Source organism: Daphnia pulex, chromosome 3, assembly GCF_021134715.1.
Source record: "Daphnia pulex isolate KAP4 chromosome 3, ASM2113471v1".
Classification (NCBI taxonomy): Eukaryota; Metazoa; Arthropoda; class Branchiopoda; order Diplostraca; family Daphniidae; genus Daphnia; species Daphnia pulex.
The window spans coordinates 8,670,310-8,944,533 of NC_060019.1; the positions used below are offsets into that span (position 1 = coordinate 8,670,310).

The window sequence follows — 274,224 nt, forward strand, 5'->3', positions numbered from 1 at the left end:
GCCGTCACATTCTGGACATGAAGTCGTGTCAGTGACATCGTCGTCGTTATCGTCGTCTCCAGTGTATATATCCCTAGGTCGTATTGCTCCTCTTTCTCTCTTATGTGTATATATTCTTCCCCCCAGTTAAAAGCCAAAGGAAATAACTGGGTCTGCCCCTTCGCCGGCCCTGTGAAAATGTCATCATTTTCCCTTTTTTTTCTTTCTTCTTTTTCAATTTCTTATTCGTTTAAAAATGTTTCCCTTTTATCTGCCAGCCCTCGTTGTATAGTGTGTCCTAATCTGACAGCCACCCCTTTTCTTGCCCGCGTCCTCTTTCGTCATCACCAATCAACTCTGAATCATTTCGATGCAACAATTGAATCAAATGGCGTCACCCCCCGCAGTTCTAAAAACAGAAATAGAGTTCTTTTCGAGCTGTTTTTTTTTTCGTGTGTCTTTTATTTCCCACGCGCCTGATTACGTGACGATTCTGTCGTCAGCTAGACCCTATACAAGTCGAAATGGCCCGACGATGTATAAACCGTCTGGCCGCCACACACCTGTTACGCAATTTGTACATTATAAAGCGGTTCATTAAAAAACAAACAACTGCCACCGAAATTACATCGCACACGTTCCTGTTTTCATTTGTTTCATCGTTTTTTTTGTTGTTGTTGTTGTTTCTCTTTCGTCTCTCCACGAAATCCGCTTCGTTGTTTTTAGAGACGACGGCCGCGGCCCGTGCGGACGGACAACCCGAAAACACAAGACGACAACAACCAACCGTTCGTGGAATTCCTGTTCCCCCTTCGCTAGAAACAACGTGAAAACATTTCCAATCGCACCCGTCACGTCTCTCGTTACCTACTAGTCCATTACACACACACAGACACATACACACTCACGCGGGCGCTTGTTTTACATATTATTGTGTTGCGTGCACACAAGGCTTTTTCTCTCCCGTCCGATGATGTGACATTGTTTGTTTTTGTTGTTCGTTCGTTGTCCGTGTCTTTATTGGAGTTTTCCATCGCTACTTTTGTGTTGTGCATCTCCTTTTGGCCGTCGTTGCGGCCCAGCATTCAAGGGCGCCGTCGTCATCATCATCATCCCGCACCCGCACACGCCAGCAGCAGCTCTAATACTTTTTACAAGCGACAACGCCATACACACACACACACACGCATCGACGTAAAACTCTTAAAAAAGAGTCTGGGCTGTTGCCACCCCAATGCCCTTTCTCGTTACACCAGAAAATCCAGTAGTAGTGGCGTGTATAAATACACACACGGGATGCACACGCGTCGGGTTTGTACCCCACAGTCTCATCTCGATCGGGACGTGTGTGTGTGTGACAGAGTCTGGCTAACCCTATCCCGACTGCTGCGGATTTTATAGCCGTGTAGAATATAAGAGACGACAGTAGCATATAGTCGGCAGACGAGAAAATGGCCAGGTGCTGCTGGTCTCATGGATGGATGGCGAAACCGGTTCAATCGGACAGTCTGCGTTGTGGCCCGTTAATAGGTTGCGTTGAACTGCGGGGACGCGCCGATGTATATACGCCCGTCTGTCTCGCTTAAATTGCAAAGGATTTTGTTGTTGTTCTTTTTCTTTTTACAAAATAAAATTAAAAAGATGATAAAATTGAGATGGAATCAGACTGACAACAAACAAACGACAATGTATAATCTGGCACGAAATAGTTTGGTTCACGCCGATAAGGGAAAAAAAAAAGAAAATAGATCGACCTTTTGCTCCCCCCCAACCGATTAACGTCACATCCACGCAAACATCAAACAGATAGAATTGAAATAAAAAAGAATTGATTGTGGTCTAGATCTGCTGAATAATTATTTGCGCAAGTGGAATAAATATAAAATTGTCGTTTTGCTGGATAAGGGCTCCGGGTTCTGATTGACCCTGAGATTTTGATATAGTCTGCGGCCGTGAAGTGCCGCGTGCAACGGCCAACGAGCGAATCATGGAGAAAGAGAGAGAATAACGAGAAAAGTAGGTGAGGGTCATTGACTATAGTATCCATTTGATATTGGTGCCTGCCTACGTGTGTTTCTTGTTGTCGTATTACGTGGCGGGTGTTGCATTAATCGACAACACACTCCCCGGATTCATACTGGACGATATCGCGCGATGATGCAAAAATTTCAAATCAAATGGCGACCGTCTCGGTCCATTTGGCGCGGTTTCTTTACCCGCGTATATTCAAATCTTGTCTTCTACTTATCATTTTATGACTAATGGCCAATTATTCTCTTTTGCTGGATCCCAAGAGGGTCCTGGCGGCCAGTGAATATTAAAATGTAACCTATAGCAAAACTGTGTTGTTCAAATTTCGGTTATATAACTGCCTAACATTCAGGTTTTTTCTTGACCAAACACAGATCAAAATTTCCATTCTGTCTTCGAAGCAACAGTTGAATTAAGCTCGGAATTGATCAGGTTCAGGACAATAAATTCAAAATTGGCGCCACTATTCGCCTATTCGGTTGCTGGAGCTTATTATACACGACAATCAAGTTTTAGTCGTTTTTGTACTCGACGACCTTCGTGCATCACTGATGAATCTCTCCGGGGCTAGAGTGTGTTTGAAGCATGTCTTATTGCACCGCCCTTCAATACAAATCAGCCAATTAACAAACACTGTAAGTTTTTCAGAATAGTTACGCTTATAAAGTCACTCTCCTAGACAAGTTTCAACGAATTCTATAAAATTTGCTGTCTCATCCTCTCATCGTTGGAGTGGACAGAGTTGACTCGAGATTCTTTACGTGTTCGAAAATTGGACAGCTCAGAAACATTGATATCAATCAGACGAAAAATGAAATCAGTTTTTGAATTAATTCGAATTTTCGCCATAAATTGAATGGAGGTCGAATTACCTTCGTGACCCTTCGGTTCTTGGTCAAATGTAATCGTGAATAATCAATTTCGAATTATATTAGCCATATTTGGAGGAGAAGCGACGACTTCGAGAAAGTTTGTAATGCTAAGTTGTAGTGGTAGTGGCCAGTGAATATTAAAATGTAACCTATAGCAAAACTGCGTTGTTCAAATTTCGGTTATATAAACTGCCTAACATTCAGGTTTTCTCTTGACTCAATACAAATCCGAATCTCCATTCTATATGCGAAACAACAGCGGTAATCTCGAAATTAATCAAGTTCAGGTCAATATATTCAAAAATGGCGCCACTATTCGCCTAGACAGGCGTGGAGCTAATACCATAATCAAGTTTTCGTTGTTATTGTACTCGATGACCTTCGTGAATCACTGATGAATCTCTCCGGGCCAGCCATCAGCGTGTGTCTGAAGCTTCTTATTGCGCCACCCTTCAATACAAATCAGGCCATTAATACAAGTTTTAAAGAATAATTAGATCCCTTTTATTATAAGTCACCCTCCTGGAAATGTTTTCCACAATTCTACAAAATTTACCATCTCATCCCCATGATGACCGCGGGACGGAGGAAAAAATCAAGACTGTATAGGCTACGCCAAGTTTTATCGTTTCTCACTAATCGTAGCAATAATATCGTGATCCCCAATTTGGTAGAGGGGTCAACAGGGCAACAGCATTCCACAGACAGTGCCAGCAAATTCTTATCCCGGTACTGCATTACGCTAAGAAATTATTGTTATTGAAATTGTATAGTCTTCACTAATTTGGTGATGCAATTATTATTTAGAAATCAACGTACTTTGCTTGTTGAATAGCCTGAATCGGCGGTAGTTTGTGCATTCGTGTCGAGCACGGGCGAGAAAATCGCTTTGATCGTTTTTGAGCGGTTTGAATTTAGTCCCCCTAAATGGGGGGGGGTCGATTTTTTAATTTCTATCTATCGATACTTAAGCAAGCATGGCTAATTAGAATATTAGTGTCGTCTGCTTTCATTATGCTTACGAATATCGAAAAAGAGACGAAAAAAGTTCAGGATTACAAAGAAAAAGGAATGAGCACATTTTTGGAAACGTACTGTGTGGCTGCACGAATAATAAACCAAGAAAATAAAATTAGTCAATTAAAAAAAATATGTGGTCGTCGTGTCAGCTCTGGTCGCGTCTCTTGATGGAAGCACACTGGAAATGCACACTATGCTGTTTAGCAGGTAAATTCAAGAAATAGAGTGATTATGGGAGCTTAAAAAAAAGAGTTAAACCTGTTCCAAATTTCTGAATGTTCCTGACTACCATAGCATTTGTTATGTAAGCCCCCTGTCAATACATGGCAGTTTGTTTGCACGGTGTGTAACCTTTTTCTCTGTGCAGATGTGAGACTAGAGCCAGCCATCATAACTTCAAGATATGCAAGTTTTGCTTTTGCTGGTAATGACCTGAGATTGTCATCAGCAACAATCTCAGCATCATTAATTGGGTAATGATTTTCGTTACTTTCATTCATCTGTGACCTGCAACATATATTATGATGATGTATGACTTGCACCAATGCAGTGTATATACATGTAACCCTTAGATTCTCCTGTTTATTTACAATTAGGGTTTACCCACTATCTCATTTTCAACTTTTGCTTATACCACTTGTTATATCTGTCAAATTTATTCGTAACCCATTGTTTATTTTTTATTTAGACAAACTGCATCCCTTTTGATTGGAGAAACCACCGATGTCGTTCGAGTCTCGACGGATCTCTTCTTCACCTTTCTTTCAATTCCTCGTGTGAGTGTACGAGGGCCGTATTCACGAGGACACCGGACGCCCATTTTCCTACCCTGCCTGGGAGTAGACCTATTCAGTACTTTTACTGTCAAAAGTACTTCACTTTTCTGCAGATGGAACACTTGTGGATGGTTGCCTGGCTGTATTTCCCAGGCTTAAAGGTAGGACAAACATGTGTCTATTCTTCCTTTTTGACTATTTATAGTGGCGTTGTTTATAAAATGTTAGATAGTACGGAGTACGATTATTCCTGAGCCATATGTGGTTGACTGGAACTGTTTTCTCTTGCCTTTTTTGTTGACTCAGTCAGGGTTCATTGAATAAATCAGTTGTAGAACAACTGCAGATCAGGCTTGTTTTTGTCCCACCTCACACCTTGGTCTGTAGGTAAACTATTGATTTCAAAAATATTTCAACTTGAACACTTTAAGCAAAGTGCAAAGTCTAGAAAATTTTATGAGCAAGAAGGACCTGCCGCCACACCGGCACTCCTCGTTAATTTTTGATCCTCAGGACTCTGGAGTTGCATATTACATAAATAGCAACGATTTTTCGAACAACAAGAACATTTAGTGTCAGTTGAAATGACTGTCCCAGAAGAGATGAAACGCCTGAACCAAAACAAATTCGCAGAATAAGTTTCGTTTAACTTTTGTGTTTCCCTGTAACTCGTGAATTTGAGTTTGGACGGGCGGAAGGTGAATTCATGGGACAATTTCCCTGTAAATGTTCACAACATCAAAATCTTTCATGTTTTCTAAATTCGAATATGTGGGACTGCACAACGGGAGACGTTTGATTTTCTAAATTTCCTGCTAAATCAAACAATTCTTCACGCATACTAATGTTACAAGGTATTGAGCTAATGGGAGCTTCTGTTATACTTATAACGCCCTGCACGAAACAAGACCAGCGAGTTTCGGAGAAAAAGTTCCGTTTCGAAAATCGGTTCTCCAACGCTTCACCCAAGTAAGATTATTCCTCTCAGTAAGGGTTTATTATATAACCAATGGAAGTGGTTGCTCATTTGTAGAACGACTGCAGACCAGGCTTGTTTTGTACCTCACAACTTCGTCTATGGGTTTTAAGCAACCAAATTCAAAAATGTTTTAACTTTTAAGTTGAAACACTTGCGAAACTAGAAGCGAAACTAGAAAATTATTGCAGCCACACCGTTACCTCCTCGTTTCAACGAAATGCTAAGATAGTGGGAAGAATATAACTTTGCTTGGCAAACTCCTGTCAAAGTGTCAAGGGCGAGACCAGAAAACTTGTTCGTTCTTTTTTTCTTTTTTCTTCTCCGTGAGTGGCTCCCGCGTTTTGGCCAAGCGATAAAAAAAAAACGCAACCGTCTTCGAAGTAGGTCACCTATTGCTGTGGGCTATTTAGCGAAATATTTTTCCCTTTTTTTCTCGAATAGTGGGAGGTGGATTTTTTTAATTTTCTGGTTCCTTTTCTTTTCTTTTTTCGCTGCCGCACCGCCGCAAAACGTGACAGCGCCGAATTTCGTTGTTTTTTTTTTGTTGCCATTGAGCGGAATTTGATAGATTGCACGAATTATAATAATCTCGTGTTTCTCCTAAATGTCTTCTTTTTCTTTCGTTCACATCATCCACCTTTCCTTTACGTCCGTGTCCTTGGCGGTTGGTGGGAACGCACACAGGGCGCGGGATGGAAAGACTTTGGGCGAAGGAACTGCCGGCGGAGCAGCGGCCAGACGATGTTCAAGGTGTCGTGAACCAATTCATCAAACGTGACGCGACAAGGGCGATCCCTTGAATTAGTACCTGCGTTTGTGTGTCTGTCTGCCACCGGAGACACTTGACCACTAAAAATTCCCCAAACAAAATTCAATTGACTTTGAAATTGTAACAGGAGATTTTACATTTGTAGGATCGCCGTACTGCCGTCCATTGCGCAATTCAATTTTAATCCCGATCGTTTCGTTCTGTAATGAAATTCATTGTATAAGGGGAAAGGGAAAATGTCGCCGGATGAAAAGTTCTTTTTTTTTTCTTATTTCTTTTTCCTTGTTGAAACTGTTGCTGTTGGCTTCCTCTGTTGGTTTTAATGTTTCGTCGGCCCGGCTCACTTCGTGAGTGCGTCTCTCGCCGCACGAGTCCCAGTAGACGTGCAGCTGTTTTCCCCTGCTACACGATGGATATTTATGTAGATAAATAGAGAAGGGGGGTACAGCGCCTGCAAGAGATTGGCTCCTGTTGCAGCAGCAGCAGCACCCAACGCTCTTTTCTTATAAGTGTTCCACTCTCTCTCTCTTTCTTAACAGACAAAAGCAAAAACACAGTTTCTTCTTCTTCTTCTTCGCCCTGGAGTGACGACAAAACGGTAGACGCCGACGTACAGTATAGGACCGTGGGGTTGAAATGCGATGGTGAGGTGGGGGGGGGGGGATAAGATGAATTTCGCTCCTGCTGTTGCGCTCTCCTCACCCGGACACTATTTGGGCGTTCCTTCTCCCACAACCATCAGCACCGTAGTATGTGATTAGAGACAGAGAAGACGAAAGTCAAAAAAGTCTTGGGGAAAAGAAGGCAAATCTTCTTCTTCTTAGATATTAGCTCCTGCTCCATGTCGCCTTGTGGGCCTATATACACCCCTGAAGAGTATGCAGAGGACTCTCTCACTCACTACAACAGTTGACTATTACTTATGATCGTATATACCAGCAGAGAGCTCCTTTCTCCATAGTTTGAGATGGGTTTGAGCCCCCTGTTGGCCCCTCATTTTCGGCCCTCTCTTTTCTTTTCCATTTCATTTTTCTCTTTTTCTTTTTTTAAAAAATAAAACGATTTAGCCTTTTATTTTTAAAAGGCCTAGCCAGGAAGGGAGGCGGCCTATAGATCTTTGGAAGAAAAGAGCATCAAGTCTGAAGGGATGAAGGTGTTGGGACTGCGGGGGTTAGAGGGAGAGCTAAGGGAAAATCAAGATGGCCCACACGTTTTAATGCCGAAAAGGTTGTTCAAGTTCGTTGCCCTCGGAGAAGCCACCAGATATATACGTGGAACGGCCCCTCAAAAAATATATAAGGGAAAAATAAGAAGAAGAGAAAAAACCTTTTGCCGTGTTGGCTTATATGTATAGCGAAGCCAGGCACGTCGGCCTCCCTCTTATTCCGTGACATGACATTTGCGTTATCCTTCTCGTCCTCTATACATGTATTGCGCCTGTTATAACAACGAAGCTCTTATACAGTCTCCCTTTTTCCATGTTTTCTCCCTATCTCTTGGACGGCCAGTCACTTTTGCATCAGGCGATTTTTGGCCCTTTGCCTGTATAGGTGTACAAATGGAACAGAATATTGTTCAAACTCTCTGGAAAAATATTTAAAAAAAAGGTACTGCCAACGGGCTTCGAGCTACAAAAATACAAGTAACCCCCCCTTGTCTGCGTATACTTTCCCCCCACTGACAACTTGAGAAAAAGAAAAAGACTTTCCATGAAAATACGGGGCTGAAAACATTTCAATGTCAAGTCACAGGTCGGGTAGCGAGGACATGCATTCAAATGCAGCGCCATACAATAAAATACAATCAAGTGTAGCGCCGTCTCGGAGTCATTCACGTTTCATTCAGACAGATCCCGCCCGATGCTCACCCTTAAGAAATCTTTCGCTGCCGGCCTGGCATTGAAGCCACCATCTCTCCCTCCCCAACCAACTCTCAATATCATCAAGCATGTGCGTGTATGACTGGGCACATGCGGCCCCATATCGAACGGTATAAATACACGAGGGGCATCACAACAACACACACCCCTGGCTGGATACGTACCGCCGACACACAACCCTCCAGCTCGACGAGACGTGAGTCTGGCACAGGGAAGAAATGCTAATGAGCCTGTGCTATTCCCTCGCCTTATTTCATTCCTCGTTCTCTCCTCTCCCGGAGTCACCAGATTCTTTTCTCCCTATAATATCCAAAGAAGAAGAAGAAGAAGAAACTCTTACTCAGATATTCTTCTATGGAGGGGAGAAAAAAAATTTCTTTTCTTTGGTTGGAGTGAGGAGAATGAGAAGAAGATGAAGACGAACGAGAAAACGCCATCGAGGCGTGGGAGAGAGAGAGAGAGACATTCCATTTCAATGATTAGACGGAATGTCTCCAATATGATGGCGTGTACGATTGAGAAACGATCAACCAAGACACTCGAAACAACGGCAGCCGAGATCGTTAGAATAATCAGCCAGCCAGCTCGTGACTGTATAGAGAGACAGCAACGGACGGACGGACAGACGGAACGAGTCTATTACGGATATTCTCTCTCTCTCTCTTATTGGCCACGAGTAATAATGTCCTGTCTGTTAGGTGATTTACCTGCACGTCTTATGTTCTTGTTTTTTTTTTTTTATTATTTTTTCTGTTTTGTTCGGCGGTCGTCCTTCGCTGCGTTTTCTTGCGTCAACTGTCTCGGGATATGAAGAGGAGGATGAGCGTCTTGTAGTGTACTATTATTTGGCCGCTTTTGTGGGCCGGCCGGATGAGATACGGCGTCTGCTGCAGTCCAGCCAGCCACCACAGCGTGTCAGGCTGATGGGGGCCATTCTTCATATTTTAAGGAGTGAGCGGTTGTAGAGAATGTGTCGCTCCGCTTGAGCGACAAGAGACACACACACAGCCTGGGCGAACGGCTATTGCCAAAATATCAAAACGGGCTATAATAACAAGCAATAATAACATCTCTCTCTCTCTCGTTCCATTCTTTTTCTGCGCGCTCCAGCTAAAAACTAACTGTCCCGCCGGTCATCCCGTATCATTTCGAGCGTCCGCCGACCGGCATTGTGAGGTGCGCTCTGTCTGTGTGTGTGTTTTTTGGCAATGAGTCCTCATCTTTCTTTCTTTCTTCCTTCCTTCCAAGTAGCCCACACACTCGTCACGAGAAGACACAGCAGATGACGATGACGACGACGATCGTAATATTCACATTATATATACTATTCACATAACCCATTCTTTATTTTGTGTCTTCCTGTCCTATTATACGTATCCTGCGTATAGTTCTTTCATTCCTCTTAGTGCCCATTCTCGAGTGTTTTTATCTCTCGGCAAGAGGTTTCGCTTTTCGGCTGGGTGGCGCTCCTTGGCTCCTTTTTCTCTCGGGTGTTTGTTATAGACGTCAGACATGGAGCAGCAGCACCACGGTCTTCTGCTTGCTGCTGCCTCGCCTGTCACTCAACTCGGAAAAAGAGAGAAATATGACGGTCGTTCACCTTATTTTTTCCCTTTCTTCTTTTGACTATTTTCTTGGGATTTTTTTGTTTGTGTGTTTTGTTTCTTCCATTCCGTCCATCCGTCCGTCCGTCCGTCCGTCTCCCTTTTTTTCTTGTTTTGTCTTTCCAAAACTAAAGGCTTTGCAACGGGCTGTCGAACTTTTTATTTTTCCGAAGGAGGTAGCAATACAAACGAGCCAAAGCTGCAGCACCAGAAAACGCTTAATGGATAAAAATACAAATATAATACTACTGAGACAGAGATGATGGGGGGGGGATCTACTACTGTACTATACAACAATGAATGAAGAAACAGAATAAAAGCAAATAAGCGCTTGGCGTATTAGGGCTCTCCTTATCTTTCCCGAAAAGCCTCTCTCTGTTTTTTTCTATGCAGCAATTCAAAATGACTTTGGCGGAGCAACAATGAACTCGGAGATAACCCCCCGAAGAAGAAAAAGAAATTTAAAAGGGGGGCCTGGAGAATGCGCAAGTGAAAACATTTTCATTTTTATTTTATTTTTTTGTGTTCAACTCGCATTTCCAAGCTGAATAAGAGAAATGGGCATTTCTTGGACACGCAGAGGCCGTGGTGAAGGGAAGCCAAGAAACTTTAATTAGTTGGATGAGATGGCGTTTCGCTACACAATAACAAGAAATTTACAAAAAAAAATAAAAATAAAAGTGTTTTCTTCTTCTGTCGGAATGCCTGAACTTCCCGATTTATTTTTTCCTGATTATTCAAAAGTCGTTGCCCAGAGGATATGATACAATCAAAGACGTTTCGAATCCGGAATGAATTATGGCCGCAATCAAATATAATCATTCAAAGATGTTTACAATTTCATCAATCACCAATTAGCTCATCCGCACTATATTTTTCCCCTGGAAGTTGAATAATGCCCAGTCAACCGATACGGGAAAATGGTCATAAAATCCCCAATAACCCTGTCTCCTTATTCTCTCGTGTTTCTTTCACCTCAAAAGAAATGGGCGTTGAAAAACAAAACAAAAGTGAAGAGGGAGAACAAAAAAAAAAAAAAAGAGAAAAAAGGGGAGAACTTTTGAAAGTGATGCTCTTGTCTTAGCAGAGGGAACGTGTGCTTGACTCCAACCCGTCCGGATCTGCCTTTTTTTTATTATTATTCCGGCGATAGGCACGAGAGAGACAGCAAAGAAAGAAAGAAGGCGGAGAGTGAAGTGAGCGGTTGGCTGTGGCAATAAATAAACCTGCGCTGACTACTAGCGCTAACCAAAATTGATCTCTTTTTCTTTCTTTCTTTCTTTCGTTCTTTCTCGAAGGTATACACTCATTTTCTTTTCTACTTTCAGGTAGTTAAATCAGTCAACCCGCAGGGGAAAGGTCAAGCAGAAACCGGCTACTCTTCTTCTTTCTTTTCCCAATTTCGACACACTGCTACTCTCCAAAATGGGCCAGTTTGCCAATACGCAGTTGTAACACTACCTCAGAAATGACCAGCAAGAAAACAAAAACAACCGAGCACTTTTGAAGTTTCTTTAAGCAGATAACGGCACGTGTATTGATCGAAATTTCGAAAACAAAAAAAAAACTGGCCGCCGCGTGTTTTCCGCAAATTGGACAGAAAACACAGTGGCGTGTCGATCGACTCTTACATAACCAAAAGATTGAATTATTCTTAATAAATCCAATTGAATTACTAAGCAGCAGCAGACGATGAGAAGCAGTTTATTTGAATACGAGACCCTTTTCGTTACATTCGCTCTCCTCATGTTTTATTTTGTTGCCTTATCAAGTCACGTTATTAGGTGTTGGCTTATTTCTTCAAGCCCATCTTCTTCTGTTTGAGCAACGCGTTGCGCAGGGCGATCTGTGACGCGAGAAAGACAAAACAAACAAAAAATGAGTCAGATTTTTCCATTTCCTTTGTGGTTCAGTCCGAAATTACCTGCTTATCTTTGAAGGATCGCTTTTGTTTGCCTTTGGCCTTCTGTTTCAACATCATGAAGTTCTTCTTTTTGCTTTTCTCTCGATTCGTTGTGCTGGCGTTGGGATTCTGACGTTTGGGCTTCCTCGTTGGCTTTTCACGGTCAGCCCGTCCTTCCTACATCGATAACAAATGATCGACATCAGCATCAAGTGTTCAACGACAACTCTTCTCTCCGATTGGTTGGGTTACAAGACACACGCACACACACGTACGCCAATATAAAAACAAAAAAAGAAAAATAAGGTGGACAGGTGCCCCTCGTTTACCAAGACTGTTGTGAGGCGAGAATCCTTATCGTGGCGGCGTTTCTTGTAGACTTTCTCAATGTCGTCCAACCGGACCAACTCACCCCTTGTAACGAAAAAAAGAATTGACAAGAAAAACAATAGATAAGTCCATGAGTTTACACGGTTAAAGTCCATCTTGTCCTACTTGGATTTAACAAAGGGAAAAAGAATCGAAATCAAGTCTTGCGAGATGATTACAGAATCAATCTTACAACTCTCATCCTGGCTACCCTCGGCACAATAAGATAACTAAAAAAAAAAAAAAAAAATCAGCCCACCGGTTTTAAAATACTAAAGTCCACTGTCTGTGCTTTTTATCACATAATCTAGCCAAGACTTCCGTGTTTGATTACGGGACTTAAACCAAGATGCGCTTGGATACAAGTCGTCAGGAAGAGACCTCCCGTCTAGCTGGGCAAGTATAGATAAATAACAATGACATACGTAGCGAGGTGTTAATCAAGGGCCAGGAAATTTTTCTTTACTGACACAGTGACTCAGTTAAATTTGGACTCGCTGACCCTGCCTTATCTGCATGCCCTGTCGTGTCACGTTACCTTTTGATTGTGTCATCCAAGTCATCGGCGAGTTTCCTCTTTTGACGAGCTTTGGAGGCATCCAACGTCTTTTTCACCTGGGCAGCGTCGATTTTGGCAAAGTCCTTGTCGGTGAGGATTCGACTCAAGCTCACAGCGGCCGCTTTCGATTTCCTTTCTTCAATCAGCGTAGGATCCTCGGCAGCTGGAACAGTCTTCTTCTTGCTTCTTTTTAAATCTTTGTTGATTCTCTTTTGCTTCTTCTTTTCTCTTTTAGACAATGGGCGGCTGATTCTTGTTTCGATCGTGCCGCCATCCTCAGATTCCTCTTCATCGCTATCCCCCTCTTCATCGCTGCCGTCTTCTTCGTCACCAGAAGCTTCTGATCCATCCTCATCGTCGTCTTCATCACTGTCGTCTTCTTCTTCATCATCATCGTCGTCTTCTTCGTCGCTGCCATCGGCTTCCGAGTCACTTCCAACCTCTTCGCCGTCATCCGAATGAGATACATTAACCCATCCTTCGTCATCGGATTGAGTTACATCCTCCCATCCATCACTTTCATCTTCGGCTGCCGACTCTTCCTTTTCGTCATCCGCGGCAGCACCTTCAATATCCGGATTGAGTGCCTCTGCTCCAGGAATATAATCCTTGGCATCCACAGCTCCGTAAGCTCTACATTAGTGGGTGACATAAGGTAAACGTTGTTAAAATGTCTCTTCTTCTGCCTTGTCCACTGTAATATTATTATGCTATTATTCCATGTTATTACCTGATAGCCAACTCGCTCATAGCTTCGGTCGGCCGCCCCTTGAAAATGAAATAAAATGAAAGACATGATTAAGGATGCCAAAGAAAGCTTAAATATGACGTATCAAGACAAAAATTATTCTCGCATAAATACTCTTTCTTTGCGCGGCAGCATTTCCGGGTTGATGATGCGATACAACTGCAGAATAGACCTAGAGGCCATCATCACACTCTTCTGTTTAGAAGTACGGTACTCGACAAGTTCACGAAGCAATTCGGCGTTCATTACCAGTGGGCATCTTGCACAAATCTCTCTTATCGAGTTCAACCTGATTCGAACAGAACGCGAGTATTATATATAAATGCAAATGCGCATGAAGTGTAAATAAATAGCCCTCACCCAACAGCCATTACTTCGGCGGAATTCCGCTCTGTTACGAAATTGTTGACAATGGCACTCACAACCGACTCTAGAACATCAGGTGGCAACAGCTCGTGGGAAGCCTGTGCAGCAAACAGCAACATTTTTGTAACATCTGTCAAGCAAAAAGATATTAAAAAGAGTTTTTTTAATGTTCAAAAACGGATCGGGTGTATCGAATAGGTTTCCGTTTCCGTTAACGGTTGTCACTTGACAGTTAAAACAATAGGTTGGTAATCACCTCTCTGGTGTGGCTGTAAGAAACGATTCAAGTACGGGTAGAAATTAAAGATGAATAACTGGTGGATTCCTATCAGACGCGAAATCACATCCAAAGCCATGACTTTCACTTCAAACCGCTCGTTCATCCCTTCCACATGTTTAAACAACTGTTCGGCGAAACCTTGAGAAGAACAAACAATCTTCAATATGCAGAACGGAACTTTAATTTAATAATAACGGAGAATTATTTACTTTGAGGATCCCGGACCAAGTGTATGGCGGAGAAGTTAAAAACAGGGGCCTTCTTGGAATTGCTGCGTTTCTGGATGACAAAACAAAGCTCACAATTAATTTACTGGTCTCGTGATTCGACGACCAAGGGAACCAATGGACTGTAATCCGAACCTTTAAAGTCTTCTTCACTCTCTCCATTTGTTTTTCGCGCTTTCGGGACTTCTTGTTCACTCGAGCGGCCATACCGACTTCCTTGATAATGACGTTATCATCCTAACATGCACGAAAATAATGTTTAAAATACAGTTGTAAAATTTAAGTTGGAAAGAAATTTCTCTGCTACCTCTGCGTCACTATCTGAATCTTCTTCTTTTTCGTCAGAACCCATAAAAAATTGTAAAGCTGCCACCATTATCTAGTCATTACATAAAAATAAATTTTATTATGTTTACAATGTAACTTTAAAATGTTGTAAAATCTCACCTTTGTAGTTTTTGACAAACATGCAGTAGCAATAACATTAACAGTCTTTTGGTCATTCCAAATATTTTTCTTGTAAAGGTCAATCATTACATCCTACAAAGAAGTATAAAAATATAGACTTACAAATACTAACATGAATAACATTTCAAACTTACCAAAGACATCTTTGCTGCAGTGACATTTGAATCTTTAAGCATTGCAAACATGAAATTTTGGAGAACCTATGGGGAAAGACTTTGGTTAGCGTAGACTTCAATTTAGAGTATTTACATAATAAAAAAAAATACTTACATTATTCAGCTTAATGTTCTTTGATTTTGAATTCACATTCTTAATGTCTGTAATGATGTGATTTTTTAAGAAAGCTCTCAGTTCCTTGTCAGGGCAACGAAGAAGCTGGAAAAATAAAGTCAACAAAGCTGTTGGAGAAATCAGGTTCTTGTTACGCAGTAAGATAAGAGCTCTGCAGAATGTCTAAAAGAGAAATAAAATTAGATTTGTCTAGGATCTAAGGTGTGATTGCTTACTTTTCTCATGTCAGGGTGTAGAGTGGTTGGATGTCGCTGTAATATATCCATTAGTTCTTGGGCATATCCTACCAAATCTTGAGGAAAGCAATGTGACACCTGGATAAAAAGATTCACGTCAATTTTGATCAAACTAATGTATCTGTTTGCAGGAGAAGTTTTAAATCCAAGTCAAGTGTGTAACTTTATACCTGAGCTAGAAACATTACTAAATCATCCAGATCTTTATTATACTGATCTGGTTTCATTTCAAAGACCAGTTTTGTTGAAATGTAATGGCGATACTGCTGCATAAACTGTTGATGAAAAGATTAATTGTCAGTTAAATAAAAATTGGGCAAAATGTATAGCAAAAATATTAAAAGTTGGTTGACAGCCATACCTCATCTTTGTAGGACGCTGGGTCTCGCTTAAGCAAGTTCTGTAACTGCGGTAAATTTGTAGGAAGCTGATTATTGTGTCTCACCATTTTAAGTGAACAATAAGTAATCACACTATTTTAACAACGGATATTTTTTACAAGCTTTTTAAACAATCTTGGAAGAAACAAGAAACTGGGGAGTTTTGCGTTGTAGAGCTCCACCACGTGTTAGTGTAGCTATGACAACTGAAGTTGTCTGCTATTCGTTGGCCAATTCGTCTGCTTCCATTTGCGGCTGCACGGGAGTCGACGCACGGCAGCTTGGTGAGAGGCATCATATTTTTAAAAATATAATCAAAAGTTTTATCAATTTTTTATTTCTGTTTGGTTCATCACTTGTAGTAATTGTGAAAATAAAAATGGCAGAGTCTCGTACATCTCTAAAACCAGAAGAAGATGTCCTTTCACGACGTGAACTATATGTAAAATAATAGTCAGATTATGCAATAATTTGCTTGATATTTAATTATCGAAATGTATATTTTGTTATAGAAATTCAGTCCAGAGGAACTAAGAGTATTGAAAGAATGTAATTATGAAAGTTTCTACTTCAGAAGTTTACCTTTGGGAACCATACTTGGAGCTGTTGCTTTTTATGGAGTCAAATCGGGTTAGTAATTATTACTCAGTGTAAATTTTTCTATCATAAATATTCATTATTTTTGAAAATTAACAAGATGGTAACTGACATTTGTTTGTATGCAGGTTATTTTAAGGGTAGCACCAGATGGGGTCCATGGCCTAAAATCATTATAGGTGCATCAGTTGGGTACTTTGCTGGAAAGTTGTCTTACCAAACAAAATGTGCTGAAAAATTGATGACTCTTCCAAATTCACCACTAGCTGAGGCCTTGCGTCAAAGGAAAGGGAAAAACAAAGGTTTCCAAGAAGTGTAAGTCTATCCTTTTGTTAGCTCGTTATCACAAGTACATAATTTCTTTATGTACTTAAAAACTTGAACTGTAGTTAATTTGATGAACTGAGTGCAATCTTGCCAATTGACAACATTTCTTACATGGTTTGTAGGTTTACTTCAGAACCTATAAATCTAGGACAATCGTCGTATACGTCTGATGCCGAGGGCGGAAATCAACCGGATTATTTACAAGAAATAAGAAGTGAAGATCGGTCGTACGATGCTCCTCCGACTGCTGTTGGACTGAACGATTCGTTTCGACCATCGATGGATTCGTTTGTTGTCTCAGAACAGCCTCTGCCTTCTCCGGTCCAGAGTTCATCGTCGTATGACGATCTACGTCGAAGAAATCGCGAGGAATTCGAGCAGAAGAGACTGGATGCTTACAGAAAAACGGATGGAATCAAAACGACTCCAAATGTTGCACCACCACCCAGCTCGGGTTACGCCGGTCCGCAAAATCTGCCATCGGGATCTCGCACTTCTGACAAGAAAAATCTTTATGGCGATGTTTGGGAAGAGTAAATATCGTAGCCGGATTAGATGTAGGGTAAAAAGCATCAATTGAATCGCCTTTATATTTTTGTTTACTTTTGTATTTCACAATTTCAACCCTAACATTATAGAACTATTATAGAATCAGTGAGAAACAAGTTCAGCTGTTTATTTCTCATGATAATTCATATGACTTTAAAAGTCTTCCTGTATGAGTGCACTACTTGTGCATGCACAAGTCAAAAAGGGTAAGTGGTAATTGTCATTGGTCGAGGTTAGCTTTGTTTTGTTTTGCCCTATCCCTTGGACGACAAAGTGTTATTGACCATAGCTAGATTCGCTATTGTATTTGAAAAGTAAAGAAAAAAAAATCTCGAGGAATAGTGGTCATTCAATTTGTATTTGTAAATGTAAACGTAGTCCAAAGGAATTAATGACGTAGGCACGTAGCCACAACTTGGTGGCTGTTACGTTGCGTCGTTGAACAACTATTCGCAATTTAGGAATTATAGCCCTTGAATCTGTAATTTCACTTTGTATTGTAACTAACTTTACAACTTTTAGGAGGAGAGAGTCAGTGACATACAATAAGTGAAGGTGACCAACTTTAAATTGATATACCGGAAAAAATAATTTAATTGCCAATCTTTTATATTTTCCTGCATACTTCTTTACAGCAAGACGGTCCTATTATAGAAGATTTTTAAAAATAACACCATCCGGTTTACCGCTTAGAAGCATAAATTACAATCTTCGTGTGAGACCATGTGCGGATGTGCCTAAGTGTTCCGACATTTGGTTCTGAAAGGATCGAACGAAAGTGAATCTGGCATTTTACAGTACAAAGGCACTCGAGCACATCATCAATCATCTCACTGTTTCTTTTTTGATACGATTCCTTACACCACAGTTAAGCCGAGTATTCCAATTTGCTTATTCTTCTCTAATTTTGGTCCACTCGTCGTTCAAGGAAAAATTTTGCAGGAAAAAGAGTAGTACGACGTTGTAGTGGAGGCTTCGTGGCCTTAAGAAAGAATGAACTGATGAAACACAGTTTGTGCGCACGTTTCGGATTACTAAGCCAAAAAACTTTATACAGCGCAAGCTAAAAATGATAATTGAAAACAGTTATGGTTATACAGAATCGTTCACAATAATTCTCATCGGATCTTGAAAACAGAAAATAGTAAGTGGTGTTTTTAATAGTATACAACATTTTAATCGTCAGTTGCTCTCCCCAATTCGGCTCGCAGGAGACTAGAAACCGAGTTCAATCCAGTCCCCATATGTTATGTCATTTTTGTCATTATTGCGAGAAAACGTTTACGAAAAGACAAAAAGAAAATAATAATCTAAAACGTGATGTTTCTTCGTGAATCTTCGGAAGTTACTTGTTAGCTTGCAGTCGTTTTATTCTTTCGATTATTTGAAGTGGAGCCAGCAGCAGTATTTTTCTCCTTCTTTTCTTTTATTTTACTAAAAACAAAAAAGGTAATTCATTCATAATTAGCGCACGGCACTTTTTTCGTTTCATGTTTAATTTACTTCTCTTGTTCACTACCTGTTGCGTTCATTGCCCGGAACAAAACTGGGACCAGGGACGAGTTTAGGTTGATGCTTGGGTCCGTGTTGACGTTTCCTTCCGGATCGAGCTGTCGTTGGGCTTTGGAGCTCAGCATCGTTTGCTGTGAACGGCAGTAACAAATCAACTACACCACCTCGTTTCTTGTCACGGTTGCGGTTTTTGTTTCCCCTGTGGTCTACTGGATCATTGGAACCTAGTGATGCCGTTGGATTATTTTAACAGATACTAAATTCCATTAGGAGTCATAAGTTTGAAGAGATGATGTGAAAAAGTGAGAAAGGATATACGGTTGTGAAAGCCTAGTTAGTGTATGGTCAGTGCAACACGTCGTTTGGTGTATAGTTTGTGAGTAGAAAAGCTATGGTTATGCTATTTAAAAAATAGCTATTGGATAGTGACGCACCTTCCCAAGACCAAGGAATATTATTATCCGTATCTGGTAAATGCATTTGACGGGATCCAGTTGGCCGCGGTCCTCTTACTCCGCAGCACCAATACGGTAACGGACGATTAAGCTGCTGCCACGTCCCGGCACCACTCGAATCAACGTCAGCAGAAGCCAGTCTGAGGCCTACTGCAAAAGGAGATGTAAGCAACAGACACCCAGCGCAACGTGCAGGAGGTTGAATTCATTCATCGATTTCATGCTCACCAAATTCAACTGAAAATTGCAACTACGATTGAGGAAACTACTCGCGGAAAAAGAGAGAGAAATGTTGGACACAAGCATCATGCAGTAAGTAATAAATGGTAAGCATCCAAACCGTTCACCATGTTTAAGCTGTAGAAGGAATAAGCCGACAGTCTAATTAGATATCTAATAGACCGACCCCAAGTGCTTCGAAGATAGTAGAAATGAAAGCTTTTGGTTCCGCGGACCGTTTATTAGCATCATGGCTCCAGTTTGGAAAATAACGTCAAGTGTCATCAGCATAATAGTAGTAGTACTGTATATATTCAAGTCTTTATAGACAAGTTAGATTTTGGCGATTGCTAAGTAAATGGGTAGATGGTATTCCGAGATAGCAAGGGTTGTAATACGCGAAAAAAAAAGTGAGGGTTCGATGTTGAATGGGGCATAGAAAAATCGTTATGCTTTGGAAAATCAGATGAAAAGATCATAAAGACTGATATGAAATGGACAGTAATTCGAAGCTTTTCTTTTTTTTCTCAGGGGGAGCAACAAGAATGTGATTTTGTCTAACCTGACGGAACGTTGGGCAACAGCTGGAGATTGGCCTCGTTAATGCGTGATTTGCGGGCACGGCCGTTGCTGAGCCGTACCGTTTGGCCGCCACCCATTGATGGAATCAAGGCGGGGCCGGGCACAATGACGGGAGCCGAAGGAGCCCCTGCGTCCCGCAACCGAGGGACACCATCCACTAATTTGTTGTGAGATGTCGGATGCCGACCAGAATTGGCCGAATCCCGGCCGTCGACGTCGCCGCCCGAAGCGCCGAAATCCCAATCAAACACTACAACACAACAAATCCAAGGTAACACTATAATGATAAGCACGGCATCTCCAATGAGCACAGCATCCAAAAATGAGAAATAGAAATAATAGGGCATGGACAATCCATGATTGCTACATTCTTCTAAATACAGATGTAGTATGTCTGGCAGAGCAGTATAGTATATATGTACATAAGCGATATCAAATGAGATGTTTCCATTACCTGTGTAGCGTGGAGCCAATGTCGTGACTGTGGCTCGTGTGTAAGCGCTTGGATTATTGATGACGATGCAGCCAGCCGGGACCTTGTACTGCAAACATACATGCATAAACAAACACAAGGAATCATATAGACAGCGCCATATAACGCGTAGTAAAATAAGAATAACAAGAATTCGAATGGACGCATTCTGATTATTATTCCCCCCCCCCTTTATCTTATCGATGTATGGTTGTGTGGCTTGCACGCAGGCGCCGCCCGCCTGTTGTTTGAGAGATAAGTAGCCTGTATCGCATGTAAATGAGACTCTCTTACCGTGTACATTTCGACGTACTTGCCCGGCTTGATGCCAGGGCAACGGACCAACACTCGACCTCTGGGTAACTGCGGGCGACAAGTGGCGACCAGATGCGCAAGTTGAGAGATAAAAACACAAGAAATAATGATGATGCATCGGGCTCATTTAGAATTCGTAACTCGTTCATTGTATACCTTGGTGATGGGCGAACTTGTATCCCTGTGGACGGTGGGACTCGTGACGTGGATAGTAAACTGGCACTTGGCTTGATTGCCCGCTCCGTCTTGTGCTACGTACGTGATTTCGTGATAGCCAGACTGGAACAGCTCTCCCGGTTCCTGTTTTATTTGTTGTTATTTTTATTTGATCGTCAATTGAACACACGTTGAATAAGATAAGAAAATTAGAAAGCCAGAAAACGTGAATGTTTCGACTGACCCTGGACTTGTTGAGCTGGACGATCTCAATGTTGTCGGTAAAAATAGGCTCGTTCCATGTCACGATCTACCGATTTCCATGACAATCAAACAGCTATATAATATTCCTGTCGTAAAAAACTTGTAAGATAAATGAGGTTATGAACTCACCTGTGAAGATTGGCCCGGTTCCAGAAAAACGGTCAAAGACGACGGACAGTTAGTCATTCGTGGAATTTCCTTATCTGTTTTTGTTTTGTTTTTTATTATTTAGGAGAAAAAAAAACACGATGAAATTGAGCTTCAGGAGATTTTCTTTTTAAGGCTCATCAAATACCAAAGATTTCGATGGTAAAGTTGCAGGCGGCTGTGAGATCCGAAACGGGCGACCGGACCCGGAAAGTGATGACGTTCAAACCAACCGGCAGCTCCCCACCCAATTGTTTCGCCCATAAAGGATCCGAATCCACGTAACTTCATGGTAAAAAAAACAAAAACAAATCAAAAGTTTTTACGAGACATAAAATAAGATATACGAGCTGATGAACCGTCGGAATAATGTAATTCATACCGGAACCAATCCATATTAGATTTTGGCTGAGAGAAAGTCACGTAAGCTCGATTTTGTTGCGCTGGAAGATTTACCGCCATATTACCGGGGCACTGGATAAAAGGAACTGGACTGTCTGCAAATTTTGAAAAGTAAAAGAATACGATTAGAATTTTAAATCATTTACTAAAAACGTGTCTGAATTTATACCGATCCTTTCGCAGCGTGCAGGTTCATCAGGACTGCGCCATTGTTGAGATGGCAAGCAATGATAAGTGCCTCCGCCGATAAGACGGAATCCGGCACGACAGCGAACTTGACATTGTTGACCAGCAAAAGTCTTCCCGGTGGAGCAGGTATTTGGCATAAGTGCACCATTATCTGGTGCCAGCAGTTTGGGGCATGACAAAGCTGCTCACGCGACCATCAAGTAAAAAATTGGATGATAAGATTTCAAATAAAACCCGAATATATTTTTGACGTGTGAATTTACGTATGCAAGTGGCAGGTTCTCCTATCCAAAGCCCCGAGCGACCGCAGGAGATTGTCGAGTCCCCAACCAATTTGTATCCTTTGTTGCAGCGGATGACGCAAGTCGATCCGGTATTGTAAAGAGCCCGCGATTTGTGTGAACGATTCGCCGACCGTCCGCTGGCACCCAAATCCCCTCGTCCATTCTCGGCGATCAGAGCCTCGTCCTCCTGTTCCCTGGACCTGTGCTGGGTTTGATTTAAATTTTGTGTGCATTCCATGTCTCCGTGGTCAGGAACTTTCATTCTTGGACATCTTGGCGGAAGTTCAATGCATGTCCGCCCGTCCGCTTCAAGGTAATACTGATCGCTGCACGTGCAGTGATAAGCGCCACGGGTATTGATGCAGTCCTGGCTGCAGCCGCCGTTATTGGAACGACATTCGTTCACATCCACACAATTGCTCTGATTCCTGGAATAAGTCAGATAGGATTCCCCCAAAATCCGGGAATTGTTGTTTAAACCGCATGAAAGGAGAACATTGTTGTGGTGTTACTTACTTATGGCTGACGTCGAAACCAGGATTGCACGCACAGCGGAAAGATCCGACTGTATTGACGCATATGTGAGAGCAGCCGCCATTACGGTGGCTGCATTCGTCAATATCTAAACATTTCAAGGGACACAATTATTGTCGTCTTTACTCATTAGTGAATACTGTTGCCAAAACCCCTTATGGATCGAGGACCCACTAGTACAACCCCAAAAAACTCGTCCAATTAGACATGTAAAAAAATAGAGTTCGTGACTATTGATCGCAAAACTGTTTACAGGACTCAACAGTTTGAAATATTTTCCACTCTTTTTTTTATTCCTGTTTAATCGAATCCAAGAATCTTTGATAATTACCGATGCATTCGTTGCCTTCAGTCTGGTAGCCGGCATTGCAATCGCAGCGATAACTTCCAGGAAGATTGATGCAACTGCCTTTACAAGGTTTGAGTGACACACACTCGTCCACATCAACGCAGCGTTCTCCTTCCAATTTATAACCCTTTTCACAATCACAACGATAACTTCCTGGTAAATTTGTGCACCGGCCGCCACACTTGTAGTTCAAACATTCGTCAATATCTGAAATAGTTGTAAGTCCAAAAAAGGAAAACAAAATCAAACTATGATTGGGAGCTGGCTACAACGTGTTTATGTTTTGTCCGACCTTCACAACGTCCATCACGCAGTTCGTAACCAGGGTCGCAAATACATTGATAAGACCCTGGGAAATTAATACAAACTCCATTGCACGGGTTTACTTTGCATTCATCCACATCTAAAATTTCAAATTAAATGGAAAAAAATACAATTAAACCATTTTAATAAATTGATTATAATCATTTCTGACAATCTTAATTTGGCCATGTGGCAGTGCTGCTTTCATTAGCATAAACGTCAATTCTGGGAATCAAAATAAGACAGCACATTTTTCTTGATATGTGTTCTTTTTGTTGCAATCGTCTTTGTTCACTGGTCGTGTCTGACGTCAGGTACATTTTGGCTGAAAAGAATGTTAGCCGATAGCCATTCAAATCAATCAGTGTCGACTTTCGGTGTTGAACATTTGCCAGTTTGGGAAAAACCCCCACTGATACAGAACTGATTAGAGCGAAAACTCCCATTCCCGCCGTGCGTGAACAATGCAAACGCCAGGTTTTTCGCACGTGTCACCCGGTTTCTTCAAGTCGACCCTTTCTGGTATTCACACAAATTTGGCGATCTTCTTCTGTATAGACTACAAGTTCTGCAAGCACAATTCATCAAAAGGTAGGACAACTTGATTTATCTTTTGATCATGCAACGTCAGCTGATTCTTGTCAGGAAATATTGCCTTTAAAGGACTCATTTGTTTTGGCACCTGAGTCATCAGAGAGTTACACGATACAGAATGAGACATTCATGAAGAGAAATAAGAGTTGGATCAGATGCAACCAAAGGGGGTTCTTTGAAAGTTTCAGCTAGCTCGCAAACCTATTGACTTTGCTCTCTCCCAAGTTTAGTGCCCCCCCCACAAGTTTTTGTTTTGACAACTGTGTAAACAGCGTACATTTCTACCTCTGCCCAATTATCTCCACAATGCAGTGGTGTAGTAGTCTATACAGTATCGAAAGTTAACTTTACCTTCGCAGTCTCTGCCTCGGAGGGCGTAGCCAGGTTCACACTGGCAAGCAAATGATCCCTCGTTGTTGATGCATTTGGCATTTGTACCACACGGTTGCTTCTGGCATTCGTCTATATCTGTTTGTTTGTTTTTTTTGTTTTTCCATACGAATATACACAGGTAATTAGAGAGGTCGTGGAAACAATCCAAATCAGAGTTTGGGTTCTTGAAAGTTTTTACCTTTGCAAACGTTGTCGTCAAACTCGTAGCCAAAAGGGCAAAGGCAAGTGAAAGATCCTGGAGAATTGATGCACTCGACCGGGCATGGGCTGCTAAGACATTCGTCGACATCTGAAACACAAAGACGAATTTTGAAAAGTTTTCTCCCGTGTTTGTCTTTCCTTTTTTTTTTTTTTGAAAGGAAAGTTTGTTTTTACCTGAACAAGTTCCGTTATCTCCCAGTTGGTATCCAAGTTCGCAGGAGCACGAGTAGGATCCTTGAGTATTGATGCAGATGCCCTCGCAGGGGTCGTTGAGACACTCGTCAATATCGACACACTGGTCGTCGTTATTCAACTGGAAACCTTCGGCGCACAGGCATTCGAAGGCGCCAACAGTATTGCGACAAATGTCGTCGCAAGGATTGCCGATTGCGCACTCGTCAATATCTATTAATGTCATAACGATTTTTCAGATATTTCCCGCCTTTTAAAACAAAATTGAATCCAATAGTAAAATTGCCAACAGACCTATGCAGACATCTCCTATGAGCTGATATCCGGGATGACAGTCGCAGATGTAGGATCCTGGGATGTTGGTACAAAGTTGATCGCAGACTCCGTTGGGACACTCGTTGATATCTATCCAAATTGAACGAAATTGAATTTCCCTCTTTTTCACGTCTCTCCGAAAGTGATCCCTCTCACCTGCGCATGTCCCGTTGACATTTTCAAATCCATCGTCGCAATCGCATCGGTACGATCCCTGCAGGTTGGTGCAGGCCGTTGAGCACGGTGACAGTTCGGCGCATTCATCAATGTCTATTTTAATTTAAAGTTTTATTTTTTTTTTGTATTTTATTTTCCCCCCACTCAAAAAAAGTTCTGTCTGTTGGAGAGTCCAATTATTTTTAGTTCAATTCCAACCTGTGCAAGCTGTGCCAATGCTCCGGAATCCTTCCGGACAAATGCACTGGTAAGAGCCAAGTGTGTTGTGACAGGAGCCGCCAGTTGCGCGACACGAGTGTTCAGTTTCTTCATCCAGTGATGCACATTCGTCAATGTCGAGGCAGCTCTTGGCGTCTGTTTCGCTCAGACGGTATCCGCCGGGACATTCGCACCTCATTCCGCCTTTGAGATTGACACACTCGTGTGAACAGCCTCCATTTTCCTTGGCGCATTCGTCGATATCTTTTTTTTTTTTTTTCCAACAACACCCAAGACTTTTTAACCCCCGACCGAATTTGATTGAATCTGTTTTTATTTTTATTTTTTTACCTTTGCAAGTTTTCTGATCGGCACGAAGCTTGTAGCCGGCCGTGCACTTGCATTCGGCGCTTCCGGGCAGGTTGACACAGTGATGAGAGCATCCAAAGTTGGGCAGCGTTTGGTCCGAGCATTCGTCCACATCGACGCACGTTTTGTGGTCACTGGCGTCCAAGGAGTAGCCGGAAGGGCATGAACAGTGGGCCGATCCATCCGTATTGACGCACTGATGCGAACAACCGAAATTGTTGCCCGTCGAACATTCGTCAATATCTGGGAAATCGAGTCCGCCCATTTTTTTTAATATTAGAGAGAATCCCTGACTACTAGATTTACAAAATTTATTACCTCGACATGTTTTGCCGTCGTTGGCCATTTTCCAGCCGCTGGGGCAGTCGCAATGAGCCGATCCTTGCGTATTGACACAGAGATGGGAGCAACCGAATTGATCCTCTGTGGCGCATTCGTCTACATCCAAACAGGCCGATCCATCTTCGGCTTCTGCCAGCCGATCGGCTAGTTGAAAACCTTCCGGACAAGTCTCTTCCAGCTCTGGAATCTTTTCTTCCTCTTTAGTCTCGACTATTACTGCAGGAGGAGGCGTCGTCGTCGTCGTGATAGGATCGATTTTGTTGTCTTCCGGTTCTTCCGGTTCTTCCTCCTCTCCATCTTCGCTCTCCTCCTCTCCTCCTTCTTCTTCTTCTCCGTTCTCTTCATCTTCGTCTTCCTCTTCTGCCGGAATAAGAGCGGGCGATTCCGTGGTTGTGGTAGTCGTCGTAATCGCTTTCATCGTCGTCGGAATTGACGTGGTGGTCGTTGCCTCCGTCGAAGTGGTTGTTGGAGTGGGGGTGGTTGTGGTAGTCGTGGTAGTAGTAGTCGTGGGAGTGGTGATGGTGGTTGAAGTGGTCGTACTCGTCTGAGTGGAGCTGGAAGTAGCTGCTTCCTGGATTGCTTCCGCGGCTTCTCCATCGTCTTCCTCGTTCTCGGGATCCTGTCTGTCCTCTTGCGATGACGCGTCGTCCTCCTCCGAACAGCGGAAGGAGCCGATGGTGTTGATGCACGTGCCCGCACAAGTTTGCCCAACGTCCTCCAATTCGCATTCGTCCATGTCTGTTTTTGGGTTTTTAACATTTTCAAATTAGTCGATGGCCATTTATAGTGTCGAATCCCAAAACCGGTTGATCCGATCGAAATGCGTGTACTCGAGTCACTACTAATTAGAGCGAACTTACCTTCGCATGTTTTCCAGTCGTCGCCCAGCATGTAACCGTCTGGGCAGGTGCAGAAGGCCGTTCCCAGGGTGTTGAGGCACGTGTGAGAGCAGCCGAAATTGTCGCCCAAACTGCACTCGTCGAGATCTTCGCACGTGTGCCCGTCGGCCGCCAGTTGAGTTCCCGGCCTTTCGTCGCAGCTGCACTCGTAACTGCCGTGAGTGTTTCGGCAAGTGCCCTGGCACGGGCCGTGACCGTTGCGCAACAAACACTCGTTGTGATCTAATCGTTTCGCCGCGCGCGAATTTAAAAAAAAAAAAAAAAAAAAAAATGGCCACAATTTCATTAGCTTCGCCCTGAGCCGATTGACAAGCGAATCACTAGAGAAAGCGTCTGTTTCAAATTGAATTAAATCCCGCTAAAGGAAAAAAGTAAATGGGTAATGCTCCATTTAAGGCCATGGGGGAAAAAGAGCGCCGTCCGTTTGAAATTTGTTTTTTTCCAAATAAAATTCTGGGACGACATGGGGGGAATGAAAAGAGGTCGGCCATGTATTACGGGCCGAAAGAGGTAAAGATAACGCAACAGAAAAAAGGTTTCTATGCATTCCCATGTAGTGTGTGATGTATATGAGTGATAGGCTGATTGTGTGTACGCCGTGTTGTTGCAGCCCGGTGTATTTCTGTTCTCCCCCTGTTTATTTATTTTTTTTACTCGACTCCTTTTTTGGTGGGGAGAATTTTCGGTAAGAGATAGATGGGACGTAGGGATGTATCAATAAAGGTGGGCGCTATGTGTATAGGCAGCGTGGAAAAAATGGATGACGTGTCTACAATCTGTTGCGATGAAATCAATAATCCCTGCGGTCATACGGGCCCTCGTGTAATGAATGTATATGTACGTACCTATGCATTTTTTGCCGTTGGAAGCCAGCCGGAATCCCGAGGAGCAGAAGCACTGGTAGGAGCCTTGTCGATTGACGCAGGTTCCCTCGCATCCGCCGTTGTCAACCGCGCACTCGTCCACATCTGTTTTTTTAATTTATTTTCCCGCGGGTGAAAAACAAACAAACGAGAAGAACCGTGACAATCAACATTTATCGTGAGACGGACCGATGAATAATTGAATATATTCATGCGGTTTTGAATCCCTCTGCCCAGCCGTTATTTATTTTTGTTTGTCGAGGGGAAAGAAGAAAAAAAACGGAAGAAAACAATAAGCGGAGGTCGACCTCGATCCATCTCTGGTGGATGGTATAGGAAGACAATGTCTATGCTGGATAATAATTGATATCCCAGGCCCTATGAGATGCGTTTCACTGGTGATTTGGAAATTCATTTTCCAGCTCCTTTGAACCGTGAAGCGGAGTCGACAGGAGCCCCGCAACAGTTTTCTTTTTTTCTTTTCTTTTGTAATCAAATTCATTATACAATCAGATTAGGATTCTCCTTCTCCCGTCAAGTGTAGACGATTGAAACGCTCAGTCGGGGGAAAGGAAAAGATTGTTGTTTTGTGTGCAGAACAACCCTCTTTCTCCAGCTCCCTCCATCTCCCGTTTCTACCCATTAAAACGGTGTATATCAAAGTGACATGGAAAGACCTTTGATTATGTAAACTAAGGATGCCGACCAAGGTCGTTGATATTTTTATCGCCTCTTCTATTATGTGATCACGACAAGTTTTTTTCTTTTTTTCTTTTCCTTATTTTCCTTTTTATTTTATTTATTTGAGAAATACCTTTGGAGGATTGTTGAATTTTTATGGCGAATCGCGACCCTCGCCCGAATTCTTTTGCTTTCCCCTCTTTTGTGTGTGCGCGCGATAACGAATCGAAAGAGTTTGAAAGAAACGAGTCAAAAGAAACCTGTGCAGCTGACTCCGTCTTGGGCAACGACGTAGCCTCGGTAGCATAAACAAGTGGCCCGTCCGCTGGTGTCGTCGCAGATCTGCTCGCATCCGCCTTTATCTTCGCCACATTCTGACCGTCCGGTGCCGTAGCCGTAGCTGCCGGCGTTGGCCGACTCCTCCTCCCTCTCGGTCAGAGCGTTATTGCTCACTGCGCCAGCACCTGTGTGATTACCAAAAAAAAAATACGTTGAATGGGCACACACATTGTTAGATTCATTTCCTTTTTCAGAATAAGAAACTCGAAAGAAAAAATCATAAATCAGCGGCGAGATTTTTCTTTTTTGCGTTGGTTTGCTCAGGTGGTACCTTGATCGGTCTGGTCGGTGTCGGGTATGATGCAAATTGGGCTCGGTCCTATCCAACGCCCTTGCCGGCAGTAAAGACGATCCGCGTCCGGGACGACAAACTGGTAGCCAGCAGCGCACTGGAACACGGCAGCGGCGTAACGATTCCCACCACCCGGCCCTTTGTTTCGCTTCCTATTTCGAAAAAATAAAAAGCCCCGAAGAACACATAAAACAATCATTATTGTTTAATGTCAAGATACCGTAACAGCGTTGCTCTCTCCGATAGAGAAGAGCAAATATTATCCCCCCGCTTGTGCCATAAAAATACAAAAAAAAAGGAGATCAAATCACAGCCCCAACCGATGGCTGTAAATCAGAGTATAGGGTGCGGTCGTCCAGTCACGACAACAGTATTTCATTGACTTTCACGTCTGTTGTTTCGGAGGGAACGAGAAGAGCGGAGAAAATAGACTGGAAGTTCAGGCGGGAGGGAATGAGTTAGCGTGAAATCAAACCATCAACAAGGATGGCGATGAAAACTGTCCTGGGCGTTCAGCAGTCCCCCACTATGTCTGTCTGTGGGTCTAACGCGGCAAGTGTTTCCAACCCGTTAAAGATCGATCGATAAAAAGAGGGGTTTTTTTTGTGTGTGTCGGGCGGCTGAAATAAATTTACTGAAACTGGATTGAACGGGGGGGAAAAAAACACATCATCTGCATATTACGAAACAATGTCGATTCCTAGTATCGAGCGCATTTTTCCCTTCTATTTTCAAAGTTATGTTAAAATATTTCCAAAGATTTACAGTAGCGGAATATCTTGTTTTGTTTCCCCCCTTTAGTTCACCGTCGACTGATTTTCTAGAAGAGAATAAGTAACGGATGATTTCTATATTTTTTTGAGAAGACTAACCGAATGTATTTGATTCCCGATCCGTGGGGAATGGCTGGAGCTTGGACGACTGGACTGTTGTTGTTATCGGCATCGACCAGGCAGGATTGATCCAAAGTGGCGAAATCCACTGGCGAGTTTGGTCCGGATTCTTCCGCGCCGTCCGTCGATTCGACTTCGTTGACGTTTCGAGCCTCGCTGCTGGCGGCCGATGATCCTTTGCCAGACGGATGTTTGTTATCGCCGTTGCCTTTTTTCCCTGGGAGAGAGAACAATAATCGGGAACAATGATAATAAAAAAAATTGCTGGACGTTCTCTGCATTCTCTATCCCGCCGAGAGAAAAAGAGTCAAGTGCTGGGGGCCCGTACCTTTATTCTTCTTTTCTGCGGGGGCATTGGTGCTGCTGGAAGCCGGCGGAGTCTTTGATGCTTTGCCTTCCGCTTTATTCTTTGGCTCTTTAGTCGCTTCCTTCTTTTCAGTTTTATTCTTCTTGTCTTCCTTTTTGTTGCCTTTGCCGCCGCCGCCGTCCTTCTTCTTGTTGTTATTCTTGCCACGGCTGACGGGATCCTCGTCCGACGCCGTCATCCTGTTATGGAAACGACACCCAATTGTTATTCCAATGATCCATCACATTTTCTCTAATCATTCGGTCAAGTCTTGCATCATCAGTCATCATTTGGAGAGGTGCTAGTAGTACTCGTGTTAAACCTTACATCGATAAAGTCGGGTTGGCTCCAGCTGATTGGACGTCATCCATCCGGTCTTGCTCTTCTTTGGTCATCATCTCGGCCATTTCCGACGAGCCTGTGAAGAAGAATCGAGAGTCAAACAACGAAAAGGAAAAAGGGGCAAACCAATTAAAGTTGAGTGTGTACATATATAGAGGCCGGCCATTTTTCTCTCAACTCTCTCTCTCTCTCTCTTTCTATCCTGCTGCCCGTCTGTGTTATCTCCCTGACTTTCGGTCTGGTTTCCGCCGATCAATTTTCACGCCACATTGAACAGCACGCAACTTTGTTCCAGAACGAGTACACACACACACACACACATATACATAATATTTATTTGAGACCGTATACATCTATACAGCTCTATGCCGTATAAATAATAAGTAGTGTAGAGTCGTACACGCTTGAATGGCCACCAAAGTTGGCCATCTATATACGACCGGGCACACGAGAGAGTGGATAGGGGCGTTTGGGTTTTCTTTTGAATGCGCAACAAACGGAACGGAACAGAACAGGAAGGAAAGTGCATTCAAGTCTTGTTTTCTTTTTTCTTTTCTTTAAAACGTCGTAGCGACATTGAGTCTGTACACGTGAAACGAGTTGTAAAAAAAAAAGTTGACCAGGAGGGAAGGCCGGCCAGTCTTCTTCCGTTTGATTAAACTTTCGTATCAATTCTAAAATTGATTTCGTTGTTGTCCTATTCTCTTTTTCTTGATTTATTTCTGCCACTCAGCTCCTTTATCCAGGAGCAACGAAAAAAAAACTTGTTCAAATAGATTCAAATTGTATTTTATCGCTTAACAGAGGGGGGAACCCAAAAAAAAATCTGAAAAGCTCAGATAGTTGTAGAACCTCTTCTGTTTGGTATATTGGTTGTGGGGTTCTACGAAATGAGGTGCGTAGAGTAGTGTACCGTGTACATATATTACTCGTAGATGTTGTTGTGATCATTTGATTTTTAATGAAATCTCCTCCTCCTCCTCCTCCTTATGCTGGCTCATCTTTTTTCTTCTTCCCAGAATCAATATTGATTCAAGCGTCTTGTGTGTTAATAACGAATGCAGCTAGGCGCTAGGCTGGGCCCCTTTTCTGTCTTTAGCCACCACGTTTCCTCCCCTCTTTATACTAGGAGCGATTCAATGATTACGAGAATTGAAGAAGATGAGCTTTATCGATCGATGGGAAACTTATTGGGAGTTGGCAGCTAGGGAGAAATAGAGTGTAATCATCAACTTTCTTTTTTTTCTCTTCTTTTCTTTTCTTCTCTTCTTTACAAAGCAAATAACAAGCAAAGGATATGCCAGGTGGTGATTTGCCTATACGCTGGAAGTTTAGAGAGAGACACGAAGAAGAATGGGAAACTTGTTGGAAAATGGTTTTCCAGTCGTGTTAATTAACCGTTTTGCATGGGAAACGGGGATGTTGTTGTTGTTGTTGCCACCTCCCACCACGAAAAAAAAAGAAGATGGCTATAAGAAGCCTTTTGGGTACTATTTGGATGTTGTATGTATGCAGTGTGAGGCACAGCAACGAGTTTTGCCAGCCCAGGGGTGTCTCTCTCTCTCTCTCTCTCTCCTTCACTTTACAATCGACTCTCCGAGTCTATAGAGATATGCTCTTTCGCTGATGCCTGCGTCGCCTTTGCGTGTTCGTGCAATGATGAATCGAATGTCCCGCTCACGCCGGCCGTCTCTTTGGGAAACAACAACCACAACGTGGGGCCCCTTCATTCAATTGGGGGGAAGGTTTTCCAGCGTTTCTTTCGAGGTGAGAGAGTCCCACACACACACTCGGAAAGAAAAATACGAAATGATGAGTCGTAAAAGAAAAGAAAGAATATTATTATATATATTTAGGAATGACAATAGGGCCCAGCCCTGGAGCGGCCAGATGATGGACCGTCCTGCGTCTTCCCACTCAGCCTTGGCCCGTCGCAATCGTCTTTTCTCCCAGCCAAAGTGGAGAGAAAGAAACTTAAAAAAAATCAGAAAAAGAAGAACAAAAGAGATGAGAGACTCGTCAAAAACCGTCCAAGGGTTTGGTTGGTGTGTGCAACAGTCGAGAGCTGCCGGTTTCGTCCAGCATTTCATAATAACGGCCGTTTGCGCTTCTACACAGGCACTGGTGCAAGAACAAAAGAAACGACACGAGCCCTGATGATGAGTCCGTTAAATAATCTTGAACAAAAAGGGGGTTGAGCTCTTGCTTTCAAGACGCCAGAAATTTTTGTTCAGGTGAACGAGCCCGAGACTTGTTTAGATATTCTAGGCCCTAAATAGTCAAAGCGTATCGAAAGTTAACATCTCGTTAGAATCTCTTTTTTCTCCTCTTTATTCTGTTTTGTTTTTCTCTTTGGGTTTGTTTTCATTTTTGTTTTGCGGTTGTTATTCTTTTTTCTTTTAAGCGCCGTGTTGAAAACAGGAACCGAAAAGATCACAGAGAAGAAGAAGAAGACACACGCGCTCGCTCGTTAAAAGATGAAAAAAAAAATGTGTTTTAAGCTCGGGGACTTGTTATGATAGCAATTCCATATGGGAGGGCCACGGTGGTGGCGGCGTCGTCGGCGGCGGCTGTTTGGGGACTCTCCGACGGGCCTTTATATTCGTTTTTAAGTAAAAGTCTACTTATACTGGTAGGGCCTTGTTGCCTTTTTGGGTCGCCCGTCCCGCCGGACCCATTATACGAACCGCCAAAATGAAATGAAATAAAAGAGCAGAAGAAGAAGCAACTCTGGGCCATGTGTCGCTTCTTACTCCGCGTGTGCGTGAGTAGGTGCACACTTGTTACTTTTTCCTTCGTGAAGAAAAGGGGGGAAGAAGAAAAAAGAAATGTTTTACGACACCCGGGGACCACTCCTACCAGTTACTCGTTGAGAGAGAGAGACAAATTTATAAATGGTGCCCATATAGTTGCGACAATAAAGACCCTGATGTTCTTTTCTTTTTTTATCACTATGGGGCCGCATCATTACGGGTTGGGATGGGCTTGGTACTCGGCGAGTTGGAACTAAAGTCGAATTTCGTAGTGGTAATTTGTGCTTTTGTTTTTATATTGGACGTCGCGTACAAGATTCTTTTGTTTTTTTTTGTTGGTTTGTTTTCTTCAGGATGGATTTTTATGGCTTTGTTGGTTTTTTGTTTTTTTTTTACTTCTATAAATTATTGGTTACGGCCATGATTTCCGGTAGTGTTTTTCTTAAAGGTCTTGTTCAGCTCGTGACAATCAATTTTCGTTCGTGTTGGGAATCAGAGAGCATTAGATTTGAAGCTGTTTGGGGCAATGAAGAAAAGTGATTTTCAGAGTTTCGTGGAATTTCTTTTTTCTTCTTCTTATTTCCAAAAAAATAAAAAGAATAAAAAAGGGGCAGCGCGTGTGAGAGTGCCACGGCAGTTTGTCTGCCCGGCCGTAAGTTGGGTTACTTGATAGCTTTTTAGCAGTAAAGTGAAGTAGGTACAACGTGAAGGCTTCCGGATGTGACCCCTCCGCCCACACCGGGCCAACACTCACTCAAAATGTTGTAGCCTGGCTGGGCGCGTGCCTCGCCGCAGTTGTCCCGGCCCTTTTTATTTTTATTTTTATTTTTATATTTTTTAAAATCTTTTCCGTTGCCAACAGCAGATGCTTCACCTCTTCTCGCCTTGCCCCTCGTCTGACTCCCGCCGACGCCGGAGTCAGCTGGAATAACTGACTCACACGCCATCACACCTAACCCACTGGTGCCTACGTTGTGTGTGTCTGTAATTCCGCTAGTATCATAGGGCTAGTATTAGTGTACATACTAGAATATCCTCAATCTCTCTCTCTCTCCGGCCGGATGAGTCAGTTCGTGTGGATCTTTGTTTTTGTTCTTTTTCCTCGTCATTTCCTTTTCTCTTTTTTTAATTCCAATCCGTAAGAGACACTGCGGGAGAAATGATGTCATTCGTCTCTCTCTCTCTCGCTCGTTCGTTCTTTCCTCGGGAGAGATCCATCTCATTTCCAATGCTATTTATATACGTGGGACTAAACAGCAGGACCCAGTGGGAACGCTGTGGTATTCCCTCGTTACATCGCCCCGGCCGTCGTCCCGGTGAGAAAAAATTGGAAGGAGAAAAAGAAGAAGAACCGGTTTACACACACACACACACACACACTCATAACCATATCTGCTACAGCTATTATGAATTTGAGTTGTGAGTTACTGCCAGCCCTGTAGTGGTGTGGGGGTTATCCCTGTGACTTGAATATTCAAACGATTGCCAAGTCCAAGGAAAAGATTTTTTTTACTTTTTATGATTCATTTTGAGTCGGGTAGATGGGAATTCTCTTGCTGCCAATGTCTTTTCCCCCTCGTCATTTTCGCTGGTTTTTATTGAGTCGAGAGAGAAAGAGGCGGGCGAGTGTCAAATGGTTTTGGCCAAGTTAACGAAGACTACGCCCTTGTTCGCCATCACATACCAGCAGCAACCATGACGACAGTTGATGTTTGGTTGCCCGTCGAGGATTTATAGACTCGACTCTGTTGGTGGGGAAAAGAAGAGGAATGTCGACAGAGAGAAACTGGTTTAGCGATTGCTGGTGAAATAACGACGACTCAAAAAAGAAGAAAATCGATGCTGGATTTATAGACGAGCCCTCAAAAAGTCTCTCTCTTTTTTTTCTTCTTCTTCTTTTGGGTGAATGCAAATACTGCGTTAGATTGACATCGTTTTGTGTCTGTTGCGCCGGGAATAATGCGGCGACACACGCAGTCACGCCCCGACAGCAAATGAAGAGGAAGAAGAAGAATGAAACTTTTTTCTCGTTGGGGAGATTTTCGTGCGTTTGTTAGCCGCGCTTCCCTTTGGGCGGTATATACTTTAATTAGAGCCCGAAATAAAAGAAAAAAAAATACATTTTTCTTCTGTTGCCCATCTGGTTTGCTCTCTCAATGCATACGTCTTGTTGTTGTCTATAGGTGAAGGTATACAGCTCCTCCCTGGAGGAGAGTTGTATTAGATTTGGATTGTATCTGTCGTGTCGTGTGTAGCCGATTCTCTCTGCTCCAGACTTGCGCACTAGCAAGACTGGAGTCTCTCTCTCATAGCTCTGAAACTTGTATTTCATTGTTATGATTATTTATTATTATTCAGGGCGATCTATATACATATGCTGGCGCTGGCCGCTAATGAATTCTTCCATTCTCGTCTCGGATTTTTGTCTTTTTTGTTTTTTTGTTTTTTTGTTCTTCTTGAAAGTTGCAGAAGGGAAAGAAACTGACGTCACCACTGTGGAATGACTGCGTTTTAAGGTGCTCTTGTTGGTGTTGTTTCTATTGTTGTTGGCCTCGGACTTATTGATGATGCAGAGTAGAGAGACTAGCATGCATGCCCCCACCGTCCTTCTCATTTGAATAATGACGGCTGCAGCGCGTTTTTTCTTTCCTTCTTTTTCCTTGTTACTTTCCGTCTAAAGTTTCAAAGTCAGCCAGAGAGGCAAAACAAAATAAGAAGAATAGAAAACTTCTACACCTTTAGTAGTTCATTCTCAGTTTGAAGTCGTAGACGCCATCGTCATAAAAGGGCAAAAGGTAACAAAAAAAAAACATCAGAATCGCGCGTTCGCCGTCCGCTCCTTATCCAGCTGACTAGGATTGTGTGTCTTATAACAACAAAACACGAGCGAATCCCCCCGCACACATACACACAATATCAGCAGGGGGCCGATAGGAAACAACAATAGCCAATTTTTGAACAACAATGTGTCGCCAAATTTAAATTCTTTGACATCAAACGTCCTTTTTTTGCGCTACGTGTTGGAATTGGGATAATACCCCGGGCCGATTGTCTTATCGTTTGTCCAATTTGTTTTCTTTCTTTTGGTTTTCCCCCTTCGTCGGTCTTGTCTCAATTGTTTTTCTTGACGACCTTCCCCTCCTAACCTTCGTGAGCTTTTTGTCGATACGACCGCAGATAAAGATTCTTCTCTTCTCTGGCCCAGCAACCTCAAAGTTCACGTTGGGCCTCAAATCAGCGTCAGGCGATGGGTCCTGTCAAACAATTACGTGTCATGTCTTATCTGCCTGTCGACATCTTCCTCTACAGGCATCTCTCCTCTCTTTCACTCCTTATTGGTTCGGCCTTCTTCTTCTTCTGCTTCTATGATGGCCACTGGGCCACCACACATAAGTTTGAGGAATTTCGTTTGATTCCAATTTATTCTATTTCCCCTTTTGGCCGTTTATTTTTGGAAAAAAAAAAGAATGTCGACTCACCGTTGTCACCGACAGACTGTTGTTGTTGTTGGCTGGCCAGATGAGCTTCCAGCTGATGGTGATGAACGCAGACGGGCGGGTCTTGAGTCCAGGTCCGGTTGCGACAAATGACGGCGGCCGCGCCGACCAGTTTGTAGTCGGCGCTCTTGCAGCGGAACTGGACCAGGAGGCCGGACCACAGGACGAACATCTCGCCGTGTTCGGGCGTCTCTGGCTTGAGGCATCCCGATTCCAGTTTCACTTCTGCATTGCACAACAAACCACAGGGTTTTTAACAACAAGCATAATTCAACGTCAATCATTCTAATTGGATAAGAGAATCGATTTGACACGGCCAACAATGGCAGACAAAAGAGTCACACAAATCTTGAGCTATTGCAGTTTTGTAACCCTCCCGTATTTAGTAAAGGAAGGAAAGTATTAGGTGGTGGTCCATAATCGTAAATTAGTCGGCGATTGCAGCAGCCGGCCAGCCACTGAAACCCATGTTCTTTTCTCCCGTCTTTTGTCGTAAAAAAATGTCATCATCGACGTTTTTTTTCTTTTTCCTTCCAGCCCTGCCTTGCAACCAGTTGCCCTTAAAGGTTCGTTTTCATTGCCCGGCATTTTTTGGGTGGTGGGCAAACGAGCGCTCATTGTTTGACTGCGTCGGTTATCTTTTCGCCGTCTGTCCCGCCGACAAGACACGCGGGGCGCGCACACAATGTCGTCGAAATGAAGAAGAAAAAGAGAAACGGGGCGGTGCCAGTTGGCGACACAATCGCATGGAAAAATCCATGGCGCACACACACACACAAAGTTTTTCGATTTTTTTCCTGGAATTCTCTCTCTCTCTTACCCTCCCGTTCCTCATTCTTCTTCTTCTGGTCTGGGTGGAAAAAAAATAATAGTAATAAAACGCCATTGTGTGTGTGTGTTTGTGTCTTAACAGACGGGATTCCATTCGCTTGGTGGAGTCTTTTTTGATTCTATTATTCACGCGAGCGAATGGAATCCCGTTCGCCCTCTCTTCTTCCGATTTGAAAAGAAAAAGTGAACCCCAAATGACAATTTATGCTTCGTCGTCGTCGTCGTGTGTTGCGCAACAATGCATATACTACAACATTTACAAAACGAGATCTTCTCCCTCCCTTTTTGGGAGAATAATCTCGAGCTTCTAGAAGACTACGGGATGTTTTCCCGATAACTGTTTTTATCCTTTTCTCTTGTTTTTCTTGTTGTGATCCTCCACTTTTATTTTTTGGATGGCCCCGATGGAGCCTGGGTGACGTGGAAGACAATGAAAAGGAGCTGTGCTGCTCCTGCTGGCCATCTCCACTAGGCATCTATAAAAGATACACGTGCCCCCCCTGCCTCAGACTCGGTGAGAATTTCATGAGAAATGGGCGGCGTGACATTCAACGTTTCAAATGGGAAATTGAATAAGAGAACGGACGGACGTTTGTGAGATGTGAGGGCAGGAGGGGGGAGACATACAAATAGTTCAGAGAGCATAGTACACCATTGCGTCCGAACGATTTGTCACAGCTAGTATAGGGCTGAAATTTGATTTCTTGCTCCTTTTTGGCCATCATCGACTGGTACGGATCTGACTCGTCCACATTTTTCTGACTATCTCGTTCCTTTTCTTCTCCCGGATCAGCAGGGGAAAATGTACACATAACTTGTGCGATGAAATCAACTGATAGACTTTCTCCTCTTTCTCTCTCTCTCTGTTGTGTGTGTGTGCACAGTCGAGTGCATAAAAGATGATAACCCTCGGTGGGAATCATTAGTTACCTATCCGAAAAGAATGAACGTCTATATATACCTGTCGACTGGGCACAAAAGAAAAAGAAATGCGCCCAGACCAGAGAGTCTCCCTTTTTGCTCGTAAAGAAAAGTGTAAACACTTTAGCGGGATTATCTATTTACTATTATGAACTCGGATTCACTTACTTCTCTTCCCTTTTCTTATACCGACGAGAAAGAGAGAGAGGAACAGAGAAAAGGAGAGGCTATAAAACTTTTGCGCGACTCTGATTGATGGTCCAGACTTGGGGGTCGTCGCACAAGGTGTCGTGAACGATTTCTCAAAAAGCCAAATAAAGTCGGTCCGGTTCACAGTCCAGTTGGGAGAGAGAGAGAGAGAGATACGGGGCAACGGTGGAATGGATTGCGCAGCCCTAACGGAAACCCCCCGCGGAGCCCATTCGTCTCGGCAACCAGGCCGTATCAATACATAAAAATATTTTTTTCTAAATAAGTCTAATGGTGTAACAGATAAGCCGTCGTCGTTGTGGTGCTGGTGCTGGTACACATGCATAAAGAGATCGAGGTTTTTTTTTGGCTTTGCTGGGTTTTTCGTGTGTGTGGCATTCAGAAAAACTATTCGTGTGACTCTCTCTCTCTCTCTGGCGGCGGTACTACTACTCCGGGAATAAATAAAAACCTGTTAAAACCTTGAACGCTTGGCTTGGTCCCTTTCGGTCCCGTCGTTTGCCGACATTTCAGCAAAACGGAAAATTTTTTTCTTTTTCTTTTTTCTTTCTCGTTTTGTGTAATGGTTGAACGAACGACTTGGTGGTGGTGTTGAAAAGAACCAGCCACACACAAAAGGCACGAGGAGAGGAGGATATCAACTTTGATGGTCTCGACGCGGCCGTAGATATTTTCCCCCTTCGCATCGAAATAAATTTACGAATAAAATTATGACTATTTATTTTCTTCTTCTTCTTCTTCCTTCCTTATTTCTTTCTCCTTGGAAAGGCGGATGGATCCTTCGGCAGCAGCAGTCGATAAGAAAAAGTTGAGAGGGGGGGGGGGAGGACAAAATTGTCCATGTAAAAGTTAGTGGAATGGATCTGCTGCGGTCATAAAGACTGCGAGCCAGAAGGGAAATAACCCGAGGTTAAGGTTTGAGGTTTGACAAGAAGCCCCAGCAGTCCTCGTGTGGTCTCTTCTGGTTCGTTTACAGAAAAAAAAAAAAAAAAAAAACGAACGAACTGAACGAAGGCAACGACGGAAGTGTGACTGTTTCTGTTTATTTTCGTGCTGCTGCCTTATATTTTTTTTCCAAAATTGCCTTTACGGGTGGGTGGGCCGTTTCTCTCTGCGCGGACTCATCGGCTCTCGCTTTTGCATCGCCCGGCACAAACACATTCACGTCGATGGCATTATAGAAGCGCTTCACTGACGTTATAGATGTATATATAAATATACACACACACACACAAAGTCGCCCTCATCTGACTATATAACGGATGGATTTTTCTTCTTCTTCTTCTTTTTTTTCCCCCTTATAGCTTTCTTGAGATATTCCTTGACGACGATGATGATGGTTAGAGTCATATAATAGGGTCGTAGACCCCGAAGCACCTTCGTACGTCAGTGTGACCCCAACCGTTGTGATGGTGGGGGCCATCAGAAATCCATTAAAATGTTGAAGAAGAATTTGATGGCGGTTGGGGTGACCCTTTTTGCGCGATTCGCCGCCCCCGTTTCATGTCACCCACGTCAAGGGCGAGATAGTCATCGTATTACTCGATTTCTGAGTATATCGCACAAGTCTCGTTTGCATCAGTCGACTAGAGAGGCAACCAACACCCTCCCCCGGGGTTATTTGTAGCTCGGCGGACGCAACAAACTGAGCTGCCAACTTATTTGAAAACGGAAAACTTTATTTCTTCTTTGCCCATCTGTCCCGAATGCGTTTTTTTTTCTTCACAAGAGTGACTGAAATGTGGAATGTTTTAAATGGATAGGGGGGAGGGGGAAAGGGTGGGGGGAATTTTTTTTTTCCTGTTACGTAATAATCAAGTGGGAGTACAACAGATGTCAGCTGATTGTGTGACCGAGCATCGGAATGCCGAATGAATAATATCTGGCGAGCTCTTATACTCTATACTATACACGTCGGGACGGGATTTAATCAAATATCCTTTGACACTCTTTTTTTTTTCTCTCCCTCCAATTGATTTGAAATAAAATGGAGGGGGGAATACAATTTTTGTGTTGTCGAAATTACATTTTTCAACCCTCTTTCGTGCGCTCATATGTGGCGTTATATAAAAAAAAGTGATTTCGGCCGGTGACTTGACATCATTCCCAAAGCGCATCGGCATTAGCATATGAAAAGAGAAGAAAATGGTGGTGGTGGTGGTGGTAGGGGGAATATAAGACGAGGCTTTTTGACATTTTTTCTTCAGAGATTCTTTAATCGTTGATGTTTATTTTTTATTATTTATTTTTTCTTGAAGCTGTTTATTGATTCAATCGAATAAAATCACGATTCTTACCAAGAAGGGACCACGGGAGAAACAAATTAAAGCGAGCTATGAATAAATAATCATAATAATAATAGTAAAAAAAAAAAAGACTATCAAACGAGTGAGGGCCCTGCGGCTGCTAGCCTTGCCCTTTTTGTCCATCAACGCACTGGAACACTTTGTGGGTTGGTGCGTTACAAAGATTGGTGGAAGCGAAGGACTTGTAAGGCAACGAGATTCTTTTTCTTTTCTATTTTTTAGCCCCTCGAATTGTCTACACATGGCGATTGCTGGAGTCTTGAAAAATCTTGTGTACATAATTGCCTGGACTGTATACGTACGTCCTTATCTCGGCACTTGTAATACAGTCAACTGTCAACCGCAAAGTCCCTTTGGCTCTGCAAAACAAATTTCGTTTTTTCCCCCATATCCGCTTTTCCAGTTCTGACTAAATTGCATTCCTCGTCTGATTGGCTGCATGGGGAGCTAATACGGTGCGCTTGGCACATTGCATTTCATTGATATTGACTTGTTGTGTACACGGAAGGAGAGAGAGTAGCAGCAGCAGCAGCAGCAGTGATATTTTGTCTCGTATTTGACAAGAGAGTCTGAGCTGGCGTAATAGGCAATAGACGGTTTACAGTAGTGGCGTCGTCCCTTTCTGCTCGAGTGAGGAATGTTGATTGCAAACATTCTCAGTCCCGTGTCAGAAATGAAAGGAACCAAAAGTGAAAAAGGAAAAAAAAGAAGAAGAAGAAAAGGGACAGGAGATAAAGGGCGTTGTCGGCTTCCAACAATCTGCCAAATGTCACACGCACTCAGTTGGATCACGGCGACTCTTTTTTTTCTTCTTTTCTAAAAGAATAAAAATGCCTCCGCGTTTTCTATTCACTTCCATTTTGAAAAATTCTTTTTTTGGGAGAAAATGTGTCCGATTTCATTATCCAAGTGACGATGGATTTTCCCGATTGAATCCGACATTGCCGTGATAACATTGCTTGGTATTAAAAAAAAACCAGCGGCGTCACGGATGAAATCATCGCTAATGGATGGATCATCATTTTAAACGGTCGGTATGGCCGCGGCTGAAATAGATGAGGCGTTGCCAAAGGGCGGGAATGTGTGTGTGTGTGTGCAACATTTCTTTTTTTTTTTTTTTTTTTTTTTTATAAAGGTGAGCAGTTTTGTTTGGCCAGTTGTTTGTTGGCCAGGTTTTTGCTTCGTCTGTTCCCGCCGAGTCGCTTGCCCATGTTTGGTCGTGTGATTGGAGGCATTTTCGGTATTGCGTGTGCCCGGTGGTTGGCGGTGGGTTTTTTCTTTACCTATCGGTCCGTGTGGTAATACTAGAGGATAATGAATGCGCCCGTTTCGGGACCGACCGACCAGCCAGCTGGGAGGGGTCTTACTCACCACCGAGGAAGAAAAAAAGAGATTGCCATTTTTATTTATGGATACGTTCCACACACGGACGCGGCGCTAATAGAATAGAATAGAAGAAGTTGCTGGCGGTTGGACGTCAACCAAACTGGCGGGGCAGCGGCTCGTTATTCCCTCATTAGATAATAAGCGGCGATAGTTTTTTTGGGGGGCCAAGCGCAGAAGAAGGAGAAAAAAACGAAAATGTACGACTACACGATGATGGCGTGTAAGCTGCACGACAGAGCCGTTAGTCGCAATTATCGCCTTATTCTTCTTCTTTTCTATTCGTCGTGAATCATATTTAGTTGTTTCTCCTTTGAGTGTGTCCCAAATGTTTTAAAACCAAAGGTGGTGGCGCTGGACTGACTCCTCTAGTCATCACCCCATCAACCCAACAAGAGAGAGAGAAAAAACGTTTCTCTCATGTGATCGATGGACGGACGGTGGAACGGACGGACGGACGGGGCCAGACGGGAGAGAGCGAGAGTCTACGTCCTTGTAAATGCGCCATCACGACCCCACCGGTGTGTGTGTTGCCGTTGTTGTGTGTATGTGTTTCTTTTCTTCTACTTATACAGTCACGAAACCAGTTGCTCTCAGCGGAAGTTTAAGAGTCAGAGACCACTCCCTTGTATTACACACATGGGCGAGCCGAGGGAGGAGGAGGAATGCAGTCTGTTTGATACGTTTGTTCCATATGGATGTACATATATGCTCGTATAGTAGTATATAGTAGTAGCACAGCTTCTTCTTCTGCTAGGCTTATGGACTTGCTTGTTTTTTTATTATTATCATTATTTATTTATTTGGCTGGCCAAAACGGGATTTTTTCTTTTCTTTCTTTTGAGAGACGAGAGAAAAAGAAACAAGTTGATGGTTTTGTAGGGATACGACTGGTCCCTATTTTTTCTCTCCGGTCATCAAAAATAAGAAGGAGGAAAGAAAAAAAGAAATAATAATAATAATAAAAATAAAAAAAGACAAGAAAACGAATATTTTAATACGGGGGAGATGAGGAAGAACACGACAGCCCTAGATCGAGGTGTTGTTATCATCACGTTTTATTTTATTTTTTTTTATTTTTTTTTTCTTTCTGCCATCGCAAATCGCAGGGGCCGAGGATTTTTGGAGAGTTCGTGAGAGATCCAGCCGAGGGAATTCTCTCTCTCTCAGACTCTCTTTCTCTTCTTTCTTATCACCATCAACACATCACACAATCACGTGTTGGGGAGCACTCTTGTTATTAAAGAGATGTTTCCAGAGCGACAACACACACACAGGAGGAAAGAGAAAAAAGAAAATAAGAAAAGAGATAGTAGAAGGTTTTCGTGTCTTCGTGTTTGGCGCCAACCAAAAACTTTTTTCTTTTCTCCTTTCCATTTTGGTGGTGGTTGTGTCCAGCAAATTGGAGTGTTAGTGACGGACGGGACGATTGTGTGCCGGATAGGACAGCACCTGGACACCCAGTTGATTTGAAAAAGAAAAATTCTAGGGCCTGGCACGAGAAATCTGAGATTCCAATTGTAACTGCGCTGGAAATTGTAAAAAAAATTTCATTTTCATTTTTTTCCATCATTTTTTTTTTCGCTAGCTGTTGCGACTGGACCATGTCCGCTCATTCTTCGCCCACGTCAAAGAAACTGGCAAAGTATCGTGTAGTAGTAGTAGCTTTTGAGCTTTGAAAGATCTGAAAAAGGCCCTCCAAAGTTTAAGTCGAGGAAGAAGAAGAAGAAAAGAAAAAATGGTTGTTGGGAAAATGTATTCAGTGCGTCAGCTGGGCTGGTCCCGGCCTTGTGATGGATGTTTTCTCGACAGACAGCTCCTTTTCTTTCTTCGTCTTCTTCCCCCTCAGCATCAAATGGACAACTTTTTTTTTAGAAAAAAAAGAGAGAAAGTACGAACTCGAATCTGTTGGTTAACTCGGCTGGGTTCGCGGACCAATTTTGAACGAAAAGGAATTTGTTTGGAAAGATTTTTTCTTCCTGGCCTCCCCTTGGTTGCCTTTTTTTGTCGACTCTCAACTTCTTCTCTTTTATGTATCATTGATAATAGGCAGCAGCAGCGGGAGGAGCAGCAGCTAGACTAGTCTAATATCGTGGAATATATCTATGAAGAGCAGAAGGGGCCAGGCCCATGTAAGGATTTCCAGACCTTGTCGCTCAGCGGAGCAAAGTCGTTTGAAGCCCAAGAGAAAATGGTCGTCGAGACGATGCGAGCGGCGGCGGCCGGCTGGCAGTGCGCGAGTTAGTCGACGATTCAACCGAACTGGCGGAGGAATGTTGATCACGGCTTATGGGCCGGCCGGCCGGCCAGCCAGCCGCACAGTTTCTTCTTTCCCATCGAAAAACGGTGCCGGTTCGCATCGTATCAACGGGCCGATCTGTCATTTTCTTCATTTATTTATTCATGTACAGGAATTAGATTTGTATCCCCTTTGCTCCTTGGCTCCTTGGGCTCCTCGGGAGTGTGGGCAGTCTGGGGCCCAGGCAGCCGGGACTCAGACACAAAAACAAGAAAACTGTGGAGATGTTTGACGAGTCCAAACAGAGAGAGAACGGCACAAGATTATCATCACCGCCCGCCAAATTTGATTTTATCCTCCAACCCTTTTTTCTTTATTTTTTCATATTTGGAAACCCACCATTTTGCTCCACAAAATGGAAACAAATTCCTCGTTAACTTTATTTCTGATCTCAGCCAGCAGTAATGCGACGTCGCAAACAACCAAAATGTGTTGTCGTCTTCTTTCTCTTTTCCTTCGTACGGTCGACAGACAAAACACAGACGGGAAAGTTGCGACAATCTTCCTCGCAACTGCGCCAGGAACATCATCCGGAATGGATCTGTCTGCGACGCGGGATGAAAGGGAACAAGGTATTCCCATTTCTTGCTCACTTCCTTCCATCTGACGAGATATGAGTCGCTCTCTCTCTCGAGTACACCAGTTTTTGATAACAGCCAAGAGAAAAAATAAAATGAAAAGAAAAAAATAAAATGATTGCCTAGTTGGTCCGCTGCCGTCCGTTGAATGGCACCTTGTCAAACAGACTTGGCGTACAGACTGGAATTGAATTGAGAGGGAAAACTTTTTCCGACTTTGTTACGAACGAACGAACGAACGAACCCGTTGCTTGGGTAGATATATTTTGGCTTGTGTGTGTGTGGAGGACTCACACAGTCCTGGTTGGGGGGGCTGTAGATGAATGAAATATGTTGATTGAATCCAGCGCCAGATGTGCCGCATACACCAGACACAAAGAAATTCAATATCTTCTTTCACGTCCTCTGGCCGGGAGAAACAGTGTCTCTCTCTGTGTGTTTGTCGTGTGTGTCCTATGCCTCTCTCTCTCTGTGTGTGTTGTATACATGCACGATAGCCGAAGGGGTACGTGAAAGAGAAGAAGAAGAAGAAGCTGGTGCTCGTTATTATTGTCAACCCCATTTTCTTTTTCGTTGAGGATGACAGGGATTTGGGTTGTTATAATGCAAGAGCCGAGTCGTACGAAGATGAATGCGTTTTGTTTCGCCCGTGACATTTGGCCGCGTGCATTGATCGGCGTATACCCTATATTATATTTTCGCCCCATCGACACATTCTGATTTGTGTGTTCTTTTCCTTTTCCGGCGAGGGATATAGATAATAAATCAGTGTAACCCACTAATTATCTCTTCATGACGGGCCGGTGTAATAGTCAACTCGGTAGATTTAGTGCCGACTTAAAAGGAGGGGTTCCCTCCATCTGGTTGTTGTTATTTTGGAATTGGATATATTTTCCATTGCCCTACATTTGATTTTGTATTTTTTGTATTTTTTTTAGTTTGAAATTCAGATCGGGTTAGGTAGTCGCTTGCGTGTCAAATAACCATAGAGTCACACACACACACACATGTGCTTGTTGTGTGTAGCCTGTGGAGAAATATCGTGTGACCTAAAGAAGAAGGAAAAGATCCCAGCGGGAGGTCCAGTCAAAATAGGAAGACAGATTGCCTTTTATTTTTCTTTTCTTTTTGATTCCTTCTCAAGAGACAATTTCAACTTGTGTGTATATTTATTTTTCTCTTTCTTTCCTCTGATTTTTTCTTCTTTTTCTTTCTTGTTTTATGTGGACTGTTAAGTAGCAGGTTCTTTTTTTTTTCTTTATTTCTAAATTCTTTTGCCCATTTTATTTATTTTTAAGTGAAGGGAGAGAAATATTTCCCTGGGTAATAATCGTAACAATAAAAATAACACCTACAGTCGAGAAAATAACCGTCATAAAAAGGGAGGGTGAGAGATGTGCCGTCGTGCCATCAATGTTGATCTCTTTCAAATTCCCCAAAAAGATTTCCCCCTTTTTTTTCTTGGGGGAAAGAAATAACAGCAGTTAACGCATTAACGTCCAACCCCCGCCATCTCACCCCGAAAACAAAAAACAAACAAACACAAAGTTCTTTTTTTTTATCTTCATCAACGTGTCATTTCGTATAAGAAGAAGAAAAAAGAAACAACCTTTCGAGTAAAAGGCTAATGTTTTCTTCTTCTTTCTTCTTGATATATTTTTGGGGGGTTTTTATTTTTCACGTTGATAAGTTTGGACTGGCCCTGTCCCCCCTGGATAACGTAAACTTTTTTTTCCCGAGCTCTTGTTATTTATTTCTTGATTTTCTTTCTCTTTTGCGTGAAATATTCACACGGTCGTCGTTTGTCTTTCTCCTTTATTACTCCGCACTGTCGCCTCTATTTTCACGGGGTTGAAAAATCCTTCCGCACCTTTTTTCTCTCTTCCATCCCTGAAGAAGAAGAAGAAAATGTTTTGAAGCTTTTCCCGGTCTCGTGTCGGGGGACGCAATCCCGAAAACGTTTTAACATGCCACTGTCAAATGACATCTCGTCTCCCATTTTATCATCCTCCTCTTCTTTTTCTTTTTTTTTTTCTTTTGGGTTGGTTGTTGTGTTGTCCTCTTTGGGGGGACTGGGTGCGTGATATTAAAATGCGTGTGTGTGTGGGTCCCGGTAGGCGAGTAGCGACACATTCCTCTCAACTCAACCAAATCCGATCCAATCAAAAAGGACATGACTTTTGATGGGTGCCGCGCTGTCAAAAAGGAAACAAAAAAATTTTTCTTCTTCTTCTCTCGGTCGACTCTCTCGGGTCGAAAATGACACACGCGCTGTGTGGCGAGTGAATATGGCGCGGTGTCTGCCGTCTTCTCTTAAAAATATTAATACAGGACCCGAGTGCTGAGGTGAGGAGTGCCGGAATTTCCTCTTCATCCGCCGGCCAAGTGGAGGGAGGGGAAAAAAAGGAAGGAGGAAACTCTAATGGAAATAATTTGAGCAGATGGCGACCCCAAAAAAAAAATTGAATTTGAATAACAAGAATTCACCTCTCTCTGCTGCTGGAAATTAGACGAGGAGATTCTTTGGCCGGCCCTAGCCTTAGCTGAGGCCCATATCGACTGGGCATTTTAGGGTCCCGTCGTTGCCGTGATCGACGTTCATGGAATTTGAAAGTGACAGCAGCTGCAGCCAGTGAGAGCGAGAGAGGCAAAGAAGAAGAAGGGGCCCAACAAACAAACAAACAGACAGACGAAAAAGGGGCAACAGATAAAGAAGGGAAAACTCTTCTTCTTCTTCTTCTTCGCCTTGGTCGTCGCTTCTCATTACACGGCTATCATGTCGTTTGGAATGTCTGTCCTATCTATAACCTTTGGGGTGTTGTGTTGTTTGCCCCCTCGTCCCTGTCGATTCCATCTCTTCTTCTTCTTTTGCTTTTCGTCTCTGACCCAACGACAATCTCCACCGAGTCCCTTTTCTCCTTCTCCTTCTAATCTTAACCGCCGTCAATGTTTAACTGGGAGAAAAGAGGGAAGAGAAAAAAATCAATTCCCGAAGTTCGGGAATTGGATCCCTTCATTTTCAAGGGGCCACTGGGGGGGATAAAAGGGGAAACACACCGAGGAATTGATGACTTTGCTCCCAAAGTCCTGCTGAATTCTTGATGTAGTTAAAGGCTCTTCTCTCCTCTCTCTCTCTTTCTCTCTCGATTTTTCATACGTGTGTCGTGTTGACTCTGAACGGGCCGGGCCAGCAGAAAAAAAAGGGCTCATTGGTATGTCGAGTGGCGACTGGGCCGCCAGTTTCTGCTGGCTGCAGCAGGAAAACCCCCCACGAAAAAGGGGATTGTAATATATCCCAACTCGTCGACTTGTATAGGCCCCAACTGGCTCTCCGATCCTCCCTCGCAATTGTCAATAGAAACTCACTCGAAAACTGTTTGACGTGTGCCAGCTATTGCTGGACTAACTGAATGTGTCGACTTGTTCAGCTTTTCTCTCTCTCTCTCTCAAGACACACTTGCCCGTCTTGGCCGTCGAGTGTCCCCCCGGACAGTGGCAACACCCCTCGACTTGCACTTGTCCTAATGTCCTGCTGTATAGTCCATTCGTATTTGATATCTATTCACGCTGGCTGGCCGGATGAGATGATGTGAGCGATGGAAAGGAGAAAACCTTTTTTCTTGCGACGCTTTTTGGGCGCGGTCCAAAATGGGCAGTCCCGGACGGATCGTGATCAAGGGACCATTCTGGATGATGACCGAGTCCCTTGGCATCCAGTGACTGGCGTGGTGGAATCTCCCTAGTCAAACAAACGTCTCACACCAACCATCTTCTCTATACAGCGAAGAGGACTTTGTCTGTGGCCATCGATCTCCTCTTCAACCGGCCCAGGCGCTAGGAATAAGTGAACGGTTACGTCACATTCCCCCCTCCATCTTACTTCTTTTTTTTTTTCGCTTATAAAATTCTCTCTCTTTTCTTTTTTTTTTGTTGTATCTTGAAAGGGGGGAATTTCTTTGGTGTTGAAAACTGAACGTTTTCTTGCATCATCCCAGTCATTTTACAATTTTTTTTCTTTCTTTCTTCTTTTGACGTGTCAGTTGTTGTTTCAAACGATAAGGAAGGGTACGTTTGGCTCATTTCCCCATTACGAATTGCCTTGATTGATTGGTGGACGATTAGCGATGGCGGGGCGTAGCTGATGGCGAGCAAGAGAAACGGAACGGGTGAAATAGAAAAGCGTCGGATGAGTGATGACGTCACGGACTCACGCTTATCACACGAACAAGTTCGGGTGCCAAAAAGAACGACCAAAAAGAAGTTTAAACTAGGTCGGTCATTGCCGGTCGTGATCGGGAGTCTTGATCCGAAGGAAAGAGGAATAAAAGGGGAAGCCATCACTCCCATCAGGTAATTTCATATCCCTCGCCGGGGACATGTACATGCACACACATGGCGGCCAGGGCAGGGCATAGGCAAGACCGTATAGACTAGAGGTGGGTGGGTTGCGCGAGCGACAACGCAGCCGGAAATTCCATCCGCATCGACGATTTATTGGGCACCCGAATCAGCTGCGGCCCCCATCACCTGAGATGCTGGCCATTTATTTTCATCGCACGCCTTTTTCTTTTCTCTCTTTTCTTTCTTATCTCTCTACCACGTTGATGATGATCTTCCTCAAATGTTCACATTCGGCTGGCGGAAGGAGCAAAACTTTTTGATCAAGGTCTTGCAACAACATAATTGTTTCAATCCAGCTGGGAAATATAAAGTTTCGCAACAGACGCACAACACACGGCAACGGCATTTTCTTTTTATGTCTAATGTCTTATTCGATGGTGAGGAGGGGGGTTGTTATGGATAGCACCAGCCGGAAAAGAAAAAGTTCCGACATGATCCAGCCAGCCGGCCGGAGGGAGAAAGAGACTCTTATTCCGTTTAGCCTTTGAAGAAAAAAGAAGAAAAAAAAAAGGAGAGAGAGAGCAAATGAAGAGGTGGGATTGTGTAACGTGCACGCCATGGATGGTGGGCCTCCTGTGGATCCTGGTGTTTATTCCCCCCCGTTTTTTCTCCTTCTACATCCACATTTGTTCATTCTTCATTCTTCTCGTCGGACAACAACAACAACACAACAAAAAAAAACCTTCGTGCTAATGGCTATTTAATGCGGCCGATATTTATACGTGAATGTATTTTCTTTCTTTTCTCATTCCCCGGCTACACCACCACCTTCTCGGAAAATAAAAGGGGGGAAGAAAAGGAAAAAAAATATGTGGAATGAGAAAGGAGAGAAGAAAGTGATTTATGGTAACGGTGCGTGAGAAATCCAAAAGGATTCAACATTTTTTCTTTTCTCCCTCGACAAGAGAAACACAAATATTTTTTCGTCTTCCCTGTCGTCGGCCGTGTGTTGTGTTGCCCTGCACTCGTATTTCGTCGTCGTCGTCGTCGGGGTATTAAAGATTTAATTGATTTACGACACGTACTCTCTCTCGTTCTCCGTACTGGTAACTGTGTACATCTCCACGTGTTTATTACCGCCCTGAATCATTGTTCGACGGACGGCAAAGACTGGCACATTACGAGTTGCCGGCCTTTTCTCTCTCGTGAGACGAAAACTTGGCCCGTCTTGTTACGAGGATCGAGAGAAGAAAAGAAAAAAAGAAAAAGCCAAGTCCTTGCATAGGAGAGCGTTAAGGACTGTGCCGGATAATTAGCCGCATTAAAGGCTAATTTGATAGTAGGTTGTGGATGGTATGCGCAGTAGACGTTAGGGCTGCACGCTGGGCTCGGCTCGCGTCTATTTATTAGGGCTCCTAACGATTCTGCTCTTTACCAGCCATCTATCTCGAAAAAGGAACTCGTTAAATTTCTCTTGGCCTTTATTTTGTCTTCCCCCTTTTTCTTGTTTTTTCCTTTTTTCTTTTTGGGTATCCGGCGAGCTGGATTGGATCCATCACGAGATCTCGCAACTGACGCAAATGGACTCGCCGCCGTCCGACTGAAAAATAAGGAACGGAATCCTCGTCTACTTTGCTCTTACGCCATTGGTTAGGGTCCAACAACACACACAACAAACGGGGAATATAAGGGGGGCCCCCCTTCTTATATACCAGCGGGGTCAGTTATATATCTTTTTGTGTGTGTGTTGTGTAACCAAAATGAAAAAATAAAAGAATCTACAAAAGGAGAAGAAAAAAAAGAGACGCAGGTCAATTGTTGGGTGACGGTGGGAGAGTTGCGCGTGCCCATCTGGCTGGCCCGCCTCGCGATGGTGTCGTATTCCCCTCGACATCACCTTTTTTTTTATTTTTATTTTCTTATTCATTTTCTCTGCTGTTCTCTCTCCGACGACGACGACGTGGATATAAAAGAAAAAGAAGAAAAAAGGTCGAAGAAGAAGAACTTAAGCAAACATCACAAATCTCCCGCTTTCTCCGCTCCGGCCCACCAGCAGATTATTTAAAAAAGATGCGCACAGTTTTCTTCTTCTTCTTCTATAAAGAAGAAGAGAATTGCCACACAAAGTGCTGGGCGACCGGCGCGTCTCCTTTTCATGCTTAACAGTGAGCAGTCCCAGCTCAGCTCCGGCTCGGATTTGGTTCACGGGAGGTCGCCCAGCAGAGAGAGTGGCGGAGAAGAAGAAAATGCCCATAATAGAGAGCGCTGGCATGGGGACGGAATATGAACATCCAGCCAGCGGAGGGAAATGAAAATAAAAACCTTAGAGTTGCCATATAGGTATAGTAGGGGCAGCAGCAACAGCAGCTGTATTGAGGTTATGTAGGTACGTAGGGGTTAGTAGTAGTAGTAGTAGTGGTAATAGTACTTTGGGAGTCAGAACGGCCCTGGTCCGTTTTCTTTTTCTTCTTCTTTTTTGTGCACATGATGGCCGATAAAAGATGACAGTCGGCCCACAACAGTGGGGTGCGCAAACACACATAACTGCGTGGAATAACAAAACAACAAACAGACATAGAGGACAGGGAGGAGAGTTGAGAGAAAGTGTGCGAGACATACACACACAGAGAGAGGGACACGTTGACTTTGCCCGGCTGATGTAGCAGCAGCCCAGCAGCCCTCCTACTGTACATCAAGCACGAAATAAAAAAGTTAAAAAAAAAAGACGGGGGATGTCTACATAAACACGGGCCACGCTTTTTTTATTCTTTATTCTTTGACGTCTTTTAAAGTGAAGGGGGGAAATGATTTAAAAAAATATTGAAAAAGGTTTTGTAGCGCTCGCTTGGCAAGGCCATCGAAACTTTTTTCTGTCTGGTGATTTAAGCCTTTTGTCCGGATGTATAATATAACATGGCCGGGGGTATTTGGATAATATCGGACCCATCACCAGCGACTAGCCGGAGAGACTAAATGTATGGGATGTAATACTTTGATGGATAGGACAACACTGTCTGTAGTAGTAGTAGTAGTATAGTGTATAGCGGTGGTGTACTATCGGTGTTTGGTGTAGCCCTTGTAGAGAAAAAAGAAGGGAATAAAATAAAGAAGAAACACAACACCATTCTCATTTATGAATGATTTCATCACGTTTTTCTTTCTTTTTCTATTCCCTTTTTTCTCTCTCTCTCTCTCTCGGGGTGTGGTGCAAAGAAACACAAATAAATAAAGCCCCACAATTTATTGATTCTTCGTATAGTATAGACGGGGTTTATACTATGTTTTTATAGTGCGGGACTATTTATTTCTCTTGGATTTGGTTGGAATTGAAAAAGCAGACAATCTGTTTGCGTGTTGCGGAAAACAAAATGCAAAACAACATTTTCAATTGAATGAAATTTTGTTTTGTTTTTTTTACTTAAAAAAAAATGGAAAAAAATCTTGTTTTTTATTTTCTTTCTTTTTTTGATATCCGGTTTGGCTACTGTTGCCTGAGATTTTGATAACGGCCTTGATTGGAACTTTGGCATCCAAAGGTATTTTTTTTTGGTTTTCACTTCTTTTTTTTGTTACGTATCATTTTCATTTGGTTATGGATAGCACAGTTTGTGAGCTGGGCCATGTTCGACTGCTATACACGCATAGCAGTAGTAGTAGTAGTAGTAGGAGAGTTGAGGAAAAAGACTGGGACGCGGCCGGGCATAATGTTTTCGCTGGTTACATTGTGAAATCACAATTCGACCTGTATATTATACCTGCCCTGATTTCTATCTTGCCCCTCGTCTGGTTTTCGATTATTTTTTTTTTACTCTCAAAATTCATTTCACACGGATTTGAATTTTGTGAAAAACAATTTACAAAAAAAAAAAAAAGTGACTCGACAAACCGTAAAGAGCTCCGCATCGTTTGATCCGATTCATCACAAGGAAGAAGAAGAAAAAGAGATAAAAACTTACCAGCGTTGGTTGAGGGCCAGGCGATGAGGAGGAACCAAAAGGCGATCATCATGACCGATGACGACGGTTTCATGACGATGCGCTGCTTATCGTCGACGTTATGGAAATGCCTTTTGGCTGGGCTGCTTTTGTTTTGACGGTCCCAACTGAGAGGAGCCCAACGGGAAAAAGAAAAAACACGAACGAGTTTTCTTGTTTTCCGTTTGTTTTGTCAACTCTCTCAACCGAAATAATCACTTCTTTGTTTTCCTCGCTCTCGTCTCTATAAAAGAGTCGCGAAAACAAAACGAATCAGATAAAAAATGTTTTTCCTGCGCAGGAAAAAAAGAAAAGCGCCAGGTGAAAATGAGTTTTTAGTTTTTAATTTGAAAAAATTGCTTCAGTCGCGCGATTTTTGTTTTAAATTTCGCGCTCTGAATTCGCAACCCATCCGCCACTTCACGTAAATGAGACCCACTCGCACATCAAGACACACACAAGGAAATCCGCACCTGAAAAAGAAAAACTCTGCGATACGGATAATAACGAAGCGCACAAAAACGGCGGGACTATTTCTATTTTTTGAATTTGACAAATGAACGCGCCGCTAATCGTCGGCGATATTTTTGTTTTTTTTTCAAGAAGAAGAAGAAGTAGAAGAGAAATGGACGTGATGAGATTTGGGTAATTTGTCGATCGAGGAGCGCTGGAGAGAGGTGAAGAAAAGACGGTGGAGGCGCGAGCGATGTCTGGCGCTGACTGAAACCGACTGGCCCTCTGCCACCGTCTCTAAAACGTCCCGGCCGTGCCCCTGCCCTCCTCCTCCCCGCACCAGTGACTCCTCCCTTTCTGCTGTGTACACGCGTCACATGTTGTGTGTGTGTTGCGAGGCCAGCAGCCCAGGCAGCGGCACAGCCAGTTCTCTCCCAGCATACGAGCTCCGATTTGATTTGATGTATTCTATTCGAAATAAATGACGGCCAAATGACAAAAGTCTCGACCAGACGGCAGCAGCGGCGGCCCAGTCTAATATTCTTATTAAGAGAAAATATCCGCCGGCCCGGATCAAGCCGGAGGAGAGAGAAGGACTCTTTTTTTGTTTTGTTTTGTTGTTACTTTGTGTATATTTACAGTCGGATCTGGTTAGCTCATCATCATTCTCTCTCTCTTCTCCGCTCTGTCCGTATGTGACAGCTTGTCAAAAGTACACGGGAAAAGAGTCGAGGCGGCGGCGGCGGGCAGGCCGGCTCGGCCAGAAGATCACACAGCCTCCACTTTTCTCCGTTGTCTTTCTCTCTCTCTGTGAGACTGTTAGTCGAAAAACACACAGAGGATCGGTATATTCTATAAGACACGTCGAAAGAGGCCACTCAATATCATTGACAGGAGTCGGCAGCGGCCAAAGGAGATGAACGATGGATCCATTGATCCGGTATACATACCCACAACCACATTTTCTTTGCCTTTTGCCTTTTGTCGTCGGGGGTTAGAGGTTTCGGTTCAGATGACCGATGATCTCTTCTTCATCTTTTTCTTCTTCTTTTTGATATCGAAAATCAAAAAAAGGTCGGCAATCCCAAACAATCACGGCAGGGTGAGTTTGGGGGGGGGGGGGGGGGGAGAAGAGAAAGAAAGTGAATAACGGAAATCGGCATCTAATGGAGGGGGTTTGATCCTGCAATCTCTTCCGTCATCCCGGCATTTTTTTTTTCTGTGTTGGGTTGTGTGGCCTGAAAGGAAAAAAACAACAAGCCCAGCATCTGTCCACTTAATTCTCCTCTCTGCACTGGTGGTAAGAGGAGAGTTTTGACTTGGTTGCGACAGAAGTCGATGGCGCGTGACGGCCTTTCCGTCCACAAAGGGGAAAAGGGGGGACCTCGGAGAGAGTCGTGATGACATTGCCGAATAGAATAAGATTCACGATATAATACACCCAAGTTGGAATCAAACGGCGACACACGATAGAATGAACGGCCGGGGGGACAGTCGAGCACTTTGTTGTCTTATATTTGCCGTGCCGCATTGTGTGAGGTGATACACACACAATAGTCTTAGCTTGTTGTCTAGCTGTTTATGTTTGTCTTGTCTTTTGAAACGCTTTACGTCACACGCGTACGTACTAAAACAGCAACAACAAAAATGAACATTCTGCTCGATGTCTGCAGACATTCATCATCTTTCCTTCTGTTTTTTCGCACAATTTTTGAATTCATTTTGTCGTGTTTTCCCTTTTTTATTTTATTTTGGCCGAGCTGTCTGACGCAGACGGGACGCCAGGAAGAAAGAAGAAGAGGAGGAGAGTGAAAATGTTTCCGTTTTCCGGACAGCTGCCGAACTGGAAAAAAGAGGGGGGAAAAAAGAATCTCTAGTCTGTGTATAGATTTGTTAGTGCGCTCTTTCACTTTTCTTTTTTCTTTTTTTCCCAGTGAGCATTTATTTATCTATCGATACACTGTCTCACTTTCTCACTCTCTCTGTGTGTGTGTGTGTACACAGAACGTAAATGGCGGGGCGAGTAGAGTCGACTGGGATGGATATCCGTGTCAAAACACTTTTTAGACACACCCCCGCGCTCTTCCTTCCGTACACGTGACGGAGAATAACAAAAACACACGTCAGTCCATATGGGGAGTGGAGGAGGATGGGGGGGGACAGCTTTTGTGTGTGTGTGTAGGAAGCAGGAGGGGGGGATTTGACAGGAATCGCCATTTTTCGTTAATCATTTCCGTATAAAATGCACAGCAGACAGCAGGAGGGGATGACGTTTGCTGGGCCGTTATGCTCCTGATGGTGCGATATGCTTCGTCTTCCGCATGTGCACATCATGGAAAACCTTTTTCCAACTTTATTTTCTTTTTTTTTCCCACCCGCCGACTTGTGTACAGTTTGTTATTTTTTCGTCAATGGCCCTGGACGTTTTTCGCTGCTTCAAGTCAACGCCAGTGCTGTGTGGCCTGGCCTTCGAGCGGCTGCTGCTGCAACACGCTGCCCGTTTCGAATTAAAATGCTAATGAGAAAGCTGCAAGTTCATGAAGCTGTTAATTTGACTGCGTCGAGACATGTAAAGGTCATTTCTCTCTCACTAAATCATCAACATTCTTTTTTCTTCCCTCATCATCACCACCGGAGAAGAAAAAGACAAAAAACGAAACATCTCCATCCATCGATCCATCCAGTTTGGCGTGCCACCTGACCCCGGCCCGACCTGGGCGGTGGGCGTCGCGTCTCCTGTCGCCGCAGTGCATATTGGCACAGCCAACTAAGCTAAGACCACCACCATATTAGAAGCCGATCATGATTATTCCCTGGCAACTTGTTGGTTTCTTTGCCCTTTGGTGATACGCTCGCTCAAACGTTTTGATGGCCACACACACACACGGACTTGTGTGTGTGTCCAACAGCCGTTTTATTATTATTATTTTTTTTTTCATCGACGGCCATCCAGCAGGACTTATTTGGCGGTTGCGACTCTTTAAGGCTCCGATCGGCTGACATAATGGACGGCCAGTGTGACATGTCTCGCTGCCGTTGGAGGTAACCAGCACGTGCCTCTCTCTCTCTCTCTTTTGAGTCGATATACGCTCTCATCTCTTTGATGGGTCTCTCCTGGCCGTTTCCTTCTGCTGCTGCTGCTGCTGCTGCTAACGAAACGGGATATCTCACGCGTCAGCCGTTTAGATTGTTGAATTCTCACGACTTGTTTCCTTTTTTCTTCCTTTTTATACTATCTCCTCTTCTTCTCCCACTGGTTTGTTTGTTTGTTTTTATAACTGGCTGACAGTAACAACAAGGGACTTGGGGTCTTTCGCTGATTATTATTATCGTCTTCGCTACGACCGATGGACGACGACCCCGCGAATTATCATCATGAATTATTGATGGATTTCGGAAACCCCCTCCCGGCAGGGCTCTCGGTCATCTTGGTAACACTGGGATCAAGAAGGAAAATCCTTTTTGCTCCTTGATCATTGCTAAATGCAATAACATTTCAATCTTTCCCCCCCGAGAAGAGTCAAGAACTCAAATAAAAATGCGCTGTCGTAATTCTGATTTATGGTTTGGAAATGTTTTAATTAAACCCCCTTTTTCTGTCTCTCTATTCATTCAACCCACAGACGCGCGGGTCATTTGAAAAATATGTCCATACGCGCAATAATAATATAACCGTCGTGGATAGCGTCGCGTTTTGGTCATCATAAGCGAACGGACAGCGGCGGCAGCAGCGCAACTTTACGGCCGGCTCGTAAAATGAAACAAAAAGCTCATCTGCACGCGACAAAACGGTGTCGAGAGGATCACGACCCAAAACGAGAGAGAGACAGAGAGAATGAAAGAGGAAAACAAAACAAGTTTGTTTCTCTTTTTTTTTACTATAAGCCATACGGGGCCATCCATATGTAATTCGTATACACGTATGTTCGCGTTGGGGGCAAGGGAGTGGCCGCCTCTTTGATGTGACAGCTGACATTTGTCTCTTTATTTCGTTTGATGGGACCCGTTTTTATTTTGTATTTTCGGTAATAGGCTTATATGAGCGACGAATTATACCGACGCCCGGAGAGCTGCTGCACAGATTAGTTGTCCCAGGTAGTATAGCCTACAGTGCGACTGGGAACATTAGACTTTTTCTTTTTTCTTTTTTTCTTTATTTTTACGATTGTCTAGCTGCGCTTCCCCCCTTTCGTTTTTATGGTCACGAAGAGAATCAAGCGAATATTATATTGACTAGGAGAAGAGAGAGAGACAACCCCAGCTGCTGCTCTTTTCTGTTTGTTGTGATTTTTTTCCCACTCACCCGACCAGTTCGCCCCGTCGTCAAATCTCGAAACTAATCGTTTGATTCTCCTCCGCAAGTTTGTCCTTTTTGGGGCGTGGGGGGGTTTCGATGGACCGACTGTCAAAGTGGTTGCAACTTTTTCTCCAGCACAAAACACACAGTCAATTTTGGGCGACAACTTTTTATTTCGCTATCGACAGCCAGTCGAGACTTTCTGATTTTTCACTTTTGAGATTGAACCGTTCAAAAGTTGAACTGGAAGTGGAGTGGCTTTTTTCTTTTTGTTGCGTGGCGTTCACACGTTTGGAAAAAAATGAGGGTAGACACTAACGGTGAATCGGAATCGCCATGATGGCGGTCGTCACTCATCGTCCATCTTATTTTCATCCTCTCCGTTTTCTTCGTGTCAACTTCATTTCGCCCCCTCCCTCACGCCATTGACACAACGGACGTTGACGTGTGTCCAGTCATTCTTTTTTCGGAACAGACTTCTTTTGATGTTCCCATCAGAAATAGAAAAGAAAAGAATATCGATCATTTATTATATCGGTCCGCGTCTTAAAAAAAACAAACAAACAAACAAAAGTTTTATTTTCTCTTCCACATTTGCCGCATCGTCTTTTGTTTTTTCCCGGTGACTTTTTAGTTCGTTCGTCGGGCGGCATTTTTTTCTCATGATATGCCACCAATCATCCATCACCATCATCACGCTCGTCTTCTTCTTCTTCTTCTTCTTTTCCCCTGGAAAATTCTGACGGGGCTTCCACAGCGTTTGTGATGGTGTTGATGTCTCGGATTGCCTCGTCGTCGGCGCTGATGGTCCAGGGGGTTCGACTTTCGTTCACGTCAACAGCTCCCGGGACTGTGTGGCCATCAACCAAATATCGACAGCTTTTTTTTTCTTTTTTTTTCTTTCTTTCTCGGGGGGTAAATCCCGAAATGTTTTTCTTTATTCTTGGTTAGAAAAATTGAGGTCATGACATTTGGTTTGAATTCATCGCACGCGGCCAAACATGTGAAATGAATTACTCATTGGTTTTTTAGGCCCGGCCTATATCATCACCCAAAAAGTGGAGAGAGGGGGGGGGGGGGGTCAACATTTGGTTGGCCGACCTGCCATCTTTTACGGCGTCGTTAAAATTCTGAACGTTTGTCTTTTTTCCTCTGAAGAGAAAATGTTTTTTTTTGTAGAAATGGCGTCGAAGGCCAACAGGGTCGTGTCGCCGATGTTCGCATTTTTATGGACGCCAATAAATATGTAGCAGGCAGATTGTAATCGTATAATAATCCGTTAGTCGATCGATGAATGGCCACACTGGCCCTTTTTTTTTCTAGCTGGCTAGATGGTTACATGCTATAGCATATAGCTGCTAGCTGCTGTCCTATTTATAGAGGAATGGCTCACGCACGTCATTTCAACATTTATACATCATGTAGAGCCCAGGGTATAAACGAAGACTGATAACAGATTGCGCTGTGTTGATAAATCTATTACTATTTTTCTCGGGACATGAATATACAATGTCATTACGATTTGGTGTGTGTGTGTGTGTGTGCATAGCTGGCGGCCTGAAAAAATTTCGGGGTTTTTTGTTTTGTTTTGTTTTATTATGTGATCCTACACTACATTCATTCGCTTATATAATTCACATGAATATTCTAATGGCAAGACAGTTGTCGATGTGCTGTTGTTTTGGGGGCCGGATGATGTTTTTTGATTGTTGATTGTATATTATACACTCCGTGAGTTGCTGCTCCTGCTGCTGCTGCTGGTCGTAGACGTTTTAAATGTGGTGTGAGGTGGATGATTTTTTCGTGGGGGGAAAACGGGACGGAGCGTCACGAACGCGGCTGGGACTTTGATCTGACATGCAATGCCTGATGGCTGGCAATGCACATCATTCATTCATCCATTCCGGGTAAAGAAAAGAAAAGAATAAAGGGAATGAAGAATTTTTGGCCCGGTGATGATGAGAGCAATGATTTGACTGGGCGGATTACATCTTTTCCCGGCAACAAGTGGATATCAACAAAATTATCAACCGTTTCGTGGGTACTACACACAACTCCCGCGCCTCGTTCGTGCATAATCCCCCCCTTCCTCCTGCATGTGGCACAGCCAGCACACACAGCACATCTCTCTCGGTTGATGATGCATAAAAGAGAGTTGCGCGTTGATGATACAAGTCGCGTGTGCGTTGATCTCCGGCCCGTCGGGATAAAGCTAAGCACACACACACCGTAATACCATGGCAGGCAACAACAATGTAACCGATCCGAATCTCATCATCGCTCGGGACCCCCCTGCGGGACCGCGAATAATGTTAATAATAATAATAATAATAATATTTTTGAGAAAAAGAAAAAAAGGAAGAAAACAAGTGAAGGATGTCGTGAGCTGTCATCTCGTCGTTTCTTTTGGCGCATATCCATCGACTGCAACAGCGTGGCTTTTCTTTTTTTGACCGAAAATAATTTTTCTTATCTTCTTTTTCTGTTTGATTTTTCGCACAGTATATCTTTTTTGAGCTGTCGTTGATTCTTTGTTGCCCATATAAATGATGCAGCCAAGTTCTTTTTTTTTCCTATTTTTTATATTTTTTCTATTAACTGATATCTTGATCACGGTCCCCGTTTTGGAACGCCTTTGTGTCGTCTCCTTGTGCCGTGTTGGTTTTTTGTTGTTTTGTACTTTCCCCCCCGGTGAAACGATTTTTGTCCCGCGGTCTAACGGTTTTTTTTCTTTTGGCCTTTTTCTTTTACGAACTGGTAGAATATTATACGAGACCTTAATAGTCGGGTGGCCCCAGCCACCGTCCAAAACGGGGAAAAGTTGGATCTCTTTTTATAGATGCCGTGCGTGCAATGTCTTTACCGGATGGCTAATGGATTAGACCACTCTTTTGGCCGAGTCCTTCGGGACACGCGGACTCTTCCATAGGGCGCTGGTCCCGACGTCGTCGTCGTCCCAGACCCCAGAAGTGTCTCGTCTCATTTCCATCTGTGGTTTTTTTTCCTAGCGCGCACGAGACGTGGTATGCCAAGGACGAATTCTTCTTCTTCTTCTTCTCCTTCACAGCATTGGCAATTAACCCCGGACGTTTCTTCTTCTTCTTCTTCTTCTTAGTGGCTCAATTTTTGTTATGATGACGATAACGACGTTAATGATGATGATGTTGAATCGCCGCGCCATATTTATTCGAAAATCAAGAGAAGGGGGGGGGGGACCTTCTGACTTTTCTGTTTTTTTTCCTTATGATTCCGTGATCGCAATAAATCAGCCGGGCGGTGCCAGTTGAACATTTTTGTTTGATTCAGCCGATTGTTAAGTTTTTTCTGATCTGATCTGACGCCCATAAAATAAAATTAAAAAAACAGATAACAAAACTCTATGTGGGAAATCTCTAAACGTATACGGCACACACACACATTCTAATGTACGGACAGCACGGAGGCCTCTCCTATTTAAAGATCCCACGGGGTAGTAGTAGCTGCTCAGTATCAGCATCCCCCCCTCTTTTTATAATGGACGCATCAAATTATGGCGCTGGAATTTTAGGAAAAAAGACATAACAGTTCATTTGCTGCTGCTGCTGCTGTTCCGACCTCATGTGAATATTCTTTCTGGGCCCAGCACTCACCTGATATTTATACTTAGTAATGCGTATACTATATACATGTACCTCGTTACTCCCATGTCTGGGAGAGCGGTTGTGTGTATATTTATGCGATCGTATCTTATTTCTATTTTTATTTGACGGAAAAAAGGAATTTGTATTCGCCCGACAACCAAAGAGGCTAAATAGTAACTACGCCAGACTAGAGATGCGAGAGTGTAGTAATGAAGACTCTTTAACTGATGGATATATAGTGCAATAAGGAGTCGTTTGCTTCCGTCACCCTTTTTGGGCCGACACGAATTGGACATCGACTGGCAATGGCCGGTTCACCGCGAAGGGTCGTCGCCCGTCCTCAGTCGCCGGATTTATTTGCTTCCATGGGGGCTCATTTTCATCAGGGGAGCCGGGGGATGGCGGCCATCGTTTCCTGAAGTTGACGGTGATGACCCTCTGTCATCCGTATTGATGAGAAAATCCAATCAGGGCCCTTGATTCCGTCCGTTGGTTTCTCTCGCGTTTGCTGTGGACGAGATATTCAACCCCCACCACCACCACCACCGCCACTCGACCGCGCTCTCAGTTAGTGCCAGGGGCAAAAATCCACTCCAATGTAGCGGTGACAAATGACGACGATCGCCGTCACGTCCGCCCAGTGCACAGCAGACGCCACAAGGGCCGTCTCTATTCAGTTATTGCATGTACGGACCTTAAATAGACGTTACTGCGGAGCCCTCTCGTCTCCCCCCCATATCTACTCGACTATACTAAGAAAATGAGTGTAGAGGAAATCAACCAGACGATGCCAGGCTGAGATTTTTTTTCGGTTTCGTCGTGCTGCCCGCCCCGGCGTCTTGTGTTGCCCGGCGACCGCAGATGCGACTCCGCCGACTCGGATCAGTGACACATGACCGCACAGCTGCCGCCGATCACTACCCTAATCATGTGCATACGTAACGCAGCAGTATGACTCTCTCTCTCTCTCACTCGTCTGATTTCTTTGCATGACTAAAAACTGCCGGGATAAAAAAGTTTACAAATGTCATTTCAATTTTTTGGGATGTGACGGAAATCTATCCCGAACTGGAGGTGATGAATCACTTCACCATTTTGATGCGTCACATTTTTTTTTCGTAACAACAACACGGTCGTTTTTTAACCGAGCGCTTTTGATCGGACTGTTGGGAACCCCTCAAAAGTCAAGTGCAGGTTGAAACGTGAGTCGGCCGTGACCCCGAGGATTCGATTCATTTTCGTTTGAAAGGACGACACAAGTATTTCAAGCATTTGAAATCTTTTGTCCTTGTGTCGGCCAACGTGTAACACACTGCGGGGGGAGAGAGGGAGAGAAAGCGATTATTGATGCTGTACATCAATATCTATTGCGACACTTTGGACTAGGGTGCGGACGACTTTGATCAATGATGCAGCTGTGGGCTATTATGAGAGACCCCCACATTTATATAAACTACCCTGTAATACGAACAATCTTCCATGCGATAATGTATAGTTAATTCGAATTCAATTCTACTCAATTGTTATTTATTTTTTGAAAAGTCAACTATTGCCGCTCTTTTTTTTTTTTAAAAAAAAGGAAGATTTCGCTTAGTTGTAGATTGCGCGCCGATTCTCGGAGATGTGCACGGCCGAGAGTCCGTGACTGGTATCTTGATGAGCAGAACGACTTTTTTTTCTCAAACGCGGTTATTCCGGTCGCGGACGGAAAGGAGAAGAAATCCCAGTCAGTACGGCGGACGAAGATTTTTATCATCTCCCCGTGCTGGGCAAGTGGAGGGGGGTGAGGCTGAGGCTGCTGTGCGGTTCGAAATGAAATCACACATCAAAAGAATTTCGATTTTTCAAAACGATAGAAAATCGTTCGCAGCTTCACGCGCTTCACGTCCCGTTATCGTCGTCTCCCCTCCATTGTTACCGTTCGGTAAATAGCCGAGCAATGCGCTGGGCGGGAGCAGGAATCAAAAAAAAAAAAAGAAGGGCTCGCTGATTCAATCTGATCTGATGAAGCAGTCGGCTTACACACAACAATAAGGACCTATATATAGTAGTAAGCTATGAAGAATTCAACCAGCGCGCTCCGATCATCACCGCCTCGAAAGAAACAATCATCATCTCCTTTTCTAGCTCAAATATCATTCCAGCCGATTGTTGGCGGCAGTTTATTTAGATTCTTTCACGTCAACACTTTTCGAGATTTTTGTTTGAATTTTTTTAAATTATTTGATTTTCTTCTATTGTCGCCACTTTTGTCGTTTTCTTCTTTTTTCAACATTTTATTTTCGAGAGAGAGAAAAAATCGAATGTGACAGAAAACAAAAGAAACGAGATTTTCCCCTTTTTCGTCTTGATGGTATACTTTCTGTCAAGAATGGCGAAATCCTTTTTATCAAACAACATCACGTGCTGGCGCCAGTTCTTCGTTCGTTCGCTTTTTTTTTGTTTTGTTTTTCTTTTTCAACTTTGTATCTCTCGGCTGAATCAATACAGTCACGATCGTCCATCGCCAGCGGATGGCTGACACGTGTGTAGCAGCAATAACCATGACGACGAATGATGATGATGATTGGCTGCTTATATTATTTGAAATTGTTTTTTTTTTTCCCTTTAGCTATATACTGTAGTTGGGTGCGCTACCTGTTTTGTTTTTTAAATAATTTAGTACTACCCGTTTCTTTTCTTTTTTTTTAATATTTCAAGGTTCGGACGTCGCTTGCAGCACGCTGAAATCGTTATCGAATCTATCGAGAGGGAAAATTTTTATAATTTTTTAATAAATATTTTCTCAAGCAGAGATGCATCATCTTTGTAATAATGTGATGAAAGCGTTTCGGTGTTTCTCGACAGTCGACAGAAAAACTGGCGAGATTATGCAACCGTTTCCGTATTTTTATTTTTTTTTCTCTCTTCCAGACGGGTTGTTGTGGCACTTGCGGTTGTCCTCGCTCACGCTGCTCGTATGGAAATGCGCGCGTTTGCTAACTTACGTAATCGCTCAAAGATTCCCAAGCAGTGTTTTCTTTAGGGTTTCTTCCCACTCTCTTGCGCCCAGCGGAAACGATTCGATTTAACGGAATGAAGTGGATGTGGCGTGTTATAGACACATATATAAAATCAACTCTGATGATTGCATCAAGTACCAAAATGTGGAATCTGAGCTATAAGTAAAGATTTCAAGCCAAGCCAGTCCGATGAAAAAGGCCAGATAGGGTTTGTCGGGATCTTGTCTACAAATCAGCCGGAAGCTTTTTTCTCTGTACGCATCGAGGGGGGCTCTGAACATTGTTTGTTACGTTGGTGTCTACGTCTCCTAACTCTTTTACTATTTTTCTGCTTTTCTCTTTTCTCTTTTTTCTTCTTCACCAGTGTCATCGTCTAGTCCTAGCTCTCATGGTTCGTAGTATAATGTAACGTCTATAAAAATAAGTCTTTAGTGCATTATAGAGAGACTGGCGGCTGCTGAAGGTCTCCTCTGTGCACGTTGGGGCGGATGCTCTTTCTCTCTGCTCCGTCAAGTCCGTCTCTCTCATCCAGCAGCCGTCAGACGGGTCGGACCTCAACATTATGGACAGCCGACATTTCCGTTTTGCTAGCCGAGTTCGGAGCCAGAAAACGGCCGTGACGGCGACCCAACGAAACAGAAGGACGGAAGGACCAAAGACGAAAAAGGGGTTTTTCCTAATAATGGACGGCCTCTCCTATATTGGAACTCGCTAGGTCTAGGGGCATTTGTGGTGGGGGAGAAACAGCGGTTGTAATCGATATAATAACTCAAGCTAAAGCCAGGCCAAACCCTGGCGTATAGAACTCGCGAGAGAGAGAGAGAGAGAGAGAGAGAGATGGATGTGAGGAGACCCTACTCACTGGCCTGTCTCTCTCTTGAACGTAACAAACTTGTCAAGAATCACTTCTCCGTGTTGTGGCTTCAACCTGGCAATATCGTCGCCCCTTCTCTTTTGATTTTTTCTTTTTCCTTCATCTTCTTATCACACGAGATTTTCTTCTTCTTTCTTTCAAATTTATTTCTATTTCCAGTTGCCCACCTAAAGTCTCCATATCTCAGCGGCAACGAGACGTAAATGACTGTTGTATATGCGAGCCGGCTCGCTCGTCTCTGTTGGCCCTCACTCACATCGAGGGGGAACACAATAATAATAGGTGCTCAGATGGTTGGTTTGCTAGGTCTATAAAGTTGCCTTTTTTTTTATTTTTAAATATATAATAAAGGTGCGGTATTGGCTGGAGGGGGAAGGAAAACAAAGTCATCAAGGGCCCGAACTCTTTTTTTTTGTATTTTATTCCCATCTCACAATCCAAAAATGGGCTGTGTTTTGTTTTTCATTTGTTAAAGAAAATAACAGGTGTAATTGATTTCTGTTTTTTTTTTTCTCTTTGTGTGTAACTTTCCAGTTGAATTGGAACGGATGAAATATCATCTCTGCCGTGCGGATCTCCCTGGACCCAAACAAAACGATTCACGCACCGTCACGTCTGAATTTCCATCGTCGTTGAACATTTTCTTCCCACGTTGGTGAGTGGACTATAATGAAAGCGGCAATTATTTTAACTCTTTTCCTCCCTTTTTTTTTTCTTTATCACGTCATTCATTATGATTATTATTGGACGGGAGGTGCTTGAAAGTGTCGCGCTGCGTGAAGGGAAGCAAACGATTTCGGTCGTTACGCAGTTTGAGCGATCGCTCATTTTCGTCTACTGACAACCACAACGACCGCATCAAGTTTGTAATTTACGAATTTTTTTATTTTAGATTAACCGCCGTTATCAAACTGTATTTTGTTGTTGCGGTTTGATCTCTTTTTGCTTTTTTGAATTTTTAAAAACAGGATTTTGGTGACGTTGACCGGTGCTGCCATCTAGCCGCAGGAATGCGGACCCAGCGCGCGGCGAACGTGTTTGGCACGTAACGGCAACGCCGCAAGAAAGATGGAGTTGTGACTGTTATTTCGAGTTTGCTTTTTCTGACACTGAGCGCTTTCAAACAACTGGCTGGTTTTTGGGTGCTTGCTCGCGCATACGCGAAGCCGAGCTCGAATCAACAGGAGAGTGTGCTCGTTCTCACTTTCGTCCATCGTTTTTTTTTTTCAATTTGGATGTTTTGTAATCGAGTCTGTTCGCCAACTGGGCATCGAAGCAAATCAGTGATTTCTCTCGCGACGCTCCACCAAAGTTTGTGTGTGTTTTCTGGTGACGACGCCTGTTGCTGTCCCCGCCTATCAAGATTTCTGGGAGTTCATCTTGTGACATTAGAGGAGTGATAACCCGTGACCGATGAACTTCTCGCTGGTGTGAAGACCGTTGCTGGAATTTGGCCCTTAACTCTGACAAACTGTCGTCGAACAAAATTCGACCCAGCCAGAAATGTCGAGACAGGACAGGAAGGGCACTTTTGTGAGTATGACAACTAATATCTGCACAAACAAATCCCCACGCACAGCTGTCCACTAAATCCCACCTGTTGAGTGGAGCATCTGTTGTCATTCAGCATTCTGATGGAAGTTTTTCTTTCATCGTGGAGAGAGGGGGTGATGAATGATAGCCATGACATCACACACCTGTGTGGCGGTCTCTCTCTTGTTGTTGTTGGGACGGCCACCCACCTTGTTGGGCAATGGCAACAGCCTTCGCAGCCCTAGTGTGTCAGTCTGGCTTTGGGAATCTGGGGCCACGTCCATGTTTCCTCTGCAGTCAAACATTACCTTGGTGATGCCAGATCAGTGAACTCTCTGAAATAGCCATAAAGAAGAGGACGCCCGTTTTTGAAAAGAGAGAGAGAGAATAGAGAAAAAAAAGAATCAGAAATGAAACAATGCCTGACATGGGTGAGTATAGGTGGGTAGTGAAGTAGTTGGGGAAGGTGGCGAGGCTGGGTGGGGGCCGAAAGAAGGCCACCGACAAGGAGTGGCCACCGTTTTTTTCTCTCTTTTTTCTTTTTCTCGTCTTCTTCTTCTTTTATTTATTTATCTTGTTTCTGATGCGCCTCTGCCAAACGAAAGAGGAGAGCATCTGTTTTGCATGTGTGAGGAGCCAGTGACGTCATTTCCCGAAGAAATCGCGTCGGCCCAACCGCCGTTTTCGGCAAGGTGCCAGTCCCAAGTGAAAAACGAATGCGTTTCCCGGCAAACAAACATTAGATGTGAACGCATCCGGCTGCTGCCGTGGCTGACTCGCATGAGCGGTTTCATTAGTAGAGAAGAATTTCTATTCTTTTTCCTGTCTGTTATTTCCTCGGCTTCTTCATGTTCCACCTACGTGGATGCGTGAAGAAGAGACAGGAAGAAGAAGAAGTAGAAGGAGAGAGAAAAAAGCCTCAAATAATAAAATGAAATGAAATAAAAAGAAAGTCTGTTTATGGGATGGAACTGTGCGGGCCGATGATTCTCTTCTTAGCAGCCGCCGGCGAGGCCAGTCAACGCAGAAAGACCATTTTTATTTTCCGTTTCTTTTTCAAGTATTTTAGCCTTTTTTTTTCGGTCGTGAGCGCGCGCGTGAACGAACCGCGCCGCCTCTTCATCCCGGCCGGTCCTCACACTGGTGCTGGTGTTTCTTTTTTTTTTTTTGTTCGTTTCTTTCCTTTTCGTTTGGTTTTTTGGTCGTGTTGATGTTGTTATTTTTGATTTAGGAAATGGGGGGAGGTTGAATTGAAGAAAGATGGAAATGACGAAATGGGAGGAGACAAAAAGGCCGGCGGTTGTCGGTCCATCAACGGAGAAAAACTTGACGTCCCGTTTAGTACATTTGAGGTCTGTGTGTGTGTGTGTGGATCGCGGTCTGGGTCATCACCTGTGCACCGCGCCGACGTCGTTTTCCAACTTTTGTGGCTTTCACGACGAGAAGAAAGCCAGTCCCTAGACCTAATCGGTTTTGGGACGTTGGCCTCATCTCTCTATCTATCTATCCTTTTTATTTTTATTTTTCCCCTTCCGCGTCTGTACCGACGGGACCAACTAAGGCATACACACTGGGGCGTGTGTTCATTGCCTCGTTTCTTTCCTTTTTTTTTCTTCTTCTTCTCCCATTTTCTATTTTCCATCCAGCGGGATAGTTAGTAACGCAGTGGAGAGAGAGTCCGTAGCCAAAAAGAGCTCTTCTTATATACGCTCGGAAAATGACGATGCGAACAACAACAAGAGGAGGAAATTCGTGGCCGACTTCTTCTTCTTTTTTTCGCAAAAAAGAAAACACATCCCACCATCAACCAATTGGCCCAGCTCGTAGATTCGACATATTTTTCAGTCCCAATCTGACTCTTACATCTGCCCTCTTATGTATGCGGGAATTTTGACTTTTTTCTTTCTTTTCTATTCGTCGGGGTGTACTACACACATAAAACGATGCCAAATATGTGGCCAGTCTGTTGTTCAGGACATTGTTTTGACCTCCTTTTGCCCTTCTCCCGCCTCTCTCTCTTTTTTTCAGACTCTGGGGCCGTTGCTGCTGCTGTCCGATCTCTAATTAAAGCGACGGCACGAACCCCATGGTCATGCCAGCAAAGAAAACAAAACCAAAAACAATCTTTATACTCGCCCGTTGTTCTTTGATCGCTCGCGGAGAAAGGGAAAGGGCGAGACCGGCTTTTGATGTGGATTGCTTGATTTGATTTGATTTCCTTTTTAGCGGTTTGGCTGGGGGTTTTCTTCCTTTGAAAAATGCACTACTTGTCGTACACTCGTTTTTGGTGTTGTTTTGACGTAATAAAAAAGCCCGTGGCCTCATTCTGATTCTGTATTGCGTAATGACTGATTGACTATTTTTGGTTTTGTACTTTACTTTCAGCTGGACAAAATGGGCTTCGGCTGGAACAAGAAGTCGGGACGGGGACAGATGAGTGGCGCCCCTGGCACACTCTCACGTCCGCACTCTGAGGTCGACTTCTCCGAGATGGACGAAAACGCGCACATGGCCGTCGACAATATGAGCGAAGACGAAGTTAACACCGCCTTTGAAAAGATGTTGGTACGTCCTGAATTTTAAACAAATACAACAGCGTAAAAAACATAAAAGTAGTACCGTGTTGAACCAGAAATTCATAACCTCCTTTCTGGTGCCGCCCGGTTTTTATCTAAGTTATATGATTCATCTCTTTATGTTATCTCCGTCATCTCTAATTATGGATGTTTTTTTTGTTTTTTTTTGTTTTTATCTTTTCTTTGTGTTGCCTGGCTGTCTGAAGGATGACATGAACTTATCAGAAGAAAAGAAAGAACCGCTGCGATTGCAGCAAAACCATCGCAAAAAAGAAATGTTGGCCATGCACATGAAGGGCACAGTCCAGGTAACAATTTTGAGTTTTTTTCTTACCTAGTCATTCGACACATTCTTTTCCAATCACAACAACAATCGATATCCTCATTTTCAATTTCTTTCTTGCTCAAATGTCCGTGCAGAAACACCGGAATCGATTCGATACGCCGCAGGATTACATCGTCTATCTGGGCAATCCGGACCTGAGCGTCCACAAGATTTACACGTGCATGGAGTCGCTGAGGATCGCCCTGACCAACAACCCGCTCACCTGGGTCCACGACTTTGTCTGCGAGGGTTTGAATCAAGTTTTGACCATCCTCAACGAATGCTATAGAAGGTAGAGCGTAGGCGCTTTGCATTCAGCGACCGGCTGTTTATCTCTCGCCCCGTATGGAAATGTTTCTCAACTCGTGATATGATTATACAGGGACGCGAGATGGGACAGGGTCCAGCACGAGTGCATCCGCTGCCTGAAAGCCATTTCCAACAACAAAGTTGGCTTGAAGAAACTGTTTGAGCACCGCGAGGCGCTGACGCTTCTTGCACGTTCTTTCGTCCCGTCCCTGCCGGCCGTGATGGTCGAGGCCGTCAAACTGATGGCCGGTATCTGCTTGGTGCCGCCGGAGGGACACGAGCGTGCTTTAGAGGCCATTACCACCAGTGGCGAACTCAAGAGCATTTTTCGCTTTCAGCCCATTATCGAAGCCCTGTCCAACATGGAGAATGACACGCTTACGGTGAGCCAAACGGGCCGGAAACCCAACCTTGATTATCAATCCACCGTGACTCAATGCTATCACTCACGCACTCCTTCCACACTTTCACATCGTTCATATCTCAATTGATCAAAATCTAAATATTTTTCAAAGGTGGCCTGCGTCCAATTGATCAACACTATCGTCCTCACCCCCGATGATTTGGACTTCCGGCTGCATTTACGTAATGAATTTATGCGTGTCGGACTCGCCGACCTCCTTGACGTAAGGAAACCTTTCAACCACCGCACCGCCCAGTGGCAAAAAAAAATCATTATTTTCTTAATTTATTCATGAATAAATCATAATTATAATCTTTTCTTACATCCGGCTTTAATAGAAATTAGCCCAGAGGGACTGCGTTGACCTGCAGTTGCAACTCAAAGTGTTCGAAGAGCATCGAGATGAGGATTTCTATGAATTTGCACAGCGTTTTGACAACCTACGCCTGGATCTCGACGACACTGTGGTCAGAAATATTTTCAACGCTAGAAAAGGATCTGGAAATGCGAATCATAACTTTTGTTTTAAATTCATTCTTTAGGAATGTTTCGAAGTGCTGCGCAACTCGGTCGCCGAAACGCCAAGCGAGCCGTTCCTGCTGTCCATTCTACAACATTTACTTTTCATTCGAGACGACCCCAATGTCAAGTCAGTTTCACTTGTCACCCGCCGACAGAATTAGATCGCGTGTTTTATTTTTGCCGTTTCTCTTTTGCCATTCTGCAGGGTTTCGTACTACAAACTGATCGAAGAGTGTATTGCTCAAGTCGTTTTACATAAAAGCGGATGCGATCCGGATTTCTCCGCCACCAAGCGATTTCAAATTGACGTCGAACCGCTGATCGACATCCTTTCTGGTGCGGATTAACTTTTGACAAATGTGTGTTTCGAAAGTCGAGTGCTAATTCATCATTTCTAGAGCGCGCTGCCAAGGATGGAGAGCCCAGGGTGGATGAAGTCAACAAAAAGCTGGAGGAAGCCCTCACGGCGAAGCAGGAATACGAAGCCAAGTTGGCGGCTGCCAGTCAACGGATTGCGGAGTTGGAGAGTTATTTGGGAGGAGGCAAAGGACCCGTTCCTAGACCCTCTCCACCTCCTCTCGCCATGTACGGCGGTGCTGGACCTCCACCTCCTCCAATACCAGGTGGCCCGCCTCCTCCCCCAATGCCTGGAGCACCACCTCCACCCCCAATGCCCGGCTGCCCGCCTCCTCCCCCAATGCCCGGCTGCCCGCCTCCACCCCCATTGCCCGGCATAGGTGGGCCTCCACCACCCCCTCCTCCTCCCGGAATGGGAGGAGGACCAAGACCTCCACCTCCACCCGGTGGTATTCCAGGATTTGGTCCTCCACCTGGAATGCCCGCCACGCCACCCAGGCCGGATATTCTTCCGTTTGGAATGAAACCAAAGAGGAAATGGCAGTTGGACATGCCTCTAAAACGAACAAATTGGAAAACGGTATAGTTGATTGACCAGGAACTTTAGATCGTGACTCATATGCATGAACTCATACTGGAATGTTTTTGTACTCAGATTCAACCGCAAAAACTCTCCGAAAAGGCGTTTTGGGTCAATGTTGAAGAGGATCGGTTGGTATCGCCCGATCTCCTGGAAGGGCTAAGCGCTAAATTCTCTTCCAAACCTCCCGCCAAGAAAGCAAGAGAAGGAGACTCGGACAAACCAATGAGTAAAAAATTCAAAGAACTAAAAGGTATTTCGACAGACAGAGTTTCATGTTTATTGTCCCGACTATGATCAGATACTCACCAAAGGCTTGAATGTTTTTGTTTTAGTGCTCGACGGCAAGTCAGCTCAGAACTTGTCGATTCTTTTGGGCGGATCTCTCAAGTACTTGAGTTACGATGACATTAAACGGGCGATTCTTCACTGCGACGAATCGGTGCTATCGGACAGTGTTTTGCAGCAACTGATTCAGTACATGCCCACACCCGAACAGCTGAAAAAGCTTGAAGAGTACAAGGAGCAATACGATAGTCTAGCCGAAGCTGAACAGTTTTCCGTTACGGTAATCCATCGTCCTCCAAGGCGTCTGCCTTCAGTCCAACTTTTCCCAAGTGTTTTTTTTTTTAAGTCTATTTTTCTTTCTCCGACTGACAGTTGGCAAGTATCAAGAGGTTGGTGCCGCGCCTTAAATCCATCAGCTTCAGACAGCACTACAATGAAATGGTCCAGGACATTAAGCCAGTGAGTTTTTGATTGCAAATGACAAACAATTGGGTCTGTTTATCCTTCATGTCGTATTTCTTCGCTAGGATATTGTTGCGGCTACGTTGGCTTGCGAGGAGATCCGGGACAGCAAGAAATTTGCAAAACTTTTGGAACTTGTTCTGCTAATAGGTAATTACCTGAATACTGGAACAAAGAACGCTCAAGCAGTCGGTTTCGAAATTTCCTACCTTCCCAAGGTGAGATTTAAAAAAAAAATTACCAAGCATACAAATGAAAGCAGTTCATTTAAAACTGATTCGATTGTGTTTCTAAATTAGTTGACGAGCACAAAAGACGCCGAGAATAAAACAACGTTGCTTCACTACTTGGTGGACGTGATTGAAGAAAAGTTTGCCGACATCCTTAGCTTCAGTGAAGAGGTTCTCCATGTGGATCGGGCTTCCCGTGTCTCGATGGATACAATCCAGAAGACACTAAAGCAGATGGACAGTTCAATCAAGAACTTGGAGACTGATCTGAAGAACGCCAAGGCGGCCATATCCGACGAAGACAAGTTCTTGGAAGTCATGGGCAATTTCGCCCGGGAAGCTCGGGACCAGTGCGACGTCCTCGTCAGAATGGGCAAGAAAATGGAGTCTGTCTACCACGAATTGTCCGAGTACTTTGTCTTTGATCCGCAAAAGTACACGTTGGATGAATTCTTCACCGACGTCAAAACCTTCAAAGATTCCTTTAATGTAAGTTTCTGTTTGTTGTTTTTGATGATGGAACATCCGGATAAAGTATCGTGTTAACCTTGAAACTTTTTCTCCAGCAATGCTATAAAGATAATTGCAAACTGCGTGAAACGGAGGAAAAGATCCGACGAGCGCGCGAAGCCAAGGAGAAAGCCGAGCGGGAAAAACTCGAACGCCAAGCCAAAAAGAAAGCGCTAGTCGACATGAATATTGACGACGACCAGGAAGGTGTCATGGACTCGCTGCTGGAGGCTCTGAAAACGGGTTCCGCTTTCTCCAGAGATCAGAGACGGAAACGGGATCGACCCCCTCGTGCAGTCGGAGGTAATTAACTAATTATCGTTCATCACGTTTTGTCATCTCGTACAAACATCGTAGAACTTGTTTCATTATTTGGCACGTACCAAAGACACCAGTCCGTTAAGTCGGTTGTAGAATTGAGCGAAGAAGGTTGTCTAGAATGTGAGTTGAAGCGTATAACATAACATTTCGTTTCCATATCCCCAAAATTCGTACGTTGCTCTCCTTTGCAAATCCTGTTGGCAACGGCGCAGACCGATCCAACCGAGTTCACAACGGGTAAGAGATCCCCAGTTCAGTTACTGCAATCTAAAAAAGTTGGAAATTTGAAATGACATGACCGCTTCCAAGATGATGGCACGCCGTAACCGAATTGCTTTGGATTTTATTTCCCTCCCCCGCCACTTGCCGGTGTTTGGTATAACTTTTTTCGTGTGTGTGTGTGTGTGTGTGTGTGTGATTTTTTAAATTATTATTAAGTTTTGCTGCTGACTACCCGAAACAGTTTTTTTAAGGTATACCAACATTGATTTAAAAAGAGAAAAAAAAAATAACGCGTTCAAAAAGTTGCTGCCTTTAAACTTTGTTAACAGCTTCGGACACAGTGTTCATTTATTTATTCACCACAACTCATCGTTATTTTTTTTAATCCGTTTGATGTAATCGGCTTGCAAACCATTTTTATTTGCATGGGCTTTCGACAAGTGCCTTTTGTTTGTACCGTCTAATGATGATTTTTTTTTAAATTGTTTTTGTCTTCGAGCAGCGGAGCGCCGTGCACAAATGAATCGCAGTCGGTCCAAAGGAGCGCTACTAGAGTCCCCTTCATCTCGGGAAATGAAAGGGTATTGAACAAATTGTTAGTCATTTTCCGATTGCATTGTTTCTGATTTTGTATTGATGAAAACAGGACATTCGGTGACGAAAGACCTCCAGTTCCTGCCATAACGGATGACTTGACGGATGGGCTAGCCATGAAAGCGCCTCGCCCAAGAAAAGCGCGACCACCGCCCAAGTTTGACATGGCTGCCGAGTTACTAATGAGTGGAGGCCGAGAGAGGGAGGTGAAGCTCAACAACGGAGGTGGATACTTAGCTGCCGCTGATGACGGATCAGAGGCAGACAGACTGATGCAACGATTGAAAGCCCTTTAACGAAACCTCACCCCCTTTCCCAGATGTACTTGCTCCATTCCACTATATTTTGTTCCGAAATCTGAAGCCCATAGACGTGCCTTGTTTGTATTGTACAGTATGTTTTCCATGAACATATCTTTGCGCTTCAGAATATGTGCCATTACGTTATATTCACCGTGGGTTGCTATCATTCCATTTCCATGAGATCTTCCAAAGGGGTAGAATTCTGGTCTGTGGGCGTTGTGCTTTTCTTTTGGGACTCGCCAGTCATCTGTTGTCCAAGCAGTTGATTGGGAAAGCCCAAAGTTTGTCAAATTGGCCTTTTGGATTTTTACATTTGTCACCCAACGCTTGATGGATCGTGCTGACATTTGTACACTGATGAAATGTGCCTGCCTCGTTACATTGTTAATTACGCCTTGGTTTGAGGCATTCGGTTCACATCGATTATCCTTTTGTTTGCCTTCTGTACTAAATAATATGACTATGACTTAACATGACTGTCTGTCTGTGAGAGAGAAGTTTGCAATTCTGTTTGCTATCGAATTTATGTTTAAAAAAGAAATTTGCATGATTCCATGTAAACACAATCGTGCTGATCGTAAGACCCAAGGATATACTGTATGCCCTTTTTTTCTGCTCAGCTCCTTGTTGTTAATTCTCACCCTTTCTCCTTCACGAGCCGAAGCAAATAGTTTTATTTATTATTTTTGAACACTTTGGGCTATATTTATTCTTAGATAACAACTGAAATTTTCTTGTAAATAGATATGTACAGTTGTGTCTGGTCGTAACAAAAAAAAATTGCAATACAAGTGGGACAATGTTCCGTGCTAAAAAAAAAGGAAAAAATTACAAGTGAGCAATTTTGACTAAATTTTTTAAACATTTAAAGGACATAATCTGACGCTGTTTTAGAATCTAACGATTTCTAGGTTCTTGTCGTTGGGTTCTTCGTTTCTAGGCATCCTCTGGTTGCCGTTGGTTGCTCTGTGGTTCTGGTACTCTGGCCAGAGCCACAGTAGCATCACGATCGTAGCATGTAGCATCGTAGCATACTATCTCTCTCTGCTCTGAGTGTGGGGCCAGGTGGGGCCGCTGGCTTCTCTGGCTGTCAGTGGACCAGTGGACATGAGTCGGCAGTCGCTGACTCGCTGTTAGGGCTGTGGCCCGGACGTTTTTTAGCGGTTTTTTTTTTTAAATGGGTTTTTTAGATGGGTTTTTCTTCTTCCGCGGGTTGGGCCAACAGAGTAAATGGGTTCGGCCCGGGCCGACCCATGGGTCAAAAAATTTTTACCGGCCGGGTAAAACGGCCCGGATAAAAAATCGGGTCAAACACACTTTTTTTTTACAAACTTAAAAAAATTCCCTAAATTTCTTAATTATCTTCATCTTCCAACAGTGACACGTCAATTCTGTCTTCTGAACACCCCTGAACGCCCTTTTCTACCACTTATCCTACTTTTCATGCTACGAAATTATCGTGCGTTTACATACGCATCAAGTGTGGTGGGAAAAGGCTTCTTTTTTTGAAAATCCAATCCAGAGTATTTGAGGGTTGAAAGCATAGCCTACGTAAGTTATGCGTTGAGCCGTTGAAAGGAAAAGGAGAAAACAGCGGGAAAAGACGTTGAGTGGCTGGCAAGCCGTGATCAAGTATTTTTGTGTTTTAAAAAATGTACATCAAATCTATGGTAGTTGATGGTTTCAAATCCTATGGCCAAAGAACTGAAATCAATGGATTTGATCCAATGTTTAATGCCATTACAGGGCTAAATGGTAGTGGTAAATCTAACATTCTGGATGCTATCTGTTTCCTTCTTGGCATCACAAATTTGAGCCATGTAAGAGCAACAAATTTGCAAGAATTAGTATACAAAAGTGGACAAGCAGGTGTCACGAAAGCCACTGTGACAGTCACCTTTGATAACAAAGACAAAAAACAAAGTCCAATTGGCTATGAGCATTATGATGAAGTTACAGTGACTAGACAGGTATTGTTATTTATGATTTCATTATGACTAGGATATATAGTCTATGTTTCCATATTTTCAGGTTGTCATCGGTGGAAAAAACAAGTATCTCATAAATGGATCAAATGTTCAAAACAACCGTGTCCAAGATTTTTTCCGCTCTGTGCAGTTAAATGTCAACAATCCTCATTTCCTTATCATGCAAGGAAGAATTACTAAAGTATTGTGCTTAACTCATTCATCAATTTGTGGTTGCATTTCAGTGTATAAGTATGTGTTTTCACATTGCAGGTTTTGAATATGAAACCCCCTGAAATATTGGCCATGATTGAGGAAGCTGCAGGGACCAGAATGTACGAAGCGAAAAAGCAACAGGCTTTGAAAACAATTGAGAAAAAGGAAGAAAAAATCAAAGAAATCAATGACATCCTTTCAGAAGAAGTTACGCCAACATTGAACAAACTGAGAGAAGAACGAACTCAGTACCTGCAGTTTCAGAAGTCCGAACGTGAATTAGAACACTTGAACCGCCAATATGTAGCTTATAGATTCCTCAGCCTTGAAAAAGCTAATGCCCAAGTAAAGGAGGAATACAATGAGATTTTAAAAGAAAAGACAAATCATTGTGCCACTGAAGAAAAACTCAAAAATGAAATTGAGGCACTGGAAAAAGAAATTCATACTCTTCAACATCAGAGAGACCAAGTTGGTGGCAAAGAACTTACACAGCTTGAAGAAAAATTGCGTGTTCAAGAAAAAGCCGAATCGAAAGCCCAATCAGCTGTTAAGGTGCTCAAGGAAAATATTAAAGCTGAAGAAAAGAGGAAAAAAGAGCTGAAGAAAAGTCTTGACGACGACACCGCTGCTTTAGAAGGTAAAATTTTAACTTTTATTTTATATATTTTCAGTATTATAGCGTATTTATATTCATCGGAACAGGCAAGGAGGTAGAAGAGAGTAAACTAGGCGAGACATTTGAAAAATTAAGGCAAACTGAACAACAGGATAGTGAAGCTTTGACAGCTGCCCAAAAGCGCTTCCAAGAAATCAGTTCTGGTTTGTTGGCCAGTGACAATGGTGCTGCGGCCACTTTACCTGAAGAACTCATGGCCACGCAAAAGAATGTTGCTCAAGCCGAGTCGCAGTTGAAGCATTCGGAAATGACAACCCAACATCTAAAAAAAGAGCTGAAAGTTAAAATTAATGAGATGAAAAAGTCGGAGGTCGATTATAAAAAAGATGCACAAAACTCTAAGCACCTCGAGAATGAAGTTAAGAGACTGGAAGCCGAACTTGGGCAGGTTCACTATGATGAAGAGAAAGTAACTAATTTAGAGCAGTTGCAAAGAAGCTTGAAACCGGAAATGCATTCGCTGCGAGAGAAAATTGAATCATTCGAAGCTCGATTTCCTCAAATGGCCTTTCGGTACACCCCTCCTGAAAGGCAATTCGACGCATCTACTGTGAAAGGTTGCATTTCTATAGTGTGACTTTGTTTATATTTCTTTTCTTAACTTTTTTTTCTTCGTGAACAGGTGTGGTGTGCAGTTTATTTGAAGTTCCAGATATGTCCTACGCTACTGCTCTAGATATTACTGCTGGAGGTCGGCTATACAACATAGTAGTCGACAGCGAAAACACGGCAAAAAAGCTTCTTGAGAGAGGCAAGCTCCAGTCACGTGTCACATTTATCCCTCTCAACAAAATTGAAGGCAGAACCATCGATGAACGGACTACGGCAACTGCCAAAAGAATCGTTGGTAAAGAAAACTGCCATACCGCAATATCTTTGATTGAGTTTGAGAACCACTTGACGCCGGCAATGAAGTACATTTTTGGCAGCTCCTTTGTTTGTAAGGGTCTAGACGAAGCTCGACAAGTTACGTTTCACGATCAGATAATGCGTAAAACAGTAACTTTGGAGGGGGATGTCGTTGATCCTGGTGGTACTTTAACTGGTGGCAGTCGAGCTTCTGGCCAATCTGCTATTCTCAGAGTTAACGAAATCAAGCAGTACCGCAACGAATTTGAGGCAAAAGATCGTCAACTAAAGGAAGCGGAACAAGAACTTCGAGTTATGGAGCAGGCTTCAGCACAGTATCGCACTCTGAAACAGCGTTACGATGTGAAAAAGCACGAATTTGAATTGCTCCAGCAAAGGCTCCAGCAAACGCTTCACCACCGCCAAACTCAAGAAGTCGAAAATATGAAGTCGGAATTGGAATCAGCAGAGCAAAAGGCCCTCGAATGCACCGACATCATTAAAGAAGGTAAATCGCGCATCAAGGAGTTGGAGAATCAGTTAAAGAATGCCGGTAAGATTCGGGAAACTCAGTTAAAAGCAGCCCAAGCTGAATTGGATCGTTGCAAGAAGGCGGCAGCTGCTTCACAGTCTAAATGGAAGGAACATGCAAATGATGCTGACTCGCTTAAACTAGAGTTGGAGGAACTTCGAAAATCTATTGAAACTACTGACATTCAATTAAAAGGTAACGACATACTGTTTCTGTTATTGAATTGTATGTTTCAAAATTATCTTTGCACTTTTTATTAAATTTTTTGTTCTTCATCTAGAGACTGAGATAACACTAGCCAATTTACATGAAGAAATGAAAGTGTTGAATGAAGCTCTGGCAGTTGAACAAGCTAATGTACAGGAAGTCAGAAAACAAATTGACGAATTTAAGGCACGAATTTCAGCTCAAAATCAAGAAATTTCCAAACGAATTGCTGGTAAAGAACAGCGCGAAGCTCAGGTTGGCTTTTTTTTTAAATCCCAATTTACAATACTTCATAATTCTAATTAATTTCTTTATTTTGAATGCAAAGGTGAGTGAAGGTGAACTGCACTTGAAGAAATTGGAACATCGGCTTTCCAAAGCAAAAGATGACGCAAAAGATTCCGAAAAGCGTGTTGACGCCATGCTCGAAAAACATGCTTGGATAAACGAAGATCGACACCATTTTGGAGTAGCCGGGTCTAATTATGATTTTAACGTCATTAATGGAGCAGAATTGGGACAGCGCGTTCATAAATTAGAGGAATCCATGAAAAAGCTTGGTCGCCATGTCAACGTTCGTTCCATGACTATGTTGACACAAGCAGAGGCGCAGTATAATGACTTGATGCGGAAGAAGAGGATTGTAGAAGAGGATAAGGCGAAAATTGAAAACGCAATCCTGAAGCTGGACGAAAAGAAGAAAGAAACTCTTCAAGTGGCTTGGGAACAAGTGACAAAAGATTTTGGTTCTATTTTCTCTACCCTGTTACCCGGAACCAAAGCAAAACTGCAGCCACCGGACGGTCAAACAGTGCTAGACGGTCTCGAAGTCAAAGTTGCTTTTGGCGGAGTATGGAAAGAGAGTTTATCGGAATTGAGTGGCGGTCAGAGATCCTTAGTGGCTTTGTCGTTGATTTTGGCTATGCTATTATTCAAACCAGCGCCTATCTATATTCTTGATGAAGTAGACGCAGCCTTGGATTTGTCTCACACTCAGAACATTGGGGTGATGTTAAAGCAACATTTTAAGCAGTCGCAATTCATCGTTGTATCTCTGAAAGACGGTATGTTTAACAATGCTAATGTTCTTTTTCGCACAAAATTTGTTGAAGGTATGTCTACGGTCAGTCGATTGGCTCAGCAACAATCGAACTCTCATGCCCGCCCAGCGGAGGAAGAGGAAACTCGGCCTAAAAAACGAAAGTAGACGATTATGTATCAGAAAGCATTTGTAAATCGTACTTCATCTTTTCTGAAGCGTGAACCTATTAAGTGTAATGCGTTCGGTAAATAATAATTCAGTCAGTTACTAAAAATGAATCAATCATTCGTAGTTTTCCTTTATTTTGCGTAAATTAAGTAATTTTACTTGTAGGCCTATTAGTAATTCGCATCTCCATGTTCACTTTCCCAAGAAAAGCAAAGCGATTGAAGTTTTTTCTTATGTTGACAAACATCAGCTTAACAAAAACGACACGACACAGTAATACTTGTGTATTACACATACTTGTGTAATACTGACGATAAGTATTCCACCAAGAAAGCTCACTTGTTAATTTTTCGATAATTGCTTTTTTTTTAAATGTACTAAATGTATTTCACGGAGATGACGAATATTTGATTATTTGGTTTATTTTTTTTTTTTTTTCCGTCCATGACTCTAGTCGTCCGTGGTTGCTAAGGGCTGTCACTAGGTGGCTAAATGTTTCAGTGTGTTTAGGGATTGAACTATTCAACTCTAGTGTGGGTTTCCAGAGGGATGTAGGGGGGTGGGTCACCAAACTGTCAAAGTGCTGAGACGACTTACTAAGCAGTATTTCTTTTGCTGTCGAGACGCTGTCCGAGAAGGTTGAATATTGTCCTTGCTGGGTACTTTCTTACATGACATTTTTCACCCCAGACATGGTAATTCCATCTTTTATTCTTTAATTTTATCAAATGTAATTTTTTGTGTAGTCATGTTAGTAATTATGTTGCCTAACTTTTTGATTCAAGACTTTGTTTCTGAATTAAAATTTTGTGACTTTGTTTCAAGTACTAATTGAGTTTTACTATTCTATTAACTGTTCAGTAGTAAAGTCTGAGCTTCATTGGGTTTTGTTTTTCAAATTGTTTCAATTTCCAGTTGAGTTATGCCAAGAGCTTTTGCAGACGTTCACTTAACTTGTTAGAAAACTTGAGTGGGTTAGCATTTTGCCTAAATGTGAGTCTACGTGAAAAGTATGTGCTACACATGTGTTTTTGTGAGAAATTGGGTTAGACATTGAATTCTTGATTTAGATGGCGTTTTACAACAAATTGTGTTTCTATATAAGAGCTTTCGTGAAAAGATTTGCTCAATAGAACTGTATTTTTTTATAAAACAGAAATTTGCCCTTTCTTGTATTTGAAAATGTAATTGGTGTTTTCCTTTGATTTGTAGGATTTCTTGGTTAAAGTGATGTTGGAGCTGCTAATGGTGTTGATGCAGTGTTCATGGTGTGAGCAGTGGTTTTGCAGTCATTTTTCAGTTGAGATATCTTGAAATGGAGCTTGTGCAGACATTCAGTCCAACATCATACTTCAATGTGTTATTTGCCCATGTTGATGTTTTTTTGTTGAGCTGTTGTGCAAAATAGTCGGTGTTGCCTGGTGGCTGTTGGGCATGTTTTATCGGCTGCCTTTTGTCGATGTGTCGTCGTCTCTTGCCACCTGTACACTCCTTAAGGTAATGCTTTATGGGTAATTTCATTTAATTATTGGCTTGAAACAAATTTTTTCGTTCTCGTTCAGTTTAATCGTTCGCTGCCGTTCCATCGACTTGATCCATTGGTGAAACTGAGATGAGGTTGCAGAAATTGAAATGAGGTTGCAGAAATTGAAAACTGATACATTATTAGATTTAGACAAATTAAAAATGCATGCATGTTCTCCCTTTTCCCTAAGTAAACTGTTTCCGCCGTTGGTTATTCGTCCGGTCGAACGGGAAATAGCAATGAAATGATCTGATGTAATTTTGGAGAAAGATTAGTTTGACCACGAAGTAATTCTGAAATTCTCCTTTATGATTCGCGATTAACTCTACCTCATTTATATAACCATCTTAACTCGTTGCTCTACATATGACCATAATACTGCTTACAATAAAATATGAAATCAAATTCAATATTTGTTCTTTTTGACATGCATACAATAATTAAACGTTATTGCAATATTTATAAATAAATCAATAAAATATCCTGTCCAAATTTTTATTATTTTTTTCCGCTTTATAAAAACAACCACCATATTATTTATTTACTAAGTCTTTTTCGATAAAAATTGGCGATGTCCGATTATCCCTTGTTTTTTTATTTAGAAAAGAACAATTGTTTTTAATATATATTTTATTATTTTATTTTTTACAAACATAACCACATGTATATTTTATGGCCCCCAGGGAGGGGGGGGCCTGTGACTTTCCCAACCGCGATAATAACATGTGCCGTTATTATTTTGTTGGTGCAGAAAGCCGGAATTTAATCTAGCAGTTGTCGACTGAGTCAAACCTGACATAGATCAGGTTGCCTCAATCGTATACTGCACAATAAAAACGCCAAAGACGACAATGGAACCATTTCAAGACTGCAACACAGGAAATCACTGGTAGAGCAAAAAAACACGAATGAGAAAAGATTTCAAACACAGGATAGCATTGGCAGAGAGAAATACACAAATGCAAACAGAAAAAATATTTAAAGTCAGCGACCCAGATATCACTGGCAACTTCAGGCTAGTTCAGGATACCGCCAGCACAGCTACTTCTGGATAACACTGGAACCACACGCTGCATACAACAGTTCAATTAGTCTCCATCACATCTTTCACCACCTGGCTGCAACAAGGTAACCAACAGCGGACCTGTTCAAGAAAATTTAAAAATTACCATCGGGGAAAGACAGTGTGTGCACAATTACACAGGACTCTTCATGGCAAAAGAATACCAGGAGTAAGACAAAGCTACGCAGTCCAACAGATCTCTCCGATATCTCAAATTTTACAAAGGAAGTCATAGTTGGCATCAAATTGCAAATTGATCTCTAGTCATATTAACAAAGTACTTTAGTAGGAAATTAGATAAAAATAATTACTTTTGCTTTTGCATGGCACGAGACATACGACTGGGTGCAGGCAGCAAGACGCACGAGGCACGACATTTCGGCAAAATGGACAGGCTTCCGAGTTAGATTGCTTAACAAAGTGGTATTAAATCACCTGTCAATTTACACATCGAAATTTAACATTAAGTAACCCTAAGAAATTAACAAAAAATACCTTTACATTTTCATCATGGGAAACGTCACGACAGCATCCCACTTCTCATTCGTCAAGGAACAAAATGGCCGAAGACGCTCAAGCCACCTAGCGACAGCCAATTGGATTGCTTCCTTGCAGACAGCAAGCAGCAGCTAAATTTGAATTCCTCACGCCTTTCACAAGCTGGCACGAAATGAATCAATTGGGGATGGATTACTCCAGCAGCTTTCCCTATGACACAACATACAAATGATTTAGTTAGCTATTTCAGACTATACTTTTTCAACATCAAATGTAATTATTTACAGAAAGTATGGGTATGATAGCAGCAGAGAATTGGATCTGGGGATGTCTTCAATATCTTGAAGATTTACTATGATTTAACACTGGAAGTTAACCTGAAATATTATGTAAACATTAAATGACTGTAGAAACTATTTAGCTTTGGAAGACATAGCTTACGTTATTGGATTGGACCATTTGATCTCTATATTGTCACAAGCACCTAGCTCAAACATCAGCTGAAATTTCTGAAAACATGAAGTCAAGAATGCAATAAGAACCATTAGCTAAATGATGTGGTAAATGTTATTAATTAACAACGGTTAAACTTACCTCAAAATCCTAATCTAAATATTTGTTTTGATTTTTTGAAGTAACTTTAACTTATGATGTGTATCATGCAATTTAGGAGCAGACAAAGTTTCCCAAGAGGATTCTATTCTGTAGTAGGGCATTTAGCCCAGACAAAGCTGTCACATTCCTATGCTGCTCTCCAATTATCAATGGCCATCGACACTTACAGAAAAAAAGAAGGATTTATCACAGGTAAGGCACAGTGCAGAATGACAGGAATAAAGCTAAAAGGGTGATACCTAGAGGTAGCAGAAGACGATATTTCGTCAACAATCTGGAATCACTGACAGACGAGAGACACAACAGCGAACGTCATGCTGCCTTCCGCTCATTTTTATCACCTTGGGTATTTCGTCTGTTGTGATGCTGCGGTGGTGGCTTTTTGGTGAAGACTAGATACAAATTTGGAGGGGAGAATATTACGTGAGTATCAAAGCCTTTTCTTGTTAGTTCTTTCAGTTAAGTGTCAACGAGCCAGAGCGGACATTGTTTTCATGTTATCGTAAACGTTTCTTTTTTCTGGCACTAGACGGCATAGCCTTTGATCATTTTCCACTCAGTTTAATTACGTTTACTTTGCACATCTCTGAAGAATTTTCTCAATGCTACTTAAAAAAATTTTGGGTGATAACTTTCAGTTTCTGTTTCAGCAACAAAGCTCACTTGTTAGATTTTTAATAATTTGTTTTTTTTTTCTACTTCCGGTTTTCTCATTTCTGTCAGTAGTTCAGTAAATATTTATCTGACGTACAAAAGAACCAAATATTCGTTATCCTCGTTAAATTTGTGGTAAAGTTCATGTGTTATTTTGTACGAAAGCGTACTTCCGGTTTTAAGAATTTTCCTGAACTTATAGTTCAGGAAAATTCTCGATTTTGGCCAAAATTTAGATTTCGTTTAAATCACATCTAATCGACCCCAAATTTCACGTAGATCACGAATATTTAGTTTATTTTGACGATAGCTCAATGTTTAAGGAGCTATTGCTTACTTCCGGTATACTTCCGGAAAAGTTGCATAATACTAGCAAGTGAGCTTTGTTCTCTGTAGAATTCTAAAGACTCCATGCTAATTTTAAGCAAAGAGAAATTGTCTTTTTGATTACTTTTATGACTTGTGATGACTATCTAAGGCAAGTCCTTTAGATATTGAGTTTGGAATGTGTCAAATAGATGGCGTGAAAGAATGTTGTTTGTTGTGTCAGATATGGGCTTATGATGTCAAAAGTTCAGCGACATCTTCTTCGAAAATTACCAATGAATTCGTTGGTAAATTGACTAGATTTCCTGTATTATTTGTTTGGCATGTGTTCTTTACCGTTTACGTGTTTAATGACATCATTATTTCTTATCCATTTCCAGGAGAAAATGTGAAAGGTTCATGAAGCCTGTACTGCCAACTATTGTGAATCCTGGTATCCTAACTGAATATGTCATCCAAATGACAGAGTGGTAACAACCAATGCTAGATTTAGTACAGTATTGCTAGAACATCTTTTTCTTATTGTCTTCTCATCTTTTATTTGGATTCGAAAATTTAACGTAATTCTGAAATAGCTAACTAAATCATTTGTATGTTGTGTCATAGTGAAAGGCGTGAGGAATTCAAATTTAGCTGCTGCTTGCTGTCTGCAAGGAAGCAATCCAATTGGCTGTCGCTAGGTGGCTTGAGCGTCTTCGGCCATTTTGTTCCTTGACGAATGAGAAGTGGGATGCTGTCGTGACGTTTCCCATGATGAAAATGTAAAGGTATTTTTTGTTAATTTCTTAGGGTTACTTAATGTTAAATTTCGATGTGTAAATTGACAGGTGATTTAATACCACTTTGTTAAGCAATCTAACTCGGAAGCCTGTCCATTTTGCCGAAATGTCGTGCCTCGTGCGTCTTGCTGCCTGCACCCAGTCGTATGTCTCGTGCCATGCAAAAGCAAAAGTAATTATTTTTATCTAATTTCCTACTAAAGTACTTTGTTAATATGACTAGAGATCAATTTGCAATTTGATGCCAACTATGACTTCCTTTGTAAAATTTGAGATATCGGAGAGATCTGTTGGACTGCGTAGCTTTGTCTTACTCCTGGTATTCTTTTGCCATGAAGAGTCCTGTGTAATTGTGCACACACTGTCTTTCCCCGATGGTAATTTTTAAATTTTCTTGAACAGGTCCGCTGTTGGTTACCTTGTTGCAGCCAGGTGGTGAAAGATGTGATGGAGACTAATTGAACTGTTGTATGCAGCGTGTGGTTCCAGTGTTATCCAGAAGTAGCTGTGCTGGCGGTATCCTGAACTAGCCTGAAGTTGCCAGTGATATCTGGGTCGCTGACTTTAAATATTTTTTCTGTTTGCATTTGTGTATTTCTCTCTGCCAATGCTATCCTGTGTTTGAAATCTTTTCTCATTCGTGTTTTTTTGCTCTACCAGTGATTTCCTGTGTTGCAGTCTTGAAATGGTTCCATTGTCGTCTTTGGCGTTTTTATTGTGCAGTATACGATTGAGGCAACCTGATCTATGTCAGGTTTGACTCAGTCGACAACTGCTAGATTAAATTCCGGCTTTCTGCACCAACAAAATAATAACGGCACATGTTATTATCGCGGTTGGGAAAGTCACAGGCCCCCCCCTCCCTGGGGGCCATAAAATATACATGTGGTTATGTTTGTAAAAAATAAAATAATAAAATATATATTAAAAACAATTGTTCTTTTCTAAATAAAAAAACAAGGGATAATCGGACATCGCCAATTTTTATCGAAAAAGACTTAGTAAATAAATAATATGGTGGTTGTTTTTATAAAGCGGAAAAAAATAATAAAAATTTGGACAGGATATTTTATTGATTTATATATAAATATTGCAATAACGTTTAATTATTGTATGCATGTCAAAAAGAACAAATATTGAATTTGATTTCATATTTTATTGTAAGCAGTATTATGGTCATATGTAGAGCAACGAGTTAAGATGGTTATATAAATGAGGTAGAGTTAATCGCGAATCATAAAGGAGAATTTCAGAATTACTTCGTGGTCAAACTAATCTTTCTCCAAAATTACATCAGATCATTTCATTGCTATTTCCCGTTCGACCGGACGAATAACCAACGGCGGAAACAGTTTACTTAGGGAAAAGGGAGAACATGCATGCATTTTTAATTTGTCTAAATCTAATAATGTATCAGTTTTCAATTTCTGCAACCTCATTTCAATTTCTGCAACCTCATCTCAGTTTCACCAATGGATCAAGTCGATGGAACGGCAGCGAACGATTAAACTGAACGAGAACGAAAAAATTTGTTTCAAGCCAATAATTAAATGAAATTACCCATAAAGCATTACCTTAAGGAGTGTACAGGTGGCAAGAGACGACGACACATCGACAAAAGGCAGCCGATAAAACATGCCCAACAGCCACCAGGCAACACCGACTATTTTGCACAACAGCTCAACAAAAAAACATCAACATGGGCAAATAACACATTGAAGTATGATGTTGGACTGAATGTCTGCACAAGCTCCATTTCAAGATATCTCAACTGAAAAATGACTGCAAAACCACTGCTCACACCATGAACACTGCATCAACACCATTAGCAGCTCCAACATCACTTTAACCAAGAAATCCTACAAATCAAAGGAAAACACCAATTACATTTTCAAATACAAGAAAGGGCAAATTTCTGTTTTATAAAAAAATACAGTTCTATTGAGCAAATCTTTTCACGAAAGCTCTTATATAGAAACACAATTTGTTGTAAAACGCCATCTAAATCAAGAATTCAATGTCTAACCCAATTTCTCACAAAAACACATGTGTAGCACATACTTTTCACGTAGACTCACATTTAGGCAAAATGCTAACCCACTCAAGTTTTCTAACAAGTTAAGTGAACGTCTGCAAAAGCTCTTGGCATAACTCAACTGGAAATTGAAACAATTTGCAAAACAAAACGCAATGAAGCGCAGACTTTACTACTCAATAGTTAATAGAATAATAAAACTCAATAACTACTTGAAACAAAGTCACAACATTTTAATTCAGAAAAAAGTCTTTATTAAAAATTAAGACAAAATAATTACTTTTTACTGTTATGCATGGAACGAAACGTGCAACATGCAGCAAGAGACGACATTGTGGAAAAGTACAGCAGGCCACATGCAATTGCCAATTATGAATTAAAGGCAATGTTACACAACGAACCCCACAAACAAATTACGTTTAATTACATAAGAATAAAAAATGGAATTACCATGTCTAAGATCAGAAATGTCACGTAAGAAAGTACCCAGCAATGATTAAATTCAAGCTTCTCGGACAGCGTCTCGACAGCAAAAGAAAGAACGTTTTGTCTGTCATCTCAGCACTTTGACAGTTTGATGACCGACCCCCTACATTACCAACAAACGAGAGCTGAATAGTTCAATCCCTAAACACACTGATATTTAGCCACCTAGTGACAACCCTTAGCAACCACGGACGACTAGAGTCGGACGGAAAATAAAATATTCGTCATCTCCGTGAAATACATTTAGTACAGTACATTAAAAAAAGCAATTATCAAAAAATTAACAAGTGAGCTTTCTTTGTGGAATCCCATTTTCTTTCTTACGACAACCTAGCGCTTCGGACGGGAACTAACGATTTTTGTGTTTCGAACAACAGAGATGGGGATAATTTCGAATTTCAGAAAATGGAAACATACAAACGGCAACGCCACAGTTTAAATATGGCGTTATTTTTACTCTTTGCGACAGCATTGGTTTGATTACTCACATACATTATTAATTTATTCATATCGTATTTAGTTTAATTAGAATTTCAAAACTTTCGTTTTTACAGATTTCCGATATCATTATCTTTATTAAATACAGTGGTTTATTTTAAAATGATTAATGGCCGACTGGCCGTTTTAGTATTTTACCTAATATGTGCAGTGCATATATCTATTGAATTTGATCATTTTCACGTTCGATCGATTCCGTATCGTTATGCTCGCTTTTATCTTGCTCTGCTGTTGCTTCGGTTTTTGGTTGTTTTCTGTTCATCTTTGCATATTTGATTCCACTTTTGGCGACCAAAACCATACATCCCCCGAAAAGCAAGAAAAAACAAAAAGATCCAATGTACGGTCCTATCAAGGTGAAATGGATCAAGCCCAGCAAGTGGTCGGATAAATCGGCGCTTACACCGAACCAGATGACTGGCATGTAGACTTCTCTGACGTTTTCGACAATTCTAATAGATTTTTTTTAAGAAAGAAAATGAATAAGCCAAGTGTGGTTTCAATAGAAATTATCAACAACTTAGTACTTACTTGATGCCTTTAATAGACTGCAGCAGAATGTTGATTTGGAAACGTGCCGCTACCTGTAACGGAACTGATGTGCGCTGCAATAAAATAAGAAATGTTAAGAAAGCTACTTCAAACATTTTCTCTAGCCAGTTCAAACATTATTGCACTACCGGTTCTAGATCAACGTGGAACTCGTGTAAATCAATTTGGGGGTTCAATCCTTCCACTTGCTCTTGGAAGAAAGGGTCGGCCAAGAAATAGTGAGGAAAGGAGACAAAGGCAGGAGCTCCGAAACGGCATGTTGACGAATTTGTGACTCCCGAAGGATTGCAGACTCCGCCAGAACAGAAGCACCAATTGTCGGGATTTTCCTCGGCGCTAGCAAACATATTTTTTGTTCCAGCAAATCGATAAAACGTCACACCACTTTTGCTGACATCTTTCGTGTAGTCTAACGTAACGGATCTGAGAGTAAATCAAAATAATATTATTCGGATAATTCGATTTTTAAAATCGATGCTTACCTGCAAAGATCAGAAGAATACATGGATATGCTAGTTCGTTCTCTTCTGGGTGGCCATCCTTCGCCGAAAGATCCGTTGACGTACCCGCAATATGATTCGTAATACCTTTAAACGGTGTAAACATTAATATTTACAGGTCGACATTTGCAATGGTTGTTAGTAAACATCTATACTCGGTTTTAGAGTTGTAATTCCACATGTCCATGACATCGAGTTTACTGATGTCATCCACACCAGTGAATATATTGAATGTTCCATCAAATTTTTCGGATCCGTTACGCTGTAAATTGAGAAAGAAAATATTGCAATAAAATATGAGCCAGACCCCGAAAATGCCAACAACTTACCCCATAGAACCATCCAAACTTGTCATAGCCCTGAGGGATATCAAGATATCCTGGCGGTATTAACTGAGCGAAATCTAACAAGGGATCAGAATAGCCGGCAAAAAGGAGTTCGTCCACCGTTTTCGTAATAAAGACTTCAGTATTGGTCGCTTTTACGAAAGCATTGAACCCTGTTTTGATGAACGGCGGAGAAAATCTTATCGTGTACGCCGCACTCTATCAAATATTCAACCGATTTAAAAAAAAAAAAAAAAAACAGCTTAAATTTTTTGAATTCTGAAAGTACCAAAAGTGGGACGTTGAGGGTGGTAATTGGGTCGTCTAAAGACCCGTTGCTCATTTCTTCCACGTACTGCCAATATCTCTTCTGCTGGAATTGGATGGTGTAATTATGATCCAATCTTGTCACATTGACGCGCTCATGCACTTCCCTTCAATAAAAATTTGCCATTTTTTAAGAGTTGTTAAAATGCTATGAACCGCAACTTTAATTGAAAAAATTACGTGTAAGTAAAAGGGCCTATTTCTTGGACGATAGGCTTCGTCGTATTGTCTCTGAGAACATCTTCGCTGTTGGTAACGTTGTACAAGTAGAATCGGATATACATCGGAACGGGTGAAGTTTCCCAGAATTTGTACATAATAGTACCCGGTGTGAGCCTCAATTGCTGTCGCGTACCGTGGGAAATACAAATAGTTTTATTTAATCAACATTTGCCAGATTTTATATTATATAACAGAACATACCTGGTCGATTATGAAACTAACGAGGAAAGGTAGACCAACTGCAAAAGTCACTCCAATGATGGCACCCGTTAGACCTGTGATACCCCAAAAAACGGGACTACGACCCATTTTGCACAAATTTTGTATTGCGCTTTCTTCTTTTTAAGGGACTAAAATCAATAAAGTGATGCCGAGACTCGTTTTCGAACTAATGGAATAGCAGCCTACTTTTATCTGTCTCTTATACTCACGGTCAGCGATGTAGCTACACACAACAAATGGGTTTATCGAACTGGGCCTGCAAACAAAAGGAAAATCCCAAAGGTGGTATCCTTGCTACTATTAATAAACACATCGGCTATCAAAGATAAGTAAGGAGGTCGTATCGAAATGTCTAAATCGTGAAAAAATCAAGTCCAAAGTCAAAAGATGATATAATCTCCTAAAACACAAGGCTTACCATGTCTGGGCTTAAAATCTGATTAAAAAAACCAACAATCAATCATGTCAAGTAGCGTTCAAAGGTACACCTGAGTGTTGCATGTGTTGCTGGGCTGGTGGAAATAATAAGAAAAATAATTAAGAAAATTTAATCTATGATTTTTTACTGGCAGTTGCCAAACCCAATGCTTAAATACTTATCACGATGGCAAACAGGAAAAGTCAATTGTAACGCAATGATCGAAACCTGGAAAAGATTTAAAAAAATAGTCTATTCATTTCAAGGATTCGACGCTAAACTACCAAGAAAATCTGTCGGAAACATCGGCTGTCTCTAAGCCGCTCTAGAGCGACTTTGCATTCCTTCAAAAGATTACTATGTCTCGATTGTGAAACGGTCACATTTATCACGTCAAAGTTGGAATTTGGATGCGGCTTGAAACCAGTTCTCTTCCTTCTTCTATATCACGTGTTATCGTTCATCTGGGAAGTAAAGCAAATTAAGTGATGAAAAATCTCGCCAAAAATAGTAACTGGGCTGTCACAAAGTCGATCGTGATACATTTCTTGATAGCATTACTGAATAATCAAGTCCATACCAGACAAGCGTCGAAAATGTGACAGCAAAGCTATAAATAATGTTAACGAACGCAGCGGTGATTGTTGTAACAGACAAATTTTCAAAAGAATAAAAAAAAACTTAGCATCTATTATTGCAATCGCATCGCAACATGTATACATACTTGCGCAGCGATGTTCTTTCCCGAAAATCTCGACAGCTACAAGTTAATTGGGAAAGAAAGCAATGATAGCTTAATAATTTTCGTAGTCCAGGGAATGGCACCAAGAAGTTTCCGATTACACTTTACTCAGCAGAAAAAATCCTCAACACAAGATAGTAAAAGTTAAGGCAAAGGCCAACCCTATCTTAAGTTTTCCTTTTTCTTTCACCAGTTTCAGGCCAACTTTGTCCATCACGGGAAGCGCTTATTCATCCTGACATAAACATAGCACCGCAGCTCCTATAAACTCCCAAGTAGAAACAAAAAGGAGAAATGTAAGTTTGTTGATATTGAAATAAGATCGGTGCGACGAAGAGTTTTTAAACTTCCCTGATGACTAGACGCATCTCACGTATACACAGATACCGTTTTGTATTATATTACAATGAGCAGTTTGTCAGTGTGTGACAGTCAAGTCAAGGCACTCTCTATTGATGTTTTCGATACACTAGATAGATGTAACCCCATAGAACAACAAAAGGAAGAAGCGAAAAAAAGGGAGGGTTTAAGAGAGAGGGGACTTGAAAATACATCACAATAAATTGGCGTTGATTGCCCCTCTAAAACGACGTTGGAAATCACAACTATCAATTGTAACGAGTTTGGTGACTAGCTGACGTAAGCCAACCATCTACAAATAAGCACATCTTGATGTTTTCACGGTCAGCGAGTCGCTTGACCAAGGCGATTTCATCAACAATATAAACACATGCGGCGATTAATAGGCACCTACAATATCATCGTTAAAACAAAAAGGCACAAAAACTTATACGTATTGCATTAAATTCTTAATAGTAGTGGTCAGTATAGAATCAACGTAATGGAAATAGTAAGACACATGGATGCGCAACAGATGATCACTTGAATATTTGGAATTCATATAAATTTTTTCTTTACCTACTTTGCCGAGTACAAAATCAAATACGATTTGGGAGAAAGAAGTGGGAGGACGACGACGACGCTGAACTCAACAACAGCTGAACGACGAGCCTTTTCAAGAGTCAATCATGTCGCTTTCTTTGCTGGCGGGATCGGCCGAAGCGATGGCGTGAGTCCGCGATCTCCTCTTGACAAGGAACACACCTGAGACGGCCACGGCCACCAGACTGAGGCAGAGGAAGCCGAAAAACGCGGCCGTGCCGAAAACTGGCACCCGGTTGGCCAAGTTGATCCAAACGCCCAGATCCGGTGTCAAATCGGCACTCAATTCAAACCAGACAAGAGGGAGGAACATCCGGTTGAGATTCCTCACGGCACTGTAGCAATGACACATTTATTAATGCGCCACCAAGTTAGTTGTTCAATTTAACATTTCAACTTACTCTATGTCAATATCGGGTTCAATGAGAATATTGATTTGCAAGCGAGCCCTGACTGACGTTGGCACTGCCATTTCCTGTCACAAAAATTGTTGAATGAAACATCAAATTTACAATGAAACACTCAATAAACTCACTGGTTCCAAATCAATGTAGAACTGATGGAGATCCTTCTCAGGTCTTAATCCGTCCACTTGGTCGATGTAATAAGGATCAGCCAGGTAAAAGTGGGGGTAAGAGGTGAAAACGGGTGCACCGAAACGACAAGTGGATGAGTTTCCTATTCCGGAAGGATTACAAGCACCTCCCGAGCAGAAACACCAATTATCCGGATGGACCGTGGCATTGGCAAAGACTTTCTCTGTGGCAGTATAGCGATACGCGGGCACGCCTGCATCAATGACTTCCTTTTCGTAGTCTAATGTCACGGATCTGAACAGGAAATGATGTTATTAACTTCAAACCACAAACCGCAGTCTACTGAGTAAATGAAACACAAACCTGCAGATGTCGGTGACGTACATGGAGATGCTTGTTTTATTACGACGAGGAGCCCAAGCCTCACCAAAAGATCCATTGACCATTCCACAATAAGATTCATAAAAGCTTTGCAGACAAAAGAAATGTTAGAAACTTAGAAAAAATTCCCAATAAGGATTTATGAAGTATACTTGGTATGTGATGAGTAGTTCCACAAATCCATCTCGCCCACTTTGCTAATGTGATCTGCTCCGGTAAAAACATTGAACACTCCGTCGAACGATTCGGAATTGTTGCGCTACCAGAGGGAAAATACTGTCAGTACAAAATCAAATAATAAGGCAAACAGCTTCATACCTGGTAAAACCAACCGAATTTATCGAAAGGAGGGAAAGTGCCGGGCGGTAAACGTTTGCCAAGTTCGAGAAGGGGATCAGCGTATCCTTCAAAAATCAATTCAGAAGCATTCTTTGTCACAAAGAGCTGGCTACCGAGCAATCTGACAATTCGGTTGAATCCAACTTTATACCAGAGCGGCTGAAAACGGAGAGTATAAGTGGCTCCCTGGATTAAAAGGATAAAATTAATGAGAATTAGACAAAACCCCAATCTCTTCAAAGTGCTAAAAAGACAGTTCATTTAATTACCACTAATGGAACGTTGAGAGTCGTAATATTATCGGCAAGAGTTCCGTTGCTGAGTTCTTCGACGAAATGCCAGACTCGACGTTGCTGATAAGTCATCGTGTAGTTGTCATGAGGTTGGATGTTGACTCGATGGTGCGATTCTCTACATGTGTAATCAGAACCAACCACAGACGTTATCTACTGGCGCTCTCAAACATATTTATGGAAGCGGATATCTCGAGGGAGCGAGAAAAATGTTTTACTTGAATGTGTAAGGTCCACACTGTTGAAGAACAGGTTTCGCCTGATTGTTTTGGAGAATCTCTTCACTGTTGGTTATATTGAAGAAATACAATTTGATGTACATATCGATTGGAGGTTCTTCCCACATTTTGTATGTGAACGTCCCCTTTTGTAGTGACAATTCCTGAGCAAAAAAATAAATAAATAAATAAAAGAAATTCAATAAGCAAAAATAGAAATGAAAAACTGGATAGGACTAGAATACTCACATAATTGAGGATGGCGTGGTAGAGTAAGGGAAACGTGAGGGCCAGAATGGCGCAAACGACGGCGGTCACCAATCCCGAAATGGCGCAACAGCGCGGCCAGCTTCGTCCCATCCTCCGTCGACCTGATGAGCCAAAGATGACGAAAAAGAAATAAAGAAGAGACTCTTATGAACAAAAATCAGTTTCATCCAATAATTTGTCTCGTCTCCGGTCTCTGAGTCACGACTGCGCCTCTGGTGACAACCGCCCAAGTCCTAGGGGCTAAGCGCCAGTACTTTAGCACTGATCGCTTCAAGAGCGACTGGGTTACAAATTCTTACAGACCCGGATCCCAATCAAATCTAGCGGATACTCGCGTTCCAAAGTTCACTCGAACTCCCAACTAAAACTAAACTAAAAAAAAAAAAAAAAATCTCCTTAATCCTTTATTTTTTCTTTTGAAATTTTTCTGTCTTTGGTTTCTTTCAAAACAGTTTAATACGACCGCACGAGATTCGAGAGGGAGAGAGTGACAGGCGATACTACATACCAGTGATCCAATTCCCGTCACGGCCTCGTCTCCTTTTACGTGAATTTCGGCGGCCTGTTTTCTAAACGAGTTTCAATGGGCATAACAGAGCTTCAAGCTAAATGAAAAGAAACTCATCTTTTTAGAAAAGAAAAATCCAACAAAAACTAGATATCTGCATCATTATGCTTTCTAAAATTACACCGTTAGCAAACCAGTTCCCAATCTTACATCAATTCGCTTGTTTTCCCTCATTTAAATTTAAGTTCAAGGTTTTTTCCACCGTTATAATCAGTGAATTCGACCAACTAGATTAAAACGATTCGATCAATAGGACGGGTCAATGTCTTCCAAAAATCCTCCTCGAATTTCGAGAAATCGCCAAAAAGATATCGATATTTGATAACAACAAGAACACACCCCTTGCAGCTTCTTGCAAGAAGTAAATCAATAAATGGATTTCCTAAAAAGTGAAATGCAAGAAAATAATGAGTCATTTCACGTTTAGGTTGAATTCACATTAACATTGACATCACTAAATGTGATGTCAAGGACGACTAAAGATTTCGACAACCAAAAAAACACAGGCAAAATGGCAGAGCTATTAAAAAACAACGATAATTCTAACATGGGATGTGCAGTCTCAAGGGGGGAAAACCCCAACAACAACCTTCACGTAGAAATACGCATTCTAATAAATGCTGAGTGTGCATCCGTAAACGTTGTGTAACAAACGAAAGTTTGACACCGGATATTTTTAAATGAATACAGGTGCGGCCGTAGGCTTAAAAAAAAATTCGGGATTCCCAAAGATAAAAAAAACTTCGTTAGTTATACGAGATGAAAAGCCAACGGCCAAGTGTAATCATTCACTTCAAGGACGCAACGTTTAAAGCAACTAAACCAGGATGTTTCACTTGATGGTAACGAAATGCACAAACGCATCTCTCTGAATCCGTCAGTATTCAACATATTGTTGCATAAAAACCCAATCGATCATGAAGCACCACATCCGACCGCGAACTTGAAATGTGAAAGTCAATTGAACTTATTTATTTCAGTGAAACGACAACAATAACTAGAATGGACCCAACCAAACAACCTGAAACAACATTGGAAACCACTGGGTTTTTATGCTTTGCTAAGCGCTAAGTATTTCAAGGCCGGAATTGGCCGTCCTCATTTTATTTACTGGGAAGTAAAAGTAAAAGGCTGATGGAAAATCAAAACTGACCCAGGTCAGGAATAGAAAGAAAAATAGGAGATGGCACAAATGTCAAAAGGGGCTTACCGCGATGGACTAGGGAATTGTAACGGAACAAATTTTTTTTCTTCTCTCAAATTGCGACAAGTGAAAGATGGAAAGAACAAGAACGAGTGACCACAGAGAAAAAGAAGCACCAGAGACTGTTTTTCAACTGAACTAATTATGAACTTTGTGGCGAGTTTTAGTCACTGGTCGCTATCGAAACAGGAAGACAACAGAAAGCAAAGCTGCGCCAACAACCCCATTGAAACACCCCCCTACGACTCTCCGATAGATGAGATGCCTCGTCGATGATCTCAGAATAACACCGCTCGAATTTCTATTTATTAGTGAATCTTATCAGTTTAATGACGAAGATGTTAGCTTTTGTTTTACTTTCCTTTCTTGTCAAGACTTTGGATGTTGGGCGACAAGGGACCGGACTACAATGAGCCATCCCATTTAAGGATCCGGAATGAACGAAATAGAGTCACCCATCCCGACCTTACGCACATCTCAATTTCCAGATAAAAAGCAAATTGGGTATTGTAATTGTTTATGATTCTAATTCACAAGCAAAAAATGGCGCATTTCGTTTGGAGGATCACGAATCAACTGCTAAATAAACAAAAATTTCCCCGCATTCAAAGATATGTTCCACAATTCTTCCCTTTCACATTCTCTTTTCTCTTTTTAAAAATTGGAAAATTTAATATAAATCTTTGGGGGACTATCAAACATTGAATAAACGTTTCAAAAATCAGGTTTTTTTGCACTATCACAAAACATGACTTTTCAAATGGTATTTATTTGCGTTCCAACTAGTAATATCCATCAATCACCCCTGAGCGACAATGCGCTCCCAACTCAATTTGAAATATATACGTACTACACTTTTTTCTTAACCCCATCTCACGCAAACAAAAACCGAAAACAAAGCGAGGGTGAAAGAAAATGTACACACGATTCGGTACACGTTGACTCAGCTACATTCGCGGTAGCTTAAAGATAAAGAATGCATTTACAGATATTTTAATTTATACTTGACTTGGAATTAACGAGGGACAGGGAGAGTAAATTAAAAATAAAATAAAATAAATTAAAAATAATGATACTAGTCACCAAACAAGAAAACAATCCACAGAATGCCACCGGCAATTATTTTTGGAACCACACCCATCTCCTCTTTAAAGGAAATGTAGCGTTTCATTCCGAAAAATACGTGTTTTCATGTAAAGTAAGTAAAAATCTGCAAGGACATTAATTTGCATCCCATGGATGTAAATTAATAAGCTAGTTTAAATCGGTTTAATTTAAATTTATAAATCTTATCATGGAGACAAATTGAATGGCCCAATTTGAATTTCACTGCTTTTTTTGGCTCTGCATATTTCACAATAGAGCATTTTTGATGTCTAGAACAAACGAGTTTTGTTCAAGCGTAACACTTTCACTGACCGTATGATGATTTCGAGAAGTTGAAAAAATCATATTACTATTTGCCGTTGGTAAAAGTCTTGAATTTAAACGACATCTTTAAGAAATTCGGTGAACCATAAAAGTAGCCTAGTCTAGATTCAATCATTTCAAATAATAGGATCGAGGACAGAAGAAGATCGAGGGTCGTTCGCCTTGGCATAAATGGATCCCAATATGGGAATCAAAATCAGATAATTATAACAAAAAATGTCTGATGTCACTCTCGAAGTGCACAGACAGTCCAAAATTGTGCGTCCATCAAAGCTCAGGTTCAGGTTTCAATTTCGATCTGTAAACCTGAGTCCTTACAATTAAGGAGATAAGAAAGCGCGCGATTTTGAAAGTAAAAGAACTCGATCGAATTAAAAAAACTAAGCTACTACGTTTCGAGTAAATGTTAGAAAATGATAGTCACCTCCATCGTGCTCATCAGTCAAATCGTGAATTTGAGTGGATGTCGTGGCGGATTCGGATCTGTGATCTTCCATGAGTGGCATTTGACTGTCTGTAGTTGAAGAAGACGACATCTCCTTGACGGAGTCGTCGACGTCGCAAATTTCAGACGTCATCTTCACTTGGCAACTGTCAAAAAAGGAAATAAATAAAATCGAAATGAATTCATGACGTTTAGGCATCTCACCCTGGTCGCTCCATAGAAGAAGCGAAAATAAACATTTCACACCTTTGAACTCTTATGAGATTGCAAACAATTTTAGGGGAGAGCTGATTTCGGTGGCAAAGTCGCAACCTCACTGAGATCCAAAAAACAACAGGTGGATAGGTAAGTCGGCTTTAGCATGAACCGCGTAAAAAACCGGGTAAACAACACGCACTAGACGAGAAAAGAATGTATCGTCCAAACCACAAGCTCCTCCCTCTCATACCTTTGAGTTCGAAGCACACAATTTTTCATTATTCCCAAACGATTACAACGAAAATAATTTGCATTGGGTTTGCATGAGAATCCTATGGGGAAAGCTACGAATTTGTACATGAGTTCGAAGTTGTGTGACCCCCGATTAAAAACGTGGAGTAGCTGACGTCACGTTTCACAGGGAAAAACGTGCTGCAATATCGTGAATTGATATCAAAACTACCGGTAAAGATTTAAGGAAGTCGGATGTCGTACCGGATCGTGACTGAACTGAACCTATAATGTGGGGAACTCGACAGCAAATGAGAAATCAAACAACGCGAAATATCAACTTGCGGAAATCGTCGTCGTAATTTCAAGGACAAATTACACATTTTTATAAACGCCGCACTTAAATGACAAAATTCTTCTAACTCCCGACCGGAATCACGCGGTACACGTAACAAAAGAAATACCCCAAAGAAAGTGTTCCTCCCTTGAAAATGGCAGACTTCCCTGTGACCTTGCGATAAAGTTTGAGCAAATTAAATCTTCCGAATGAAGAGAAGATTGCTCAACGAAGATGACTTTTGGGACCCATCAAGGACATGTTTAAAAAACTCGTTTTCGAGCACCTTTTTCAGTTTAAGATGGGAGGAATAAATCAATAAAAAACTGTGAAAGTAAGAAAAAGACACCAACACCTATGGCTGCGATTCAGCAAACAAGACTGGTTTTTTTCTTCTATTAACAGCTGGTGTCGAGAACGTCCCAAGGTCAGCAAATAATAACACAACACACAAGGAGGAAGTTGTGCAGAAAAAAAGATGCTGTCACCACAAAATTACAGAGTAGAATCGTCAAAATTCTCAACTACTACAGACGTCTGGCTCGACGTAAATTCAATGCATGAAGAGATGAAACAAAATCAGATTGACAAGCCAGACTTCCTAAATGAAATAGAGATATCGGACGAAGATTTTTAGACAGAGGGGAGTCGATAAAGATAAGGCACCAAAACCAGTGCACCTAATCCCTGGCCTAGTCAACGACCGATAGACTAGTTGGGCAGAGTAAATAGGTAAAAACTCATTAGGACATTTAATTTGTGGTCTATATGGAGTATGTAGGAAATGGCCATGGAAACACGCGGTATGAACAGACAATTTTTGGCGCCCAATGTTTTGCTTTTCTTCATGCATAAATCCACTCACCTGGTAAAGAACGTCTAGAATGACAATGACAATCGATCAACCTCATTGATCTCAATTACACTGAGCCGAATTGTCCCTTTTTCCTTCTCTACCGATTCACTGAGCAATATTCTGCCAACTTTCTTGTCCCTCTCTTCGCTTCAAACTCCATTGAAAGTGAAACCACAGGGCAGCTGGAAGGCTGGAGGACGAAGAGTTATTTTCTAGCAGACGAATTAGCCAAGGTCGTTTCGTGGACAGGTGTCATACGCCATCTAGCAGTAGAGGTTGAATCTCTTGATGAATTCCCCGCTAAATAAAAAGTGAGGCAAAATGGAAAACAAATTTGACGTTCGAAATCAAAGACACATTTATGCATACAATATAAAATTTTCTTGTATGAACTATTCATGACAATTTATATTTTGCAGTTTAATACTGAAAAACTGTGACAAAGGCGTCGCCACTTTTCCCAACCGGAACTTGGGGTTCCATCATCCTTGGGATTTTTCACAATGACTGAGTTAGACTTTATTGCGTTGCAGCAGGAAATTGAGTCATTTTCATATTTTCAGTTGTTTATCCCACTTACAATAATGAAAGCCAAAAAAATGAATTCAAAATTCGCATGGAACCGACGTGATAACCCAAATGAAAACTATCGCCTATCAAACAATAAGTCATTCAACGCACGGCCAACGTCGAATAATTTATGAAGCGACACGCAATTGAACGCTCTCGCCAGCAGGATTTCGTGCGGCTACTAAAAAATGACTGCTCTTAAACAGATATATATTACAACTACTTAAAAAAAAGCCAAGAGCAAATCTTGGCACCATTCTTACACAAACAAGAAAATGCAAACGACTATTATAAGACGGAATAATTTAGAACGTCTCGAAAAGACTTTCGAAATCAAGTGCTTCGAGTAGCCTACTATAATACATTCACCCAAGCTGTGACACACAAATAATCACTCGATGGTAGTACTAGTATAGTATAATCGGGTCTATAAACCAATTGATTAAAAGGAGCTGCGTCCCGGCTCTGGTCGTCGTTGCTGGGCGACTGGTTGAGACTTGAGAAAACCGCGCTGCTAATTTGGTTTGACGTTGCGCGTGCTGCTCTCGCCATGCAGGCGGGCGTTTGCTTGGCATTCGACATTATTAGGGCCGAGGGCAGTAGGAGAGCAACAATTTTTCTTTTTAAAGGCGTCGTCTGCGTGGTTGGGTTTTCGAAGGTTGTGGTTGTTTACATCGATAGCCTCTTTACTGTAATGTATATGCTCCTTTCTCGTTATTCTACGTTTTTGCTTTTGTTTTTCCAAAAAGCTTTCAAAAGTTTTAGTTTTTCGTCTAATTCCACGTCTTTTTTCAGTAGCTAAAGAGGCGACAGTTGCAACAGCTGTAGGCAGTTTTGTCCCTGTCCTGTGTGAGAGACGACGACGAGTCTAGTATGTGGGGAATCAATTAAACCAGCCCTCGCGTTTTTTTTCTCCGAGTGTGTTATCCCGAGTTCAAATGTCTTGAAGACACTAATTAACAAGCCGCACCCGGATTTGCTCGTCCACCCACGCACAACAACAAACATCACATATTATCATCATCATTCTTCTTCCATCATTCTCAGCCGGCAGGCCCTGGGAGATTGCTGGCTTTCGATAGAGTTGGATTGGGAAACACTCCCCGCCTAGTCGAAAAAACAGAATCACATCATGGCTAAACAAGGGTGCTGCAGTTCACAGGTAATCAAACTGGTTTCACTTTTTCCCCCCGACAGACACGAGTAATCTTTTGAATTCACAGCTTGGATGCTGCTTTGGGAGACTTGGGTGCAGATTTTGCTGCAGGTGCTGCCCCACTGCATTTGAGTCTACCACAACTAGATTAATGTACACGCTGATGCTGCTTTTGGGGACAGGATTCATGTGTGTCAGCCTCACCCCACACATAGAAAAAATATTGGAAGAAAATGTAAATCTATTATTCTCTCTATTCTTAAGGTTGTGCTTTTTGTTCATAAAATTTGATATTCAATTTTAATCGATGATGCACAGATACCTCATTTTGAAGCTACCTGTGAACTGCTCAAGATTGGTGACAACTGCAAGCTTTTAGTTGGATACATGGCCGTTTATCGAACTGCTTTTGCCTTGTCTGGATTCTTTTTCCTCATGTCTCTGTTCACCATCGGTCTGAAGAAGAGTCGAGGCTTCAGGGCTGGATTCCACAACGGAGCTTGGTTGTGGAAGTTTCTCATTTTGATTGGCATCGGAGTTGGAGTGTTCTGTCTACCAGAAGAAAGAATAACTCATTTCCAAATAGGTAACCATTTACTATTCCAGTGATGCTAGTAAATCAGAATTTGTGTCGGGATTCACTCCGTCACTTTGAATTGTAAAACAAACTTTGAATTTTGGCGCGTTTCCCAGTTTGGATGTACATAGCCCTCGTAGGAGCCGTCGCCTTCGTCCTCATCCAATTGTGGCTCCTTGTCTTCTTCGCGCGGAGCCTTGGTAACAAAATCAATCACAGGGTAGCCGAAGGCGGCAGTGCTGTGTGTTGGTACGGAGGTAAAAATATCCAAATTGTTATAACCAATCAATCATCCTTTTTTCCGGCGGAAAAATTTAGGTAATTAATCATTTGTGTTGTTTCTTTCTTGCAACGGACAGTGTCTTCCATGTGTACCTTATTGTGTTTCGCCATCACCATCGTCGGCACCATGGCGCTTTTCAAGTTTTTCACGACTTGGGATGGGTGCACGACTAACAAGATTTTTATTGGCATCAACGCCGGATTGTCTCTTTTCCTGTCTGTCATATCCGTCCTCATTTGCTGTGGACCAAGTAAGAGAGAAATATTTATTTCAATTTATCTTAATGATGTTTTTAATGGCCAATTGTGACAATAGGAGAAACACATTCTGCCTTACTACAGTCGGGTATCATATCAGTTTATATAACTTACTTGACGTGGACGGCCGTGTCGAGTATTCCAAGAGAGCCGACTCCATCTCCTGAGTCGTCGGTTCAGCCGAAATCCAAGGGGTTGATGGTAAACACGTCATCATCATCATTACAATAAAACTGCACGCTATCCCGACATGTATATATAAAGAATATGGTGTGTACCTTATCTCTCCTTTTCTTCTGGTTGCTTCACAGGAAATACCCGAAAATGGGGGTATATCGGATCAACAATTTTATTGCGGACCGGTCGGTGCAGCGTTCGACTACAACGAGTTCATTTTGCCTTACGTGGGTGTGGCCATCATGTTTTTCTCCGTGGTTTATTCCAGGTATGGAGCAGCTGCAGCACTCCTTTTTCTTCCATTTGACTACATTAGGCGTGTTGCACTAAAACCTGACCTTCCATCTATCACATATCCCGCTCGTTTTAAAGAACACATTTCTTTTTTCGCTGATAAATCTGTCTACTCACCACTGGGCGTCGTTTTTTTTTTCTTTTCATCTTGTTTATTTCGATTCTCAGCTTAGGCACGTCAGCTGACAGCGCAGTGGCTCTCGGCGTCACCGGTCATCGACGCGACTCTGAACTAAACGCTGATGAACGTACAAAGAAATCCTCGTCTTGCCTTCCATCCTGTTGCGGCACTCGCGGTAGTACATTTGCATGTTTAAAAACAAAATTGGACACATTTTGATCGCGCCATATGCAAACACACAGGTGATTCAACAGTAAATGGTGGGAGGGATGACGGCCCAGGAGGAGGCGGCGGACAACGGGTCCTTCGCAACGAACGCGATGGAACAGTTTACAATTACAGCCTCTTTCACGTCGTCTTTTGTTTGGCTTCCATGTACATCATGATGACGCTCACCGCATGGATCAGGTATTTCTCTTTAGTTATACAGCACAAAGTTTCGTCCAAGTCATTTTTGATTTGTTTCTTTTTTAAATAAAGGCCGGAACAGGCAACGCTGTCGAGTTTCAATCAAAATTGGCCGACAGTTTGGATTAAAATGGGGTCGTCTTGGGCTTGTGTCCTCCTCTATCTCATCGCACTACCCATGCGCCGGTTTGGAAGGTACAATCGAATTGGCGGTGGTGATAACGGTTCACCTCCACTCACCAACTCTCAACGTATTCAGACGAGGGAGATTTACGAGCGAGAAACGGTGACTTAACAACAACATCCCCCTCAGTTCAACAGGAATATCTCATAAGCTCCTCCTTCTCAACTTTTCTTTCTTCTTTCCCAATCTTCTGGATGATTTCATTTCTTTATTTTTCGGTTTATCGCAACACTGAAAACTCGTTTTTATTATTATTTCCAAGAGCTTCTTCCTCTCATCTCTGATTACACACACACACCACGACTGGTTCTTCATCATCTTGATACAAAGGGGGGTGGGGTGGTGGTGGTGGTTAATGGTAGGGTTTGTCCTAAGGGGGGAGGAGTTGTATAGTGCACCTTAGTATTATATTGGGCGCGTCTGGGGGTCACAGGGAAAAGACAAAAGAACAACAATAGAAGAAGCTTAAAAAATAAAAAAGGGGGCCGGTTGTTGTTTACCATCTCGTGTTATATTCGAACTAACTAACAAACTAACTAACTGCTGAGCTACCCGCTATTAGACGAGCGACGCAATCTCCTGGTTGTTGTGACAGCCCCCTCGTTCGCCTGCTGTCACGAGGTCGCAAGGTTATATTTTCGTCCCAGACATCGGGATGCTGCTGCTGCTGCTGTTTGGCTCTGAGCCATCACACAAGTGCAATTATTAAATAATCTCTTATATATATACAGACAGATATAAACCATTTAGAAATGTCGGATTGTTGTACTAGCGAGTAGTAGTAAATGTTGTTACCTTTTTTATATGCGATCTTTTGACGACGACGTTTGGATGTGACTTGGGTTTTCCATTGTTAACCTAATAATATTATCTCTGCGCTCTACCTTTCTTTTCACTCGAATTGTCTTTCTCTTTCTTCCAACAACATTTGATGACCTCAATCTCGGCGCTATTTTCAAACGTTCTTTCTCTCTCTCTCTTTCTCCGGTGTGTTCCACTAACCAAAAGCCACTTTTTGGGTATAGTGTTGAATCTGTTATTGATGTGTCGTGGCTTGCCGGTGATGTAATACCCCCAAGTCTCTTTCTTCTTGGAAGAAAATGATAAAAGAATTCTGACGATCCCTTGTCGCGTCCACACAATTCTTTTGCCTGCTTTTCTTTTATTATTTGTCCTGCCACACACCATGCAATCATCTCTCGACTTTAGACGAGAGGGGAGGAAAAAACGAAATAAAACCGCGTGACCTTATACAGATCTTAAACAACAATTCTCTCCTTCAGGGCCAAGCCTCTCCTTTTTTTTTCTCTTACCCAACACCCACACAGAGTTCTTGTTTTCTCAGATTATTACGACACCTTAAGCAACAACTTGTATGTACCGGTATACTACACGACACAAAAATTTCTTTTTTGTTTCTCTACTCTTGTTACTTTTTCGGCAAATCCCTTCCGCGTCTCACAAACCAATAAAACTTTTGAGACTGTCGAACAGGCCCGAAAAAACGAGAGAAAAAAAGATGATGGATGCATTTCTTTCATGTACGTGTATGTGAATAAATATTGAAAAAGACAAAATACATTTGATCCCTCACGTTGTTTTCTACTCTCGTGTTCGTACTTATCCAGGTTAAACTAATCCCAATGACAAGCACAAATACTCTTTTCCTCCAGGTTGTTTGCCGCTTTCAAAATAAAATGTGAACACAAGATGTGCACGTCTAGAAAGTCGGCAGACGGCCAGTTTCAAATTTCGGGAATACATCAGTGACATCATCGTGTGTTAAGTGGCTATAATAAGCAAAACTTTAAGCTGTTTGTAATCAGAAGAAGAGTTTCTTCTTCTTCAAATGACTCGTTTTTATTCCATTCTAATCTGATAGAAAAAAGCCTATTAAAGGTAAAAAAAAGATGCTCGGCAACATTAAGTTTGAATGAATTAAAGAGGAAATAAGAAAAATACCGAGACTTTCACTTTGCTGGCATTTCTCGCCGAAATAAAAAAAGGGAATAGAAAAGCCACAAAGGTAACACAAATCCTCCCCCTTACCAGGAGTCGAGGGGGCTGTAGCGGCCGAGTTGTCGTAGACACCGTCAGACAAGAGAGTCTGTTGGGTCTGAAGGACGCTGATCCCACAGGTGAAGTCAGGTAGAAATAACAACAGGGACCATTCAAAATGTGACCTGAAGGTTCTTCTAGGAATGTAAAAAGGGAGGAGAAGAAGAAGAAGAAATATAATCACTTTTTCTAGGGTTGGGGGGTTAGTCCCTAGTTGTTAGGATTTTACTTCTCTCCGAGTTTCTTTTCAATTTTTATTGTTATCTCTAGAGTCCAATCAAATGTCCGGTAGCGCGTCTCCCATTCAAAAAAGTCAAAAAACCAAATTTTTCTCTTTTTTAGGATGGGGGAGACACACTCAACCAACAGTGTCGAATGACATTTATCTTTTCCCTACATTAAGACAAGTCTAGGAGGGAAAGTCGTGACGTGTCAAAATTTCCTTAAAAAATGGAAACCCTAAGCAAATTGACCAATAATTTCCAATGACTGAGGAAGAAAACAAAAAATTCTCCATATATCCGGTTGAGACACAATCTCACACACAAATTTCGTCAGATAAAACAAAAAGACAAATTCCCTAAGTAGATTGCGCACACACACACACATGTATAAAAACGCCAGTCACGACGTTTTATATAATAAAACTCTGCACACGTTCAGTGGTTCTTCCCGATGCCCTCACGGGTCGGTCAGGGGCCGCCCTTTTAAGTAGAAAGTGCCATGACGTGGCCGCGTGCGTGGGCAACCAACTAGCACATGTTATTTTTTTACATATAAATCGGGTATTCGGCAATGACTCAAATAGAACTGTGTTTTAAAAAAAAAGTCACCCAAAATACCAAAAGAGTTTTGGGCCACTTGTTCTTTTTTTCCATAAACGAAGGTTGAACGTCCGAGGTCGAATTCACCGGTTTTCCTTTTCTTATTTGGCTTGTTGTGTAGATGGTTTTAAACCAATAGACAGCGCCACAACTTCCCAAAGTAGCCGCCCAACTCATTCCGAGAAAAAACAACGTGATCTGACAACTCGGTTCGATTGTGTCTTGTCCAATTCACCTTGACAATAGTTGAGATGAAAAACAAGCGGCTGTAGATCGCATCCGCTTAGTGTTTTACACGGCTGTGGTGACGATTACGGATGGCAGGAGCAACTGACAAGTCGTAGAGAAAACAAATAAACAAGAAAAAATTATAAATCAAGAAAAACGTCAAAAAAATCCCGGTGGCGCCAGCCAAAAGGGAACCCAACCAACACTCATCAAATTACCATTTCGGTTCTGGCGAAAAAACCTCTACCAAAACTTACAACACACAAACAGGTATTGAGAAACCAACACGAGGTCAATTTATCTTGCAATCTTCCAAGAAAAACTGATTACGATACACACAAATATGAAACGAGAAAATAGCCGATGAAGAGGGGCAGTTCTTAACTTTGGTAACCTAGCTTTATGACGTCTTCTAACACTCATACAGCTAGATAACCAAAGAAAAAAGCAGCGCCATGACGACCACGACACGATTTTTGCCTTTTTTCGAGCTATGTCGTGCACAACTCACACAGCACGCGCTACCGACCGTGCGTTCCAATCGCTTCGGTGACACGCACATCAATGGATAGAAAAAGGTAAAAAATAATAATAAAAGAGACCGTTGTTGGGGGCGATCGTCCACGAGGAAGACGTAGCACACACACATATCACTAACAAATGCCTATTTACTAATTGTGCAACACTTTTCCCAGGCTGATCTAAATTCTAACCGGCAAGACAGAAAAACGTGATGATTTTACCTGACAATGGAAAAAATGAAAATTCAAAAATTGTTCACCGAAACGCGGTCAGCACGACTCGATTGAATTAATAATCCTCTTCTCTAAAAATGGGGTCTTCCGATACACTCGATGAAATAAAAAAGATTTACCAAGAATGTTTCAGCTAGTAGAAGTTGAAAATAAAAATGGAAACGAGGCACTTTTGGGAAAAGAAAGGAGGACCTTTGAGCGGGACACAACTCGACGCTTGTGCGACTCGACCTGAAATGAGACGGAAGAGGAGGCTGCTGCCTTTACTTCTTTGCCTGAAAACAAAAGGGGGCGGATCCTACTCTTGCCCTACACCTTTCCGAAAGGTAGGAAGGGAGACCTCTTTAGAGAGAGTTCAGTATAAAACGACGGATCAAGCCAAAATCACATCTCTCTTTCGGCCAACGACCATCTTGTTTTCAAACGAAATGGAAAATCATTAAATCATTAAAAAATAAACAAAGAAAATTCTGGAAAGTAAATTTTTTTTTCAAAAGCCTGAGGGATCACAGTTGAATTTCAGACAAATTAGTCGATACTAGAATGTCGAATTATTTAGCCGAGTTTAAGTTGGACAGTGGACAAGAGACGAATGATGAAAATGGCGGTTCGCCAGCCACCGCGTGGTCGAGCAAACGTAGCCATTGCGATCTTGGGCTGCTTGACGGACAGTGTTCTCCTTTCCGATCTCTGCCGCTCTCTTTTCTTCGTCTTCTTTTCAATTCTTTTTTCAAAATAAGACTCCCCCTTCTTTTCTTTTTAAGATTTTTAGTTGTATAAGTACAATTCGAATGTGTGGCAAGAAATAAGAGCCCCAAAGGAGGAGGTCAGGAGGAAGCCGCTGAGAAAAAAACAAAATGGAACGTCCGTTTTTATTTTTCAAAAAATAATTTTTCTGATGATGCACATTTTGAAATTTAAATAATAATAATAAAAAGAAGTTTGACATGATGCAGTTTTTTAAATGCCATTAGGCAAAAGTCGACTCGAGTTTGGTTAATCAGTTGTCGCTGCTGTGTTGCCTTTTGGCGCCATCCACAGCGCGGCTCACCTGGCCAAGCATCGGGAAAAAAGGCAACCAAAATCGGATCGTGCGCTGACTCACGAACGGCCTTCCTGACTGCTGTCGCTTGTGGGGCGTTGCGAGTTGAAGGAGGAAATCAACAGAGAGATGGTAGTTGTGGCGGCTGTGCCAACAACCACCACCATGTCGTCGGATGAACAAATCCATCAGTGACGTCATTGCGCCGATAACGAGAAAAAAGAGGAGGTTCTAAAAACTAAATTTATTAGCCACCATCTCCCCTATTTTGGACCAACTTCAATTTACAAAGCCACCGTCTAGGGCAAATTACGTTAGAAATTGGCCATACTAATTATTTAGGGAAAGATCATCATCTTTATCTCATTCCACGAGTCAGCGACCCCATGGCCTGGCTCTATAACCCAATCAAACGCGCAATTATCATTTTTTAAAACTCTTTAATCATTTACCAAAAACTAAAAAAATGAACCCGGATCTCTGCCAGGGCCAGGTTTTGATCAAATTGATTTAGAGTGACTTGCGCCTTTTGCGTGAATTGATGAGTCGTGAAAAAAGAAAAAAAAAACTGGTCACCAGCAGACGACGTGATGTGATTTTTCAAAACTAAAATACACACGACATAATTAGGAGGCTCGTTCATTAAGAAACACGCAAAAGAAGAAGAAGGTCGTTGAGTCATCCATAACTGTAGTTGTTCCGAGTAAAAAATTCAAACAAGTTGCGTTCCTACCCGACCCATTGACCGTGAAAATGGTCATCATTCCCGCAGACCCGTGCATGAACTTTCAGATCACAAACGACGCCAAACATATAGTACATATAAGAACGCTCGTTCTTTCACTGCTGGATGAGAAATGGCCGAGCAGAAGAAGAAGAGCGAATGCAAATGTGATGCAGCCGGAGCGACCGAATCACGCAGCAGACAATGGGCGCCAGCACGACGGCAAGAAAGAGAACAAAAAACGGTTGTACAACAACAACAACAACTACGTACGGAAGACTCTCGGGTCGGATTGAACGAACGAACGAAGAAGAAACGAGTCAGACAAGAATAGAGTGAAATTATAAAAAGGCCGAGAGGCAGATGGTCGCATGCCAAATGGAGTAGAAGAATACAAGCAGCTTACGTAATCAAATAGGGAAGCCGCCGCCATCTTTGATTTCAATTATTTATTCTAATCGAAGGTAGCAGCAGATGCTGAACGCTCGATTAGACTCTGCTGTTTTATCTCTTTTCCTTTCTGCGTCGTCTAAATAATACGCCAAAGATGACTGGAACTTTCACGCTCAGTGTCCAAACTCTCTCTCTCCTTTAAACAAGAATCAAAAAGACGGTGAAATCTTTCCGACATGAAATTTCGCCGCCTACAAGTCGCTGGCCTATGTCTACAACGGCACAGAGTCTCTTGTTTCGTTTCTCTCAACCAGAAATCTCGACACAAACGAATGTTTTATTTTAAAAAATGACTTTTTTTTTTCGGGACTCCCGAGTGAACGAAGCAAGGCGAACACAATTCCATCTAGGCGGCGCCAGTTAACCGACCCAGAAAGAAATGAGAAGAAGAAAAAAAAAAGGAAATTTGGGAAATGAACAGGAGAACCGGTTTGACCGGTCAGACTCTCGGTACAACTAACTGCACACACGTTATTATTACCAGTTGGAAGGCATTGTACAATCCCCTTGAGAGAAGAAACCCATAATGTAAACCAAATGCAGACTCCACCCAAGAAAAAACCAAAAGCGACCAAAAACTATTCAATTATTGTTATTTTTTTTTTTCGGGAGATAAGCACAGAAAAATAAAATAAATGATAGGTTATCGTTTCTTAAATGGCACGCAAACGTATAAAAGCGGCGATTTGAAATCGATTCCACCAAAGGAAAAATAATTCAACTGCACGTACGCCTCTAGAAAACAGTCTGTCAAATTCAACCAAAAGGAAAACATAAAGCTAGAGGCCTTGCTCCTTTTCTCTGGCAAGGTATATAAACTACCCGGAAGAATAAAACAATTTCATATAGACGACTCTTTATTCTTTCGGTTGCTCTTTTTTATTCCACGCATTTTCCATTCGAGATTGTATAAATGTAATAAAATGTGGAACTAGGCCGTGTGCGCACTGAAAGGGGGGACGCACTTGAACCCTTCGGAAAGAGAAAAAGGTCATCAGATAAAATAAAAACGGATGAAAACTACCATACTTTTTGGTAGCCTATACGTCGAGTGCAAGTACAGCGAAGTCACGTTGGGGGCTCATAAAAAAAGAGGAAAACAACTTTACTCCAATGTGGCGGCGGCGACTTGAAAAGTGAAATAAATCAATGTCTGCGCTCCTGCTGAAATGTTTCAATAAAGCAACGGCGACGACCATATACGAGTCGAGCTAAAAAGAAAAACAACACTGCACTTACACCTCCCTGGAAGCACTCTTCTCGATGTCAACCGAAATGCGATCGGAAAAGGAAATCACAAAAAGTAGTATCGTTGATATTTATAGCAACATTTATACGGATCTGGTTCGGTCGTTTTTAGCTTGGCAACCGTTGCGAAAACATGCACCAAGAGAGGATAAATTCGCATCACGCCACCCAACTGTGGGTTGGCTGTCAAAGAGAGAGAAGGATCTCTACTGAACTTTGTACAACACTTTGCATAACTGGTTGCAAGTATATTATATGTGTTGCAAGCTTCTTCTCGTTTGTTCTTTACGTCTAGACGACCTGTGCTGTCAGCGGGAAGGAAATTTGAAACAAGAAACTGAAAACGACATGAACAAAAAAAAACCAGTGGAATAGCAGCAGGGGAGTTTTCCATTAGTTCACGGAAGTTTGGACGGATGAGCATAACATGTCGATGCTTTACGATGATAAAAGACACGCGAATGCATCAAGGTATATAATAATAATAGTCGATCCCAAAGGCGACCATCGATCTGACTATAGGGTGGAAGAGAAACGAGATTGATAATAGATAGGTGGCCTTATAAAGTGAAACCGGAGAGAAAGTCCCTTAATCGCACATCATCATCATCAAGAGAGTATAGCTGCGCGTCAACAATAGAGTGATTGAAGAAGAAACTCTCGTCGCTGCGCTATTTTGCTCTCAAAATTCTTGAAATAAACAAAATGTCTTGGGCAATGATAAAATAACAACAGCAGCAGCATTGCTATGTACTGTACCAACATCTTCGATGGACATTCAATGCTGGAATTTTTCCTGTTTTACAGTCGATCGGTGCATTCATTTGTTTTTTGTGTTCCAGACATTTGTTCGTGGGAAAAAAGGAGGTTTGCTTTTAACACAAACGCCGACTATACTGCTGCTACATATTCTGATTGTGGTGTTTTTTTGCTACAAGATACAAATACATGTGTCCATCATTTTACGACACCGGCTATCTCTCGATGGCCGGCCATAAAATTCCATATGCCCCGGTCAATAATTCAAACTGGAACACCATGGAAAATTTTGGAACAGTGAGAAAAAATAAAAATTTTAATCGAATAAAATTGAACCTGTTGCAATTCATCTTGTTTGAAGAATAAAAAGGGGAAATTCTTCTCCGTCAACAAACTCGACTGCAGAAATTACAGTCGAGTTGTTGTTGAGGGATGAGGGTATTTGCGAGTCGCCGGGTGGTAGACATACACGACCTTAATTGCTTTCGAAGAAGAAGAAAAAGGGGGGAACCGAAACTTATTTTTTTCGGCTTTTCAATCGATTTCAAAAGCATCCCTTCAACCAACCCCCCTCTACAAGAGCAAGTACACACAGCAGTGAGTGAGAATGAAGCAGCACAAAAAAAAAATCAAGATTCAAAGGGGAACCGAGAAGTCGTAAAAGATGAGAAAACGGTTTTTTTTTCTTCTGATACACACAACAACAACAACATCCTGTGCGCTGGCTGCATCTGTCTCCATCCACACTCACCAAGTCTCCTTTCTATTTCTTTTCAAATGTCAAAACAGTGAAAACTAAAAAAATTGATGCCAAAGATCGGAGTCACCTCCTCCTATTAGAAAAGCTAAAACTGATATCATCGTTAACTGACTGACCGGATTTCTGACGTGAAAATCTACATGAATAAATAACCAAACTGGTAGCGAATGAAAAACAATTGCAGTTTTTTGTTTTGTTCGACCAGAGCTTTTAATCGACAATCTAATTATTTTTGAATATTTTCCCCGGACACAACGCCCGGCATGTGTGAATGATTAATTCCCCCCTCAAAGATTAAGATCTCGTCAACATTCAGGACAAAGAGAGAATAAATCTGTTAGTTATCGGGTAGAAAGAAATACATCTACAAGTACACATTTAACCGGTTCCTGATTTCTGGTTTGCATTTATAAGAACAACAGAGTGTGGCGATCCCATGGTGAGTTTGCCACCAGGCCCCCAAATGACTGGGGATGGACACATGCAACAACTCACGAAAGCTGCTAAAAACGCAACTATATATGGTCAACTAATCTCATTAATTTTCCAGAGTTTGGAAAAAAAACAAAAAACAAACGAAAGAGCAAAGATAGAACCGAATGGAATTGTGTTTGAGCAAGTCACTCGGGACTAAAGTATAAGAAAACGACAACACAATGTGGACGATTGTCTCCTTCGAGTATTTATAGAGACAGCCGCAGCAAAAGAAGAAGATAGAAGATATACTTTGCTCCTTGTCTTAGTAGTCGTCGTTGATATTAAGAAAAGGAGGGGGGTATGGCCATAAAAGGGGCGACGATTGCCATCGAGCGAAGAAAAGCACACACACACGTGCAGAGCAAAGCCAAGTCCGTTAGGTTGATCTTTTCCCCCCTTTAGCAGCAAACGGCCGGCAACGACGGTCAATGATCTCCGCGTGAAAGAAACAAGAAAGAAAAAAAAAAGAGAAAAGATGGTTGTATCACGCAGCCGGCCCAGTCACAAACTGGACCGGTTGAAATGATTTTTCAAATGTGTCGCCAAAGCCAAACGGAAGTGTTGTTAAGTTTAATGGCGGCTAGACCAATTAGCGATCCTTCAATAACGACCGAAGGCTGTGAGCTGGAATATTAGATTTCTTTCCTAGTCGAAGTAGCCGAAGGAAAATCTAGTTTTGGGAAAACATGTGCGAAAAACATTTTTACACCCGTGGACGACGAGTGACAGGAGAGAGAAAGTTGGGGGGAAATGAAAACGACTATTTAAACAGGTCTCATAAATCCTGCCGTTGGTCCGTCCCTCCTCAACGTTGTTGATAAGACGTTGAGGATGGATGACTATCGTGAACGAACGAACCAACCAACACCGGCAACAAAATAGAAAATGTGTGTTTCTTTTTGGTTTTTCCTGCGTTCTTTTCTCGTTTATGCACACGACAAAGTTTAAGTTGCGAGATTTCATCGCTTGGAAAGTTCGACGAGCGAGTAAATCGATAACTTAAAAACATTCACGCTGGATATGGAAGGAAAAGACTCGACTCGATTAGGAGACGGACCTCTACGGCGATGAAAGACGATCTCGGCCAAAAAGAAAAGCAAGTTTCAAGTTACAAAAGACACATCTTTATCCATTGTCGTTTATAACTTGTAAAAGAAAACAACAGCAGGAGTAATAATAGGTTCGGAATGGAGGACGGTGAGTTATCCGATCCCCGGCAGGAGAAGCATCCAGTGGCGGAATGAGGAGCCTTTTTTTTCAATTGTTTCTTTTTTCCTACCCAAACAAACGCCAAGGGAGAAAAGAGAATTCCTTTGCTAGGTAGGCCGCTTGCTTCATGGCCCCCCTCCCCAATCGAAAATGTGACACACATAGAAGGAATGGATCAACTTAAGTCTCTGGTAGGGAGCGACTATTGTGTCTCTACTGCCCTACGAAAAGTCCATCAAAGCTATACAACATTGAAGAAAGGCTTCCAACAATAGGAAGGAAGGTACTTTTTCTTCTTAGGCTTCGAGAGGGGATTTTTTCCCACGTTGATGGATTCCTTCTTGGGCGTCTAAAGGCTCCGAGGGGAATGAGGATCAACTCGGATTTCAAACAAGCCTTGAAAAAAAAAAAAAAAACGAATTTTGAATCTCCAAAGGCCTCGTTGAGTGATGGATCAAAAATGCTGTGCTCTCTCAACCAGACGGAAATCTTAATCCACTTGGAATAATTTGACAATCGATTGTTTAGAGGATAAAAATGAAATGCCACAAAAATCCAACCCACACACGCAATTAAAACTGTTGGAAAACAAAAACAACCCCTTTTCAAATAAATTCAGGCGTACGTTGTTGTTGTTTTCTGTCATGAGGGATGGATTCCGGCATCAAAACCAATACGACCCTACAATAGTGACCTTTTGAAAAGAAAAAGAATTCCCCGATCGATTTGTTGGTCATGCCGTGATTAAGTCGTACGAAGAGTTTTTGCTGGAAATTTCTTGCTTTTCTTGGTTGTATTTCAATTTTGCCTATGTTGGATAAATTACAAAAGAGGGTAAATGTTTGTCCTTCAAAGGAGAGGCCAGCAGACAAATTTTGTTGAAAAAAGTAGGTAAAGGAGAAAGGTTTATGCTGTTTCCATGTCGTCGGTTTCTTCGGCTGAAGCGGCTACGGCTGTCTTGTGGCCCGATTGCGGGATATAAAACAATCCCCCCATCGCCTCTTGAAGAGCCCGGCAGCAAGATAAAGCTTCAGTGTAGCCACCGGCTCTTTCAGTAGCATTGGCCGCTCGGATATTGGCGAAATACTTCAACTTGCCGAGCACCTCGATGGCCGGAGGTGAAGGCCCGTTGTAGTCGAAAACGGGAGCCGAGTAATGGAAGAGTGGCAAATCTTGTTGCTTGGGAATGGGAAGGAACGAACTCGTGTTCTGACGAAGGCCAATCTGAATTCCTGATGAGAATTTGCTCGATTTGACAACTGGTCCACCGGCCTGGGCTGCTGCTTTCGGTTGTTCCTTAGCCAGTGCGGCGGTTGCTTGAACGTGAGAGGCCACGATCGACTTGGCATCGGCGTCCGAGAACATGAGCTCATCGATAAGTTTCTCTCGAGCCTTGTGTTTCTGCTTCTTTTCTTCCAGCTCGGCATTGACGTACGAATTGGCCTTTTCCGACTGCTGGGCTTTTTCAGCTTCCAATAGCTCTTCCAACTCAATCTCTTCTTGGCTCTGCCTGTTTCTGTTTTTCATTGTGATGTCTTTGTTTTCCTTCTTGTAGTTGTCAATCATCTTGTTGGTGTTTGTAGAGTCAACATCGAAAACCAGGTTGAAAATTATATTCTCCACCTCTTCCAGGTAATCATTGTACTCTCGCAGAGTGGAGAAATCCTCCTGGCGTTTGTTAAACTCTTTCAGAATTCTCTTGCGGATATCAACCTCTTTGTCAACAGCAGGATCCTCAAAGAGCTGAATTCTAAAATTTTGTCTTCTGAGTGCACACTTGCATTCCGGACAAGCCCCAGAGCCTGAGAAAAAGATACTAGAGCTACCCTCCAAAAAAGTAAATAAAGTTGTAAAATGGGGTACCTTTGGCGAAGAGAAGTTCTACGCAGGACTCGCAAAGAGCATGACCACAGGCATTTACCATGAGAATCATGGCAGGATTTCGGTATTTGGTTGTCTTGCATTTTGGGCACGTTTGATCGTTTCCATCCATTGTCAATGTCTATCAAGAAAAATGTTAAGGTTGACTGCTCAAACCATTGGCGCTTTCATAAATACAAAGAAGAATCATCAATTGAGCATGTTGATATTTTCGTGCACTTTTTTCAACACATTTCAACCAACCCAACCGATTCAAGCAGACGACTCAACCACTGTTGCCGCTTCGTTATTTAACATCTCCGCACGTGATGTCAGTTTTTGTTCGGAAAATGTTTCATTTCCAAATTTTCAGAGTTGATTACTTGATTCATTGGGAATCACACCAAAGATTGTGATAAGATGGGAAGCAGCCCAAATTCACATTTTCTAACAACCACGCTTCCCTTGATCTAGCTTCCGGTTGCTAACCACTGTACGTAAAGATGGCAGCACTGAATTTTACCTGTAAAGAAGGAACAAAAGACAATAAAAATCTACCACATGTTGCATCCGAATTCCTGATTTTTTTATTCAAACTACCAATAGTGTGTACATGCAGTAATGAAATAAAACATGTTATACACGTTCTCCCACATAATATAGTACCTAATATATAGCATTAGCCGATTAAAGGGAGTTGTTAAACACACATATCCAAATGAATTTTTGAGGGTCGCAATCCGCAAATCATTTCACAGTTTGCAGGTTACATATTTTTCATTTCATTTATATTGTTGTATTTTTAAAGATGGCGCGCTGCGCTCCCGATGGAAGGTATATTTACAATACATACCACAACGGGATTTCCCCAGAATTGTAACAAAAACGTCTCTCTCCTCTGCCCACTTTCCTCCACGTTTCAACCCACGTTAAATCATGAGAGTTCGCTATATAATAATAATAGTGGTTTCGTTAAATGAATATTTTCCCTTTCACCATTTAAAGAAAACTTGAATTAAAGAGGAAACAAGTGCACTGTGAGCGTGATCGGTAATTTTGGAAATGATTTTTAGATAAATCGAGGCTTCCCAACGCACACTCAAAATGGAGAAAATTAATAACACTCGTAGGATATTCTAAATATTGTTAAAAAAAGAAGGAGGGGCTAGTAATAACTGAAAAATGGTTTGAAAGAAGGAATGAATTGGAAAATCTAGCCTGGCTGCAGCTATGTAGGTATACAAAGGTAGGGTTATTTTTTTCGATGGCCAGTAGCTTAAAAAACGGGAAAAATAATGGAGACGCGGAACAAAAAAAGAAAGAAACTAAATAAGGATCAAAAGAAAGGGGATAGGCAAAGAAAATAAGAAAAATAAATGATATGGGAAGGGATAGGAGTGTACGAAAGGGATAGCAATACAATATTAGTAACAATAATAACGTTATCATTTGGTAAAGGAAGCAAAAACAGCCCACATCAACTCATTGGTTCCAGGTTTTGCACTCTCGTTGTCCAAGTCAAGGTAGAGGAGTTCACGAACCCGTTTCATGGCCAGCTCGTAGTCGTCGTCGTTTAATGGGGCAAAGGCATTCTCTAACACGTCAGAGGCGTGAGCCAGGAAGATGAGTGACAGCATGCGTTTGTCCATTCGATGAGCGTCGTTTACCCACTTGGATAAGACTGCTTCTTGTACCTGTAGATGGTTTGGTCAAAGGAACAAAAGGTTTAATGATATGGCTGGCTTTGAGAATGTGAAGACGTCACACCTTTTTGACAAGACGAGTTTTCATGATATTGTCCGTGAGAGGATGAGTGGTCATATCAAACAAGAGAAAATTCTGTTTCTCTGTCGTTAATACTCCCTTCTCCACCAAATTTTTGGCCAGGCGTTCCCGGACGTTTTTCAGTTGATATCTTAGTTTCAAGGGATTCCATGTTTCTCCTGTAAAAATATTTGAAAATCAATGAAAAATTCTAAAGTTGGAGGATTAAACAAATGACACTCACCACTGAGGTATTCTATCCAATTCTGTACCGTCTCAGGGGGATCTGTTTCCTTGACATGCTTGAGTGCCTCATCTAGGAGAACATCTCCAGTAGGTGAGTCATTCTTGAGTAGAATTTTTCTCCCCAATAGGGATCGTTTCCTCATTCCTCCTTTCTCTAGTTCAACTCTACCACGTAGGCCTAACTCAATCAATATGCATCCACGAAGACCACTAGATATGCAATCATTCCAGAATGAAGTATAGCCCTGTAAAGTTAAAAAAATTAAATTTAGGGGGGAAATGGACCAAGTATGACACAATAAATATTATGTATACCTCTTTATCTTTGAGGCCCAATAATAACACTTCTTCCATCAAGGTGAGTCTTGTTTCTTTGGAATCCAAATCATCCATATCATCTGTATCATTACTTGTACGGCGGTCTTCAACATCAGCTGGACCTGACGATATCTCAACAGGTCCTCCGCCACCAGTCCCCACACGAGCAGTCCTCCTTTGAACAACCCCTTCACGATTCATTTTTCTATCAAAACCTGTAACCAGAAAGAACTGTGAGAAGTGAGAACAACCACTCCAGAAAGCACCAAACTATGAATGATTAAATGCCAAATGAATACACTTTGAGTTTGACATTTGGATGTAATGAAATAATAATGACTTGATCCTTTTTTTGGGGAAATTATTCTAGTCAAAAGAACTGAACTGTATCTATTTGAAGAGTAATGAGCTACTTTGTTAAGTAGAGGAGGTAATCTGACCTGTGCACTTGTGAAAGAATAATACTGGCTTTGTGGCAATACGCTCGACGTCTCATCAGTCGCAGACAACGAAAAACAAACTCAAGAACTCAAGAAGAAGGAAACTAAACTATGAAAAGGGCACTACAGTTGTAACTTCGTTCTGGCTGATGAGTTTGTTGACATTCGGAGGCTCGTCTATGCCTTCTTACACGTATAGAAGAACTTTTGTACACGTATAATCTTTGGCAAGCAGGTAGGGTTCTCTCTGTAAAAACGTCGATTTTTGCCTGGTCGTCAAGGCAACAAGCCTGCTGCTTGCAAGTTGCGACGTGGCGTAAAAAAATTCAAAAATGAAAAAAACCAGAAGGTATTTCCCACGGTACGCGATTCGTATTTGGTGAATTGTGTAAACGTAAGCACAGAAAAAAACGGGAAAATTATGACAGTTATGGTAGTGCAAAGGTTTAGGCGATTTTCTTTCGAAAGAATTGTTATCTTGTGTAAATATAACCCTCGTCAATCAGTCCGTCACTGGACATTCATACACATAAGCCCTTAAAAAAAAATTATCTTTCCCGTCCGGATCGTAACTATGACAACATTAATTTGTGTCAATGGGAAAATGTAGATAGAAATGTGTTGCAATATTTGACCCGATATTTGCGATGAAACATAAATGACGATTTTTATTTTATCAAAGGAAAAATAGTTGTTTTCCTTGCTAGTTTCAATTTCAATTGATAGGTGGCAGCTTTATACCTACCAATTAAAAAATTCCGATGGGGAAATCCGCCTCGAACTCGATTCAGATAAAGGTATAAGTCTAGATAAATCAGATAAAAAACTTATTTGGATGTAACAGGACCTTATACCAGGTTCAATCTAACAAAGTTTAAATTGGGGAATCAAAAATGAATCTGTAATGGACAACACGCTTGTCCATTTCATCCGACGTGTAGGAAGAAAATCGAAATTTTTTACCGACGAATGAAAAATTGATTTGTAATTATATTCCGCAATGAAAACTCGATTTCCAAGAATCAACATTTATTTCCATACATCGCAATAGTATATCAGTATGACAGGATCGTTTGACGCATTACATCAGCACCTATTTTTACCTGCGCTTAATAATTCACTCTATACATGTAAACATGTTGAAGCGGAAAAATCAGTCACGTTCTACATCTGGTAGCCCCGTTGCCTAGTCTACTAATATCAACCGAAAGATGTGTGTAAATATTTGGCCATTTTCTGATCCTTTTAAAAAATCCGTAGAAAGTCAGCAAATATTTTGCTTATCTTGTTACAAGTTGTGTAACACAATTTGGCTCAAGCAACGGTGAAACCAGCAACTAAATTGGTCATATCTCTGCAGTAGTAAGAGCGATAATGGGTCACTTTTCGTGGGCACCTAACTAGCCAGCCAACTTGCAGGCAGCTAATCCGATAATAATTACTGCCGAGGAGTTTGTGTGAAAACGCATCCGGATTTCGTCACGATCTTCTCAGCAGCAACGGCGTTGGCAGCCGAAAGATGGCAGCTGGTGTTCTCCGTGCCGGCTCAAAATCCAAAAAACAAGATTCCGACCGAAATGATGAAACCGCGGCTCGTGTGTCGGGGGGATGAATGCCGACCGAGAGAATCCCGGCATTTGTATGCTACGGGGCGAATCAAATAATTCATCTGACCTTAATTAGAAAACCAACGTTATCCAAAAACTGCAAAGAGCGGAAATAGCTCAGCATAGAACAGTTGATGAGAATATTGATCCGACTCGTCTGATGTTAGTAAACACGTGAAAAAGACATTGAAAATGTAATATTCGCCGGCCAACACACATCTCTTTTATGTTGGAAACATTTTTCGCTAAAAAAGAGAAAAAAAGAGCTAGCTAGCTAGCTATACATGTAAAAGAAGAAGATGAAGTCCTCTCCGGCGCAATTGTTGCCTGCGGAGTAGTCTTTTTGAAAAGAAAACGAGGGAACGAAGAAAACGGGCGGATAGGGACGTCTGGCCGCTTTATTGCCACATCACAACCTCATTAGCTCAAGAGCATATGGACTGGAGAGTTTTTTTTTCCTTTTCCTTTTTGTTTGTATATGTAGCTCGGCCGACGACGACGACGACGACAGGAGCAGCAGCCGCTATTGAACATTCGATTTAAGAAAAGAAACTAGTGAGACTCTTGCGAATGAACAATTGCGCCAACTTTCAAGCCGATGTGTGTCTCCTGCAGTCTATTACGTCTACGCACTTGTGCGCATTTCGAATAAGTAAAAGGACTGAGTCTTGTTTATCATAAAAACCTAACCCTCTTCTCTTCCATCTCAATGGTAATTGGACTCTTGTCGGGACCTTTTTTTCGGCCCGAGACAAACACCACCCAAAGGAAACTGATCATCATCAGCAGTTCCTTCCCGTAACTCTGCCGGTAGTACTACATAATGGGCTGAAAATAAAAGAGATCCAGCTGCTTTGAAGTTCGATTGCGTCAATAGAGTTTTACTTGTTTGTCGTCGTGTGCAGGAGCCACAGCCATGAACAATAATGGGTTTTATTCTATATAGGAAAAGAGAGAGAAAGTGCGTCATGAAGACTCGAGAGGATTGCTGCTGCACTTGCTCTGTCCTGCTATTTGCAGATGCTCATTGGCCAAAAACCCCAAAAGAAGATGAGAATCAAGAGAGAAATAGGAAGACGGATAAAATTATATTTGCGTGCATGCTACCCGGCTATCATCAGCTAACGTAGTGTACATTCTGCCCGTCTGAAAACTCGGTCGAGCTGGGAAAATTTCAGTCCCGATGGACGCTATGCTGACAAGATGCTTCCATGTTTACGATGATGCTTTAGACTACTCGGTCCTCGTTGAGGATGTTATGTAATAACAGCGCCTCTCTTTTTACTGGAGGGCCACTTTTTTTAAGGATGTGTTTTTACGTTATAACATTTGATTGCAACTGCATATGTATGAACTTGATAGCTAAAGACTCGATAAAACTTGTTCAAAATCATCGGAACCGTCTCAAACTGGCCCATTCCCGTTATTTAAACGGCAATTCAAAGTCGCGAACATGTCCAGCATCTAATCAACTTTGATATATGCGGCGCCTCATCTCCCAGCCAACAAACAAGGGCTCGTAACCGATTTGATAGGCCTTTCACCAGCGTCATCAAATAATTGTTTCTGTCGCAGGAAAGAAACGTGAGTCAAAAGCCAAAACATTAGATTGGTACCGTGAATAATGTTGATGATGATCTCGAGAGTCCTTTTTAATATTGACATCGGCAAGTGGGTGTGGTCGCCGTATTCCGTAAGAGACTGTGACGTATGCATAACAGCAATTTTTATGGACGGGGAGGGGGAAAAAAAAACGGCCGCTAAAATAAACGCACGATGCGCAAAGGCCTACGATTGTATTGATTTCCTCCCGAGCGCGCGCAGCAGCAGCAGCAACACACATACACAAGTAGATACACTCACGCACACACACAGCACCGCTATCATCATTTTATTGTGTTGAGAATTTGGAATTTTACCTAGAAATAATAACAAACAACAACAACATCAACAAGCAAATTGCATCGCCCGCCAATTATCTTCTAATCAAGGAGGAGGAGGAGGAGGAGAAATAACAAAGAATGATTATTAACAAACAATCGATTATTAATGAATTGACTGCCGCTGCCGCTGTATATCATCAATTGTATACGCTGAATTGTGTGTTGATCTGGAAATCTTTTCTCTTGTTAAAAAGAATGGAAGTATTAAAGTTTGACATGTCAACACGCACACACAAACAGCAGGGGGGACGACCCTAGTTAACTCAAAATGTCAAGAAAAATGTCCACTGGCGCCATCATTCTTATATTTAAATATTCGTTATTCGTTCGCCGTCGTCGTCGAAATGAATCTACAAATTGGGAAACTAAAAAATAAGGGGGGAAATTCGGCAGAGTTTAAGAGTTACAGTAGAGATCTCCGATAAAGTAAAGAGAGTTAAAAGGAAGTTTATTTAGATGATGTGATGCAACACAAAGAGTATGTAAATAGAATATGAAGATGAGTTGATTAAATCAAAAGGAGGATCAATCGAGATAAATCGAGAGAGAGAAAAGAGAGCTAGAGAGAGAGAGAGCAGAAGAGAAAAGAGATTGAAAATGTGTGATTGACTTTTCGCCTTTTGGTTTGCATCCATTATTGAACTACTTTCTTCTTTTTTTTTGTTAGAGGCCATCATTTGTTATTTACGCTGTACACGAGAGGAGAATAACAACAAAGAACAGTTGCATCAATTGCCCTAAGATATATATATGTACCAACCTTTCTATTTGGGAGCTGGGGGAACAATTTAACATTTACATCAACTTCCTACTTCTTTGCTTTTCTCTTTTTTTGTCTTTTGTCTTTTTTCTTTTTTCAGTTACACACATTTACATATTCAAATCCGAGTCCAAACTTGCGGCTGTTAATTTCACTATCACATCGGATCGCTGCTGCAGCGGCGTGGCAGGTAGCGGCGGCGTCAGAAAGGCGCCGCCGTTTTCTCCGTTCACCGTCGACGACGACGACGTAGACAATTGAGTCGGGAAAACTTCGCTGTAGCGCAGCGTGATGCCACCGCCGTTGCTGTCCGGCGGACTTGTCACAGAGCCCCGTCGGTTGGTGCAACTCGTCGTCTGCGGTTGGTGATTTTGACCATTCGGACATTCGTTGTGAACCTTTTTATTTGTTTCAAATCGACGTGTCAATTTGGATGAATATAGCGTCTCGATTGGGCATGAACGGGGGAAAAAAGAAACTTTTACCTGCGCAGAGACGACCATTGTCCCGAGGGACCAAATGCTGGAACGTCTGGAACCCGGCACGAAAACGTCTAGTAAGGTGCTGTGGGGGCGACTTTTGGGCGGATGGCTGCCGGATCCTACGCGATGGCGAGTCGAACTCTGTCGCGACATTTGACCACCGGCGGATGCCACTGATCCGATGGGACTGGGCGTGTCGCCACGGCGGCTGCTCTGACGACTCAGACCTCCGCCACCGCCCAGGTAAGTGTGAAAGAGACTGGACATTCGATTAAGGACGGAACGCAACGACAGCCGATCCGGCTCGTACGCAAACGACGAATCGGTCGAATCGTTCGAAAAGGAAGTTTGGGTTTGAACGTGTCCCCTCATCTCTTCCTGTCTCTTCCTGGCCAGCAACTTGCGTCTTTAAACGGCCACGACACACAAAAACAAACAAACAAAAAAGAAATTTTGAACAAACAAAAATCACGTTGACCAAATAATGACGTGATATAAATTACCTCAAGTAAAGTTGATAGGCTCGTTGAATGACGCGGGCGGCCGTGTCTCGCTGTTTCCATTTGGCAGTCGACGAAACAATTTCCAGTTCACGACGATTGGGAAATTGTTTCTTGAACTTTTCGTCCATTTGTTCTTGAAGCTAAAAATAACAAAACAAACAATTTAATTAAATTGCCATTGCAGAGAGACAGAGAGAAAAGTAGAGCGAAATAAGAAAATAAAATACTTTGCGGAAATGTTCCGTGTCCTCGACGTCGCCGAGTACCCGACGCGTGAGAGCGTGAAGGATGTCGAGGCAGTGCAGGCGATCACCGCTGGCGATCAAAATGTCCAAATTGACGAGTGCGGCCATGTTGGGGCGGGAAATGCCCAGCGGCGGATCGAGACTGGCCACGAAATCCGAGAGCTCGCCGAAAGCGATAAACTGGGTGGCGTAAGGATCGAATCGCGACCATTTGGCGTAAAAGCGCTCCAGATCCTCCTCGCCGAGTCCCAGCTCCTCCTCGTGATGGGCCTGGTTAAAGTTCTCCAGCAGGACGGCAATGTACATGTTGATGACGATCATCGACGAGAGGACGATAAACGACACCAAGTAGAGGGTGGCCAGGATGGGGCTGCCGCAATTGCCGTAGGGCAAATTGTGGTACGTGATGTCGCAATACGGCGGCTGAATGAGCAGCGGATTGAGGATGTCGTTCCATCCGGCGCCCGTCATCAGCCGGAAGAGGAGCAACATGCTGCGGCCAAACGTCTCAAAGTTGATCATTTCGTTGAGGGCGCCCGAATGAACGACGTGACCAAACAAGGCCATGCCGATGATGGCGTAAATGAAGGTGATGAGGGCCAGCAGGGCGCCAATGTTGAACAGGGCCGGCAGGGAAACGATCAAAGCGAACAGGAGTTTGCGGATTCCCTTTGCCGCCTTGTGACACACAATCAACAACTTCGTTAGAAAAGAAGGCCGAGCAGCCAATTTGTCAGAGCTCTGCGGGTGTGTGTGCCTACCTTGACGAGACGGAGAACGCGGCCGAGCCGGAAGACACGGACGACTCGGAGCAACGTCGGCGAAATGGGGAACTCGTTGAGGACATCCTCCATAATGAGGCCGACGACCGAGCACGACACCAGGCACAAATCAAATAGGTTCCATGGCAACGTAAAGTAGTGATGTCGCAGTCCAATCATCTTGACGACCGCCTCTGTGTTTTCCGTGTGTCAAATGTGTGCGTGTGTTAGACGTTGCGTCACATTCCGGACAAACACAAAAAGAAACAAAAAGAAACAAAACAATCAAGCGATACTGTGACGTACCCAGGGCGAACATGGTGGTGAAGAGAGCGTTGCACAACTCCAAGATGAAAGTGAAGACGGGCGGCTGGCCGTAATGCTCGACGCCCATGACGACCATGTTGAGGAAGATCATGATGAAGATGGCGATCTCAAACCGTCTCGACATGGAAATGTCGTAGAAGAGGGCCAGATAAGGATTCATGGGACGCCGGATCATCTTGCGCGGCTTCTTCCGGCCCAGTTTCTTCATGGCCGTGTAGTAATGCTTCTGGCTCTCCGTTAAAAACATTTCCAGCACTCCACCCTCGTACTATAATCGTCAATAATTGAATATTTTCATATTTCCACCGGCTCAAAATGGAATTTTAAACAAAAAAACCGGACTGACCCTTTTCTTGAGCATGTTGAAGTTGTCGATGATGACACCAATGAAGAGGTTGAGCGTGAAGAAGGCGCCGCAGACGATAAAGACGACAAAGTAGAGATACGCCCACAAGTTGGCTTCGTACGACGGCTGCAAATCGACGCCACGGACGTCGACAGCGTCGGCCATGATCTCCATCCAACCCTCAAACGTCGCCTGGCCCAATTTCAAAAGTCAACCGACGCTCGCAATCTTGAATCGAAAATTTCGATTGGGGAGAGACTTACCACTTGGAAAAGTGCCAAATAGGCGTGACCGACGTGGTCGAAATGAATGGGCGAATTTGTCCAGGTCAAGTTGCGGCTCAAGCAGTCGGCCTTGGTGTCGATCACCTGTGGTGAATAGCGCTCGCCCGTTTCGTCGTCGATGCACTTGTAGAACTTGCCACCAAAGAGCTGGACGCCCAGGATGGAGAAGACGAGCCAAAAGACCAGACAGACCAGCAGCACGTTGAAGATGGCCGGAATGGCGAACATGAGCGCATTGACGACAATCTGATCCGGCACAACAACACAATTGAGTTGCAAGAAGGGAAAATGAGATATAAAGAACACAAGTCGTTTACCTTCATTCCTTGCCATCGGGAAATGGCCCGCAGCGGCCTCAGGGCCCTCAGCGTCCTGAGCGATCGAAGAGCAGACAAGTTGGCCGAGTCCTCGACGGCCACGCTGATGACGGACACTGTCACGATGACGAAATCCAGGGCCGTCCAGACGGAAGAGAAGTAATACTTGAGACCGAGGGCGAACCACTTGATGATCATCTCCAGGGCAAAGAGGATGGCAAATGCCATATTGGTCCAGCGCAGGATGCTCATCAGGTAGGGGTTCTCCTCCAAGTAGATATCCTCAAAGCAAAGGGTGATGCTCGAGCCGAAAATCAGGATCAGGATCGACCACTCGAAGGCCGGATGCTTCACCACCTGAAGGAGAGCCGTACGGCCCGCCCGCCATCGTCTGCACAGCGGATCGGCGATGAAACTGCATCCAGCATTCTCCCAACAGCAGCAACACTTTTCGTGGATCGACTGGGGGATGCAATCCGGAGGATCTTCTGGCATCTCTTCCTGGCCGGACAGAACCACCGAATGCGTGTCTTCCCGCGCCAATTTGGCCGCTTCGATGGGCGGCACCACTTCCAACACGGTCGGGATCAAAATGCTCCAGTCGGCGATGTTGTCGGCTCCGCCGCGGTGGTGGTGGTGATGTTGTTCGTGAATGCTGGCGTCCGTCGGCTCCTGCTGATCTGGAATGTTGTTGGAATCCTTTTGTTCCGGCAGGACATAAAGCGGCTGGTCCACAGTGACCTCTAATTTGGTTTCCGACTGCCAAACGGGACGCGCTGGAGGCGGTTGGTGCTCGGTGGACCCGTAAACGGATCGGAGCTGGACACTGGCACTGTCGTCGAAACTGCAGGCCAAACTGACGGCTCCACCCGCTGCACTCCGGGCCCTGGATGGCGACAGGTTGAGATTGGCGTTGGGAGTCGTCAGTCTGTTGTGACTCAGAGCCCCGCAGCTGGGCGACCGGCTGGTCGCCTGGATCCTTTTGCTGGCCACACTTTCGCTGCGTTCAAACGAATTCAAATTGACCAGCGTTCGAGTGGCTTTGGCGATGATGCGGATCTTCCGCAAACCTTCCACCAGTTTGGAATCCTCGTTGATTTCCTGACACACGACATTGATTGGCGATCAAAAATAATCAAAAAAGAGCAAAAATAAATGTAAAAGCGGATGCATTTCCTACTTCTTTTCGTGATTTGAGTTCCTCGCAGCTGAAGCTGTTGAGCAACAAGGCCAAGAAGAGATTGAGGACGAGAAAGTTGCCCATGACCAGTGCCGGCAGGAAGATGGAGAAGCAAATTTCCGAACCCTGCGGCACAAACAGACAGACACACAACAAAAGAGGAAAATGATGTCCAGATTGATCAATCGGCGTGAAGTGAAAATGGAAATTGGGATTTTTACATATTTCCTCTCGGCTCGCATGCAATCCCAGAGCGGCTCGGCCCACTCTCCGCACAGAATCCGGAAGATCATCATGAAAGAGTGGAAGAAATCCTTAAAGTTCCACCGGGGCACCGGATCCGGGTAGAAATTCTCGGGCGTGTAATCCCGTCCGAAAAGTTGCATGCCAATGACGGCGAAGATGTAGACGACGATGGCCAAGACAAAAGTCAAATTGGCCAACGCCCCGAGTGAAGACAAGATGATGGAAAGTAAGACCCTCATCGTCGTCCAGGATTGAGCCAATCGCAGGACCCGCATCTGTTACGTTTCCCAAATGCAAATCAGGCCAACATTTCAGCGCCAACGTGTGAGCCATCGATCAACGGATATGCAAATTTAATCAAAAAGAAAAAAAAAAGATCACTGACCAATCGCATGCCGCGCAGGACGGAGAGGCCGTTGACAATCTCCAGGCCGAGATCGACGAGCGAGGCCAGGACGATCACAAAGTCGAAAACGTTCCAGCCGTTGCGGAAGAAATCCGTGCCCGTGGCTCCCATTTTCAGGATGCACTCGGTCGTGAAGACGGAAGTGAAAACCTGTACACAAAAAAATATCCAACTGTCATTGATTTATGTCCTTTTTTAAATTTATGTCTGAGGGTGCGGCCTTACCTTGTTGCCGACGTCGAGGACGTGTTTGACGTCGGGACTCATTCCGTGATGTTCGGCGGCCAAAAAAGCCGTGTTCAACACGATGCTGATGGTGATGACGAAATCTATCCAGGGGCTGGCGATGATTCGCTGGAGCAGCGAACGGACGAACCGCATGGCGGCCAGACAAAATTCCAGAGTGACCATAAGACGTGACGGATTAGTTTGGCTGGAACTGTCCTCCGGCATATGCGTTTGATTATGATGATGATGGTGGTGGTGGTGGCTATTCATCCGGTGGTTGTTGTTGCCCTTTGATGATTTTTGGTAACTCTGCCGACGCTTGAGCCATCGATCGTCCGTATCCGTGCCCTCGGTCACGTACTGGTGCTGGCCGTGAACCGATGAAGTCGAAGACGTACACGAAGGATCGTCGCTGGCCTGCCTCGACTTGTGCAACCGCCGCTCTTCTTTGCCCTTCCGCCTAGGATCTTCCCTAGGAGCGGTTGCGCCAGGAGCCAACACATGCTCGCCCATGGTGACACCCACGGCGCTGTTGAGGCTCAGATCGTGGGCCGAGTCGCAGGCCGACAGTCTCGTCATGGAATCCAAACCCAGTGAAAATCTTTTCTCAGGATCGCAGGCTCGTTTGTACGAGAGTCGACGCGGATCCGAGCCGTTGCTGTTCAACGAGGCCGGTTTATTGGTCGCCGGAGACCTGTGGTCGATTAGGCCGCCGTCGAGCGTCGCCAGGTCACAGGCCGGTTGGCTCCCGATGCTCTCCGTCAGACTGGAATAATTCTGCGAAATGCTCTTGTTGGTTGTGTACGTTCGCCGTTTGAAAACGACCGAACTCGGGTAACTGGGCGCCCTGGACGTCTCCGACGAGTAGCCAACGTCCGTGTTGAACGAACTGGCGAAATGGGTCGACTGGAACAGTACGCAACTCCCTCCCAAGGGATCGCTGTCACACTCTTTTATGGGGTTGGTCGTGTCGTAACAGCAATCCAGTCCCAGCTGCTGCTGCTGCTGTTGATTTTGACAGTTGGAGAGTTCGGCAATGTCCAGGCTGAATCCCATTTCCTCTTCGTCTTTGCTGACGGAAGCCACGACGGGCAGCAGACGACGCTCGTGAGGTCCGCTAGGAGTCGGCAGGGGTTTCACCTTGAGGATCTCCTTAAATGGCAGTGGTGCCGTGGCAGAGTGAACCGACGGCGAGATGGCGAGCGGTGGACCGTCACCTGATGCTGCGTCCAGTTTGTGGCAGGAGGCGTCCCGTTTGGCAGCTTCCAATTTGGCAGCTTCACTTTTGGCTAGGGCCCAGACCAGGTCGGCCACGTGAGGATGTTGGCGCGGAGGCGATTGCTCCTCTTCGTCCATCACTCCGGCCAATCCCGACAGATGATTGCGGTTCGCCAACATTCTGGCATCCATCCGGGCTTTCTTCTGACGGGCTTGATCCGCATGGTGCCCCTTCTCCAGCAGGACGAGCGGCAGTTTACCAGGATCGAAACTGAACGTCGATTCCTCCCGGTAGTCTGTCAGCATTTTGGTTTTCTCCTGTTTTTTCCCCGGGGGGTGTGAGTGGCAAAGTTGAGAGATCCATCATTCGTCTACACATCCTGAATTCCGGCTCACGCAAATAGATTGAAAAAAAGGTGTGCACGTACCTGATTGTTTGATCCGGCTTCGTCGTCGTAGCTCATGGCAACGACGGCCAGCATGAGGTTGATGAGATAAAAGGCGCCAAAGAAGACGACGATCATGAAGAAGACGATCGTGTACGGCCCGCAAGCGGCCAACACCATGTTGTAAATGTTTTCCCAATAGTCGAGCGTGATCAGCTGGAAAGTGGTCAACATCGACCAGGGGAACGTGTCAAAGTTGGTGTAACCAAAGTTGGGGTTGTTGCCCAGCCCGGGCAAGCACACGTGGTCAGATGGGCAGTGCCTGAACGACACACCAACACAATAAAAACGGGATTAGCATCAAGTCCACAGTCCAGGACGAACCGAGGGTGGTGGTGGTTGGTCACTTACCAGGTGCCCGTTAAATTACCGCACAACCGGAAGCTACCCGTTTCCTCCCTCAGCCAGTTGTCCTCCTCTCGGATCCACCTAACGCCGGATATCAAAATGTCAACAACAGGCGCCATTCAAAGATCAAATTCGTACATCATTTTCTGACAGGGTTTTTCAAATGGCCCGCCAATTGAGTTGGCTGTCTAGACCCCTTCTTTCCATTATGAAATGTAAATTTTTTATTTTTTGATTATTTTCTAGGAGCCCGCCCAAATCATTTGGGCCATACAATGCGCGGCGGAGCCCCGTTGAATGGCTGGCGCCTTCACAATCTGGGGCCTTTTGTTGGCCCCCCATTATCTGTCCGCGTTATATCCTAAATAGAGAAAGAAGAAGACGACGAGAGAGAGAGAGGCGGATTAATAATTACGTGTGCCAGTCGAGCTCTGTGGTGTTGGGGTCCCACTGACGAATGCACTTGTTCCGCAACTCGCCCATGAACACTTGCAGGGCGAAAAGGGCCAGCACGCTGAGGCAGAAGACGATCAGCATCATGACTTCCATTAACTGGCGCATGGCTTTGAGCAAAGCGTTGATGATGGTGCGTAAACCTGTTTAGACAACAACAACAACAACAAAGGTCAAAAAAGAAATGTGTTTTGTCAACCGCTGCACAGCAGATCAATCGATCGGCGCACACGACAACGACGACGCTGTTTGATTTATCGCGCCCTATTTTTACACTTCAACGAATAAATAAATATATTGGGCGACGGCCGGAATTTCAACGAGAACCACACAGTCGTCGATTTTACTTTTTTTTTTTTTTTACTTTCCAGCAGCGAGAAAGTCTCTACCTCGTCATTGATTGTTATTGCTGGCAGCAGCACACTATAGCGAGTTTTATTTCTTTCTTTCTTTTCTTTTCTTTCTCCTGACTTTTTTTTCTTTTCACTTTCTCCTTTTTCACTTGCGACACTCGCCACTCGTTTGATCTTTGATTGGATTGTTATTCCGTGCTGCACGCGGGCGGTTCCCGCTTCCTTTTTTGTTGGCTTGTTTCTTTTTTTTTTGACTTTTGCGCGCGACGGGCGGGATTGGCCCCTTGCCTTTGGCTTTCCTCGTTTGTTTCGTGGGAACGGTTGCATCACGCCGAGAGACCACCACCACCAGGGGTATATAAGGTTTCTTGTTTTGTTTTATTTTTCGTGCCGCTGACTATTCAAACTCCTGCGGCCGCGTGATGCGCTCCTGTTTTCTTTTTTGTCTTTCCCCCCCTTTTTTATTCTTTCGCTTCGTTTCGTTTCATTATCTCCATTCTCTCAGATTCGCACGCGCTTCTTCTCCCTCCACTTTCGACACGCCCAAATACCCGCCGTCACCCGCCGAATCCAATGCCGCGTGAAATCCCCAGCCTTCGCCACTACCTTCTTCTTCTTCGTCTTCTTCTGCATTGGACGGATTCGATGGAAACAAAAGAAGAAGAAGAAGAAGAAAAGTCATGGACGGATGCAAGTCTAGAGGCGGATCAATTTCTCCGGGTCTCGTTTTTTGATCAAGAGGAATTGTTTTTCTCCTCTTAGCTCCTCCTTATTCCGGCGACAAAAGAATCAGAGGGACCCGAGGAATTATCAATGAAGAGAATATTGATATGGCTGACTCCTCGCGTCCACCACTTGATTGTCGATTCTCCGAGGCGGAATAAGAACGGCTGCAAAACCCCCCCAAAAGTGTTTCCAGCCATCCGAGCTTTTTGTATTTTTTTTTCGTGAGCCAGAGCCTCAACACGCAGTCGAAACAGATTATAATCGGCGTTGGCCAGTCAACGATGACGGGAGAGAAGAGACAAATAAGTCGTTCGAGTTCCACTTCTTTAATCAATCCCAACGCACAAGTCGCTGGATCGAATAAAAAGGAAAAAAACCAAATCCCGTCCAGCGATATTGTACGCAGCAGAGCACAACTGTTAGTCGCTGCACAAAATGGATGGATGGATGGATGGCCGTAGTGTGTCACGTTTAAAAGAAAAGAAGAAGAAGAAAAGAAAAGAAAAAATGAGCTGTGCCGATTATCGATTGGATGCCAAACTGATCGCGAGATGGCAGAGAAAACGAAGAAAGACGGAATTCCGGGGGAAATGAAATGCGAGATAACAGATGATGCGCCGAGCTAACGGCCAATAATGCTGGCAAACGTACGACAGGCATACATTACGACGAATATAAGCAGCTTATTAGAACATGGTCTATACTACTAGTCCAGAAGATGATGAATCCAACGCAGTCTCCAAATGGATGAAGGAGCAAGGAGCTAATAAGAACAGACGCTGGCGATCCAGCCGCGCCAAAGGTAATACCAGCACATTACACTTTACGGTTAGTACATAAGAGCCACTCTTGCTGGGCTATATATTAATTAATAATTACTTACACTACTTACGTAGTGTAACGGCGAGAAAAACAAGGAAAAATACTTACGTTTGTTCTAATACTATATAAATATACTACTATACACTATACCTGGGATGATGGAAACGGTTTTGAGTGCCCGGAGTACGCGGAAAGTTCGCAATCCGGCGAGATTGCCGATCTCGACGGCCAAAGTGGCGTAGCCGGAGAGAATGACGACAAAGTCCAACCAATTCCAAGGGCTGCGCAAATACGTCAGACGGTCAAGGACCAGTCCTTTGGCCACGGCTTTGATCACCATTTCACACGAGTAGATGCCCAGAAACACGTACCTATCCAGTGCCCGAGAAACAAAAAACCCAAAAGTCAAACAATTAATAAAAAAGCCAATCAATCACCATTCCGTATACAAGGTTCATTCATTCCGGGCGGACGAGAGAGAGGAGAACTACTATTACTGATGGCACAGATCCATCAGGGTAAGTGTGTGTGTGTCGAAATGACAAGTTAGATGACTGAATTGACGTCATGTTGTCCTGGAAAATCAGGCGGAACAAATACGAGAGTGACGCGCATCGTCCATCAGCGTTGATGAGACCCGAAATTTCGCCCGCACTACGTGCAATCCACTCCACATTGATGGGGGGGGGACTCCCCATCTCTTGGTCGTAACAATTCATTCATTTTGAGCCTTTTGTCTCTGGTTACAAGAGGGAGAGGGGGGGGGGGCTAAAAGAATAGAAAAGTTGAAAGCGGGAATTCTCGTCTGCCGCGGGATCAGAAGGTTTCTTTTTTGTTTTCCATCACTAAAAATAAAAAAGTAAAAAAAAAAAAAAGTTGTTGCTTCATCCGTGCTCGGAGCCTTCCTACGCCAAGCGATCTAATGGCCCTATAACGGCAAAAGGGCAGCGCCCATCGAGGGTCAATAAATAAATTCAAGACGCTCTTTAGGCGACTGCACGACCGGTACGGCAGTCGCCCGGTTGACACGATGTCGTCGTCGCTATTTTCGGCTTTGTCACTGGACGTTGACTTTTCACTTCCGTTTTTTTTTTTTTCTCATTTTATTTTATGACGGGGGAAAAAGACAAGGAAGGGACCGCGGAATGTTTTCAACCTTTTCCGTTTGTGTTTAATATGTTGTTGTTGTTGTTGTTGCACTGCAGCAAGCGCATTGGAATTCAATTGATCGACGTCCCACGCACACGGAACGCCAGAATGAAATTTCTCCAAGGTACACACACACTCACAGTCTGAGAGAGAGAGTGAAGCTCAAGAGAAAATATTGAGATAGAAAAGTGATTACGACTGTGATATTTATACAGACATGTGCACATTCTCGGAATGCTCTCATCTCTTTTTGTGTTTGTCTGCAATAGCGGGGAAACAAGTGGACCGAGAAAAGCACACACACACACAGTTGCGGATCGTTTGTTATATATGTACATATATACCGGTGGAACGCCATTCCATCCGTTGTGTGTGTGTGTGTTGGGGCTTTTTTCTTCATCCGTTTGCTGCATGCAGTCAAAAAGAGCAGAAGGAAGAAAGGGAAGGCCAAAGGGTTGCGTCCTCCCAGCCCGTTGGTGTTGTGGTGTGGCGGCGGCGGCGGTGGCGGCGGACAGTTAAATCAATACTATAGATATTTCTATTATGTCTAGTGAACACGGCACTCTATAGCTGCAAGGAGGAGAGAGCGGGGGACCAATCCCCGAATTCACGAGTCGACTAACCAAACAAACCACCGCTTTTTGACGGTCGCCGTATATATTACGAGTACAGTAGTAGACGTTGGGGTGGTAGGGATGAAGGCAGAGATGCAGAGCATATTGGATCGGAATGTCTATACGTTGCTCCCCAGTTGATGCCCGGGCTAAAAAGGCATTTGCAAACGGGAGCGCCAGGAGATGTTGAACGTTTCGCAACGGCGGGGCTGGCAGCTGGCTGGCCTTGGCAGTGTGTGAGTGTGGAGCCAACGTTCAAGTTTCCGCCGCCTTTCGCTCTTTTGTTCGGTCGGCCCGGCGAAAAGTTGAAAAGCCGCAACACAAAACAGAGCACAACACAAACATACAATCAATGCAGCTCTCTCTCTCTCTCTCTCTTCAATCGTCTCTGCTTTGAACCTGTTATATAGTTTAGCCTATATATTTACACAATGGCAAAGCTGGAAGGAAATAAAAGGAAAAGGAGCGCGATATTATGACTAGAGAAAAGAAGGAGCTGCTACACACACCGCCAGTCGCGTCGTCGTTCGTGATGGGCGGGGGCGTCTATAACCAACAGCTCAAAGCTCAAAGCTAAAAAGTCGTATACCACCACCACCGGCTTCATCCACGGCTGCATTACAGGATAGCGGCGGCGGAGTATATCAGGAGAGAGCCTTGTATATGATAGAGCCAGGACGGCCATCGTCGACGCCAGATCCTAGCAGCAGCTCCTGAATAACTACACCATCTCCTAAAAAAGTGTCGTCCTTTCAATCCATACGAAAAAACAAACTCTTTCCTTTTCCAGTTGCATTGATTAGCGACGCAGTCAAATGTCACAAAACGGGCCATAGTCATGTGCAAGAGTCAGTTTCCCCTTTGATTGTCATTGCCAACACTCGACGCGGTGACCGAGCTCAAAGCTCTCAACCCAATTATCACCCCCAAAAGTGAGCGTGTTGCTTCTGTCAGTTGTGAGCGACGACGTCATCACATTTCTGACGTTGACTCGCGTCTAATAAGGTTAGATACAGTCTAGAAAGTGGGACGACACAAAAAGCCGGGTTCCGAAATGGAATCAAAAAATAAAATAAGAGGGGGGCGGCGGCAATCATGAGAGCCTATTAGTATTTTGGATATTGTGTGTACATCATACAGCGAACGAACCACAGCCAGGGAGCGGGAGCTAGATGGCAAAGTGGTGTAGAAGGCTGCTACTGCTGCTGCTGCCATAGATGCCTATTAGCGGATGGCAATAAAGACAATTTCAGCGTTAAATTGGCGGGAGCTTCAAATTGCTCCTGATGTCTCTAACTAAAAGAAGGAGACTGCTGCTGGGAAACAAAGGAGCGCCGCTCGTAAAAAAAAAAAGGCGCATTATTTCTTCTTTCCTCCCTCCTCCTTGTTTTGGAGTGCTGCTGCATGTTTTTGCCTCTTGTTTGCTCCCTTCCCGTTCACTCCCGTTTTCCCCGCTGCTGTACTACGTAGCGAAGCTGAACGTATATTAATAATGAATGCATGTGTTCCCCCCTCCGTTTGTTTCACCGAGCCAAAAGAGCTTCACGGCTCGTTGTAATCCCTCCCTTTCTTGCCTCACAGTCTTCTCTCTCTTATATCATTTCCTATCCCATCACGAGGAGCTGGGGCTGTACACACTCTCGCCTTTTTGACCTTTTAGTCTTTCTCTCACTCTCTCTCTCGCTGCGCTCTGTGTGTGTTGGGCTTGATCCTTGATCCTTTTGATCAACGGGCAAAAGAAGAAGAAGAAGAAGAGGCGAATCTTCCTTCTTTCAGCCCCTCCAGCACGTAGCAGTTGCACTTGCACAGCGTGCGTGTCGTGATGAAAAACAACGGCCGAAAATAAAAGAAAAATCCCCGCGGAAAGAAAAAGTGCTGAATTATTCGATTGATTGATTGGGAGTACACACACACACACACAAAGGAAGAAGAAAAAAAAAAGCCATAAAAGATGGAAGAAAATGGACTTACTCGGCCTGTTCTACGGGTTCCGTCATGGCCAGGAAGATGCAGTTGAGCAGGATGGTCGTCATGACGACGTAATCAAAATACGGATGTGTCGACAGGTAAATGGCGATGCGCCGGAGCGGATTCCACGGCGAAAACAGGAAGCAGGATCGAGACGCAGAGAAGCGATGGATGTAATTCTTCCGGAATCGGTTAGACACCACCACAAACGTCTGTGTCGTAATATAAATCAATATCCCAATTACAATTCACATTCAATATCATATCATTCAAACACAAGAAAAGTGGAAATCTATTTCAATCGTATAATAGTGTACTAACACGGGCCAGTGCCCGGTATTGGTTTCTGTTGTTCATCATAGCGTCAAAGTCAATTGGATATCTATATGCATATAAGAGGCAGAGAGGCAGTGAGGCTTTGGCCTATTCATCCCGTCCGCCTGTCCGCCTGTCCGTCTGACTGTCTGTTGTGTCTGTCTATCTCATCCACAGGATATCTAACAAGAATGTCCCGCATTGCAGTAGGAGCAACTGCAACAGCTGTAGCAAATCACGTTAGACCCGCTTCCGCCCGCCATTCACGGACTTGCGCGTCGGAAACGGAGCGCCTCCTCAGCACCGAACCCTGTCACATCATCGACTTATTCGCCATCATCACCAGTCCATCGACGAGCGGCTCCTACTACACACACACTGATAAAGACACCAACCGGAAAATATATACAACAACAACAACAACAGGCCAGGGCGGATGAGGTGGCGGGAACAACACCACCACCAAATGATGGAATGTGCCCACTCGTCCGCCAAAAGGATTGACCTCCCCCCCCTCGAGGCTGGGACCGGACGACCTCATCAAAGCGTCCGAGAAACAGCTGATAAAAAAAGATCCGGCCAATCTGATATATCTCCAACCTACTCTATCCGTTTCTAAAAAATAGGGAAGCGGCATGTGTCTATAGATCCACCGTCCAGGCTGGACGTGAAAGGGGGGGAACCCGATCCTTTGGCCGTTTGTTGATGTTTATTAACTAGCGTCTGTTGTGTCCGCCTACACGTGCCGATGACGTCGGGGTTAATCTTTTTTATTCCGACAGTCGGATGCAAGTTCCGACTAACTAGACGGGGCCAGCGGGTGGGGGTCGATACGGTGGCACGTCGTTATCGTCCAGTGTTGGGTCCCCTTCACGGAGCGCAGGAGGGAAAAAGAAAAAAAAAAGAGAGAGTCGGAAATAATAGCGGCCAACGGTATTATACAGACTAGAATGGACGTCCGACCAGCCAAGTCATATTCCGACTTGATGTTTGGGCGCGCTTATTATTGTCATGCCAATGCTGCGACTGTTGTGTGCACCAGACTGGGTTGACTGGGCAGGGACAGGTTGGGGGGAGGGAAACAGCCGGGCAGAGATGGGAAGAAGAAAAGGCAAGGATCCAACAATAGAATTCTCCACGGCGTCATTGTGAAAACGCTGTTGAGACTGAAGGGATTGAGAGGAATTGATGGTCATACACATAAAAGAAATATACACACACACAAGACATGGAGGGGGGCAAATATGCGCGGGGCGGTAGATATGAGGGGAGGGAGGGCATTGTTGATGACGCCATATGGCCGTGGTGGTGGTGCAAGAGCGGATCATCGGCTCATTAAAAACAACCGGACGCCAGGGATATGGCACGGCCTCCTATTCTCGACTCCTTGACTCGTGTCGTCCTATACATCTACTACACTAGGCTATTAAAGTCTATAGACTAAAGGCAATGAGCTCCTGTCGGTTCCTCTCCTTTTTTTCCTCACCGGGCGTTCAAGAGCAGCAGAGTGGAGCAGCAGCAACACTCGGCTGATTGATTGAAATGGGAGGCTGAAGAACCCAAAACCGGAGGGGGAGGAAAAGAATACGGGAGCCAATGCAAACAAACAAACAAGCCAACCATGAACGAGCCATCAGCAGCTATTTACATCTACAACGCAAATTACAATCGAGCAGCAGCAACAACAACAGAAGATATATAAAACAAAAGCATTTTCTTCTGGTGATGACGGGGGAGGATAAAATTGGCCTTTAAAACATGGCCACTTGGATAACAGTGTCATCATCTATCGTTTTATGGTCGGGGCCGTTGTAAAAACTTGGATTTCGGGCCCCCCGTAAAGTACTACATCCGGTAAAAGGCTATTAGGTATTGACCATTATTCCGGATATCGATCGACAAGCGGTTAAAACAAAGAACGTGACCACCACAGCAGCAGCAATGTGTGACCGCTTGCAAAATATGATCAACAACGACAACCAAAAAATAAAGGGGGGAAAAACAAGTTTCGAATTGACTGTGTGTGTTGTCCATTTGCGCTGGTATTGTTAAATCGCTATGACTATATCAAAGACGGACCGCGGGGTAGCAGGTCAATCAGTATTGAGTCAGTCTCATTTATATGTCAGGCCGGTAAGCAGATCTGTAAGCCAGAAAAAGGGGCGGAGTCAAGACATCGGGATTGACTGATATGAAGACAGCAGCAGCAGCTGTTTGAAAATGAGAAGATATTGCCGGGCCGGATTTGAGGGGATGTATATCCTTTACGCCACGCGACTCCAGCACCGACTCCAGCATTTGCAATATCCGAAAACCGATCTCCCGGACTGATGTGACCGGCCGAAGAATGATAGTCTAATGTTTGAAAACAGCTCTCATCCACCCCGTTTTCACTTAGATATCTGCCGACAATCTCCTGCGCCGCAAAGGTCTTATTTGACTGCGATGGATAGATCCCAGAAAATGGGGCCGGCTTCTCAATTGAGATTTCGGCGTGTCACGGACCTGTCCAGAGTAGCCGAGAAGAGACGGCCGTGCCGTACGAGCATCAAATCGTCTAAACTACACGTAGAGCTGCTGCTGCTGCTGTTACAATGTCCGACAGTCTAACTCGGTTACGTAAAAGGTTACGGTGGATCAAATAGAATCCGGCGCGCTCCTATCTCAGCATTAAGACGACCTGCCGGAATAATAACAATAAAAGCTATCTCAGAAATCCCACCCCTGTCCAATAGCCGGGCCGACTTGCCCAGCAGAGCAAAGAGGAAACTGCCGGCAAAGTATATTTTAGTTTGACGACCACACGTAATAGCAAATTGAACCGATCCATTTTCAAATAAACTAACTTGTCTCTTATTTCCGTGTATAGTTTGCCTGCGGGGGCATGAAAATGCCGGACATGGGCAAACATGGGAGACGGCCCCAAAATCACTAGAGCAGTCTATGCCAAGCTCCGGAATCTGCACATATTGAAAGAGAGGCCTCCCCCCACCCAAAAAGAAAGAAAGAAACGAATTTCAGTTGTTGTAGAGGGGAGGAGCTATTAGACAGATAGATAGGGCCACCTCCTATAGCTGTATTATCAAACTAAAAGGCTGGCCCAGGAGCCCTTGAAAGCTGTCGAGTCGATCTATGCACCCGTGTGTGTACATACGTGCTTTTTGCATTATTCAATAACGGTCCAGTGGTAAAAGAAAAAAAAAAAGAAAAGGAGCAGGAGCCGAAAAAAGAGAGAGAAAATGCTCCTGTTTTGGGGTCCCTCACTTTTCACGAAATGGTCGATCTCTCTCGACGAGTTGGAGAGAGTTCCCCTCTGCCTGTGCAGTGCGCTGTCGTATAGGAAAGGGGGGAGATGAGAAAAGAAGAGTTATAAGAGAGAGATAGAACAGGCTACTTACGCCATGGCTCTTTAATGCTGGCAAAGAACTTCTTTGCTGGCAGAAAAGAGGGACGTGAGCGAGCGTGAATAAAAGAAAAGCAAACGATTTACTGGCGCCACCCAAAGTGTCTCCCCCTCCTCACTATATAACAACTGGGGGGGGGGGGGAGAGCAGAGACACACGAGGGATAAACAAGAGCATCGGACTCTATAAGAAAGAGGAGGCGGCTCCTTCCAACTTATCCGCCGCTGCGACACATTTAGCGTCCAAACTGCTTGAAACAACATGATTGCCATTATCTCTTAAGAGGAGCAATTTGGGCGTGGCCTCTACAACAGAAAATTGGGAGGGGGGGGGGGGAATCTGATTCTTTCTCGGATGAAGATGAAGTGCACAAGTCGGGTCATTTCAATTGCATCAAGTTCCCCCAACCCCTTTTTCCTACTGCCCGCCGGGCTGTCCAGCGGCTGCCACACGGCATCAAGTCGAGAATGACTAACGACATTAGAGCCTTCAACTCTGCCTGCAAGGCTAATCAGATGATGAACGTGATACACAAAAGAGGGAGAGGGGGGGGGGTATCCCAATTGCGAGCTCGCATAGCATCCGAAATAAGACGGGAGTGATTTCAAGTAGACGCGTGCTGGACGACCGGCTACGATCTCTCTCAGCTCTACTGATTGGTCACTTGACCAAACGGCATCAAAATAATCTCTTTTTCTCGCCATTTGATTCGCTTCTAAATAATGGCCAAAACAAAAGAGTCAAAAGAGTTGCTTCCCCCCCACTGTTGGTAATAGGCTACATCTCCTCTTGTATTAGCCATCTAATCCGACTGGGCACGAGTCTCTATCTCGACAAGGCCGGCAGAGGCAATTGAACCGGCTTCGCGTTACACGTAACGGTCTTAGAGTACATTGCAGCCCATTACAGTCGCCATCGTTGTTGTTGTTGCTCAACAGATCCATAAGAAGGCCACCCAGGATACGGGGATCATCCATCATGATCCATCTGCTACTGGGTTGGAGTCGTGTCACACCAGCAGTCGAGTCCCTCCATCCACCGACACCTCCTGGCCAATGGTGATCGTCTTTTTTTATTCTTTTTCTCACCGGCTCCCATTACAGAGGGACTAGCCAGCATGCAGGATCGACAATGTTTTAAGAGTCTATAACAATAATAACAAGCACGTACACTATGTACAGGCCGTGGGAGGGGGGAGGCATTGAATCGAGCCCGGGCATGAGGTGCCAATTCCTTTCCCCTAGAGCAGCAGAGTCACTCGACCGAATTGTTGAATTCTCCGACGTCGTCTTATAGAGAGAGTCTCTCGTTTTTTGTTGGGTTTTCCACGTCGTTCGATAAAGTTGCAACAACAACAATATACAAAAAGAGAAGAGAAAAAGGGAGACCCAGGGCCACAACGAGCAGCTAAAGAAATCGATAGGCAGCAGCAGCCGACTGGTCTTTCAATGTCTGCTGCTGCTGCTGTTGCTGTGCTGTAGACCTATTGAACCGCGACCACCACCATCCATAAACAATGGGAGAGAAAACAGCAACACTTTTCACTGCAAGAGCAGCAGAAGCAGGAGAGCCTATTGTGTAACACGATTGGAAACTCGCAACTATTCCCAACGACGGGCTGGAAAAAACAAAATCGAAATTGGACGGCCAGGTTGTAAGTTGCAGGTTTAAGACGCCGTGAAATGTCTAAGCATCATTATATTCTGATCATTGTTTTACGACACTATCGCCCATCTGAAAAAAATGTGTAGCAGACGACTGGCCCCTACAGAAAAACCTTTTTTCTTATTTTGTTTTGTTTTTTTACTACTGGCACAATGTCACCGTCGTTATGCCGGGGAGCACTGCAGTTATGCACTTTGCATCCGCCGTAAGTGTCGTCGACGAAAAGAAGAAAAATAAAGAGCAGTCCAGAGAGACAACCAATAAAACTGCGCACGTTGTTGAGTCCTTATTAGGTTTTTGGAGTCTCTCTCTACTGGCAGGATCACTAAAAAGGGGGGGGGGGAGGGGGGGAGGGACAAGACTTGAAATACCAACACAACTTGCACCGCACGACGTCCATAAAGAAGAAGCTAGGAAAAGCTTTACGCTATCCAAAACATGTCCCGACTTTGCGGTAGTGGATTCTTGTTCGTCGGTCCTGCAGAGTTGACATCCCTCATCATCACGACACCCACTCGCTGATGCACTGGAGGCTGCCCTGGAGGGGAATTTCTGGTTATCCGCAGCATCAAAAGGATGTATGGAAACAATAGAAAACATGAAACAAAATCAAATCCGCCATTCAACCACGTTTCGTGCTAGGAAAGTCGGACGGTCATCAGCTCCGGCGTTTCATCAAAATGACTCCGCATCTCGGCTCTCATGTAATATAAAACTCTCTATTTCTGGATCAATCATCCGCCCACAGCAAACAGCAGAATAAAACAACAAAAGGAAACGCAATAAAATAAAAGTTTCGGAAAAAAAAAACCCGAATCCAGACAACAATCGATAAAAAGAACTCCTTTGACTCTATGTACGCACAGCGATTTCAAATGAAATAAAAGCTCAACAAGATCCGAATCAGCCGAAATACAATTGAATACTTGAAAAACAATACCGACACTCATTTGCGCTATCCATTTAGGCCGTAAAACTTTGAAGAAAGTTGAAAGAAAAGAAAAGAAAATCAACCCCGTAAAGTTGCCACACTGAAGAGTTTTTATAGGAGCAAGTTGGACGCGGTACATTGGATAATTGGATTCAGACCACCGAGTCGCTCGCTATAAGAGATTATAATCAATAGAAAGAAATCATGGAGTCCAACGTAAACAATTGTCAGGGAAAAAAAAAAGACTAGACGCAACTAATAGCGAGGCGAGCATCATTTGGCTGGGGCTTTATTTATGCTTCGATTCGGTTGCACATCCGTTTCTTTATAGATCACCTAATGGTATGTGTACTACTACACATACGGAAGAGGAGGACGACTAAATACGTAGCGCTGTAGGCCGGGTTCGCCCCCTGGGGGGTTGGGTGGTGGTGGGGATATATAACAGCAGTACAGTACAGTAGTGGCATCCTAATAATAGTAAGTAATAATAATAATAATAATAAGCCCTTCATACAACTGTGCGTATAGCCTACGGATCCGTACGTCATAGAAGATTACAATAACACATCACAGGCAAGTATCAGCTGCAACAATAGCCGGAGCAAGAGAGATATCTGGATCCGCAATTTTTGCACAGTCCTCCCAACCCAGTGCTGGTAATAGCGGATCGATATTCCCCCCAAGCTTCTATCATCATCTGCCTATAATTATCTGCAAGGCCCGGAAAGAATTCGGCGAACAGAGCTGGGGGGAAATGTCATCCGTCATCTCGGCACTGTCCACCATCTCTTCCATCTTATTCAATCAAATAAAAAGATATCCGTTATCCATTATGTCGTCTCTCTTCTGACGACTATGACAAAACAAAAAAGCCCTGCACTCGCAAAAGTCCCTCAGTGGCTTCAGTCGGATCTGATGGCAATAAAAACGGGGCCGTCCAGCACTCCCGCTCACTGACGGCGCAACACATTATGGACAGCATAGCGGGCAATACATAGGGGTTAAAATAAAATACAGACGACGGTACACATCACCATAAAGAAAAGAAAAGAAAAAAGTGCCAAAATCGATGGACCTCGCAACAGCCGAGTTTGAGCCAGTGCATGCCTAAGTGGATCTACTAGAGGCGTCAAGAGCGGGCGGCCTGCGCCCAGCAACTTTGGGCGCGCAAGTACTGTTGAGGATGGCTTTGATTGTTGGGTGGTGGTGACAGTTTCTTTTTTCTCTCTTACAACAACAAGACATGATAACACATACGAACCCTTCAGGCGACTTAAAAAAAAATAAGTCCGTGCCACCACTTTTTTAAATTTGTAGCAGACGCTTAGGCAACCACCCGACAATTCTTTTATGTCGTCGCCAAAGTTGAGAGCCTGGGCGGATGAAAACCGCCCAGCCTTTTTAAATTGGCGAATCGTTTTGGAAGGGGGGTGGGGAAATTGTCTTCAAGTCGAGTCGTTAAATTTACGGACAATTGGCAGATGGGTGGGAAAGGCCGAAAGAAAAGCGGCCGAGCCTCGGCCGAGTGAGTGAGCGACCGACGTCTGTCCGTCTCAATCGATCCGCGATTGACCTTTTATATGTAGCGGATGGGATTGGCGGAAGAAAAAAAGAGAAAAAAAGGGGGGAAAAAAAGAGCGTCCCACCCGACACACAAAATAGACTGGCTGGCCCCAATTCCCGTCTATAAATATACAGCACCACACGCGGATTGATCAGCAGTTGCTTTTCTTTTCTCCACCAGGGGCTGGCCGCCCCAGCACAAACTCACGCACTTACAAACACGCAATTGATAAGAAATGGACGTCCGACGAGGTAGGGACTGACGTTGATTCATTCATTCATTACGACACGTTAGCCGGAAAAAAAAGGGGAGAAATGTACAACTTTGTCAATGCCCTACGTGGACGGGCGCTATAGAAGGAAAATAAAGAAACGGAACGAGAAATATGATGGCGGCATCGGCCATCTATTTTGATTCATCATCCGACCCGACCCGACATTGCACACAAAAGATGCGGTTGCACATCTTTGCGGTGAGGTCCCAACTCGAGCAGGAGAGGAACTCGGCTGGGCTAGCACCCTAGTCGATCGTCTAGGGGTTCGAGAGCTAGGGGGGTGGTGACTGGTTGGTAGTCTAGAGTAGGTGGTACCTTGTCTCGGACGGTGGGATCGATTTCCTGCAGAGGTTTGCCGTACAAGTTGAGCGGGACGGGCTCGAAGGCGGCCGGCAGCGGGGCTCCGTCTTCGATCGGTCCCGTCTTGCTATTCCCGTTGCTGCTGCCCCCTCGCTCTCCGGCGACCTGACGCTGGACGTGGTGCTGCTGCTGGCCAGCCGCCGCCGCCGTCGGTATCGAACTGCTGCCACGCGATTCCACGCTCTGCTGGCGAGACTGTCGCAATCCGCCTGCTGCTCCGACTACTGTTGAAGCTGTTGTTGTTGTTGTTGTCGTTGGTACACTGACACTGCCACCACCACCGCCACTGCCACCACCACTTCCGCCGCCAACGATGGACACGACGACTCGTTGGTTGGGTCGGCTGCCCGGCTGCGGTTCGACACTTTGAGCACCTCCACTTGCACTGGCCGCACTAGCCGTTGCACCTGATCCAACACTCGCTCCACCACAGACGCCCCGGCCGGCCGAAGGTGAAGGCGACCTCGTACGCAATCCGCACGAGGCCGGCTTCAAATGGTGGTGGCCACTGGGACCACTTGCGGGACCACTTGCGGGACCGCCGTTGGGCTCCTCGAAACTGCAAGTTCGTCGTCCAGCAACGCGAAGAGGAACTGCTGCTGCTGCTGTTGGTGCGGGAGCAGCAGCGACGACGGGGGGCACCGTCAGAGACGAAGTGGACGACGACGACGACAGCGGCGGTTGTTGCGGCGATGAAAAAGATGCCGGGCACGTGCAGCTGCACGGCAGGGCGCCCTTGCCGCCGTCGGAAGCCGCCGGATGGTGTGGCGATCCGGCGATGGACGACGACGACAAAAGATCCTCGACCGATTGGCAGTGATGTTTCTTCTGTTTGACCAGCGGACCTCGGCGGGAACTGGCCCCGCTACTCTGACGGCTCGTCTTGGCCGTTTTCCTGTTGGTCGTCGTCGCGGTCGCCTCCGATTCGCTAGTCGTCGTCGTCGTTCCTTCCGGCGGCAGAGATGACATGTGCTGCGGAGGAGGAGAGGCGGCCGGAGACAAGGGCGACCTCATGGAAATGGCCAATAAATCTGCCCAGTCGGGCGGCAACTGCTCGGCCAGCGTTTGCGATGGATTGGCGGCGTGGAGCGGAGGCGGAGGCGGAGGACGACGACGCGGTTTGACAAAAGGCGAAGGAGCCGGTGGCGATCTCGTCTTGACCGTCAAGTGCGGCTTCTGCTCCTCGGGTGACCGCGCCCAGAACGGGTTGTTCAAAATGACAACAATCGATGGATCGTCTTCCTCCTCTTCCGCTTCCGCCTTCTCCTGTCGTCTCCTGGATCGACACAGTCGCTCTTCCTCCTCCTCTTCCGGACAGCATTTGGGTTTCTTTGGGCCTTTGGCCACTTCCATTTCTTCTTCTTCTTCTTCTTCGTTTGGCCAGGGCCGACCAGATGTCCAGGGAGTCACAAACAAGACGCGTCACGCGTTTCAACAAATAATTTATCGCCGCTCGGATGATTCATTCCAGTTCTTTGGGGTGCACTAGACGGCCAATCCCCCGCTCCATGACACACACGACTTGTCTCCACAGCGTGATGCTCCCACTCCGCCCGTCATCCACCGCCTTTCCGGAAGAGCCTGGGGCCGCTGCTGCAGACTCGAGTGGTTTGTGTCATCCCTATGTCACGAAATACAAGAATAGAGCGTCACGCTGCTGGGCAACAATCGAAAATTTCATTCACCGTCAACACCCCACACACACCACACACAACACAACACACACACACGCCCAACACTTTAGCGCCGGTTATCCGTTCGAGTTGCGGGCGGAGGGCGACAATGTCTCAAACATTTTCGGCCAGAGCCAATTCAACTGGTTGTGATGTGTGTCCGTCGCCTTCCGCTGGCCAAAACGAAACGTCAGAAAAACAATCAAGGGGGTCCATCGCTGTCTGTTTCTCATCCAGCAACGGGATCGGCCCTCACTTTCGGCGATCCTTTTTCTCGATTGCGGATGCAAAAGCGGAAGAAGAGACGACACGACGACTGCGGGACACACAAAATTCCGCAACACATCACAGGGTTCCAGCAAAGTGGATCGGACATCCCTTTTCCCTTCAGATATTTTTTCCACATCCAGCGGAAGAGACCGGCAAAAGGAAACGGGAGGAAGGAGAAGAGAAAACTTGGTCCAATGGTCGTCGTCGTCGTCGTCGTTTCGCCGGCCACACTTTCTGACGCAACTTTTTCTTCTTTTTTGGCTTTTTTCAAAATAAAACGACGACGAGGAGGGGACACTTTGACGCATCGATTAAACAACAAGGCGGCGGCGACGTCGACGACTTCCGTCGTGGCTGTTGATGGGAGCCGTTTGAAAACTCGGTCGACATCATGTCCTGCTGCTCTCTTTTTCTCTCAGCTAAACTTTGGGTCGTGCCATGTCGACAGACGAGAAAATGAACTAACCGAAAAATGTTTTGAAAAAACAACAAAACAAAAAAACGGACCCGCCGCCGAAGGACGACGGAATTATTTTCGCGGGGGTGGAAGCGGTTGCCGGTTGGGCGCTGTGATAAATAAATTGACCACCACCGCCGTCGTCGTCGTCGTCGTCATCAACACAGACGACGAAACCCCCAAAAACGACGTTACTCCCGTTGTGATGTCGAGCCAGGCACTGCGGACTATGCGGCAGAGCAACTCAATGGGAACGACAAGAACCGGCGGGTGGACGGGAGGGAAAAAAAGGGAGGGCCCCTGGCAGCGCAGCAGCAGCAGCAGCTCCAGCAGCTCCAGCACGAACGAAAGAGAGAAAAAGAAAAAAAGAGGTGGGCTGATGGAAGAAAAAACGAGTGGTACGTTCACTACTACTCTCTCTCTCTCTTGTACGTGTGTGTGTGTGTGTAGGGAAACTCGAGAGAGGCCCAAGCAACACACAAAACACTGTTGAACTATATATACGTGCACACACAAGAGTTGTGTGTTACTGCGGAGGAGGGTGCGCGCGCGCACGTTACTTTCATTTGACCAATTTTCGGGGTCACTTTTTTTGTGTTTCATTTTTCTACTTTGGGATTATTTGTGCGTGAAATTATTGAATGGAATTCATTGGCGGGCTGGGCATGGGTCAATAATTGAAAAGAGAAACTCTGGGTGGTCAATCTAAGGCCAGAAATCAGCCGACCAATATGATAAGCTAAAGTGTGTGTGGCTATATAAGTCGTCAAAGTCTCATCACATCTGAGGATCAGCCCAGCAGCAGCAGCATCCGCATCCGCAGTTGATATATTTATAGAAAGAGATGCACGGCTTATATGTACAATGGCAAGAGTGCGGCAGCCGGATCCACGTTCGGGAATCAATCCGACAGACAATCAAAAAGAAGAAAAAGGAAAGAAAGAGAGAGAGAATGGGAGAGCAATATAAATATGTAATCAGATCCCCCCTGGTCGCTGCTGTTGCTGACTCGGAAAAAATTGAGACTTACACACACTCTGGAGCCAGTCAGTTTCTTTCCTTTATTATTACTTAATAGTTATACCTCTTTCTTTTTGCTTGGAGAAGATCGGCAACCCATTAAAACTTGCGAACCAGAAGGAAGAAGACGAAGAAGAAGACGAAGAAAAAGGGCAACATCTTTGGCTCTATTCTCTCACGCATGAATGAGCTCGTCGAGCGGATGAACCTTTTCATCCAGACTCGGGAGACACTCGAAAGAGTTTCGTTTATTGGCAAGACAATCTCCTCCGACTTGACGATGTGCTCCATTATTATAATTATTCTACCAGCAGCAGCAGCAGCAGCAGTCTGACAAGGATGGCAGCAAAGCAGCCAACACACAATATGACTGCAATTCCACACTCGTTTCGACTCTCACCTTTGGCACGGACCGGGTGGGTGGGGGGAGTTATTCCGGCGTGCGTCTTCTTCCCATCGTACCAACGCCCACAGGAAGGATGGAAGAAACGTCTCGGTTATTCCCATAGACACACATGGCTGCTGTGTAGATAGTAGATAGATAGTTGCGATAAAACTTGTGTACACTTCTGCTGCTGGTGGTCTGGTGAAGACCAACTTCTTTAGAGACTAGGCGTGAATAATGTCACAAACTTTGGGGCCGGTAGATATATATCTACCGGCGTGCCTTTTACCTCTCTCCAGGGTCAAACGATCAATAAAACACTTTGATTAACACCCTATATACATTTATATGGCGCTGGGCGCAACTTGGCGCCAAGGTTAAAGTAATAACAATTTGAGCTCGTGAATTCAAAATCGAGAGAGTAAATGAAATGAAAAGAAGAGAAGCGGCCGCTTGAGGACATTCAAAAATTCGCGAAAGGAATTTTTAAAAAAAGAAAAAGGACGACCTGTCGTCAAAAAGTCAAAATTCAAAGTTGATGTATGGCGGCGGCGGCGGCGGCGGCGGCCTGCAACTCCCAAGTTGAGAGCAGCATGTGCATTTATAATGCCAAGTTGGCCTTTTGCAGCTCTTCACCCAAGTTTTATTCACTTGTTGGAAGGGCATCTATAAACTTGCAACCTAACCCACCTATTTATCTCTCTCTCTCTCCCCTCATATTTATGTACACACATCCACTGGAAGAGTGGGGGGAGGGATCGTTCTCAAGTGATCGATTAGAGATCAAACACCTTTATCTCCTTGGATCCCCTCTTCTTCTCTTTCATTCTTATTTTTTTAAATTCCATCGATTTCGGCACGCAAGAGCAAAAGGGCCATCGATCCTAGTCGATCAAGTCAAGTCATCTCGAAAACTAACCTTTTGAAAATTCGCGGGGGAAAAAAAAGAAGTTTGGCTCCTAGCGCCGGCGAATAATTGCATGGATTTCGTGTCAAAAAAAGGGGAAAAAAATGGAAGGATGGACTACTCAAGATTGCCACTGCAGCTCGCCAGATATAAAAAAAGGCGGCCCGACAGTCGAGTAGGCACCACCAGCCAATGTAAGAAGGAGGCTCATACACACAGACTATTAGGAGCTGCTGGATGGTGCAGAATAGAGTGGCCCAGCCACCGAAAAAGAAAAGAAAAAAAAAAGAAATGGCTAAGGGATTTCTCTGAATATAAATGCGCCATCCACTTCTTGTGCAGTTGCCACTGTAAAGAAGATCCTTTAAATGCGGCTTTTCACTCTGATGACTCTTTTGCTTTTAGGCGCTGGTGGCCCAACGGCGAAATAAAGAATGGAAACCAAAAAAAAAAAGGCAGCCCAGCATCATCAACACAGACAGTCGGACAGCAAAGCAGTCAAGAGGATCGTCTTGGATTTGTGTGTGTGTGTGCAGGAGCTGCCATAGGAGCCGGCCCGCAACGGAGGCAAAGGCGCAGGGCGGGGAGAGTTAACGGCGATGAGGATTAAGACTCTGCTGCTGCTGCTGCTGCTACCGTTTGGCTGTGCGCGTATTCTAAGCCGGGCGTGCATCTCCCAGCCGGCCAAATGACTGGCCCACCCCATCATTGCCAAGGCACTTGATTAGATATATCTAACGTGTGTACAACTACTCTCTACGAAGGATGCAGACAGGGGGCCTTTAACCGGCTCCTATCCTCGTCTATATGAACCTTTATCCTGAGACACCGCCATCAGGCTTACTATTACACAAAGTAGCCTATTGCTGCTCCTGCTCCTGCTGCTCCTGCACCGCCGTAGGCAACGCTATACATACACGACGTCTCTACACGCAGTCAAACGTCAATAATGCACACGACTCGGCTCATATAGAATAAAGAGCGAAGAGAGACGGTGGGCAAATAAAGACAAACACACACAACACACAAACAGTCTATGCAAATAATCCACACAGAGTCGCACAGAGGGCCCATCACCATAATTCGCCCGTCACTCGGAATCAACAACAACAACAACAGGACAGAAAAAAAGAGAGAGAGAGACGCAAAAGACGTTGTCAATCCAGGCCGGAATCGCTGCGACGAGAAGAAGAAGGGAAATGCGATAGACTGGCGCAGCATCACCATCCGTCATTTTCATGGACTGCCAAGAGAGAGAGAGAGACGACAAAAGAAGAAGAAGAAAAAGAAGAGCGACCTCAGCATTATTCAAATATTCAAATATGATATGTTGTATATCTAAATATTCACGAAAAACAAGCTCACCCCTTTTACTTATTCCCACCGACAAAAAAGGAGAGCGCAAAAGGCAAAAGAAATAGCCCGACAGTAGCAGCTAGAACATAGTTCTCCATAGTTTATACAGGCAGAGAGGGATGTGTATAGAGCTGGCCGATCGATGGCAGACTAGAAGAGACTTTGCCCGTCGGTTGGCAAAAAAATAAAATAAAAAATAAAAAAACAATTTTCAAAGAAAAAGAGAAATTCCTAGCTTTTCTTACAGTGTGTATCTCCACTGCTGTCGTTGATATTCTGCGGCCATTCATCTCGCCCCAAATCCCATCCGCCCTAACGTTAGTCGACTGGCGCAAATGTATCACTGGGCCGGTCACAATTTTCTTTCTTTCCCGCCCAGGGAGGAAATAAAGTATCGAGTTAGCGGTCGAGGGACCGGTTCGCTGTTCAACTGATGGCCAACCAAACAACCGGCCAAAGTCCAATCAAGTTGACTGGGTCAACTAGAGAGCACTCGGGCTGTCCTACCTGTCCTATCTGCTAGTATACGTTGATATATATATAATAGTATGGATCGCTTGGCTCCTGTCGTTGGGTGTCGTTGGCTCTGTAGGGATCGAGTGGACGGCCAGCAAACACGAAGACAGCAGCAGCAGCAGTTCAGGTCGCCCGGTTGATGCGCTAGAGTTGTGCATTATACCCTCCCCACAGGATAGGAACCTGGGGTGCTCCTGGGCGGACTGTGCTGGCCGCTGCATATCAAGAAAACCAAGTAGCGCACAGCAGATATAGTAGTAGGTTCCATACCTTGCCAACTGTCTCTTTGTAATATGGCTCCTACTTGCTCCTCCTAGTCCATCGCTGCTCAGCACACACGGACGGATCCGGCCTCCCCCCCCCTGAGCGGGCGAGTGTACAGAATGCGACAGAAAAAAAACACGCACCGACGACCAGGAGCCACAGACAAGTAGCAGAAACAGAAGAGTAGATTATAATTACGCCACGAGTTAAACAAAACGAATAAAGGAAAAAGGAACGAACAGCAAGCCGAACTCGAGCGGGCAGCTGCTGGGCCCATTGGGCCGACGTGACGCATCGCATCATCAAAAGATATCACAACAACAACTGGACGAAACAAAAAAGAAAAACAAACGAGAGAAAAAGTGGATTCGTACAGACGTGGCGTGATGAGATTATTAAGCAAACAGATGGAATTCCTTGTGCATTTGATTAATAATAATCAGAAAATAATGAACGACGTGACTCAAGAACGGGGAATAAAGAAACAACGGGACAAATCAACGCCAAGGCGACCCGTCTCTACCCCAAACGTCATTTTCCATTTCGTTCCTTTTCTCTCGCTCCTTTTGCAATCCCGAAATTCCGCGTGTCGAATCGATCAGGTCATGCGCATCAGTCGCGATTCCCGACCATATGAGTAGCTGTGAGCTACTTTATCGAGCACCACTCATGGATGCTCTCAAATATTAAGAGCCCACAGCCAGCATGTGTGTCTCCTGTCCATGTTGCCAATGCCACCAACTCTCCAGCAAGGTTCTCTCTAACAAATCAGAAATCAATCGACAGCGACAGCCAGGAGCTGGCCGATTTTCGGTGAATATTTCACCGTTTCATTTGGGGGACTGACCTGAAAATGCCCCAATCCCACAAGTTTGAACCCGGAATGAAACCCCGCCAAACATAAATTTGAATTTGGGCGAGCAGCAGCAGCTTGTTACAATCGATTCGCCGTCCCTTTGAATATTCCGCGGGCCGTGTGCGCGGATGATAAGTATGTACACACCACTCGGTGCAGCATGATGACTTGAGCGTCTTAACTGTCGAGCGACTTTGAACTTTGAATTGCGGCGAGTTTCCACTCGTCGTCACGGTCCAGCGGTTGACGTGTGCGCTGCTTGTAGATTGAGATTTCGACGTTGGGGATATATCAGTTGGAATTCCATTCGGGTTGGACGGCCCCGTGAATTCGATGAAATCAAACAAACGCCGACCTCTCGGCAGCAGCAAGGAGTTGCTAGTTGCCGTCGACGGCTGGGCAAACAGAAGCCGGGCGAAAGGGGAGTCGCCGTGAAAAGAAACGAGGCCGATTAAGAGAGTCGGTCGGTCGGTTGCAAGTGTATCGCATTGTCGGAAAACGAAACACAAAACCTCGTTAGCTTCCCGTTTTATCGACCACTGCTGCCGCACCCGTCGTGTGTGATGGCGTAAACCACTGCGTCCCGTCTCGTTTATTTTCCCCGGCACACCGTTAGAGAAGGCCCGCCCCAAACCTCCGCAATGTTGTCGTTTCCTTCCATCGATCCTGACTCGTGTTGTTCCCATTGTTTCATCATCAACAACAACTTCCTCACGACATTAGAAATAATTTCCAGACGTTTCAAATTCAATTTCCTGATCGCGGCGGATGAGTCGATGGAAGAAAACCCCCAAAAATAAATAAATAAAACAGAAAATGTCGGTCACCTCCTACACACGCAGACGTTCGGCCATTGCGTTATTGACCGGCCATTTTTTTCTTGTCCAGTCGGATAGAAAAACTGGCCAGTCATCATAACTATTCATGTAATACGAGCCCAGCAGAAATGTGGAGGGGGAAAAAAATGAACATAAAATGAAGATGTTCTTTAGTTTAATGAATTGTAGCCTTATAGGAGATGATAAGGAGCGCTGGCCGGCCGTCTATCACGCTGCAACGAACGCAAACATTGAAAAGTGGGCAAACGGCGAGCTGCCGCCTCCTGCGGATATAAACTCTCCAGCTATCCCGTGTAATTCTACACTGCGCCGTATTATATCCGACCACCACCACAAGTGGAGTGGCAGACCAAGTTTCACGTGCCCCAACACTCGGAGTTGGCCATATTTCTCCCAGGAGAAATGGGCAAAAAGATGAAACGGCTACAACCGATGTGTAGGTGAACTCTGAACGATAAAACAAATGACTGGCGATTCGCTAGTAGTGGGTATAAGAACAATAAAAAGTCGTCAATATCTGAGACAAGTTTTCCACCAACCCCCCGAAAAAAAGTTTAGTGCCACGTGGTCCAGCACGTGACGCCCTAGCACACAGCTAAGCACAATAAAAACGAAATGAAATAACAAGCCACGATGACACACGAAAAAAGCCGAAAAATTGCGAGTGCATCCTTCATTCAAAATCACATCCAATCTCCATGAATAACATAAGGGCTATTGGGAACGTGTAGACTACATAATGGTAATGAAAAAGACCGTTCTAATACTTGTATAAGCTTCTTCCCAAATTGAAAAAGAAAAATAAGTCAGAAACTCCATTCATCATCCATCGTGGCAGGCCCTGCCCTGCACCGTTCGGGAAATGAATATTAAATAGCTGCACGAGGTTTCTTCTTTCTTTCTCGTGTTTCATTAACGTAACATTCATCCAAAGTCTTTAAGGTCTTTGCACACACACACAACATGGCCGACTGCTGGTCGCTAGCCTACCTTCTTCTTTGCACATGTGCTGGTCGGGTTTATGGAATACAATCAAGTTAACACTAACCTTGATGAACGATGGCTGCTGACTCGTTTTCTTGTTTCACCTTCCAGTCGCTGCAGCCTCCAACCGTTTCCATCCATTTCCAACGAACACGACAAACAGACGAGGAGCTGCTGGTGGGCCATGGCTGTTGTTTCATTTGCAGCTGCTCTCTCACAGCGTCTCGCAGACGCGACACCCAATTAGTCACTGACAAATTCGCGCTTTGGTCACTGGCACAATAATTGCAAAAGGCCCAACACACACACTGCACGGACGAAAGAATTTCCTTTCATTAATGTAGAGAACAATGGGTCTCTCCCGCCACTAATGGCTGCCAACTGGCGACGATGCCACAAAAGTTAAATGTCATTAATTCAGAAGTGGGCCCCCTGCAGCAATTCTTTTTGTTTTTCGCTTCAACAGAGATAATAAATTATATTATTCTGATCTTTTATTATCCGATTTGTATTATTATTAATTATGGGGTTGGGGGTGTATTTACTGAGTTGTTGGCGAGTCATTGTAAAAAATACAAACCGAAAAAAGTAAACACGTTATACAAGAGCAAAGTGGTTGGTGGTGGTGGTGAGAATGATGGGGGGGAGGGAGACAAGGGCGGGATGAGGCGATTATTTCAATTTAAAAAAATGGTGATGGAAAAAAAAAGACAAGAAAAGAAAAACAATATTTTTTTTTTCACGAAAGACATTTGACAAACTGCGCTGAAGAAAGAAGAAAAAAAAGATGAGCGACCTAAAGAAATTGTTTTTTCTTAAGAACAAAAAAATAAAAAGGGGTGTGAATTATATAATGAGAATTGATGAGAAATTGCCAAAAAGGAAGATATGCGAGAACTCATTTACTTTTTTTTTTTTTTTTTCGTGTTAAGTTTTTTTGTTTTTCTCGAATCGAATCCATCGATAATGATAACATGTCGGTTCGATGGCGGACAGACAGACAGAGGTAATAATATTTAATTAATCAATAAAAAAATCGAAACAAGAGACGAACGACTCGCACATTTTCACACACAATTTCATCTTCTTTTCCCCCCTGTTTATATCATGGATGACTGTTGCATCAATTCCATACATAATCAAAGGGGTGGAGGAACGAGACACAAGAGGAGGGTAGGTGGTAGAGAACAAACACGTGATCCATGTTTTTAGTTTCGTCTTTTCCTTTCTATTCCAGCGTGAGCCAGGAACAAAAAAAATCACCCCTCCCCGAAATCAACAACATCCGGTTCTGTCACATTTGTGGAATTTCAATGAAAATCGAAACAAGAGGAGAAAACTAAAAGGAAATCAATTAATCCTACCCCCGTCCCTCAGCAAACTCGTCTGTGTGTGTGTGTGTTTCCCCTTTTCATCTATCAAAGAAAATCATTCTTACTCGAAAGCCCAAAATTAGGAAAAATCAAACAAATTTTCAAATGGGGGGGGGAATTGAATTGCCACAAAAATAATTCAGTTAAACAAACAAACAAAACCTTCGATCGGAGAGACTAATGCACAAAAGCAGCAGCAGTAGTAATAGTAGTAATACATGTGTGTGTAGATCCTATGTGTGTGTGTGTGTGTGTGTGTATGTGGTGGAGGATAGAAAAGAGAAAGTGTTGCAGCGGAATCTGGTAAATGAAATTTGCGTGTCGTCGTCAAAAGAGTGTGAAGTAGCCAAGACGGGGCCGATATCCGGCTGGAAAGAAAAGGGGGGGAGGGGGAGTGTATCGACGACACTCCATAACCGTCATCGAAACACAGTTATTACATCATACACACCAGCGCGCACACACACACACGCTCACGATTGCAGAGGCTTGTAGCAAAGAAAAACACACAGACACTTGATATAGTTTACATCATCAAATTGTTTCGTTTCTTTTCTTCTTAGCCTTTTTCTTCAATTCATCCACTTACAGGTGACGACACCAAACCCTCCTCTTCCCTCTCTCTCTCTTTTTCTCCCTTAGAATTTGATCCTCTCGACTGGTTCCTTCTAAAGGCCAGGCTTTTCTGTTATTTTAAAAATCCGGCGAGATGGATATTCCTGGCGAGGAGGTGGCTATAAGCACATCGATGTTGAGCGGGAGCCAGTGCCGTCAGGATAAGTACAAACAAACACACAACACACACACACAAACAGGGCGATGAGGGATGGAGGGGGTAAATGGAGGAGGAAGAAAATGGGTGATTATTTAGGCGGACGGAATGGCGGTCGGAGATGATGAGATGATTGACACAAGTTTTGCACCTAACCACACAACATCTTGTTTTCCTTTTTTCTTTTTGTCCAGGCCAAAAAAAGACGACGGAGAGTCACACTTACACACGGCCACCACCAGACACGCACATTTCCTCCATCATCATCAGTTTCGTTTCGTTTTTAATTTTATCCATTTCTTCGTTTATGTGTTGGCTGCTAACAACATGTGAAGAGGAGGGAGAGTGGAGGAGGAGGGTTAAGGGCCGCACACATTTTTCCCTTTTTCTTCTTCATCCTTTCAAGTCTTTTTTATCACACGCGAGGCTCCGTGCAACAACAACAACTTGTCATAACAAATTGAAGAGATGCGGAGAAAGAGAGAGAGAGAGAGAGAAGAAGGAATACTTTTTGGGAGAGAATTTGAATGCCCCACACGCGAAACACAAAACACACACAAGTTCTCTTGATGTTTCTCTTTCTCTCTCCCTCTCTCTCGTTCAGGAGTTTTCCTTTTGGGAGAAGGGCGGAGCCGAATTTTAAATGGATGATGATGTGGGTGTGAATCGACAGGGGGCCGCCTGAATTTGGTCCCAATTGAAGAAGGAAGCGGAGGAAGAAAAAAAAAAAGCCGATCCGCAGCAACGAAAGAAGAAACACACACACACACACATATGAGAGCCGGACGAAATGCGAGCACTTGAGAAAACAGAAAAATCATCATCATTCTTTCATCTTCCTTCTCCTTTTGCGGCGTTTCCATTATTTGGTTTGACCTCACGAGAACCGAAACTGGTCGCATGCACACACCATCCCGGTCACGGTTTAGGGGCCAAAGCACACGGCGCCGAGTGCAGACTAAAAAATCATTTTCATTCGATGGATGTTGTTGGTGTTGCAAAGAGAGAGAGAGAGAGATAAAGAGAATAGTTAAGAGGTGAGGTGCACAGCAAGGTCCGCAGTGAGGCAAATCGGAAGACGTCCTCCTTTTCCTTCTCTTCCATCCCTTCATTTCAAGGATCAAAACACTTTAAGCTTTTTGCGTTAGGTTTATGTACAGCCGAGAGCTTCTCACTGCTTCCTCACGTTACGTGCTGCTGCTGCTGCTTCTACTTCATCTTCTCCCTGTGGGCAATTTTCGCTGTTGGACAGGAGAACGTCGCGAGAGAGAGAGAGAGAGAGAGAGAGAATGTGTGTCACATTTCATGAGGGAAAAGTGGTTGTAGTCGTGTGGTGGTCGTGGTAGGGGGGAAAACATAAGTGTTAAGCACGGAAGAGGGATCGATTTCGTTTCCTCTTTTTGCCCCCATCTACTTGGGTCGAGATGATTTCTTCTTCTTTCGCTTGAAGAAACAGCAACATCTGCAATTCAAAAAGGCAAGACAAATGGTCGATTAGCAGATGGAGAGGATCAGATGCAGCAGCAACGAAAAGATGCACAACATCAAACGAAACCAGGTCCCCCCCCCCACCTCATCCCAAACACACACAAAGGCTCAATTCCAGCCTCCCCATAAAAAGAAGGAACTGAACGAAAGGAAACAAAAGAAGAAAATCCTTCATCCCCACGAGTCTGGTCCCATTTGTTCTCATTTAGCGTCTTCTCTAATTGACGTGTTACACTGGTGGTGGTGCACCCAGTTGCAAAAGATCTTCCATCGCTTTCGTTCTTGTTTGATCCAGGCCAAACCCCAGCTCCAACCAGGAGGAAAAAACGGAATGAAGAAGAAAAAAGGAGAGAGAAAGAAAGAAACCTTCTCTCTCTCTCTCTCCATCGAAACGAGTCGATTACTTCCAGAGCCCCGGACAACCAGCGCATTGTTATCGTGTGCATCACATCCGACCTGTTTACCATTTCGTTCCATCGTTTATTTTTTCTTTCCTATTCCTCCTCGTCTTTCTCTTGATTCGCTCCTCCCCCATGTTCCTTGCCCAGCAACAAATCAAAAGGTTTGAAGAATATAGGAAAATAAAACCCACCCACTCAATTGAGTTGAAAGAAAGAAACAAGTAACGTTCCCCGTGTTCCATGATCTCTTGTCAGTTGAGCCCATCAAAAAAAGTCAAAAAGTGTTGCATCTAGCAACCGGCACGCAGACGAGCGCAAGTGCCACACCAAGGACAAGTCCTTAGACACGGACCCCGTCTTTTCTCCCGAGGAAGCCCCTTCATCTTGTTGGCATTCAGACGTCACAAGTTTCGTCTTCTTCTTGACGTTCTTTTCTGACGGGATTCGTCAGACAAGAAAGACACTAACAGACAAAGGAAGAAGCCAACAGTGACAACCAACAGCATACATGTATCCTCATCTGTCCCCCCTCTTTATTCTTCTTCCAGGCCCCCCTTACAATCTGACAATCTCTTTGGAAAATAAGACCCAGAGCCCACAGAGTTTGTTTGCCTCACGGACGCCCCACGAGACTAGCACCAACTCCCAACCCAAACCCAATTGAAAAGATCAAGAGATAAAAATATATATATAGGAAAAAGGATAAAAATAAAAGAAAAAAGGAAACAATATTTGCGTCAGTTCATACTTGGTCTCTTCAGCCATTTCGATTTCAGGTTGCGCCGTGATGGGGGTGTGTGAGTGGCCGGCTGGATCATCGCCGCCCAAATCTCCGTTGGTAGATGAGACCACCTGGACGGAACCGTGCCGATCGGCCGGAGTCAACGTCCCTCCTAGTAGGTTTCCTCCAGGTCCACCGGAAGTACCTGCCGAAGCAGCTGACGCCTTCACACCTTCAGCCCAACCCGTTTTAGCTGCACCAGTCGGCTGCTGAAAAGAAACCAAACAAAATCCAAAGCAAAAAACAAACAAACAAAAAGAGGAATTAAGAAAAGAACGAGATAAAACAAAATACTAATAAGGAAGCACGAAACAGAAGGGGATAATAAATAGTCTAAGGTCGCAATTACGCCAAACCGTAATTCAATTGTGTGTGTCTGCGAGTGCAATGAACAAACAAGCCAAATAAACCTATAACACGATATCTAAACGGAGAAGAGAGGAGAAAGTAGTTGTCGCTGCGATTGCAAAAAATTACACAAGCGAATAATCCAACGAGAAAGGAAAGGGAGGGAACAGGAAGGGATGCGAATCCCAATACAAATCACTGTTGTTCCACGTTTTTGTCGATTCCTTCTTCTTCGTATGTCTTTCAGGTTAATAGGGTTTTATTATGCACGAAGTTTTTGGGGACAACGACACCTTAGAAATGGCTATCTGGCTGATACACCAAGTAGAGCAAGGTTTAGAGAAAATCACCGGTAGGACTTCTGTTGGTCAAGGGACAGAGGGGATTCAGGACCAGTTTGATCAAGTCAGAATCAAAAAGCTTGGAGATTGTATAACACTAGCCCACTAGCAACCGGGTTGAAAATCGGAATAAAAGGCGTTTTTTTTTTTTTTCTTCTACTGCCACACTCAAGGATGAAAAGCTGACCTGAACAACGAGGAAGATATCATCGACATCATCCTCTTCCTCATCTTCTTCGCCATCGAAAATGTCCTGTTTAAGTGCGTTAGGTACAGGCGCAATAGGGAAAAGATAGAGTCAGAGAGAGAGAGAAACTATAAGATATTTAAAAACTACAAGACAATCCCATACATAAACAACAAGGCACAGATAGAATACTCGATGAGGTTGTGGTAGTCAAAAAATGTGAAAGTAAGAAAAGTACTACATGATCCCCCACCCCACCTGGCTCAATCCTCTCGAAAAAATACATTTTAAATACGAAAAAAACTAGTGGGAAACCGGAGTTGGAGAAAAGATGGAGTTGTTGGTTGGTAAGAGGCACACGGCAAACATGAGTGTAACTATGTGTGACCGTTAATAAAACAACCCTAAAACTCGACTAGTAAGTCGTATTTTCCGCATGAATCCTCTCGACTAAAACCAACTGCGCTGCTGCTGCTTCGGCTCATGTGGTCGGTCGACCCTGCGCTCTTTCATTCTCTCGCACGGGTAAGCTCCCACAATTAACCGGTTGCCTAGGTTCATTCCTTTGTCATTTGCTCTTAGCCCACTACCTTAGATTAGTAGCAAACACATTTCAAGTACAAGTTAACCAAACAAAAACCATCCCAAAAATAGAGACTCGGCAACGCCTTACCCGGTTTGTGGCTGGATGTCGTTCCCTGTTGGGTGATATAATCACCTCCTGGTTAGTTGACACGGATCCCACCGGAGTTGACTGTAAACACACAAAAAAGAGAAAACAACCCGTAGGAATTAGTATGATGAATAATAATAGTCGACAACAAAGAATCGATGATTCTGAACACTGGCGCTGCTACGTGGGCGCAGGTAGGCACGACATTTTTCTTTTATGAAAAGCAAATTGATGTTTTAAAAGCAGTATACGAGAGAAAGTAAGCTACAGGATGATGAGCAGACTAGTGCGAAAGAATGGCACGTCAGCAAACCTTTCCCGTGTGAGTACCATCAGACGGTGGTGCATTACGAAGGGCTCGCAATTGAGTCAGATTGGCTGGCTGTTGGATACCACCCCAGATGAATGGCGAAGCATGACAAGTTTTCATTAATATCATTCATGAATAACAGAACGTGACGTGGCGATTGAAGAGACAACAACAAAATACGGGAAAATGAACCAGACATCGTGCTTCGAATATAAATTCCCTTTTCACAATCAGTCGAAAACCAACACGAACACAACAAGCTATCGCATCTTTCCTCCATGTGTAACTTAACTAAACGAGAATACTCTCACAGCCCAAAACATAAAACCAATGGAATGGTTGTTTCAAGTGATTGATTTATTACCATGGTTTTGCCGGTCCAGTCAAACTCGTTATCGTCGATATAACCCATCCGGTCAAAGAGATCGCGGAACAGTTTACGAAGGTAATTGTAATCTGGTCGCTCGAAGAAGTCTAGCCTCCGGACATACCGTAAGTAGGTAGCAAATTCCTCTGTAAATGTGTGAGAAGAATTGATGAGAAAACGATTTAGATTCTCTTCAGACGGTTTTTTCCGTCTTCCATAATTCAGGACATCGATTGTTAGCCAGAGGGCAAGACAACACTTACCAGGGTAGCCTTCACACAGAGCCTCAATGGGAGTGGCCCTCTTTGTTTCGCCGATTTTCTGATAGCGCTCCTTCAGAGTGTCGGCTTTAAGGCCTTGCCATGGCAAACTACCACGCAAGAAATACATAAACATGTGTCCCAAAGCTTCCAAATCGTCTCGTCTGCTTTGCTCTATAGTTGGCACAAAAAATAACGATTAGACAATCATGCTTTGGTGTCTCGAACGATTAATGCTATTGGCACAACTTGGCCTCGGCAAAAAAAGAAACAGGAATGTCGAACCTTTGCCAAGATGAGTGTTGATGCTCATGTACCGAGCTGTGCCCGTCAGACTTTTGTGTTCCCGGTAAGGGATGTGTTTATTGGTGACTGCATCAATATACTCTTTTGCCAGACCAAAATCTGTGTGGAAACGGAATAAGTTGTGGGTTAGTTCAATCACCGGAAAAAGAACTTATTGCGGTTGAATTTTACCGATGATGTGGATGACTTTGTCCTTTTTATTATGACTCCGGCCGATAAGGAAGTTTTCCGGTTTTACATCACGGTAGATTAGATCGTGCCTATGCACCATCTCTATTCTATCAATCTGTTTGAAACGAGATTCCAATTTCAGATCAACGAATAACATAGAAGCACAAAAAATTAAAGATTCTTTACCAACTGCAAGGCAATCATAAGGACGTTTTTCAAAGAAAACCTCCGACCACACAAGTCGAAAAGGTCTTCCAGACTGGGACCCATGAGCTCCATGACCAGTGCACTGTACTTGCCACAAGGTCCAAAATAGTAGACTTCAGGTAAACCAGCTGAGGAATAAAAGTATTAAATGTTTTAGAAGAAACAGTCAAACAGTCTTAATTTTCTGTATTACTTGTGGTACTGCGACGCCCCATCATCCGGTAAAATCGATACTCCAGGTGAAGTTGGGGCGCCTTCGATTTAAGGGGCTCCAATTTGATGGCCACATGTTCATTGTTGTACAAATTCTTGCCTGTTAAAAAAAAGAGAATAAATCGGAATCATTTCCCGATAACAAAAAGAACCCAATGCTTTATAGCTCAAGGGAAACTATTTTGGCACTTGGAATCAAATCGATAAAAACGCTATGAGGAAAGTTTAGGATAAGCCCTTTTCTTTTCTATAGATTCTTCAAATCGTGACGTGTTTGAAATGATAAACTTGGTTGGATATTGTTAAAAGAATTATCATTTAAACTTAACTTAACTAAAGAAATGGATGGCGTACCGCAGACCAACTAACCAACCAAAAGGGAAACTGGATGAAGGACGCATACTAACCTAATCTCAATTCGCCAAAGTTACCGCAACCAATCTTTTTGCCAACCCTGAAATTGGGTCCCACCATTAACACTCCCGACGAAGAAGTCGATGCCGTAGAACTGCTACTCTGTCGAGTCCCAGCACCCCCACCTACTGCTGAGCTGGATGACTGCATTGTGCTGGGTCCAGCAAAGGCTGCGAAAGAAATTTTACATGAGACACATATTCAAACATGGAATGTGTTAGGTAAATATTACTGGTGCTTGTATTGGCAGCTAAAGATGCAGCACTGATTGCTCCAGGTGTATTCCCAAGTCCTCCAGCAGAGAGTGCAGCTGTCGCAGTAAGAGCAGCACTACTACCACCAAGATATTGTTCTGAACCAGCAGGAGTTAGTCCTCTGCCAAGACTAAGGCTGGCAGAGGTAAGGGGTTCCAACCGTAGGTTAATAATGGGCCCTTGGGCCCCTGAAGTTGCCGTGGTGGAGGCCAAACCTCCCCCACTCTTGACTCCTTTGCCACCAGCACCTCCAGAACCCAGTAATTGCGATTGGGATCCAAAATTGTTATCCTCTTCGTTGGTAAAGTCCTGGTCTGGTCGCAATTGCTGCCTTTCTGGGCAATCTGGGTGCCTGTCGCCCCACAGATCTCTCTTGCTCATAGTGGGCCAAACATTTGAGAATTTCAATTGCCTGCAACAATACAAAGATAAATGTCAGTATTATATCACTTGAATCACAACGGTAAGATGACATTTTAGTAGCACAACGTCAAAAATAGTTTTTGATGACACATAATCAACACTCACTCCTGGGCTTTTGACACAAGAGTTGTGTCTTGTGACACACATTGAAGACTGAAGACCAAGAGAGGGGAATTTTACAAATAATGGGAGATTAAAAGCCATGAAGCCCCACAACTTGTCAGCATTGCAGTTGTACTGAAGGAGCACAACAGAACCTTGGGGGACCATAGCAAAGCCTCAACCCCAAAAGGTGGAGCACATGACAGGACTCCCTAAAAGCACACTAATTAAGTACATAAAAATGAAAAATGCAGACAAACCAAAAGATAATCAACTCAATAACACACAGAGTTATTATTAGTGGGACAGAAAAAGTAAAGCCATCTCACGTCACGGGTTTAATTGGCAGCGATTCCAGAGATTTTTTTGTTAATCACCAAACAACGAAGGGGAATCACTTGTTAAATTCGGCTTTTCAAGTCAATGGATCGAAAGATTTACTTTTAGACGCCAAGAGAAAATAGAAACACGTCACACGGCCTTTTGATCAACTCGTATCACAGTCGAATTGGACTAATCTGCTCAACAATAACTGTTCTTGGTCGTTATTTCTTTTCTTGCTTTTTCCCACCAAAGACACTGGGCATACTGTAGAAATGTCATGCGGACGAAATCTCACCCACAACGACAAGCCAAAATCAAGTTATAAAAAAAACCCTAGTAGACACCACTCATCTATCCTCTCCCAACATATTGAAACCGGCCCCGTTACCCCCGGGCGAAGGCGAATACCCCACACACACACACACACATAAAGCAGCAGCCCAGTAGGGAGAAAACCACCGACTATATTTCGAGTTTTTTGATCGGTACGACGACTGTTGGGAACGACGATACTTTAACTTCCTATCAACGAAATCTTGTCAATAAAATAAATAACCTACTCTTAGTCGACGGTCAAGATGAAATCCGTCATAACTCTTAGATGTGCTCTGGTCTGATCTCTCCGCTCTCCGGCAAAAGTAATGTAAATGGCTGACTGCCTAGACGTTGCCAATTCGCCGAATAACGATGGAAGCCAGGTTAGCCAGATAAATAATAATACAAAAAAAAACCACTGTAGTTTTTTTTATTTCGTTTTTCTTTTTCAATTTTTTAATTTGAAATCCACACGACGAAATGTTTTTTTTTTACTGTTGAGATATATATATGTGTAATTTTAAGAAAGTTCCTAACTAGCGCGCATGCATAAATTGAGAAAGAAATAGGACTTTGTCAATAGAGTCATAGAAATTTGTTTTTCCTATAACTCTGAGTACAGCGTGTATTAAACACAATAACATTCATTACTTTTCAAATTATCGTATTTTTGGGTTTGTGTCACTGTTTGTGCATTTAAAACGGTAACCGCGTACGTCGGGAATGGTAAGCGATTGAGTGATGAATCTAACTGTTTTTCTAAAATGAGATTTTTGGCTGACTAGAATTATATCAGTCTGAAGAAAGTCCGAGGCTTACTCAAGCCCAAACCTGAATTTATTTGTAGTAAAACAATGCATCATTATTGAAAAGTTTAATTATTTATTTAAATGTACAGTAATTAATACCCGTAGAGTGAAATCCCAGGAGCCTGTGCAGATTGCTGTGCCATCAGGAGAAACTTTCAAACAAGAGACCCTATTCTCATGCCCATACAACATTGTGATCCTTGAACATTTAAGTGTGTCCCACACATTAACTGTGTAATCGTTGTAGCCGGCAAATAGAATTCGACCTGATAATTAGATAAAACATCAATTTTAAATTATTCTTCAAGAGGTAAAATTCATTGGCACTTACCACTAACTGAAAAGTCAACCGCATTGACACCAAATATAATACTTTCCTTGGTGTATACTGCAACTTCTCTATCTGCTCTTAAATCAAACAAGCGACACTAACAATTTAGAAACGGATGGTTAAAATGGTGGTTCTTAAATTGAAAAAGTAAAATTGCTCGTTACAGTGGCATCGTCTGAACCTGTAGCGATAGCTTCTCCACTTGGATAGAATTTGACACTATTAATATCCGCATCATGACCTTCGAATGCTTGCACTTTCTGACCAGTCCTCATGTCCCATATTAATGCAGTTCGATCACAGCCCTTTAGATGGAAAACATTTCAATCTATCATAAAATTCAACAAATTTTGAAGCCAAATTACCCCAGAAACAAATGTATTTCCAGTTTCCGATGGAGCCAAATCAATTGACATTACATCCGCACTGTGCCCATGAAAGCTCTGCAAAAGCTGTCCAGACTCGACGTCCCAAAGAGCGCACGTCGAGTCTCCGCTACCGGTAAGAATCTAAAGTTTAACAAGTGCATCGTTAGTGAGCCACTCAAAAAAGTCCTAGAAGACAAATGTGATACTTGTTGATCTGAATTTGGAAATAAACAACAAGACATGTATGAAGTGTGGGTTCCAACAGTTTTGCGCTTGTTAATTGGATCGTCTTCCATGCTCAATGGATAGACAGTGACTTTGTTGTCCAGACCCCTGTAAATAAAAATCATTGAATAAATGCTCCATTTTTATTGAGAAAGAAGACACTACTTACCCACAAGCTACCAGGTTTCCAGATGGTGCAAATGCACAAGTCATAACCCTAATATGAGGAAGCATGAGGTTATTATTATTAAGGTGTTTTGCTTGAAATGAAATACCAAGTGGTGGGCATAGTGCAAGCATGTTCCTTATTTGTGGTGAAAGCATCCCAGACGATGATTTTGCCATCCTAGAAATCTGTACTGTTAAAATAAATTCAGGGTTTCATCATACTGCATTTTACCTGGGAGGAAGACACAATGTGTCTTTTGTCGGAAGACCAGTCTGCACAAAGAACTTTAGCTTGGTGTCCTTTCAGCACTCGTCTAGGTTTTATGGATAGCTGAGCCATCCCTTCAAGACGCTGAGAAACTGTGGATACTGTTTGAAATTAGAAATAGTTAAACAGAGCTTATATCGTTATTTTGTGTTTAATTATTCATACAAGCCACGTCGTTAAGTTTTAGTCTCTCTTCGTCCAATCTCCCCTTAAGGGTTTCCATTTCCTTGAGTAAACTGTCATAGTTTTCGCCGCTAACTTCGGTAGCCATTTTCACTCACCACAGTTCCGGAACAGATTTGCTCTTTTCCCGCTTCAAAATTTTACAAGAACTCGTGATTCCTCGTGAAAAAGTACCAGAAAAGATTGGTGAAGTATTGATTGATCGAAACTAAACAACAATACAAGAGACAAACATGTAACCCCGCCCATTTGTTATCGCACAGGCGCACACACGTGTGTTAATAATCGACCCCGCCTATTCCAGAGTCAGTATAAATCTATTTTTAATAAAATATTTTAAAATCAAATTTAATTCATTCAAAAATTTTCGTACATTTTCTTCAATTTAAATTCAATATTGTTATTTTTATCATGATAATTCAATGTTTTGAGGGCTACATTTTCCCCCACCCCATTCAGATCAGATATCAGCTGTTCTTCCTGAACCGCCATTATTGCGTCGACTGAAACTTTCGTTGGATTTCGAGTTTCCCTTTGACCGCACGTTTCCATTCTCCCATCCCAGTATTCCCTTTCTCCCAGTATTCTTCGTTTACATTCACAGTGTCACAAGAGCGTTGAATAGCCATAACTTGTGATTCGAAAAAGTTGCATCTACATATTTCATCATGTCACGATTCATCTTGTGTATCTGCGTTGCTCTGCTGCAGCTTGTATCGGGTGAGAAAGTGCTATCTGTTTGTGAAAACTAAAATCATTTTGAAACCAGTGATGCATGTAAAACTATCTATCAACTGAAAGAAAAGCCATTTTGAGGTGGAACACACCTTTTAACGCATCGTATTCAAAACGTTTCGTTAAATTGAGAATTCCTCATCCCTATCATAATTAATTCAAGGGTTCTCATTTTAATTTCATCATTGTTATATGTTGCACGCTGCCGCTCTAATGTGTTATTATAATGATGACGAAATAACTCAGAAGCGTCGCTATCCGATCCGGTTTACGAAGGCGAAACCTGGGTGGAAAAGGATAGCCCTTTGAGAATTGTCTGCAAGATTCCTTTGCATGAACCCTACGTTTTGCAATGGACAAATAACAACGAGCCGCTTGATTTATCACTGGTTACTTAACCTAGCTTTTCTACTTCTTTTTATTGTAGTGGTTGGACTTACAAAGTAGTTTGTTAAAATTTTAATCCACCCTATTTCAAAGTCCTCGCAGACTTTGTAATCTCTCTTCTATTTTTCTATTTTCTACTCTGTGTCTCTGCAATGGTTTTGTGATCGATAGACCGGCGAGATAGGATATACCATTGAGGATGACTTCCTTGAGGCAGAGTCCGCCTTGGTGTCGATCTTGAGTGTCAGTAAGACTCAGCCCATGCACGCCGGTTCTTATCGTTGTAACGAATTATCTTCCCACGGGCATCTAATTCTGGTCCTCAGTGGTACACACATGTGCACAATGCATATATATCAAGTTACGCTGACGTCTATTAGTTAGAGCCTTTATGCCGACAATAGCTATGCTTCAATCCGCTAGACCTTAAGCAATTTATTGCGCTAATTCTTTTGTTTGGGCCATTTTATTATTGTTTTTCATTTTCTTGCATTATGCCGTTGTAAAATGTAACACATTTTAATCTATGGACTTTACCATAGGTGAGGTGGTTGAAACTGGGTTCAAGTATGGGCAAGCCGAGCTTATCTTGAATTGCACTCTGCCTGATGATAGTGTATCATGGTATGTTCGTTAGTTATTTTTTTCGAATTCTAATTGTAAAAATGCAATTAATTTTCTTACTGTGCAATTCAGGTTTAAAAATGGCACGAAATTGGAAGACAGGGAATCATCGCATGAAATGAGCAAATTGATAATGACCAAAGTAAATGGCGTTCACGAGTTGAAAATCACCAAACCCAAAATTGGTGATATTGGCAGTTATACTTGCGAGGGCATGGGCAAGGCTGCCACTGACTTCCGTGTGGCCAGTAAGTCAAATTAACTATTCTATTCTCGGACGAGGTAGTTTATGTAACAAATGTATTCGTTAACAGTGGAGCCAATTGTCGCAGCCATGGCCCAATCGTTCAACATTGTTGAAGGAGAGAACTTCCGCTTACCATGCCTTGTGTACGGTTATCCCACCCCAAGCATCGAATGGCTCCGAGGTTTGAATTTCAAATTTATTCGCTGTCCTTGTTTTGTAAATCTTAATTTTTCTAATGGCTGTAGAAGCCAACGAGGGTGAATGGGAGACCCTGCCCGCCGACGGTCATTTCATGTTCGAACCCAACAACGAAGAAATCGTCAACGGCACGTTGGTGATCAAAGAAATTAAAATTGAAGATCGCGATAACTACATGTGCCGCGCTTCCAACGATCTCGGCAACCACAACGGCACCACATTGATCCGTGTTATTGGTAGCTAAACATTCCTTTTCTATAACTTACCTTACATGCTTCACCTATGGGTTTGTTCTCATAGATAAATATGCCGCACTTTGGCCATTCCTGGGCATCTGCGTTGAGGTGATTGTTCTGTGTGCTGTCATCTTCGTCTGTGAAAAGCGTCGAAACAAGAAACAATTCGACGAGTCAGACAATGAGCAAAACAACACGTAAACCATTTTTGATTAGCTCTTTTTCTGGATTGTACTTAATTAACTCAAATTTTATTTAAACAGGAAACACGCTAGTAACGCAAAAGACTCTGAAGTTCGCAACCGCAAGTAAATTTAAAAAAAGACAGTGGCTTCTGCCTTGCATGTAGGATTTGTTGAAAAAAAAGACAACAACGCCATTTCGTGTGTTTTACCAGTTGTCAGAATTATCCCATAGCAATTTTCATGTTTTTTTTTTTTATTTCTTTTTGTCAGTCAGAAGAAAACGTAATCCCTGTGTAGTTTGTGCAAAGAGGTCTAAAAACTAGATTGCCGATTTTTACTCGGATACCTAAGCTATAATAATTACTAATCTCTTTTTGAAATTTAAAAACAAGTTAACTAGTTTGGCATGACTGTTATTTGGAGGGAAAGATTTAGGAGAAATGAAAAAAAAAAATTTAATTTCTTTTCAATGGTCTTCTTAAATGAAGTTTTCCTAACTTCACGTTCCTCTTTCCTCATCTTGCCCAATACCTCTTTATTCTCTCCTCTAACAGTTGTGCGATCCTAATTTAAAATGATTCAACTAGTTGGTGTTTTTTCTTAAATACACAACTCTTCTTCGATGTGATTGCATTATTAAACCTTCCGACAGCGATGCTTCAACTGATTTATGATTGGGTATTATCGAATGTTGTCTCGGTCGTGCCATCGCAATTATATCCAGATCCTTTTAACTTTGGAATGTTGGATAAATACTGTATCTGTTGGTACTGTACATGGCCATGGTACTGTAATACTGTTGGTTCGTCTGAATTTCATTTGGAAAATCATTGTAAAAATCAAGGTCCCATTATTCGGAATTCGTGTTTATTCAGTACGGGTTACAGAGCCATCTACCCGCAGACCATTAAACTGCTAGGACCTTGATTACCGAAGATTGACTACATGCAGTTTGTTGGTTTGTTTCGATATTGATAACAAATCTTTTGGGTTTATCTACATATCTTGGAAATTAAAATGTTGAACGTAACAGTAAGTGTTAGGCGAAGCCCTACAGAGAGAGCTTTTCTGCAGTTGGAAAATGTTTCAGGTGATTTATCAGTGGCAGATTTGAAGAAGGATATATTACTGAAGGCAGGACTTGACAGCCAATGTCAGCTGGGTAAATCTTCATTTAGAAAATGTGAATAGATTTATATAATTCATTATGTAATTAAATTGTATTTCTTTAGAGCTCATCTACTCCTGCAGGCCTCTAAAGGATGAAACTACGTTGAATACATTGGAAAATGTGGACATTAAAATGTTTTATGCTACCGTTGTGAAGCCAGGTAAACACTGCAAGTTATAGAGTTATTGTCTTATCTCCAAAATTAACTACATTTTTATAATAGTTGAGAAGATTCAAGCCAAAAAATTGAATGCAGTTGAACAGCATCAATTATTTTTGGCATTCAGGGCTGCAGTGACGAATCCCAATTTTCGGCAAACTCTCCAGAATTGTGCTAAACCTGAAAACATTCAGACCCTTGTGGAAACAGTGCCAGGACTGGCTGAAGATGAAATAGCTCTTTCTATGCTTCAAGATTGGGAACTGCTTTTGCACCTTGCTGATCCAAAAATTGTCCAAGTCCTTGTGGAAAAGCATCCAGCCCTTGTTGATGCCGCGAGCCGCATGATGACTTCTGTGTCAGAGTCTCTAGTCCCTGGTGGTAATCAAAGGCGAAGATCAAACAGTGCTGGCTGGCTAGCTAGATCTCTTGGTGCAGATTTAGAGGACGATATTATGGACGAAGATCAGCCGCAGCAACCCAGTACCAGTCAACCGGCTAATCGATCGGCTCAAGCAGCTATCAATAACCCTGGACTCACACCAGCTCAACTAGCCGCTGCTTTAAACTTTGCAATTGCCCAAAACAGCATTCGCCGTACGTTTAAATATTTTATTACATTTTTGTCCGGATGCCAGCTATAAACGTTTTTTTTTTTTTTAACTAAACTGTACAGAACCCTCGCCGTCAACCAGTACATCATCGCAACAACCTCAGCAACCATCTCTTTCACCAGGAGCACCTCAACAACAATCGCCTCGACTTGAGCAATCAAATTCCCGGGACAGAAGTAGTTCCAACAATGGCTTGACTCCTGAAATGTTCACTTCAGCTCTTTTGCAAGCCATGACTCAGATGGGAGGAAGACCTAACAACAGTAATACTGCATCAAGTGTGGCTAGTAGTGACACAAGTACCGTTACCACCGGAGCTGAATCTCGTCGTGGCAACGATGATGCCCGTCTGCGGGAACAGTTTGATCGCTTCCTGCCTCAGATGCGTGAGTACGGAATCACCGACGATAGCCTCAGTTTGAGAGCTTTGCAAGCTACCAATGGTGACGTCGAAGCAGCGCTGAATCTTATTTATGCCGGACTCGTTGACGATTAAATAAGACACTTTTTTTTTGATACAATATGATTTCAAAAGAAGTGAGGAAAGTGACTTTATAATCCGGTATTTTCAATACAGTTTTTTGTCTTTTTGTGGAATATACGCGCTTGTATACTTTTTTCTTTTTACTGTCTAAATAAATTCTAATAGTTGTCCTTCCCTCTACGCTAGATGGCAGCCGTGTAGTAAATATTAGTAAATATCGGTCCTAGTCGGTTTTCACAACGTCTTGAATCTTGATTTGAAACCAATTTTAATTTGTGTGGATCTAGAATTAACTTGATAATAATGGGAAAGAAATATTATTGTGGTAGATTATAATTACAATACTTTATTAAGATATATTATTTATTACTTTTAATAATAGATTATTGCGATGCTTCGTTTCCTGACGGTAAAGAAGGTCGGAAAAAACACAACCTTGGCCTCGTTCATCAGAGAATGAAAGAAGCACATTTCAAACAGTTTACAGGTAACATGACTTATTGAATGAAAGGGAAGAGAACCCCAACTTATTACTCTCAAATTGAAAATAAAAAGATTCTAGAACAAAGCTAGCTCAAGAGCTGCAGAAAACACCTTGCAGAAGATATTTGCAAGGAATCCCATGCAAGTTTGGAGATGATTGCAGGTTCTCCCATCTATTGCCACACGAAATAGATCATCTGAGATACGCAGGTGACCCCAGCCCATTTATTGTTGTGTATAAATGAACAACCACTCAATGTAGCGTATATTATATCTAGCTGAAATGGAGGAGACGGCCTGCATTAAGTTTCCGAGTCAGTTGCTGAAAAAGGATCAGCCACCAATAGATGATTTTGTGAAGAAGGTTGAACAGTTGGTGAGGGAGAAAGAAATGGCATCTGATAAATCAAGTTTATGGGCACCATTTGAAAATGTAAGTCCTGATGTTTCATGTTGATTTTGCATGATGATTTTGTAGATATATCCCCCCCCCTCTCCCCGATTATAATCTCACGAAACGTTTTGGGGAAAAGAGGAATCAAAGTTGGGAAAAAAACATTTTTTTGTCGTGTAACAAAATTTTCAGTTTTTAACTGATTTTGCGTTGCGTCCCTTTTCATCTCCTGCCGAGCATTCCGCTCTCATGTGCTGGTTAAAATACGTTCACGATGACGTTCTAGTGCAACTAGCTGTTCCTCTTTATCTTTGGGGGGAAATCAAGTCATGCGTCGAAATGTTATTATGATGCCCGAGGGGTCATAATTTCATTAAGCCACGCTATATGTAATTATGACATCAACTCAATCACGATGGAGAGTGTATGTCTTACTGCTACGTCTATTTAGTTATTAGTCGTTTGTGCCTGCTCTCCGTTGCTAAGTGCAGCCGTGATGAAAGGGGGGGACCGTCTTTTTTCTTCATCGTTGAAAATGTCAATTTCAAAAGTGAATTTTCTCCTCGTAACGGAATAGTACGTAGCTAGACATTTGCAGTAGCGGTGATATTGTTCGTTTCTGTACAGTGTACACGGAACACACAACAACGTCGTCGTCGTCGCGCTAATTTGGTCAACGTTCGCGTTGTTGTATTCCCTCGCCTGCCCACTTTGTCGTTCGGTTGCCATATAGTCTCTCTGACTCCGCATTCGCTTCTTCCCGTTGGCTTTTGATTCCAGCGCTAATGGAAATAAGGGGGGGGACTGCTGCCATCTTTGCTGCTTCCTCCTCCTATTCTCATTGTGCTGTTGCTTTGTAGCGTAAAGAGCTGAGCTAGACTACACTTGGGTAACACAGAGAGTTTGATTACAAAGGTGGGTCGGCCCTGCCCGGAATAATGGACGGACCCGAACAGCAGCAGCAGCAGCAAATATAGTTCTTCTCATATGTACGCCTTCCTTTTATCTACTAGGTACCTATTGGGTAGGCGGCGGATGGGTGGGAAGTTGTGCATTACGCAAGAAAAGCAATATGGAAATGATGGTATAGTATAACGCGTTAGATGATGATGAAAGGAGCCGGTTGTTCGCCGTATAGCAAAAGTCTCTTTTACCATTTGATCCCCAGTCAAATAGACACGGCAAATAGATATTACGTTTTCCTCCAGCAGCAGTCAGCTTCTTTCAAGATGGGGGATCTATTGAGGACGGAGCTAGATATTGACTGGGCGAGGTCAAACAAACAAACAAACAAACACAAATGTTGTATTGGAAGGCAAATAACTTGTAGAGCTATTTGGTGATTGTCCTGGCGGAACAACAACCTGCCGCCGTCGAGGGATGTCGACCTACTTTGTATAATATCTCCTTGTTCATGTCATGGGCGCAAACACTCGTCCACTCTGATACAACGACCGAGCAATTTCTTCCGCCCAAAAGTGGATGATGATTCGAGACATTTTGTTCCTATCGAAGACAAATGTCGGTCACGTGATCCACTTGTTGTTGTGGTTAAAAAAGCGATTCCTATATTGCCCTGGTCCCAACTTCCTGCTGTATTTACCGAGAACTCGAATTGATAAAACGGCTTGTCCTACATAATGGACGATGTTTCCTATATATATTCACGACTGGGATTATATAGGAAACCAACAGGAAACTATACAGTAACCTCGTGTGGACAAGTCCGACGTCGAGAACTCTTGGCTGTATTATTCATTTGTTAATTCGGGCGAAATGCGTTCAACTATCAAACGGTTGATGGCCTGGAAATCAACTCGACTTTTTAATCGAAACTAGAAAGTAGAAAGAAGAAAAAAAAAAGTGTCCAATCAAGTGAGAGCGTCGTAGCAATCAAATTCCGGGTTGAACGTTCTTTCTCGTCGTTGGTTGGCGTCCGTCCGCTCGTCGGGAATACAATATAAAACCGATCGATGAACGAGATGGTGGAAGAAGAAGGGGGGTCGGTTGATTTTATTCGCCCCACTCAGCAGTCAAAGCGGACGACGGCACTGGTAGAGATGTGTGTACTGTAGCTTTTTCCCGTTTTTCCTGCTGCTGAAGAAGCAAATCTGTTTGTGGATTGATCGAGTGAAGAGAATTGAATTCGCCCTCCTCCTGTTGGTGCTGCTGCAGCAGCAACAACTGGGCGTCCTTTATGTAGCCAAAGCTACTTAACCGGTTTATCCCATCAGCTGGCGAGCTGGCCTTGCTCAGCTCCGCGTTCGCAAGGGTTTATATACTATTTCGCTAGCTCGATCATAACCCTATTATTTCCTCTTACATATTATTAGAAATGTTGTACAGAAATAGGGGGGAGGGAGGACGACAGTCTATTTTTATCTCTTCTTCTTTATTCCCCCTCACTTTTGAATTATATGATATTCTTTTTTTTTTAAGAAATCTGCCTCTAGGAGATATTATATATGGTCTCGGATGATTAGGATGCGCCAGACTATATAGTATATTTTTCTTCTTCTTCTTTTGGGGGATTTTGTATTCATCCGTTTTCAATTATCTTTATGTGCTCAGCAGTGTGCGGCGCGTTGGTGCTGCTCACGTATACGAGACGTGTCGTCCTGCTTCCGCAACTTCAATTATATTCCCGGCGTCCAATCCCCTTGCTCGTTTATGTACAGCCAAAACCTATAACAACCAGCAACCCAATTTTCCCCTCAGTTCATCCCCAAATCTCTCTCTCTCTCTTCTCCGACTATACACAGAGAGAGAGACACACACCCACCTCATAATAGCCTGCAGCCTCCTGTGCGCGCGTATTACTATATAGTGGCCCGTCTTATCCTCTTGAAGGCACCCGAGAAATCGTCACGAGTCGGAACCTCCGAAACAGATTTCCGGAGATGTTGGGAAAATGGAAAATGGTCGCGGGTTGTCGTGGATGTTGCATCAGCGCAGCAAGTGTCCGTCTCTTGTTGTGTCTGTCCATCATCCGGTCGATCCGCATCAAACCCGCCAGCCATCAACTCTCTCTCCCCCCTGCTCGGTTCACGTAGATAACCCGGGCACCACCTTCTCCTTACCCCCATAGGGCGAAATGGCCGTACACAACAACAACAACAATAATGAGGTGAAATTTCGGGCGGAATTGAGGGATCATAAAGAGCAGTTGCCTTGTGTATTCACGGAGGAGACTGGGTTGTGAGTCAACATTTGCGAATGATAGAAACGGTCCGATAATGGAAAATGGGTGGCAGTTTCTAGACAAGTCAATTAAATCAAGGTTAATATTGGCATTGATAAACGCGCGGCACATTTGAAATGAGTTGGATGATATAGCCGGGCCTAGGGGTTGGAGGCTGCTGTTACTGACGTCCTTCCTCATTTTGAAGCGTCGCGCGTTGGAGAGAGAATCGCAAGGAGCGATAGAGAGAGAGAGAGAGAGTTGATGATGGAGCCTGCGCTTTATATAATAGGGAAAAACCCCTCCCGGTTGCGCCTTGCACGTTCTAGCAGCAGCAGCAGCCCCGTTGGCTTTTGTGAATACCCACCCCCCGTCGAGATCAAACAACTTATTGCCGGGACTGCTTCTGCTCCTGCCGTGTAATTATAAGCTAATAGTCGGGAGAGCATCTAATACAATAGAGTCAAGTGCACAGCACATACGTACGCGCATAGATAGTTGATGCAGCTCTCAATATCTGTGCGGCTCCGGTGCGATAGATAAAGTGGCGCGGTTTGATAATGAAACGGGCGCGGCACAGATGGGTCAGACAAGTTCCCCTCACATCATCTTAATAGGTCGAAGAGTACAATGAAAACCTTGGCCGCCGACGTCTCGGGACGGCGACCGACCCCACCAACTTGCTGGGCTGGGCTGCCGCTTTGGCAGACGCGTTTCCCCACGTCGAGATCAGCAAGATCGATACCAACAAAAATTGAGCTTGTTTCGTCTCCTCTCCCTTGGCAGGATCTTTTTTTTATTATTACTTTTTTAAAACTCAAACAAAGAATCAAACTGTAGAGAAAGAAACACGCCCGACCGGCTGTGTGTGTGTCTACATCTAAAAATCTTGAGCCAATATTGGCTTTTTCTTGAATCGAATTCACCTACTTTGTATTTTATGTGTATCGACAGAGAGGATATATGTAGCCAGAACGACTGTGAGTTTTCCTCCGTCTCCTAGATACATGCTGCACTTGCCTTTATAGCCTTTCTATATTTCACAGCAGGATCAACAGACAAATGTCAATATGCTGCTCCCATATGTAACTCTAAATGTGCTGTACGCAAAGATTCTTTTTCTTTCCATTCGCTACTAAACTAGATAGTATCTGCTTTGATTGATTTTTATTCCCCCCAGTTTGATGCAATTCATTTTGGAATTTAAAAAAATGGGAGGGAGCTGTGCAAATAGAAGCACCGGGCGAGCCAATTTTCAAATCATAATTTGGAAAACCGGTTGTTTTGATTGATGCGACGAACGATCACCGAGAGGAACGTGTTAAGGGGCTGGAAAGGGGTGGGTCATATTGTTGTGACAGCCAGCGCAGCAAACTCATAATGCAAATATACGCAGCAGCTAGACGGGGAGAGAGATGAACGGAAGTTGTAGTAGTAGTAGTATTAGATGATGACGCGATCAAGTCGTCGGCTGTTGATGACTGATGAGTTTGATGGAGAGGCCAGTCTCAGTTTACCGTTGCGTCTATTGTGCGGTCGACTCGATTGTTTGTTGGCACCGTAGATTTTCTAACGATTGTCATCCGGTTATAATCACGATTAAATTCTATTCACTTTCCCGTAAAAGTGATAGCAATTGGGGGGAAAAAAGTGCGTGACAAATCAACTAGTTGGAGCAATACTAACCTGGGAATATAATAAGACGCCTTATACGCCATATACTAGACACAGCCGGCCGTGTATTAATGACGCAAACGTCTCGACTCCAATAAAAACAGCCGTCTAGAGATCCGTAGATCCTTAATTGATAAGAGCCCATCTTCTAATATTATCGCAACAACATCGTCGTACAACAACACGAATTGGCCTTGTTATTCCACTACTGCGCAACAATTTCTCCCGAGATCCTCATTTGTAGATGTAAAAAGATTAACGGCGATCCTTTTTGAAACGAAAAAAGTTGTCCCCCCCCCCTTCGCCGAAATAATTATAAGCCTGTTTGAATGAAAATTGGGAGGGGAATAATATCTAATGGAAGTCGACACATCCAGGTCATCATCATCATTAACGTGTATAGAGCTATACCAACATATTCTGTTGTCATTTGGGGGGGAGAGAGAGTTGTTACCTGACGTCTGCTGGTGTGTAAAGGGAGGATACAGTAGACTAGAGAGTCTCGATTGCCTATCGCGGATGAGAGTTGAGGTGCATGTCATAAAACGAGGTGGCGGGATCACATAAACAAACGTTATCCACACCCATCCGGATGCTGTTGTGCATTGCCCAGGTCGAGCGTTGGGGGGGAGCTCAATTGATATGCGTGTGATACTTTCTCTCTCACCCACTGCACAACTCGGTTGATGATGGTTAACTAAGCCACGGATGATCACAGCCCAATCCAGCAGGAATCCATCCATTCTTCTTCTTCATTCTGTCCGGCTGTGTCCCCAACCGAAAATTAAAAAAAGGGAGAACCATGACAACGTTTCGTACAGTTGACTTCCGGGCGGACCAGCGAATCCCACACCCATGCCCATTTCTTATTTCCATTTTTTTAAAAATTTTTTCCTCATTTTTTCCTGGACTGGCCATTGATTCAACTCATCCATCCACGTCTTTTATTTCACACATAGTCCACGCAACAAACGTATATCCCCCCCCCCCCTCTCTCCTGTACTATACTGTATTATTATTCAATTGATGTGCCAATAGTATTGTAGACTATATTCCGGACAATCTGAGCGAATAGCTGGATGACAATAATATGCGGAAGACGTGTGTGTGCGTAATTCGTCCCCACTGCGCACGGCAATTTCACCCGGACTGTTTGAAAATCACTTTGGGGTTTTATTCATTTTCCGTTTGCAGCAAGAGTCTCTGCTGGTCATGTTACGGCACTTTGTGTGCTCGATCCCGCGTCCACCCGTGTACTACTATATTTATGGCTATTTAATCGGATTGTCCGGTGACAGCCTGATCGACCAGCCAGTCGTGTACATATAGGACAGATTGAACCCGTGCGGAGTATATTATTATTATTCCCCCCCGCAGCTGAGGGGGGAAACGGTTTCCACGATATATTTCACTCGCCAATGTTGCACAGATACGTAGTAGTACAGGAGGATCTGGTCTGCTACGTTTTAACACGTAAGAGGTTAACTAACCCCTTTTTTTTTGAGGGTGTCTCTTTTTTTTTTTCATTTCGGTCGCATGTGGGGAACGCGTGCGTGACCCATTTCATTACGTTACATTCCGGCACAACTCACCGGTGACACTATGCACGAACCAAAAAAAAAATAAAAAGAGGAGCATCTGAGGAGTGAGACAAACGGCACACACAGGAGGTGGTGGGACCCCCGAAAATCCTCGTACACGTTTTCCCTCCTCCCGCCTTTTATCGTCTCGATGATATCGATCCAACGCGCCCAGAGAACCTGTAACATCTTTTCTCATGTAAACCACACGTCGACTACTACTTTGCTCTTGCCTGGCTCTATTTATAGGTGCACGTCATAAACGAGGAGAAGATGGAAGAATTGAAATCTACGTCGTGATGATCTGTGAAGTTGGAATATTGGCAATGACTAATAGAACGCAGGTTAGTGGTGGTTATATTTAAAAATAATGATCAGTCAACATAATCTCTAAACAGTTTGGCTAGGATTGGAGGTGGACCGGCTATTCTGGAAGGATGGCGCATTCGATTCTAACCGCGTCCGAGTTCATTCTGCGCGACTAGCGAAAAGGCATATCAGGAGCCGAGTCTGTCATTCGAGCGCTCCATTTCTTAGCTGCACTATAGTACTACTACCCTATAGTACTACTACGCAGCGGCGGAGTGAACATGAGGAGCTACTAGGAGCCTGTAGCGCCTGCTGCAGTCGTTGCCGCGGTCTATCCTATTACCCTCAACGCTAGTTCCTTGGCGTATTGATCGACGAACCACCATCATCTCAGGAGCTTGAGCAGCCTCCCGTTTTTCTTCTCTCCCGGTCGTGGTGCCACACGCTCACACAAAGACAAGAGACGCTCGGGCGCCGGCTCCTGGCTGCTCCTGGCTGCTCCTGGCTCCTGGCTGCTCCTGGCTGCTGCTCTGGAGATGCACCTTAGACTTTTATTTTATTTCATTTTTTTAAAGAAAAATAAACAAACTGTAATAGAGTTTTTTGGTTGGTTGTTTGCACCACGTCTCTTTGATATTGTCTTGTTATTAGCATCCGCATTGTGCTGGCCCAGCTGGAGCGCGGTGTAGGGGGGGGGGGGGGGGGACGAATGATATCAAAAGGAATTCACGCTCTTAATGAACCGTGTGCGTCATCCGACATAATGAAGCCGCCAGACCCTGGGCCTGTCTTCACCTGTGCAGCACAGTCGAATAATAGAAAGAAAAACAGAAAAAAAGTTCCACCGAAATGATGGCGGGGCATACACGGAACCTCCTTCTTCTGCTGTTGACGCAATACTACTATTCGCCACCGTCTTATTATGTCATTCAATCGGCAAATCGATTACAAGGTGCGCATTACATTTAAAAAAAGTTGTTTCCCGCCTTTGATCGAATACAAATCAGGTCCACGTCCAATCAAATATTTCGACCACCTTCCTTTTATAGATCACCGGCTGGGTGTTGTGTAATTCATCAACGTCTCTCTCCTCTTCTGTATATAATATGCGGAGAATAAGAGTAATTGTTATTCGGTGGGTGCAACAGCCCAGGAGCAGCAACAGCAGCAGCTGGACACGCTCGAAAACTCTGTGATGTCTGACGAATGATTTTTTCGCATCGCAGAATGGGGGGGCAGCGTTCGAATAATGCCCGTCAGATCGCGTAATATGAAAAAGGCCCGGCTTTTTTCATCATCACGCAGCGCCGTGACCAATCGCCCATCTTATACGCCTGGACACGTCGTGGACAAATCTGAAATGATTCTCTTTCCAAAACACCTTGACCAGGTTTGATTATATGTCGAGAGCCGCGCAACACATCAGCTTAATTACAAATCGTGATTGGCCATCGCTTTTGTGATGGACGTGAGCCGCTTATTTGGAGAGAGATGAACTGGGCCAAACAAACTGCGATCCGATTGCCGGGGGGTTTCATTAAAAAATGAAAGAAAAGAAATCGAAGGGGAGGAAAAGAAAACTGTCGAGAGGGAAATGAAAACAAAAGGAAATCAAAATGTTTTTGAAAAAATAAAAAGTAAAAAAAAAAGTTGGTGGGTGGGAGGAAACAAAAGAGACACAAGAGGAGATTGAGGAAAAAGGAGGGGTGGCATATCCAGGAGCAACAGGAACAACACGGAGAGGAGGGGAGAAGGAAAAAAAAGAGAGGATGTATAGAAGAGGAAGTGGATGATGGGCATCAACAAGCGAGCGGGCACAGGGCGTGAGTTGCGCAAACGCCGACCGTCCTCTCTACCACCCCAACTGTCATCATCCCACCCACCCCACCACCCCTCTGACGTGTATATATTCTGCCTCTGCCTTCCCCTTTCTTTGTGGAACTGTGAAACGACACGGAGTCCATCCAGGAGGCAGCAGCAGGGGCCCCTGTGGACCCGCAAAAGGTTCAAATTGAACGTTTCCAGCGGAGGGAGAACGCAGTCGAACAGCGGCAGCGGCAGTTTCCGGGTCTTCTTCTTCTTCTTCCTCCCGCTCCCCCCCCCCCCCCACGTCATTGCAGGTGGATCGACATTTGGCGAGTCTTCTAATAATCGACAGCAGCCACTCGTCACGTTTTCATTCCTCATTGCAAAATCGACAAGTTTCCGGTGTCCTGGAACTAACACGCAAACTCACGCCACTCTCTTCTCACGCTCTTCGCGGAAATCATCGCCAACCACCAGGTAGTAACAGCAACTTTGGGTTTCGCTTTTTCACAGTTTCCAGCAGCTTGTGGAGCCGGGCGATTTTAAAATCTTAATTCAAATTCAATTTAAAAAAGGCACTCTAGTGACGACAAACGCGGGAAAGTGGCGATTCGAAACAACCTATATTTAGACTAGATCATTTTTAATAGATTACAAGCCCTGGATAAAGTATTAACAGCTAGTAGAAAAAGAAGAAAAAAAAACAAATCTATACCCACCCGCTCGTGATGTCTATTAATTATTGAAGATTCAATCCCATGTTTTACATTATACCTATACGCGTCCTGCTCACGCATTCAGACTTGAACTGGATTATGTAGAGCATCACAGATCGACCCATCTAGATTTCCAGTTTCGACTTACGAGAAATGTTATCAATTTTTCGTGTGTGTTTTCAAATTGTGCCGTGCTTGTCCGGGTTTCGCGACGCTCGAACGCCGTTTACTTTCACAGTCCGTTCGTTGTCGACGAAACCTGCATATCGCACGGTCACTCTCTACATTTCCCCCCATTCTCTAATATATAATGATGTTCCTATATCTATTTTGTTGTTATGTAGTAGTAGTATATAGCTCAAAGTTCCGTAGAAAAATAATAATAAAAAGCTGTTTTCATCGTATTAGGTGGTCCCCCCTTGGCAGCAGCAGCAGCAGCAGCTAATGCAATATTGATATGTCTAATATTGAACGTAGATTTTCCTTGCAGCAGCTTTTGTGTTGTTTGGCTGGACACAGACGTCGAGAAACTATATCGATTGCAGTCTAAAAATACGAGATACAACTTGTGTAATCTCATACCAACAACAACAGGAGCAACAACGAAAACAGCGTCCTCTCCTATATGTATAGAGGACGGGCGAACGTGCGTGATGGACGTGGTTCGGGTGTCGTCCAGCAGAGACCGGTAACCGGAAACTCCTTTTATCATATCCTTTCTCTCTCCTTATTTCCTCTTTTTCCCCTCGTATATATACATACACGTATACTAGTTAAAGTGTGTAGGTAGGTAGGTATACATGTGATGTACATTTGTTCCGTGTTATTCTTCGTTGGCCCCTTTTTCCTCTTTTCTTCGCTGCACCGGTAAACAACAGCAGAGCGGAGAGCTCGTTAGTCCGTCGCCAGAGCAGTACACACGGGGGCCAATCATCATCCGGATGGAAGAAGAAGAAGCGCAGCACTAGTATAGATAATAATAACGATAATCGGAAAGAAAAGGAAAAAGAACCTTATATTATTATTTTTACGAATGCTCTTTTCTTGTAGTATTATAAACGAACATTTCCCTCGGCGCCAAGTTTGAAAATGTCGTCCCCCCTTCCACCCATTTTCCGGGACATTTTCATTCATTAATGAATTCTCTCTCTCTCTATAGCACTGAAAGTGTCGAGCAGAAGCACAAACTTTGCTCTCGCTTCTTCCTGCTTCCTTCCGTTTCCTGTGTCTCTCGCTCCTCGCTAATGTGCATCCTGCCTCTCCTAACTCCTGCATGTTAATAATGACGTCAATGGACGACGAGGCGAGCGTGTGCAAAGACTCGGCAGCTCCGCCGACGATCGAATTTAACCAAGTCAAGCGCAAAGGTAAAAAGAGGAGGAAATCAACAAGAAAAAACCAGTTGATTGGTGTCGAAAATGTCCAATTGACGATCGTTTGTATATGTATAGAAAGAAAGCAAACAACATTCACATACCGTGAAATATGCAAATGGGAAAAGCAGCAGAGCAACAACAAAAAGGAGATTTTTTTTTTTAATTAAATTTTTTTCTGATTTTCTCTGTCAATCTGCGCTGCGCCTCGAAAGTCTGGGAGCTCAGCAGCCAGACGCTTGGCATCACACAGCAGAGGACGTTAAACGTAAATGCCGAAAACCGGAATTGATTGAATCACGAGACGTTTCCTCGCGGCGTGTGTGTTCATTCTATATAACAAAGGAATCAAAACGAGTCATCCGCGCCGGAATACACACACACATGGGCCGAGATGAAAAGTGCTGGATGGGGATGTTGTCGTCGGAGTCAGCCAATGACAAGGTGGAGACAAACGCCGGATCAATGGAGTCCTCTCTTATTCTCCTTCCAGTCAAAATCATTTCCAATTTCTATTAGCCTTTGCCATCCAGCGCTCGCACGGGCGTGTCTCCATCACAAGGAGGTGGAAGATGTGCTGAGCGGAGATGGAGATGTGCTGAGCGTCAGTCAGATTTAGTAAAGAGGATAACGTTTGATTGAGAAGTAAATGGAACCGCTCCAAGGGAACATCTTCGCGTGTGCGTGTACCGTCAGCCATTCATCCGGAAACGTTGGGGGGTTGGGTGAAGAAGAAGAAGGAAAAAGGGAGAGGCAATTGGCGATCTAATCCGGACCCCACCCACTTGTTCGTATCCATGGATTCTGGCGATTCAATCGACTTGCTCTCCTTGTGACGTCTATACACGACACTCTCGTCTCTACATCAACTTATTGATCGCTTTTGATTTGGAATAAATGTATAAAATTGCCCACTTGAAATCGTCTAACGTTTTCTTGTCTGTGATGGCCAAACAATAAACGGACGAATGAAAAAAAAACTATGCATATTTCTCCTTTATTCTTTTTGATTTGGAGATGAGAACCAGCTGTTGTCATTTTGATATTACACGGCGTATAGTAGACGACATGAAAGATAACTGCGTCAAGGAGCCATAAACAATTGCGAAAAGGGAAACAAAAGGGCGAGGCCCATGCAGCACACACACATCACCAAATGTTATACGAGAGTCTATGAAACGAGTCGCTATATGATGATGATGATGATGACGATGCATCTCTTTCAGCTAGATATATGTATACGGCGGAAGGGAGGGAGGCGGAGTGGAAAATTGGAATTTTCAAATCCATTTTCAAGGGTGGAAACACCCAGCGCACGAAATGATTCACGCAGTTGGACGTGCTGGCTTCGCCCGCTAGATTTTTCGGTCCACACGAAATTTCTCAGACAAAATACAAACAAAGGGGATATAGTGAAATGCAACGGCCATTTTGTCTATGGGTGTGATTATTGCCACTCAGTTGGTCGTTCCGGATCCCATATTCCCCCCATTAGTTGGCAGAGGCTTCATTCCCATATTATTGCCCAACAAGCGGGAACGGAGGCTGGGGTAGAAAAGGCGAAATCAAATGAAGACAAAGAAAATGGGTGGCATTCAATTTTACGTCTTCACAGTAGACAGTATATTGCAGTGATCGTTCTCGTTATTCGTGGTTGGTGTCGGTTAGCGAGACGGGCACATTGTCCATTTTTTCCATGTGCCGAAATATTCAAATTAGTTGGCGTACCAAACAAACGGATTGATTCAAGTTTAAGCCTACGGTATATTTTCTTTTGTCTGTTATGATTTTGATGCCAACAAGATGTTCGTATATGCTAATGATCGGGGGGCGGCCCTATTATTTACAAATGTGTGCAGCTCGTCTAATATCATCCTCATCGTTAGGTTATTATTCTCCTTTTGGGTTTTTTTGGCAAGGATGATGAGGTTTATCAACACAATAGGCCACAGGCAAATTGCCTAGCAGTGTTGTCTGTCGTTGGCATTAGTTCCGCCTTTTCTCTTTCTCAACGAGGATCTATAGGCAGCAGCCACTTGTTTCTCCAGGGACTGTCAACATGTATCGACACTTTGACTCGTTCTGCATAATATAGGGGGATTTTTTCCTTTTTTTTTTAATGAGCACTACTCCGCTGGATTTCTTTTCTTTTTCCGCATCAATTGTTTTCCTTTCTTCGCCACGGCCGAATTAGAAGAGGAAAAGCGGATATGCGACGTCATTATTATACTTTGACTTGACATTTAGACGCAAAGTTAACTTTCGGTTTTGAGACACACTCTACTGGGTGGACTGTGCGACATATATGCGGTTGTGTCACTTTCTATTGAATGCGGGGGCCATTTGTGAAACCCCCCTGAATGTATATTATAGTGATTCGCTTTGTCTAAAATGGTGTAATCCTTATATTTATTTTACCATCATCAGCAAGGTTATATTCTGCTGTGCCGTGTGTAATTATGTTTGCCCAGGCCTCTGACTGTTGTGTGCACAAAGTTCGCTGGTCCTTCCAGGACTCCCATCAAGTTGCTGATCTATTGAACGAATCCTCCTCAAACGGGAATTACCACACCGGAGAATCCCAGCACGTGCAGCAGTTCAGTGTGTACAGTACACACATCTATAGGACTAAATAAGCCTCTGGCCTGTAATAAATTCGAGTGTATGGTCGTGCCAAGAATTAGGAGGAGACCTAGCAGAACATGTACATGTATAGATATGCTCTCTTAGATTGTACACGCCCGACAGGGCGACGGGTCCGCTCCCACAACTTGCATAAGAAGATCTTGTTGTCCCGATATAGGCTGGCGGATATCCGCTTTATAGCGGTGCCAATCAGGTCGCCTGCATGCATGCGGAGCATCAGCGCTGATAATAATAATAATACATTGGCTGCCGTCTCTCAATATACTATATGGGACCGAACCCAATAAAAAGGTAGATTAGGTGAGGTGATACTGTCACGAGTCCAATCCGCGGAAAGACAAACAGTTGGAATTGAAACTTGAAACAAAAACCAACACGTAACACACACAGCACACTTAAACGCTGTGGTGAGCTCATGCTAATAGTCCTTTCAAATAGTGTGGCGACAAGGACGTGTTGCTGAATTGATCCGTCCACTGAATAGATCCTTGCTGTGTGCTCCAACTCGATATACTCCCACCCAAGTACAAACGAAACTTTGTTTCAAGTGGATAGAAATCGATAGAATTCAACTGTATTTGCTGCCACTGTATATAGTGTGGCGCATTTCAACACTACATCTATTTAACTATTTGTTGCAGATTCCAGTGAATTGTATGTAGTTAACTCTGCTAATTGAATGGAAAGTTAACTCTAAACGCTAAACCCAAAATAACGGAGCAGTTCCGCTGAGATTTCCAGGTAATGCTATTATGTTTTTAGTCTGCGTTAATGAAGACAGGATCGATGGTTTGCCACTTGGATGGATCCACACGCGTGTGCCATTTGGTGCACTTGAATTGCTGCAATATCAAACAAAAGAAAAAGTTTGATGAATCAAAGGAAAAGGACTCGTAGTGATTTCTATAAATAACTCGGATTGATCTCACTAAAAACGAATCGACCGTGGCGCACTTTTTGGCTCCGCTGCTGTCCAGGTTGTCGTCTCCTTTCAGTCAGTTGCTGTTGTTGCGCAACGTACAGCCGTACGGACAATTCGGCTCGTCAGGTTTTACACCAGATTTTACGTCTATTCAGGTCTTGGTCCAATGCGCTGCCAGGCAACATAGTCCATATTACCCCGATGTACTTCTATCAAAGACTATACATACAAAAGCTGAGCTGACTGTCTGCTGGCCATACACAACACAAGAGAACTTGCATCACATATATCGCCTTTTATAGACCAACATACGCCGCGTTCCCAGTTCACTACTGCGATGTTTGTTTAACCAGGAAATGCTAAAGAAGAGGCAGCAGTGCAACCAAATGAACAAAAGGCACTGAAACTGCCAAACAATAGACATGCATTTTAACCGTCTGGCAAATGAATCCCGGCCAAACTATTTCGAAATAACATCACCGGGCTCTATAGACATGACGACAACGTCTAGATATTATATTTGGTGATTTTTTTCCAATCCATATTCCGCGCAATACATTTACTTGTTCAATATTCAAGATCTAATCAGACAGTTGGACTTGTGATACTTTTGAGGAATCATTATTTACTGTTGGCTTCCAACTGAAGGGTCTTATTTTTAAGTTTATGTGGAAAGTTTTACCATGGTTTTACTTTTTTTCGGGTCGATTACTCGATTTTCAATCATTTCTATCGATATCTTAGGCTGCTTATACGAAGGGCTAATTAGAATTGATTAGGGTCGTCTGCTGTCGTTTAGTCATTACTCACCTTACTTACAAGTTTTGAAAAAGAGACAAATTCAAGTTTAAAAAAGAAAAAGGAACGATCACATTTTGAGTGCGTGGCTGCACGAAAAATAGCCCAGCAAATAAAATAACAAAAATGTGGTCATCGTGTCATCTCTGGTCGAATCTCTTTATGGAAAAGCTTGATACACACTTCATGCTGTTTAGCAGGAAAACTAAATAACTATGAATACCAATAATATGATTATGGGAGCTTGAATAGAGTTCAACCTGTTCAAAATTTGTGAAATGTGAAACAACAAGGTATGCAAGTTTTGCTCAAGTGCTGGTTTTCAGCAACAATCTCAGTATATCATCGCTAGCTGTAGGATGATGTTTCTGTTACTTTTATTCCTGCGAACTGCCAGATATTTAAAATGATGCATGACTTGCATAAATGCAGTGTATAACATGGAAACCTCAAGTTCTCTTGTTTATTAACAATTAAGGTTTATCCACTGTCTCATTTTCAACTTTTCTTTATTCTTGCTTGTGCTGAAATCATTCGTAAACCATTTTTTATTTTTCATTTAGATAAACAGCATCCCGTTTCATAGAAACTACCGATGTCGGTCGAGTTCTTCCCTTGAAATCACCTGTGTCCTCACATGTACACCCATGTGTGTGTGTGGGTGTATTCACGAAGACGCTCTTTTTCTATATGGCGTATTCAACTAATTCTGCGGATGGAACATTTGTGGATGCCTGGCCGTATTTCCCAGGCTTAAAGGTAGGACAAAATTATCTCTACACTTCCCTTTTTGATTATTGATTGGCGTTGATTATAAATGGTTACGGAATACGATTATTCCTGAGCTGGGTGGTTGGCTTGAACTTTTGTTGTTTTGCCTTTTTGTGTTTGACTCGAACGACTGCAGATCAGGCTTGTTTTTGTACTTCACAACTTTGATTGTGAGATAAATACTGAAATTCAAACATTTTGTACCGAGAGGGACCTGCCGCCACCCACCGACACCTTCCTCGTTTATCACGCATTCACGCCCCTAGAATAATAGCACTCTGCTTTGGGCTTTGCTCGCCGAGTTGCAGCTCAGATTAGTGAACTGTTGAATGAATAAGACATGTCGTCTGGGGTATATGCGATCAACATCTGCATCCCTTTTCCCTAATTATTCGTCAATTGAAAATGGCTAACTCGACGGGCGTACATAATAGAATATCGCCGATCCTTTTTTTAGCTGGGCTCTCCTGCATCAGCTCTAAGGCAACTTGTTCCCAGGCCCCTCCTTGATATTCCAACGGCACCGCACCCCGCACAGCAGATTTTTTAAAGGCTATATATACGTAAAGTTGGGGTTCCTTGCCTCTCTGCGATGATTACGGGATGGGTTCACGTACTCTGGGAAATAATAGTGTAACCTCTACACAATAAAAGACGGCCAAGTAGAGAGAAGAACTTGAGGAGTACATATATAGAGGATGCAATCAGTGCACGGCAGAGTCTGTTGTTGTAATACCGTATTCGAATTCAATCACCTTTTCTTCTTTCCTCCCCAAAGGCGGCCATCATCACTGCGCTCCTGCTGTTGTTATATCGTACCAGCCGTATAACATGTATACAGAAAATCCATGTAAATCAGGCGCGCGTGCCTTTTATAATGCCCGGCCGTGCGGAGAAATTATAGTGGGGCCATAAACAAAACCAAAAAATATTCCGCCGGATTTTTTATTTTCTGATTAAAAAGTTCCTCCCTCCTCTGGGCTTATCGTTTCTTGTCTTTCAAAAGAAGAAGATGTGTGGGCCGCTATGAATGAAGCCGACTGTGAGAAACACACACGGCCAATGTCATCTGCCCACGCAACTTGTTGCACTCGGTGGGGGCGGCACCTGATCCACCGCCGCAGATCATGTCCAGTCCACAAATATCAGTTCACAGATCCACTTGATTGTTTGAGAGTATACGACCCCCTTTAACATTAATTACGCGAGTAGTGGATGGTATAGGGCGATCGATACGTTTTTATCGAATATTTAACTCCATAGTCATCGTCGTCGTTTGAAAAGGAATGCGTACCGTATCCATTTCACTTTTATTTCTAACTTTTCCCTACGCACTTTGCCTTTTAGCTGCATGTTGCCGGGATGATCAATGTTTTAAGTGGCAGCTGGAGAAGCAACTGTCAAGTCCCTCCGCACCGGAAGTGTGTGTGTGTTTTATGCACATTTGTATTCTATAAATAGATTGATCCATCCACGCGCTGCCGCCGTCCCTGCGCTGCTGCTGCTGCAATAACCGGGTGAAATCGAAATGGATATCGATCGTCAAAGGGGAGGCCCAGGCAACCCCTTTTGCATCAATTGCGCAGATGATCCTGCATTATAGAGTGTCACTGCAGAGCATTCTATTAGTTGGGCAGTCCAGTGTGTGTAGTTGGAAACACTCGATGGTTATAATCCAGGGCCGAGACGGAACAAGTGAAATCTGCAGCGCACACATATATACTACGTATATATATATATATATAGGCAGCAGGAAAGACAATTCCCATTTCCATTAGTGTCTGTAAAAGAAGAAGAAGAAGAAGCTCATATCATTGGATAGTTGTATAATGCACGTGATGGCGCATTATTCTTTTAATGGCCTAAAAGGTTTTTTGTGCTCCGCAGCACTACGCATCGCTGTAGTGTACACTACGGGCGCGCGCCATCGAGAGATGCTTCGGTAGTGTCGCTGTTTAGTTGTTTCGGGCTGCTGGGCGATAAAAAAGAAAAGACTCACGCAATGATGTGCTTGTTCTTTCGCTCTGCTTGGCGGGGGGGGGGGCCTGCTGGCCATCACTCTTCCGCAAAAAAGCGAATGATGCAATATAATATAGACCGCAGCATCCATCAGCCGAGATATGGGCCGTTAAAATGCATGTGCAGCCCGCGCTATTATAAGACGATGCGTGATGGCCAGTGTCATTATGGGGAGACAGCTTCCCGCTATAGTCTAACAAGGTCCCGCCAATATTATTGAATAGACGAACCGCGCTAATAATGCGTGATGCTTCTCTTAATTTCATCATTTCCGGCCGTGACAGCAGCTGCGGGTTGTGTAATATCCGACAACAGAGCGAGATAGCAGCAGCAGCAGCAGCTTCCTAGCGACTAGATTCTTTCTAAACTGATAGTATAGCCTCTCTATACAGGAAGATGAATGCCCTGGAACTTGATGATTAATCCACCTTGCTTGCGATGTATTTCAAAGAGAGATAGGTAGCCTAAAGCTGTCTATAGATTTGAGGGTTATTATAGAAGCCAGAATAGTAGCTAGCACAGACGCAGCACGTAGGAAGGAAAAACTTAATTTTTTTATGGAATGAGAGGTGAGCAGGTGGTCAGTGGGTCTCAAACGAAGTGGATAAGAGTGAAATAAGAAAAGGACCCCCAAAGCAGCTTAGAGCAGACCAATGCTCCTCTATTTATAGAAAAAGACGAGTAGAAAGAATTAGCGACAAACGTATCTAAAAACGTCTCCGGTATCAGAAATACAATTACAATTCAACGATAAGAACCCCAATAGAGGTGAAAAAAAAACATGTTATTTCCCATTCGCCGTGATGTGAATGTTTCACTTTAACGTGAATTCTGCGAAGCATAACAAATCGTCAACTGGACTGGATTGTTGAACTTGAGATGGTTTTTTTCCTCTTTTATTACGCAACGCGGTCGAGTAATGAGGTCATTTCTTGGCGCATTGAACTAGTATACATGCCGAGACAAAAGTTGGGACTGTTGGGGATTTTCATCAACTCGAGATTGAACCTCGTCCGTCCCCATCCGGCGCAGCACGTCCCGTATCGGCTCTTGTCATCTCCTTGATGACGGACATCACAAAAAAGAAAGGTCCGAGAAAGTTGACTGTCCTACACATCCTCTTGTCACGAACAACAACAGCCTATATTCTAAAAAAGGAAGGGGAAACTGCCGGCCCGGGAGTCCCGGAGTCCCGCACTGTGAGGGCAAATCCGCAAAAGTGCTACAAAGGGGAGTAGGTGGGGTGGACGGTGAAGAAGATGAAGAAGAAGCCGGTGGTTCTTTTTGTTTATTATTACGACTTGACCAGCGTGGCATCCGCACAAGAGAAAAAAGAAAAGAAAAGAAAGAAGACGATAGGATAAAAATAAGACACGGGGCGGATTAGTAAAAGAAAAGGATAAAATCTTCTCCCCAAACAACAAATATTACAACAATAATATCCCAGCAGCGCAGCAGCCGCCGCAATAATACAAGAAGAATAATACGTATAGCGCGGGGGCCCCTGGACGAAAAAAAAAGAATAAGGAAGAAAACATTAGCCCTGGCTCCTGCTGGGCGTTTTAGTGTTTACAGCACGTCCGATGCTGATGGGGGTCCCGGTGGGACACGGCGGCCGGAACAGAAACAAGTCCCACGTCTTATATATTTTTAAGCTACATCTCCTGTATTATTGTGCTAGACGCCAGCAGGATATTTACTATACGGGAGCAGTGGGGTGGAGAGATATTCAGCAGACTATACGCTTGCCATTATTGCGTCACATATAATATAATATCAGACTATTTATTTGAATGATGGAAGTTGGTTGACGCGGTTATGTCCGTCAATGAAACAAATCGGGGACATTCGTTTTGATTGAAACACCGAATAAGTATAGCCTGGATGGCAAATAATATTTCCCCCAATTGATAATCAGCTCTGCTTTTGCGCCCCGTGTGCGGTGCTCGACGTCAAGTTGCTCCTGCCGGGGACAGCACTCGAGTGACTTTTGCTGCATATTGAAGAAGTTGACGCTGTGCTACTTCTCCTGCAAAGGAGGGAGCAATTGAAAGTCTCGTTAATATTAAAGACTCTCTCTCGCTTCCTTATGCTGGCCAACCCAAAAGGAAAATAAAATAAAAAAAAAGTCATTCCCCTCCGTTTTTAAGACTTGATCAGCAAGCGACTGCAATCAATTGGACACAATTTGCCAGCATGTAGAGCCCGGGCGGCGGGGCGGTGGTGGTGGTGGGGTTCCGTTTGCAACGGTGTGGGGTATTGATTTATCGGTCGGGACCCCACATCGACGTGCTGCTGCCGTTTGATCGATTCTGTTTTGTTTTTTTTTTGTTTTTTTTTTCCATTTCTCTCGTCTCGTCGATGATGCTGGGAATATTATTCATTGGGGAGGTCGCCGCGCTTTTTTTGTATTTCTATTTTGAAATGCAGAGTTCACCGGTCCGTTGTTTGATGATTGGGGAAATTTCCATTCATTCGCCGCGGCGTCGGTGCCATGGAGTCTACGACCATCGATCCGCCGTTGGGTCTCTCGGCCGATCCAACCCGCACGACGGAATAAAAGAGCGTCGCGTGTTGCAGCAGCCCTGCATCACGGAATAGAAAGGAAACTCGACTTTTGATATTGCATCTCGCATCATCTGTGATGTTGAGATCGGATTGAATTTGGTGGGCAAACTTTTTTTTATTTATTTTTTTTAAGTCTAAACGGTGGGAAACAGTTGATGGAATAGAAGAGTCGGAATAAGGAACTGCTTCACTCTGTCGTTTTATTAAGCTTAGTCGGATGGTTTCAGACGTTTCAGACGCGTACGTCTACTCTATAATGGATGGCCCAGATTTCAGCTGAAAGTGTAGAGGAAAAAGACAAAAGTTGGAGATGAGACCCCCCGGAAAACCAGAAGAAACCGGCGGGAGTGAACTTGTAGCTTTAGCCAGCCAAGATTTATATCAAGTTTCTCTCTCCTCTTCCTCGCTCGCATCAGCTTCAACTTTTTGTCTCCTGCGATACTCGACAATTAAAATTTAGATCCGATTCGTCTTTCATCTCACTCAGCACAACAGTCTCTCCTCTGGTGTAGAAATAACTCGCAGATGAGTGATGCGCATACAATCTGATTGGTCCTATTTTCCAGCGAATAGCTAAATGGCCCAACATAAGAATTTATCCGCAGTGCAAATCATCCAATCAGTCGACAGGAGTACCTCGTCGTTATAGAAACAAAAGTGGTTAATCAGAGACGATGATGATTCGAGTGGGGGGGCTGTGACGAACGGCTATTTTCCAGTCCGGTGATTTTGTGTGTTGGCGTGCGCTCTCCACCGTCCCTCACGTCCTCGTGTGCTGAGGCCGACTGCTGCTGGGCTCCTGTCGATGTGTGTGTGTGTGTGTGTAGACTAAATTGTATTGCTTTGATTCTGATTTGATAGCCTGGGGCCGGCCGACTAACGGCTCATAAAAGTGACAAAAGAGAGTAGTTGCCCATACCCCGTTTCTCTATATATACCGTATCCTCCTTCTGCTTATTTACTTTTGTACGAATGATGACGCGCATGTCGTTCGGATGCGCCTTTGCTCAACAGGATCAAAGCTAATTAGCTCCAGACCGGGCGCATAGATAGGAGTTGGAATCCCCCCTTTTCTTTAGAAGAAGAATGTTGGACTTTACTCACTTTATTGATTTTTATTTTTATTTTTGGGCTAGTGAAACAACACGTATAGCCTTTTGGCTGGGCCTATTGCATAATACGCTCCGTTACGTAACGCTCTGCCGGTGGTTGTATAGTAGTAGCCTGTTGGGCATCTATACGCATTCGCCAAAACCGATCGAAAGAAAGTCACTTCTTTTTGGGGGGTTGTTTCTTGTTGTACACACTGCGCCGATGTGCATGTCGATGGAGTGCATTACGCTGCCATTGATTTGCTGCTGGCCGTAAATAGACAACGTCAGGATCCATAATGTAGTATACTCTTGCTGCCGAGTGGGGACGTCCGCAAGCGAAAGGATCCTTTATTTTCTTTCTTCTTACATCAATACAAACAAAGCAGCCATTTTGGCCTGTAGAACTGTTCACCCTATTGAATCTGCGCCAAAACGAAAAAATAAAAACGAATGGCTTGATGGAATATGGGAAAAAAAGGAGCGAATCCAGTTCGCGGTGGTGGTTGTGAGGCTTCCCGTAGCGGGAATCGACCCGTCAAAACATCGGCACCGCGCATCTCTTGATGGCGGAATTACATATCCGATCGGGAATGTATCTAGTCGTATGAAAAGAGCGAAAAATTCGCTAGAAAGGAAACAACCACAGCAGAGGACACGAATAAAGAAAATAAAAGAAGAGAAAAGAGTCTGGCTGATCCTGTTCTTTTTTTGGGCTTCGATATTTTAGAGAGACACGGGCGGGCATGGAAGGAAAGAGTCTCAACGGAGTTGCAGCACGCACAGCCCTTTTTCTCTCTCTCTCCCGATCCTGAGATGTTCCGTCTGTGCAGCGCAGTTATATATAATAAAAAAAAGCTCCCTCCAACCCGGCACAAGCCCACCGCCGCCGCCTCCCCTCTTCCAACATAGCGTATTGATTGGTGATGCTGTTGGCCCATATACCATCCAGCAGCACAGCTTAAATAGGCCGAGAGATAACATGTTTCACGTTGAACTGCTTTTTGTTTTTTGGTTTTTGGTTTTCTTTCGAATCGGCCAGATTGAGCCGCCAGTCAACTCACCTGCGGCAACGGCCTTAAAGATGAAGGCAAATAGACTCCAGTTGAATTGGCACATTACGATTGATGGCATCAACTATTTATTGGCCATCCTTTTTCTTTTGATGGACTCTTAATGCTGCTGCAGAAGTTGGTAGGTTCCAACGCGTGTACACGTATATACAGGGAGGGGCCGACGACGATGTGACGGCGTGTTGCGTGCCGGATGAAAACTTGGCACTCAACAGCTGAGGACATCACGACCGCAACGTGAGAGTGCCGTATACATATACCCAACGCTCCAGAGAGAACCGAAGAAAACATCATCAGACATGTATACACCCCTAGAAGTATAGACTAGTATAATACGGAGCTATATATTTAGCAAGGTTTAGCGAATGTAGAAAAAAAGATTTTGATTTGCGGACAATCAAGTCTATAATCTCGATACGTGTGCTGCGCACTATATTGGATGAAATATCTGATACCAAGTGTAGTCGTCGTCCTTCTTCCTTATAGATATACTTACAAGCCCGGCAGAGAGTTTCTCTAATAAAGATTCGGATGAAAATCAATAAATCCGAAAATGGTCTGGGCGGATCTCGAGTCCGCGTACACACACGGAGAAAAGGGAAAACTCTTTCTTTGATGTCGAATCAAATTTCTGTCATTTAGCCATCGATCCTGGGCTGGGCTGGGCTGCCGGAGCTAATAGAGAAGAAGAAGCTATATGGATTTATACTGTACATGTGAGGGGACAAGTAATAGTTGCCATTGTGTCATTGGCAAGATCAGCGCCGAGCGCCGCCTCTTTTTTCTTTTTTTTGCCTCCCCAGGAAAAAAAAAATATCCAAGAGCAGCAGCGGCAGTACAATGGATGAACCCCTCGACAACTAAATATTACTTTCATCAGAAGAGATTGGCTCAATCCTCGTCCTTTAGCCTCCCCCCCATACACACACAACATCAATATTATACACAGCAGCAACAAAAGACGCGGGACAACGTCCCAGATATTTTTGTCGAGCTGGAAATGTTTCGTCTTTTTTTTTCTTCTGCTATAGATCGTATGGGTATTAGCATGTTTATAATATCTTCAACACAACGGATTTGTTGACTATAGCCGCCGCCGTGAGATTACGTCCAACATACACGCGTGCTGCAGTGCGCTTGTGTATGTTCCATTAGAGCTGTGCCGAGCCATTAGCCTGATTATTCTTCTCTCGCTCCAGCACCCAAGATATATCTAGAATTTGATGTTGAAACATTTCAAATTGATGGGCCACACCGATATAACTTAATATCCCTTGTATAAATAATGTATTATAAACTACTAGGTAACCTAACTGGGGATGTATGGCAGCATATGCCTGTTACGTTTGGCGGTTACAATAAGGACGAGCTACTTGTAGGAGTAGAGAGGCAATCCAATCAGATAAATGGAAGACGCGAGATGTGCCCACCCCTCGACCGCGGGAGCAGCCCAACTGACAGTCGGAATATGACAACAATAATATATCCTTACCGGAGGGCCGCCACCACCACTACCCCCCGGCCGTCTGTCTATAACAGAGAGAGAGTGCATGATATCTTTATCCATCTTGACTATACCACAGGCTATGCAATATTCAGCCAGCGACTCCCCGGTCTATTTCTCGGTACACGATGTGTGTGTGTGTGTACACACTACACGGTGCCCTGTACAGTCAAAGAGGATGTTGTATGGGCCAGGCTTAGTGTAAATCTAATCTTTCCTATCTCTTTATTATTATTATTATTATTATTCGCTCTGCTCGTCCGAAATCATTCAAATGTTTGTCTTCTTTATTTATTTCTATACTCGCCATATAACAAATAATATCTAAGAGATTCTAACTAATAATACTTGTGATATAGATGGAGGCTCCATGTGCCATCTAGGCTCTTGTGTAAATAGAAGGTCATTCACTAAGGATGATGGACTTTTGTGACGTGGGAAAAATCCTTGTGTCTATCCGCCTATAACTGGCGTATGTACAAAAAATTGAATGCTACAAGTTTTATTGGTGTATTTATAGGAGATGGCACAACAGGGGGGAGAAAAAAACAACAACAGAGAAATCGTCTTTTTATTGTGTGGGTTGTTTGCGCTGTCTGTAGCTGCACTGCTATACGGTTTTTTGTTGAACTTGTAAGACTTCTGAGCTATTTTTATTATTGATAGACTATGAGAATCCTTCGTACCGACCTATATACCTTCATGACTAGATTATTCAAAAAGATCATTGCGTGCCCAGCTTCGAAGGCGAGGCCAGTGTTTGGCCATTTTCCAGTCAATTAAATATTAACAATTTTCTAGACATGTGATCTCTTATTCAGTCGAGGATTTTTGATTTGATTTTTCTTCTTTCTTTCTTTTTTAAAGGTGCCACAACAAAATGGACCTTGGCCTGACTGCCATCTATTGCTGGGAAATGCAGATTGGCCGGCAGCGCAGCCCAATTCAAAAACACGGAGAAACTCTCACGACAAGTTGCGGTAAGTTAGGTAGAAAATTTGAGAAGGAGGTTCGTCTCAGTGGCATCCACCGGATTGGAACTGTTTGACTCACGTCATTTACAAGATCAATAGAATATGGTGCTGGGATACAGGGATGTAGGGAGAAAAAAAAAGCTGGTGGACGTCGTCCTCCTTGACCTGATCGATCCTTCATCCATCCACCACCGACCAAGTGCAGTCAAGTCCTTCAATCAGGGCCGGAACAACGCATCTGATAGCCTATGGCTATATGGGCAGAATCCCGTCCGGAGTATAGCGCGGCTGTGTATTTACGTTGTTACAATGTCCAGCTGATGGGGGGAGGGCAACATCATCCGGCAACTGTATCCAAAAGACACATTACTTTTTATGTCCCTATTAGATATATAATAATGACGCAACTGAAGGAGGAGGCTCTAATGACTTATTAACCATCATCATTCAATCACGCGAATGAGACGGTTGGGAGCATATCTCATTAAAGGATTTCTTCCCGGACATCAAGTCTAATGCAAAAGCTCCGCTTTGCACAAATAAAAGTAAAATCAGTTGAATTGAATGTGTATTTCTAATCAAAATTACTCCAAGCGTGCACCAGGACATATTATCCGGTTTCAAGACGCGCATACAAACATTTTGGGATGTTATTTCATTCCTGTTTCGCCAGTGCCGTACAAGTCGTTTCGTTTTGAATTTGGAAAATACCTTGCCGATGATTTGTATAGGTTCCCGGTATAATCCGCTTGGATTGAAAGCGATAGATATGCGTCGTGCACAAGCTTGTATAAATAAACAGTATGACTGGCTGCTGCCGCCGACTGAACATTTCACGGAAGAAAACATTTCAAATAGGCTTGACGGCAGTGTCGTGGAACTGTTTGATGTCAAAAATACGATCCTTGCCCCCCGCTGCGCTGGACAGGATCCGTTCATCGGGAAAATGCCGTGGCCCGTGACGAAATCGGGACATTTAACATCCAGCCTGTTGTCTTTCTCTCGAATTCAAAATATAATCAGCCAGGAATAGAGTAATTCCAAGGATTTTTAATCTTCGATTATAAATTGGAAATAAAAATAAAAAATTCTATCGATATCTTGAGCAGAGCTAATTAAAGAAAAGTTTCGTCTGCTTTGTCTACAAGTTTTGTAAAAGGGACGATCGTGTCAACTTTTTGGTCGCGTCTATTTATGGAATAACTTAATACAAACTGAATTTATTAAAAGAATACAAATAGAATTATTATGGGAGTTTAAATGGAAAAGTTAAACCGGTTCCAAAATTGTGAAATGTTAGTTATTCCTGTCTAGCATTTGCCATGTGAGCCCCATTCCCTCTGTTGATGCATGGCAGTTTGTTTGCACTTTGTAACCTATTTCTTTGTGCAGATGTGAGACCAGAGCCAGCCATCATAACTTCAAGATATGCAAGTTTTGCTTGTGTTGGTGTTGACCTGTCATCACCAACAATCTCAGAATCATCAAGCTTGGGTAATGTTTTTCGTTATTTATTTCAGTGACAACCTACTAGGTATTTGAATGATACATGATTCACATAAATGCAGTGTATTTCAAGGAAACCTTAAAGTCTACTGTTTATTGATAAGTAGGGCTTACCCACTATCTCATTTTCAACCTTTCCTTGTACTTGTTTCTGTCAAATTTAATCGTTACCCATTTTTTATTTTTATTTTTTAGATAAACAGCATCACTCTTGATTGGAGAAACCAACAATGCCTGCCGAGTTACCTATCTCTTCTTTCCCTTTCTGTAAATTCTTCGTGTAACTCACGAGAACGCCGGACGCCTTTTTTTTTTCCTATACTGCCTGGAGTATTTAACTATTCTGTGGATAGGGCATTTGCGGATACCTGGCCGTATTTCCTAGGCTTAACGGTAGGAAAAATTTATTTCTATTCTTCCTTTATGGCTGTTTCTAGGCGTTGATTATAAATCGTTGCGGACTACGATTGTTCCTGAGCTAGGCGGTTTAATGGAACTGTTTTCTCTTGCCATTTTCGTTGACCCAGTAAAAGGGCTCATTAAATAATCAATCGAAATGGGAAACTTAAAATTGAAAATTTAATAACTTAGTGTAGACGACTGCAGATCAGGCCCAATTTTGTACCTCACAGCTTTGTCTGTGGGTTAAACAATCGAATTCAAAAATATTTTAACTTTGAACACTTTAAAGCAAAGTAGAAATTTTAGGACCAGCCACGCACGCCGGCACCTCCTCGTACGGAAGAAAAAAAAAGTTGTGACACTCGATCGACACGGTGGCTGCTGCTCAATTGTGTCGTTGCTCCCGCCTTCCATCCCGGCCCCCCACGAGTCCAATCGGGCGTGAGGCTGGAGGATGAATCCCCCTGCTGTTTCTGGTCGGTCGGTGATTTCAGTCGGTAAACATTAGGCAGCTCAATCTCTGCCTTATAGAGACACAGCCTTTCCCGGAACGAAAGAATCTCACAAAAGCCTTGGGAGCTGGAGCTGGAGCTGGAGGGGGGATGATTGATTGGTTGGTGTTTGTTGTAGATGAAGAGTTATATACAGTAGAGGGACTATAAGGTATATCTAATTAATATGGACGTGCGCTGGGATACATAAAAGAGAGCGGGAGCCCTACAGGTGATCCATCATCCCGGCGTTGCGCTGCTCCTATTAAAAACAGCGCAGAATCGATTCTTTTTTGGGTTTTTCCTTTGACGTCCTTTTATAGTCTCTCTTTCTCTCTCTATTGAATTGCCTAGTCTATATCCTGGATCAGTCGAAATGGTAGGGGGAGAAGAGAAATGAGATGATGGATACTCAATAAGTCACAGATGTATCCTACATGTTGAGTGCTGTTTTTTTTTCCTCTTCCCATGGAACTGCGGCTATCTATTACTGGCTGTTTATACATTTGGCTAGAGAGTGGCTGTGCCTTTCACTCTAGACTAATTACAGACTGAGATATTTCAATTTTCCCAGCCAAAGACGAAAAATATGTCGGCCATATCAAGAAGTTTGTCTACATCCATCAAGGGGACAAGAGCTATTTATACAAGGGGGGGACGGATGCGACTGAATGTTATATAACACAAATATAGAAAAAAAAAAAATAGGAAGATCAAGCCGAGTGAATGGGCGATAAGTTTTTTTCCCCCCTCTTCTTATCCAGTTGCTTATAAGTGAATGTAAAAAGGCGGGGGGGATTTGTTTTTTCTGGTGGCGTCATGTCGTCTGTCCACCGCAACTCCACCCAATTAGTGGCTCAGGAGATGATGGACCGATAAGAATGAACTCAAAGGAGGGAAAAACAAGGAAGGTTTCCCAATCCCATCCCCAGTTGATGATGATCGCCAGGCGTGAAATCCTCGTTGGAAATAAATCATCCAACCAACAGCGCAGCCAGGAGGGAATAACGTTCAAATATCGCGCGTTTGGGTCCGTTTTCGATTTTGGTTTGTCGATCGCCGGTGTCCTTGGGAAGGTGTCCGTCGGAATTCCTAGACGGGAAGAGAAAAGATATAGAAAGGCGAATAGATAATAACTCATGCGACCGAGCTGTGACACACACGATGATGACTTTCTTTCTTTCTTTCTTTTTCCCTTTTTGTACAGATAACCACGCACAGCGTCTGCTGTGTCTGTCTTGTGTGCTGTTTATATAACCTTCGGCGCAGACCACCGTCAGAGTAAAGGATCCTGAGAGCCGCCGCCGTCGCCACCATAAGCCAAGAAAACGGCGATCGAGTGCCGAACTTTTTCTTTTTTCTTTTTTTTTCCCGTCGTCTGTGTGTTGTTCTGTGGCTCTTGTGCAAGTGATCGCGGGGAGTCTTCCCCTAGCTGTCTTCTTCTTCTTCTGATTGAAAGTCGAGATAGCCCAGCGCCAACCCAGCGGTTCACCTGCGATGCTTGGCCAGCGGCCCCAGGTAGATAGACGGGAATGCCGAGTATGAGAAGCCAACACACCGCCATCACCAGAGAGTTATTGGCAATGGCCAGTCGGGAGAGCGTTTCGCCATTTTCCGCGAATCGCCCGACCGATAAATTTTGTTGCAACACTTTGATGGTGTAGGATAACATTTTGACTGCCCGACCTTTATTTTTTCTTATATTTCAAAATTGATGCTGGCCCCCCCTGTACAGTTGTCCACATAACTCTCTTCTTCTTCTTTTTCTTTCTGAATGGAAGGGGCGATATAAGTAGAAGCGGCGCGGCCCCCAATAATAATACGCACATCTCAGACAAACAAGAAGAGAAACAGTGTGGGCCGGCCAGCAGGGAACAGCGACCTCCCGACCCGGGGCTCGACCACCACCACCACCACCACTCGATGCGGCACCCACAGCCTCAGCAGCAGCAGCCACTCATGAAAGAAGAAGAAGAAGAGAAGGGCAGTTTGGCTTTTTCTAGTGGCAATGCTGTAAGAAGGTCAATCAGTTTGAAAGAAGACGTTGTCCTGTCCTGACGTTGTTATTTTTTCTGTTGGCTGGGCGACGACGACTGGGTTTTTTTTCGTGTTGTTTTTAATAATCTGCTTGTTTGTGTTGTTTGTGTCTGGACAAGGTGCCGTTCGCTCTTATCGTTGTTCTCGTATCGCGCAAGTGCCGTTCGTTCCGTTTTTTTTCCCAATCGGCCGAGAGAAGAACCAGCGCGTATCTCCAAGAAAATGAGGAGCGCAACAACGACGACGACGGTGTTGTTGTTGTTGTTGCTTTTACCTGGGCAATTCCTGCTGTCGGCGGCCGCCTTCTCCGAGGAGTCGCTCAAAGATCTGAGCCGCCTTCCGCACTTCCAGCGCATTTGGCTCCAGCGGCTCGACCAGAGCAACCGGCGGAATAGCAACAATTTCAGCAGCAGCAGCAGCAGCGCAAAGGTCACGACCTCCTCGGCCCGTCCGTCCAGCAGCACAGCGACATCCACTTGGACCGATCCGTCGACTACTGACGAATCCCTGGAAGAGGTACGTAGCGCGGCCAACATAAGGGGCGAAAGAATAAGAAGCACAGAAACAATTGAATTCTCAATGCCAATGGCATCCGTTGGGGGCAACTTTTGGGACAATCGTCGTAAAGGCATAAAACAAAAGCGCGCACTGCATCCAGATTGGGGAATATATATCTATTGAGGGGGAATATATATACAAGTTGAGGAATGTGCTGGATTCTTTTTATTTCAAGTGAAATCAGGTGAGGCCACACACGCTCACTCTAGGGACACCAGTTAGGCGCATTTCAGATACACACACACCCCCCGTTGTTGACCTTTTTTTCTCTCTCTTTCTACCCTGTCCTCTGTGTGTGTGTGTACAGTCGACAAATGCCGGTTGCTATTCACTTTGGACATTATTTCCCAGCAGTCAGCCAGAAAACGACAAACAAAACAAGAAAGTGACCGCCCCCCTTCTCTCCAGCATCTATTTTTAGTTCCGTTTCTTCTTCTTCTATTTCTCTTTTATATTGCCTTTTGGGATGGATGGATCTTTTCATTTCTTTGATTGACTGCTCTCTGAGCGCCCCCCAGTGTCTCCATTGAAGAGATTTAACTCTGGAATTGTTGGACAAGTTAAAAAACGTCTGGGATTTAAAGGGGGGTAGAGAAAACACTCCGCCCCGAGAGTTGACCACCGCCCATTAGTACGTCCATAAGTCCATCACGGGGGTTCAACGCAAAATCTAGAAATAGAAAAAGGGTGGACTACTATATACACGTGGATTAATGTTTCCGGTCGTAAATCAGGAGCGGGACAATGTCAAAATCAGCGACATTATTGACCCAGACTTTGCCATGTGAGTGAATCCACCCGAAACGGGCGATTCCGTTGATAAAGAAAGTTTAAATGATTATTTCTCGTTGCTCCTGCTGTGGCCTCGTAAACTAAACGGTTTTTACACAGGCGATTGAATTAGATTTACTAGGATGACCCTTTTCGTCCCAATGCACAGACACTTTATCGGTAAAGGGAATTTTTAGTTTTTTGAATGCGACAGCCGACAAAAAAGGTCCTGGGGGGAGGAATCGCAATAAATATCAAACGGTCACGTCGCTATCCTCTTTGTGAATGGAAAAGGTTTTTTCTTTTTTATTTCCATTCACTGGCGTGTGAACGAATTCAACTATAGTCAATCTTAAATCAATATTTCTATGGCGCTCTCGCAGGTAGTGGACGGAGATGAGAGAGTGACGACCGTCGGTCCCAGCGCGGTTGGCCGGAATGCGGATGCCGGAATGGAATCGACGGGCGGCAAAGTCACGTTGACGATCAGCGAAGCCAAGGAAAGACTCAAGGCCAGGAGGATCAAAAGCCGGAAGGTGAAGACGGTGATGCAACAGCAAAAGGAGGAAGAGGAAGAACAACAACTCAACAACCAAGGGCACTACCAGTACAACAAGAAGACGGACAACATTTTCCGAGATGAAAGTCAGTCGGCCGTTTTTGTTTTGCTCTTTCCCATTTTGTTTCCAATTTTGTTTCGATTTGGTTGTTAATGGCGTAACGGATGTGATGATTAGCAGAAGAGGAAGCGGTGGAGGTGAAGAAACACATCCAGCGGATGGCCAGCGCCGGCTGCTCCACTCCGGCCTTGCGGTTGATTTACGTGCGCCAGCAGCACGAGGCCGCTCCCAACGTCCGCTACCTGCCGGCCTGCACTTGGCTCCACCGATGCTCCGACGAAACTGGATGCTGCACCGACGACTCGAAAATCTGCTCTGCCTCGCACATCGAGTCCGTCTCGCTGCCATTTTTCGTAAGTCCATTCATTTTTATTCTTCCGTGTCCAAAACCATTTTCCCAAAACGAAGTGGGGGGACTTTGTTGGCCGTCATCGAGATCTTTGGTGACGATACAGACTCCGCTCTTTTTTTTGCTCCACAGCCAGTCTGGTATCGCTCACATGTCTGCCCGTCTGTTCTGTCTGGGACCCAAATTCTTTGAGTTGTTTTTTCTGTCCCACGATTGCCCAAACTGATTTCCTCCCCTTCGTTTATGAGATAATTAAGTTAAATGTTTAAACCTTTTATTTTTTTAACGACTGGCGAATGAATCATTCAGGTGTTGACGATGACTGGATCGGAGACCAAGAGGACCGTGACTCGGCTGTCGTTTGAGAACCACACGGCCTGCGAATGCGTCGGCCGCAACAGCGACCTGATGCCGCGGACGGAGCCGTACATCAGCGATCCGGTCATCCGCAAGAGTCGGCTGTCGTCTCCGACTACTCTGTTGTATAATCACGACGAGAGCAACAACAGCGACGAAGGCAAATCGAGTCGTCACCATGAGAACGTCAGCAAGAGCAGCAAGACGAAGAAAGGCCGTCGCCATGACGACCCGCCGCTGCCAGCGTCGTCTCTGCAACTGGGTCGGGTTGCCACGGCTTATTCGCCCGATCCCGCTTTATTATTCCATGCGCGTAACGAAGAAGACGAAGAAGAAGATTCGGCAGGAGCCAAGCGACGATTTGGCGGCCCTTTGCCCGGCTCCAACTCCTCCAAGTAAAAATGCGAGCATCAATCATTCCCTTCATTTCACTGTCGACTGATTCTTCCGCCCCGATATAATCTATCTGACGATCCTGCTGACATGTTGAAATCGTTTAGTATCGGGTCCTAGTTGCGCCAGCTGATGTAGACACGCAAAAGGACCTGCTATCCGGGCATCTGCTCAACGTCTTCTTCAAAAAACTAAAAACTTACAAGATTTTTTCCGGGTTACAAGAAACAGACAAACTCTTGACAGACTCTTTTTGATCTTTTGACTCTTTTCACTGCGGGTGGGGTTGCCATTGGTTAACTGGCGTCGACATGGCAACGCCAACGTTTTCTTTTTTTTTCCTTTTTTCGAATGAGCTAGAAATAATTCCAATTACTTCATTGATTACAACCAATCGTCCTCTTTGACACAGCAGCAGCAGCAGCAACGTGAGCAAATGTCGTTGCCCTTCGGGTTTCACGCCGGTCGCCAGCAGCCGGAAGAGATCGGCCTGCGGTTTGTGCCAGTGTCACGATTACGATTTCGGACGCAGCAGACACCACCACGGCGGAATGAGAGCGGCCAATCCCGCCACCGCACGCCACCATCATCATCAGAACCTGTGCGGCCGTTTGAAACGCGGGCTGGAAACTTTTTCAGCGCGTGACCGGGGGTGAGATTTCTCCCGTTTTTTTTTCAATTTTGAAACGCTTTGTCCAATCTTGTTGCGCTTTATCCTATACCAGGTGCATCGTCGAGAAAAAGTGCGGGACTCCCGAGTGCAGCTACGGCCGTTACGTGACGTTGGCCGGCCGCTGCCCGCGACGCCACGAACTGCGGCCGAGGAGTTGATTTGATTCCGAAATTTCCCCCAAATTGTTTCGCCTTTACACATTACCTTCATAATGTTTCGACACTTATTCCGTCGTCCGCCGTTATGATTTGTATCGATTTTTAGACTCAAAAATCATATCACAATAACGAGTCGATCATCCGCTTCCTACAAGCAACAATTCCCCCCCCAGCATTCGAGAGATGAAGAAGAAAAAAAGGAAATATCAGACGCTCCTCGTGTAATAACCGCGGCCTTGTGTTAATTCGTTTCCGTCCCCATACAATCACCCCCCTCTCCCGGTACATATTTTGACAGCTCCGCTTATAATTATTAACTCTTGCCATGATATTCCGACCTAAACAAAACAAAACGACGACAACCGCCAATGAATCAGCCACGCAGGAAACACGGAAATCGCGCGAGGATACGTCGAAGAATGTTGTGTGATTGTGTGCCACAAGTGTGTGACTGGATTGTGTAGAAGAAAGAAAGACAGAGTGAAATTGTTGTGTATTATAAATAGTAATGAATAATAATATTGGCCGCCAAATTGAAAACAAAAACAATACAACGAATTGAATAACGAAGCAATCGTCTTAAGTAACGTGGAGATTAAATTCCCTCTTAATATAACTAAAATAATCCCGATCCGTTAAGCGGATGTCGAGCGCGGATGAGAAAACCTCTTTAATCGTTTTTGAGCGGTTTGGATTTTGAATTGAGAGTCGATTTTTAATGGTTTTTTCTATCGATTTCTTAAGTTTGACTAATTGGAAGATTAGTGTCGTCTGCTTTTGTTTTGTTTGCAAGTTATTTCGAAAATGAGACGAAGTGTAAGATTAGTAAAGAAAACACATTCCATGCTGTTTAGCAGGTAAATAAAACTATAAGAATACCTTACCAATTATAGAATGATTATGGGAGCTTAAATAGTAGAGAAACCTGTTCTGAATTTATGAAATGTTAGTCCCTGACTATTTGACTAACATGTTTCATGTTGCCCCCTGTCAATGCAGTTTGTTTGCACTACATAACCTTTTTCTTTGTGCAGATGTGAGGTCTGAACCAGTCAGCGTAAGCTTAAGATATGCCAGTTTTACTTGGTATTGACATGTTATCAACAAACTCAATCAACAACATGTTATCATGTCATCAACAACAGTTTCAGTATCATTGCTTAGGTAATCATTTTCGTTACTTTTATTGTCATTGTGTACATATTTTTAATGATGGACGTATGAATTGCAGAAATGCAGTGTATCACATGTAAACCTTGAATATTCTCCTGTTTATTGCCAATTATAGTTTACACACTGTCTGATTTTGCTTGTTGTTTCTGTAAATACTTCTTCGTAACCCATTTTCAAAATTTTTTAGTTAGATTAACAGCATCCCGTTTTATTCGAGAAACTAACGATGCCGTTAGAGTTTCGCAACATTATCATTCAACTTTTCTGCGAATGAAGCACTTCTGGATGGATGCCTGGCCGTATTTCTTAAAGGTAGGACAAATGTATATCTCTATTTTTTCCTTTGGACTATTTGATGGCGTACTTGATTCTAAATCGTTACGGAATACGATTATTCCTTAGCTACGCAGATGATTGAATTGTTTTCTCTTGCCATTTTTGTTGACACAGCAAGGGTTCCTGCCGCCACACCGGCACCTCCTCGTAATGTCTGATTGGATTTTTTCTTACACGTCCGCATCGTTGTATTTACACAAAGCGAAGAGATTTTTAGTTGGATTTCGTTTAGTTATTAAATGATGAATATACGCGACAGTAAATATAACAGTTAGACATGGCGTAGTGAAACGGAGAAAACAATGAAACGTTAATATAACAGCCGATGCTCATCAGTCGAGAGTAGTGCTGCTGACCGCTTTGGAATCTGACGCTCTGTTCAGGTAGTAGACTTTCATCGGTTCGGCTTTGCCTTTCATGACGACCGGTCCACGATAAGCGAAATGGAATTGCGGGTCACGATTGGCCGGCTCTTGTAACAACCTGAGAGAAATGAGAAAGTTTTGACCTTCCCCTATAATGAAAATGAAATGCGTCAATCTACACGGTACGCACTGGTAAGCGTCGTGGGAGACGTTGATTCGGCCGGGAGTGCCGGTCGTTTCCGTCCGGCTCGTCAGGTTGACCGTGTTGCCGAAAAGGCAATAGCGGGGCATTCGCTGCCCGATGACTCCCGTCATGACTTCACCGCAGTGGATTCCGATGGTAATTTGCTGTTGTGTCGACGAAAATAAATAAATTCATTAGCTGGAATTAGAAAGCATCAGATGAGGAGGGACATGATCGTTTCACCAGTCCCTTAAGAGCCAGTTAAAAATGCTTATAAGAACTTACACCACACTAGTGTGGTATATTTTTTTTTTTGGGTTAGACACATCCACTTGTTTTCAAGTTAGTTTTCTTCTCCATCAATCTGATAGTCAACAAACAGAGTCTCTCTCTCTCTTTTGGGGTTTTCCATTTTTTATAGGCCTATAATATGCACTGAGCAGCCACACACACACCATTTTTGTTTTCTTTAGAACGAAGGGGGGTTGTTGTGTATATGTCTAAAAGGGGTTGAGATGCTGCTTTAAGGTTTTTCTTCTCTTCTTTATCTTGTCTAAACTTTTTTTTTTTTTTTCTTGTTCCCGTTCCGCCCGCTTGTGCTGTCCCGACTGTTTCGAGATAAGAATCTTCTGGAGACACACAGACCCACACAGAAAGAAAAGGAAGAAAGAATAAAGTGGCTGCTGCTATATGGGTAACTTGAGAAACTTAAACATATAACAACGTCCTATATTACTCTCTCTCTTTTTCTCTCTCTCTCTGGTTCGTCTCTATAGTCCACGAGTTAGTAGTCTATTCTTGGGCATTATAAAGAAGAAGAAGAAGAAGAACAGGAGGCTCGTCTTTTGCCTAGCTCGGTATCTCAATCCATCGGCAGTTGGAAGGGAGGCTCAACAGCAGCTAACGACTTATGGGACTCTCGGATAAAACTTGGGGGTAGACAAAAAAGAAAACTAAACTCGGAGAAACAGAGAAAAGCCTCTTGTTTGAAAGAAAACTTTCATCCGGATTCCGACGGAATTTTAAGAAGAGAACAAAAGCGAGTCCTCAAAAACAACCCTTTCTTGGATTCCATGTCGAGTTTCTTCTTGAGCTCCTTCTCTTTTGGGACGACAAAAGAAAAAGAAAAGGTTGGCGTGTGATTTCCCTTTTTTCTCGGATGAATTTGAATAAGTCGTCGTCATATTATTTGTATGCCCAAATGTTTTCTTTTTACGTTGGAGCTCCCCCCGTAATAATCTGAATAAATTGGGACACGACAATTCCTGGCCAGGACTCGGGTAATAAGCCAGGACGCCACACCCTGTCGAAGCTAGTGGCGCAATCAAAAACCAGAAAGCTCTGTTAATAAGTCGAACCAAATCAAATCCAAGAATAAAAGATACATATTATCATATAAGTTATAGAAATGAGAAAACGCGCCAGCGATGTGTCATTAAAACCGCAGCTGTAAATGGATTCTAGACGACAGGGTAGTAGCCGTTGCTGGCTATAGTTAGAATTATCAAGGTGATTCGACCAGTTCTCCCGAGTTGCTTTTCGTCAAATTCGATCTTATCTCACGCATCATTCGTCGTAGCCGTAGAAAAGAGAGAGAGAAAGGACTCGACCGGCAAATTTCTATATCATCATCTATCATTCTTAAATATTCGAATTGAAATTGGAATCGAAGGGCATAGCCTGGGCGACAGGAGAAAGGGCGGGGTGAAGTTTGAGCCTTATACGTTTTGACAGATGGACTTTGACCTTATAATTCTTTAAAAAAAATAATAAGAATAACAACGACCGACCACAAGAAATGGAGAAAATCAGGCCCAGGAAATTTTTTAAAAAAGATGAAGTCTGAATAAATGATTCAATAACCGTTGTAGGCTTTGATTGCTGTTCATTTCTTACCACAGAGATGCCATCGACGGAGACGTCCATCGACAGGTCCATCATGTCGAGGGCAAGCCGGGCGATGCAGAGAGCCTGTTCTTGGCACGGCTCTGGCAAGCCGCTGACGGCCATGTATTTATCACCGACTGTCTCCACCTGTCACGAAAACGAAAACAATCACCAAAGATTATCAGCCAAATTCTTATTGTTTTATTGGATACGGCAGTCAAAAAGACTGTCCGGCTATATTGTAAATTATCGTGAACGCTGTGTCAGTCGAGCAAACATGTCGCATTTTTTGTTTTGTTGTTGCTCTTGTCCTGCCGATCATTTTGGCACAAGGGGAAAAAGTGTCTTAGACAATGGGCCCTATAACCCTCCCAGCAAATCAAAAGAGAAGCGACTGGCCCGTTGTTACTTTTTGCACACAGCAGGATATGAGACACGACGCGATTCGTCACGATGTGCTGGCCCATCTCGCGCCAAAGATAGCCATCAGGATGCCAGCACGCTTCGCCCGCTGCCCATAAAAGAAACTTTTTTATGAAAGAGGATATTATTATTTTTGGACACGGACGCACGTCAAACAAATATCTATGCGAGCTCCGTGTCGCGACAATATAGTACGTCGCCGTCGCCAGCGCTTTTCGTTCTTGACTTGTTTATCCCGTTGGCAAAAGAATATTGGCATCCGAACCCGTTGCAAAATGTTTGTTCCTTTCGTGACGATTTTTTTTTTTTTTTTTTTTGGGGGGGGGGGGGGGTTATTGATGGTTACGTCACCCGTTGCCGGTTCCATCCACTCTACATAGATGTCACCCTCATGTATGGATTTCTCCGACCGACTTTTCTCATTTTTCTTTTCCATTTCTTTAAAAATTGCGGGTCGTCGCTATAAATTGTGACGGATATTTTTTACCTTGTAGATGTTTGGATTTTTCCTCGGGTCGGTCAAGACGTCGAACGTCGTGTAGAGGACGTTGAGCATCCGCACGACTTTCATGACTCCGCTGGCGTCGGAATTGCGAGCGCACAAGTCGCTAATTCAAATGGAGACAGACATTTGCATTCACGAAATTGTTGTTGAACCGCTTTGATTGGAATACCTGAAACCGACGATGCCACTAAAAAGGAGAGTGACCATTTCGTAACGACGGGCAGCCACTGGACGTCCGTGACGTAATTCGTTGGCCACCGAGGGAGGCAATACCGAGTACAGCAATCTGAAGAAAACCAAAAAAAGAAATGAATCAATCATTTCGATCGATGATGAATCGTTGGTTTCGTTTTTTGGGATTGTAGCAGTACGTGTCTGTTTTCTGTTTCTCGCGTTCCAATTCGACTTTGGTCTGTTGCAGCTGGTCAGTCAACATTTCCAGGTCGCGAGTCAATTTGTATTCGGCTTCGAATTGTTCGGACAGGAGAACCAAATCCCTGGTGGCGTCGTGCAGGGGTATGTCAGACAGATATAATCCGCGTCTGCAATCCAATAATACAGTTATAGAGAGTATTACAGTATCTAAAGGAAAAGATCGATGAAAGGCGATCGATCACTGAGCTCATTTCGCCGTACCTGGTCAAATCTTCGAGATTGAGAACGCTGGGCGATCCGAGGAAGAGCATTAGTCCATTCTCCTGGACATAGATCATCTCACCCTGTCAATATGATCACACAGACAGACAGAGAAATGTCAGTTTTTAAAAAAATAAAATTAAGGGCCGATGGAATTGGAAGTGTCGTCATTTGATCGATTTGGTTTTCTCTCTCTTTGCGATTGCTGAAAAAGGGAGTGTCTGCGACGCAAATGTCGCTGCTGTGTGGTTTGGGGGGGATTTCCGTTTGATTTACTTTGAGACGGAGATTGGCTTCTTGAATGATCTCCGTTCCGTCTTCGTGGTGGCGCCAAGTGGCCAAAGATGGAACCGCCTTATCTGACGACTGATCGCTCTTCTTCTTCTCCTTGGTCACGAGGATGTAGACCGTGTTGATGTGGGCCAATAGATTCTCGAAGCTCAACTCCATATGAGGACGGACCTGCCAGACACACCCAAAATCGAAGCTCAGGACGACAGAAATATTTAAAATAAAAAGCGATATTTGAGTGGAGCATATCGAATATGATTATCACGTTGTTGACATTTGTCTGCCTGCGTGTGTTTCCAACGAAAGGAATCGTTTTCAACCAGGTTAGGAGGCCTCATGAGGCAATAAGGGGTTTCTCAAACGGATCTAAATATCGGGATCTCTACTTTAAAATACGGACGGATCGTTTCCAATACAAATAATAAAGATGCTGCTGTGCGTTTACCATGCGCAATATATCGGTGAGCTTGCAGCCGGATCGATTGATGCTTGCCGGCAGGATCCTCTTGAGGGAATCGCCCACTTGCTTGATGGACAAGTTGCGATCGAAAAGGACGTGAAACGGAAAAGCTCGGCAGAAGAGTTGAGACGAGATTTTCGGGTCTGAAACCAAGATAAGGAAAAGATCGTGATCAAAAGAGGCGATCGCACCATCCCCTCCAACGGTTTTTTTATTTTTAAACGGACGAACCGCTGGAGCTGAAGCCCATCAGATCGACATCATCGGACGAAGTGTCCTCCTGGGTTTTGACCTTGTTCTTCTCCTGGATGAGGAATTCACCGTGGCCACTGCTGTCCTGCGAACTGCGCAGCAATTTCACGTCGACGTCCACTTTGTGCAGCTTTTTAGCCACGGCCTTTTTATTTAATAAAACAATCGTGAATAAGTCCACTCGTTCAAAGTCAAATCAAATGATTGTGTTGTACATTGACGATGCCGATGACGATCGATTCAAGACCTGGACGGTCCGAGTAATAATGTAAAATGAGTGAACCGTCAGGTGCGTCCGTGCAGCGGAAAGACGGCGCTTTCATTCCAGGATAAACTGTCAATCGTTCAGAAAGAATATTTTCAGCAATCAATAATTGAAATTATGGATTTTGTTCTATTTGGTTTTTTTACTGGTGGCTAGATGATCGTGAAGGGCGTCCAAATTCTACCGTGTCCGTGAACGAAAAGGGGACGCGTTAATTGGATTAGACTATACCCAGAGAAAAATGGAAATAAAGGAAATACCTGTAGGAAATCACGGGGCGTGGCTCCCAGCACTTGCAAAATTCGATCGTAACCGGAATCTTGACAGAAATCGAGGAACTTTTCGCCGAATTTTTCCAACAGAAGATTGGCTGGCACCTCTGCTCATTTGTGTTCGTTGAATTTCGTTTAAGAATTATTGTTATTATGGTAATTGAATCTGAGCTCTTTATCTGACAGAACTTACTGAGGACACGTTCTGCTGCACCGACGATGTTATAAGTCACCTCATCCTCGTAGATTTGCCGCACGAGGAAATGCCCTTCCATGTTGACTTCAGCCTCTTTCCTTTCATTTCCCAACGACAATAAGAAATGGGTAAGTTTTCTTTATCAAATCAAATCTTTGACAAGTTGATATCAAAATGTAATGGATTCCTACTTGATTTGCTCCCAGACATCCTTTCCTGATTAGATGATCGAAATAGAAAAAAAAAGATGGAGAAAATGATTAGCATAATCACAAAGAAGAATAAAAAGGGGGAAATTGGTGGAATTGTACCGTAATTCTCTAGGACGAGAAGTTCAAGCGCGTAATTAACGAATCCGTACTAATCAAAATGAAAATGTCAAAAGTTAAAAGGAGGAAACGTAATTCTTGACACCCTGGGTGACGATGTGCAGCCAGTGAATTACTAGTTCGTCCAAGAAATCAGTCAATCAATCAAAACTTACCATTGTGTCAACTACGAGCGCGTCTACACGAGGACAGACTGGGGCTGATCGGCGGAAGCAAAAAAAAAAAACAACAAAAACGGGAGCGTGAGTGCCGAAATAAGAGTGGACGAACGCCAGGAGCGTTCCGTTTGGAGATGATGGCAGAGCGAGTCAACCAGCGAACTGTGTGTGATGGTCGACTCTGTGCCGGAGAGAAGCTGTACAAGTTGCATAGACCCGCCGCCGCCGTTCGGGTCGGTCCTCCTATTTCGCCCCGCTCATATAGCTCGTCGTCTATGCGCTTGCTTCCTTCTTCTTCTTCTTCTTCTTCTCCTCCATCTTCCGTCCCCCCCCCCCTCCGTGTGTGTGTGTATACGTGAGTGTCCTGTTTTTGTTGCATTCATAGACGGCGCGCATGTTCGTCGGTCGGTCGATATCCAGCAGCCACCCAGCACCTTTCGGGTCGTAGGAAGGAATCCCGCGTGATGCTAGAAAACTCTGCACGTACGCCAGCAGCTAACGTGTCACACTTGAGCTGGGTCTCACAGCTCGGAGAGGCAGTGCGCCCGGCCGGCAGCACTTGAGATGTGGAGAAGAAGTGCGCACGACGCCTTTGACAGATAAAGTGACACATACACACACACACGAGTGACGAATCAAAATGATATATATATATTTTTTTTTTTTTAAAGAGAATAATCACCTTTGAGACATTTCGGGCTATGGAAATGAAATCATTTGGGTATTATATAATTTCACGATTGTGACGTTGATTCCTACGAATGGCGGAATTCCGATCGCCATTCGGGCTGTCCAATCATGTCAAGACGGGGGATTCTTTTTTTTTCCCATGTAATTCCTTTTCCCATCGCGATGATCAATAAAATATGAAAGAGCGTATACAAAGCTCCATCAAAACATCTATAATGACGAGAATTATTACGCTCCAATTGTTTTGTATCTCCGGTGTCATCGATCCTCCTCCCCCCTCCCCTGGATTCTATTTTTATTCATTTTGAGGAGAAGCGAATGATGTAATGCAGAACGAAAATTTATAACCTGATGATATTTTGGTCGTTCCTTACGTCACTAATGCAAAAAGGTCAGCCATCCATAGTGGTCCCGCAATATTGTCTCGTAGACCGGACATCCGGAACGGCATTCAGGCTTATTACATCGCAGGTTTATTGACTTGACGATGGATTGAAAGGAGAAAAAAATATGTATATAGATATTGGGCCATTGGCGATGAAAACATAATAAAGTACTGCTGGCCTTTCACGATAAAAAGAAAATTAGATTGGAAAAAAAAAAATCTAGTCTTATAGCCTCTTACAGAGTTAAAGCGGACAAAAAGCTATTGCCATAGCTCTGAGCTGTTCCTTGAATTATTGAGCATTCCGTGCAATTTTCCTCGACGAAAGGAGCTGAAGACGAGGGGGGAAAAAGCTGGAAAAAAGTTGTGTCTAGAGAAAGACGTGCATTATGCAGAGCGGAATAGTAGACGAACACGGATAATGTATGTATAGAGTACTTGAGGATAATCTCTCTCCTGGGCAATTCTGATGCCGAGCAGGAAAACAAGCTCAACCAACACTACATTTACAAGGTTTCAAACCACGCGCCACTATTTACACAGTCCGGCTTTTTCTTCTCCCCCCTCCCCAATCATTAATATTTTTGATCCTTATACAAATATTTAAAACAAAAATAAGTCGAAAAAGTTTTCTTTCCAACTAACAACAAAATTATTTTTTGAAGACGAATGTCAAGTTTTGGACGTGAGCTCAGTCAAGAAAATTTGGGGGATTTAAAAATACCTTGAATACAATGAATGATTGTGTACATAGTAAGTACTAAAAACTCTCGTTATTTTGTACTAATTGAATTCTTGACCAGTCAGTCAGGCAACTTCAAATTAACATTTTCGATGTCGCAACTCTGTCGAGTTAAAGCAACAATTTTGGAATGGTGCTCTTTCTTCTTTGTTCTTTTCGTAGTTTCGTCTGCTGCGTGATTAGATTTCCATTCCAGTCTGCACGTGCTGCACGAGAAGAGGTGGTCGTCTAAAAAATGGTAAGACTCAAGTTCTTTGTCGTCCATTTATCATTATCATGGGTCATGAAAAAAAAAGATTTCGTGGTGCTTCTTGTTTTATTTCGCTGTTTTCGTTGGCAACTGCAGTTTGAGCAGGAAAAAGAATGGCGACCGCAGTCAATATTTTAAATTCTGGTGCTAATGTTATCAGCCTGGCAGACAAACTGTACGTGAAATGTCGAATTAACAATGTGTCGGGTGACGTCAAGTCGGTCAAGATAGTCCTTGATGTTCTAGTTTGAAATATTTCTAGTGATTCCATTGTAAATGTTAACCTGATTTCAAAGTTCAACAATATGGTGTGAAGGCCCAACACAATAGGTGATCAATTTTACCAATGGTCTTCGCCAACTGAATGAAAAGTTCGATTGGATCCCGCCAGCTTCCCTGCTAAAGCATTCCAAACATGACGACCGATTTTCCCCGTTTTATTTCTCTTGGTTGATTGATTCCACATTTTCCTTTTAGACTGGAAATCTTTTGACTAGTGGGTCAAGAAAGAATCGTTTGAGGTCGAATCGTGGTGCTGCCCCATTATTACGTCGACGTATTTTTTGGCACAGAAATAAAGAATGCCACAGTCAACAGATCTCTCCATTCCCATCACGGTTCATTACTCTGTGTGATGTCCTTTTCTGTAACTTCTTTTCGCCTTCATTGGATTGGAATAACTCGTCGAGAGGAGGGCAAATATCAGGAAAAGTCGCTCGGCACGTGGACTTTGAATTATATAGAAAAGCCACACGTACCAGATTGAACTTTTCTTTTCAGTCCAGTTCATTGCACGTTTGCCGGCAAAAGAAACCAACTAATGGTCGATAGATCATCCATCCCAACTTGTTTGTTGTTGTTTCCAATCTTGTGTTGGCTCTTGTTTCATTCTTTTCTTTTTTTCACTGGAAGAAAAAAGGCTCACATCTCTTTTACAAATCTGCATCATCCAGCGCGGGGAAGACGGGACGGGAGGAAATTGGGAAAAGAAGGGAGCGTTGCTTTTCTTTACAAATCGATAAGGGATTTTGAAAGCAAAGAAAAAGAAAGGTTCTTATTTTCTATGGAATGAAAGTAGAAAAGATTCTTTTCCGAGTGCTGATGAGATTTTTCCCCCTTTTTTTTCTTTCTTTTAATTCGTTGCCCATCCAATCTGCAATATATCTTGATGTATCTAAATCTTTTTTTCATTCTCTTTGTGTGTGTCATCCTTACATATATCTTTCTGAATATTGAAACAGGAGGGAATGTAAGAGATCAAGACGGAAAGCTTCTTTTGGCATGGATTTGATGCTGCCTGTCCGTCATCGTGCACGTATTCCTCCCTCGCCCTGGAATAAAAGGAAGAAATGACAACAAATGGATAAACATAAAGAGGACGAAAACCATCCCGGTCTGTCTCATCTCAGACAACAACTTTGTGAAAGAAAAAGGTAAAATTTTTAAAAATATAGCCCTTTTCGTTTAAAGAGGAAAAGATGTGATGCTTTATCTTGCCGCTGTCATGACAACTTCTGAGCTCCGTTGGAACGTTATTTGATACCAATGAAAGAGAAAGGTTATTGGTAGAATTTCAATTAAAATTAAATTTTTTTTTTACTCGATATCAAAAAAAGTTTTGACTCGTAGAGCTGCATTGCTCTTTTATGTGCTTTTGCCTTTGAAATGTTATTGAAAGGTTTCACGGCAAACGTTGGCCGAGAGAAGCAATAACATTGCCAGCAGTTTCCCCTGTGAGTCTTGCTTGTTTCGTTTTTCTTGTAAATTGGATTCAATAAGTGACCGTGCGTGTTTTGTTTGTGTTTGTCCTGTTGAATTACCGAAAAGATCCTCCTACAGGAGAGACCATCTTCTTCCCACTATTATCCGTCTTTTCTTTAAATTACATCAAGTTTTCATGATCAGAGAAGGTAGTTGAAAAATGATTGCGTTTCTTGATAGCGAGTGAATTGCCGTATCTTTCCTGCAGGGCGCAGTCTTAAATCCGGAAGCATTCAGGCGGAATGAACTCTAGATCAGAGCACAAGGAACTCGGTACATTTTTTTTTTTCGTAATCTAAAACAGATTGAAAACATGCCGTCGCCAATCGATCGATCAATAGGTCTTTATTCGAGTAGGAATCTGTAGGAAAGTTATGCCGATATACCCCTCCCGTCAACATCCGGACCTTGGCGAATAAGTTTTAATATTTTTAGAATTTTTTAAACATTTTATATAGTAAGGCTTCAGGGCGATAGGCAACGAACTCGCTCGTCGTCGTTTGTAGTGCAATGCGAATGTTTTGTGACGCAGAAATTAGATTTTAAATATTGTCGGTCGGCGGGTTTTGTACGAGTGGGCCGGCGTCGAAGGAAGAAATGGGTCGGTCCAATTGGGCTGGCGGGTAGTTCCGTCTCCGAATGTTTGAATTAATGGAATGAGACAAGAAATGGAAGAAGTGGAAATCGAGATTGAAGAGTCAGGTGAATCAGGCGAGTTCACGATGCTTTATCAGTCTCCTTGGACGTGCTAGTACCGTCAAGTCATTGGATTTCAATTAGATTGCTTTAGCGAGTCGAGTCAAAGCGTCTTGTGACGGAGCTACGGATGAAGGGAATCAGAGCCGAACGTCCTCTTCGCTCTGGTTGGGTGCACAAGAAAAGAAACTGCCGGTAGAGTATGTGGAGGTTGAGGTGTATTAAGGCTGCGTGTCATCCATCAGCAGCTCTGTTGTCTCTCTCTCTCTCTCTCTCTCTCTCTGTCTCTCTTTGATACATTATAGGTTTACGAATTGTGGACTTGTGTCGCTGTGAAACTTTGGGTGTAGGCCTGTGGAGTTGGTGCTGTAAGGTTACTGTGTGCAATGTGTCGATTCATTATTCATTCTATGTGTATCGCATGATCCGCATAGGATCCTGCTGGCGGCGAGGCTCGTCTTTCCCTCTCTCACTTGCCTCCGGTGGATGTAGAGTGTCTAGTGTGTATACTGCCGTGCCATTTCTCTCTGCTGGAAATTCTTGTTTGCCTTCTTTATTTTTGTTGACAGCTCCCGGAAAGAGAGGAGTCGAGTGCTGCAGTGTGTGCTTGTCTCTGTTGTATTATCAATATGGCAAAAGAAGGAGCAGAAACGATGGGTGTGTGGGGATTATATTGCCTCTTTATGTCTTTGCCGAGCCGTCAAAGGCAAGATACACAACAAACTCTTTAAGTATAGGAACAATATCAAACTCCCCCTTTCCCGTCACTCGATATAAATATCGTATGAAATATAGTCTTTGTATGAAGCGTCTCACCCGTAGCTATAAATACAGGCTGCTGCAGCCCGTTGTATGCACAGATGTGATTGTGGGGATGTTTGAGCTCCTTCTCGTTTTCCTCCTTTATGGGTGATTGTTGCTCGTGGCGTACACTCAGCCACCCAATAACGGCGGCAGATTCTTATTGTAAGAGTCGAATGTCACTGATTTTTTATTCCCTCGGTTGGCTCCGTCTCACCGAAATCGCCGGGCAACTAGAGACAGCTTCACGTAGTATTAGATTGCTAATTGGTCGTAAAGGCGACACGCTCACATTTTTAGCTCTCTTTTTATTTGTTTGGGTGTGAACGAGTCCTGTCCCGTAAAGACCAGCCAACGTGAAAAATAAGTTGGCCAATAAGGTTCGAAGTAAAAACAGATCTGTCTATACCTTCATGTTCTTCTATTACTTTGTTGTCTGGCGACGTGGGGTTTCTAACAGTTTGTATGCCGTATTCTACTGTTGTTGGCGACATTATTGAATCAGTTATAAATAATCTTGACTGCTTTCATTGTAGCTAGTGGCTTCCCTTTTCAGTAACCATTGTTATAGTCTCGATATTAATAGTCCAACTCGGTCTGTAATGTAATATTTACCCGCTAGGCCACTACATCAGTCTATAAATGTTGGGGCTGGTGAACTTCGAATATTCTGGAATTTCGTAACATTCAATGGATAAAGCTGCCACATATTTTTTTTAAAAATGTGTAATAATAATAATTGGTGATGCAGATTTTTCTGTTGAAATGTTCAGCTTCACCGACTAATGGCAATCGACATTGTCGATTCGACAAACAAGTGCCAAACTCTCAAAATTTAGTAATAAGCAACTTGACATTGAAGTTAGCTAGCGCTACTCAGTCTCATGTCGTTCGTCAACATTGTGCGTGCACATTGACATTAACGAAATGATGTGAACTTCGCTGAAAATTATGCGAGCTTCTCTCGTGGGACTGCGACCATGTGCAGTACCGTGTCGATCTGGCTGTCCTTGTTGTTCGTGTAGTGATCGATAATGAGTGATAGTGTTGACCCAGCAGCAAACCCGTCAAGTGTAAACTTTAAATGCGTAAGGTTTCTCAATTCTTCTTCCTTGTTGGAATCCGGAGCGTACTGACGAGTTTGTGACAGGGTATTGGATGACAGATGCGGAAGAATACCTTCGAATATATGTAAGACGACTAGGAGTCTTCAATATTATAAGCGCATAGAACAGATGCTCGCATTTCTTATAGTGTACTGGCGTACGTGGTTTGATTTCAGGTTCGTGGAGTACGGGCAGCTAGTCATCACGAATCGTGACTATTTGTCTTCTTATTTCAAATGTGTCCTGCATGTTTCTTTTCTCATTTCTCCTTGTCCACAGTACGCCCCTGGTCTTGATTGCAAAAGGGGCCGGTTCAATGTGTCTGTGTATGAAAGAGATACTATGTCATTACTATCCTTTTTCTATTTATTTTTTTTCTTTGCTGATTTCCAGGAATGCACACAGGAGGTATAGGTGTGAAATGGTGATGATCCCTGCCGGCCGTGAGAGAGAGAAAGGGTAACATTTCTCGCTGACAATGGGCTGCATGGAAATGTGGCAAATGAAACGAGAGGCAACGCGTTAAGGGTTGTGTGATGTGTAGGAGCAGCGACATGCGCGCACAAGCGCCTTGTCCGTCGACCATGCTAGGCACTACCCAGCAAACGAGGGTGCAACGGGATCCCGAATGCAGTCGCCAGTCTTCTGGTCCCCTCCAGTCCCGCACCAACTCGAGTTGCGTTCGATACAAAAGGTGCAGCAGCAACCACCAACCGTCTCCTCACGGAAAAACCGGTAGGGTAAAAACACACTTGCAGTCGCCCTCGAGACACCAGGCACTGGACACAATAAGTAACTCAATTTATTTTCTTCTTTTTGCTTTTATTAAGGGAAACACGTTTGAATTTTTCAACGTCAACTTATTGCTCGCCCAACCGAAACTTGTGCGGCCGGATTTCTCCAGGCTAACTGGACGAGTGCGTAACGAGAGGAAAACCTAGGGCGAGGAAGAAAAGTAAAGGGCCGGATGGGCTCACGTTCGCTGTCGCCAATCTAATTATTCAACTTGGTGTTTTTCGCTTAAAATCCAATCAAAAGCAAGAAGGTGAGGGTTCACAAATAATCTGCCTGTCACGACTCGGCATTTCCTACGTTTATTTTGGTTTCAGTAAATCATCAGAAAACATGGCCGAGGGATTCATCTGCTCGCGATTCAGGCGGCCGACTGAGCCGTGCCCTGTTGCCCAACAACATCAACAATCGTCACCGCGTAAGGATCCGCAACAGAAGCGGGAGCCGTCGTTAGATTGCGACCCGCTTCACCAGCCACCTCATCCAGTTGGCAATGAAAAGAGGACCCTTAACATTCGGCTCCTTAGCGAAGCCATCAGTTCCCTCGTCCTCTTGCCGGTAAGAATATGGTTACATCATGTTTATTTAGTCGTGTAGCCTTTCAGCGTGGGTCCTAGCAGCCTACGCGATCTCTGCGTAACGTGCAAGAAGCAATTCCGAGTTCGAATTTCTTTTGGGAAAGATCATGTGGCTCTTGGTGCAGCTAATAACGATGAATCGATATATTGTAAATTCATCATCTTGTAATTTCGGGTTGGAGATAAATTGAAAAGAAGGGCGGCCGGCGGGATTTTCTCCCCTCTCTCTCTCTCTCTCCTTTTTCAGGATCAGTTCCGCCTTTTTGATCACATGATATAATGATGATGACGACGACGAGAGACGTGCCATGGCTGCGTACAAAGAGAGATAATAGCGACCTCGTCTCGTCTTTTCCGCCGCCAACGTCTGTAGGGAATACGTTTGTCGAGTGTGATGTACCACATAAATGTCCCGAGTCGGTTAATGAGCCTCTACTACCCCACGCTATTCGCATAACCTCCCACAAATCGTTTCCAGTCCGTCCGGAGATATTTATATGTGGGTTTTGCTTTTTGTAGCCTCTTGACTGGCAAAGGCCCAGTAGTTGGGCCTGGACATGGAGTGATGTCTTTCAATCTCCATTTTCTTTTTCATTGACTCCGCCGGAGATGGTCTCTCTAGCGCTAGTCATTCGGTGGATTTTATTGTCCTTTTTTTTGTGTGTGCCATTCCACGAGAAGGAATAGAAATTGTGTATTTTTTTTTTTTACAATCGTGCATCGATAAGATTCCCCTTTTTTGTAGTTTGTTTCGCTCATAGTGGCGGAGTTCAGCGAGACGAGAGATAAGGAGCCAGGGCGCAAGCAATTGCTAGTCGAGTCCATCCAGGGCGCGTGCGGATCGACCAGATTGGATTGGGTGTCTCGCCATACATGTACATGTGCACGTTACATGTTTTGTGGGCTATGTGTGTGTTGCGTGGGTACAAGTCGGGAACGAATCGAGGCGATACGTTAGATAATAACGTCCAAAAAAGAACCAACTTTTTGATTTGTTTCTTCTTTCCTTCTTCCCTTTTCTTCTTCCCTACAACTTCCATCACTTTTTACAGCCCTTTGTTGGTTAGGCTCCTTTTTTACTCTTTTCAATTTCTCTTTGTTTGGCACTTCTTACTTTGTAGTTGCTGCCTCAATTTCTTTTTCTTCAAAGAAAAAAGAAAAATAGAAGTGAAACTTTTTATTTTCTTCCTATTCTTTCGTGATTCACCAGTCTTTTCCAAACATATTTAGTATTGATTGCCGTGATACACCTGCTTTTCCTTTTTCATCCTAGCTTTTCCCCCGTTGTTTATACAGCGACGAGATGTGTAATGGGTAGGAACTGTGAATGTAAATGGGATGTAAGGAGATCGGCAGTGTCACGGCCACACTGCCATACAACTGTCTTTCAGCCACTGCTGCTGCTGCGGATAAATGCCGACCGAAGAATAAAATCAGAGTAAACACGCAACCGGCATTTGGGTTTGGGTTCCACGGAACGTTATGGGGATCAGATGAGAACGAAAAGACATGAAAAATCGCCTTCCCCCCTAGTGATATTTATGTGCGTACATCATTTTGGTTATGTACAGCTTATGTGCGCGAGACAGGATTTAAAAGGGGGGAAGAAAGCGATCCCGCTCGGAGCAAGCTGTTTTCTTCTTTAAGAGCTTTTTAGTTTTCTTCCTTTTCGATCCTTAAAATATTCAGCCGGACGCCGATGATGGTATCAACAGCAGCTGACTTTCGGGTGGGATGCTTCGAGTTAAAAGCCGAACAAACAAAAGGAAGAAGGGAATTTGAAATGCTAATGCAACTAACTATTTACGGAACTGAAATTACCGGCGATTGCATTGCTGCGTGATGACGAACGGAGAAAAGCGGGGACGGATAAGTTGAAATGTGTGTGACGAGTGTTGAAAGAGTCGTTTTAATTACTCCTCAGCTGCTGCTCTCCTCGATGCATCGATGCATTCTCGGGAGTCTTTCTATTTGAACGTTGTTTGTCTCTCCAGCTCTCTTTGCTCCTTACGGTACTCCCACATACTATACTCTCTTCTTTGCCCACTCGCCCCCTCATCTCCCGTCAGCACAGCAGCGAAACGAATTCCTTGCTTTCATGCGAAAACGAATGAAACTCGATCCTTAAAATCCTCTCAAGTTCAAGGAACTGAAGTTGGTGCATCGATTTCGCAATTCATTTCGAATAGCACTGTATTCCTAATAGAAAATTTGAACAATTTCATATTTCTTTGGCACCTTGCGAGGTTTTCCTTCTTTTTTTTTTTTTTTTTACTTATCGCTTCGTGTGACACATTTGCGGTGCTGGCCAGAGACCAAAGTTATGTGTGTGTTTGCCATTACGCATTTAGAGAGGAGAAGGAGACAACTTTTACACTTTGGCCTTCTCTTGGTCTGGGGGGCAAAGTTTGTTGCCATCTCCTCTCACAAGTTTGGATTTTTTTTTCCGTTTCTGTTGTTTGTTCTTTTGTTCGTCTCCATTTCTGTCTCTACTGTCCACATTTTGGTCGATTCCACTTCCGTGTTTCACAGCGACACTTTTTGTTGTCCCTTATGAATGAAGTAAACTAGAAATGGAATTGGCTCGAAACACGGGAACAATTCGGCGTATCTGCTCGCATATGTGTTTGGTTGTTTTCCTTTTTGAACTGCTGGACTGGAGTGGTTGAATTGAATCTGTTGATTTATTCACGCGTAGATGCTCCACACCCGACACATACAGGGCCACTTTTCTCTTTTTTTGTGTGTCTACTTCCCTTTCGCGCAATTTCCTTTTTTTATTTCTTATTTTTTCGGTTTGATTTGATTTCAGTCTCCGCCGTGAGTTACTCGTGGCGTTTGTAGACTCCCGTTGACTGGGTGACGGCTGCAAGATTCTATAAACCCAAATCGAATCACGTCAAAAAAGAAATGAAGTCGATCTCTTCCATCCCTCGTAATGGGAATGCAAGCTATAATGTCAAGCTCTGCACCCTTTCCGCAGGGCGAAGAAGAGGGGAGAAAAAAGACTTTGATGGATTGGATTAGTATCAAAGAATGAGATCCACTCGTTCATCCTCTTTCTCCCACTCAATCTGAAGGACGGAATAGTGATCCTCTTTTGCCCCACTTTCTTATTCTTGTTCTCCTTGTTGATACGTTCACTCTCAATCAAGCTTCTTAAAAAAACCTCAAAATGGATGCGATGCCCTTTGCGAAATGGAATTAAGGAGCAAAGGGCGGCTGTGCTGGGCGAGAGTGGCTCCTAAGCTGGGCCTGAGCACGCTAAGTTGATGTGGTGGTGGTGGGCATGGAGAATAAACCGCAGGGAAGATTCTGTGACCCGCAGTCAAATGGGGCAAGGAAAAGTTAGTTTTCTTGTTGTTATTAGTTTTTGATGAGATTTGCCTCAACTCGAGTAGATGATGCGCCGCCGCGAATGACTTGGAAACCCGAGGAGTTGGGAGGGAAAAGGCCTTCCGGCGGCTGTGTCTATGGAAGGAGCCGGGCATTTGGTTCCTTAGAGAATTGATCTCTACTTAGACTTGAGACTCGACTCGACTAACTCTGCATGAAAGAACTGGTGGAAATCCCGCGGCGAGTAACGACTCGAGTCATGAAGCCGTTGCCACCGGCGGATTTTTTTCGACTCGCGTCAGATTAGCTGCCGCCGCCTCTGTGCACAGGCAGCGTTGGCTTAAACGAAATACTTGGAAGATTCTTTCTCTCCCTCTCTTCCAAACGGCTCTGCTTGTCGTTAATACTTTGAGACGGAAGAAGCTTCCAGACGACGGTATCGCTCTCCAAGAAGTAGCAGCTAGTAGCTTCTCTCCTTATGGATCATTGATTTTCTTATACGTCTCATACGCAAGATCATCTTCTACGTCTCGTTCTTCCGTTCGGTTTGGGGGTTCTGATGTCTGCGTGTCATTTATTTATACTTTGATATCATGTTGATGATGGTGGTGGCGGATTCTGTTCCGCTTTGGCTAGGAAGAGCTTGGAAGGGTGTCGTTGTATAAATCTCATTCCACGCTTCTTTGCTCTCCTTTGGCCTTCATGATGGATTTTCCGCTGGATTTCCCGTTGACTCTTCTCATATTATATTTATAATACTATTCTCTATTGTATTGTTGTATACGGTTTTTTTTTATTCTTTCTTCGTTCCCGGCTGATGCGTGATGGACACCACCCTCGTCGGCGATCGTGACAACAGGAAAGTTGCCTAAGACTTGCGGTCCTTCAATGGCATCGTCTGAACCCTCATCATGACGACGGCAGCGCTACAGGAGCTACTGGACAAAGTCACATCAACGACGCCGGGTAAATAGCCTATCATTACTGTGACCGTAAAAGAATGACAATACCAACCCGTCGCGAAAGGGAACATAAAACGGAGACATAAAGGAGAATCTGCTGTGATTGATTCGACTTTGAATGAACGGGTTACGAGATGGACTGGTGTGGGTGGACGAATCGACCCTGGGTTATATTTTTTTTTTTTCAGCTGCATCCCTCGCCATAATTAAGGGCGATGGATTGTGCTTGACGTCACTCTTTGATCATTTTCATTGCATGGGATGTTTCAATTTGGCCAGACCTTGGGTTCACCTTTCATGTGTAATGCCGGTCTGTTGCACAACTTGTTTGCGTATTACCTGGATGTACAGTTTGTGACATGATAACCTCCATACGGATCTATTTGATTAGATTGGCCGCCGAAATGACGGACAAGTCGATCGCCGAGCCCGATTCCCTTTTCCTGTACAGCTGCTGGAATGCCACCAACCACTTACCAGGTTAGTATGCGACGTGACGTTTTAGAGACTTGCCAGCTGACGGTTTGGTTATGTCATGCGACTGTTTTATTATTATTTAATAGATTAGCAACTCTTTGTGTGCGATGCTTGGTGTACATTGATTGTATTGACGTGACAATCAAACGTCCATGTTGCTGACTTGTATTCTCTGTCAGGACATTTATCAATTGAATTGGATTATGCACAAATCCCCACCACTCCTACTGCCTGTTCCTATCGCCTTTTTACAATCATCCAAACGGACGGAGTGGACTGATTTGAAATCCAATTGTCTGATTTCTGTTGATTCTGCATTCGGCAGCATCGAGTTGGTGGTCGCCGGGCCCCATCTTTTGCCGCTCTGTCGTTTCAATGGGTATGGAGAGGACGATCGACTGAGGGAAAAGCGAGAAGGGGGGCAGACGAAACCGCTGCTAAATGATTGTGACACGCACGGCCAAGTCTTTTGTCACGGGGGCGAGCATTTCGGGTTGGTTGCTGGTGCAAAAGTCTCTGTAAGACATTTTACACGAAGAAGCGCATCGATCGATCACCGAGGAGAAGAGAAAAGCGAACGAAATCGATCCCGCTCCCCCTCCCTCTGTGAGCGCCTTGTGGTTGGCAAGGAAGATCAAGATTGGGAACAATATGCAAGTTTCGAAGAAGTGCACGGGCAATAGAATGTTTAGATCGTTATTTGTTTCTTTCTCCAGATGTGTTTCTCTTTTTCGCTCCGTTTGGAATGCCAAATCGTGCCCATTTACGATGATGGTGTACGTGTGCGCACAAAAATAGTGTCTCTTCTTTTGCGAGAATAAAGTGGATCCTGTTTATTGTGACGACGAAAGACGGCAGCGTTAGAAAGAAGGAAAACGGGAAGAAAAAAAAGAATCCATTCGCTTATCATTTTTGGGCTCCTGCCGAGCGTTCGGGGGTGTTTGGTGTAACGACGGAGGAAAAAAAAAGAAAATGAAGCATATCAATTCAACCTCGGCTGAGCTTATATTCTATGATACTTGTTTACATATTGACTCGATTTCCCATTTCCGCGTCCCTCCCTTGGGTGCTCTTTCTACCGAGTTGAACAATTATTTTCTATTTAATTTTTTCCCCACCGCCGTTCAACATACGCGTTGGTTTCCTTCTTCATTTCCCTGCACTGCCGCCGTACATACTATCATGTCATCACCATCCCGTCATTATATTCCTCCTTTTGCATACATTCAGAATTCCAACGAAGGCAATTCCTGGAGCGAATGGGCGAGGCCTTCCTGTTGGCAGTTTTGGACGAATACTGTGGTGCTTTGCAGTCCCTGGGCAGCGACCTGTTTGGCTTCCTCCAGAATTTGGGCAGCGTCTACCAGGAGATGAAGACGACCGGCGGCAACGAAGAGACCAACAATATCGTCATCTCCAATCATTACGACATTTCCTTCAGTTGCGTCCCGGAACAAGGACGCTTGACGCTGCATTTCCGCACGGCACTGGCTGCTTGCGGCTACCTATGGGCTGGTGTTCTCAAAGTATGTCGATTCTTTACTAATGCACGCTGTAGAAACTAAACGGGTTAATCGAATCGGAGGCGATCCACCTTTGATTGGCTTCCTTTGATTGGCTATCCTTCTCCGTCGTGCTAATTAGATTCGCTTGCCCCGTCATTAGCGCCCGGTCCACCCTGACCGAGTGGGACGATCTTGTTAGGGGGGATGAGGAAGGAAGAAATTAGGGGGTTACGTTAATTCGGTCCTCGTTAATGAGACACTTCTCTTGTTCTTGTTTGTCGCTTTGTTGATGCGTCGCAGGGCATCGCGACGCATCTCTTCCACGTTGGCGTCACCATTCGCGTCACCATCTACGAGCTCAAGTCCAAATCGGCACTTCGCTACCACTTTTGTTTCTCGATGCCCATCGTCGACGAAGCTGAGGCGTCGCTGGCCAGGACGACGACAGCCATGGCCGAAGAAGAAGAGCAAGTTCTGATGGCCAAGACGCGGTCATTGATCTGCTTCGACGATCCCACTGGCACCGCCAGCTCGGTGATGGATGACGCCCCGGCCCGCCCAATCAGACCTCCTCAGCTGTCGGAGATCAAGCAACGGGACTCGTTGAATCTCCGCTCGTTCGAGTCAACGACCACGTCCATGTCCGTGTCGGCGTCGACTTGCCTCAGCCAAAATTACATTGGCACGTCTACATTCTGCCGGGCTTTTCCCTGGCACTTCATGGTGGATCGCAACATGCAGCTGGTCCAGCTGGGCGTCGGCTTCATGCGCCTCTTTGGCTCCGAGTTGAAGAAGATGGGTCGCCACTTGGCCACCTATTTCCAGATGAAGAAACCCACGGTGGAGCCCAACTTTGATAAGATTCTGAAAAAGGCCAACAGCCCTTTCATTCTGGCCGTTTGTCACGTGACCAAGGACAGCCGCAAGACGAAACTCGAGGTGAGTAAAGACGTTTTCTTTTCTTCCCCACTGACGAACTGACGGGAAACTTGTGAGGACGTGTAAGTGCAGCACACACTGCAGCTAACGGCGAGGGAGACATTATTGTATTAGCGCCCTCAGTTGAGAATTTCTTTCTCCTACAAATCGAGAGTCCCGCAGGAGTCGAGAAAGAACTGCAACACGGCCAACTACATCATCGTTGTAGGCCGTTTGACAATTCCCTGTGGGAATTAATTGAATTGCTCATCTGCCCGCTGGGTGGATCACCCCAATCGTCGCGTTTTCTCTTTCAATCAAAAGAAGAGAAGATTGCCGTTTCCTGGCAAAGACAAAATCTGCATTTTTAAAATTAAGTTTCCGGGTCTTGGTTGTCAATCGGGATTGGAAGGATCGGATCCTCGTCGACTCCGTATGCATAGCAAATGAAGCAGCTGAGTGTTTGATGGCTTAAGACGAGCGGACAGAGGAGTAGCTGGGAAACGACATTGTTTATCCGAGTTGTGCTAATGATTTGAACTGTGTAATCGAGTCAGCTCACTCTGCTAGACTCTATTCATCGTTGCGTGTGTTATGCAAGTGAAACTAAGAAAACATCGATGGTTCTGCCTTCATCCACAGGGTCTCGAGTTCAAAGGACAAATGCTCTACTGCCACGAGTCGGACTGTTTGCTATTCCTGGCATCACCGCTGGTGGACGGCCTCGAGGCTTTGACGAGTCGAGGCCTCTTCATCTCAGACATCCCCATTCACGACGCCACGAGAGATATCGTCCTCGTAGGAGAGCAGGCCCGTGCTCAGGTTGGTTCCTTTTTTTTTCCTATTTACATTTTTATTATCCTGTTTTATTTATTTCTCGGCGCATTCATTTCGTCAGTCCGCGTTCCCCCCCCCCCCCCCTATAAGTAACGCCTGTAACGGGAAGCAGTGTGAAACGAAATCTAATTTGACAGTCTGTCGGTCTTTTTTCCCTTCTGGGCTCAGACTTTTGGAGTCGATTAGAAAATCCCTTCCGTTTTGATTGGTGTCGATGCGTGACTAATCCCGTCTGGCGGATTGAGTGGGGAATAAAATGAAATGTGCTGATTCAAAGCGAGAAGCTTATCGCTTCAATCAGCCAAGTATTGGCGCTACGACAAAAATGCAGAGTCTAGAAAGAAGTGAAAAAGACATCATCCAATTCACTTCACGATTTCGTCGGCGCTCCATCCAACAACCAACGCTTCGTAGCATAAATGCATCTGCGTACGTCTCTTTAACGTGTAAGGAGGCTTTGTAGTTACTGTCGAATCGCATAACCAACAAGTCGACGGCTTTATCTGTCTGGGGCTTGTATCTGTATGGTGCACAGTGGGTCGTCTAAGACGGCTGTGCTGGGAGAAATAAGATGAGAAATGAAATGAAAGGAGAAAGCAGCGTGGGCTGAATTGCTGATGCACAATTCTCATCTATAATCCATGACGAAAGAGCCGACGTTTATTACGGACAGATGGTCTTAATATTTGTAGACGAAAAAGGGCCTTCTGTTCGACGGACAAGACGATGAATGAGGCTATTCCCTCGCGACGACTCAGCTCTCTTCTGATATAATTCTGTGAGACCTCGTGAAATGTTCTCCTGTGAGGCGACTAGTATTTAATCGTGAATCATGATCGTGTAATTCATTTTGTCCAAGTTTCGGTACCGATCAAATTGCCGATATTTGGATCGTTTCCACAGTTCAGGATCGCCCATTTTTCCATATTTCGATTGTTAGAACGTTTCATCCGCACGAAAATCGATAAGATTATTCGTCTATCAATGAACCTTAACGAGCTGGAAAAGAGGGGGGGGGGGAGGTCTCATCCCCGAAAGTAGTGGACTAGACATACGGTACCAGTTTGTACATTCCCCACGGGTATTAGTATTAATATCAATCGTTATGGCAACATCGCGGGCCGCTCTTTCTCTCTCTCATTCCTCTCATTGCACCGCGTTTAATCTACACATCGTCATCGCTCGTGATTGTGATATTGTCGGTGTTGCAGCAACATATTCGCTCTGATGATACATCTGATGACCGACTCGTGTTACTTCGTTATGGGACCTCCATCAATGATGGTAGTACTGCATGTGCATTTATTTATAGGTTAGGCCTCCTATCAACATTCCTTTACTTCGGAATAAGAGGTTTCTGACTTTCTCGTTGTACAGTTGCTTACCGCTCGATTTACTCAGACGTATGGAGTGGGGTTGTTTATTTGGAAAATAGCTCGTTCTAAATTTGTATGAGTAAGAATTTAAATAAGAAATTTCAGTTTCCCCATACATTCGCTCCTTCGTAATGCTCATAATACCAGAACATCTCGCAAATCTACAGCCAACGGTTCATGAACTATAAAAATAGAAACATTTTACCCATTTTCTGGGTCATCCTGCAAGTTACTGTTAGCCTCCTAAATCATTCTTTTATTTGTTGGTATATAGGATGGATTGAAACGTCGATTGGACAAGTTGAAGAAGAACATCGAAGAGGCCACTGCAGCCGTGGAACAGGAACGAGAGAAGAACGTCTCTCTGCTGCATCTAATCTTCCCGCCAGACATTGCCAAGAGACTTTGGTTGGGTAAGTTGTTATTATTCGCGCATTTAAGCCATCGCATCAACTTCTTCAGACTCGACTCGATAAAAACTTGCGGATTATCTATAAAAAAAAAGTTTGGATGAAAATGTTTGATCATGGTAAACAGCAATCGAAAAAAAAAGTTCATCATATCAGAGCATTACGATTTGCGTGCTGATTTGATTGTATGGGTTGCGTGCGCAGTCAGCAGGTTCTTGGTTTCTATAAATACGATCGTGTCGATCAATGCTGTGAGCAAAAATCCTGGTGCAAACAAGAGTATTCTTGCACTTCTAAATTATGCAAGAGCATCATCTTTTCTCACTCTTTCTCGTCTCTGGTAGAAAAAGAAAAAAAGAAATACGGGGCAATTGGATTTAAAATTCTCTTGGTGAAAAAGATTTCTCGCCATCAAAAGATATTCGCTCTACTTGGCGATTTGATTTCACGCCGTAAATGTCAAGTTCTTATTTCTTTCATAACCAATTTAAATGGCAAGAACCTCGTGAATTGTGGCGGGGGGTAAGGACAGACTGGAGCTGAAGGCCCCGTTAGTGAAATACGAATGTAAACCAATTACTGTGCAGCTGGTACTTGGCTCTCGAAAACATCTCCCCCGTCATCGCTTTCTGGGTGGACTATTTTCTTAGTTTATTCGCTCTTGGTTCTCCAAACAAGTCTTTGATGTCGATTCCCTTTTTCGCGTAGCAACAATCTTGTAGCTCAGTCTAGAGTCTTTTAATAGTAAGGGTTTTTTTTTATTTCAAAAGGATCTATCCCCACAAAGTTGGGGTGTATTGGATCTGCAAGAGAGCCAAGGAGCATTGATGAATTGTCTCTTTCTTCTTTTTTCTGTGCTACAAGTAAAATGCTCGAGTCGCCTTCCTTTTTACGTAAGGACAAGGAGGCACAATGGCTCGAGTTTTGTCGTCTTTGGCCTAGGTAGAGGAGAGGACAACCAAACCAGCAACAGACACTGGCTTGTGTGTTGTCTGTTTTTGAAAGCTTAGAAAATCCTTGCAAAGAAGGCGAAAGCAAGCTGGGCAGTTGGGAGGGCGGCTGCAGCATCCACATTACTTTTGCTTGATGAGAAACGGGCTTTTCTCAGGGCCCTGGTGATACACAGACCTACTTTCACAGTGTCTTTGTGTGTAGACGGAAGCGCGGATGCAACCGAGGATAAAGACGTAAAGGGAGAAAAAGAAAATAGGATGGGTTTGGGTGAAGAAGTGGAAGGATCACGTTCACAATCCGAGGATTTCGGCGTTCCCCGACGACGAAACAGGCAGCACATCCATCCACTTAACTGGAGGACTATACACACTCCTGGGGAGAAGAAAACTGTCTAAGGCTACGCGCTGTGAAGTGGAGTGTACTCCTTCTCTCTTATCTTTCTATCCAGGAAGAGGAGACAATACGAACAAACACGGGGCCAAAAGGGATTGATGAATGGGGAAGAATCCAGACTCAATAAAAGAAGCAGAAAAAAAAGTGATGAGAATCAAATAGAAGAGTGGATGATAGGTTATTTTATTCACGGTCTCTCTACTAAAGCCATCGATATCATTTGTAAACGGGCCGGATGGCAGACGTCTCCCTGTCCTTATTGATATTTTATTTTTGTGTGTGTGTTTGATGTCTTTTGGTGTTTTGGGATGGTGCTCCTGTCGGTGTCGCTCTGAATCCGTCGTCCAGGCGAATCGATCGAGGCGCAAAGCCACGACAATGTGACGATGCTCTTCAGCGACTTGGTTGGTTTCACGGCCATTTGCTCCACTGCAACGCCCATGGAAATCATCAGTCTCCTTCAATCGCTTTACACTCAATTTGACGTCCTCTGCGGTGATCTCGATATTTACAAGGTAATCACGCGTGCGGGAGGGTTTGCCTTCTCACAATCGGCGCTCCTTTCAAGTGCTTGCCATCATGCGATTAATGATCCGATCCTGTCTGTCTGTCACAGGTGGAAACCATCGGTGACGCTTATTGCGCCGCTGGCGGCCTTCACCGCGCCAGCTCCACTCACGCACAACAAATTGCTTGGATGGCGCTTTGCATGCTGGAAGTTTGCCGTTACCATCAGACTCACGACGGTCAGCCCATTCAGGTGAGTTGGTTTATTTTCTTGTCGTGTACTTTATTGCCTCTTCCCATCCTTTATTTGTTAAGGTTTATAATGGGTCGTAAATGTGTTTTCCTTTTTTGTATCGATCGCCAGCGATCGATAGCCATGACTCGACTGACAATAAGATAAATGTCTTCTTGAAATTGAACTGTGCAAGGGAAGGGTTAATTAGTTTTTTGGCGATTGGATTGATCTTTGGTTTCTCTCTCCTTTTTCGCTGTGATTGAATCACGAAGATGCGCATCGGGCTGCACACGGGAACAGTTTTGGCCGGCGTCGTTGGTCGGAAAATGCCGAGGTAAGTTTGAATCTTGTCTGAATATGGAACTTATGGATCCTAGAAAAGTACGTAATCAACTTACACGGAACTTTCCATCCAGATATTGCCTGTTTGGTAACAATGTGACTCTGGCCAACAAGTTTGAATCGACTAGCATCCCTTTTCGTACCAACATCAGTCCGTCCACATACGAGTGAGTGACATTTGCTTTTCTTTTTTTCCTCCTCCTTCCCCAACTAATAAAAGTAATAATTGATGCCGTGACAAAGAGTCGTCTGGAGTTTCTAGAGTTTATACGTAGTTAACTTATTTGTTCGTGTAGCGTCGAATAGTTATTAAGCTATTGCTAAGAGTAGGATTGGGTGTTGAAGAACTGCTGCCGCTTCAGCTGTTTGAAGTGAAGTGGATGTAACTTGTCGACGTTAACAAGATGTTGCGTGTGACTATACGAATTAACAAGAGCCTAAAGCTGGGAACTGTCGAGCGTCTGATGTTTGCTAGGGATCCAACAAGCAATTTCAACTATTTTCAAGTTACTCTCTCTATTCACTTTGATGCGAACTAGTCCGACGGAAAATTTCTCTGTGATACAACTGTCGTCGTTAGTTGTGAAAATCAATCTCTTTAAAAATTCTTTTCTTTCTTTCTTCTCGGTGCGTCTTGTTTCTTTCTTCTCATCACGACGGCAACCGTTCGTCTGTAGGCTGATCAAAGCGACGCCCACCTTTGACACGGAAGAGAGACCGCGTGATTGTCTCCCGAAAAACTTTCCGTCCGACATCCCGGGTACTTGTCACTTTCTCAACGGCTACCACTGCCCGGATTATAAGCCGGAATTGGACGTTGCTGGAGGAGAATCACTCTTGCGCCGTAACATTCGTTTCGCCGTTAAACGATTGAAAATTGGATGCCCCAATGCGATGTGAACTCATTCCTCCTATTAATCGCCGTTTACTATTGCTAAAACCCTTCTTAACTGTCCTTTCTTCTTCTTCATTTATTGTCGTACTGGGCGGCGGCTCTGTGTGTGCGTTTCATCATTCGGTGGCTTCTTTCGATGACTCTTTACGTGAATGGATGGGGAAATGCTTGCCGAAATGAACACTTTGTCTATATAGTCATTAGTTTGTTACACGCGAACACACGTCGCTTGATGAACGATGTATTGCGGGGAGGTTTGGCGGAAATTGAGTGGGGAAGTTGCCGGGCGGACCGAGCTCCACCAAAAGTGGACGTTTTTGGTCAAGATGGCACTCGACGTAATAATTAAAGCGTGTCCTGTATCTCACGTGTATCGATCGGTAGTCCCTTACTTGCTTCATGATCTCTTATGTCTTGCGTGTCGACGGATTGAGGCGAGATGAATAAGTTTTGCGTCTCTAACGGACGGCAGTGGTCACCTCAACTCAGTTGCAATTTCCAGTTTCCTGTCCGTTTTCTGTCCTGCTGAAGTGTCCATCCATTTCCCTTTTTTGCTTTGCATGGGTAAGCGATGGGCACCATTTCACTCTGTAACCAACACCTCCGTTGCTCCGCTTGTGATTCGGTGCGTCCAATCCATCAAAGCATAGAGTGTAGCGAGAGTCACACGTGCGGAGTGGCTACTGTTGATATTGGGTAGATGTTTATGTTGGTAGGCTCCGGTTCGTATGTTACATCCCCTATTGTACAGATGTGAATGTGTGTCTGCGTGAGAGCGACAAATGGAATAAACATGTTTTTGGCCGTCTCAACATCACTTCTGCAACAACAAACCTTTTTTTATACTATAGAGTACATCGACGATGATTCCACCCTAGCCCAGCTTTTGCACTTCTGCGACATCAGTAACAGCTGTGCATTATCGGGTGTAACATGCCGTTTGGAATGGGAATGGCGACGACTGTGTATTATGATATGACTATTATCGGATAATTGCCAGAAGTTCCTCCCTTCACCTTAAACTGTCGAAATATATCCACCAATTGCCAACGGATTTAATCGAGGTAAGGCTTAGTGTCTGATCCATCACAGTTATTCCGCTGATTGAATTTACTGAACGGCGCAGTGTTGGTACGGTACTTGATGTTGGCTTGAAGTCAAATATCTAGAGTCCAAAGACGAATACCTTCGGAATGATTCGACAAGATTGAGCTGACTGACAGAATTGTGAGGCAATCAGGAGTTGCACAGCATTGATATGACGATTTATCTATTGCTATTGACTCGTGAGAAAAGTGGACAAAAAAAAAGAGAGAAAACTATTTCTTATTTTTTATTGCGCGGTTGATTTGTTTATTTAACCTGAAACTAGGCTTGTGTTCTAGTTATTCAAAGCACGGCTTATGAGGAAACTTTATTTGTACCCCATACCCTTTCCTGATATGCCTGCGAACGTTTTCAAGTATACATGCGATGCAGGACTATTCCGGTGTTTACAACTTTCCGTTTTCAGCTTATCAGAGTACCACGTAAGTAAGTTGTTTGCTCAGTTTACATATTCCATATGTATTATGTTCCCTTCAAAAGTACTTTGATCTGAAATTTATGTAACCTTTGCTGCTTGACGACTAGACAGTTGTGCTTGTCAACAGCTGCAAAACTGTTTTGTCAAAACATTTCGCATCTTTTTCGCTTGTTCTAGTCACGAAAGTTTTCTTATCGTTTTGCATGAATCTGTTACGTTTATCTGTTTCTTGTTGTTTCTTCCAACCAAGTGATTTTTGCTGTTTTTATTTTTTTCCATCGGTCATTATCAGGAGACTCGACTTGTTTCAATATCCTGCCTGCACCTCCTCTTATCAATCACGAATCACGAATGGGCGACAAGAAGGAATAATCGTAGACTTTGACGGTTTCCATGGGTGAGTGAGTTTGTTTTAGTGGGTGGTGAGAGGAAGAAGCCAAAAAAAAACAAAATGCACATAACTCAGTGTGTCTAGACCTTGATAGCACATATGGACACCAGCTGTAGGATTTCACCAGGCGCATTGTGCGTGTTCTCTCGTCTGTTCGCTCCAGCGCTTCGTGCATCAATAACGTTGAGAACAACATCAGAGTTTTCTCATCATTTCAAATTGATTTACTTTCGCACTCGAGACCTTTAATTTTGTTTAGGATCAGTTTCTTTACTTCCTTCCTCGCACAACAGTTTGAAAGTGGCGAACGTCTCCGGTTTTTCCCGATCATTCCAGTTCATTCTCGTTTTCCCCGCCCCTTTTTTTATTGCCTTGAAAACAAGGGATTTGTTTTTGTCTGTCTCTTAATAAAAAGGGATTTAGACTCTCAATCTTGAAGGCTGAGCTGAAAAATTGAGCGTCTGAAAAGTGCGACTTATTCGGTTGGTTTCACTGATAAGAGCAAGGAGTTCACTGAAGTCACAGGAATCCAAGTATCAGCAGCCCATCATGTTTCCCCTGCTGTGCTGGACAACTTGCTAGACCGGACATCTTTTTTTTATCTCATGGTGGATGAACAAAAAGTGCGCGCATTAGAATTATCCGCATCATGAATTTGGTGACGTTTTTCTTCATCACAGCCGTCGCTGGATGCCTAGTCGTGTTCTCTTCGGCGACTCTCTCTCCGACTTGCCAATGGAAAAGTGCAACCGGGACCGGAAGGAGGGCTCAGAAGGACAAGAATAGCCTAGACTGCTCTTCGCCGTCCATCCAATTACGCTACAAAAGGAACGAATTTCATGATATAGAAGCGGGGAGGATTCCGGCGTGGGTAGGACCAGACGGATTAATGCGAGTTCCATCGGCTTTGCCTTACTTGACTTCATCGGATATCGCCGCTTCAAGTCCGGAGGCTTTATCACATGGCACTAACAACAGCCCTTACGGTATTGTTTTCCTACCCGAAATCTCCTCCTCCCAGACGGACGACGCCGAGTTTGAAGGGTCAAACGAACAAGAAGATGATGAAGAAGAAAGTTCGTTTCGTCGACTGTTTAAGTTAGCTCCTCTATTGTCAAAGAAGGGATCCCAGACAGCTGGCCGTAATCTCTATGAATTCTCCCCGTCTACTAACAGAGAAGATGTCAGTTTCGCCGAATTGCTAGTACCTACGGCCACGCATTCGGACGGCTCAGATATCTTCCAATTCGAAACCTACGGTAATGTAAACTCTTTCTGTACTTTGCTATTTATTAAAGTCGATGTTTGTCGTTGCGGACTAATAACGAGATGTTTTATGTATATCTACAGTATATTGTTCTAATAAGTTACACTTTGACAAAATTAGATCCGTCTAACTCGTATCCGACGGAATTTGACGCTTCCGACATCGATCTACCGTCCGGCTGTTACATCGTGCCAGTCGTCCTAGAAGATGATCCGCCAGGCTATCTCATGTGCAACGACAGTACCATGACCAAAATTCCATCCGACTTGCCACGACAAGTTGCGCTCTCCATTTTCGAGATGAATAATACGAACGTCGAGACTCTGGCAAGTGGAGACTTTCGACAGCTGGACGTCGTCACTATAAAATTTGACAGTAATGCTCAGCTGGTCACCGTCGAACTTGGCGCTTTCGACGGCGTCACCAGCCTCCACTCCCTTTACATCGAACACAGTTCGATCAGCACGCTGAATTGGCAAGTGTTTGACGGGTTGGACGGGCTGGAAATGCTCTCGCTAAAAGCTAATCTGATCAACTTGACGGAAATGTTCAAGACTACGCCAGGCGACGAGGACACGTGTGTCCTGCCTGATCTTCATTTCCTTGATTTATCGGAGAATCCTCTCGGATCTCTCAATCAGTACGCCTTTTGGCAGCTGCGTGAGTCGCCCATCGTGGAGCTCAGTCTTAAATCGTGCGGACTCGCTTTCATCCATCAAGGTAATACCCTATGATTTAATTTTAGAATAATTCAACTGCCCCTTGTATGAGTAACGGAAAAGGCGACAGCAAGTGCGTCGTTACAGCATTGATCGCTTGATGTGAAATTGACACATCTCCTGTTCTCCTTGTTCAGATAGTAGCGGGCGCCTTGACCGTCAAGTCGTCTCCAATGACATGGCAACAATTTCACTCTTTTTCTGACTTAGATAAAGTAACATGACGAGATAGTCTCTTGGACACTTTAAGCGTAGGCAAACTCGTTGCGAACTTCTGATAACACCATCCCGGGTCTAGTGTACATATTAGTATTAGAAATCGCCCATCGAATGAGGTGGGAGAGACGTGATTGGTTGGAGAACCGACTGACACGTGAACAATCGATGGGAGATAATTGCATAAATTGACAGTGACCCCGTTGTTCTCCGGTGTAGGCTGCAATAAGATAGATATTAGGCTCGTAGTACTGTTTATTCATTCGATTACATAAGACGACTATGTCTCCGTTTATAATGAACTATTCCTGAACACGAGTTTTATTGAGTTCATGGCAATCTTCTCGAAGTTGACTTTCGTGGGCGAATCTCTTTGTTATCCCAGCTTTTAATTATATTTTAGATTGACGATGACAGTCGGCTGGTAAATTAGCTTTGAACTATGTGACATAGTAGTATTGTTTTCAACAGCGATGCGTCATTTCATAACCTAACTCTATTTGCTCTTTATTTTCATTTTGTCTCTTGAACAAACAAGATGCATTCGAGCCATTGTCCTCTTTGAAGCACGTCGACTTTTACAACAATCCCAAATTGGCGTCCATCTTCTCGCACGAGATGAAAGCCCCGAGTTTACCTCCTTCCATCTTTAAACTGGGTCTTGGCAACAACCGTTTCGTCCAGAAAGTACCGTTGGCGATGCTGCAGAACATATCACGTTCACTGGTGCAGATTAATTTGTCAATCAATTATTACTTCCTCCTCTCGGAAAATGTGTGGCCTTCCATTGAGTTTGACAACTTGACAACCCTCATTCTCGAATCGTGCAGCATCTCCGTCGTCAACGAAACAGCTTTCCAGAATATGCCTAAACTGATCTATCTCTACATGGGCAAGAATCAACTGACACAGGTGGCCCCTTACACTTTTCCGCAATCGCTTCAGCTATTGAGCGTCCGGCAAAATCCACAAATGAGCGGATTGTTTACCATGTCCAAAGACAACTTTGCCGGAATGACGAATCTGCAGTGGTTGGATATGAATTCAATGAGTATCAACTCGAAGAACCTCTCGGCTGATGCCTTTCAGGGGCTCAACAATCTCTGGTACTTGCAAATGCGTAATTCAGGACTCTTCGAAATCCCTTCCCGTTTCTTCTCTTCTCTGACGAAACTTGTGGTACTCGATCTCGGCGAGAACTCCATCAGCACGCTACCGCAACAATTCTCTGTCGGCCTCACGAACGCCCTCATGCTTTTCTTGGACCATTGCTCGTTGGATTTCCCAGCAGAAATTGATTACAATTACCAGCCATTTCGCGGGATGAAAAATCTGTCCATGCTCTTCCTGAGTAAAAACAGCATTAGCCAGTTCACCCCCAATTTGGTGGCTAATCTTAGCCGACTGTATGCTTTGCATTTGAACGGAAATCAACTCCACACCTGGGAATTTGGTACAACGGCCTACATGCCCCACGATGCTGCCATCGCCCTCTCCAACAACAAAATTCAGTTTCTACCTAACCAAACTTACGAGGAATTCTCCCGGGTAGCAGCCATCGATTTGAGCGATAACGCTCTCATCTGCAACTGTCAGGTAATAGTAATATGTCACATGTTATAAAAACAAAAAAAAAAAAAAAAACTCCTCAATTATTTCTCCTTACTGCTGGCGACTCATTATTTTTCCGACTACAGTAGTTCACTATTTTGCATCTCTTAAACCTAATCGTAGAACTTGATAGGCAGCTCGTTATGATTATTACTAAAATTGCACGCTGAGAATGAGCATCAGTTCTTGTCAGACCGTTTCACAAGTTACTTGTCACTAATAACGAGCTGGCTGTGTCGAGTTGAAATGTCCCGCGATGTTGACGAATGAGTCTTTCTTTCTTTTATAGTTGGTTTTACTCGAGTTCTTTGTTTGACGTTTCAGACTCTTGATTTGCTACGACTGGCTAATTCTACCAACACAACCGTTTTAAATTGGAACATAGAAGGTGCTTACACCTGCACCGACACATCTACCGAACCATTTGTCATCAAAGAGATCCCACTCATGTCAGAGGAAGAATTTCAATGCAAGAGTGAAATCATCCCATCTACAGTCGGGCCCGATCCTGAAGACAATACGGACACGGTTGCTATTGTGTCGTCGGTCGTGGGTGCCATGATAGTTGTTCTAATTTTCGTGGCAGCTGTCGCAAGTTGTTATTTTAGACGTAACAAAGGCCAGAGGAAATGGTTTTATGCCAGAAACCAACTCATCATGCCCAATGATGGCTTGGGGGCGAAAACGGACGACGACGACAAAGAGTTCGAGTTTGACGCTTTCATCTCGTTCAACGAACAGGATCGCTCCTGGGTATATACTCATTTAGTGCCACAGTTGGAGTCGTCGGATCCCTCAGATTCAGGAGGTATTTTCGTCACAATTTCAAAGATATTTCATATGGCTTGTGTACTGATCTTCTCATTTATAGATTGTGCAGTCAAGCCGTTTCGCCTGTGCATCCACGATCGAGATTTCACGGTTGGTCAGCGAATTACGGAGAATATTATCGAGAACATTGCCAAAAGTCGCAAGGTATGCCTTGCAACTAACACTGCATCGCTTAGGCGAATCAAATTTGTAATGGTTTGTTGTCTTTGTGTTTTTGTAGGTGATTATTGTTCTGTCTCGTGGTTACGTCGAAAGCAAATGGTGTCAGTTCGAGCTGCATTTATCGCAGCACCGTTTGCTCGAGTCAGAGCGACGTGACGCCTTGGTCCTTATCCTTCTGGAGGATGTGCCTAAGCAACAGCAGAATGCCGGACTGAGATATTTGATGAGTACGAGGACTTATCTGGCCTGGCGGAGTGACCAGGAAGGACAGAAAATATTTTGGCTGCGGCTCCGTCAAGTGTTGACGGCACGTAACCGTGATTCAAACCCCATAGTCACGCTCTCTGCGAGCACCTGAATGTGGAAAGGATTATTTTGCTTCCCCCTCGTTATGTCCGTCCTGGTACGAAGGACATGATACATTTACGATACTAAGATGAAGAACAGGTAGAATTTACGTATTTATACCGTTTTTCATCGCTATTCTACTCGTCGAATTTTCATCGAATTCTCGTCGCTAAAAACGTTGTCAAGAACCAATTTATAAGGTGTATCTTTTGCCTTTTGGTATGCGACCATGACATTAGATCAAAATATATATGTTACGATTCTTTTAATGATTTAGCATTTATAAGTTCGTGATAACAACACGTTGATTTGAATACTATGGGATTCACTACTACTATTTCACTTCGTTAGTACTTCATACATCAGTGGAAAAATAAGATGTGCTTCACAGAGAGATTAGACGAGCTATAGTATTTAAATTCCCGACCGTGTAAACGCGTACATCACATCTTTTACTGTAGTACCTGATTTTTGAATGTCGTTATAATGCTCAGATAAGTGTATACATTTTGTGCATAACGCTACCAACGTTTAAATGCGAATATATAATACTTATTTCATTCAAGTTTTGAACAATTTTCATTTTAGACTATTTGTTCTAGATGTTTCGTTTCACATTTGATCTAGACTTTCCCTTGCATTGCGTCACTTTGACGTAGTTAATAATCTTTGCCAACCTCTTTCTATCGTGGCAGTGTGGATAAGATGTTTGATAATGTTATTTTGATCCAGGTTGTTATTTATCAAGGAATGTACTAAACGCTTATTATTGATTCAATCGTTGAGAAAAAGAAGAGGCCAACGTTAAGTAAACTTCGTACGTCCCAGTACACCTCTTTGTGCAAATAATCCTAGATAAAAATGCGGAGCAGACTAGCGAAACATTTTTATTTACGGTACGTATGAAGTTGTTGGAAATGGAACTCTTGTTGGCGGTGTCGACCGTTCAACTTCCAAGATTGAGATAAGAGATGACACCTTTGTTGTTGCTAGTTCGTCCTTATATTTCACACTGCCGTATAATACAGCATTTTGGTATTTCAATAGTTGGTTTAGGGTTGAGTAGGGTAGGGAACAATAGATTGAATGGGAAGAGAGGGTAAAATTGGGGCCCTCTGTTGAGGTCCCTACAAATTACACAGAATTAACAATAGCAATAATGTCGATCACTGTTGGGATGCAATAAATTCCCAACACACTCCCCAGTAGAGCCCGTTCAATTGGCTCGACATCCTGATCGACTTGATATCCGTTGGATTGGAGATCTGAAAATGCGGTTGAAGATGGATGGCCTGGATTAAGAGGAGCTGTTTCGTTGACTGGCTACGGATTCAGTTAATTGTCCATTCCATTTGATTCCGATTGAGAGTTGGCTGACTCTTTGGAAGTTTGCCACCAGGATCCCATACCGATTGGTGTGTGTTGGAATCTTCTTCAATGTCCTTTAACACAAGAATATTTTTTAGTAGATGTGAAACGATTTTGTTTGGTACCTGGGTTAACGAATAAGAGAACAGCAACTGGTTGATGAGATGTTCTTCTATACTTGGTAACCTTGAGATGCGTTTAGGAGCTGGTTTTACTGGCTCCAAGCGCTTCCGTTTCATTGAGTTTTGTTGATTGGCCAATTCCGGAAGAATTGCTGCTTGACTGCACGGCGATCTGAACTTCGGAATGATTTCTTGGTTGCTTTCTACGTTTGTTGAATTGACAAATGCAGCGGCTTCTTGAGGATTTTCTTTCGAAGCTTCCTGGATTTCTGGCGACGATGATAAATTTCCAGAAGAAGAGAAGTTGGTTTGTTTAAGTTGACTCGGAAAAGAGTTAAGTGTTTCCAGCGATGCAGCTGGCCTTCCCGAGGGGAAAAAAAGAAAGGTAGGAATATCCTTTTCTTTGGAGCCGGCTGGCGGAATCCTAATAATTGAATCTTTAGTTTTTAGACAATTGAATGTGTCAGGAACTTCTGCTTGATAAGTAGGAGTTTCTTGATGACTAAGAGAGTGAGGAGCTTCTGCCGGATTGGCTGGAGCTTTTTGAAGATTGAGAGTACCAGGAGCTTCTGCCGGAGTAGCTGGAGCTTCTAGAATAATGAGAGGACGAGGAGCTTCTGCCGGAGTAGCTGGAGCTTCTTGAATAATGAGTGTGCAAGCAGTTTTTTCGTTGCTAGAGGAGCTCAAGAGATTTTTGGACTCCACTGCATCTACACCATCTAAGTTTGCAAATTTGAGGTTAGTTGCTTTCAGCTCGTCTTCAAACCTTTTTTCGTCTTTGTTTCCACTGGATTTGACCGGAATATCTGAGATTGATAGCCCTTTTTTTGGTCGTTGTTGGAGACTGGCTGTTCCAGGCTCCTTTTCCATCGGGACTTCTTTTGACTGGGCTGATTTGACGTTTTGGTCGCTGTAGCAACTTTTCGCGTTCGATGATGGGATTTTTTCTGCTCCTTCCAGATTTGCTGAGTTTTCTAACTTTGAAACAAAGGAATTATTTTCTTTTATTTCGTTCCTTTCAAACCTTTTTTTGTCGGGATATCCGTCTGGCCCATCCGGAGAATCCGAGAGTGAGTCTCCTTTTTTCGGTGGGTGAGGGAGACTGGCCGTTCCAGTCTCTTTTTCTTCCGTCTGGATATTTTCTTTTGACTGGTATGAAGGGGTGTTTTGAAAACTACAGCTTGTTGTCGTAAGCGACGACACTTCTAGTGGAGTTGGGTTTGGCACTAATACTGCTGCAAATTGAGATGTTGAGAGGGTTTTGAGAATTGACTCTATTACTGGATTTGTTTGAGAAGCTGGCTCCTGAGAAGCTGTTGGTGATAAGTTGACATCTCCTGGAGCGACGGGCACTGAAAAGGCTGTTGAGATGGCTGCGATCACCTGACTGATTATGTCCCGATTGAGTTGTGCTTGGGTTGCTGCCTGGTTTGCTGCCTGGGTTGCTGCCTGATGTTGGAGAATTTGGAGCATTCTTTCTCTGTCCTTCTCCCATTCTTCGTCATCTGCTTCCTTTTCGAGTTTGTCTAACCATTCTCTTCGTTTTTTCTTTAAGATGTGAATTTTGGCGACAATAACATCGTCCATTGTTTGGTACATGGTGTCGATGTCTGCATTGATCTCTTCTTGGTCTTCGCCTTCTTTGTACATTTCAGCCTGGACCCTTTTTGAGAATATCTCATAAGTTTTGTAGAATCCATCTAGCTTTTTTTCTAATTTTTCGACTTCGATAAACGCTTCCAACGTCATTTCTGTTGATTTGTACGTTTCGACGAGGTTAATGATACGGGTGATATGCTTTTTAATTAAAGTTCTTGCGTAATTTGGAGCCATTGTGAGTTGGAGGTGGCTCCTAAGGAGCTGCTGAGAGTACGAAAAGAAGATAATTAGTTTAAATTAATGTTTTGATTAAGTTGATTAGCCTTTTTGTTTGTTGTTCTGCTCGGTCTTCGGAGATTCGTGGTGCCGAATTAAATTCTGCTGTCTTTTCCACTTTCTTTGAATTCCTTTATGTGAAGATATCTGCAAAAACTGAATGATTTTGGAGCTAGGGTAATTTTCTAGCTCCTTACAATCCCACAAACGGCATAATAACAATTTTTAGGAAAGAGAATTTAAAGAGTTTTTGCCGCAAGACGGCGGTTTCTAATTCCCAATTTTGTGCTCAGAGGGCGCTTTGTGCCTTCTCAGAAAAAGAGAAAGATTTCCCTTTAAGCAAACAAAAAATGCAAGAGCGTAAGAGCGCGAGATTTGTTTCGAAATGGCGGAAGGCCTTTGTAAATAGAGAGAGAGAAAAAAAATTCAAGTTTTAATCACCCTAAGGCGCACACGAGGCGAACGCGTTGAAAGGGTAGAGAATTTTCCCGCGTTTTTTCCAGTTTAAAGGGGAAACCGGCCTAGCCCCCCAAAAAAGAGAATATTTTTCTGTCGTATTTAGAGAGATCGTTGTGCCTTCTGAGACAGAGAGAGATTTACCCAAATGATTGAATAACAAACAATGCAAATTAATTCAAAAAATGAGAGAGATTTGTTTTCGGGAAATGGTCTAAGGCCATAGCAAAGAGAGCGATAATTTATTTAAGTCTTTTCACCCTGGGGCTCACACGAGGCGAACTCATTGAAGGGTTAGAGAAGTTCCCGCGTTTTCCCAATCTAAGAGGTAGGGAAGCAAGCCCCCCCAAAAAAAAATTCTTGAAAGGAAAGAGATTCCCGCGTTATCCCATTTTTAAAGAACGGGCAGTGAACCCAATCAGCTGAGATTCGTTTTTACAATGCCGGGAGGCGTATCAAGAGATAGAGAGGGAATTTAACCTAAGGCTCACACGAGGTGAACACGTTAAAGAGGTAGGGAAGTTCCCAAGTTTGCCCAATCTTAGATATTGGAAAGCAATATCCCCCCAAAAAAAAAAATTTGTTGAAAGGGAAGAGAGAATAATCAACTTAGGCGATGATAATTTACGTGACAAAAAAAGAAATCCCCCTTCAAAAATGATTTAGGAATCCTATTTTAATTTTAAGAAACTTTGAGGAAATATTTTAGCTTTAATTCAAGAGAGAGAAGAAAAATAATTTACTGTTTAGAGGGATCTATTTGCTTACTAGACCCCTGAGAACAAGTTAAACTCAGAGAGAGAGAAAAAGATTCTAATAAATGACTGACCTGCCATAATTAAACACAATTTTCTTTGATAAATGGCGGCAATGATTAAGCAAAAGGAGATAACGAGAGAAAGATTTGAGTGTGATAGAGCGAAACTAACTTAACACTGGTTGGAGAAAACTCCAGTTCGAAGGACCATGTTGGAAATGGAACTCTTGTTGGCGGTGTCGACCGTTCAACTTCCAAGATTGAGATAAGAGATGACACCTTTGTTGTTGCTAGTTCGTCCTTATATTTCACACTGCCGTATAATACAGCATTTTGGTATTTCAATAGTTGGTTTAGGGTTGAGTAGGGTAGGGAACAATAGATTGAATGGGAAGAGAGGGTAAAATTGGGGCCCTCTGTTGAGGTCCCTACAAATTACACAGAATTAACAATAGCAATAATGTCGATCACTGTTGGGATGCAATAAATTCCCAACAGAAGTCTTGACTCTCAGTTTATCAGTTGTTAAATCTCCTCTGGTTAGAACTGGTGTTGTGTGATAACCTTGAACTATGTGCGTTAGTGACTTTATGCTGAAATTCAGTCGTTGTGTTTTTTTTTTTCATTTACTGAAATGCACGTTGCATATTATGCAATGCAACAATTCTTGATAATTTGGGTCTCGACGGAACTTCTTGGATTGATGTTACTACACTGTTGTGTTTTCACATTTTCGATTTCGCGTTACTAATAATTGTTTTCTTCAACTGTTATCTACAGTATGTTATTTATGTGTTCCACTATTTAAAAAAAAAAAAATGTTTTCAAACTGGAAGGACAAAAAGCACACCTAGATGTCGTAAATATGAATTTCATCGTAGCCGTAAGGTGACACTACTATCGGATGTTTTCTTAATCCTTATCTCCTTTTTCCTTTAGTCTAATAATTTCTGCTTTCACATTTAAAAAAAATTGGAGCACATGTTTTTTTCTGTAGCACTTGTTTTCATGTATGTGTCATGTCTTTTCATTAAGGTATTCTTATATTTATACTTATTTGGAAGACAAGTTCAATGATGGAAGGGAGGGGAACTTATATGGAACTTTACAATGTTGTGTTTGTTTAGAAGATACATTAATACTATGAACCCATTTAACTAGATAGATTGATTTAGTTTGATTAATTATGTAACCATTCACTTTGATGAATTGAAGACTCAAGTAACATGGTTGCTGTTATTGAGGTAATAGAGGTAAAAATCCTTACATCGATCTTACATACTGTTTCTAGTGATGTCTTCAGAATGACTCACATGACTTAATATATTAGTTAGATAATTGTTGTTATTGATGTGCCCATTCTATTTTTAGGTTAAACATAAATACATTGGTTCATGAATATTGGTAACCCCAGAGGACTTATGTAACAGGATATATGACCAGAAAAACTGATAGCAAAAGGGAAGTGATATCAGCATGATAAGATTTCTCAGAAGACGAAACAACAACGACTTTGTCTGCGCGTAAAAAATCCTGCTGTGTCATCATAGTCGCAGCGTGGGATATATATTCCCTCTTCGATCGTCTTCTGGACAGTTACTCAAGATCAAAAAATGAATATTTCGTTCAACGGTTGCGGGTTCATGGTTATGTATCATCTTGGCGTGGTGGAGTGCTTAAGAAAGTAAGCTGCTAAGTTATTTCATGTTCTTATTAGTTATTTGTAGTTTATATGTGTAGACATGGACCGGCAGATTTGCATCTGAAAAAAGTGGCAGGGGCTTCGTCGGGCGTCATCCCTGCTGTGGCTCTTTTGTGCAACATATCAATAGGTAAAACAGCAAATTTCAACTTAAAATTCTCCATTATATTGCGACCAAATAAGCTTGTCATGTGTGCTATCAAAATGACTAACTACCACCTGGAACTTAATAACGGAAATTTTTAACGTTCGCAGTTCAATTTAGCACTCGCGACTAATTCTTTATTAGGAATAATAAGAAACCACAGTATAATATGTTAGCCCACTTCGTCAAACTATGGATATTCGAATTTTTATACTTCACAAACTATAGAGAATATACTTATTTTTTTCTTTTTCTTATTACGACGAAGAAAAAATCACGGATCATATTCTCAAAATCGCTGAGTTAGCTCGCAGCCGATTGTTTGGACCTTTTCGACCTTTCGCCCCATACATGAACGATCTTATAAGACAGGGACTTGAAGAGGTAAAATTTCAAAATGAGTACCTTCAGATAATTTGCGCTATCGCGTTGTCGGACATTGTGTATGGCATAGGAAACTTTGCTAACTTCGTGTGATTTTTAACAGTATCTTCCTAGCGACGCCCATGTGAGAGTGAATGGAAAGATTCACATCTCTGTGACACGGGTATATGACGGAGGAAATATCATTCTAAAGAACTTTGACAGCAGAGACGAACTAATCCAGGTTTGTTTTAAACAAAACCATTTTATTAATCATTAAATTACCCCAAATTTTTATTCTAGGCTCTAACATGCAGTTGCTATCTCCCGTTTTTCTTTGGTTTGATTCCTCCGAAGTTCCGCGAGGTTCACTACATGGATGGCGGTTTAAGCAACAATCTTGTTGTCCTTGATGAACACACGATAACCGTATCTTTCTTTAGCGGCGACTCACACATATGCCGTAATTTTTTTAAATTAATTTGTTTGAAAATAATTTAATCAATTAATTTTTGTGTTTTACCATCTAGCCCAAGATAAAACCAACCCAACATCAATTTACGTGAGCGTTGCAAACGTTATGTTTATGTGCCTGACCTTATGTCTTATTCTATTTTATTCTGTTATAGAAAATCGCCAATTTAAAAGTTGAATTGTCCTGGACCAACGCGCAACGACTTGCTCTGTGCATGTTTCCCCCCGACCCGGAGGTGTTAACATAGAAATTGTTATTAATTGAATATGCGTTGCCAATTAATATTTAACCTTTGATTGAACGCAGACTCTATTAAAGACTTGCCAGCAGGGTTTCGACGATGCCCGGTTGTTTCTTCAGCGAAACAATCTGGTCGCGTGTAACCAGTGTGTTTTTTCAATGTACCCCGTCGTGGGCAATGATCTTACTAATATTATCAATTGTCTGGAGTGTGATATCTTGAAGAACGTGAGTTTTTTCTTCTTAGTTTCTTTCTTATGATTAATCTTTTAAATGTGTTATCACTGATTCCAACTCTCTTAAATTATAGATGCTGAAAGTTGGTGGTTTATCAGAAGTGGTCACTATGACCCTGGTGAGCGCCGTTACACAAGCCAACCAAGGACTGATGAACAGGATTTTACAACACCCGAAAATGCGGCTATTGACATTTTTAAGCGTCCCCTACATCATACCAATCGATGTTGCCTTCGGTATTTTAATCAGGTGAGATCTAACTCTAAACTGAATCCAATACAATATATGATGTGCAATTTTAAGAAATCGTTTATTCATGCTCTAGGTTTGCTGAAAATGCTTCGACAATCTCAACAGTAGGGACAAACTTGAAAGAATTAGTAGATTTCATCTCGGCGTTTATGAAAAGAACCTCTTAATAGTTGCAGCATTCTGCCTTCCTTTAATCAGCCAGCTATTTCATTTTTCGTTTGATTGGGTTTAAAACTAATATAGCTTCGTTGTCGCTTATAGAATACTAACAAATTTGCTCTCATTAACACTTGATGCAGTTTTTTGGGTTCTGTGTGCCGTCCTTTATCTCAGACTCTCAGCTAACTTCGATTGTGGTAGTTTACGCCGTTTTATAAGAATTTTTAATGTATATGCTCTAAAAAATATTATTGATTGTTAAATTTAAAAACATTTATCAGCCATGCTTCTGTAAATGCGTAAAAAAAGAACCGTTTTCAGTTTGCGTATGATTATGATCCATGCTAAAAATGTTTAAAATAACGTTTTGTAAGTATTTCTTTTTTTTTTAAATGTAATTAGCCTATTCTTATTAAGATGTGAAATTCTTGGAATTTAAGTAATCGATGATTAAGAACCTTGAAAAGTAAAAAATGTAAGTGAGCCAGTGAGGGCGCATCGCATGCGGCCATGTTGAATATTTAGTCTTGAACTGTGGTGACAAAGAAGAGGTAGTCGTTAATGACAGTGAATCTTTTCATTATTCCACATTTTTATTTTTTCTTCTTCTAGCGTTAACTGTTCTCATTCTGGCTCGCAGAATCATTTGAATACGACTAAGGATGGCCAATTTGGATAATTGTAAATTTGTTACTCTTGTTGAAGGAATTAAAAAACCTGTCAGTAATATGTATGCTGTTGTTAGCTGTGTTGTTCAAGTAAGTAATAATTATAGTTTAAAATTAGGATTATTATAGTTAACATTGGCTACATGTGAGGAGTCTAGGAGCCGAAAATAACCCGTAGAAATACCCTTCATGGAATCTGCATTTTAGTTGATCCTTCATGTTATGAAGGTTCTGTTCAGCGTGAAGAATTCTGTATTCAATTTTTTACTCCCTTCAATAGCTCTGCACCCATAATAGAATGTGGTGATGTTTTGGTTCTTCGAGGAATAACAAAGCAGCAAAGCCTTAGAAATCCTGAAAAAAGTGAATTTCTTCTCAGAAGTGACACAAATAACATGATGGTGGTGTTTCCAAATGGAAAGAGAGATTTAGTGCGAGTAGGCAGTGGCTTGGGCCCAGTCCCTAAAAACATAACTCCGGATAACTTATGGTGTATTGAATCCCTCAGTAATTGGCATAACAAAATCTGTATGGCTCCTTGCATTCTGACTGTAAGTCATATTTTGTGGGTTGATATTTTGTGCTGAATTTTCATTCCACATTTTCTATTTTGAACAGTCAGTTAAGTCACCAGCCATGTCCTCTCCAGTCAACTGGTCCACAAAACTAAAACAACAATTAGCAGAATTGGATGTGTACTCCTCAAGACTAAGACTGGAACAACAGCCTTTAGCCAGCTCTTTTCTTTCTGAAACGGCAACAAAATTAAGGGAACTCATCAACTCAGAGACATTTCCGAAACACTGTCAGGACGACCGTGAAAGTGAGTTGGGAAGTTCTTCGAAAAAAATCAAAAGAGGCTCTATATAGCTTGGCGGCGAAACACAACAACATTTTACATCTCTTTGATCTGATAGTAAGTCATGTGCTTCTCAATACTAAGTCTGCTTATCGTTTGTTTTTTAACTTCCCAAGTTCACTTTAATTGAAACTTTGATCTTTGTTCTTAGCATAAATAATCAAGATGTGTTTGGGACCTTATAATGGTTTCCGTAATTTCGTTGTTTAAGCACGATTCATTTTTCATTGATTTTGATGTGCTGCAATATTATTTTGTTAATCGAGAATAAACAAAACTTCCTTTTAGATGCTACTAGTAATTTGCCAGTCATCGGACATCATCGGACATACTATACTAAAAGTTTGGCCTATGAAATTCATAAAACAAAGGTTACTGCATCCCTTTCTGTAATTGTCGATTAGCATAAAGTGGGTGATGATTAACCTCGTTTTATATCAACAGAAAATATTTGTTGTCCGGTCTCATCCAATCCATGCTTGGAATATACCGTTGCGTTGCCCCTACGTATTCCAGTTCAACTTTTAGGTATGGATTTTTGTTGTTTTAACCCTTAGAGTAGGTATGTTATTTCTTATTTTGCTAAAAAATTAAGGCGTTATCGACAGATGGGATTAAAACAAGACCAAAGTTTATTTTATTTATCACACAAATGTATTATTCAATTGATTTCTTAGTTCCATCAGCGAAGCAAATGGTAACTAAAACAACTGTTCAGAACATCCCAAAACATATAATAATTACTTTTTACTTGTGCTGTTATTAATCTTCAAAAGCTTCAATTTTGCCGTAAAAATCCTTTTCCTGTTTGTTTTATCTCAAGGTTAGTCTAAATCTCAAGTAAATGAAATCGCGTGCAAGAATGAAACAACATTTAAATATAAGTACACAGCAATAACACGTTGAAGGGAAGACTGAAAGCTTACTAAAGAAAAATTATGCCCCGAGGAAGTCGACAATGTTGGCGAATTAGGTGGGGATGATATTATTAGTTCATCTTGTCGTTTTATGAAAATGCGTATTGCAGATGTCTTAGTCACTTGAACTACAGTTGGAGGAGTAGAAACGGTTTGTTTCTGTAACTGGACAGGGGGCAGCATTAACTCTTTTGACCGGTTGCAAACAAACAGGTTTTCCATTTGTGATTAATTCCAAATGTTCAAGGAAACTATTTGGGCGTTTGGGTTGAGATTGAGAGTGGAAAGACCGTGTGAGATTTTGAAAATCTGTCTTTGGTTCTTCTACGGATGGAACTATAGCAGTTTGGCTGGCGACTGACAAAGAACATGACGCCGATTCTGAGCGACTATAAACAGCAGGAGCTGAATAGTTATTGTGCTGCTCCTCGATGTTAGACTCTCCAATGCGAAGAGCAGAGACAGCAGCAGCTGCAGCAGCTGCTGTGATGGTTGGACTAACTGGACGACAATTAATCCTCGAAGCATCTATTCGAATTTTCAAATGTGACATCAGTGTCGGAAGGGTAGGCCTATTCTAGAATTTTTACCGTGTTCCACTGTAGCGCAGGTGTTAGAATACTCAATTTTTATCGATGAGATATCTGATAAGACGAGAGTAGTACCGAGTGGAAGGTAAATTGGTGCAGTGAGAGGTAGGTCCAGAGGCAGAGTTGTTTCTTTCAAGTCTACTCCAAGTTTGTGGAGATTCTTCTGAAGTTTTTCTTGGCGGATCCTAAGTGCTTGGTCCTTTTTAAATTTACGCCGCCGTTTTTCTTCTTGGGCCTTGAGCGCTTTTTTCTTATTGGCGTTTCGTCGAAGTTTGCTTGTTTGAGCTCGAAATTTCTTCTTCGTATCAACAGAGAGTTTCGCTGTTTTGGCATTCTTAGAAGAAAAAAAAATATTGTAATTGTAGATCAAAATTGTAATCAAACGATCAACTAAATGACGCGCATTTCCTGATAATTACCGAAAGTCTGTATGATTTTGGATTAGCCTTACGCACAATCTCCTGGCTACCAACTCCAATGAGATCTCTAAAGAACGTAAAATGTTCTAATGTAAGCCTGCTGCTTATTTCATTCACTAACAAAATAAAATTGTTTGATTGATTAAAATGTAAAATGTAAATGAAATTAGTTTTATATGTACTTACAATGGTTTGATATCTCTGGTCCTGACCGAAGTTTTTTTCCTTCTGGTGAATGGTAGTAGACATCACAAAGTATTTTTGAATTAGAGTTCGTACGATAGACAATCTCGCGTTTCCATCCTGAAAATCGATTTGAACAGTGAAAGATACCTCAACTGGATCTGCTAAAAATTTGACATACCTTCCTTAAAAGGTTCTTTTAACAGCGGCGATGTAACATTACTTGCAGTTAGTTTTTGTCTCTTCTTTGATGTCTAAAAGCAAAAAGCATAACATATGAAATTATAATGTGAAATTAATTTAATGCTCCATTACTTTAGAAGGTTTTGGTTGAATCGAATTTGATTGCTCTGGTGAATTGGCATTTTCTACCCGTGCTGAAGAATTTCTGAGTTGTGGGATGGACTCAACAGCATTTAACCCATGCTTCTCTTTAAGGTGTTTATTAAAATGGATTTTCAAAACCACACATTTATTTCCTTTGAAAAAAACCCCACAGATTTTGCACTTGCTTTTTCCAATTTTGTCATTGAATTCGAAAAACTTTTGAATCTTATTGTCTCTTTCATTACATTTAGACAACATGGTAACATATTCCTTTGAATGTTTTTCCCTCAAATGATATTTTAGATTGGTAATGTTCTTTCCTTTAATGGCTACGCCACAGCCACTTGTAAGACAAGTACTTCTCCCTTCACTGAAAGCAAAGTAACAGTGGACTGGATCAAGGATATTAATCATTTCAAATGCCATCTAGAAACTTCTTATCTGCATCCCGAGATTTGGACACCTTCCACAAAAGCACACTGTATGCTAAATATATGTATTCAAAACGCGTCAACGTGTCCTCCGTTCAAACAAACTAAACATGAGTAAAACGAAAGTTATGTTGCCAACTTGCCATTGCAAATCATCAAACTTAACACAAAAGCAAACAAATATCAACAAAAATTGAAATCATAAAGCACATACTTTTATGATATTTTTTCACATATTATTTATTTAATCTAATTTATTAAAATTAGTTAGATGAGCTAGACTGTCACTAGGTGGCTAAATATTTTAGTGTGTTTAGGGATTGAACTATTCAGCTCTAGTGTGTTGGTTTCTAGAGCGATGTAGGGGGGTGGGTCATCAAACTGCCAAAGTGCTGAGACGACTGACGAAACAGTCTTTCTTTTGCTGTCGAGACGCTGTCCGAGAAGGTTTGAATTTCATGGCTGGGTACTTTCTTACGTGACATTTCTGATCCTAGACATGGTAACTCCATCTTTTATTCTCTAATTTTATAAAATGTAATTTTTTGTGTGGTTGTGTTAGTAATTATGTTGCTTAGCTTTTTAATTCAAGACTTTGTTAACATTTTGTGACTTTGTTTCAAATAGTAATTGAGTTTTATTATTCTATTAACCATTGAGTAGTAAAGTCTGAGCTTGCTTGGGTTTTGTTTTGCAAATTGTTGAAATTTCCAGTGGAATTATGCCAAGAGCTTTTGCAGACATGCACTTAACTTGTTAGAAAACTCGGGTGGGTTAGCATTTTGCCTAAATTTGAGTCTTATGTAAAAAATAGTGTGCTACACATGTGTTTTTTGTTAGAAATTGAGTTAAGACATTGAATTTTTGATTTAGATGACATTTTACAACAACTTTATGTTTCTAATTAAGAGCTTTTGTGAAAAGATTTGCTCAATAGAATTGTATTTTTTTTTATATATAAAACAAATTTGCCCTTTTTTGTATTTGAAAATGTAATTGGTTCATTGTTTTCCTTTGAACTTTGATTTATAGGATTTCTTGGTTTAGTTGTTGGAGCTGCCAATGGTGTTGATGCAGCGTACATGGTGTGAGCAGTGGTTTTCCAGTCATTTTCCAGTTGAGATGTCTTGAAATAGAGCTTGTGCAGACACTCAGTTCAACATCATATTTCAATGTGATATTTACCTAATGTTGGTGTTCTTGCAGTGTTGAATGGTTGTGCAAAATAGTTGATGTTGCCTGGTGGCTGTCGGACATGTTTTATCGGCTGCCTTTTGTCAATGTGTCGTCTCGTCTCTTGCCACCTGTACACACGTTAAGGTAATGCTGGATGAATAATTTTATTTAATTATTGACTGGTAACTAAATCTCCGTTCTCATTTCAGTTCAATCGTACGCCACCGTTCCAGACTTGATCCATTGGTGAAGCCGAAAAGAGGTTGCTGAAATTCAAGACTGAAAAATTAATTAGACTGGACAATTTACAAATGCATATCTGTTGTCCCTTTTCCCTGAGTAAACAGCATGTCCGCCGTTGGTTATTCGTCTGGTCGAAAGGGAAATAGCAATGAGAAGTTCTGATGTATTTTTGGAGAAAGACTTGTTTGATCACGAAGTAATTCTCCCTTGTGTTTCGCGATCAACTGTACCACCTTTATATAACGTTTCAACTTGTTCGCTCTTCACATGTATATGACAAATATCAATACTATTACTTCGCTAACAATAAAATATGAAATCAAACCTATTTTGTTCTTTATTCCTATGAAAAATTAAAAATTTTATAACCTATTTTAAAATTATATAATTAATTTCCTGTCCAAATTTTTATTATTTTTTTCCGCTTTATAAAAAAAACCACCATATTATTTATTTACTAAGTCTTTTTTGATAAAAATTGGCGATGTTCGATTATCCCTTGTTTTTTTTTAATTAGAAAAGAACAATTCTTTTAATATGTATTTTATTTTTTTATTTTTTACAAACATAACCACATGTAAATTTTATGGCCCCCAGGGAGGGGGGGGCCTGTGACTTTCCCAACCGCGATAATAACATGTGCCGTTATTATTTTGTTGGTGCAGAAAGCCGGAATTTAATCTAGCAGTTGTCGACTGTGTCAAACCTGACATAGATCAGGTTGCCTCAATCGTATACTGCACAATAAAAACGCCAAAGACGACAGTGAAACCATTTCAAGACTGCAACACAGGAAATCACTGGTAGAGCAAAAAAAAACACGAAAGAGAACAGATTTCAAACACAGGATAACATTGGCAGGGCAAATACACAAAATGCAAACAGAAAAATATTTAAAGTCAGCGACCCGGATATCACTGGCAACTTCAGGCTAGTTCAGGATACCGCCAGCACAGCTACTTCTGGATAACACTGGAACCACACGCTGCATACAACAGTTCAATTAGTCTCCATCACATCTTTCACCACCTGGCTGCAACAAGGTAACCAACAGCGGACCTATTCAAGAAAATCAAAAAATTACCATCGGGGAAAGACAAGCACAATTACACAGGACTCTTAATGAAAAAAAAGAATACCAGGAGTAAGACAAAGCTACGCAGTCCAACAGATCTCTCCGATATCTCAAATTTTACAAAGGAAGTCATAGTTGGTTGGCATCAAACTGGAATTTGATCTCTAGTCATATTAACAAAGAACTTTAGTAGGAAATTGGATACAAATAATTACTTTTGCTTTTGCATGGCACGAGACATACGACTGGGTGCAGGCAGCAAGACACACGAGGCACGACATTTCAGCAAAATGGACAGGCTTCCGAGTTAGATTCTGGTTTGACAAAGTGGTATTGAAATCACCTATCAATTTACACATCGAAATTTAACATTAAGTAACCCTAAGAAATTAACAAAAAATACCTTTACATTTTCACCATGGGAATTTTGGGAAACGTCACGACCAGCATGCAGCATCCCACTTCTCATTCGTCAAGGAACAAAATGGCCGAAGACGCTCGCGCCACCTAGCGACAGCCAATTGGATTGCTTCCTTGCAGACAGCACGCAGCAGCTAAATTTGCAATTCCTCACGCCTTTCACAAGCTGGCACGAAATGAATCAATTGGGGATGGATTACTCCAGCAGCTTTCCCTATGACACAACATACAAATGATTTAGTTAGCTATTTCAGACTATACTTTTTCAACATCAAATGTAATTATTTACAGAAAGTATGGGTATGATAGCAGCAGAGAATTGGATCTGGGGATGTCTTCAATATCTTGAAGATTTACTATGACTTAACACTGGAACTTAACCTGAAATATTAATGTAAACATTAAATGACTGTAGAAACTATTTAGCTTTGGAAGACATAGCTTACATTATTGGATTGGACCATATTTGATCTCTATATTGTCACAAGCACCTAGCTCACACAAAAACATCAGCTGAAATTTTTGAAAACATGAAGTCAAGAATGCAATAAGAACCATTAGCTTAATGATATGGTAAATGTTATGAATTAAAAACGGTTTAACTTAGCTCAAAATCCTAATCTAAATATTTGTTTTGATTTTTTGAAGTAACTTTAACTTATGATGTGTAACATGTAATTTAGGAGCAGACAAAGTTTCCGAAGAGGATTCTATTCTATAGTAGGGCATTTAGCCCAGACAAACTGTCACATTCCTATGCTGCTCTCCAATTATCAATGGTCATTGACACCTACAGAAAAAAAAAAGAAGAAAGAAAGATTTATCGCAGGTAAGGCACAGTGCAGAATGACAGGAATAAAAAGCTAAAAGGCAAAAAGGGTGATACCTAGAGGTAGCAGAAGACGATATTTCGTCAACAATCTGGAATCACTGACAGACGAGAGACACAACAGCGAACGTCATGCTGCCTTCCGCTCATTTTTATCACCTTGGGTATTTCGTCTGTTGTGATGCTGCGGTGGTGGCTTTTTGGTGAAGACTAGATACAAATTTGGAGGAGAGAATATTACGTGAGTATCAAAGCCTTTTCTTGTTAGTTCTTTCAATTAAGTGTCAACGAGCCAGAGCGGACATTGTTTTCATGTTATTGTAAACGTTTCTTTTTTCTGGCACTAGACGGCATAGCCTTTGATCATTTTCCACTCAGTTTAATTACGTTTACTTTGCACATCTCTGAAGAATTTTCTCAATGCTACTTAAAAAAAATTTGGGGTGATACCTGTCAGTTTCTGTTTCAGCAATAAAGCTCACTTGTTAGATTTTTAATAATTTGTTTTTTTTTTCTACTTCCGGTTTTCTCATATCTGTCAGTAGTTCAGTAAATATTTATCTGACGTACAAAAGAACCAAATATTCGTTATCCTCGTTAAATTTGTGGCAAAGTCCATGTTTTATTTTGTACGAAAGCGTACTTCCGGTTTTGAGAATTTTCCTGAACTAAGCTAGTAGCAATAAAAAGCGTTCTTTGCAGCAAACAGGCTCACGTGTTAATTTCTATTTCAACAGGTTAGTTCAGGAAAATTCTCGATTTTGACCAAAATTTAGATTTCGTTTAATTCACATTTGATCGACCCCAAATTTCACGTAGATCACGAATATTTGGTTTATTTTGACGATAGCTCAATGTTTAAGGAGCTATTGCTTACTTCCGGTATACTTCCGGAAAAGTTGCTTAATACTAGCAAGTGAGCTTTGTTCTCTGTAGAATTCTAAAGACTCCATGCTAATTTTAAGCAAAGAGAAATTGTCTTTTTGATTACTTTTATGACTTGCGACTATTCTAAGGCAAGTCCTTTAGATATTGAGTTTGGAATGTGTCAAATAGATGGCGTGAAAGAATGTTGTTTGTTATATGGGCTTATGACGTCAAAAGTTCAGCGACATCTTCTTCGAAAATTACCAATGAATTCGTTGGTAAATTGACTAGATTTCCTGTGTTATTTGTTTGGCGTGTGTTCTTTCATTATTTCTCATCCATTTCCAGGAGAAAATGTGAAAGGTTCATGAAGCCTGTACTGTCAACTATTGTGAATCCTGGTGTCCTAACTGAATATGTCATTCTAATGACAGAGTGGTAACAACCAATGCTAGATTTAGTACAGTATTGCTGGAACATCTTTTTCTTATTGTCTTCTCATCTTTTATTAGGATTCGAAAATTTACCGTAAGTCTGAAATAGCTAACTAAATCATTTGTATGTTGCGTCATAGTGAAGGGTGAAAGGCGTGAGGAATTGCAAATTTAGCTGCTGCGTGCTGTCTGCAAGGAAGCAATCCAATTGGCTGTCGCTAGGTGGCGCGAGCGTCTTCGGCCATTTTGTTCCTTGACGAATGAGAAGTGGGATGCTGCATGCTGGTCGTGACGTTTCCCAAAATTCCCATGGTGAAAATGTAAAGGTATTTTTTGTTAATTTCTTAGGGTTACTTAATGTTAAATTTCGATGTGTAAATTGATAGGTGATTTCAATACCACTTTGTCAAACCAGAATCTAACTCGGAAGCCTGTCCATTTTGCTGAAATGTCGTGCCTCGTGTGTCTTGCTGCCTGCACCCAGTCGTATGTCTCGTGCCATGCAAAAGCAAAAGTAATTATTTGTATCCAATTTCCTACTAAAGTTCTTTGTTAATATGACTAGAGATCAAATTCCAGTTTGATGCCAACCAACTATGACTTCCTTTGTAAAATTTGAGATATCGGAGAGATCTGTTGGACTGCGTAGCTTTGTCTTACTCCTGGTATTCTTTTTTTTCATTAAGAGTCCTGTGTAATTGTGCTTGTCTTTCCCCGATGGTAATTTTTTGATTTTCTTGAATAGGTCCGCTGTTGGTTACCTTGTTGCAGCCAGGTGGTGAAAGATGTGATGGAGACTAATTGAACTGTTGTATGCAGCGTGTGGTTCCAGTGTTATCCAGAAGTAGCTGTGCTGGCGGTATCCTGAACTAGCCTGAAGTTGCCAGTGATATCCGGGTCGCTGACTTTAAATATTTTTCTGTTTGCATTTTGTGTATTTGCCCTGCCAATGTTATCCTGTGTTTGAAATCTGTTCTCTTTCGTGTTTTTTTTTGCTCTACCAGTGATTTCCTGTGTTGCAGTCTTGAAATGGTTTCACTGTCGTCTTTGGCGTTTTTATTGTGCAGTATACGATTGAGGCAACCTGATCTATGTCAGGTTTGACACAGTCGACAACTGCTAGATTAAATTCCGGCTTTCTGCACCAACAAAATAATAACGGCACATGTTATTATCGCGGTTGGGAAAGTCACAGGCCCCCCCCTCCCTGGGGGCCATAAAATTTACATGTGGTTATGTTTGTAAAAAATAAAAAAATAAAATACATATTAAAAGAATTGTTCTTTTCTAATTAAAAAAAAACAAGGGATAATCGAACATCGCCAATTTTTATCAAAAAAGACTTAGTAAATAAATAATATGGTGGTTTTTTTTATAAAGCGGAAAAAAATAATAAAAATTTGGACAGGAAATTAATTATATAATTTTAAAATAGGTTATAAAATTTTTAATTTTTCATAGGAATAAAGAACAAAATAGGTTTGATTTCATATTTTATTGTTAGCGAAGTAATAGTATTGATATTTGTCATATACATGTGAAGAGCGAACAAGTTGAAACGTTATATAAAGGTGGTACAGTTGATCGCGAAACACAAGGGAGAATTACTTCGTGATCAAACAAGTCTTTCTCCAAAAATACATCAGAACTTCTCATTGCTATTTCCCTTTCGACCAGACGAATAACCAACGGCGGACATGCTGTTTACTCAGGGAAAAGGGACAACAGATATGCATTTGTAAATTGTCCAGTCTAATTAATTTTTCAGTCTTGAATTTCAGCAACCTCTTTTCGGCTTCACCAATGGATCAAGTCTGGAACGGTGGCGTACGATTGAACTGAAATGAGAACGGAGATTTAGTTACCAGTCAATAATTAAATAAAATTATTCATCCAGCATTACCTTAACGTGTGTACAGGTGGCAAGAGACGAGACGACACATTGACAAAAGGCAGCCGATAAAACATGTCCGACAGCCACCAGGCAACATCAACTATTTTGCACAACCATTCAACACTGCAAGAACACCAACATTAGGTAAATATCACATTGAAATATGATGTTGAACTGAGTGTCTGCACAAGCTCTATTTCAAGACATCTCAACTGGAAAATGACTGGAAAACCACTGCTCACACCATGTACGCTGCATCAACACCATTGGCAGCTCCAACAACTAAACCAAGAAATCCTATAAATCAAAGTTCAAAGGAAAACAATGAACCAATTACATTTTCAAATACAAAAAAGGGCAAATTTGTTTTATATATAAAAAAAAATACAATTCTATTGAGCAAATCTTTTCACAAAAGCTCTTAATTAGAAACATAAAGTTGTTGTAAAATGTCATCTAAATCAAAAATTCAATGTCTTAACTCAATTTCTAACAAAAAACACATGTGTAGCACACTATTTTTTACATAAGACTCAAATTTAGGCAAAATGCTAACCCACCCGAGTTTTCTAACAAGTTAAGTGCATGTCTGCAAAAGCTCTTGGCATAATTCCACTGGAAATTTCAACAATTTGCAAAACAAAACCCAAGCAAGCTCAGACTTTACTACTCAATGGTTAATAGAATAATAAAACTCAATTACTATTTGAAACAAAGTCACAAAATGTTAACAAAGTCTTGAATTAAAAAGCTAAGCAACATAATTACTAACACAACCACACAAAAAATTACATTTTATAAAATTAGAGAATAAAAGATGGAGTTACCATGTCTAGGATCAGAAATGTCACGTAAGAAAGTACCCAGCCATGAAATTCAAACCTTCTCGGACAGCGTCTCGACAGCAAAAGAAAGACTGTTTCGTCAGTCGTCTCAGCACTTTGGCAGTTTGATGACCCACCCCCCTACATCGCTCTAGAAACCAACACACTAGAGCTGAATAGTTCAATCCCTAAACACACTAAAATATTTAGCCACCTAGTGACAGCCCTTAGCAACCACGGACGACTAGAGTCGGATAGAGTCGGACGGAAAATAAACTTCGTCATCTCCGTGAAATACATTTAGTACAAAATGTACAATTTAAAAAAAAAAGGCAATCATCGAAAAATTTACAAGTGAGCTTTCTTGGTGGAATAGTTATAGTTATCGTCAGTCATCACCAAAAAGTTACCAGGCAAAAAACTGCCGATAGCCTACATCTTTACAGGGATGTGCAAAGTAACTGAAACTGATTAATAAAGCCTAAAGGCAAAAAGGCTATAATAAAAATGATCAAAGGCTATAGTACCCACCCGAAAAAAAGGGCCTGATTTAGAGATTATTACACAGTCAGAGTTTAGAGCTAGAAGATTATTAGTAAATAATCTACGAAAATAAGTGAATTGTCGGGTACCTGGGCATGGGTGAGTGACTAAAGGTGTGTCTCAGCGGTCTGAAGTGGTCCAACTCGTCAGTAAAGAATTACTGTGTCGTAATATTACGGGTTAGACTCTTACGAGGTAGAATGTGAGACAACTGTAGGTTCACCAACATCAGGGACAATAGCAGCTTTTTCTGACTCAAGCACGCACCTTTCACCATTTACACATTGAGCAGCAAACACCATCATTCTACAGCTTGAACTTCACCTGGCAATCAATACCTAAAGGGAAAAAGATTGATTTAGTTTCAAAAGATGCAGTATAGCTACAGAATGAAATCACAATGCTAGTGACTTCTTTCAACAGTGCTTATTGAACAAATTTGTTTCATGATGATGATATACAGCTGGCAGGCAAAATCACCTTTAGGTCTAATATCAATGCATTAATATATTTATTTTACATGAAATAGTCTGAATAGAATTATCTTTCTATCAACATGATGGAAAATGTTGGAAATTCGTCGTACTCCTACTCGCGTACAAAACCGTACAGCGTCCCGAAAACAAATGACGTGGTTTATTTGCTACGATTCCTACGAATACCAAGCCCCCTGATGGACGAATTATAACGGTACCTATTAAAATATTGATAAAATGACAAGACAACTTCACCTTCAACACCATCAAACTACAACAACCACTTTTAATCATCAAATGGCCAAAAAATTGATAAAACAAAACAAGTTATATAAATTAAATGAACCACCTTCGTCCTGTGTCTTCGAAACGACGCCGAAGACAAACGTACTGCAATGAGTTGGTCGCTTCTGCAGATTGGCGGGATATTAGACTTCTTTAATCAACAAGTAATTATTTTGCAGTATTAATGGATGTGCAAGGAGACATTCGTATACAAGTCCACGATGATGGCTAGATGGGCGAGGCCGATCCAAGATGCTAACTTTCTCGCAGTAACAAGGTTCCGAAAGTGGTGTGGCCAATAGTACCAAGTACCTGCAAAGTATAAAGTATTATTACTAAATTGTACAGATTCCTTAATCAGTCAAACAAACCAACAACAACTCAACTAATGCAGTTGGGGTTATTTTCAAAACAAATTATCTACTGACATCTAGCGGGCAGCTGTGGAACAGAAGTTTAAATTTCTCATTCGTCAGACGAAAAGTTGTTCCGGAAATAATCGCACATTTCGTTTACAAAAAGAAAACAAAAAATAGTTAATCGCTAACCAAAAATACAAAACAAAAAGAACTACTTGCCTTCATCATTAATTATAAAGGATGTTTTGAGGTACGAAGATTTTGCCACCTTATGGTTGAAGAATTCGGCCAACGACAGAGAGATACCAGATAATAAGGGAAGAAATACTCCACTCACAAATAAAGTAGAATATTACACGGTGATTATTGATACATGCGTACAGCATGCCACTCGAATTGGGTGTTAAATTTGCGGATTTGAGGAATACGGTATCCGGAGCCTTACTATTAGGTTTCCCAATTAAGGGAGAACAGCGCTGTTTAATTCCTGGAAACAGTGTAATGAAAATACTGTGACTTGATTAAACTTGCATTAATTGCTCAACTCACTTCTAAACTCAAAATATATGGCGGCCTTTTGCTAATTTATGACATTTATCTAAATACTATACGACTTCGCATCGGGTCATCTTCTCCACAACAACAAACAACTTTGACGCTATTTACGCTCGTTTCAAAAGTCGCCAAATTCTTCAACACAAATTTCTACGATTTGTAAGTTAAAGAAATAATTACTTCACAATTTAAAAACCAGTTTACATTCATGTAGGAAACTCCTGGAAACTCGTACTAGTTTTGACATCAAATAGCTCGACAAATAAATATTGCTAATGTTAGCTTACGCCAGGTCGCGCCTCTTAGTTGCTATTCATCTTGTGTTCCTTGACAATGTGCATATGGCGTGGTGCTTCGGTTGTTTACACAAGGAACTACGAAAAGTTATAGTGTTATATAGAAGTTATTACACAGTTAAATCGACAGTGTTGACAACGGGGCACGATCCGAATCCTGACAATAAAACAAATACACCTTGTGTCACGCGAACAAGTTATCAGACAGCAACGTCTACAGTTGTAGCCCAAATGACTGCAAAGAGCTCAAGTGTAAACCTGTGCAGCTGTTTGTTCAGCCTATCACGCTTTCGAATTCCTAATAAAATGCGACGATCGCCATGAATCCCAGTAGCATCAAACCGTCATTTTCCTATTATAGATTAAAGAAGAAAAGCAGAAATAACTTGAGAACATTTCAAGAACAAATTAGTCAACGATTTCTTAGTGACGTTAAGGCAAACAAAAATAAAAGCCTGTTAGGGCATCGCGGAGAAATATTAGCTGAATATCCAACACGTCAAAGTTGAAATAACAAGAGACCATGGCGCAGCAGCACAACCGCCGCTGCTGGATGAAACCTGAAACCGAACGCGCGTCAAAAACCTTCTTTTGAGTTCATATGCATGCTGCATAGTAGGTTATTATTATTATTATTTTTAAAACCTACGTACAGCAGCGTATATTCTGTTTGGCTTTTGACGTTTCCATCTCTGAAAAAGCTGCAGACTTCAACGCAGTATTGATGCACGGGGGGCTGGAGCTATTATTCCCAAAAGGAGAGAAGATTTGACGTGTTGCCGTAACGGTAGGGGCGGAGTCGAGCAAATCCGCCGTCCGACACAAATGACGATTGCCCACCCCCTCGATATCTATATGTATTCCGATATACTAGGTTCCGTGTGTTATTTATTTTTGACCACGTTCATCTGGTGAGCAGCAAAATATTCACATGTACCCCTACAATACACACAGACGTACGCCCATACTTATAACGCGGATGCATTCACAGCAGTCGACAAGTTCGATCCGCCCTCCGCAACTACCGGATAAGTACATATGGCCATGGAGATTTATCATAAACTACTACAACCAACAGCATATAATAAATCTAACTTTGATATACATCCCCTTTTCTTCCGCTCCTGACTTTTGTCCGATGCACAATGCAAGTAAAAATGTGGAATGGAAAAAAAAAAATTGAAATAAGAGAAGAACGTCTACCTCTTCTTCCGTTTGATAGAGGGCGGGGCACAGGTTCTCGTATTTGCTGTGCCTGGGATCTGGTATAGGGGGTTGCCCCCCTCTCTCTATACTCTTTTTTTTTTTACTCAATGTACACACCGACACTCCCCGTCGAAGCGAGTCTATAGAATAGCATCCGAGAGAGAGGAAAAGAATACAGCAGCTAGAGCGTCGCTGGGCGTTAAAAGGAGGGAGACCGGGTGGGGGGTGGAGTGGGGGTTCTGCCTACTTCCGAGTTCCTTTTTTTTAACCATTTCCCCCCTCTCTCTTTCTTTGCCGACGTCTCGTGACGTGCTTCCTATTTCGGCAGCACACCTGGGACCACCGTCAAGATGTGACGCGACGCCTACTTTTTTTTTCTGAAGTAGAAAAAGAAGAATGAAAATAAGAGAGTCTTGCGCATCAAAAGAGATCAAACTCTTGAATTGGCGCTTCCGGAAATGGGGAGCAAAAAGGGTGGGCGGAATAATTCTATTTGGATTTCCGATCCGCTGATGGAGACATCGCAATAATCAGCTGGCAAATAACGTTTCTAAACTCAAAAGTACATTTACTTTAAATTGACGAGGTACGTGTAAGAGAGAATCACAGGTAGGATGTGCCTGATATTGGCCGACTAATAAAAGTTGCGTTTCTCTGCGCCTGAAAAAAATCGGAGAGGGGCACCTAAATCTAATCGAGAACCACTTTATCCGTGCAACATTAATATTTCTGCCCTCAACTGTCGATATGAGAGTCTAAATATACAACCCGCGTCCACATTATCAACGATCGGTTGATCCATGCCCGGCAACGCCTATGTATACGGACCAGACACACACACACACACAGCTCAGGTAAACAAATGAGAAAGCGATTGGCTGCTGCTGCTGCTAGACATAATCATATCCTCATTCATGCGCATCTCTTCGTGGAAGAAGAAGAAAAAAAGAGAAAGTTCAAGTGATGTTGTCCTGCAGTATTAATAAATCTGCCCAACTAATACGAAAACGAATATCGGGCAGAGTGTGTGTTTCCGACAAACCGACCAAAAACCTTTGGCATGGCAGCCAATACTAATAATAACAAAAAAAAAGGAAAAAAAATGAGGATGGAGGAGGACGGTGCCAGACGGAATTGATGGTGATGAACCGGAAAGACGCCATGGTTACAGGTTGCCGTAGCGTCGACGTCTTCTCCTTATTCTTTTCTATTATCGAATTCAATTGTATATACTGATTTATTGTCCCGTGCTGAGGCGGAAGATCACACAAGGGGGTGCCCGTCTCCTTTTACTCTTTTATTTCCCTCTCTCTCCTTTTTCTTGTGTGTACGCGACGTACGACGACGCGTCTCCTCCCACATCCGCCCGTCTCCCTCAGCATTGGCCCCGCGTGCGCTGGGCGCCCCCCTTTTCATCGTCGGAGGAAGGAGGAGGTTTATAAAGTGTTGATTTTTTCTTTTCTTTTCTCTCGTTGTTGAAATCTCCATCACGTCTCCTCATCTTTAAAAAAAAGGATAGAGGGGGGGAGAATGTTTCATGAGGAAGTAAAAGGGGGGGGGGACGTCCATTGTCGTGAAAGCCAAGACTCAATAATGTACACCGAGGATGCAACTTCCTTCATCCACCCACCCACTCACCCAAGATATTTCCCATTTGATAAAAATAAGAAGAAGGAGAGAGAATATAAAACTAGCGCCCGATGAAAAGATGATGGGAGGCGCAAGCCAGGAGCACGACTCGTGTCACTGGATCTCCTATATATCCCTGTGCTGCGCGGTGATGTCTATATCGAACTAAATTGTGCGTATAGGTAAAGGAGAGAGAGTGAGGGAACTCGGAAGCCGGATGAGAGATGTGAAATCTGATCGACTTTTTCCCCGTTTTTTTTTTTGTTCCGATTCTTTGGCGTAGGGAAATGAAAATGTTGGATGTAACGAAATAGGATGGGGGAAGCTAGTGGCACGCTTCTATGATAAAAAATTCCGATTGTTTAAACGCCGCGCCATTTGATAAAAAAACACACACCCGACAGATTTTGGTAATTCCGCTGGAAATCAAAAAATGCACCTGGACGCGTTTTTCTCATTTCATTATGAATAATCATCATCAGAATAATGAGCTAATGGCGCGTTTGTTTGCGTGGGTGGCAGCTCAGACACCCTTTTCCCCCACTTCAGACTAACTCAACAGTTTTTTCCCATAGAATTAAAAAAGATGTCTGCCAGCTGGAGCAGCTGTTTGACAAAAAAGTAAAATTCAAAAACCGAATTAAATGAACTTGGACAATTGCGCCGAGAAAAATTAAAAACAAAAGTAAAAAAAATAAATAAAATAAAATTCCAATCAAACGAGTCAAGAGATTGGAGATGCAACAAAAGAAATCAGGACCAAGTGTGCAAGTACATGTCATTCGATAAGGCTTCCGTCTTCTGCTGTTAGTGGAACCTAAAACCCCATAAAGGCCAAGAGTCGAGTGGGGAGCGTGCCGTCGCCAGAACACACACACACACATACGGGTCACATATCGACGATGGATACGACCGATAACCAACCGCGTATCCATCCATCCAGCAGTGCTGCGCTGCCTCTATACTAGACTAGGCGACCGACGATCTAAACTACGGGCACCCCAATGGAAAGTGAACCGGACCTCCGCCGTCGCCATCGCCCAAAGATGTACGTGCGCTTCCCCTTATCGAAGCTCCGCCATCAGACGATTCACCATGATTCTCTCTCTCTTCTTCTCCTCTCCGAGGTAACTCGAGAGGATCCGCCGCAACCGACCCAACCACATCCACCACCGGGGTGGCCCATCAAGACGTACTCACTCATCGCACGCGATAACCTTACCCAAATCTTGCTGGGAAAAAAAGTTCGTGATGGACTTATAAGGACGACAATTATTATTCCGACCGAATGAAGAAGATCTATTGTTTTTTTGATTCCTTTCTCATTTTCTCCGATTGACTTTGATTCTCACATGAACGACGCCATTGACTTGGCGATTTGACGTCGCGATGTCAGTCGCTGCAGCGCGTGTGGGGGGGTTGAAACATTTTGTCAGTTGCAAAGGAAAATGCTGAGCCAAACTGTACACAAAAACCTCCAACCGTCGCCAAGAGTCGACGCCAGAAGAAAAGAAGAAAACAAAAGAGACACTTTATTATATCTACCGTATGACGGACCATCAGAGAGCCTATGAAACGTACATCTGCGCCCATATACGACTCCTCCTCCCTATACATACTTTTTGATCATGACTGGATACAACTTTTAAACCTGAACAGTACTATATGTGTATACGACATGTCTTTATCTCTATAGATAATATAGGCTGAGCGTTTGACAGAGGCCAATTGTGACAGAGACCGTCTCATCTTACAGCGTCGTCGTATATCCCCCCGGATCTATAGAAAATCGACTTTTTCCACATGTAGGTCTCCCTTTTGATTTTTCTTTTTCTCCGGCCGTATTTGTACTACGATCATATAATAAATCTCTTATCCGGTCTTGGACGCAACGCACGGCGCCCGACTGGATGGTTCTGATGTGGAAGAATTTCCCAGCACTAATACACTACGTATATACGATGATGAAAAGGGAAAAAAACTCGAGACAACAACCGCGCCGCAGACAAAACGCTATTTGCTGCTGTGCGATTTCAGGCATCAGCGGCATTACATCTAGGCCAGTGGTAATTGGAGAAGGGCCCTCATTCACGACTCCATGTGCTCCGCGCTGTGAAGTCGACGTCGAACGTCGTTGCGGATTACACACAAAAACCGTACACGGTCCTCTCTTTCTCTCTCTCTCTTATCGTTTATGCATTTGAAAAGAACGGCGCACTGAATAAATGTCTATGAAAGCGACCCCCCGCCGACCAGATGATTATAGAGTCGAGAGATCATGTTCAGCCAACCTTTCCACAGTCACCATATAGTCAGCGCCGTTGTGACTTTTTCGGAGATTGCCGACACACACACACACAAAAAGGGAAATTAGAAAAACCCCGTTGATATTAGGTGGGCACCGATGACTCTTTTTTTCTTCTTTCTATCCATCCCTCAGTCGACATCATGCGGTGAGAACCATTTTCCATCCACTTCTCAGCGTTCCTTTGACGGGTTTTTCGCAGTGTAGTTTTTATTTTTGTCCCGATCGAGAAGTAAAAAACCGTTTGGCAAACCGAACGGGAGAAAAGTCTGGCGAATCAATTGTTTTTCTCAACACCTGAGCGATTTGAAGAAAATGGGAAAAAAAGATTTGAGCGATATTCGATCTCGTCTGTGTGTGATGATGCGGCAAAAGATTTTTTGGACGCGTCGCCCCACTTCCATCCCCGAACTCGAGCGTCGATATACATGCTGATGAGATGCGATTACCCGTGTGGAATGGTTTAATGACGACTCTAGTCGTCGTTCGTCTTCTTCTTCTTCAAAGGCATTTTTTTATTTTTTCTCGAGTGGGGACACGCACGCAAGCTGCTCTGATAATGTTTTTTTTTTTTTATTATTCCCGATTTGACGGAAAAGAGGAGAGAGAGAGAGAGAAATAAAAGATGATCGTCGACGAGGAGACGATCGTAATAATAATGGACGCGTGGCGACGCCGGAATTGGCATTCGCTAATCAAGAGAAACAGAACACGACATGGATAGATATAGCCAGAAAGGCCGTCATCTCGATCCGAGTTTTTCTTTTTCATTAATTGGGAGAGAGTGAGAGATTGAGAGGGGAAGAGAGAAAAAATAAGGGGTGACTCTTCATTATGAAAAAAAATGTCGACAATTCAATTCCCCCCCACCCGATTTCCATCCGAGTTATTATTATTATTTTGTCGTTTACTAATCAACGGCTGTTAATTGAAAAAGAATCGTTTCAATAATTGCTGTTCCATTTCTCTCTCGCCCACGGTGTATATTCTTCCGAGATGATCGATCTTCTAGCCTCCGTCAACCCGCTCATTCGCCCTATATATATACTGAAAAACTCAGCGATAACATCATCAGTTTCAAATGAATTCAACTGTGATTAACTCGACTCTGGACAAGATTCCAATTCAAAGATTAAACACAAAAGAAAAGAGAGCCCAGACTTCCGCTGGCTTAATAATGAACAAAACCCCCTCAGCAGTATACTATATAGTAATAATAAAAGCTTATACAAACGTCAACGTCTAGTCACATTTGGAATAATGGAGCGCTAGATATATAATACGCGAAATCATAATAAAAAATAAAAAAGGTCGATCTGCTGATCGGTGACGGAGAGAAAAAGGGAGTGCGGAGATTGGTCGCAGCCACAGGGGAAAAGGGCAGTGCCCAAACGGGTCTGAGAGCAGCTGAGGGGCCAAGTCGACGATCAAAAGGCGGTTCCTCCCCCATATGTATAACCCCGTCCGATAGTGAGAGGGAAGGAGCATCTAACAGCCGCGGCGGAAAGACACGCACACACACTACACACACACACACGGCGTGCACAGCGAGAGGGGAGGGCAAATGGTCGTTTGGTGCTGGTTGCTGGTTGGTCCGACGGCCGGCAAAGAGACCGCCGCAAAAGGTGGAGCCTATTGCAGCTCGCTCTCTTTTTGGCTGGCCTTTCTTCCTTCCTTTCTTCCTTTTTTTTATTTCCTTCCTCACCGGTAGGAGGGAGGGAGCGCACATATATAAGATGAATCAAAACAACCCCGGACTTCAATCCGTGCTCAGTCCGCACAACGACACGACAGTCTTCAGTCCCGTCTGTCTGTCTGTTTATTTGTTTTCTCCCCCCACCAAGTTTTCTACTTTTTTCAAGAGTGTCCCATCCCGCCACTTGACACAAACACACACAAAAAACTACTTTTCTCCAAATGTGTGAGTGCGTTTCGCCGTAATTCGTAAACAGTGCAACTCAATTCCAGGAAATTTGGTCCAACAATCATTTTAAAGTGCGCGAAATTCAAAGAGACAGCGCAGCAGCAGTTTCATCTTCTTCACACGCGAAATCACCAACCGTAAGTTGTCGTTTAGGCCTTATTAGAGTAATAGCAACAGATTAACCGGAAGCCAACTGTGGGGGGGTTAATCGGTTGTAGTATGTGACAATATTACATCCGCTTTGGGGTGGCTCGAGTGTCGGATGTCAACATTTGCTCAGATTACCGACGAAAAATCCTTTGCACTTTTTAACGTGACCTGTATGTGTGTGCGCACACAAACTTTCATTCAACGGGTTGAGAGAGCAGAGCAATGATGGTGGTGGCTTTTTCCGCCATGATATCCAACACCACGGGTCAAAAAAGAGAAGCCAGCGCGCGTGCTGTCGATCTAATCACGAACGAAAGACGAGACGACGCTTTGAGGTTATTTTTGGGTGGCCCTTTTCATTTGCCCTCCCACCACCAGCTGATGTTCTTTTCGACATTTAAACTAAACGCAATTTCCTTTATTTTTTAATAAACAGTTAAAAAAATGGGCGAC

The 274,224-nt window shown here is 43.1% G+C and overlaps 22 protein-coding genes and 10 long non-coding RNA genes across 85 annotated transcripts in view; 16 read left to right on the forward strand and 16 right to left on the reverse strand.

Annotated features, from left to right (window-relative positions):
• Positions 1–4,288: 4,288 nt before the first annotated feature.
• LOC124190607 lies at positions 4,289–11,467 on the forward strand. Its single transcript, XR_006873016.1, has 3 exons — positions 4,289–4,375; positions 4,591–4,839; positions 11,238–11,467. It is a non-coding gene; the product is annotated as an uncharacterized LOC124190607 (long non-coding RNA).
• Positions 11,468–11,597: 130 nt separating this feature from the next.
• On the reverse strand, positions 11,598–15,976 carry LOC124190605 (protein SDA1 homolog). Its single transcript, XM_046583381.1, has 17 exons — positions 15,718–15,976; positions 15,527–15,631; positions 15,336–15,434; positions 15,100–15,282; positions 14,964–15,029; positions 14,809–14,901; positions 14,669–14,740; positions 14,497–14,598; positions 14,344–14,413; positions 14,111–14,272; positions 13,849–13,984; positions 13,603–13,777; positions 13,471–13,508; positions 12,720–13,373; positions 12,142–12,226; positions 11,834–11,989; positions 11,598–11,755 (listed from the first exon to the last, which is right to left on the reverse strand). The coding sequence occupies exons 1-17, from the start codon at positions 15,802–15,804 to the stop codon at positions 11,702–11,704; spliced, it is 2,337 nt and encodes a 778-aa protein (XP_046439337.1). The 5' UTR covers positions 15,805–15,976; the 3' UTR covers positions 11,598–11,701.
• LOC124190606 (OCIA domain-containing protein 1-like) lies at positions 15,921–17,325 on the forward strand. Its single transcript, XM_046583383.1, has 5 exons — positions 15,921–16,020; positions 16,099–16,178; positions 16,249–16,366; positions 16,462–16,648; positions 16,783–17,325. The coding sequence occupies exons 1-5, from the start codon at positions 15,936–15,938 to the stop codon at positions 17,195–17,197; spliced, it is 885 nt and encodes a 294-aa protein (XP_046439339.1). The 5' UTR covers positions 15,921–15,935; the 3' UTR covers positions 17,198–17,325.
• Positions 17,326–17,800: 475 nt separating this feature from the next.
• On the reverse strand, positions 17,801–54,673 carry LOC124190603 (fibrillin-2-like). 5 transcript variants are annotated; one of them, XM_046583374.1, is made up of 33 exons: positions 53,904–54,673; positions 37,061–37,303; positions 30,814–30,904; positions 30,469–30,686; positions 30,120–30,357; positions 29,227–29,399; positions 28,877–29,080; positions 27,918–28,040; positions 27,034–27,294; positions 26,150–26,911; positions 25,814–26,074; positions 25,463–25,726; positions 25,244–25,357; positions 25,067–25,177; positions 24,755–24,985; positions 24,558–24,668; positions 24,338–24,454; positions 23,382–23,492; positions 23,072–23,296; positions 22,723–22,828; positions 22,186–22,634; positions 21,903–22,103; positions 21,714–21,828; positions 21,480–21,616; positions 21,314–21,387; positions 21,165–21,230; positions 20,921–21,064; positions 20,744–20,812; positions 20,432–20,519; positions 19,958–20,227; positions 19,156–19,326; positions 18,729–18,945; positions 17,801–18,643 (listed from the first exon to the last, which is right to left on the reverse strand). In XM_046583374.1, exons 1-33 carry the CDS (start codon positions 53,974–53,976, stop codon positions 18,562–18,564), a joined length of 6,120 nt encoding a protein of 2,039 aa, XP_046439330.1. In that variant the 5' UTR covers positions 53,977–54,673; the 3' UTR covers positions 17,801–18,561. The 5 variants fall into 5 exon arrangements, with proteins under 5 accessions (XP_046439330.1, XP_046439329.1, XP_046439331.1 ...); XM_046583373.1 differs by having other exon boundaries at positions 19,156–19,323; positions 28,877–29,081; positions 29,225–29,399; positions 53,904–54,638; XM_046583375.1 differs by lacking the exon at positions 19,156–19,326 and having other exon boundaries at positions 53,904–54,638.
• On the forward strand, positions 23,607–76,540 carry LOC124190604 (protein diaphanous-like). 3 transcript variants are annotated; one of them, XM_046583380.1, is made up of 22 exons: positions 23,661–23,983; positions 66,702–66,822; positions 66,933–67,033; positions 67,136–67,700; positions 70,086–70,265; positions 70,483–70,584; positions 70,697–70,893; positions 70,984–71,293; positions 71,426–71,536; positions 71,652–71,780; positions 71,856–71,962; positions 72,041–72,171; positions 72,234–72,772; positions 72,848–73,025; positions 73,108–73,340; positions 73,433–73,519; positions 73,588–73,740; positions 73,822–74,241; positions 74,319–74,565; positions 74,796–74,820; positions 75,308–75,386; positions 75,452–76,540. In XM_046583380.1, the coding sequence occupies exons 4-22, from the start codon at positions 67,671–67,673 to the stop codon at positions 75,461–75,463; spliced, it is 3,270 nt and encodes a 1,089-aa protein (XP_046439336.1). In that variant the 5' UTR covers positions 23,661–23,983; positions 66,702–66,822; positions 66,933–67,033; positions 67,136–67,670; the 3' UTR covers positions 75,464–76,540. The 3 variants fall into 3 exon arrangements, with proteins under 3 accessions (XP_046439335.1, XP_046439334.1, XP_046439336.1); XM_046583379.1 differs by lacking the exon at positions 74,796–74,820 and having other exon boundaries at positions 23,607–23,983; positions 66,933–67,029; XM_046583378.1 differs by lacking the exon at positions 74,796–74,820 and having other exon boundaries at positions 23,609–23,983; positions 66,922–67,700.
• Positions 76,541–77,239: 699 nt separating this feature from the next.
• On the forward strand, positions 77,240–83,296 carry LOC124189731 (structural maintenance of chromosomes protein 2-like). Of its 3 annotated transcripts, none has more exons than XM_046582181.1 (9): positions 77,240–77,671; positions 77,733–77,870; positions 77,942–78,524; positions 78,590–79,120; positions 79,186–80,139; positions 80,225–80,406; positions 80,480–82,091; positions 82,574–82,858; positions 82,924–83,296. In XM_046582181.1, the coding sequence occupies exons 1-7, from the start codon at positions 77,354–77,356 to the stop codon at positions 81,356–81,358; spliced, it is 3,585 nt and encodes a 1,194-aa protein (XP_046438137.1). In that variant the 5' UTR covers positions 77,240–77,353; the 3' UTR covers positions 81,359–82,091; positions 82,574–82,858; positions 82,924–83,296. The 3 variants fall into 3 exon arrangements, with proteins under 3 accessions (XP_046438137.1, XP_046438136.1, XP_046438138.1); XM_046582180.1 differs by having other exon boundaries at positions 80,480–82,056; XM_046582182.1 differs by having other exon boundaries at positions 80,480–82,020.
• Positions 83,297–83,672: 376 nt separating this feature from the next.
• On the reverse strand, positions 83,673–85,439 carry LOC124191249. 4 transcript variants are annotated; one of them, XR_006873353.1, is made up of 7 exons: positions 85,302–85,439; positions 85,042–85,224; positions 84,889–84,956; positions 84,733–84,824; positions 84,445–84,657; positions 84,261–84,384; positions 83,673–84,030 (listed from the first exon to the last, which is right to left on the reverse strand). It is a non-coding gene; the product is annotated as an uncharacterized LOC124191249 (long non-coding RNA). The 4 variants fall into 4 exon arrangements; XR_006873354.1 differs by having other exon boundaries at positions 84,733–84,931; XR_006873351.1 differs by having other exon boundaries at positions 84,451–84,657; positions 84,733–84,956.
• LOC124191250 lies at positions 85,161–85,581 on the forward strand. The gene is made up of 2 exons (XR_006873355.1): positions 85,161–85,254; positions 85,306–85,581. It is a non-coding gene; the product is annotated as an uncharacterized LOC124191250 (long non-coding RNA).
• A 734-nt stretch (positions 85,582–86,315) lies between these two features.
• On the forward strand, positions 86,316–87,582 carry LOC124191251. The gene is made up of 5 exons (XR_006873356.1): positions 86,316–86,330; positions 86,424–86,513; positions 86,656–86,810; positions 86,871–86,994; positions 87,225–87,582. It is a non-coding gene; the product is annotated as an uncharacterized LOC124191251 (long non-coding RNA).
• A 376-nt stretch (positions 87,583–87,958) lies between these two features.
• Positions 87,959–93,381, reverse strand: LOC124191256 (protein peste-like). Of its 2 annotated transcripts, none has more exons than XM_046584362.1 (13): positions 92,693–93,381; positions 92,409–92,636; positions 91,970–92,342; positions 91,727–91,890; positions 91,509–91,653; positions 91,223–91,438; positions 91,049–91,155; positions 90,876–90,980; positions 90,522–90,816; positions 90,373–90,446; positions 89,308–90,293; positions 88,397–88,681; positions 87,959–88,331 (listed from the first exon to the last, which is right to left on the reverse strand). In XM_046584362.1, the coding sequence occupies exons 3-11, from the start codon at positions 92,075–92,077 to the stop codon at positions 90,002–90,004; spliced, it is 1,506 nt and encodes a 501-aa protein (XP_046440318.1). In that variant the 5' UTR covers positions 92,078–92,342; positions 92,409–92,636; positions 92,693–93,381; the 3' UTR covers positions 87,959–88,331; positions 88,397–88,681; positions 89,308–90,001. The 2 variants fall into 2 exon arrangements, with proteins under 2 accessions (XP_046440318.1, XP_046440319.1); XM_046584363.1 differs by adding an exon at positions 89,138–89,143 and having other exon boundaries at positions 92,409–93,381.
• Positions 93,382–93,526: 145 nt separating this feature from the next.
• LOC124191253 (protein croquemort-like) lies at positions 93,527–101,119 on the reverse strand. Of its 4 annotated transcripts, none has more exons than XM_046584352.1 (11): positions 99,982–101,119; positions 99,757–99,923; positions 96,109–96,230; positions 95,860–96,023; positions 95,618–95,759; positions 95,328–95,534; positions 95,162–95,268; positions 94,992–95,096; positions 94,628–94,922; positions 94,494–94,567; positions 93,527–94,427 (listed from the first exon to the last, which is right to left on the reverse strand). In XM_046584352.1, the coding sequence occupies exons 1-11, from the start codon at positions 100,014–100,016 to the stop codon at positions 94,166–94,168; spliced, it is 1,680 nt and encodes a 559-aa protein (XP_046440308.1). In that variant the 5' UTR covers positions 100,017–101,119; the 3' UTR covers positions 93,527–94,165. The 4 variants fall into 4 exon arrangements, with proteins under 4 accessions (XP_046440308.1, XP_046440309.1, XP_046440310.1 ...); XM_046584353.1 differs by having other exon boundaries at positions 100,897–100,983; XM_046584354.1 differs by having other exon boundaries at positions 100,024–100,042.
• A 1,390-nt stretch (positions 101,120–102,509) lies between these two features.
• Positions 102,510–107,023, forward strand: LOC124191255 (serine incorporator 5-like). 5 transcript variants are annotated; one of them, XM_046584358.1, is made up of 11 exons: positions 102,510–102,660; positions 102,768–103,131; positions 103,193–103,360; positions 103,444–103,711; positions 103,819–103,959; positions 104,062–104,235; positions 104,301–104,443; positions 104,554–104,687; positions 104,882–105,009; positions 105,077–105,242; positions 105,315–107,023. In XM_046584358.1, exons 2-11 carry the CDS (start codon positions 103,102–103,104, stop codon positions 105,535–105,537), a joined length of 1,575 nt encoding a protein of 524 aa, XP_046440314.1. In that variant the 5' UTR covers positions 102,510–102,660; positions 102,768–103,101; the 3' UTR covers positions 105,538–107,023. The 5 variants fall into 5 exon arrangements, with proteins under 5 accessions (XP_046440314.1, XP_046440313.1, XP_046440316.1 ...); XM_046584357.1 differs by having other exon boundaries at positions 102,530–102,665; XM_046584360.1 differs by having other exon boundaries at positions 102,545–102,665; positions 102,765–103,131.
• Positions 103,448–104,918, reverse strand: LOC124191258. Its single transcript, XR_006873358.1, has 2 exons — positions 104,831–104,918; positions 103,448–104,764 (listed from the first exon to the last, which is right to left on the reverse strand). It is a non-coding gene; the product is annotated as an uncharacterized LOC124191258 (long non-coding RNA).
• Positions 106,734–109,707, reverse strand: LOC124191257. The gene is made up of 2 exons (XR_006873357.1): positions 107,389–109,707; positions 106,734–107,316 (listed from the first exon to the last, which is right to left on the reverse strand). It is a non-coding gene; the product is annotated as an uncharacterized LOC124191257 (long non-coding RNA).
• Positions 109,708–116,737: 7,030 nt separating this feature from the next.
• LOC124191260 (CDK-activating kinase assembly factor MAT1-like) lies at positions 116,738–118,135 on the reverse strand. Its single transcript, XM_046584364.1, has 2 exons — positions 117,827–118,135; positions 116,738–117,765 (listed from the first exon to the last, which is right to left on the reverse strand). The coding sequence occupies exons 1-2, from the start codon at positions 117,954–117,956 to the stop codon at positions 116,870–116,872; spliced, it is 1,026 nt and encodes a 341-aa protein (XP_046440320.1). The 5' UTR covers positions 117,957–118,135; the 3' UTR covers positions 116,738–116,869.
• A 252-nt stretch (positions 118,136–118,387) lies between these two features.
• On the reverse strand, positions 118,388–121,264 carry LOC124191261 (Golgi phosphoprotein 3 homolog sauron-like). The gene is made up of 5 exons (XM_046584365.1): positions 120,592–121,264; positions 120,149–120,366; positions 119,832–120,078; positions 119,591–119,766; positions 118,388–119,517 (listed from the first exon to the last, which is right to left on the reverse strand). The coding sequence occupies exons 2-5, from the start codon at positions 120,350–120,352 to the stop codon at positions 119,269–119,271; spliced, it is 876 nt and encodes a 291-aa protein (XP_046440321.1). The 5' UTR covers positions 120,353–120,366; positions 120,592–121,264; the 3' UTR covers positions 118,388–119,268.
• A 2,700-nt stretch (positions 121,265–123,964) lies between these two features.
• On the reverse strand, positions 123,965–156,715 carry LOC124191262 (sodium channel protein 60E-like). 2 transcript variants are annotated; one of them, XM_046584366.1, is made up of 20 exons: positions 156,431–156,715; positions 146,795–148,460; positions 138,327–138,535; positions 134,743–134,963; positions 132,654–132,834; positions 132,242–132,319; positions 131,873–132,152; positions 130,224–131,762; positions 129,978–130,148; positions 129,568–129,867; positions 129,347–129,472; positions 128,167–129,267; positions 127,829–128,095; positions 127,566–127,757; positions 127,199–127,487; positions 126,893–127,086; positions 126,114–126,809; positions 125,887–126,026; positions 125,387–125,789; positions 123,965–125,299 (listed from the first exon to the last, which is right to left on the reverse strand). In XM_046584366.1, exons 2-20 carry the CDS (start codon positions 148,190–148,192, stop codon positions 125,012–125,014), a joined length of 8,073 nt encoding a protein of 2,690 aa, XP_046440322.1. In that variant the 5' UTR covers positions 148,193–148,460; positions 156,431–156,715; the 3' UTR covers positions 123,965–125,011. The 2 variants fall into 2 exon arrangements, with proteins under 2 accessions (XP_046440322.1, XP_046440323.1); XM_046584367.1 differs by lacking the exon at positions 146,795–148,460 and having other exon boundaries at positions 156,431–156,690.
• A 127-nt stretch (positions 156,716–156,842) lies between these two features.
• On the reverse strand, positions 156,843–166,754 carry LOC124191263 (casein kinase I-like). Of its 10 annotated transcripts, none has more exons than XM_046584369.1 (14): positions 166,642–166,754; positions 165,211–165,644; positions 164,972–165,148; positions 164,545–164,664; positions 164,331–164,479; positions 164,145–164,259; positions 163,953–164,072; positions 163,671–163,841; positions 163,405–163,553; positions 163,044–163,112; positions 162,731–162,811; positions 162,058–162,123; positions 161,149–161,387; positions 156,843–159,973 (listed from the first exon to the last, which is right to left on the reverse strand). In XM_046584369.1, exons 2-14 carry the CDS (start codon positions 165,611–165,613, stop codon positions 159,922–159,924), a joined length of 1,911 nt encoding a protein of 636 aa, XP_046440325.1. In that variant the 5' UTR covers positions 165,614–165,644; positions 166,642–166,754; the 3' UTR covers positions 156,843–159,921. The 10 variants fall into 10 exon arrangements, with proteins under 10 accessions (XP_046440325.1, XP_046440326.1, XP_046440328.1 ...); XM_046584370.1 differs by having other exon boundaries at positions 166,087–166,710; XM_046584372.1 differs by lacking the exon at positions 166,642–166,754 and adding an exon at positions 166,199–166,628.
• Positions 166,755–166,966: 212 nt separating this feature from the next.
• Positions 166,967–169,020, reverse strand: LOC124191264 (guanine nucleotide-binding protein subunit beta-5-like). Its single transcript, XM_046584380.1, has 10 exons — positions 168,731–169,020; positions 168,530–168,666; positions 168,405–168,475; positions 168,299–168,346; positions 168,111–168,237; positions 167,902–168,045; positions 167,701–167,841; positions 167,537–167,633; positions 167,305–167,471; positions 166,967–167,227 (listed from the first exon to the last, which is right to left on the reverse strand). Exons 1-10 carry the CDS (start codon positions 168,834–168,836, stop codon positions 167,216–167,218), a joined length of 1,050 nt encoding a protein of 349 aa, XP_046440336.1. The 5' UTR covers positions 168,837–169,020; the 3' UTR covers positions 166,967–167,215.
• A 517-nt stretch (positions 169,021–169,537) lies between these two features.
• LOC124191266 lies at positions 169,538–173,921 on the forward strand. The gene is made up of 12 exons (XM_046584386.1): positions 169,538–169,872; positions 170,042–170,198; positions 170,413–170,494; positions 170,567–170,742; positions 170,809–170,922; positions 170,987–171,175; positions 171,240–171,372; positions 171,439–171,483; positions 172,398–172,522; positions 172,593–172,691; positions 172,755–173,288; positions 173,368–173,921. Exons 2-12 carry the CDS (start codon positions 170,132–170,134, stop codon positions 173,799–173,801), a joined length of 1,998 nt encoding a protein of 665 aa, XP_046440342.1. The 5' UTR covers positions 169,538–169,872; positions 170,042–170,131; the 3' UTR covers positions 173,802–173,921.
• A 69-nt stretch (positions 173,922–173,990) lies between these two features.
• On the forward strand, positions 173,991–182,009 carry LOC124191265 (zinc finger matrin-type protein 5-like). Of its 5 annotated transcripts, none has more exons than XM_046584383.1 (6): positions 173,994–174,114; positions 174,172–174,276; positions 174,345–174,482; positions 174,551–174,705; positions 181,351–181,445; positions 181,509–182,009. In XM_046584383.1, the coding sequence occupies exons 1-5, from the start codon at positions 174,093–174,095 to the stop codon at positions 181,399–181,401; spliced, it is 471 nt and encodes a 156-aa protein (XP_046440339.1). In that variant the 5' UTR covers positions 173,994–174,092; the 3' UTR covers positions 181,402–181,445; positions 181,509–182,009. The 5 variants fall into 5 exon arrangements, with proteins under 5 accessions (XP_046440337.1, XP_046440339.1, XP_046440341.1 ...); XM_046584382.1 differs by having other exon boundaries at positions 173,995–174,114; positions 181,500–182,009; XM_046584381.1 differs by lacking the exons at positions 181,351–181,445; positions 181,509–182,009 and adding an exon at positions 181,027–181,145 and having other exon boundaries at positions 173,991–174,114.
• A 7,631-nt stretch (positions 182,010–189,640) lies between these two features.
• Positions 189,641–208,556, forward strand: LOC124191267. 6 transcript variants are annotated; one of them, XM_046584387.1, is made up of 13 exons: positions 189,801–189,964; positions 190,235–190,430; positions 199,565–199,677; positions 201,064–201,165; positions 201,373–201,570; positions 203,278–203,588; positions 203,852–204,083; positions 204,227–204,623; positions 205,820–206,081; positions 206,174–206,409; positions 206,715–207,157; positions 207,568–207,807; positions 207,881–208,556. In XM_046584387.1, exons 7-13 carry the CDS (start codon positions 204,079–204,081, stop codon positions 207,984–207,986), a joined length of 1,689 nt encoding a protein of 562 aa, XP_046440343.1. In that variant the 5' UTR covers positions 189,801–189,964; positions 190,235–190,430; positions 199,565–199,677; positions 201,064–201,165; positions 201,373–201,570; positions 203,278–203,588; positions 203,852–204,078; the 3' UTR covers positions 207,987–208,556. The 6 variants fall into 6 exon arrangements, with proteins under 6 accessions (XP_046440345.1, XP_046440347.1, XP_046440343.1 ...); XM_046584389.1 differs by having other exon boundaries at positions 189,641–189,964; positions 203,278–204,083; positions 207,571–207,807; XM_046584391.1 differs by having other exon boundaries at positions 189,800–189,964; positions 203,278–204,083; positions 207,577–207,807.
• A 176-nt stretch (positions 208,557–208,732) lies between these two features.
• On the forward strand, positions 208,733–211,443 carry LOC124191270. Its single transcript, XR_006873359.1, has 5 exons — positions 208,733–208,843; positions 209,021–209,150; positions 209,347–209,471; positions 210,668–210,738; positions 210,821–211,443. It is a non-coding gene; the product is annotated as an uncharacterized LOC124191270 (long non-coding RNA).
• LOC124191269 (guanylate cyclase soluble subunit beta-1-like) lies at positions 209,706–216,059 on the reverse strand. The gene is made up of 17 exons (XM_046584394.1): positions 215,716–216,059; positions 215,543–215,591; positions 215,423–215,447; positions 215,229–215,329; positions 215,024–215,142; positions 214,910–214,943; positions 214,714–214,832; positions 214,478–214,643; positions 214,232–214,389; positions 213,772–213,957; positions 213,496–213,578; positions 213,231–213,401; positions 213,029–213,145; positions 212,842–212,962; positions 211,941–212,078; positions 210,051–210,208; positions 209,706–209,978 (listed from the first exon to the last, which is right to left on the reverse strand). The coding sequence occupies exons 1-17, from the start codon at positions 215,716–215,718 to the stop codon at positions 209,828–209,830; spliced, it is 1,899 nt and encodes a 632-aa protein (XP_046440350.1). The 5' UTR covers positions 215,719–216,059; the 3' UTR covers positions 209,706–209,827.
• A 1,602-nt stretch (positions 216,060–217,661) lies between these two features.
• On the forward strand, positions 217,662–237,478 carry LOC124191272 (head-specific guanylate cyclase-like). The gene is made up of 17 exons (XM_046584398.1): positions 217,662–217,773; positions 219,027–219,218; positions 222,543–222,608; positions 222,694–222,884; positions 222,980–223,194; positions 223,259–223,499; positions 227,715–227,821; positions 228,209–228,297; positions 229,525–229,820; positions 230,100–230,738; positions 231,360–231,539; positions 233,205–233,343; positions 235,036–235,202; positions 235,304–235,447; positions 235,702–235,763; positions 235,846–235,938; positions 236,449–237,478. Exons 6-17 carry the CDS (start codon positions 223,275–223,277, stop codon positions 236,669–236,671), a joined length of 2,364 nt encoding a protein of 787 aa, XP_046440354.1. The 5' UTR covers positions 217,662–217,773; positions 219,027–219,218; positions 222,543–222,608; positions 222,694–222,884; positions 222,980–223,194; positions 223,259–223,274; the 3' UTR covers positions 236,672–237,478.
• A 364-nt stretch (positions 237,479–237,842) lies between these two features.
• Positions 237,843–244,301, forward strand: LOC124191271 (toll-like receptor 4). 3 transcript variants are annotated; one of them, XM_046584397.1, is made up of 7 exons: positions 237,981–238,195; positions 238,484–239,680; positions 239,759–239,841; positions 239,970–240,569; positions 241,323–242,380; positions 242,720–243,370; positions 243,447–244,301. In XM_046584397.1, the coding sequence occupies exons 2-7, from the start codon at positions 239,232–239,234 to the stop codon at positions 243,744–243,746; spliced, it is 3,141 nt and encodes a 1,046-aa protein (XP_046440353.1). In that variant the 5' UTR covers positions 237,981–238,195; positions 238,484–239,231; the 3' UTR covers positions 243,747–244,301. The 3 variants fall into 3 exon arrangements, with proteins under 3 accessions (XP_046440351.1, XP_046440353.1, XP_046440352.1); XM_046584396.1 differs by having other exon boundaries at positions 237,995–238,195; positions 238,484–239,841; positions 242,720–243,203; positions 243,267–243,370; XM_046584395.1 differs by having other exon boundaries at positions 237,843–238,195; positions 238,484–239,841.
• A 4,894-nt stretch (positions 244,302–249,195) lies between these two features.
• On the forward strand, positions 249,196–258,024 carry LOC124191275 (patatin-like phospholipase domain-containing protein 2). 10 transcript variants are annotated; one of them, XM_046584405.1, is made up of 18 exons: positions 249,196–249,324; positions 249,686–249,998; positions 250,055–250,146; positions 250,430–250,545; positions 250,649–250,768; positions 250,828–250,987; positions 251,055–251,086; positions 251,154–251,234; positions 251,306–251,467; positions 251,550–251,725; positions 251,802–252,438; positions 252,500–252,645; positions 252,836–253,106; positions 253,174–253,471; positions 253,703–253,785; positions 253,859–256,783; positions 257,314–257,601; positions 257,667–258,024. In XM_046584405.1, the coding sequence occupies exons 2-11, from the start codon at positions 249,928–249,930 to the stop codon at positions 251,893–251,895; spliced, it is 1,104 nt and encodes a 367-aa protein (XP_046440361.1). In that variant the 5' UTR covers positions 249,196–249,324; positions 249,686–249,927; the 3' UTR covers positions 251,896–252,438; positions 252,500–252,645; positions 252,836–253,106; positions 253,174–253,471; positions 253,703–253,785; positions 253,859–256,783; positions 257,314–257,601; positions 257,667–258,024. The 10 variants fall into 10 exon arrangements, with proteins under 10 accessions (XP_046440361.1, XP_046440360.1, XP_046440359.1 ...); XM_046584404.1 differs by having other exon boundaries at positions 251,802–252,645; positions 252,714–253,106; XM_046584403.1 differs by having other exon boundaries at positions 252,714–253,106; positions 253,703–256,783.
• On the reverse strand, positions 254,029–256,276 carry LOC124191273. Its single transcript, XM_046584399.1, has 6 exons — positions 255,839–256,276; positions 255,705–255,777; positions 255,527–255,643; positions 255,341–255,456; positions 254,922–255,255; positions 254,029–254,859 (listed from the first exon to the last, which is right to left on the reverse strand). The coding sequence occupies exons 1-6, from the start codon at positions 256,274–256,276 to the stop codon at positions 254,447–254,449; spliced, it is 1,491 nt and encodes a 496-aa protein (XP_046440355.1). The 3' UTR covers positions 254,029–254,446.
• Positions 258,025–258,226: 202 nt separating the features above from the next.
• LOC124191286 lies at positions 258,227–260,370 on the reverse strand. Its single transcript, XR_006873367.1, has 6 exons — positions 260,082–260,370; positions 259,642–259,985; positions 259,485–259,576; positions 259,179–259,409; positions 258,991–259,118; positions 258,227–258,759 (listed from the first exon to the last, which is right to left on the reverse strand). It is a non-coding gene; the product is annotated as an uncharacterized LOC124191286 (long non-coding RNA).
• On the forward strand, positions 260,251–262,603 carry LOC124191285. Of its 5 annotated transcripts, none has more exons than XR_006873364.1 (5): positions 260,251–260,265; positions 261,240–261,329; positions 261,466–261,651; positions 261,712–261,839; positions 262,071–262,603. It is a non-coding gene; the product is annotated as an uncharacterized LOC124191285 (long non-coding RNA). The 5 variants fall into 5 exon arrangements; XR_006873366.1 differs by lacking the exon at positions 260,251–260,265 and adding an exon at positions 261,063–261,169 and having other exon boundaries at positions 261,741–261,839; XR_006873363.1 differs by lacking the exon at positions 260,251–260,265 and adding an exon at positions 261,064–261,169 and having other exon boundaries at positions 261,466–261,645.
• A 202-nt stretch (positions 262,604–262,805) lies between these two features.
• Positions 262,806–264,192, reverse strand: LOC124191284. The gene is made up of 3 exons (XR_006873361.1): positions 264,047–264,192; positions 263,229–263,516; positions 262,806–263,163 (listed from the first exon to the last, which is right to left on the reverse strand). It is a non-coding gene; the product is annotated as an uncharacterized LOC124191284 (long non-coding RNA).
• A 9,692-nt stretch (positions 264,193–273,884) lies between these two features.
• Positions 273,885–274,224, forward strand: part of LOC124191277 (zinc finger and BTB domain-containing protein 24-like) — a 3,224-nt gene continuing 2,884 nt past the window's right edge. The window contains exon 1 of the mRNA XM_046584411.1: positions 273,885–274,224. This exon is cut by the window's right edge and continues 730 nt beyond it. Within this exon, the coding sequence (XP_046440367.1) occupies positions 274,216–274,224 (9 nt within the window). The 5' untranslated portion in view covers positions 273,885–274,215.

What these genes read in the sequence shown, in the direction of transcription:
- LOC124191253 (XM_046584352.1), bottom strand. Translation starts at nt 100,016, where the DNA reads ATGTTTATTTTCGCTTCTTCTATGGAGCGACCAGG. An exon ending in TCTTCTATGGAGCGACCAGG is followed by an intron (nt 99,924 to 99,981) that starts GTGAGATGCCTA and finishes CTTTTTTGACAG; the next exon opens with TTGCCAAGTGAAGATGACGT. An exon ending in ACCACGCCATCCTCAATTAT is followed by an intron (nt 96,024 to 96,108) that starts GTGAGTATTCTA and finishes TTTTTTGCTCAG; the next exon opens with GAATTGTCACTACAAAAGGG.
- LOC124191263 (XM_046584369.1), bottom strand. Translation starts at nt 165,613, where the DNA reads ATGAGCAAGAGAGATCTGTGGGGCGACAGGCACCCAGATTGCCCAGAA. An exon ending in CAACACTCATCTTGGCAAAG is followed by an intron (nt 163,842 to 163,952) that starts GTTCGACATTCC and finishes TGCCAACTATAG; the next exon opens with AGCAAAGCAGACGAGACGAT. An exon ending in GAAATGGCTGAAGAGACCAA is followed by an intron (nt 159,974 to 161,148) that starts GTATGAACTGAC and finishes TTTGAATTGCAG; the next exon opens with ATGTTGCTGTTTCTTCAAGC.
- LOC124191275 (XM_046584407.1), top strand. Translation starts at nt 249,928, where the DNA reads ATGAATATTTCGTTCAACGGTTGCGGGTTCATGGTTATGTATCATCTT. An exon ending in GCAGAGACGAACTAATCCAG is followed by an intron (nt 250,769 to 250,827) that starts GTTTGTTTTAAA and finishes TTTTTATTCTAG; the next exon opens with GCTCTAACATGCAGTTGCTA. An exon ending in TGTTTCCCCCCGACCCGGAG is followed by an intron (nt 251,235 to 251,305) that starts GTGTTAACATAG and finishes GATTGAACGCAG; the next exon opens with ACTCTATTAAAGACTTGCCA.
- LOC124191264 (XM_046584380.1), bottom strand. Translation starts at nt 168,836, where the DNA reads ATGGCTACCGAAGTTAGCGGCGAAAACTATGACAGTTTACTCAAGGAA. An exon ending in AAAACTTAACGACGTGGCTT is followed by an intron (nt 168,667 to 168,730) that starts GTATGAATAATT and finishes AATTTCAAACAG; the next exon opens with TATCCACAGTTTCTCAGCGT. An exon ending in ACATTGTGTCTTCCTCCCAG is followed by an intron (nt 168,476 to 168,529) that starts GTAAAATGCAGT and finishes ACAGATTTCTAG; the next exon opens with GATGGCAAAATCATCGTCTG.
- LOC124189731 (XM_046582181.1), top strand. Translation starts at nt 77,354, where the DNA reads ATGTACATCAAATCTATGGTAGTTGATGGTTTCAAATCCTATGGCCAA. An exon ending in TGCAAGGAAGAATTACTAAA is followed by an intron (nt 77,871 to 77,941) that starts GTATTGTGCTTA and finishes TTCACATTGCAG; the next exon opens with GTTTTGAATATGAAACCCCC. An exon ending in AAGAACAGCGCGAAGCTCAG is followed by an intron (nt 80,407 to 80,479) that starts GTTGGCTTTTTT and finishes TTGAATGCAAAG; the next exon opens with GTGAGTGAAGGTGAACTGCA.
- LOC124191266 (XM_046584386.1), top strand. Translation starts at nt 170,132, where the DNA reads ATGCACGCCGGTTCTTATCGTTGTAACGAATTATCTTCCCACGGGCAT. An exon ending in CCTGATGATAGTGTATCATG is followed by an intron (nt 170,495 to 170,566) that starts GTATGTTCGTTA and finishes TGTGCAATTCAG; the next exon opens with GTTTAAAAATGGCACGAAAT. An exon ending in GACAATGAGCAAAACAACAC is followed by an intron (nt 171,373 to 171,438) that starts GTAAACCATTTT and finishes TTATTTAAACAG; the next exon opens with GAAACACGCTAGTAACGCAA.
- LOC124191272 (XM_046584398.1), top strand. Translation starts at nt 223,275, where the DNA reads ATGGCCGAGGGATTCATCTGCTCGCGATTCAGGCGGCCGACTGAGCCG. An exon ending in TGCCACCAACCACTTACCAG is followed by an intron (nt 228,298 to 229,524) that starts GTTAGTATGCGA and finishes GCATACATTCAG; the next exon opens with AATTCCAACGAAGGCAATTC. An exon ending in TGCCAAGAGACTTTGGTTGG is followed by an intron (nt 233,344 to 235,035) that starts GTAAGTTGTTAT and finishes TCCGTCGTCCAG; the next exon opens with GCGAATCGATCGAGGCGCAA.
- LOC124191271 (XM_046584395.1), top strand. Translation starts at nt 239,232, where the DNA reads ATGAATTTGGTGACGTTTTTCTTCATCACAGCCGTCGCTGGATGCCTA. An exon ending in CTTCCAATTCGAAACCTACG is followed by an intron (nt 239,842 to 239,969) that starts GTAATGTAAACT and finishes TGACAAAATTAG; the next exon opens with ATCCGTCTAACTCGTATCCG. An exon ending in ACTCGCTTTCATCCATCAAG is followed by an intron (nt 240,570 to 241,322) that starts GTAATACCCTAT and finishes TGAACAAACAAG; the next exon opens with ATGCATTCGAGCCATTGTCC.
- LOC124191262 (XM_046584366.1), bottom strand. Translation starts at nt 148,192, where the DNA reads ATGGAAGTGGCCAAAGGCCCAAAGAAACCCAAATGCTGTCCGGAAGAG. An exon ending in CACCACCATGTTCGCCCTGG is followed by an intron (nt 127,087 to 127,198) that starts GTACGTCACAGT and finishes CGGAAAACACAG; the next exon opens with AGGCGGTCGTCAAGATGATT. An exon ending in CAATGGTCGTCTCTGCGCAG is followed by an intron (nt 125,300 to 125,386) that starts GTAAAAGTTTCT and finishes ACAAATAAAAAG; the next exon opens with GTTCACAACGAATGTCCGAA.
- LOC124190606 (XM_046583383.1), top strand. Translation starts at nt 15,936, where the DNA reads ATGACAACTGAAGTTGTCTGCTATTCGTTGGCCAATTCGTCTGCTTCC. An exon ending in TTTCACGACGTGAACTATAT is followed by an intron (nt 16,179 to 16,248) that starts GTAAAATAATAG and finishes ATTTTGTTATAG; the next exon opens with AAATTCAGTCCAGAGGAACT. An exon ending in AACAAAGGTTTCCAAGAAGT is followed by an intron (nt 16,649 to 16,782) that starts GTAAGTCTATCC and finishes CATGGTTTGTAG; the next exon opens with GTTTACTTCAGAACCTATAA.
- LOC124191267 (XM_046584387.1), top strand. An exon ending in CTGACGAATCCCTGGAAGAG is followed by an intron (nt 204,624 to 205,819) that starts GTACGTAGCGCG and finishes GCGCTCTCGCAG; the next exon opens with GTAGTGGACGGAGATGAGAG. An exon ending in CCGTCTCGCTGCCATTTTTC is followed by an intron (nt 206,410 to 206,714) that starts GTAAGTCCATTC and finishes TGAATCATTCAG; the next exon opens with GTGTTGACGATGACTGGATC.
- LOC124190604 (XM_046583379.1), top strand. Translation starts at nt 67,671, where the DNA reads ATGTCGAGACAGGACAGGAAGGGCACTTTT. An exon ending in ACATGAAGGGCACAGTCCAG is followed by an intron (nt 70,585 to 70,696) that starts GTAACAATTTTG and finishes ATGTCCGTGCAG; the next exon opens with AAACACCGGAATCGATTCGA. An exon ending in TGGATCTCGACGACACTGTG is followed by an intron (nt 71,781 to 71,855) that starts GTCAGAAATATT and finishes TTCATTCTTTAG; the next exon opens with GAATGTTTCGAAGTGCTGCG.
- LOC124191265 (XM_046584381.1), top strand. Translation starts at nt 174,093, where the DNA reads ATGGGAAAGAAATATTATTGTG. An exon ending in AGATCATCTGAGATACGCAG is followed by an intron (nt 174,483 to 174,550) that starts GTGACCCCAGCC and finishes TATTATATCTAG; the next exon opens with CTGAAATGGAGGAGACGGCC. An exon ending in TATGGGCACCATTTGAAAAT is followed by an intron (nt 174,706 to 181,026) that starts GTAAGTCCTGAT and finishes TTTTTTTTTGAG; the next exon opens with GGTGTCTCTTTTTTTTTTTC.
- LOC124191255 (XM_046584358.1), top strand. Translation starts at nt 103,102, where the DNA reads ATGGCTAAACAAGGGTGCTGCAGTTCACAG. An exon ending in AAAAAATATTGGAAGAAAAT is followed by an intron (nt 103,361 to 103,443) that starts GTAAATCTATTA and finishes GATGATGCACAG; the next exon opens with ATACCTCATTTTGAAGCTAC. An exon ending in AATAACTCATTTCCAAATAG is followed by an intron (nt 103,712 to 103,818) that starts GTAACCATTTAC and finishes CGCGTTTCCCAG; the next exon opens with TTTGGATGTACATAGCCCTC.
- LOC124191256 (XM_046584362.1), bottom strand. Translation starts at nt 92,077, where the DNA reads ATGGGTCGTAGTCCCGTTTTTTGGGGTATCACAGGTCTAACGGGTGCC. An exon ending in AGTTTGGATGGTTCTATGGG is followed by an intron (nt 91,156 to 91,222) that starts GTAAGTTGTTGG and finishes CTCAATTTACAG; the next exon opens with CGTAACGGATCCGAAAAATT. An exon ending in TATTCTTCTGATCTTTGCAG is followed by an intron (nt 90,817 to 90,875) that starts GTAAGCATCGAT and finishes ATTTACTCTCAG; the next exon opens with ATCCGTTACGTTAGACTACA.
- LOC124191260 (XM_046584364.1), bottom strand. Translation starts at nt 117,956, where the DNA reads ATGGATGGAAACGATCAAACGTGCCCAAAATGCAAGACAACCAAATAC. An exon ending in AGAACTTCTCTTCGCCAAAG is followed by an intron (nt 117,766 to 117,826) that starts GTACCCCATTTT and finishes TCTTTTTCTCAG; the next exon opens with GCTCTGGGGCTTGTCCGGAA.
- LOC124191273 (XM_046584399.1), bottom strand. Translation starts at nt 256,276, where the DNA reads ATGGCATTTGAAATGATTAATATCCTTGATCCAGTCCACTGTTACTTT. An exon ending in AAAAGAACCTTTTAAGGAAG is followed by an intron (nt 255,644 to 255,704) that starts GTATGTCAAATT and finishes ATCGATTTTCAG; the next exon opens with GATGGAAACGCGAGATTGTC. An exon ending in ACCAGAGATATCAAACCATT is followed by an intron (nt 255,457 to 255,526) that starts GTAAGTACATAT and finishes TTATTTTGTTAG; the next exon opens with TGAATGAAATAAGCAGCAGG.
- LOC124191269 (XM_046584394.1), bottom strand. An exon ending in TCTCGTCCTAGAGAATTACG is followed by an intron (nt 215,448 to 215,542) that starts GTACAATTCCAC and finishes TCATCTAATCAG; the next exon opens with GAAAGGATGTCTGGGAGCAA. An exon ending in TCACCGATATATTGCGCATG is followed by an intron (nt 213,958 to 214,231) that starts GTAAACGCACAG and finishes TGTGTCTGGCAG; the next exon opens with GTCCGTCCTCATATGGAGTT.
- LOC124190603 (XM_046583374.1), bottom strand. Translation starts at nt 53,976, where the DNA reads ATGAAACCGTCGTCATCGGTCATGATGATCGCCTTTTGGTTCCTCCTC. An exon ending in AGATAACGGAACTTGTTCAG is followed by an intron (nt 24,669 to 24,754) that starts GTAAAAACAAAC and finishes TTTGTGTTTCAG; the next exon opens with ATGTCGACGAATGTCTTAGC. An exon ending in TGACGACAACGTTTGCAAAG is followed by an intron (nt 24,455 to 24,557) that starts GTAAAAACTTTC and finishes ACAAACAAACAG; the next exon opens with ATATAGACGAATGCCAGAAG.
- LOC124191261 (XM_046584365.1), bottom strand. Translation starts at nt 120,352, where the DNA reads ATGAATCGTGAAGGGGTTGTTCAAAGGAGGACTGCTCGTGTGGGGACT. An exon ending in TTGGATAGAATACCTCAGTG is followed by an intron (nt 119,767 to 119,831) that starts GTGAGTGTCATT and finishes ATATTTTTACAG; the next exon opens with GAGAAACATGGAATCCCTTG. An exon ending in AAACTCGTCTTGTCAAAAAG is followed by an intron (nt 119,518 to 119,590) that starts GTGTGACGTCTT and finishes AACCATCTACAG; the next exon opens with GTACAAGAAGCAGTCTTATC.
- LOC124190605 (XM_046583381.1), bottom strand. Translation starts at nt 15,804, where the DNA reads ATGGTGAGACACAATAATCAGCTTCCTACAAATTTACCGCAGTTACAG. An exon ending in TAGTAATGTTTCTAGCTCAG is followed by an intron (nt 15,435 to 15,526) that starts GTATAAAGTTAC and finishes CTTTTTATCCAG; the next exon opens with GTGTCACATTGCTTTCCTCA. An exon ending in GCCGAAGTAATGGCTGTTGG is followed by an intron (nt 13,778 to 13,848) that starts GTGAGGGCTATT and finishes TGTTCGAATCAG; the next exon opens with GTTGAACTCGATAAGAGAGA.